Raw genomic sequence first — 285,381 nt, 5'->3', positions numbered from 1 at the left:
CACGGCCCCCATCCTCATCCAACCCGACCCCTCTCGCCAGTTTGTGGTGGAAACGGACGCCTCGGAAGTGGGCGTGGGAGCCATTCTGTCCCAGCGCTCAGCCCTCGACCAGAAACTGCATCCCTGTGCCTTTCTCTCCCACAGACTCAGTCCAGCGGAAAGGAACTATGACGTCGGCAACAGGGAGTTGTTGGCCGTCAAAATGGCGTTGGAGGAATGGAGGCACTGGTTAGAAGGCTCGGAGCTGCCGTTTTTGGTTTGGACCGACCATAAGAACCTTGAGTACCTTCGCAACGCTAAAAGACTCAACTCCAGGCAGGCCAGGTGGGCTCTGCTATTCAGCCGTTTTAATTTTCTTCTTTCGTATCGCCCTGGCTCCAAGAACGTGAAGCCGGATGCCCTGTCTCGAGTCTTCAGCCCTGCTACCACCCCTCCGGATCCCGGGCCCATCCTTCCCACTTCCTGCCTGGCTACATCCCTGGTCTGGGAAATAGAAGCGGAGGTCCGCAAGGCACAGCGGTCAAGCCAGGTCCCTAGGAATGTTCCTACAGGCTGCCTGTTTGTTCCGGACCCCATGCGGTCTCAAGTTCTGAAGTGGGGCCATTCATCCAACCTCTCGTGTCATCCCGGGGCTCGCCGGACCCTTGCTTTCATCTGTAGGCGGTTTTGGTGGCCCACCATGGGGGTGGACGTGCCCTCTTATGTCTCCGCCTGCACGGTGTGTGCACAAAGTAAGACCTCGCGGCAAGCTCCGGCCGGCCTCCTTCAACCGTTGCCTACGCCACGCCGCCCGTGGTCCCACCTGTCACTGGACTTTGTGACCGGTCTTCCTCCTTCCGATGGCAACACTGTCATCCTCACTGTCGTGGACCGGTTTTCCAAGGCAGCCCACTTTATCCCCTTACCCAAGCTCCCCTCTGCCAAGGAGACGGCCCAACTCATGATACAACACGTCTTCCGGATCCATGGACTTCCCACTGACATGGTGTCGGATCGGGGTCCCCAGTTCGCATCCCAGTTCTGGAAGGCGTTCTGCGCCCTCATCGGGTCGTCAGCCAGCCTGTCCTCCGGATTCCACCCAGAGTCTAATGGTCAGTCGGAGCGGGCCAACCAGGACCTGGAGACTACCCTGCGGTGCCTTGTATCTTCCAATCCCACCACTTGGAGTCGACAGCTGGTCTGGGCGGAATATGCCCGTAACACCCTTCCATCATCTGCTACGGGCCTCTCCCCCTTCGAGTGCTCCCTCGGCTACCAACCTCCCCTTTTTCCTGTCCAGGAAGCGGAAGTGGGGGTGCCCTCAGCCCAAATGTTCGTTCGCCGCTGTCGTCGGACTTGGAGGAGGGCCCGGATTGCTCTTCTCCGGACGGCATCCAGGTATCGCCGACAGGCTGACCGCCGTCGGACCCCTGCTCCTCGCTACCGTAAGGGGCAGAGAGTGTGGTTGTCCACTCGGGATCTGCCTCTCCGTGTGGAATCCCGGAAACTGTCTTCCCGGTTCATCGGCCCATTTACCATCTCCAGGGTCATCAGTCCTTCTGCTGTCCGTTTGGTTCTTCCTCGTACCCTTAGAGTACACCCCACCTTCCATGTCTCCCGTAATAAGCCTGTGTCTCTTTGTCGCCTCCTTCCCCCCCCACCTCCTCGGCCGCCTCCCCGGATGGTTGACGGGGGCCCAGTCTATACAGTGCGGCGTCTCCTGAGGGTCCGACCGCGTGGCAGGGGTTTCCAGTACCTGGTTGACTGGGAGGGCTACGGACCGGAGGAGCGTTGCTGGGTTCCTTCCAGGGACATCTTTGACCCCTCCCTCATCGCCGACTTTCGTCGTCGCCACCCCAGTCAATCAGGTACGGCACCAGGTAGGACGCCAGGTGGCGCCCCTAGGAGGGGGGGTACTGTCACGCCCTAATTGTGTTCACCCGTTTTCACCTGTTTTTCCCCTGTCTCCTCCCACACCAGGTGTTCCCTGTTTGTCAATTATCCCTTGGGCATATAACCTGTGTCTTCTCCCTGTTCTTGTTGCCAGTTCGTCTTGTGTGTTTCACCAGGTCTTACCAGCGTTATATCCCAGTAGTTTCCAGTAGTTTCCAGTCAATTCTTGAGATCCCCCGTGTACTGACCCCTGCCTGCCTCCGACAACGACACGGCCTGCCACCTCTGTACCTCCGACGTCCTGTGTACCGAACTCCGGCCTGCCTCCGACAACGACACTGCCTGCCACCTCTGAACCCCTGATCTCCCGTGCACCGAACTCCTGCCTGCCTCCGACAACGACACTGCCTGCCCGAATTCCTCTTCATTAAAACCCTTATTCCCCATATCTGCGTTTGGGTCTCTGTCTGAGTTGTGATAAAATGAGGTTTAGGTCACCTCCTTCATCTGGTTTTATTCTCTTCTTTTAACATTCTCCAGTCTCGAATAGTAAATTCTGATGATGAAAGTCTGTTACCCGAGACTTTGGGCCTTTCGTGGCCCATCATATCGAGAGAAAGAAGTTTGACAAAGGCTGTACGCCGTATCGGGCAAGTCCCAGACATCAGCACTCACCTCCAGCAGTCTTCTTTTAATGTGCAATCACGCTGTTTATCCAGGCAGATGTTTTTTTCAGCCAACACAAGTTAAAATCCTTTTTGAGATGCTTTTGGGTGAAATGAATAGGAATTCAGTGCATCAAACACATTGCACTAAGAGGACATTGGCCGGCCTCAACTCAAACCACCTCCAGTTATTATCACCAGGCATGTTTGGTACATGCTCAAAGTTCGATTTAATATTTGTCTGAAATGGTCTTATAAATAGAAATATGAAAGTTCAGAGGTACAACAAGGTTCTTCCAGCACTCATGTTAATAGAGGATTGAGCCTTTTTCAATCGTTATATTATAATCTTGAGGTGCAGTGCATTTGTGGACCTCGATGGTCACTCCGAAATTAGTGGCTGAAATGAATTTTACACTTATTAATAAACAGCCTTATCACAAGCTGGCAGATCAAGATTAATGAGTTGTAATAACAATACAAAGCTGTAACGTGACACAGGATATTTAATCAAACTCCTTCTTTCTCTCTGCTCTGTTAGATTCATAATTGGAGCTCATATTGTCAGGAGCTGTTCCTCATAAAATACATCATGTTTCTGAGAAAGGGAATCATACAAGCTAATGACAGTATGCCATCAGTAAATATTAATGTGATTTGCATTAATCTCCATTAAATTACATGGGAAATGATAAGGGGGTTTCTATCACAGGAAATAATCAACCAATGAATCCAAAGGCCATTGTGTTCTCTATTTAACGTCTCGTTGGACGGGAATATTGTACACCCTTAAAATGAATAATCTCTAAAACAATATATTCAATGTGGGTCTAAAGTAACTGATCTATAACAACCGTAATAGAGGCTCAACACACCCGGCCACCGAAACGCGGACTACAGCATAAACGGGCGGCCGGATGAAGACATTTCATATAATAAAGATCCATAATGTATTGTTAGCAATAGCAAAATAGCAATCGTTTCCGAAATGTTGGGTTCTACATGGAGACGGTGTGGAGAAAATACTGTGGTGGGCAGAATTTTACACACTGTCACTTGGAAATACATGTGATGGCTAATGTTCTCGTGTTAGACACTACTCGGTCTTCTAAGCTGAGCCATGATTCTACAGCGAGGTTGTAAAACTCTTGGACAGGCGTAGCAAGGATCCTTTGGCTAAGAGGTAGTCATACATTTGTTTACCTCAGGTTAGAACAGGTTAGATCGGGTACCAATGCATGAGAATATTGTAGAACCTTTTACCTCTAAAGAGCCGAGCTTGTGTTAGTTGTAAAAATAGAGAGGCTCATTTGACCCTCCTCAGTCAGTTCGGGATTTATTGAACACATACAAAAGACACAGGTCATTTTGGGGAAAACCAGATATTTGATGTGTTTTTGTAGTGCCATTATAGTTCCTTAGGATATACAAAGCATATTATTGTTTTAAAGCTATTCTTCTTATTCCTCCTCCTCAGTACATTTATTCTTAATTCAAATTTCAAAGCTCGCTCGTTGATTAACTTTTGTGTTCTCCTTACGCATTCATTTTCCAATTATTATAAGAATTACATTTCCATTACATAAACACATTGGTCAAGAGCTTTACGCCTGGAAGTACTTTCCAGCATTACTGAAGAGTGTAAAAGTGGAGATAAAAGGAAAACGCTTTGCCATTAGCGAAGATTGAACGTCAGGGATTGCTTGAGGTGAGGTAGGAACGTTTTTTTAAGGCGCTTTTAACTGTGAAAAATGCTTAACAGCAAATTACCAGGTAAAACATGAAAAGACAAAACACTACTTAATAATGTTTTGGGGTTGCTGTGTGTGGGCACGACTGTCCAGCAGCTTAACACACATCTGAAGCATTCGGACAGCTCAGCAAGAGGACTCATAGAACAGCTTTATTCCGAAAAGAGGCAAACATTTTCCGAAACAATTAGCCACAAATTAACCTCTTTAAATGGTTCTACATGTTTCAGCAATAGAAGGAATTGTCTGGAAAGGAGTTGGGATCCATTCCAATGTAATTAGCGGGCTTAGATGTCTGACTTGGGTGAGAGTTTCTTTGGGATCGGCAGTAGAAATCTCTCCTGCTCTGCGGCCGGCACTTACTTCAACAATGTTTAATGAAAACCGCGTGCCACTAAAATAAATCTCTCCAATGGTGTTTTTTATGTCAATGCCTTATCTCACGCAGAGCACAGATTTTATTTATTGCACCTTTCGTCCATAAAATCACCAACAAATAGCACTGAAGCATTCGTTGCTTGAGTGTTTAAAATCATAACACCAACATATAATAAAATACGCTGTTATAGAAGAGTTTTTTCTCTGGTAATTAATGGAACCACTGGAGAGTTTTCTTGAACTGTGTTTCCCTTTAAATTGTTTTTAAATTGAGTTCACCGCCTATTGGTCCCAATGTATTGAATCGAACTTGATATTCTCTTGAGTTGTCAACCAGAGGGAAATAGCCCGTGGCAGTATATCTCAGGAAGAGCTATGCTAAATTTAATAATCATATTTTATACTTCACATTTGATCATCTGGTGAGTACTTCCAGCACTAAAGGACCAACAGCGCCATTTTTTTTGTTCATTTCAGGTTAAGAGGGAAGACAATTATGTCTCCAAGAAGCAGATTTTTAATTCAATTCTCTGAACCGAAGTAGGTCCCTAATAATGACTGCACCTGTTTATGCAACGGCCCACGTGAGTCAGATCCTCATCTATTGAACCAGAGGAGAGAACACAGCTTTTATAAACAGGAGCTCTAAGCATTTTAGATGTGTTCCACTCTGCTCTCCCATCTCTACATTGTGGGAGTTTAATCTCATTCCAACTGACATACCCCCAGGCGTTGTATCGCAGGGAGAAAAAAAAAAAGGAAACAAAAAAATTAGGACAGATTGAAGATTTTTTTTTTCTTGTTAGAGGTATTTTGGTACCTCCCCCCCGTCTCTCTCTCTGCCGCCTCTCAGTCCTTTTTTACAGTGATTATTGTGTCTTATTTGCCGGGGTTCTGGTCGTTCTGGCCATGGGGCTGAGGGGGCTTTTATGGACTAATCCCCCACAAAGCCAGTAATAACCTGTCAGTTCATCCCCAGCCAAACCCACTGCCCCCCCCCTCCTTCTCTCTCTACCCCCATCCAAGTCCCGCTAACCATCCATGAAGATACCAGAATGCGGAAGAAAGGCAGGGGGCCAAAAGAGAGTCGTGTGGGGGTGATGCCAGGCTCGAGGCACACGCACGCTAACTGAACCGTAAACCTTTTTCATTTTTTTATTTCTTACAGAAAATGGACAGATATCGTTCCACAACGAACTGTGACGACAGAGAGCACGTCTTTAAATGAGGATTCTGCCTGATGTCCTTTTTCTGCCTGCGGTCTGGTGAAATGGTAACAACTCACGGGAGAGAGAAAAGATCAGCGTGGAGAGGTGGCGAGAGTTTTTTTTTACAAATCTTCTTTGACACAGGAACACAAATGCAATCGGGATGAACTCCTTCCAAAGAAAGGCGTCAAACAAAGAGGATTTAACTTGACTCGACCGTTTAAATAGTTTTCTAAATTGAGCAATTTAGTTTTCCAACAATAAATACAGCAACAGCTTATGTGACGGGCTTCAGTCAAACCTGATACCATGTGATTTACTATTCTTTTCTGCAACACCACCCTTTCCAAGAAAGAATTCAGTATTTTAATCTGCAAAAGCTGACAAATACACTTTGAAAGGCAATAATTCCACATCAAACAAAGATGTCCATAATGATGAGACTTTTGTCCCTCTCAAAATGGCAGTTTAGATGTTAATCATGGTTACTTTATGAGAATGCCACTCATATGTCCATCCAACATGATGTTGCCTGAAATGACTGAAATTAAGAAAAATGATGTTAAAAAGTCTGATGTACAGCACCATCAATTCAATGGATTAACAAATGGATTAGCACTTTTTTTTTTTTTTTTTGAATAGGCTTAACCGTCAGGAATATGTGTTGATTCAAACCGTATTCTGTCAGAAAAATAAAACAAATCAATAAAGCTTGTTTGCCCATCCGAGGCCGTCGTGCAGGTCTGCTTCGGTGGAAGCCTACTGCTGTGCGTTGCAGCTTTCATCTCATCCGCGGCTTGTCTCTCTGCCATACCTCCCCTGTTGGTTATTTTTAACCTGCCTTCCCTTGGTCTCATTTGGGCCAGATGGAGTCTGCCCTGAAGCATGTGTTTGGGGCGAAGCTGCACTCCTGTTAGCCTCTCTCACTAGTGGAATGAGGCCTGTCAAAAGGCATCAGGGTGACTCATCTCAGGAGGATGTGCTAACACATCATTGCCCCGGACTTTTCTGCAAGGGTTGGTCGTCCATGAACAATGTAGTTCCCGTCACGAGCTCGCACTTGGCCAATTCATCATCTAAGCCTTTGACATGGGGCAGCGATAGAGAGGAATGAGTTTTAATTCATGAATAAAGATCTGTTGGGTTTGTGTTCACCCCAACTGGGAGTGAAAGAAACACTCACTTTGAACAAGTCAGAGTCATTTTCTCTTTCATTGCAACCGTATTGCATGACCTTTCATTCTTTTGCTTATGAAGTCTATTTAGTTTCTTTCTCAGCAAGTCCCTTTTTTACATAGAGAATGAAGGTTCGGCCAAGTGTTATGTGGTCTCAGTGGGAAATGTGCATTCTTGTCAAAGCACCTGTGGTATTTACAATCAATCGTATTACAATTCTTGGTTTTCACCACAAACCCTTTTATATCATTGAGATTGTGTGATATATTCAATCTCTGTATCACAGCAGGGCTTCAGTTTAAGGGCTAGGGTTTGGTAGCCGGTGGGAAACCCTGACATGTTCTAAAAACAGCTCCACTGAGCTGTTTTCTAAATCAAAATAAACACATCAATACCTTTTTGTATTATTTGAGCCTCCTTACACTGTTAAAAAGTATTCTAACGTACCGAACTCAGAATTACAGTAATCAAATGCACGTTACTTGATTTAAAACAAGGCCTTTATCAATAGAAAGCGTCAAATGTAATTGAAATGTGAAAAGTGTAAAAAATATAACAATTTTCCCCAAACATGTAAAGAGTTTTGAAACAGCTGTAAAAACAACAACGACATGCAATGTTCTCAGCTAGCACACCTTGTGTAAAGATAATATTTTTTATTGTTACTATTGTTATTGTAGAATTAGATAAAGCCTGGGCGGCACGGTGGCGTGGTGGTTAGCACTGTCGCCTCACAGCAAGAAGGTCCTGGGTTCGATTCCGCCCAGTGGCCTTTCTGTGTGGAGTCTGCATGTTCTCCCCGTGTCTGCGTGGGTTCTCTCCGGGTTCTCCGGCTTCCTCCCACAGTCCAAAGACATGCTCGGGGATCAGGTTAATTGGGGACTTTAAATTGCCCGTAGTTGTGTGAATGTGAGTGTGATTGGTTGTGTGTCTCTGTGTTGCCCTGCGATTGGCTGGCGACCAATCCAGGGTGTACCCTGTCTATCGCCCGAAGTTGGCTGGGATGGACTCCAGCCCCCCCGCGACCCTGTGTGCAGGATAAGCGGTTTGACAATGGATGGATGGATGGATAGATAGCCTTGTTCAACCGTCATCATTTTCATTTAATATCATTAATCATTTCTTCAGAGGTTGAAAACGCATTTTGAAGCAATTTATTGTGGCCGTGAAATGACAAAACTCCACAAAATTGTCGTCGGCATTTGTTCTCCTAGCGCTATCATTTATACAACTTTCGTTTTCAGTGCTGAAGAGGAAATTCATATTTTATCCCAGATGCAACAACCATTGCTTCGAGAACCATATATTTATTTGACAAAACACACACAACACACAATGTGCCTTGGAGACATGTTCATGTAATGGAGTGATTATACCAAAATAATCAGCGGCGAGGCTTGCATAGGAAATCCATTGCCTGGAGCAATCACTGAAAGATGTACATTTCAACAATGTTTTACAAATGTACATTCACACCGAGTCAAGAATGTAAAACAGCCCTGCCAAAGGATTAATTGAAGGCTGGGTTTTAATATCCTTTAGTGATTCCTTACCCAAATACTCCAGAGAGAACTGTAGGAAACATGCACAGACAAATTCACACATTTGAATTGAGCAGATCTCCACGGAAGTCCAAATGCATACAGACAGACACATTATGTCCCAGAACAGGCTGGGGGACGGCAGAACACGTCCCAAGGCAGTAGGATTCAGAGTAGATGCACTTACGGCAAGACGCGGCTCTACTTTCACTCCCATTTGCATTGTCAACTTCTTCCTTAGAGAGCAGACACTAAGTAGTTTGTGACTGTGATCCTTATCACAACGGAAACTCATATCCTCTCTATTCATTACAAGTGAGAGAGAGGCAAGAAGGACTGAACAGTATAATACACACAGCTAAATCACTGAATAACAAAAAGTTTGGAACGCTTCACTTTATGTGTCCGACCATGCAGTTTTAGAGATACCAAATAAGCTATTTAAATATTATTGAGTGCTCTTTAAATTGTCATGTGAACTGCTACTGAATTTCAAAACATGAAAGGAAGCTGGAGGAATGTATGAATGAGAAAGATTGAGGCTCGCTGTTAGTTGCTACAAGACCAGGGAGTGTACCTTACAGGTACACAATTTAATGATTACATGGTTGTTGTTTTTATCCGTGAGAACCCTCAGTTGTTCAGCAATGCTAAGGGCTTCCCGTGTGTACTAAATGAGCAGCCTATTTGCCCATTTGTTTGAAGTAGAAAATTGCACAGACTACAAAGATTTAGTTATTTATACAAATAGTTTTTAATGGTTAGCGTTCCCTGGGAGTTTCCAAAGAATCCATTGTGGCAATCCAGAAAAGCTATCTGCAGTATCTGTTGCAGGAACTGTTAAGCCATTTTATTTTTAAGATAGTGAAGGAGGGTAGGAGATTAACAATATGTATTAATAAAATCCAATACGGGACACATAAAACTTAAAAAGTTGAACACATGCAAACAAAAGGGTGCCACACTTGACTGGAAACCCCTGTTTCATCTGCGTATTGCCATCACTCCTCACAGACTAAAATATGAGATATGCCAAAAGGTATTTTTTTAACCCACACTATTGCGAGCACTTGACATGTGTCTTCACTCACCAAGCAACTGATTTATAAAGCACCCAAACCAGCCTGAAGGAACAATATCCTGTGCTGCCCCTCACTTCTGTCTGCCTCATTATAGCCATGATTGGCTCGGACATCGCCGGAGATAGCTGTATTATGGACCAAAATACCAATGGTCCCTTGTCACAGAGATGACAGCCAGCTGTCAAAGTTTATAATCTCCAAATGATTTCAACCAATGGAATGAATCAAATCACCGCCATTCACCGTTCTCTCTTAAGTCCATCCCTTATGGCATCCACTGTCTGCTCTGCCCTTCAGCTCAGTGAAATGAAGGGAGTGGAGGCAGAGGGACGTTGTTTTTAAGAGGATGGTCGGATGGAAAGACATTGATACAGACTGAGGGTATTCCTTCTTATTTTTAACATATTTGTTTTATTTCATTTTTTAGAAAGGGGAATCGGCTCACTTCTTTTACAACTCTTACGCAACTCTGTCAGCCAAGGGACTCATGCAACATGCAAAATGTGTGACCTGCCTCTGTCCACATATGAAAATGTAAATCTCAAATAGCTGGATCTTATAGTACATCATCTCAGTTTTGAAAAGCAATAGACCAGCTGTGCGCATGCATGTTGGGGGGTAATTGGAAAGTTCGTAGTCCATAAAGGACTTATTAGTTCTAGCGATGGCGATTGGTCGCGGTGCTCAGAACATCCCTCGTCGCTCTTTGCTGACCAATATCTAAAGGCTAGATATTGACTCCAATATGTCTCCATTATCCCACTCATTAACCTCATGACTTTGAAAATGACTGGTGACAGTGGGGGCGACGCAAGTCACAAAGGAAGCTGCTGTCACTGGGTGGACAGTGGGACACGGGGGCCGGGGAACCAGCCACCCATTCTGCTATTGATCTATGCGGATTAGGAGGCCGTGTCTGCGAGCGCATCTCCCTCGGCTGACAGATTATTACAGGCTTTTCTGGTATTTGGGCTTTGAGAAGACTCCCAGCACAATACCTTTGTATGGCAGACATATCTAATAAGATACCAATAAGAAAGAAAGAAAGAACGAGATAGAAAGGGAGGGAGAGAGATCAAGAAAAAAAAGGGTTTTCAAAAGCTCCCGGCAATGGGAGGCAATCTCATTTCTTTCCTCTCCTTCTTGTTTTTTTCTACCTCCATTCCTACACTTTAACTCTCCTTTAATTCTAGAATTGCACAATTGGGAATCACAAAAAAGATTAAACCCCTTTATTAGTTCGGTATATCATTATACATGCCTAGGCTTCGAAGCTGTGCTTCGCTGTTTCACTGTAGATGGCTGTATGCGGTGTGCGGGGACTGCAAACGGGCACTCCAATGGCCTCAGAGACGAACCATCAAGGGCCGTGTCCAAACTGCATCAACACTGCATCCAATCCTCAGTCTGCACGCAGAGCACACGGCGTCGGCCAAATATACCAGAAGGAGATGAGAATTCTGTGCCAGACATGACTTAGTACGTAATTAAGGCCCTGGCTCAGGAATGGCAAATCAACTTGCTTCATTTCCCAAAGGAGTTATGAGAAGTTAGGAAGGATAAAGGCAACCAAGGTACTAACTCTGCAAGCTCGCTGTAGTAAGGTCTTACGAAACACTGGAACATGTACACCAGTCAAAGGGGTTTCTGTGAGTCTGGTGGCGAAAGATACGTTGCAATCAACAACGGAATGGGTGTGATTGGGGACCAAGAAACTGTAGCCTTTGAGACGTGGTTCGTCCAATCAAAACTTTGTGGTCAAAATATGGACGCCTCTTGGAAAATGCTCTGCGGACTGTGTACACTGTGTAAGGAATTCTAGCTTTCATTATCTCCCCCTCTCTCTCTCTCTCTCTCTCTCTCTCTCCTCACCCTCTCTTCTTCCTCATCAGACTTCAGCCTCCACTGATGATGCCCTGAAGGAGAGCCTGTGTGGGATGCATACCAAGCAGTGTGAGGCTGCTTTAGAAGCAAGCGGGCCAAAGAAGTCGAGAGGGGTATCAAACACACCGCTGAATATGCATATATAAATGACCTGTTCGGTAATCACCAACAAGCATACAGCAGCTTTTCTGGGGGCTGTTTTGACACGGCTAGGCCACAGCCCCATTAGTCCCAAAAACACATCTTTCAAAACAGTGGTTTGAAGGCTTTTCTGTACACAAGATGTGTTCCGTGAATAGAATGCAGTAATCTATGCACAGGCATACATTTACAGTGTGCATCTTCAAAAGGGTCACTAACTTTGATTGCAGCTTAATATTCTGCCTGCACAGTAGTGCAATGCCCATAGCATTTATGCTGCTTTGGTTGGTAGCATTATTGTTGGTTTCCTATTAAAAAGAAAAAAAGTTCCTCCATCAGGTGATTGTGTTTTTGTTTTTTAACTGTGTGCCATGAAATGGTATACACAGTATGAATATAATATATAGTATATTAAAAAAGTATGCTAAAATAAAAATGATGCCTAATGGGAAGATTAAATCAATATCTTTTGTTGGTGTGCAGCTTAGAGTAATTGTTTTAGGATCAACAGGCCACTATAATTATTTTCAAAAGTGATTGGCTCTCTATCTGTTGACATTAGACCTTTTTTTTCGGTTTTTACTTTTACCTCAATGTCTTTACCCCTACCAATTACTGGTTTCATTCAAACAAAGATACAAAGGTGGTAGAGGGCAAATACTTGAATAACTAGTTAATACATAATGGCAGAATATTGAAAATATTTTAGTGTTTTTATAAATATTCATAATCATCATCAGTTTAATGTTTTTTTCTCAAAACCATTGATATTATCTTTGGTTGATGAGTCACTGAGTGTGAAAAATTAAAGATCAAGGAGATGAACAATTCATTTGCTTTCTTCTGCGAAGGGCATGCAGTGTATTCTCATTTTGGGTATTCGTAATTGAAACGCCCGTGAGGGACATGTTTTTCTTTTTCTGTGCACACATCTTCACACACACACACGCACCTCTTCATTGGCAGTTGCTGAGGGCCTCTCCGAACGGCAGCCCTCGAGGGACGAAATGAGGCCCCCTGCACTCACGTCACACAGACGATACCCATTTTGCTGGGTTTAAGGAGAAAAAAGAAGGACACGGGCACTTCTGGGGGTCACGGTGGCACGTGAGTGGTCGTAATCTCCGCTGCGGAGCTGTGTAAAACTCTCTCCTTCACTTGACCAACACGGTCCCTTCTGCCTTTCAACGATGACACGCCAGCACTCTCCGAATGGCCCTGTTCAGTGGGAGACTTTTTCGGCGTCTTCGCGCGCTCTCACTCTCACCCACTCCCCAGGTGGCCGACGCTGCTTTGCCACCGCTGACAGCCGTGCGCCGGAAGACCCGGGCAGAGTGCTCTCCCCGTAGGCAGGCTGTTTTGACGCTGATAGATTCTTTTCTCGCTCTCTCGCTCTACGGCTTACTCTCTGTCTCTCTGTCTCTCTGGATTTTGCTGTATTTAAAACCCAGCAATCTGTTTACTGTAGGATTACTGCTATTGTATGTCTCAAATTTGACAGCTGCTTCATTCAACTCCCCAGTGTGGAGGCTGCACGATAAGGCCGATACGGGTTTCTAATCTTTTCCCTGCCTAAATCCTTTCAAAATCTTCTATTTCTTTCTACCTCCCAATCATTTCTTGCTGTAAGATTAGAGCATTTTCCAGCACAACTCTTGGCTTTCGGCGGAGAGAGCTTCTGGAACACTCTGGTGGGACTGCTAATGAAGGGAGCTGCTCCTTTGACAGCTGTTGCATCTGATGCAAAGGTTCCCGTATAAAAGGCCATAATCAAACACCCTCCACAACCCGTGTGCCTGTACGTGGGTGAGTGTTGCTCGCATTGACAGCATGATAAAAATAATCGGGTAATTATCATTTATAGAAGCAAAGTTTGATCTACGAGGCAAACTGTTTCATGGAGGGTGTTTTGAGAATATGGGTTGAGATATAGCCGAGGTGCTACAATGTTCTGACAAATAAGAACGGCATTGTTTCTTAACTGGCTTCCTCTGCCTCGCGCCCCGGCTAACCAAAATAAATGTCACAGATTGTACCAGCTGATAAATTCTGTGTAGAAACCGCGGCTTGCCTTTTGTGATTCCTCCGAGGACCGTCAAAGCCTTTGCACTGCACCACATACAATCGCTTGACTAGGATTTCTATTTAGGCAAAGCTTCAGGGAAACTGATGGATTAATATTGGCACAGTGGCAGCCTTTAGCAAACCCGCATCCATCTCAACGTACTACAAAGTATGTTTAATGTCTGATTGTATAGGGTGTTAGACGCTGCACCAGCTTAACTCTCAAACCTTTCTTTTCTTAATTCCGTGTGGAACCAGCCTCAAATAGTGGGTGTATCACCAGAAATAACAGTGATTGTTGGCAGGGTTTGCTGATGGCAGCCGTATTGTTCTTTCATTGCTTGCAGATGATAAAAAACAGGTAAATTATAATAAATAGTATTTCAGCCTGTTTGCAGGGCACCTCTCTGCGTACTGCAACCCGTCTAATGTCCTGCGTACAGGTCAGGTATGCTCATTGAGTAACTTGTCAGCACATTGTGTTTTTGAAGCTCTTCAACTGTTCGAAGACATCTTCAAAACACGGAGAAGGGACAGAAAAATAGACCCTGTCGAGTGCGGACCTCTAAGGAGTGTAAGACGTCTCTGAACAAGTGTCATTTGGGTGATTTACAAGCGTAACCCGAGGCTAAAGGCCCCTTTGATGTGGAATAAAGAAACCTATAGACGTCAGAGGAAAGCTGCACCGTCTATCCAGGGATTGTGAGGACCAGAGGTGCCTCTCTTATTGTGGGATTTGAAATAGAGGCGGCAAAAAGTCGGCATACTTTTTCATAAAAATGACGTTGTATTAATATCAATGACCAAAGTTAAGCATATATCTTGTTTTGGAGCTAGTTAATGTGAATAGGGTTTTGCACATTGTTTGTGAAAGATTATGTAGCAATGCGGTTGCCAACTACAAATACAAGAGTCACTTCAGAACGGCTATAAACACAAGCATCCTCGAATGAAATAACTTTTATAAAAATTAACAAACTATTTGTAGCTGTGTCTATAAAAGGCAAACGTGGAGAGGAAGCACCTATATGGGTTGAAAAAAAGAAAGAAATGCGTGTCACAAAAGGAAGGTTTTTCTACGATAAATTTCAGCTGTAGAATCAGAAACAACAGATGGGTTCAGGCTCAAAGGGCTTTCCAGGAAAAAAACTGTGCAATAGCCGTTTAAACCCCTGCGGCCAATACCTTAACATTCCATTGGAAGCATGGTAGCAGTTGCATTTTACATGAAAAATGTGCACCACCACTAAATCTTTTCATTGTACACATACAATCCAAGCACGACAGCCGGCCGGATTTATATGTTGCCATGACAATCCATAAAGTTTGGACCTCTTAATCAGCAAAAGGGAGCAGCTCTTGACTGCCAATTCAGGACTTTTGGACAACAGATGTGCATTTACCACTGTAACATCCCCAGACCCATCTATCCTGGTTGTGGCTCATCTCATCATTTGTCCTGTAGTGCCATTCAATGCAAGTAAAGGAACTGTCGAGCAGGCATGCAGAGAAGAATGAATGATGCAGAGTTTTCTCCTTCAGTTTCTCTTCTTTTTCTTCAATATCTTTTTTTTACTAATTTCAAATATTTTTTTCCTATGATTTATAGTACATCTCACATCAGTTGAAGGACTATGCTACACTGCAATGCTTGACATAGTTAAGCAATAGGCTGCGTTGTTATTTTGGGTCATTTCTCAGCTCTGTATTAACTATATAACTCTGTGATTTATATTATGGTACCTACTGCATAAATTGAATATAGAACTTCCTCATTTCTTATGGTCAACTGGGAAATAAGACCATAGCTCCTTCAACCTAATAATGGAACTACTCTATACAGTACAACCCAAAACTTTAGACAACCGTAATAAATGCATTCATAGCAGAAAAATTACATTAAAAGTTGTTGCCTGCATACAATTCCTAATATCAAACATGTGGACCTCAGAGAATCTGCGGAAGCTTTAATAATGGAGAATTATTCTCATTCTATTCTCAAAGCAAGTCGTGTGAATCCAAAAGGTATGTTTGAGTGCTGGTGACATAGACTGAACCTCCTTAGTTGCTCATAGAGACTCGTCAGCAAGCTTCCACCTCAACTTGTGCCAAAAAACTAAAAAATGGCTCCAGTCATTTTCTGTTTGCGTTTACTTAATCTTACCTTTACAGAACAATTTAAATAAAGACGAGGCAGCCGCAGTGTGGGATTACAGTGTAATACTGGCCCAGTCTGATTTATTTAATTATAATCAAGGCTTTAGGGTTTGCACTATTTTAATTAAAAAAACACATTGAAGTTCTAGTATATTGTTTTTGCAAATTAACATTCACCATTTTTCTTTAACATACCTTCATGACAGTCCTCAAATTTGCAGCGGCAAATGAAATTGGTCCCATATGATTGGTTTTGTATATACAGTATTCACATAAAATACAGGGCGTAACAGGTGCACAGCTTCATGTCAAGAATTATGAAGAAATACAAACATATATTTCTTCAGTTACTGAGTTTCTTTTTTCCAGTCTCCAAAGGAAGATTCAACTTTTTTCTTCGAGTATTTTTAGCTACAGCATCCCAGCTTAAAGCCTTCTAGCTGGGCACATCTTCTCATGAAAGTGTCCATCATGACATTCGAGAGCCGGTGTTGTAAGAGGACTTTCCCTCAATTGCTTTGCGTTACTGACTGAAGCGGGTCAAAGCCCTGTGCTGCCTATGAACATTCACTTGAAGAAAGCTTGATGGTACATTATTCTGACTTTCAATACCTGGAAAGATATATTTTATAGTCATCTGGAGTTTAGCTATAGGATGACTGCTTCATGGTTGTGCTCATGTTGTGTTGACAGCTCATAACCAGATGAAAGTCACTTCACAGTTACTTCTGAATCAGCAGTCCAAACAATGCGCTGTGATTGTGATCACAAGAAAAACATGCTCAATCCCACAGTAAAATCCCAGTCGACTGTCAGTCAGAACTAAAAATTCCTTTTCCTTTCTCTTTCTGCTCTGCGGCGGCACCCCTCTCAAGCTGCACAAGAAACCCACTTCATGTTTTAAACCTGCAGTATTTTAAAGGCCAATCACTCAGTGAATATGTAATTGCATTTTTTAAGAACATCTGTATGGAAATAAGTTCAGTTTTTCCACCCCAATGGCCCCTTTTTCATCACATTCTGAAGAGTCAGCTTTTAGAGCTGACTGCACTTTTTCCCTTTTCTCTTTCACCCTCTTCTCTTCTGTCCGCACTCTGTCATTTTTACTCCCTGCCAATCTTGCCTCCCTCACCACCACCACCACCTTCGTCAGCCTGCTCACACCCCTCGGCGCTCGCCCCCCCCCCTCGCCCCCCCTTCGACTCATTTGGAATGAAGAGGAAATGCCTCCCTGTGGGCTCACAAGTGGCCCATCCTGAGGGCTGGCTGAGATTGATGCCTGCGATCCAGCTGTGCTGATTTACTCCCTGGCGCCCACAGGGGAGTGTGGGAGATTACACTGTGCTCTGCTGGAGAGGACGAGGCAGACAGACAAAACAGGCGGAGAGGGTGAGAGAACTAAGGACAGAAATGGAGAGAGAGAGACAGATGTCATGAGGCAGATGAAGCCCCGCGGGTCCTCTATTAGCACGCCGTCTTCTTCTCCCAGACCACGCCTTCTTATATGTGATAGTGCTGCAAAGCTGCACCGCTTACTTTTCTAGGACCGTTCATGTTTCAGAATATATCCTTACGTAAACAGATTAAAGGAGGTTATAAGGATTGTGACGTTTAAGGAGACAACAAAACTAAGAAAATATGTCTAATTCAAATGAATTCTTCACCAAAAGACTCGTTTAGCCTTTGACAGGTCGCCGCTGTTAAGACATTTTTATCGACTCGTCTGGTGAAATAAAGGTTAAATTAAATTGTAATTGACAAACAGTCGTCTATATCTGTTAACGTACCCCCGTCACCGCGAAGGTCTCTAATGCAATATTTACCCTCAAAACTATTGATGTCACAGTTAATGCAATACTAGTGTGTGGTGTTCAAAAGTATTCAAGAAGGGACATGGATGTCCGACTGTTCCCCCTGCAGAGCAGGAAGAATCTAGAGGTCTGATCTAAACATTGATTCTAACATTATCCCCTGGAGGTCAAGTGGATTCGTCTAACAGGGACTGCTGTCCTAAGTTTACCTTGTCTCAATTTGGGCTCATTGGCCCCTCCCCTGCCATCAGCCTCAAATTGAATGGGGTGATTGATCACTAGTCATGGGCCAATGATTACACACCGCTTCAGCTGCTGACATCATACTGCCAGTAATCTATTACAGTGTGACACACAGGGACGGTAGCTCGTGACACAAAAATCTATTTAAGAAAAAAAAAAAAATCACAATATATTGTACAAAACAGGATGGGTTTTATAGTTGTGTCACCTTGAGGAAAAAAAATAGCTTGAGTGTTAGATTCCATTTGAAAACAGGACATAGTAAAGTGTGTCTTCAATAACCCAAGAGGAATTTGTTGTTTGGCTTGCAATGTTAACATGAATGTTAAATGTAGATTCATCCCCCCATCTTAGTTAAGGGCAGCGAGAAATGATGTGTTTTGAACATTTATTGACACTTTAAATCTCACTGGGTGCAAAGAAAATGTACTTTTTCCTTTGAGAGTTTTACTCCAGTGAGTTTTATGCACTGAATTTATGGTTTTAGAAAAATGAGCTGACAGCACGCCGCCTGCACTGCCCATTTCACCTTTAACAAGATAGATGCTGCCACTGAGATAGTTCCTTGGAGGCAAGGTTGCTCACAAATACTCTTCTTGTGTGTTTGCTGTGCCTGTGCATCTCCATCTGCATGTGTGACCGGTGTGAATTGAGAGACAAGCTCTTCTGTGGTAAAGGGAGGCCTTTGCTCTTTAAAGCATTGAACACACCGATCTGCAATGCCTCTAATGACCTTTCAGGAGAACTCTATTGGTTCATCTGTAGCTCGGGGGGCATTGATTAGGTGGAAGAAAGAACAAATTACGTGATGTTTGCAGTCCTTCTAAAAAGCAAAATGTCCCCCGTGTGCATCTCGTACGTTGTGCCAAGGTCTGATGAGATGAAGCTGCATTTAACTGTCTGCACAAGACCTTCTCCAACATTACAATATTCCTGCAGAACATTTTAGATACCAAAGATATAATCATTGGGCTGCCCAAGTAATTAACCAATTAGGCCGTACATACATTCATTCCCTCACGTAAATATCACTTTTCAAGCATCCGCAAACCATCCTGGGAGTACAAGTTCACAAACGTCCGACCTGTTGTAGTTCCCTCCGACATTTAGCACTGACATGCAGGGCAGTTACACCGGATATTTTAATTTCCCTGAAGGAGCCGACAGAGTTGATATATTGTTTACTTTGCACAGTGAGCACAGTTTGAGAAAAAAAAGAGATGAATGCGAGACCATAATGGGCTCTGAGAAAATAGTATTTGCTTGGTTTCTAAAAGACAGCAGATTGGATTGTTTCACCAGGCTGGCTTTTCTACTGTAAACAATTATCCAATTTGCATGCTGAGTTGCACAAGCAAGTCCAAGAAACAAGAACTAACACACATATACAATGCATCCACGCAAATTGGTGTTTGCTTTAGATTATTCACTACTAAAAATAATATAATAAAAAATTGTATTGTGTGCAGACATGTTGTGTTCATGCTTCAGAAGGCAGTTGTATGTTTCAAACCTCAACCAAATCCTGGAGTCTGGAACACCTGAATAACTGTAGTAAAATATTTAGTCTGTTTTGGGTATGATCAGTTAATAACGTATATCCTTAATCTTAAATAAAATAATGAAATTTTAAATAATGATTAGACATTAAAATGAACATCAACAATATAATTTAATGTGAGCCTGTGTTCCTTTTTTAAATGCCATTTTAAATGAAATGAAGAAATTAATTTCCTAAGTGAATGAGAAATAATACAGCATGCTTTTCCGCCAGAATCAATTTGACAAACAATTTGTGTGTTCAGCTAAATGCTTCAATCAATTAACTGATTCTAACCGATGACCATCATTACCCGATGATCATATCCTTATTTCTGCGCGTGTCAAACTCTAGATTCCACAAGAGATTGGCAGGTGACCCAAAGTTGGAGCGTTTTGAGAGGGATTCGGGTGGAGGAGACATGAAGTGGTTGCCCTTTATCTGGATGTGAAGTCGACACCAGTGTGACATTTGCAGTGCCAGAAGAGGGTACGAGCAGGTCAGCGGTCTGGAGACTGAATGTGGCTCGGCAGCTGACTTTAAACCTCCATTTCAACAATGTACACAAATGAAATGCGTTCACAGCGATTCAAGTGACTAATCTCTTTGCATGTCAAGACAAATTTGATTTCAAGTCTGACATGATCTGTGGTATTCATCCCAATACATTCGCTCCTGATCCTGCCTGGATTGTTCTGCACTGCATCTCTAAGCATCTTACTCTAAGTGTTTTGTTGTTTAAAATAGATCCATTGTGGGTACGCAAACATGTCAATCAGTTATGGATTCATTCATATCTGCCAATAAAACACCTCCTCCTACCCCCTTTCCCTGCACATTAATGGAGTCCTTGACATGTGGTTTAGGCTGCTTAGCCGCTCTTTAATCTGTTTCTGCCACCCCTGGTTTATGGGGTAAGGAAAATCAAATAAACAGATGTTAATCTGACCATAAATTAGAAAACCAGCATCTCTTCCAAGCTCTAAGTACTGCACGTCACATATAAGTACATATAAATATATACATAGCGCAGTGATAAACACTATTGCACCGCTATTGCATCATGAAAGCACCCGACCTGACTGTGTCTGCTTGTATTTATTTCAATTTTTCCCTTACCACTACCAGTAAAGGTCCATTAAAATGTGTTGGTTTGTCTTTGATTCCCCACATTCTATGTTATGTTTGCCACTGTATGTCTGTGTCCATGTGGCATCCACCTATTCCGTATCTGCGTGAGTGTGACAGTCGGCGGATGATTGCTGTTATTTTTTGCCTGCGCTCACAGCAAATATCCGTGCGTCCCAGCTGAGAAGGCATTACAGGCTGTTGATCTGAGAGGCTCTCGGGACTCACTACCGTAATCTGCGTCTGTTCTTAGGTGTGTTGTACAGGTGGCTGTTCAGAACAGGACGGCAGGGGAATTTGGTTAATTAAGCAGGGTAAACAGCAGATAACTGCGAGCCATTCTGGTGGGACGACAAAAGCACAAGACCCCAAACATCATCCAAATACCTGTGCAACTATTTAATATTTTGTTTTACATTTTTCTCTTACATTTGAATATCATTGATGGGAAAATGTATTTACAAATCTCTGCGGTTGGTGCAAAGGGTGGTCTCAGCAAGTGAGCCACCCGTGATCCCCGACAGGATTCCATTCCTAAATCAGAGGAGCTGGTTGTTCTGTTAACTGTGACGAATGCCTACCACACAGACGGCACGAGTGATTTACCTCAGGAATATGATACTGATTGGGTGAAAAAACGTTAGCATTAGAAAAAACAAGTCTTGTGTTTCTATGTAAATTATTGAGTCTGAAATCACAAATAATCTTCCGTTGTTGTCAAAAATCAGGCAGTAATTTTGGGGATTTGTTTATTACTCAGAGGAAGAAATTATCCTTTACACAAACGCGCACCAAAATCCATGTGTGATTGATTACAGATCAGCAGGACAAAGAAGAGACAAATACAACAAATGTGTGCTGTAGCTCACAGTACGAGACAAGAATCAACAGTGTTTCCTAATCGGTGGTGTTGAAGAATGGACTATTCCATCATATGAACTGACCGAAGTTGACATTTTCATGGAGGGTGTTAACCTGTACGGCGTGCTACAGCTGACTGGCCAATTAGCCACCAAGCCGGCGATCTGATGAAAGCACCTCACTTTTCCACAGTGGATGTTAGTCTGGTAATTGCTCAGCAAGGTACCAAACAAGCCAAAGGACAAGCCTCCGGGGTGGGACATGTTTTACAAATAGCTCAGAATAAATTGGCTCTGTGCAAAGAAATTATCCATCTATTACAACACGATCTGATTCCAGTCTCATTCCAACTCATCACATACTGACACGTTTTGAAGATCCTTGGCAGTCAGTTAGGTTTAGAAAAACACACCGTGGCTCGGGTTGAAATGACTACATTTTGAATGTTAATACGAATCATAAAACAAGCATGTTTGGAGACTAAAACTGAACCTTGACGTTGTGAACACAAACAAACATGTGGCTACGAAAAACAACATTGTTGGTTTCACACAAGAAGGGAAAAACAGGTCAAATGCGGCTGTAAAAACTAACCTTGATTCTCTATTGTGGCGGTGATGACGGGCACACTAACGATGCAAGTGTTTATGTTACGCCTCTAAAAAATGGGGAGAAAGTAAACGTATTTACTGGAATAGATTACATACATTTACGACATAAACCGTAACAGTATAATCAGCATCTTTACATACATGCGGGCAAAGGTCGAGCAACGTGTTGAAGCGGGATTTCTTGTTGTAAAAGGACAGAATTGTGTTGCCAAATATGTTGACAGAATTGATGGTCATTTTGGTGAACGATTAACTAATATTTAATCGCCGCGAAAAACAAATGTTTACAATGACGATGGACGTCTGTCCGGGTCATGGCTATACCAGCGCACGGCTAATTCACAGACGTTAGCATCCTTTAACAACTTTCATAATTAAAATAGTATTTGGCTCGAAAGGTAAGGAGCTAACGCTTACTTTAACACCGTTAAATCAACTGAATACGTTACACAATCATTTTTATCAAGTTTTACTGGATAGTTAGTTAAAAACTGCCCGGGTCAGGACACTGTCATGTTAGCTAACAAGCTAACGCCACACGTGCGGCTGAACCCTTGACCTGTATTAATGTCAACTTATTAAAGAAAACACATAAAACATTTTCTTGTCACATCAGAAAATCATTCCAATCAACTGTAGAACATCATCATTAACCTGCAAATTTGTAGAAATAATCACAAGAGTGATTTTGGTGTGTTTCCTCAGTAAAAGTATTTACTAGAATGAGGGAAAACCCGGGTTTCCAGAATATGCAGGGTAAGAGCAAAGCAATCGATCCCAGTGTAGGTGATTACTACTAATGAGTAATTTCTTTTGCACAAAAACAGATAGTTGGATCAGTTAGACCACTAACTCTCAGAATTTCAACTTATTTATTAAGATGAATGGACTCTTTAAAATGATAAAAGATGGTTATTTGCACTTGTCATATTTATCCCCAGAAACAAGCCGCGTTTCTCAACGTCAATGACGTCAATGACACTCAGCTCAACCTCAGGGGTGGAAACTAGTGTCGTTTCAGCAAAATAGTTTAGCCTCAGTTGATTGATCTTCCCACCTACAGACAAAAAATCGGAGGGCGCGGTTGAGCGAGCCGCAGGCCGACGACCCCCTTTACGGAGCTGGGGATGAAAGCTGGGGATGACAAGTGGATAGTGATAGCAAGCATGTATTATTGATCTATGCTCTCAATCAACCAATAAACCCAAAGTGGAGCCCATTAAACACACTCACACTGAATGGCATCCCGCTTTTATCATTTATGAAGGAATAAAAAGGAGTAAAAAATAATATATAATGTATAAATGTACATACACACACAAAAGTGCAGGCATTTAATAATGAACAAGTTAAACCGACAATACTTCAAATCAATACAAATGATTAAATATATAATAAAAGAGGAAATATTTTGATCGACCGATTGTATTGTTATTCTTATAGTCTATTTTAATTCAACTTTGTGCATTGTGCACGAAAATCCCCATGAAAAAATACTATTCCATACAGTTATTGTTTGTTTGGTCCTATTAGCTATTATGCTACTTTATGTAAGGTCTAATCAGGCTATCACAGTAGAAGTGTGACACCATGCTTTGTCCAATGGTATTTAAACTAAATTATTTTTCTTCTTTATCCTTTGATGGCTAGATTTGTCATGTCCGTAACAAGACTGGTGTCGGTTTCTTGTGTATTTAAAACAGTTGTTTTTGTATCAATACTCAGTTAAATAAGGTTTATGTCCAGAGGATTTTAAGATTTCAGTATTTCAACCAGAAACAATTACGGAAAACTACACAGATGGACTGATTCTGTCAGTGTAAACAAACAATAAAATTGATATATATACTTGTCAGAAGCCAAATAAAACCTACGTTCTGCATTGTATCAAATATTGAAGACCATTTAATCAACAATACATTCAATCAAGATGTATCAAGTCACACTTATGCAAATAACAAATAAACTCTCTAATCCATTAAAAAAGCATTTACTATGGATTACGGCGGTCAATGGCTCAGATGAGATGATGGTGACCGTCTTATCAGGTGCTCAGGGTGAAGCTGACCCCTTTTTGCTCTCTCTTCACATCCTTATCAAGACCACGTTGAATGTGCTCACCAGGCTGTGAAATGAAAATCATTGACGGCCCCTCTCTTGGTATCACAGAACAGCCTTCCCTTTTCCCTCTGTGCCCTATTCATGGGTATATCGAAAGACATAAAACATGACATGTCCACTATATCATCCACGTTAGAACTTCCCCATAATTGCATTAAACCAATCATACGTCTTTTTACTTGGGTCTGTTCTTTTACCCGCCCACGGTGTGCATGTGGACAGTGATGCATTAGCTCCTTTTACGGTGGTAAGGAGAGGACCTGCGTCTCCTTTGAGATGACACAGTGACCCAAATGAAGAGATATGGGGCAGGTGAGGTGTGTGTGTTTTCGTTATGTGCGAGCAGGGTCTCATTTCTGAACCTCTCCTCAGCTGGAGTTTAAGAGCGGACATGCAGCGTGGTCAATCCTTAGCGGAGAGGAACAATTTAAAAATCCCCGGTAGTAACTACGAGACACTACCACAACTGCCAAGGCAAGACTTACAGTGCAACAACAGTTTGACCTCGCGTGGATGGGTTTTGTGGTTGTGGACATGTGTGATGGATCTACAGAGATCCACCAGTTTGTCTGGCACAGAAAAGAAAGTGGCGGACTTCCATTGTGATGTGGCCAAGGTTGATAACGGCAACGGCGGCCATGGATACGCTGTGACCGGCGCGGTCAGACTGTGAGATTTGGTGGGATTACCAGAGGGGAAAGAGAGGGAAAGGAGAGCAGGGGAGGCCCTGTAACACATCCAGCAGGAGTTGCACATAGATTTAGACGTACATGACCACTGTCAGCAGTGGCGACGCATTTATGAACATTTTTGAAAGAGGATTAGAAAGAGAATCCCTTTGCACACTTTCTGGTGATGGATTTCTCAGGGAAATGCTCATTCATTTTCTGCTGAACATTACAATGTTGTTCGGGGGACATGAAACTTGTAAACAGGCTTATGAATGGCTTAGACTTCGCTACTGCTTATTCCATGGTGTTTGAATAGAGGCATTTTGCTGCTTTCATAATATGTGATTATCTGCCATATATTAATTTGCAGTGTGAAACTCAGTTGGTTTTCTTTGTGTAAATAAACTATTTGATGTAATTTCCCAGTAGTAAATAGTAAATAAGATTTCAAAAAGTTCAGGATGAGATACTACTGTTCAGTTTTACATTTCTCCTGCAATGATTTAAAAAGTCACCATAGTAAACATGCAAACATCTGATGAGTGCATGAGTGTCTTTTTTCTGCTTTATTACAGATTCTAAACACAAAACCAGATGCTAGCAAAGATAGGTCAGCCATGATTATTTTTACCCACTAAAAAACATGCAGTACTTTGAACACATCTGTCAGTACGTGTGTTACCTCTCAATGAAACAACGTGTTAATAGCAACATATATAGACAGCGTACTCGGCGGCAAATTCCAGAGAAAAGCATTGATTGTGCAGACACGCAAACCATGAACGACGGGATGCAAAGGCAACACGGGCCGTGGGTCCCCACTGTAATCTCACACAGAACGGCAGCACTGACAGAATGAGTTTTCTCCCCATTGAATCGCGCGACGGCTCTTTGTGTCTTTTTGATTTTCTCTCTTTTTAGATGACGTGTGGGGAAGGAAGGATCCCCTTTGTGTCAAGCCGCGAGACTTAAAAGCAAAGTTGGATCTGGATGCATTTTGGGTTTGTGTGAGACGCAGCGAGAGAAACGGGATGTGTGCACAAAGCACATACGGCCGGGATGCATGTTTTCCTATGATACCTCCGCACAAACCATGTTTCTAGAGAAAAATACCGTCATTCTGCCGAACTTTGTTGACAGTTTGTGGATAATATTGAAGACGGTACTAGAAAATGGCAAGGATATTTTTCCCTCTCGCTGAGTTTGTTCTGTAAGGCACACTCCTTTACTTGTACATAAACAGCAACCGCTGCTTTCAAGAGGATGCTGAATTGTTATTTAGCTCCGTGAAATCATTATGCCTCAAAGCTCCTTTAAGTTTAGTTTCTCAATTACAAAGTTCATTGTTTTTTTTAAATGTGTTTCCAGTGACAGATGCTGGATTAAGAGGAGTGGAAGATAAAATGATTGAGTTTCACTAATTTACCTACAACACTGCACTCTCCAAATATAGCATGCATACGCATGTTTGCCTTTCTTTTCATTTAACTTTGCTTAAATCACCTGGTTCAGGCAGGATTGAAACTAAGTGTTTGTTTACTTCTTAAGTTTCACGCTTTGTTTCGACGCTCATTGTGAATAAGATTAACGCTGAATTTATTTCTGACCACTTTCCTTTGTCGAGAAAGACTAGCTGCAGCTAAAATACTGGTTATTTATTTATGGTTATTCACAGCGGTTGTGCCACAAGCTCACCCTCAAAAGCCATTAACGACCAGACCAAAATCCGGCTTTGCTGCAAACTTTGACCCGTCAGTTGAAAGCTCTGGCGGGAGGCGGAGAGCTCAGAGCCCGGCGGCGTTTCATATTCCGGCCGGCTGCTCCACCGCACCTCTGGAGGCACAGCTGGACCGCCAACATCAAGCAGAAATGGAAGTTGCTTTAACTGAACGGAGGAAATATAACTTGATGACAGGCAGACGTTTCGCTGACGACGTTCCTAAATCAAATACTGACATTGAAATGAAACCTGTTGTATTTGAAAGTGCCGAAGGGAAAATAGTGTCTCTCATGCGGCATTATTTAAACCACAACAGGTTTACCATTAATCCATGTGCGTGTGTAACAATCACAAAATATGTTAAATACAATAAGAAATGTCGTACTAATTGGGTAACTATTGTGTTAAAATGTTATGAATTTTATGTTTTTGGCTTGTTTTTCGACTGAAAAATTCTTAAATGGCAATAACACATGTCCAATAAATAGGTCCCAGACTTTAGTAAGGTGCAATAACCTCAAAAACACAGCAGTAAATCAGATAGCTAAATTTGCCAAGTTTCATGTGAATGAATTCCCAGGGGAGTTTCCCGTGACACAGAACAGAGGACGATTATATTTAACGATGGAAAAATATCCTCTGTGTGAGCCAGTCGTCGCACCCGTCCTCCATTCTTCTACTCTCCCGCATTTGTTTTATACCCGTTACTGCTTGCCAGATCCTCCGTCATTGAACCAGGACTTCAGATATACCCACAAGTTTATTGTTTCTTCCTTTTCAGAAGCAATAAACTGAAAGGAAAGAAAGATGCAGAAGTGCAAGGGAGGTAATTGATTCCCAGTTTAGCATAGCAGTGACTGTGGCTTTCAGGGTACTGAGCGAATGAAAATCCCCAGTCTCTTTACACATTAACAAATAGGAAACCGAAATAGAACCACAACAGTGGCTCTGTTCTTGGAGAAAACTTGTTTGTGTCTAGCAACTTGGAATGTGGAGATGTAAGGTTGTTTCTTTGCAAACACGGGCTGTTAAAAAGTGCAACTTTCCTTTTTGTCATGATGTAATTTTTACTTTCCTGAGCACCAGTTAAAGACAAGTAATGTAATGTGTCATATTACATCAAGATTCATATGTTAATAGTGTTGGCTGATCAAACTAGTGGTCTGTCAGGCAGTCTCTTAAATAATAGTTTTCCTTGCAAATCGTGTCATATTATTCACATTCTGAAGACGTTAACGGGAAACACTGTGTATCTTGCACATGCAACTTTCCGATGATACAGTATATCAAATTGGAACATAACGCTTCAAGGATACTTATGCTCATAAGTAACTTGGGTTTTAGTTTTTTTAATCTGTTGATTAAATTTAAGTGGTAACTTAAAAGTATCACTGTTTGCACGCAATTGTTTGTACACAGAAGACTGGATTTTTGACATTTGTATTTATTAAAAAAACAATTTAGTCTTCCAGCACCTTTTTTTTTAACCTGTTAACTGCTTTCTATGGGCATCTAGGGAGGAATTAGGGACTTAACGCCACTTTAACCAGGCAGTAGTTAAATTTACTTTGACAAAATATATTGTATATACACTGAATGACATATGAATATATGAGCGGGTGCTGACTGCTTTTTCTTTGTCTCATTTGATCTGTTTTTTCCCTTTTGTATGCAACATTATTATTTGTGGTTTTCGTGATAACCAAATAAAACCAATGGTTGGTGAGGAACCAGTGAATCTGTTGCAGATTTTCTTGCTAGAATTAGTTGCCTTGGCGGTTACCTTCATCGGAAAACAGTCGTCAACGACGGGTTTCTCAGTCAGGTCGTTTTAAAATATCAGTGTACCTTTGCTATTTTTTTTAGATTACCAACCTATAGCTTTAAATTGTATGCAATTTTGTCCCCAAATTGCTCCTCTTCTTCATCTTGTGAAATGACCTTTGTACACTCTACACCATGTGACTCAAGACGGCTGAGGTGCAACCATCTGGGATTCTCCTCAGGGTTTCCTAACACGAGGTCTCAGTAAGAACGTGCTTATTTCACAGTGCAACCGGCCCCTCACTGGATATTTTCTAACTTTGCTTGACATATTTCGAACACAATTCATGTTTTTTTTAAATTGATAGCAGTTTCTTGGGAATTGCCGGGGTAGCAAAAAGAGTTTCAGGGTTAATGTAATGTTTCTATTTCTTTTTCTTTCCCACTCATGTCCACCTCTCTCCCACATGGAAGCTCCAGAGGAGCAGATGGCTCGGCATCACCCTGAAGCCCAGTGTAAGTCTTTCTCTCCGGGTTGCCATCCATTCCAAGAGTAGCTGTTAGCCATGAATAAACACAGAAAGTGGCACACAAAAATTAGGCATGGACAATTCCAGGGCACTATTGAACTGAAATATGAAAAACAACCAAGATACGCCTCAATCAAAAAAAAAACAGCTTTGCACAGAAGGACTATCCCTCGAGGGACAGAGACCATTAAAATGTGACAGAATAAACAAACACATTTACTTTGCACAGTCGGTGTGGGAAGTCTTTATTTATATCAGCTGTAGGTGAGCTCAGGCGGAGTTTTCTCTGTGATGATTTAGATTTTCTTCCCAGAGAATGCCAAAGGAAAAAACAGCGGGCTGTTAACTTATCAGGGCTGGTAATAAGACTTAATTATTCTGTTAACTAACCTGAGACTCCCATAATCTGCCGTAACATTTAGTGAGTCTACAAAAACTATTTATTTAAAAAATATATATAATTCAGTAATTCAGTACTGATCCTTTCGAAAGACACCAAACATCTATTCTGTATCCTCAAAATGTTTTCCCTCAAAAACAGATTTGGCAAACATTACTTTATAAAATCTATATCTTTCAGCCTCGACCAAAGCCGCCGGGGGCACAGAGAGAGGCACTTGTGTTTAGGCATATGCTGTGTGCAGACAGGAGCAATTATTTCCTGTGCCTCCCAACACGGTTGCCAGATTCTGGTTTAGGTCCATTCACATGAATTGGCGCTTGGAGTCACGGTTCCTGAATTTTTTATTCCACTAAAAGCAGAAAAAGTAGGCAACATTTTGTTTTGTTCTCATGTAATGCTAAGTTTTCAGTGAGGAAACACATTGTGATTGATTGATTACCAATAGCGTCCAGTAGGGCGTTCGGCCTCTAACTCACAATCTTTTTTGTCGTCACGTTTTTTGTAACCAGCATTTAAGAGTCATACATCAGCGTAACGTTTGAAATCTTCTTCAAATGGGACTTTCTCTATTCTTCCGACCACTACGGAGCCAAAAAATTGACGCCACATGTCATTCACTCATTCACACAGTAGTTTATTGACGGCAAAAAACGCCCAGCGGGGCGCCATCGGGACTATGTTACCATTCATACACCGTAGGCGCAGCCTGAAGGAGCAATTTGGGCTTAAGTTGCCGGAGGAAACATCGACAGTGAAGACGGGGATTGTGCCGCACGTCGCCACTTCCACAGGAGTCGTTAGGCGTTAAAAACAGGCAATCATTGGCCTGTTTCTTTCTTACAGCTTCTACATAAGTACACATCTCTGTGGTGGGATTAACTGCCCTTAGGACAGTAATGAATACTAAATCCAGACAGGTGCAAGTTGTGCTGAATATGTGGAGCATTTAGTGAAAATAAGGGATATGTATTGTTGGCACTTTTAAGTGAAGATATCGAAGGAACAATGGAACAAGAAAATACGGCCTGAGACTCGTAAACATTCATCACATATGATCGTGTATGAACGTACGAGATCTGTCACCAGCGCACTTCCACACTGTTGATTGACACGATCCTTACGTGCAGGTTGGGGAAGATTTGCCAAGCGGGTTTGACTGTAGAAGGCAAAGTGAGTGACAGTCGCCACGGCGACTCCTCTGTTCCAGGGAGCTGTGATAGCTGTTAACAGTTTGTCTGTGGACAATATGCTGCATCCACAAAATGTGTTCAATGTGGCGATTTCACCTGCAAACACTAAATGAAAACGTGTACTTTGTACCTTCTTTCTTGATGAATGATTGGAAATCATTTGGAAAAAATGGAAATTTTAGGGGAAGTGTTGTATTCCTTCTCGTGTACAACGTCATCGACTTCTCACATCCTGACAAACACCGGCTTTCCAAGCACACCGCCCGAGCATAAAACGTCATTAGCATTCGTGATTAAGGTTTTTTCAGATGCACCGTGTGATTACAAGTGCTCTCTAGTTGATTTTTTGTATTTTAATGTCTACTTTAATGATAATCAAAGGTGTAAAAAGGTGCCTGGATTGCATGGCATGAGACCAGATAACTTTGGTTATCAACCACGTTGCGTTTTTCTGCAAAGAAGTTGTGAATGTTAGTGTGTTATGATTAGAGTCGACTGATTGCTGATTAATGAACTTGTGATTTGTTTGTTTTTTTCCCTCAAAACTGAAAAATAACTGCATAGATTGCGGCAACGGAGCAGGTATATCATCGCTGTGTGATTGCGTGTGAGACAAGAGGAATGTGGGCAGAGATTAAAGAAAGAAAGAGGAGAGAGGGAGGAAGGGAGCTACTGAGCAATCATATTAGGGAATTGGGGTGAATCGGTAGTGTTCAGTTAAATGAGAAACTCCACCACAGGTTGGTTCCAGGCAGTGAAATGATAGATCAAAAGGAGAAACAACGGTAGTCAATTATAGCATAGCATGATTAACCTAAAGTAATTAAGACCTCTGGGTATTGCCGGGAAAGGAAACACTTGCCGTCCCTTCACTTTTAACAGTGCGAACTCCCTGTGCAGAATGTGCCGAGGCCGCCTTTGTTCTCAAGTGTCCCAGTCGTCAGCCCAGCTGAACGACTGCCAGCTCTACTGTAACCCTCCCTCCCTCCCCCCGCCTCCCTCCCTCCCTCTTTGTCTCTCTCCAGTTTACAGTCTGTTGCAATTTGGTTGGTGATTATGTGTCCATGAACAGAATTCTAACGACTGCAATTATCTAACATCAGTTTCAACAGTTTAGTATTGAACAGTATTTTCCTGTGCATCTATCAATACAGCACTTTGGAAAATATCCACAGTATTATCTTTTTTCTTTTTTTAAGTAAGATGAATTGTAAACTAGTATTTACCGGTCTTTGCCTTCCTATTTTGCTCAATTTAAGATTTGATCTTGTGTTGCGTCGTGTAATGCAAAGTAATGCATTCACCTCCTTTGCTGTGGCGCCCGGCGTGTAGAAGTCACATAATTAGTGAATAGTCGGTCCGCCTACGTGCAATCAAAGTGTCACATGATCTAGAGGAAACCCGTTCCATTAGTTCCATTAGTACAATAAAAGAATGAGATACCAAAAACAACGAAAGATGCTCAGACATGACCAATACTCATGGATCATACAAGGAGGATATTAATCAAAGATGAAAGATAACCAGAGGAGCTTCACGGAAGAGAAATAAAGAAAAAATAAGAGAACATATTTCCACTTCACCAAAGGGCAAAGGGAAGACTTATATAAGAAGAACTTATTTTATTTAGGCTTTTTTTAGCCATTCTTCCATGAAGCGGGCTTAAAATGGACATGGTAAAACAGATATTCAAATCTCCTTTAAAGTGTTCAGATTGCATTTTGCGCGGTTGTGATGTCACTGTTACAATATCTGTCCACAGGAAGACAGAGGGACATTTAAACATGCTGTGTTTATTTCAAACAAATGAACGTTTGCACGCAGAAGAGATGAATTCTACTTGTAAAATTCCTGTCGTACATCATGCCTATTCTAAAAAGCCAGGGAATAAAGCATCATGTGACGCTAATTGCTCTGCTGCACTTTCACGCATCTTTAAATCGATGACAACTCCTGCCGTGTGTCAGTCAGCGAGTGTCCGTGGTTCTTGCACAAGAGCTTGTTGGAAAGTATGGTGATAGTAAAAAAAATGGAAAGAACATTCCTCCTGGTCCACTGCTTACTTAATGGATCGCGGGACATTAAAATCCAGACAAGCATCACCATAGACAAATGTATTTGCATCAACTATGCAAAATCCGAAACAGAGGACCATGGGGAGATGCCTGCGCTTTGCTAATTTGGTAAACAAAGTGTTGCCTAATTACATTAGTTCTCCTGCAATATTTGCTCAGTGGATGCTAAATGGGTGATTGGCTGTTGTGGTTTCTGAGCATTAATTCCCTTAATGCTCCGGTGGGGAATGATTGACTGGGTGGATGTCGATCAATGCACGTAGCTCTTTAATCAGGACACGTTAATGCCTACACTGTCTTTTAGGGTGACCTGGATCCATCAGCTTTGTAGTTGTCAGTGATCCTCACTCGTCATCAATTTGCACGAGCTCATCATTTGAAAAAAAAAAAAAAAAAAACTCCTTTTCTGCATTGCTTTGCATCATGGGAATTGAAAGCTGCGCCCCCCCAAACTCCCCTGTGTCTGCTAGGGGTGTGCATGCTGCTTCATTTCAGCCTGCAGACTGCTGACAGCAAGCAAACAAGTTTTTTAAAATTTCTTAACCCGTATTCCTCAGTTTATGCACCATGTATGTATGTATATATATATATATATATATATATATATATATTACATTCAAAATGATCTTAATTAGCCTATGCCTTCCAGCTATGGCTGTCTAGTGTAAAAGGTTATCTGTAAAAATAATATTGAAAACAGGCACCAATAAAGTTATACTTCAACTTGAGAACCCAGACATATAAAGACTCACTTCACATACTCAGAGCCTCATTGAACACAACTTTTGTCACATTGTAACACTATTCATGTCACTCAAAGTACGGGAGGAAGTGAAGCCTGGACAGGAAATCACCACATCCCCACTAATGATGGGGTTTCTCTGACATTACATTATGTGAGCTGAGCTGATTCTACTTCCCCCAAAAGGCCTGTCTCATGCAAAGCCCTCTTTTGACTTTCCTAATAAACAGCTCAAAATGTCATCTTTCCTGCCATCTAATACCGTGTCACATCTTCATCTTCCATCATCATTGGTTAAACTTCAGTTTTTAGGTGGTAATAGTGTCTGAGGACTAATTGATGAGAGGCCAGATGTCACAAAGTATTATTATGCATCAACTTGTCCAACAGATGATATTAGAATTAGTGAGGTTATGATCATAATATATTTGACATTAACTCAGCAGTCAACAAAATGTTGTACGTTTGCACAGAGAGAACTTTATTTTTAACTACCAATGGCTGTGACCAAAGTGTCCATTTACGGGGTCCTGTTGTTGGTGTATGAATGAGTGTGAATGATGACAGGTGGAGTTAAAATAGCTTAGAGTGGTCCGAAGAGTAGAAGAGCATTCTACGTGTACACTGATAAGAAGTAGAAGGACTAAAGATACTTTTCCCACTACTTTGAATAAAGATCTGATTTGTTCGGCTTGCAATCAAATCGGAGTCAGACACCTCATCTGCTATTCTATTCCAGAAATTGCAGAGCCACATAATGTATGACATCATTACTTCTCAAATTTGTTATTTTATTCATACAATACTTGATAAGGTAAAGGGAATATTCCTGATCACTTCAGGGACTATTTCAAAGCCAATCCAGAGGTGCTCTGTTAGGGATTTAAGCCAGAAGTGCACCCCTAGTCAGGAAATGATAGTATGTGTAATAATGTTTAGTGTTAGAATTATAGTTTGTGTGTTATTAGATATTAGTTATTACATTAACATGTTAGATGAAGTGAATGCAATTTCAATCAAACACAATTCATAGTCATTTAAATCATATAAACACTGTACACATTAACATTCTGTCACAATGTGATGTTAAAACCTGGGGACGGATGCCAATTGCCGTCCTTTATGGATTTCTCCCAATTTTATCCCCAAAGAGGGTTTTTTGGGAGTTTTTTCTCCTGTCAGGTAATAAATGAACAACTTAATGTAAGGCAGCCGACTGAGGCAAATGTCTTGAGAATTGGACCACATGAACTGTCTTAGATCTATGATGAAGTGAGATGAACGGTGATCATTAATGATGGGTTGTTGTAATTAAAGTGTACTAGTTATAAGATGAAGACTTAAACAATGTATGCTTTGTTAAATTCACTCATTGAGGCATAAAGCCAACTGTATCTACATTGAGTGCATTGGAATGTGAGGGACAGATAGTACAGTGAGGTTTCAGGTTACAGCTGCAGCTTCACACCTCGACGTGAAGGGGACAGTCCAGGAGGTGACCCTTTGAAGAAGAAGCCAATGACATTCAAATGCACCAAGGAAGACACACCTCAAGAGTTTTCAAAGGACCAAAGCGGGGAAAAGACTGTTAGAATTCTCCTGCAGCCGCTTTGATAAGTCGCTTTAGACTTGCTCAGAGGATTCTCTATTTCGCGAAATATTTTACTGTTCGCTTAGTATTTCACTTTGTAATTGCATTCCTTATAACGTTGTTTAGTTATTAAATACTTTTGATTTTTGAATTTAAACGAATTGACTCATTCGTGTCCTCGTTTCCAGCCGGGACGAGAACAAAGGAGTGAGGCCTCCCTCGAGAGCTTTCCGAAACCCTAACAGCTCTCGTATCCAACTCGCCAATTATCAGATCTTTATCCTCCAGAGGGACTTACGGGCTGATGTCAATTCTCAAATATATTTAGGGGAATCAAATTAAAAGGTAATAAAAATGAATAAACACAAACCCTTGCTTGTTCTCTAGCGTAGTTGTTTTTAATCCCTGACCATTTATGCATCTGTTATTTCATTCTTAGTGTAATTTGGTCTTCCAGGTGGTTGCTTCTTGTTGAGACCTCAACTAGGTCTCCAGTAATGTTTGTTTCAGAAGAGCAGTGCATGTTGATGGTTAACAATAAATTAGCTGGGGGCTGCACAGATCAAATCTGGCAACCAGAAGCTCCTGTCACGACCAATTAGAAATGCTTGGTGACTCAAAACCTCCCTCACAGGCATGAGGCAGCTGTACCTGTGGCCATTGTCAGTCCACAAAACTGAACGGTTAACCCGGCGTGGAGAATGTGTGTGTGTGTGTGTGTGTGTGTATGTGTGTGTGTGTGTGGAGGAAGGCTTGACAACAGTAGACGTTCAAAAGAAGAATCATTTAATATTTTACAGTGCCTTCACTATGGATGCACGTAATTACCACCTTTCCCAGAATAATGCTTGACTAAGCCCAAACAAGTAAAAGTAAAGTGATGAGCATGAAAGGTTTGAATCCCCGCCCACCCCATCCCCCCACACCCGAAAACAATTACTAAGCCTCTCTAAAATTCGACAGAGTGAAGTGGTGCTGCTGCTCCTTCAAATTGGAATGTGGAATTTGATTTTTCGCGTTGGGTTTTACTTTGCACTTTAATGACCTACGGGGAGATGCTTGGGGGTTCTTTTCGGTACTTGTGTTGAACCTAAAGATTTATGGACTTAATGTGATGGAGGTTTTACTTCTACACCTTCTACGCCTATATCACATATTCAAATACATTTAAATATATTAGGGTCAAACTAAATTCCGATTAACGGATAATAATGATCTATTTTTCTCAATCCCCTAAGTACATTATTTTCTTCAATACATTTATTTTAGGAACTCAAAATAGCGGTGTGGGATTTGGTTTGCATGTTGGACCCATCCGAAGTCATGCGTGGCTCATGTTACGGCGCATGGCTCTGCTCCTGTTGCTCAGAGGTCATCGTTGCCATTATGACCCCAATTGTTGCTTAAGAAAAAAACCTGTGTTCGAAAAAATGGCAATTTTTTCTTATAAGGCAATTTATAATATTAATTAAAGAATGTCACACAGCAACAGTGAGAGTGATATAATGCAATAAAACCTCACCATTATTTACTGTGCAGCATCTTGTGTATTATATCGCATATCGTATGATACACACGACGCCACAGTGTGAGTCTTCTATCGGGGAACAGCAGGTGCTCGGTGAGCTGGGGGATTAAAGTGAGGAGTTCAGTGAAGAAAAGAGTCTTTTTTTCACTACGGTTTGTGTCGAGTGATTTCAACTGTGGCACCAACCAAATAATACCAAGAAAACTAGAATTCTGGCTGTCACAACAGCTCCTGCATGTGTGCTCTCTGGAATACATCGTTTTTATAGACTAAAGTATGTTTTGATATGAGAGATTTTTATGTTCCCACTGTTGGATGACAAACATGCAACATTGATATTTTTTATGAGGTTACGTGTTTTAATGATCTTTCGCTGGCGAACTAAGGTTGCTGCACATTTGAGTGTCTGGTATTAGACGTTCGCTATTGAATGGCCTCTTGAAGATCAAATGAGACAGAAGTCTTCCATCATTTCTTTTCCAAAGATGCAATTAGAAGCTTTGGTGAAATGAGTCTTTGAGTGGCCAATCACCATACACCTTTTAATCTTTTCCGAGGGTTCAAAGAGTTCCAAAAGATAAAAAAAACAGAAAAACACTGCTCCCAGCATACTCATGAGATTATGCGGCACGCAAAAGGTTTTCCAGTTTGTTGGGTTTAATGTAAAATGGTGCTTGTCATCGTATACAACATCTGCAATCTGCTAACATGGAATCTGTTTCCAGCTTGGTCTCCACATCGATACACAGGTTTTACCAATAAACAAGAAAAATATTATAATAAAAATAATATTGATATAGTTAAATCTATATAACAAAGTGAGTGGAATTGAGGGGAATGTTCAAATGTAGGTTGTTCATCAGAGAGACGGATCCAAACCACACAGTGATGGAAGAACAGAGAGCAGCGGACTGGATGATGGTGGAGTAGAACCGCACAATGTGGAACTAAACGCTCTCTGTTGTCTGACATCTGTACACGGGGGCTGTTAGAAGAATCTCGGCACGAGACCGGCACGCGTTCTGTTGAGGCAGGACACACCGGCTCCATGCACCGGATCAATAGATCAATGTGGCTTTCATTGCTAATCGCGAGTTTCTTTCCTGAGGCACAGCACATTAACAAGTAGAAGTTTCTAGCGTGCTAGCTGCAGACCTACAATAACCTTTGCAAATTAGATCTGCCTATGTTGTGCCTCGTATTTATTTGTGCGCAGCCTAACGAAGCAACTGCACCTTGAGCTAAAATCAAGACTTGATCTGTCTTACAAGCTCAATCGGATAATTTATAATAAGTCTGTGGCAAAGCCACCTCGGCTGCATGGCAGCTCTAGCTGAGGCAGCAGGTATACAAGCACTCTCTCTCTCACACACACACACACACACACACATACATACAGGCGTTTGCTGAGTGCACACAACACGAGTTTGTGCATAACCCTTATCAGAGGCCCGCAGTCTAATTACAGCTCAGGCACTGGGTGTCCATTGATTTGAAGATAAATGTTAGCACACCTGTGTGCTGAATACGTTACAATCTTTATCGGGCGACTTAATGACTTCGTTAAAATGCGTCATTAAGGCTCATTAGAATGATGCGAGGCATAAAGCATTAATTAGTTTCCATTGCTAATTGTCAAGGTTAAGTTCCGACGAAAATAAAATGTTGTGTTGTATATGTGTGATCCCTTACTAATATTACAAAAATAATTGCAAACACACCAGGACAATTCAAATATTATCATATATTATATTCATATAGTATATTCAAAATACGTGAGGTTTTAACTAGTAAAGTTTCAAACATTCCTTTCTGATAGTCTTAACATTTGGATATAGACACCGGAGAAGAGCCAAGAATGATTTTCAAATGCCGCGTGACCCAGATCTGCCAGGTAATGCATATCTAGTACGACCGCTGACACCATCTGAAGGGAATGATCCTTGGACTATAATGAGCTGTGAAATTACACTGTGAATAGAGGAGCCACTGCTGCGGTCGGCCCGGTTCCTTCTCTTAACTTGGTGAAACTGAGCAGATGACACGGAGGATGAGGACAACTTTCGGAACTTAAATTATGACACCTGAGTAGAAGGATACGGTGCGGGAGGCTCTCGGAGATTTGAACACAGACATAATCATGACGGTACAATAGTGAATGTTATGGAGCACACTTATTTCAGGAGCGGGAGAGAGAGAATGGCAGGGAATGATTGACATCTCGCCGTGTGCGCTCAGCCTCTTTTTGATCGGTCAGTGTGAAATACTTTAATTCACCGTCACCATTATACCAAGCCACAAGAAATTAAAATAAATATAAGAAGTTTTGCAACGTTTGCAGCACAGTTTCTATCAACAGATGGCATGCACCAAACAAGAAAGGATGCAGGAAAACCCTCTTTGCATGCGTGTGTGTCTGCACCTACAAAGAAAAGGCCACCCATGCTCAGCTGATGGGTATTTTGGTCAAACTCCCAATTATTGGCAAATAGCCTATAACGTCCTAAAAAATAAATACCTTTTCAAATTTTATGTATTCCTAGTATTCTTTTTTTTCCCTCTGTGCATTTTGGGGGAATAAGCTGAGGACTCACCAGATTTGGAGGGATTGAGTGAACTTTGGGTCTGATATAGGTTTTATAATTGTGTCTTCCAAAATAGCATTCTCCATCATTCAAGTGTCACCGCACTATATTTAGTCAAATCTGTGCCAAAATGTTCCATGCTTGATAAAACACTCATGGCCTGAGGATTTCAACAAGCTCTTATTCCCTCACTGTCAGAGCGGAAGAAAATCAGCATCAAGTTATTACATTACATTTACATGATTTGGTTTAAACTGGATATTGAGCTACATAATTCCTGTTCCCATGTGTTATTTAGCACCCAACAGTGGAGATATGAAGTGTTGGAACCTTTGCGGAACATACATTTCCAACACAGTCAAAATGGGGAAAGTACCTCTAAATCAGCTCAACGCAAACAAATGGAGATGGAACAAACTAGCAAACTGAAAGTAACTGTGAGAAACAAACCAATCGGGGAATTTTGGAGAGTTCGGACCTTTCAAAATTCATTGAATATTGTTCATATGCTGGTGAAAACCAAGCAGGAAGGCCAAGGAGATCCAGCACAGGGGGCAGATCGCCGGGGTTAGTTGGGCTAGGTAAGTGTTTTTCCCAGTTCAGATGCTGCACAATTAGGCAGCCTTGGCATTGGTCCAACCTGCAGCGCATGGTTCACAAATGGAGGTTGGCGCGCACCCGGCTCTGAGCAGCAGGTCATGCTGATCATTCTTGAGTGTCAGAAAAAAGGACTTCACGATCATTAATTCAAAAGATAAAGCTGCAAATAATTAATAAACAAGACAAACGTGTCCCAGCGGTAGAAATCGGTCCTGCGCTTTTAAGCACGGCACAGAACACCGACATTCTTTGCCACATTGGCAAGAACTGTCTTCATTAATTTAAGTACCGTGATCTTCTCTGCAGACACAAACCGTCGAAGTCTCTCCAGCTGTTAAAGCCGACTGACAGCTGGTCCAGATCAGAAGCAGACGACGCCTCCGACGGAACGGACTTCCTCGGAAAACACAACTCCTCGTTTCTTCTCTCCTCGCGTGGTTTCCTGGAGTCTGTTCATGCCTCCGTGGGAAGGACTAAGACGCAAGGAAAAGACACAAGTGAGGACAACGTGGATGCGATTAAGAAGCACGATGTACCCCAGGAGGGTCTCCTGATCCACTGGAGACAAGCCGCAAGGAAAGTGAGGTAATCAAGAAGACTCCTACATGCCACTCTCTCGCTGCCCACACGACACACTTCAAAGTAGTCTCCAAATGGGAGAAATCTTTAGATTTGACCCCATGACCTTTACCCCAACGCTATGTGCGTGCGAATTTATCAATCCACTGAAGGATTTCATCAGCAAAAATAACATTCTTTGTATGACATTTCTAATGTTGTATTTGTAATGCCTGCTTTATGTTATGTCATCTCGTTAAAAAGACATCAAATGACAATACCTCAAAAAGCCCAAAGATGTGAGTGTGAAAATACCAACTTTTTTTGAAGATAAAAAGAACACAAGGATTCCTTTTACACACAATTGATTTCCTCCCAAAGATAACACCTGGTGTGTTGAATCCTGATACTGTTCACAGAGCAAACTTCAAACCTTCATTCTTCTGCCAAAAGCCAAAGTAAAGAGCTCGGCCATTCCCCCACTAACTGAACCCTCCCCCACCCGACCGCCCAGGCCATGGTTATCATATGCATTCAAACACAGCACATCCTCCTCCTTGCATTCCCTCCCCGTCGTCCCAAGGCGGTTAAACTCGACCCTCCTATTAACAACTATAGCATGTCCCGATTCCTCCTCCTCTCTCCTTGCCTCTTGCCCGTGGGTGGTTCAAATAATTTGCTTAATTTGTTGCCATTCACTCTCAGGACATGGATCAAAGAACTGTTAAATTGCACTGACGTGGCAGCATCTCCAAGTGACTGAGTGTGGAAGAAGAGAGAGAGAGAGACAGAGAGAGAGGTAAGCCGCCCCAGCTAGAGGAGGAAACTTCCAACACCCTCAATGCCACCAGTGTGTATGTGTGTGTGTGTGTGTGTGTGTGTGTGTGTGTGTGTGTGTGTGTGTGTGTGTGTGTGTGTGAGTCCGTGCCAGGGGAAGCTGAGGATGAGACACCTACTCTCTCCAATACCGGGCCAAGTCCTGTTGCTGTGTGGATGCTGCTGATAAAAGCTGCGGCCAAGTGAGATATTATGTCAGTACTACGCTCGTCTGAATGTCGGTGACGAGTGTTCCTTTAAATAGGGAATGTTATGGGATTAAGAAATGAGAAGGGTTAGCCAGGAATGATGTAAACTTTTTGGATCCGGGCCTCATTTCCTGATCCCCCCGCGGTCCCAATACCCTCAACCAAGACAAATGCAATTTCTACACTCAGACTACAGATCAGCACTTTTTCTTCACTTTGCCGTTCTATTCTTGCTAATTGTAATTAATAAGCGACACAAAACTTACCACAGAGAACGATCATGAAAAAGACCATTAGAATGATGCAATTAACCAGAGGACTCCGATGAGAGATGCATGCAATCAAAGTGTGAAAAGTGGAAGCGGGGCAGTGTAGCAGTGGGCTGGGGGAAGGATAAAAAAGCAGATGCTGCAAAAAAAAGAAGGGAAAAAATAGATCTTCAAAGGGAGAGATGGGGCTGAAAACCCAGGAGAGGGAGCTGCGGGAGCACTTGCCTTCTTGGGCATGAATGTGACAGAGCTCCTCCCGGACCGGGGAAGATACAGAGAACCAATGAGCAGGGGATGTTCTCTCTCTCTCTCTCTCTCTCTCTCTTTCACTTCTCTCTCCTTTCTCTTCACTTCATGCTTTTTGGCTTTTGTCGTTCCCAAATGTGTGAGGAAACGCAAAGCATCTGTTGTAGTTAAAAGCGACATTGACCTGTCAGGATAAAAGGAGCATCCTCTACATGCAAACAGCTATTCACAATTGAATACTTTTAGTTCACGAAATAGATTTATATATAATGAATATATTATTGACAATGAATGTATAAGTACATCATGTAATAGCATCCATCTATCAATCCATCCATGTGGGACAGTCAATCCACAGCTGTCAACTCTGATGCATTATTACTCTGAGACACATTACTGTTTTGCATTTACGATATGATTTCTGCAAAGGCTTTCTCTATGTGGACTTATACCACACACACATATATATACATATATATATATATAATCCTTGAAAGAGAGCTGCTTTTCATCATATTTTCAACAGCACACTCATGAGCTCGTATTGCATATATTATACATGTATTATGCATATGATTGAATACACACTTTTCAGATTTAAAGAAACTTGAAGCACCATTGAAGTATAATTATCCACGCACAGGCAGATTTGTTGTGAGCTCTGCAAATTACTCCTTGCAGTTACATTTTTTTTTGTTCTTGTTTCTGAGTTTGTGATGTTGGATTGAGGTGCATTTGGTTTTCAACAGAGACTAGATGTAAAAACACACACACACGTTAAACACTACAAGCTAACAACCTACCGCTTTCAAACACAAGGACAGGGCTGCTATTATACATTTTGCATCAACCATGGTTACATAACTTTACATTATGGCTGCAGAACAAACGATTGCAAACAGGGCTGCAAGTCAAAGATGAAACCGGCGGATCTTTGTGGATGATAAAACTTTCTCCCATTATTGATTGAATCTCTTGCCCGTACCCAGGCCTGGCGGATTATGTATGCGTGCATGCTGTCATTCCCTCAATACCCTGCATATTTATGAGCCTCTGCAAGTTAATGTCATAATTCATTTCACCAACAAAGATACCTTCTAAAAGAGTCAACAATGAGAAAGTTCTCGAAGTTTATGTCTGAATATTAACTTCTACAGATGTGGCGTTTCTTCACTAGATTTTATAGAGAAGTTTGTTTTTGACCACGGTCATCGTAAAGGATGATGTGATCATCATCCGTCATTTGTCTTTAAGTCTATGAGTCCCTCTTTGGTCCCTTTGGTCCCTTTTCAGCCTAATGAGTCAACTCAGCAATTCTGTGCTTGTTGATGTGAGTTTCAAGGCTTTGATTTTTAAGATGGCTTTAAAAATGAGACCGATCTGTATTTTCGGAGTGCGTCACAGTGCGGATGCAGGCCAGCCTTTGTACCCATGTATTCCCCGTGCAATTTGAATATGGAAAACAACAAAAAAGAAATGGAGGCAAAGCAGAGAATAACCGATAACATGCGCTTATGACTTTCATCCCCCCCACTTTCAATCTCAACCTAGATTCATTCTTACAGAAATGTCCTACGTGATACGTGCAGCATTTTCATTTCACATAATTTATTTATATTACATACATTTTGCAGTTCTGGTTCCAGTCGTACTGTATCCTGAAAATTGATCTTTAGTAGAGCGAATCATCTTAAAATGTTCATTCACACGTTCACTTCTTTTAGTTCATTTTTTCCAAAGTTAAACATACTGAAAAAAAACTAGAGACAAACAAAAGTAACATGTTCTACTAATCAAACTGATTAGAACAAAAAACAACAAATGACATCCTTAGATTTAACAGTAAAATAGCTCAAACATGAAATGATGATAAAATGGACATTCCAGTTGGGCGTACACTAATCTTTGTGCAATAAAGTAAAGCGTACAAGTTAAACTTAAACCTACTGTATGTGCCCTCAGGCACTAACAAGCAGAGTTGCAGTTGGTTTCTTGCTGCACTATTCTGGGCACACATTTAAACACCGTTCTTCAAATAAAACCTCCACTGGGTTATCGGTCAAATATCAATAACACTAAATACATGATGTTACCTGAAAAGACCTTAGCCATATAGTCAATGCGCTCCGTGTTTTAGCTGCGATTGCCGAATGATGCTCCGTGTGCCGGAACCGTGGATAAAACTGTAGAAAGGAACAGGTAGATGCTCATCTGACATCATACTGGTTCTGACTGGTGTGGTCGATGCCGGTAACCCCGCATCTGTCCCTTCAGAATAAACTATATACGCTCGGTTTGTTTGTACCAACTTCTGAAAATTCAATTGCATGCTGACTTCTTATTGAGCTTAACAGCCAAAGTTCAGTTCTATACTTCAGTAACATTTTTGTTAAAATATATAGAGTCATTTGCACTAAATAAAGATGTTTGAATGCGACAGTGATATCTGTCTCTAGGGTCGGGGTGTTCTGAAGGTCGCAGAGACTTGTAAGTGATCCCTACCCCCACTAGATTGGCCAATGCGGATACTAATAACACCATGTGGTATTTCCCCGGGTATGGTATCGTATTGTATCCATAATTCTGAGGAAAACATTTAGTTTTAAGTCGCTAAATAAGGAGATTGTATTTTACATGTTGCTGTGGTCAAACAACTGCAAAGTCTGTAAACTAACTCATTACCAGGGTAGATCCTTTGTGTGCACATCTATGCATTCAAATAGTAGAAAATGAACACTCCCACTGCAAAAGATATAGTGGAGTAATGTCTACCTGGCCAAAGGATTAGCACCCCCCCACCCCTGTGCACCCCTGTGCTTTGTTTGCCTCGATGCCGTGCCTGCACCTATGAGTCGAGGCTCTGCAGTGGTACGGCGGCTACGGGGTAATAACGCCGTCTAAATCCCCGGTGTCACTGCGTGAGCGCAGCGGCCACCTTTCTGGTTCCCCCTTAAGTAAACACGGATTGTTATTTCATCGCTGCTGCCGATGTTGGCACAGTTCCTGCTTTCAGCAACATTAGCTTCCAGCCAAAGGTTCAGAGCCGCGTGAAGCAATATAGATATGCTCTGAATTCCATATTGATCAATCGACAAACCAAAGAAGGAACAAATCACACAAAAAATGTGTATCGTGTCATGGACGGGCTGCAGACCAATAATATGAGGAGACATGGACACATTCCGCCCCTCAGCAGTCCATCAGATCTGTTTGCTTTAGTCACTGCTGGTAAGATAATAGTTACTAGTACTAATCACGATGATCATCATGTAGGTTCCTTTTAATGCATTTTTGCAAGATGTGCTTGTTGCATATGCTCGGATGAATTTCAATCAGCATTTTTCTCACATTTAGATTTAAGGAGTTCACACTTCAGCCTGTTTTAGAAAACAAGCCCTAATTGTGTGTATCAGCAGCGGGCTTTTACGATATGACAACATTTCTACTCACTTCTTCGCCTAAAGTGAGCAAGGGAACGCCACGTGCTACACTGGATAACTACACATCCCAAATATCACGTTCTAACTCGCATATTAGGTGTAAAATCTGCGTACATCATTCTCAAATGTTACTTTCTAATGAAAATGTGCATCCTTGATGTGAATGGCTTCAAGGTATATTAACTTGAGATCCAGCTGGGAGCCACCATTGTTGCTGCTAATGAAGCTTCAGAGATCCAGCTGGTTAAAACAAGGAGGGAGGAGAGACTGAAGGAGTCACAGCACACTGGTATCACTAATAAAAAATAAACCAAATGTTTCATGTTCATCTTCACTGAACAGGCCTGTGTTAGAACATACCCTCTTATGCTCACAGGTTCGAGTAGCATCTGTGTGTAGAGTGCAAACATGTGGGTGAGAATAGTGATGTACATGTGCTCTGAATATGATGATAGCTGATTCCTAGTCATTCAGGAAAGATTTACGGATGTGATGAACTATTCTTTAATATAATGTGTCCGCAGCTGGTCTCTAGTGAACCAGCACGATTTATATTTACCGTATTCTTATTAACTGTTCATCAACTAGAGGGTTGTTTATGATTTGCTACCCACTCGTTTCGTATTAACTACTCACTTATAAATCATTGGTTGGCGGATCTATTCTGGTCGCTCGGGTAAAATTGTTTGTTTTTATCATTATCCGTTTATGCCTTGACAGCTGCTTAAAGATGACTTGTGTGAAGCCAAGGGAATTTGAAAAATCAGCCATGCAATAAAAAAAAAAAAAGTACAGATCCCGTTAAAAGTAACCGTGTGTACATGTAGAGGGCGGTGGCTGAATTAGTAAAAGCTTTTTTTAAAGTACACTGAGAAACGCACACCAAAGTATTGATTTACCTCCTTTCTTCCATTTCACCGCTGTCAATACAGTAAGCCAGATAATTGCCTGCAGGTTGAAAGGAGGAGTGCCTCTTTTAAAACTACTTTAACTTCATATGAGCAAATAAAAAAGTGAGGAAAAAGTGAGTCCTTGACACGGCTGAACTCGCCGTGCTTTCTTGTCAGCGTTCCTCTGGGTAAACAGGCACCGCCTGATTGCCGCCCATCTCGATCAGGATATGATTGCTGCATCACAGCTTTTCCTCCTCAACATTGTTTTGGCGCTGTGAGTAATATATACAGCTCGTATTCAGCCGGAGAGAGAGAGGGAGACAAACGCAGAGCGCAGGTGGGGGCACAACGCGTTTTGAATTTTAGAATAACCCACTAAAATGTAAAATAAAAATATGCAGAAAATACGTTGCGATACACTCAAAATAATTCCACAGTGCTATTAGAAAGTATTAAGGAAGTCTTCACATTGAGCTGACTCATTCCTTCTTGAACTTCAATTGTAGAAAGTCTATTTAGTAAAGAATGTGTCTTTTCTGTGTCTGCATTGCTACTCAGCATGCGTTTTTCATTGGTCCTTTTGTCAGAGCATAGGCGAGATGTTTTCAGTGAACGTGTTCTAACTCATAAAAACGTTGCACTGCCATTGATGTGTTTTAAACGCTTCACCCAATCCGTTCTTGCGACCCAAAATATTACGTCTAGGCAGTTAAGGGAACAAACAGTCAATTATGCAAATGTGACCAAACAAAGGTCTTCGTAACCATAACCAGACGTGGGGTTTAGAGAACATCAAGCCAAGCTGTTATGTCTCTGTCCAGGGTCCTGATTTTGCACTAGTGGCCAAAAGTCTTCTTTAACCTCACGTCGAGCTCACTATCTACTGTTCAGGCAATCGTGTGGTGTTTTGTGTTGTTTCTCGGTCCGACAACAAGAAAAACTTTTGACACCGTCGTCATCCTTTATTATATTCTTCTCTTCCATGTTTCTGTTAATATGCAAGACTCATATCTTCATTCAAACCTGTGCCTGTTTCGCTTTTGACTACTTTAATAATAAAAGTGCCATTTATCTGGCCTCAATGTCATCAGTGCCGGCTGCAGATGACAACGGCTGTCAGGATCTGACACTGCCACTGCGACGAGTGGGCCGACCGGGAGAGGCTTTAGATAACATAGAGCGGGCTTGTTTGACGTGACTAGAGCGACCGGTAGTTAGACACTCAATCAGCAGGGGATAGAAGGGCTTGCCAATCTCCAAGGGTCACAACCCAGCCTCCATCTGTCAATCCGGAGCGCCCCCCCCCCCCCCCCCCCCCCCCTCGTCCCCTCGCCCCCCTCCGGGCTCTCAAACACTCCTCCACGTGCAGACGGGGAGACACACTGGAATCCACTGAAGGGAGAGGTGCGACGCAAAGATAGCACAGCAGGAGGAGAGCGACTGCTAATGAGGAGAGTGAGAGAGTGATACGTGTTGGAAAAAAAAAGGAAAAAAAACAGTAAAGTAGCCAAAAGGTTGACGGGAAAAACCTCAATTAGAATCATTATTAAAAGGAAGAAAAAGGCTTCCTGTACCAACTAAGTGCCATGCTAGCCAGAATACAAAACCAGGGACATGCACAGTGGGATGGAAGTCATGCAGGATAGACATGGCTTATATATTGCTTATACCTGTCAAGGACAACTGAAGCTAACACACCGTGTTCATAGATCTATACCTTTCAGTATGTATGTTGTGAACTCAGCCAGTTAAATTGAGACAGGCGATGTCCTCATCCAGGCGGCTTTTACAATAATGCGGAGCGAAAGGCCCGTCTTCCGCAAGAAGTGTACATAATTTACTGCGCTCAAGACAGCAAACTTATGAAATAAAGATGCGGCGTCTGTTTACGTGAAGGGTCCGTTTTATTATTCCGGCACAAATAAGAGAGAAGAAAGCAATCGGCTGATGTAAGTGGTACATTAAAACAATTTTGTTTGCTTGTTTGCTGTCATTCAAATGGGGCTATTCAAGATAAAGGAGCTTTCAGAAAAGTCCCTTGAGCTGGAGCCGCTCAACGCGAGGACTTTGAGTAAAAGCCTCAGCATGTACTGTGTACACAGAACACACGGTACATTAAATTAGGATGCATTTAGAAATTTGATATGCATATTTGATCTGATTTTTGCATACGAGGACATTTTATTTCTATTCCAACACGCTTTGTGATGCTAAATTTGACTCGTGCTTCAACGCACACAGATTCTTCCCTCCCGATCTTTGTGTTGGTGTTGTTGTTGTTGTTGTGGTGTTTGTTTTGCTTTTTTTTCCCTTATTGGATCCTCTAAATCCACTTTTAAATCCAAAAATCAGTTGAGCGTCTGTCGCGTCCTTGCCACAGTTTTAATTATGAATATCTCATCGTAGCAGATTCCGAACCTCACAGACAGCAAAAAACAGAGGGCCAAAGAACGACGGGGCGCCTTCTTGCGGCGACGTCGCATTAAGAGGCCATCCTCGCTTGTCGTCGGGGCTTTAATTGCCCCGGCCAGGTGCAAACAGCAAGTAATCTTGTTTGTCACCTGCACAGTTTTATTTTCTAATTTTGTCCTTTGACAAGCAATTGGGGAGTGGAGGGGGGATTCGGGAGAGCAGGCGGCCACTAGGTAAGCGGGGCGGAGGTGGATTTTGTGGAGCAGTGATAGGAGAAAATAGGGGCGTCGGGTGTGTACCTCTGTGTGTGTGTGTGTGTGTGTGTGTGTGTGTGTGTGTGTGTGTGTGTGCGCGCGCGCATTCCCCTCATCACTCCTGCTCAACCTTGTAATCTATGTGTCTCCCCCGTCCCTTTGTCCTGAGGAATGCCTGGCTCAGTGAGTACAGAAAATTACCCTCCTGCTCCTTTCCTCAGCTTCATGAATATATCTCTCTCACACACACACACACACACACACACACACAGTAGCCTGAGCCCATCTAGTTAAAATTCCAAGGGACGTGAAATGGGATCATCAGTTTCCTTTTTTTTATTTTTTATATGCCACGGCCACCCGGCTGCATGCTCTGTCACTAAACTCCACGAATAACAATACACGAGGAGTTGAGGTGTAAACCGACCATTTCCACCATGAGAGTATTGAATGTCTCCTTCTTTCCGTCGACAATTGAGCATATCAAGTGCCGCAAAAGCGAGCAAGCATCCATCCTTTTCCGCCATGTCATTGTTGGCTTGTGTTTTTCTCCCCGAGTGTGTGTTGAACTCGTTCTGTGTGTCCTTGAAATTGCGACTGCGTCTGTATTCATGCCAAAGCGGCTGTGATTAATAAGGCCAAGTGTGCAGGTGAGTCATTTGTTTATCTGTGCTTATGCTCAAGTGCGATCTGCCCTCACTCAAACCCTGTTCTTCTTCTTCTTCTTCTACTTCTTTTAACGGGCTGAGCTCGTCTCCTCAGCAGGTGCATGTCCCTCGAGTGCCACTTCATCCGCCGTCTGATGGGAGCTCTCTGACCGGCCAGTAATCTCTGTCTTCTTTCAAATTGTTTGGCTGAGGACCCTGGGATGAGTTTAGTCGTGATAGGATACCGACTGAGTAAAGAAGCATTTGTGTGGCCTTGGACCGAGGATGTAAGAGGTCAATGCAATTTTACTCCGTGAAAAAAATCCCGACAGGGTCTGCAGAAGCGTTAAATGTGGGCATGGGAAGGTGCAGCGGGGAAAAAAGAAAAAGAGTGTCTGGATACCTGCCACCGACGTGTTCAGCTCCTCTAATTGACCTAATTGACAAGACTGAGCAGCTTTCTCCAGTGGATCCCAATCTGCACCAGAGGGGAATGGAAATTAAGTTCTCAATTTCTCCGTTTGAGGCAAGAAAAAAAAAAGAAAAGAAAGGAACTGAATCACACTGAGAAAAATGAGCCGGGATTTAAATGTATAATTGTGATAATGAATGCAAAAGTTCACACGCACACACCCACATTGGATCCACAGAGGTGGTGTGTGAGTGCCAGCGAAATGAGCGTGCGTGTGTGTGTGTGTGTGTGTGTGTAAGCAGCAGAGGAGGAAAGGAAAAAGGGACACAGGCAGAGAAGGGAGAAAATTATATTATATACATTTGAGGACTATGAAATCCTGAAAACGGAAGTATAATGAGTTTTTTAATTAAGTACCCCACTTTATCCAGTCTCATATTGGCCGAGCCACCACTAATATGCTGGTAATTAAATGTTTTGGAAACTTTCCACAGTGTCTGGTGATGAAGTTTTAATTGAGCAATGTGGAGTTCTTGCCAAGCCATGTCAACCAGATATTAAATTATTTAGAGCCTGGTGCTGCTTAATGCATTTTGCCAGTCAGGGAGCTGTGACTTTTGTTGACGGACATGGCGCTATATTCCTGACACATTGGAAGCATGAGAATGCTGGCATGGTCACCTCAGGGTAACATGCAACTTTCGCCTGACTGGAGACCTGAAAGGCAGAGGGAGAGCGGAGGAGTGATGGGGATATGGCAGACAAGGAGGGAAGGAGCCCATATTGTCGAGTAGAAAACATGTTGTCACAAACAAGAAAATGCATTTTCTCATTCTGGCAACACATCAGGTGTATTTCTGATTGAAGCCACATCCAAAGTCAATTTTTATTAAAAGGCTCTGTGAAAAAATTGTTAGAGAAAAGGTGTGGGGATGTTTTTTCTAAGGCTACAGAAACCGAATGATTGAAGTTTTATAAAAATTGGCCTTTGAGAGCGATGATTCTTCTTTTTCTCCTAAAAGCACTGCATATATTTTCACCAGTGCACCTAAAGCAGCCTACTTATCTGGGCTCCCAGCAAATAGCAATGATTATGCTACTGCTCCATTTCACTGCTCATTTAGCTGAGGTGACGGTTCAGTTTTTCTAACTTTAGGCTGTAGTGCCTTCACTGTATATTTATTTTCTGCTCTGTGACATCCATTATGCTTGCTTTGTCCAAAGAAGTAGGCTGCGCTACAGTTTCGAAAGCCACAACCTTTTGAGGCCAAGGGGTAAAGAATCCCTACATTATTCATTATATTTGTTGAACTTAATATTTGCGAAATAATCTTAAGGAATCACATTTTCTAATAAATAAAAAAGACGCTCTTGACGACAGCAGGCCAGAATACAGAACAACACCATTAGCATACACACACATGTATATATATATATATCTATATATATATAGAGAGAGAGCGAGGCACCCTTGGGTGGAGTCGAACCCAAGCCATCAATCTGGGAGGCGACAGTGTTAACCACTACAGCACTGTGTCAAATTTCTTATGACTCCATTTTGCATGGTATTCATATTTTTATCGATTTATCAATTCAATCTAATATAGCAGAATCTACAGCGAGAACTGACAGTCCAGTCATAAGAAAATGGCTAAAGAGCAATAGCAAACTAACAATTCAATTGACTTAAAACAGCAGAATCAACAACACATGCATATATATATATACACACACACATATGCACAAACAGATACATATACACAGAGCACTTTGCCTTTCATCTCTAAAGCAGCTTAATGATTATAGTATTCTCACTTTGCTGTGCAGAGAAAACTCTTTCTGGACCTTATAATTTGGCCTAAAGGCCGTGTGCATCCTCTTGCAAAGCTATTTTTTAGGTCAGAAGACGACTGCTGTGGCCTGACGTGCACACAGCAGTATACAAAAAGGCACAAATCCCTCCGGCCCCCCCGGCCTGCCCTCTTCTCCTGTTGCGCTTGATCAAGCGTCCTTTCTTCATCTGTAGAACAGAGAGAAATGGCTGCGGTTCCACGTGGGCCTGTTTCCACACTGCATTTTCAATTTTAAAGCCCCGGACCACCTTTGAAAAAAGGCTGCTTCGGTTTGACGTCCTCTTTTTTAGGTGTCCATCTGACTTGTTCGCCTGCCCGGCCAGCCGCCTCTGGCTCTGGCAGCAGTCTCATCAGTGACTTCTGTCTCTTGTCGGATTCGAGGCCTCACCCTGGGAAGTCGCGTTGATGGGGAAACGAGCGGTGGTTTGGTCCTGATGCTGGAGAGAGAAGCTGCTGGATGATTTCTAACAAGAGAAGCGACCAAAACCTTTTGTTTTTTAAGGGTTGTTAAAGTAAGGAGGTATCGGGAAAGATGAGATAAAGGGACCAAATCAGAGCGAGAGACGGGTGATTGATGGAGGAATGAATATATGTGTTGATGAGCAACCTGCTGAGCCGTTGTATTGAGACGGCATCTAATTAAAACCCAGCTCCAGGATATCTTTTACACTTCAGTTACGTCTAAATTTGACTTGCTGCAGTTGTTTCCTTTTTCGAGCTCACAGTAAGTGACCACATCGGATGATTGGAAAGGATGAAAGCTGAAAACGGGTCCGTGGCCTTGTTTGATTTTTGTTGAAACAGACTCATAGTTAATCCGGTAAATTCAACTGACAAAAACAAAAATGTGCTTTCAAACTGCTCCAATATCTGCTTATGTGAACCAATGTTCACATAAACGCCGGCCGGTGAAGTGGATGTCTGCGATGATTCAGTTAATTTGAACCATATTAGCCTCAATGCTGAATGTGATTTGTTTTTTTTTCATGAAATTTGTTGATGACAGAAGTATATGATGGCCATTCCATTCTCTGTTATGTCTGATAAGATTAAATATTCGGGGGTGGTAAATATTTATTACACTGATGTGATGCTAAATTGATCAATTTCATATGAGCCGAGAATTATTGCAATTATTGAATCCCTTTGAAATTGCCACATTGAGACACAAAGAGCTTGGCGAACACCACAACGCTTCAATTTTTATATAAAAAATATTTGAGATTTCACAAAGATCCTTCGGACTGCGAGCATTCCTTTTAAAAGCCATGTATACAATAACCGAAAATAACACATTTACATTAGCTGCAAATAACTGCCGGGTTTTTGCTCCAAACAGGAGACCCCTTGGTACCCTAAGAGCCCATTTTATTAATGTATCTATTTTTCTGCTTGAGGTCAAGTGTCATTTTATCTTGGATAAGTAGGATTCCAAGGAGTCAAAGTTGGCTTCATACCCATCTTGGCCAATATCCCAATAAAAAATAAATGTTGAATTTCAGAGAAGTCAAAACAGAATTTGAAATTGTTTTAGCATGAAGGGTAAATTGGAGAAGCACAAATAAACATATTTACTCGTCCACAAAAGGTCAGATCAACAACCTCATGGGTCGAGAACGGATGAACCTTCAAAGGATGAACTTTTCAAACACACATCACTTTCACATCTTGAAGGTCTCCCTAATCACAAGTCCCCGGAGCTGCATCGATGGTTGGGATGTTTGTGAGCACCCTGACCAGAGGCAAACAATAAACGTATCTTTCCACTAAACTGATTCACAGTTTCCGTGCCCTTCCCAGCCGGCTGGTTTCCTACCTGCCCGCTCCACTGTAGTCCCGAGGCTGAGAGATTATTGTGTTGATCTCAAAGTGTGAATCAATTAAGCTCTCGCCACATTTGCAATCAATAAACAGCGAAGCCACTGACAGGCTTTTGCCTCAATCCTCCTCCCATTGTCAAAATGTCCTCTAAAGCACCTAATCCCAAACTCTCGTAGAGACGGCTAAACAAAATGACTATTCCGAGTACGTCTATATCGACGGATGCGAAGCAAGGGGACTTGGGGGGAACCAGAGGTAACAAATGAAAAGGGTCTTTTTCAAGAACCAGAGATGGATCTGTGTCATCATTGTCAATGATCTATTCTCTGGCCCCCTCTGTCAAACAGCGAAGCCCTAATTTTTATTCCTTTTTGCATTTATTTTTTTTTGGAACTGTCAGGGAGACGGACGTCTGTCCATGTCTGCTGCTCGGACAGCCAATGAGCCATTGATTTCTGAGAAACGCGCTGATGTCTGAGATGTCTAGTGATGGATGGGCCCAGTATGTAAAAAAAACTGTCATAACAAAACAGGTAAAAGTGCAATACATTTAGTTTTGAAACTTCCTCAGCCAATTCTTAGTGTGTCCTTTCATTGTACCTTTGCTTTTTTAAATTTGTCCATCAAATACACTGAGCTGATTGCATCGTTTTTGCTGAATCAAATCAAAGACGGTCAATTCAACAGGGAAAGTGACAGCACATTAATGACACACACCATGATGTCTAAGTTTTGGTTTCAAAAAATCAAAATGATCCTTTCTATGTCGTGTGAAGCCAATAGTTAAAGTTGATTTAATCTAAATTACATCTTCGATTCAAGGAATCAAAACTCTTCTTATCCGTGACCTATATTCTTCACGTCTCGTGGCAAATAAGTTCTTCTTCACTAATTGGCACCATTTGCTATGTAGACACTCATTGAACCCTTTCTGTTGTAACCGTCCTTCTTCGAATCCTCCAGGACCAACAATGACAAGCACTTCAATTCAATTCATTTTATTTTGTATAGCCCATAATCGCAAATTACAAATTTGCCTCAGAGGGCTTTACAGTCTGTACACATACAACATCCTCTGTCCCGAAACCCACCATCGGCACAGGAAAAACTCCCCAAAAAATGAATTAACCCTTCCAAGACGGAAAAAAGGGAAGAAACCTTAGGGAGAACGTCAGAGGAGGGATCCCACTCCCGGGATGGACAGACTACAATGGATGCCATGTGTACAGAATGAACAATGTATAATACATGCAATTCCTAAGTAACTTCATCCCAAATATTCGTTTTGAATTCTCTCTTTTACCTGAACGACACGACTTTTTTGACAATCCGAAACAAGCTTCTGTCCTGACCTTCCGTCAGTCACTGCAAACCAATCAAGCCCGAGGCCTCCTTTTGTGCCCCAGTAACAACACGGGTTAATTAGATGAATGCAGGATGGAGCTGCTTGTGAAAGCTGGCATTTGAAAGAATGATCCCTAAATGATATAAACGGATGGGTTGGCACCCCCCAATCCTCCCTCATCACCCAATGCCATCCACATTAGTTTAAGTGCCTTGATCATCCATGTGCAAACCCGGTGGGAGAGTAGCGTGGGAGGTGTCGGTGCTGATGGTGTGGTGGTAAATTCCTCCTTGCATAATATGGAACCACCATTTCACGGCTGACTACCCTGGTGGAGAGTAATGGTGGGGGAGGTGGGTGGGGGGGGGGGGGGGTACGGGGGAAATGATGAAGTGACATGGCCAATAACTTTCATTATGTGTCCGTAACCTTGTCCTGTACGCTAATTCATTTCCCACTGGCTGTGATATGCCGCTATGCGATGGGCCAAAGAGGAGCAATCCCAGGTTATCGGTTCTGACGGGTTCGGGTTGGTGTCGCCAGCGCAGAGTGGATAGCAAATATCGCTGATACTCCGGGCCGAGGTGAGCTTTAGTGGTGGAGACCAACGCATTTGTTTGCTTTTGCAGAGTCAGATTTGCCTTCCCGTTCCCTCGGCTCCTTTTTATAGATCACAGCCTCTCGCCAGATGCAATCTGTCTCTCCCACACAGCTGTGAGCTGAGTTTTCTTTCTGAAGTTCTGCACATTTCTTCATTCCACCATGTTGTGTAGGATCAGTGTATAAAATAATAGGTGCACCTTCCAACTATTGATCCATTTTTGCTACATCAATATCTCAATCTTGAGGCTTGAAAATGCTCATCTAGCTCGCCTCCTCTTGCCCGTGACTGAATCATTCTTAATGTGGGAAAACAACCATTAAGGATCATGGAAAAGCCCGTCTCAATATTTTGTCTTAATGAACACCACAGTTTGCTACAGTAAATTTAATCAACTAGCTTATTTTATCTAATGATGCTGTGGGTTTATGCAAACCAGCTGCAATGAGACGTATCTGCAGGATGAATAATAGATCACAAGACTCCAAACACGGGGTACCAGTGCAAAGAACTCCAATCAGATCTCCAGGCCGTTGCTACTACAACAGTTTAGAATTGCATTTTTCGAGCCCATTAATGTTTTTTTTTTATAATTTCTATGTCCTTATGGCTTTTTTTTAATTTTTTTTATTCACAACACAATTAAACTTGGGACTGTAGCTCTTGCGTTGCCAAACTCCTCCAACAACAACAACACAGTCAGCCCCATTACAGAAGCCCATGGGGGTCGACGGAACGGGGAGGAAAACATGATTTCACTCCCACCTAGTGGCAGCCTCTGAAACAAACCACACGTTATGGAATAGGTTTAAATGATGTCCTTTGCAGATGCATTTCCACCCGTGCAAAAGAAAACGAGCCACGGCCCGAGCACTCGTTTGTCGGCTGTCATCTTAGAATTTGCACACAGGGGGTAATGCTGCTTTTATCTTGACAAATCATCCTCAGAAGCAGAAAGGATGACCTGACGGTGTTGAAGAGAGTGAACTATCCACTTTGCCATTACCTGTTTGCTACTTTCGGCTGCATTAGGGAAACAGCACAATGGCTCATAAGCTAAATGGTCCGGTATGAAACTGTCATTAGAGAAATGATAGCGAGAAAAGCCAATGGGCAATAGAAGTGATAACAGAAGCAGACATGCTATCGTAGTTGCTTTATGTAAATGGTATTTCTCCAGGGTGCATCATCAAAGCAGTATTGTCACGTCCTAATATCTTATTTTTCTTTCAATTATATTTTATAGATCCTTAACGATGATTTGAAAGCAAACACAACTGATCCAATGCCATTGCTGATGGTGCACAGTCTCTACAACACAAGTCCATCGGATCAGTTCTAATGAAGTGTCATTTTAAATGCGCACACACACCCACATACGCAGACACGTCTTTCACTTTGTTTTGTTTTGCTTCCTGTTAATGTGTTTTGTAACAGCATAGTTTTAAAACCCCCCCTCACACAATCCACCTCTTCTCCCACCTCTTGTTTTTCTATGAATAGATGCAAAAGGGCAAAAGGGAACACGTGTGCCACCTACCCCGGAGCAGTGCCTGCAACCAAAGCCGAGAGAAAGAGACTCCTTAACTACGGAGTTTCGTTGGTATCGGGGCTCAGCATACCGCCGAGACAAGGGAACACACTGATGATAAAAAAGAATGCCCTAGATTTTCAGAGAAAGAAGGGGGCTGGGCACAGGGAAAAGAGATTAAAGGATATGTTGTGACACACCACCACACTCTGGGTCTATACTCTTTCTTCCGTTTGCTTATTCGGGTTTAGTCACGAAGGGGCCGAGTTTGCAGTAGATGTGCAGGAATCTGACCACGAGATGAGGCATTGACATTCACGAGCGAGTTTAAATTATACCCATCAACCATTCGGACCAACTATCCCCTCACTCCCCCGCTAAACATCATACTCATCTGTGAGGCCTGTATGTACATACACGCACATAGAGGCAAGGACACATTCTCCCCGTCACAAACACCCCGTATCACCCCTTTACCCTTCATCTCAGCATCAAGCCGTGTCCGTCTTCAACAAACTGCCTCCAGCTCCTTCTCCACCCTCACGCAAGGGTCGTCTCTCTCTCTCGCTCTCTCTCCTGTCTCTGGCGTTATGCCTCCTGGTCTTTGATAGTCAGCTTTCACAAAGCTAGTGGTACATCATGATCATGACTCCAGAAGGACTTGTTGGTGCCCAAAGACAAAAAGGGAGGGAAGGACGAAGGAGAGGAAATCAGGCAGCAGTCTGTGAGTCTCGGGTATTTGAAACACAAGACTTTTCTCTTAAGGTCGTCAGGTGTCATGCGGCCCGTGGTCCTGAGCACATACAGTTACCTTTGCTAAAACCTGTCAACTTCATGCATGGCCTTCGTGGACTGCAAGTGTCGATGAAAGCGGAGACAGACCCAATGCTGGGGTGAGTATGAGCACGAGAAGGGTTTATTTAGTTTTGAAACTAGCTCATCTCTAGCATTCCATTATTGATCCTCTCGCAATAAGTCTCTCAAGTGTCGGGGAGCTATATAATCCTGCCTTGATGTGCAGCGGTTATGGCCTACAGCCATTCCTGAACCGGTGATGATCACCTCGTGTAGATGATCCAATAATATGCATCTACAATTGCTCAGTTTAAAACATGTATTTTCAGATGATTCTCATCGTTTTTTCCCATTTTTGTCACACATTCAATGAAGTAGCTGAAATATTTTGCCAGTCTTTTATTATCAGGCAGAATTCCAGTTATTCTGTAAGGAAGTTGGGTTATGAAATGAGTCATCCTATAGTAGATAATGACAATTAATATGAAACAAAATTGAATTGAATACTCAGCCATTACAATTGGATAGATGGACACCAAAAAGAAGGCAGCGGATTATAAACTGTGCGTTGGGATCATTTGGCCCACAGCTATTGACTTCTGGTAACTCAAGCTCATATTCCATGGGGAATAAATTGTGAGGACGGCATTGAAATGCCCTTATTGTACACAACTAGAAATCAACATTTTCATCTAACGACAATCTGAATGAAATATCTTTACATCCCAGGTGACCTTTCGCTGTGGGGCCCGGCGACTGAAGCTCATTTGCCTCACATTACGTCCCCAAGCGGCGACACCGTGTGTGTGTGTCGGCGTTCACGTCCAGCGCGCTGGCTTCATCCTTCTGCGCTAGTTAAATCCACTCGAAACTAAACAACGCGCGCTGAAAAGGTTGGTGGAGTTGGCCGGAGAAGGCGGGGGTGGGGGTTGGAAGGTCAAAAGGGGTCAAGGAAGGTATTTGACAAAACACATTAGCTCACCACAATCATCCTTTTAATTCCACCAACCCGCGCTAACCGTCGCCACTGAGAAGACCCCGAGGCGGCACCTGGGGCTGAAGCTTTTACTGGCTTCTGACTACGAAGCAGAATTAAAGATTAGCGTGCGGGCCGTCGGCCTGTGCGCGCGTGTGCATGCAGGGGGAAAGACTGCAGACAAACGCGTGTGCCGTCAACAGCCTCTTCTGGGCGGCTCTGGGGAGATCACAGATGCCATATATGTGGAGCGGCAGACATCACACACCTGAGCGAAACTGACGTGGCAGTTTTAGAAGCTGTCTCACATTCCCTGGCGTTCGAACTGCGGGGGAGTTGACTGTCTCGCTAAGTCTTTATAATGTCAGGTGAGTTGTCTATCACTGAGACATGCAGATGCTGGAGACGCTTTTTTACAAAGGGTAGGCTAAACGATGAATGAGCTGAATGGGGAGGGACTGATGTAGAATTACCGCGATCATAAATAAAGCTGAAGGTATAGGCCACATCACGGTAAATCATTTTTTTTAAACTGAGAATAATTTGTTATTAAAAAATATATATTAAAAAAGGCATAAGTATGAAAAGTGCAAAGTCTTTGGAGCTTTGATTTGACATGAGACAAACGAGGAGACGGGATGCCACGATGACATCAGCCCCCCCACACCGGGGTCCAGACATCGGTCGGAGGAAAGGGATGCTGCAATCCTCTGATCGGCGCCAGGTCCTGGTGCTGATTGGAGGTGGAGGGTCGCAGATGGTGCGCGCCGCCCCAATCAGCTGACAGCGTGACCAGAGGGAGGGAGTCGATGGTTCGGCTTGTGCTTTGCGACTGAATTTTTCCCATTTAGCAGTCTGCTGAAAAAAAGAAGTCTGACAAGAAAACATCAGACAGCGAGCAGAGGTTCAAAGAGAACCATCAATTGTGCTTCAATTACAGTTGCATTTGCCACAAACTGCATGATTATTATAAAAGCTTTGCTGTATAAGAGCTTTACACAATGAGAAACAGATTAACTGCACTCACCAAACAAAGGAACAGTGTTCAGCAGTTAAAACTGACGGAGCTACAGACAAATAATTCAACTAATTCCAGTGTCAGTTTCTTTGTAGTTGTGTTTTCAGTTGTGATCATTTTTCCTAATTTTCTTTCTAACATGACAAGTTCAATACCCAAAGTGCATTTAATAAAAATAAATCATTTAACATATCCTTTTTTAATTCAGCCCCAGTTTGTAATTATCACGAAGACACATTTAAGGAAAGTGTGACATTAATAATTAGTAGAATTCCCAGTTTTGTAAGCAATTCACTTCATACATATAGGCAGGTAGCAGAACAGTAAACCAGGAACACTATTTAGAGTGTGCAAAAATGTATGTCAGTATTCACATTTTCTTATAGCACAAATATTATTCCAGCTTCACTGTTGACTTACGAGGAAGCACGTAAAGCAGGCAGAACGTGTGCGATTAATAGCGAAGCCACACAAAGGAAATGTGACATAAAGTGTTCCTAAAATAAAAATAACTAATTATGCTCGGCTGTTGTTTATAAGACGTTCGGTGCCTCCATCTTTTATTCATCAGGGCGCCAGGCAGCTGCTGGTTCTCTGCCTCCCTCCTCTCATGTTCACTCCCTCAAATCTCATTTCAAGCAGAACCCACTGAGCCGTGGAAGTGCATCGCGAATCACAATGAACCTGCTTCTCCGCAGTGAAGGGAAGGGACGAAGGGGGGGGGGGGGGGAAATGACGAGTGAAGCTTTGGCGTGAAGACATACCGAGAGGGACAGGGGGACGGCGGGACGGGACCCAAATGTTACCTGACAATCACCACTGCACGACAGGCGGAAACGTGGATTCAAGAAAGACAGGAAGTAGGACACGGTTTGGTTTTTGCTGCCGAGGGCAAGTCACTGATTTTAATGCAGCCGTCCTCAAGGTAGCATGGACGGGTGTGAAGGGACACGCAAAGGGGCCACACGAGCCGGGCAAACGGGCATTTGGACACACAACGCCATGAAACAAGTCTGTAATCTGGGAGAAAACTTCCAGAGAGAAGCTGTGAATTATTTGAGTTAGTCATCCCTACTGCAGACTCTTTGCCTCAGAAAGGACCTCTTAATGGGAGATTCACATTATTTAATGGGAAATTTCACGCTCATCTCCTGAACTGACCGAAGTGTAAAGTCCGGCAAACGCCTCATTAGGCAAACTGCAGGGTTTTTCTTCCTGCGGATGTGTTGTACCTGCTTCTCTTCTTCTGGCATTTGCAGACATGGTACTTTTCTCTTTTCTACGGCTACCAGCTCCCCTTTAGGAATAAATCGTGCCACCGGGGGATTTGAGGGCTGTGTGTTAACAAGAGCCATCACAGTTTGACAGCCTCTGCTGAGGGTACAGGGTGTAATGAAAGTGTGTGATGAAAAGAGATGTCCAAATCGACACAAAACACTCCTGTTCCTGGAATTGCTTTTGGCTCAGTAAGCGAGATAAGATTAAAAAATGGCCAAGAATGTTTTCTGAACAAAGTTTTTCCAGGACTAATATTAGCCCCTCTGATAAATGACAAGCAACCTTATTTGGTTTTACTGGGCGCATAGGCGGCGGTAATTTAAGCAACAAGTCCCACACTGGGTCTGTAGGGGAAAGTGCAAGTTATATTTTAGATGCCCAGAAGAAAAAAAAAAAGATTCTGGGAACTTCAGATTATATATATATATATATATATATATATATATGATCCATCTCTGAGCCGCCATCTGGCCTCGGCGTCTGTTAATAGAGGGCTGATCTCTGGGCGAGCCACCAGGCAGACAGAGAGGGGGAGGCACACGAGGTAAGAGAGAGACTTAAGAGGAGGGGGGGGGGGCGGGTTGTGACGGAGCCCCGAGGACAGAGACAACGGGGGTGTACGCGGAAAAGACAAGAGAAGTTAAGTTAGGTACACAGAGAATAATGGGAGAAAAGCAAAAAAGGGGGAGACGGCTGAGCAGGAGAGAGAGCGCACTGCACTCTAGGGGAGGAACAAGTACTTAGAACCAGGAGTAAAAGCGAAGCAGTGGAGCTTTAGGAGTACATGTGCCCCGGGGAGGACAGTGTGAAGTACCTTTTTGTCTTCCCACCATAACAGGAGCTTCCTTTTGAATAAACCTAGGCAGGCATTTCCTTTTAGTAAATATCACTTTGAAGAAGGGCAAAGCCGAAGCTTCTCCCACAGTGGCGATCGAAGCGCGCTTGTACCTCGGCCCACGCAAATCCCCCGCTCAATAGGTGTGGGTGTGGACACCAGGCTTCATTTCCATCACAGAGCAGAGGCAGACGCGTAACAGCGGCTTCACCTTGGTCGTAAGCCCGCGTGATCGGCAAGGCCGTGTGACCAATTCGATTTTGAAGCTTTACGCCTGCTCTCTTTATCCCCGGGACCTGTCAAAAGAAATGACGCGTGGCGTCGCTGGGGCGGAGAGAGGCACGCCGCGCCGCTGCTTGTGCTTTCCGCGATGCCGCAAAATCCCACCGGGAAATAACAAACTCAGGAGCTGAATTCGTCAGCGCTGATCGTCGTGATCGCTCTGTAATTGTTGTTTTTAATGCATGCAGGTGTGCCCCAGCAAAGGCCCCCGAAGGGGGGTTACTGTGAATGCAAAAAGAAACACAAGTGTCGCTCCTGCTGCAACCAGATTGAGAAGTTGGCGCAAGATTGCGTTGGAAGGAGAGAGTGTTGCATGTTGCTGGAGGGAGATGATAATTAAGCCCGGGGCGAAGTGGTAATGGATCAGGCCAGGACTGTCATCTGCAACTCTCCAGGGCCCCTGCCTCCGACGGGCGAGTGGTTTTCTGTCAACCAGAAGAGTTCAAAAGAGGAAAAAATGAATGCGGACGCCAACTATTAGATAAGGAGAGGTCAAATGACATTTGCTGTGGTGCAGGATCTTAATAAAAAGGGTGGGAATATGTATGCTAATGGGAAATGGCTTGCCGCTGCAATTATTTTTCAAACGATTGCTTACTGACACGTCCGCAACCGCTTCATAAAAAACTAAAAAGCAAGTTTTAAACTCATTTTAAATTACTTATATCACACAAGCTAAAAAATGTACATTACATACATCAGGTACATTACGACGTGTATTGGGACACGTGCTGTGACAAAAAATGAAAGGTGTTTTTTTTTTTTAAGTGCTGTCTGGTAATTAATTAAGAAACTTGACAAAAATAACATGCAAGTTAAATTCTTTTTTTTTTAAGAGAGAACAAGAAAAGCGTATAAAAGGAGAAATGTTACTGTTAATTTACAGTTACCAAGTGCATTGTTTGTAGCTGCTGATGCTCATGGGTATTAAAGTTTTACAATAAAGAACAGAATAGGAAAAATTTGTCCCCCAAAAGTGGTTCTAGCAGGACTTAAGGCTCAATCCAATGCAAACACCATTTGTATTAACTAGGAATTTGCATCAAAAATACTCTATTTGTCTCACTAAGACTCAAGGGCAGAGGCCGATACTGGAGACGGAGGGCAGTTTTTTTTTTTTGTTACTGTTCACCAAAAGAAAAACTTCAACAAAAAAGTCATAAATCACTGAATAAACACGATGGATCAGCTCAGGAGACACGAAGAGCACAAGGGGAAGAACAATGGCGGTGTGACATCTGGAGGACGGGTACGAGTGGGGGGATGAGACCATTGGACGCAGCTGGGTGGAGCGGGCAGGTGAGTAGGATGAGTGCAATCAGGACACACACACACACACACGATGACACTGAAACATCAGCTGTACCATTCTTCAATATGCTGCATGTGGCACGTCATTTAATGTGTTTTTAACTTTGTCTCACTTTGACCAATTAGTTATACTTCTATAGTTCTAGAATTACTATATTGTTTGTAAGTTCATTTAAGTATTTATCTTTCTACCCAATTACTGCTATTAATTGATAATACATCAACATTAATTGTTATTAGATATTTCTCGAATTGTCGCCATCTTCTCTACGCAGAAGATACAAACAAATTGGGCACAAATGCAAATTCAAGTACATATGCAGGCACACGCACTAACACGTACTCACAATGACCCACTTACAACACCAGTCGTAAAGAGGCAAAACATCTAAAATGGATGAGTTCCAACAGCAGTATTGATAATCTCAGTGTTCATCTTTTATTCGTCCTTTTTATCATTAATTCATGAGACAGCGGCTCGCATCTTCTCTGCTCTGTATCGGGGCCGACGTCCTCCAACTAACGTTACGCAAACACACAAAGCAAAGTCAACAAAATGGATCAGAGCGGGCGCGGCGGGGTCGATTACAGACGACTACTCTCGTTACTGCAAGTTTAATGGCACATTCCACGTTACCAAAGCTAACAATTTATTAACACGTTCAACAAGCATCAACATGGAAGCTGTAGCTTCTGCCTGCAGACAATGAGAGGGAGCACAACTTGTGATTGGAGTTCAGTAGAAGAATCTCCCAGTGTTAATTGAACTAGGGTTAGAAAGTTATAACCTGCACTTATCTCATGAAACATTAAGACACCCCGGAGAAAAATCAACCAACTCTTTTTTGTTTTCATGATTTAGCTCGTAGTAATTCATATGATAAATTATCAATCCAGACAAAAAAGGAAGAACTCTGCAGGCTTCCCAGTGTGGGGGGGGGGGGGGGTCTGACTTGAATAAGTAACTTTTCTGTTCCTTTGAAGCCTGAGAAGAAGACATCCATATCGTATTGTGTTTCAATGCCACGAGGGGCCACGTTGGTGCACATCAAAAACCAGACAGCTGTTAACAAAAAACAGTCAACAGCTACGAGCCATAACGCCCAAAACAGTTTAGTTCTTGTCAATTTTAAAGCACTGAGTCACATATTCAGTACTCTTGTGCACAACCACTGTCATGCAGTCAACTGAAAGTGTCACACAAATTGTGCGAAAAATTCGGGGACACGGGGGAAAAAAACAAAACACTGATGTGGTGGTGAATCTAAAAAAGAAAAAATGTTGTCTCTTTGCGAGTGCACTTATAAAATACTAGAGAGGGTCTGCGGGATACAGACACAGCTAAAACAAGCTGCAAGATGTAAATGTTATCAAGTAAAATGAAATATACTGAAGAACAACATTGCTGAATGAAACAATGACAGATGAACATAAAACATGAAAAATGGGTGTTACTGTCTCAGATAAATCCAAAATACATTACATTTGGAAAATATCCAGTAATGCTTTTCAAGTTCTTTTTGTTCCTTTTCTTAATTCAGTTGACTTCGACTCCCTGCCCACACTTATAATTTGCATCATCTTGAATTAATGCAAATGCAGTTACACCCCTGACATTAATTTAACCTTTTTCTCTTCTCCCTTTTCATCTCGAGCACAAACACAAGCACTCAAACCTTTCGATCATCCGAGAAAGTAGCAACATGTCCCCATCAAAGAATCCTGCCAATCAAACATCGGCGAGCATGAGAAGTCAGTCGGGACAACGAGTGATCCATGAGTGTCCTCTTCCGTGTTGCACGAGGGGGTCGAGGGCGCGTTTTCTCTTCAGGAGTGAATAAACCGTTACAAGCGTGCAATCACGGTGACCACATGGCAGGGACATAGACTTTTTATTTTTACTGATTACATTCCTCAACAAAAAGGTAAAAAATTAAGAAAATGTAACAGATAATTAGATGCCTGACTTTATACAAGTTATGTACTTTCGTATCCTTTTGGAGGTATGAATTACGATTCAAGCGCATTGTGTTTCTGCTGGACCGATGGGAAGAGAACCACAGACATCACAACATGGCGGAAGCGGTCCGGGGTGAGAGCAGCTTCGAGGTTTCAGGTCCGGGCCGGACGCTCCACGGGAGGCTTACAGCGGATTTTGAATGCGTGAAACTGCGCGCGCTGCTACAGGAAGAAGAACACGCACAACGTGCTCAGCAACACACTACTGCGGTGAAAGTTGAAAGAAAATCTGAATTCTGAAAAAAGGGGACGAGGTATAACGGATGGTGAACCCCTTTTCAATTATACAGAGGATCATAAATATTGCAGCACGTTGCTGTTGGTGGAATCTAGAGCACAGTTCAAGCAATGGGAATCACATTGGATTACCGCTAAAATACATGTTTTGCCATTTTAATTCTTATTTTGGTAACACACTTCATACTTCAGGTGGCAGACATGATGTCATAGAGGGTTTATCCTTTAAGTATTTTAATTAATGGAAATCTTAGTTATTTGGTGAATGCAATTCTCACCCTACATTTCAAACCACAAACTCAGAGGTTCCTAAAAAGCCTATAATGAAGTGTCTGTGCACACGGGTGAATGCACCGTGCAGGTGCAAATGAAACAGAAAACCTGGAAAAGTAACACTGATGACTCCCGCTATTTGTCACCTCATGAGTAACGTTATGTGGAAAACATTGTCCACATTATGACACAGAAATACAACTGAAGCAAATGGGAACCAAATCGTGTTAAAGGTTTAAATAAGCTTAGCAACGCTGCATTGGGGTATTTAAGTTTAAATTGCTTTATATTTAAATTGGTCAAGGATGTTAATGTACAACACTACTAATATCAAGATGAAGAAATGAAAATGATTCAACCACCTCACATGCAGTTGTTGACAGCCAGACGTTTTTCATATCAAACCATTGGGTCTTTATTTCCGTGACAGTCTGACCCTCAGGTGACAAGGCATCGACAGCACTCCTTTAGTTTCCCCCTATTCTTTGGATTTCCTTGTCCCTTAATTCTGCTTCTGACAGCGTTCGAAATGACAAATTCCAAAAGTGTGACTTAAATATGGGACATAAAGGGCCGGATGCACAGCTTTACACGAGTTATCGAGGCATCGAAATGACGCTAATTTAGAATTCTCACCAACGCTCTTGTGTCCACAGGTAGCGTTCATCAGGGTGAGATGAACTATACGGTGAGAAGGTTGCACGTCAAGTTCTTTTCAGAGGTGCCACAGGTTCCAGGTTCGAGGACGCTCTGGAGTATATCAGGCATGGGGCTTGATGAGCAGATGTGTTACAGCCGCGTTGGTCAATTGGTAGGAGGGGCACAGCTCAACCACGACAGACGCAGCACGCTAGAAAAGGGCCCACGGATTAAAATGACAAAGAACATAAAAGGTGAGAAGAGGGAAAAATGGTGTTGCAAAAAGCCAAAGGCCATGTGAGCAGTTGTCAAGCCGACACAAGTAAGTCATTCTCAAATGTGCTTGATTGAAAACTAAAATACTTCAGAGCACTGAGAAAAAAATCTCTTTCTTGGTAACTGACCACAAATTGAAAGGGCCGTATAATAGCAGGTCCACTTAAAGAGAACATTAACGGGAGATAAATATATTACTCGCTGAGAAACAGGTGCATCTACCTACGACATGTCGACGTTCAGTCACCTGCGAGGCGACACGGAGGCGCTGCACAGCTTCCGTAGCCATGGACACCAGACCGAATGCCGTGCAACAATATTAAATCCTGCAGTGAATTACAGACCGTCACAAGTGCTCCGAGCACGCAACTGAACCCATGGAGCTATTTAGAAAGACTGAACTTTCAGTTCAATATTTAATATATGGAATTATGCAGGAACATTGCCACTATTCTATCAGTTGACAAAAGCTCTGGAATATTTTAATGAAATATGTGTTTGCAATTTAATATCCAGCTTGAGATCGAATGGCTGGCTGAGGTAGTTTGTCAAAGGGCAATACAAGAGTACAGATGAGAAAGTATCTGCGAGATGAGAACTGTAATGATGGGTTGTTGCTGTGAAGATGCAAACCGCTCATTCAAATGAGAAATAAAGAGAAAAGAAAAGTGAGCATGAAAATGACCCGTGATGGGACATCAAAGCTGGCAAAACAACTCAAACGCCGTGTTTACGAACGCGCAGGCCGAGTAAAAAGGAGAAAGAGGGTCCACAGGTGTCACTTGTGCAAATTATGGAAGTCCTATTATTTACCCTTTACTTAAATCTATCAATATTTCTTCTGACCTGTTGTCGGCCTCACACTGGAGGATGAGGACCAGACAGCCAGTGTCATGATGAAATGACGACGACAACAACAACCACGACCTTAAACAATTAGCCGAAGGGGTCCGTTGATATTCAAAAAGTAAAAGGGACAACAAGCAATTGTCGTCAAAAAGTTGAAACTGTTCAGCAAATATTGGAATATTACACTCAAGTAAAAGTATTGTTACCTTTTCAAAGTACTGTGTATCAAAATGGAAGAATACTAAAATGTATGAACCTACTGAAATAACATCTTGTTTGTGCAACAATGGATTCCATTTCTACTGAAGGCGTACAGCCACCGATGGACTTGTGTGCAATTAAAATGAGTTATCTAGTAGATAAGTAAACGTATGCACTGAGAAATTGTTACGCCTTTTTATTGTATGATGGAGAACAGAGAACGTATGATAATGTTGCATGACAATATTCTCCCACTACAGACGACTCCCCTCCAAGCAATATGGCCTAATCTGCTCTCTGCAGCCTGAGCACACAATTCTCAATTACACAACCAGCCAAGAGCGCCGAGACCGCTTTGCATAACGAGAGGACAGCATGGCGGGTGCCACCTAATTAAACCGCGTGTTCGTAGAATCAACAGCAGAATAAAACATGACAAAAGCAGGAAACGGAGACTTGTGTGAACAATTGAACTGGGCGATCATTGGACAGTTACGCAACGCGCGTTGACGTTCAAGGAGTGTTGTTGTAGCGACTCACTCGTACCAACAAGAGCCCCAATGAGTCCTCCACATCCGGCTCCAGATTCAAGTGCTCGCTCAGTCCACTCAGCTGCACTTCCACAGTCTTTGTCTGTGTCCCAGTGACGCCAGTCCACGCTGGCAGCACCAAGCACTTTTTTGCAGATCTCTGATACTTCAGTTACAGCGGATGTTGAATCATTATTGCATCTCTTGTGTGATTGAGACCAAACTCGAGTTTGAAGGCCATCCCCAATTCATCTAACTTTCATAATGGATGACATCCTTTCATCTTGTTGTAAAAGATTGAAATATTGGTAATGACAGACACTCTCTTTTTTTTGTGCTTGCACTTACATGGATTTCCTCAAATTTGAATTACTTCTACAAATTGTCTAAACCTGTAAAAGTTTGGGTAACAAATACATTTTTTTTTTTTTGACAATATCCACTTCGGATATGATAGATAAATAATACCCTGATCTTCTAAGAAATGTACCAAAATGCGTTCCCTGCACATTTTAAAAGGATTTAACAAGATTTATTTTTTATTTGAAAAAGTGTGCTTTACTTTTTTCTGCTCCGTCACCGATGAGGTGGCGAAGGGGCAACGAGTGAAGAAGGAAAAAGTGGATTAACGGACTGCACGAACGCGGATGAGAAGAGAACACTGTTTAATGTGCAAAAGGTTGGCATATGTGACATGAGGCTTCAGGTTTCTTGAGGGTGGGCGGAAACCATCTCTTGAGAAACAAGACACGCATCAGCTGCCGCGCTCTGATCCGCATCCTTCTTTTTGCTTATCCTTAAACATCTTTGAGGAAAGAGACATCGGGGCCTCTCGAATGTTGTCGCTTTCTTCATTGTTATACTCAGAGTAAAACAACTAAATAAAAAAAAAAAACTACAGGATTAATCTAGTCTTATTTGAAGGGATGGATTTGTTAGCAGACAATTCAACCCGTTAACCTGCCAATTTGATTACACCTGCCTAAAGGCGGATTAAATAAGTAGTGCAGTCAGGGAAGAAAAGGAGCTTTTAATGAAGCCTGTTTCAAGCCGACGTGGATTACTACTAAACATGTGCTCCCTTTCTATGACAGCTACCGTCATTACAGTTAAAGTCTACCTTCTGGGTTGAGCTACTCTCCCACAACTGTTGTTTTCTGAACAGAATGGAAAATAAGTATAGATTCGGTAGGGTTTTGTTAGATCTCTGTGATTTATTCCAGCTTATTTGCGTGTCTATTGCAGCTCTACGCTCTCTTCTGCAAACTGTGTCCTTCATGTTTGCATCTACACTAGCCCATTTCTTTTTGAGCTTATGTCTGATAAATGTTCAGGCTCAGACCTTATTCCGGATTATTGGGCAGCTAGTGGGCTAGAAATGCAATAAATTCATTTGCATTTTCAATTTTTATTGGGTAATCCAGATTTCACATTGCCGAATATATTAGGGTAAAACCTCCAGTTTGTTACTTGAAATCTGGAACTGTGCTATTTATGCCTAGCATGGCTGACTATACTTACCATCTTTGTATTATGCATTTCTTTTGGGAAGACCTGTATCATTTTACAAAAACCTACGCAAGACTCAAATCTTGCCTTTATTCATCGCCTGTTCAGGCTTTATAAAGCAAGTCGACATCGTAGAAAAGCTAGCAAGGACTTGAAGACTCTCAGAATGCACCTTGTTTCAGGTAACTCACTGCTTGTGCTGATCTGATCTGGTATTGACGGGTTTGAAATCCACTGAGCACTGGTTTGCTTCACAAACCATTGAAGGGCTGAACCGCGGCTGACGCTCAACAAACGTACAAGCAGGTTTTTTGTGTTTTTTCCGTGTTTGCGTGAGCGGTGGTCACACCTGTATCTCTGCGTTTGCTTTCAGTCATGCGCCGGTGCGTGTGGGCCGTCTTGCTCTGGCCCAACCTGTTGACCTCCAGCGTCCCACTGGACTGCAGGCAGGAGCAGGGCGGCGTCTCCCGCTGCTCCTCCATCTCCCAGGAGAAACTTCTAGACCGAGTCATCCAGCACGCTGAGCTCATCTACCGCGTCTCGGAAGAATCGTGCTCTTTGTATGTGAGTAACGCCGGGCGTTACACGACAATAGGGTGGGAAGGGGGGGTGTCCAGTTATCATAGACGTGGTTCGCCTCAGGAGGAACTTTATCACTCTTCACGTTGAGCATCACTGGAGTGTAGAGGATTCTTTCATTATGGTTAAAACCAGGGGGATTCAACTGAAACGCATTCAGAGAAAAAACATCTGTGATATTATTCTTCATTCAAGTCGAGCATAGTAGTTTTTTTTTAATACTTTTAATGGATTTCAGTTTGCATGTGAAAAGCCGCATATTTCCTTTTACAGAATACCAAAACATTGTGGCGTCCAGAGAGTGAGGTGATTATGTTGTTTTCTCACATTTCCCACGTTCGGTTACTTGACTAATCGTCAAATCTGGCAACAATTTGAACGACTTCTAATGAGAGCAAAAATGTTGGCCTTTCTCTCACTTCGCTGGACCAAAGGCACTTTCTGTTAGATACTCTGTGTTGTTTGCTTTTGATTCTGACACGAGCATCCTCCCCGCTGCCCGGCCTCAAAGTAATCTTCTTTCTCTCCTCTGAGCCGACGATGTTTTATTGAAGAAGCAGGCCAACGCTGGGGTAACGCGAACGTGATAATGATATACTGCAGGTCTCGTAGCCTGTTGAATCCCCTTCACTCTGCTGCTCGAGATCCAAAATGGTCTTTGAAATGGGATGATGTAGGACTTGTTACGGAGAGGACGCTGCATGCGGTCTACAGATGAGAGCAGCCAAACAACAATGAATCTCAGCTGTGGCTCCGTGTGGGCGAGATTGGTGAAGCTTCTGGGTTTTTTTTTTGGGGGGGGGGGGGGTGTATGTGTGTTCTTGTAGTTCTGCACTTGTGAGAACGGAAAGGTTGTCAGAACAATTTGAGAAATCCCCTAAATATGTAGAAAAGGTCTGCGGATGCGTCCGTCAAAGCCGTGTAACGATGAGATGTGTGGGGCCGATCCATCCACCGTGCTTGTATGGTTTGCAGGAGGAGACTTTTATCCCGCTGCCGTTGCAGTTCCAGAGGAACCAAGCAGGCTACTCCTGCAGAACCTTACCCATCCCCAGCTCCAGGAGTGAAGTCCAGCAGATATCCGTGAGTACAGAGGCGCTGATTGCGTTAAAATTTTTATATATATCTATATATATAGATATTATTTTTTATTTATTTTCAAGTTTTGAGGGTTCACATGTGCGCGGCTCCTATTTTTTGTGCCAATTCATCAATGTGACGTCCCATTTCTTGTATGGGGGAAGGAAATGCAGATGAAGCGGTGGTTAGTGACTGAGCAGACAGCGGTTCTGCACACAGGCTGCTGAGCTCAAGCTGCTTCAACGCTGCCCACTGTGCAAGTGAAGCTCTCCTCTTTACCTTTTTAGCTTTATCCCGTCAGCTATTCAACCATGAGCTGCTTTGCACTAATTGCAATGAAAGGTCCTCAAATCTTTTAAACGTACTTCCCTGTTTAACACTGAATGTTTCTTTCGTCCGTGCCTGCTGAGGCTGAGAACGTTGTCCAAGGGGACACAACCTTTTGGGCCAAATGTCGGTTTCATGCAGCGGGGGAAACTAGATTGAACCGCTCATGGAAAGGGTGATGGAAAGTTACACAATAGTCCTCCTTCAGTTAACAGGGGTCTACTACACATGTCATGGACAATATATTTAAGGACTAAATTGCCACTGTTTTCAAAATGCTGGTTAGGTTATGTCATCGCCATAGCAGTAAATGTGGTCTTTGAAACTGCACATAGTGTTAATAATTCATCCTCTGCCCTTTACGCTGAAATATAGCCTTCTCTGCGGTTTAATGGCCATTTGTACGGCGGTCATTTGCACTTGCTTTGGAGTCGCCTCTGCTTAGGGGAATTAAAGCACATTGCTTTACTCGTGACATTTTAACCCTCTGTCGGGGCTCAATGTTGTGCAGCTGAGGAGGTTGTCTTTCTTTTTTAAAATTTATTTTTATCTCTTTTGTCCTTTTACCATCTTAGAATAATTATGACGTGGCCATTGCTGCGATTTAGTTTATTTCAGCTCTACTGCATCTCGGCCATTAGAGTTCGCCGATTTCACGCCTTCGCCCCCGTGTGCCTCGCAGGACAAATGGCTGCTCCACTCGGTGCTGATGCTGGTGCAGTCGTGGCTGGAGCCTTTGGTCTACCTGCAGACCTCCCTGGATCGCTACGACGCCGCTCCAGAAGTGATCATCAACAAGACCAAGTGGGTGTCTGAGAAGCTGATCAGTCTGGAGCAAGGGGTGGTGGTCCTCATCAAGGAGGTGCGTCGGTTCCCACTCGTTCCATTTGTTTTGGATGATTTGAAATGCACGTTTTTAAAAACTCTTACCCTCGTTTTCTTGCCATGCAGATGTTGGACGAGGGCCTGTTAAACCTAAACCACAGCGAGGAAGCCCTGTTCCAGTACGACGTGCAGCCGGAGATGGTGGAATCCGTGATGAAGGACTACACCTTACTCAGCTGCTTCAAGAAGGACGCCCATAAAATGGAGGCTTTCCTCAAGCTCCTCAAGTGTCGGCAAACCGAAATATACAACTGCTCATAAGATCCCCGCCGCAGCTTTTCAATAATGCGGCTTTAAATGAGTTCTGGAGGTCGGAAGCCGCGCACTGGTGGATGTGACCATGCCTCTGGCGATTCAGCCTTGCTTGCGATGCAGTACATTCTTTTATTGATTGTTTTGGAATAGCTTCACAGAAAAAAGAAAAAAAAAACTAAGTAGGTGTAATGCTGTGCCCTTTGTACAGCATAGTGCATTTTTATATTTCCCCGCTCAGTTGTTATTTTAACCTGGCAAAGGCAACATAGGGCAAACTCCCAAAAGATTATCTGCGTGTCGAGCTGTCAAAAAAATCTGCATATCCCGCCATTGATTTCCATTTTTCTTTGTTCTTGACCAGAGATTTTATTCCTCGCCGGTTTCTTGCAGTGTTTTGATTATTTCCAGGGCCCCCAGAGTATTCAGTGAGACGGTTTCACTTCTGCATTAGTGAAATGAAACACTTTCACCGGAGACGGGAGTCAAACTGAGAGCAATCACTATCTTTAAAAATGAAATGAAGAAGGAAAAAAAAAAAACCTGCACGTTTTGGTTGGTGCTGGAGAGGATGAGGGAGACGCAGTGAGAACAAATAACAGCTAAAATGGGAAGTGGGACTTATGTGGATAAAGAATTAGATTTGCTGAATGCTCATCAAAGAACCAAAACTATTGCTGTGCCTAATTTTACCTGCATGTAATATATACAATTTTTAACGGATGAGGGAATTACATTTTAATAGTTTGATTTTAAAAAGCCCAAATGTGCCACCAGAACCTTTGTAATTAGCTGCTGTTGATGTAAGATGCTAGTGATGCAAATGCAGATTAAAAGAAATGAAGAAGAAAAAAAAGCATTTGTTTGGATATGATTTATTCTCGTGAGCGTGTTCTACATCTTTGACTTCATGAACGGGGTTAAGCTTACATTTATTAAATCAAATGCCATTTCCATGTTTAGGATTCTGCCCTTTCCACCCCAGTCACAGGAGGGCAGTAGTGCTCTTTCACAAAGGTTATATTAACAACTCTATTGTCTGCTCACACCAAGCTGCCATTCATTTTATTAGCATGTATTTATCATAATGAGTCGTGTAGGAAAGAACACAACATGCTTGAACTTTCTGTGGGGAGGACTTTTATTCAAATGTAAATTCGTCTTTGGTTTAATTTGTAAGTACACATTATTGTTGACGGTTCGATGTGAAGAAAGACGTACTGTCAAAGATCCGTGTGATCCCAAGAAAGATAGAGCACCTGCAGTAGTTATCCCACTTACACTTAATAGGCCTGAAATTGGAAGGCTGAATTTCTTTCCTGTTTATATCTGCCAACACACCATGAGACAGGGAAACAATGAAAGAGGCAGTTGCCTCTCAAGCTCATTTATTTTATTTCTTATTTTTTTACACAGATCTCACACAGACTTTTTTTTTCTTTTTTTTTTCTTCCACTTTGAGTGTCCTGGATCTTCTTCCCTTCCATCAATATCGAACAATTTAAATCAGCCTGGCGTGGTTGCCACGGTGAGCCGGGTGTCGGCGCGGAGAGGTGGTGTCGTGTTGTGCGGGTGGATGTCGGGGCAGGATGTGGTCGGGGCGCCCGGTGTCAGCAATGTCAGGTTCAGCTTCCTGTGGCCTAATCACTTCAGCATGGGGGCTCAGCTCCGCAGGGCTGCAGCTTCACGACCCTCTGCCGCAGAACCTCGTTGGTTCCCGACAACATGCGAGCTAAAGTCTCGTGCCCCCCCCCTCCCCAAACCACCCACCCACCCACTCCTCGAGCTCCCAGGCCATAAATATTAAAGATTGTCTAAGTATTGAGAGAAGGGAGGGGGATCAGAGGAGGGAGATGTTCGGGAGTGGAAGGGGAGAGAAGGACGTGGGGATGAAGGGAGGAGGGTGGGGGCCCGGGTGATTTCACAGTCTGACTATTATAACCTGAGGAAAGGAAATCTAGACTGCTGGGATGCATAAGTGGAGCAGAGGGGGCAGGCAGAAAAAGGGAGCGGGAAATGTAAAGAAAATGGACTGCGAGGAGGCAAAGCGAGGCAAAGAGGGCAGTTGTTCCTCTTTTCTCCAGTGAGTGATGTGAAATTCATCAATCAAACAGAGCGAAAGAATAGAGCAGAAAGGAGGGAGCAGAGGACAGCAGCCCTTTGGTGTGACATGCAGGGAAGTAGGTTGGACCGAGAGAGAAAACGGATGGCTGGAAGGCACAGCTAGAGTTGGGTTGAGAAGTGGTGTTGGCTCGATATGAAACCGGGTGCTCAAAGTACGAAGTCCTTGAGCCTCCACAGACTCGGCTGGCTCCCACACTGTTGTTTTACTTTCATTTATGTCTCAAAACGACAGCTTGGAAAGACCTGAAACGGTCTCTCAGCCCATGTATGATCTCCCACGCTGAAAACCGTGTAGCTCTGCGCCTCTCCTTCCCCCCTCGTTCCCTCTGCTTTAATGACATATTCAGGCTGCTGCGAAGAAACTTGTCACTTTAAGAGTTTCCATGTTTGATATTGCAAAAGATTTGGAAAAAGGGCGCACAAGCAGAGGTTAGAAGGGGAGAACTGTGCTGCTTTGGCGCCTAACGTCTGATAAACCCCACCACTGCAAACCAGAGGGCATGTGTTTGGGCCACCAAAGGATGGAATGAGGGTCCTAGTAGAACCAACCGATCACAGCACGCCCGGGGCTACGCTAGGCCCAGCCGTCAGCGGTTGCATGTGTGTGTGTGTGTGTGTGTGCTAATCTTGAAGTCTGGCACGTCGAGTTGGACAAGTGACACCTCCGAAGCCTTCACCCTTCAGCGTCTCCTCCTGGCTGCGCTGACGAGGCATCTCTTCGGAGCTGTGTCGAGCTCAAGTCAAGAGGTCACGGGGGTCAGGCCCCTAACCCTAAGTGTTCCAGTGTGCGAGAGGACGGCTTGTTTTAACAACCGCCGGCTCGGGTTTCACTCGTGACAGACGACGTGAAAGAGGGCGGGATTGAAACGTGGAGAAAAGCCAAATATTCCCGCGAGGGATCGGACGCGCGGATGCCGGAATTGACATTTGTTTTGTAACACATGCATCTTTTCGTTGAGATCTCACGCTCTTCGGTGTTGCGTGTTTGTTTGCAAACCGTCAAAAGCACTTCTAGCCTGAAGCTTCCCGTGTAGCGGTTTTCGCGGCAGTTGCCGTTACGTAACCTGCAGGTGGTGCACGATAAGAGATGTTGTGTGAACGCGGAGCTGAGATTAATAAGGGAATATGTTGGTTGTGACGAAAACAAGCCCACCCGGGAGAGACGGACGATTACCGCAGAAACGGGCCGCTGCTGTGTGAACTCGGCGGGGAAGCGGCCATCAATCGTCCCAAAGCTGCGGCTCACGCTGAAGAAGGGAGTCGCGGTCGTGTTGTCCGGCGCATTCCAGGCCTGTGAAAACACGGAGGCCGACGAGGGGAAACCTCCGAGATTTCTGTGCTTTCTGGATGCTGATTTCAGGCAGAGTCAGATGTTCTCGCAGTGACTGAACGAAATGGTACTTTGATTAACAAAAGCATTAAGAAATGGACTGAATACTATTAAAACATTGGCTTTTGATCCTAATAAGCCTTAATTAAAAAATTGCTTTGTATCATGTCATTTATTATCAAAAGTATATTGAAGATAAACATAACACAAATAATAAAAATAATTTAAAATGAGGACAAACATGATTCATATGATATCACTACACCCAACTACTCTTTGTCAGTATTCTTTAATATTCTCTTCTTTAATAAAACCGATTCAATGCGGTATTCAGCCACGCGTTGTACACATGGCAGATTGTGTCGTATGTCGTTTCATTTCATGAAAGCAGCTATTGTCTGTCTATTCCAGCTTCTGCACCGAGGGAAAAAAACAAAAGCAGTTTATAGTTTCAGTCATAAAGCTTCAAGATGCCGCTACTCACTCAGCTTACCGTGGATAAAATGACAGACAAAGAGGAACATCTTAGATGACTGTATCTAAACCGGCGGCCGTGGAACAAACGGCTTCACTTCAGGAAAGAAAAAAGAACGAAGGAGGCGGACGGATGCCAAAAGAAGCTGAGCTTAAATCAATGCAATTTCCTCCCTTCATGTCGCTGGCCAGAAGGACCTTTTTTTTTTTTTTTTTTTTGAGTTTTCCACCACTTTTTTTTGCTAGAAATTCTTTCAGCTTTGAGATATACTGTAACTCACAACGCGCATGGAGGGGCTGAGCCGGCAGGAGAAAGAGAAGGTTGTGGAAGGTTATATATTTGTCTTTCTGCCAGTGTGCCGTCCGCTTATGTTTTTCTTAGATCAAGTCGCAGGCCTGTAAAATCTAGTGCATTTCCTTCACTTCAGGAAGCACTTTCATAACTTCAAATATAATAATTTCCTTTTTGGAAAGACGCCGGGGATTATCCGTGTGTACTTGGCTTTCATTCATCTGTTTTCTTCCCGTGAAAGAAAAGGATTAGAGGGAAAACGTGGGGGGGAGCTCGCACAGATAGTAAATGGTTGGACCTCTGGCCTCTGATCCTAAATGGGTTTTGATAGGTGTGGTGAATTCAGTTTCAGCTCAGGAGTTATGATTAACCGCCTCTCTGGTTGGGCTCCAGGAAAGCAGCACTCGCATCCCTTACTGCCTATTGTCCTGTTTGTGTTGCCTTCCCTCGGTGGAGGAGGAATCCCTCCCCACCCGCACAAACCGACCTGCTGGGTAAAGACGCTTCAAAATAATTGGTTTATGTCTCCTTCAACGCATGCGTCATGTTTCCATTGTCATTTCAAATGACAGAACATTATAATGATGATGTTACAAACTCGAGTTGCCTCTTAACTTAAAGTTACTCTCTTGTTTGAATGTCTTTCCGATAATAAAGCTCAAAGGGAGATTTTTAAAGGCTTCAACGGAGAGACTGAAGTTACCACAATTTACAAAGTGCCTTCCAGAGATGTTCTGGATGACCTGTAATGTTACTGCGTAACTTTGCCAATGATCTGATTGTTTAACAGGGAGGGGGGAGTGGGGTTCAGCTCGGCCGGTAACGGTTTCTAAACGCACGAAGGCCTCATGCATCGACCCTTCATCCAACCGCACGGGCGATGATTTGAATTACAGTGTTTACGTGTTGTGGTCCCCCATTCTCTACCCCCAAATTTGTGGCTTCCTTCAGTGCCTTCCACAGCTGACCGAGCGTTTACGCAGCTCCCAACCACCAGCGTGGTTGGATTTTCACGTGGGGTTTGGTGAGGATATTATTCAACAATGAGGGAAGGAGAGTGATGAATGTGCTCTGAAGGCTGCACGTAAAAGAACAAAGACGTTACCTCGGGTTAAATAGTGGCAGCAGTGACGGAGCACAGGAGTCTCCATGAAGACTTTGGCAGGTCGCACATGTGCCGAGGTTTCTGCAGGCTCAGTTTGCGCTTTAAAAAAAGTATTTAAGCTGAACGTTAATTAAAGCGCACATTCTTACATTTCTGAAGCTGCAAATTCATGCACATCACACATCTGTCATATTCTACCGTCCTCAACTACGCTTCCTTTGTTGCCCACCTGCACTTGCTGCTGTCAGTCACGTGGCCTTTTAAGAACACGACGCATCTGACAGAGAGCGAGCCAGATGTTTCTGGCTGTTTGAAAACGCACAAGACGCATCTGAACACCTGAAGGAAACACGCAGAGAAGCTTTAGAGGGCATCGACACGCCGAGCACGGCAACACTTTACACCCGATTGGAGTGTGGGAGATGTGTGGCATGTCTGGCTGCACAGGGGCCGCGATCGTGAACGCGCCTGCACACGTGTGCAGGCTGCAAAGCAGATACGCCGCCGCGTGCTTTTTGTGCACACGTCTGACTGTAAGTCCGAACGGGAGTGGAACAAGAAACGCCACACACCTAAACTCAGCAGCTGCTTCGGTCCCGCTGCAGTTTGAGAAAACAGTCGCAGCATTTGAGTCCGGTGATTGTTGTTTATTCACCTGATTTATTTATTGAGTCGTATCTTTCCTGCGGGTCAACAGAACCAAGTGAGGTTAAGACGAAATAACACGGTTGGACTTAAATTAAGTGTATCAAGTTCTTGTAGCAGAAATAAATAAAGCCACTTTAGCTTCAGGAAAATCATCCAGAACGTGTCACAAAAACACTGCGAGACGGAATATAAAACTCTGTTCTTGGGGATGGAAATCCTGTGTTTATTTGAGCCATCCACCCTTTCTCAATATTCAGTACTACATGGTACATCAAAGACGCTTCTAATGACTTTCTATGGCCATTGTTTCTGTGCTGAGTGACAACATATGAACCGAAGACCAGATTTCACACGCTGTGATGGGAAAGCACATGAAACAACGAAGTCATTTAGACCTCTTCATCAGAAAATGAGCCATAGAATGAGGTAAACAGTACGTTCAAAAGGAGCGTTTAAATCTTTCACAGCATCAAAATAACTTGGATCGAATCTGCAAATGTTGAGGATTTTCATTTTGGGCAAATCAGGGACCAAAAGTGTTGCTTTGCGCTGTTTCTTAAACCGTGTCAGCTTGCTATCTACTTCTGGCAGGGCAAAGCTTTGATTGTCCAACACTCATTTTTTCCCTTCTGCATTTTCTTTTCTTTTTCTTTTTTTTTCTTTTCATCCCAATTGCTTCCCCTCTCTGTCCTATTGTTCCAGCGACATGGCGTGAACACGACATCCTGGATTCCCACTCAGCGAGGCGAAGGACGGCACTCCGACTCCCTGCCAAGACACCTTATCTGTGGCTGGCAGCCTGCAGACAGGATGGAGGGGTGAGGGAGGGGTGAGGGCGGGGTGGGACGCGGGCGGCGGGCGGCGGGGGGGCTGCAGAGGGTAAAGGCCACAGGAAGCGATGGGAAAACACAAGAAAGGGCTCGGTGGAAGGCGTGCGGGTGAAGAAATGTTCAAGTGCTTTGCGGAGGAGTTCTGTTTGGGTTTATTGTTCTATTTTATAATTTCCAAACAGTGCAGCGTGTCAGAATGTGCCGGGGAGTGATGTCCTGCAGTTATTTTGATCTTCGTCCTTGGTGTTTACACAGTTCACCAACCTTTGCTGAACTGCGCGTTCGATACAGGAAGGTTTGAAAAAGAGAAGAGAACACATTTCGCGTGCATCCACCAGACTCCTCGGGAAGATTAATAGAAGCATAACGCTCAAGGGCATCTCGTATTGACAGAATGGACTGAGGGTGGACATAATGACCTGGAGGCTGCACAGCCACAGAGCAGCAGATTATTCTTTTGCCGTTAGCTGGCTGTCCAAACGTCCTTGGGGTGAAGCGATGTGTCTACTTTCTTTGACGTACTGAATGAGCAAAAATTCTCCCATATCTTCCGTCAGCAGTGGTGCACAGATCTAAGGGCGTCATGCCTCGGTTTTTGTTTTTGTTTTGGCCGTTTTCCGGCCTCCCGGCATGCCGACTAGCGACTTTTAAAAGGCAATTGGCTAATTAAAAAAGGTACAAAAGCACAAAACTTGTTCGGCGCGAGGAGGATTCACGGCCCCTTCTGTTTGAAACTGATAACGGTGATTTATTTGACCAATCCTCTGTTGAGGTCTTTCTCTTGTTTGTTTTGCTTTGCCATAGAGCATAACTTGGCATTGAATTGATTTTTGGTGTGTGAACAAGATTGAAAGTTCCCTGTTTTTCTCCAGCTCAAACTTCACATTGATTAGTAGTGTGTGTGTGTGTGTGTGTGTGTACTTGGCAAAGGACCTCTATAAATCCCCAGAAAGGATTGCCCCCCCCCCCTCTTTGTGGTTTTGGATACAAAAAGTCCAAGTCACCCGAAGCTGGCACAACTTGAGTCAGAAGCAGCTGTAGCCTGCAGCCTCCTGAGCCCGTGGGCTTACGTATATGAAGAAGCACGGAGGCTGTCTATAGGTTGGGGGCTTACATGTGCCATGTGTTTATGAATTTTTTTCCAGGTCAAGGTACTAAAAATGTGGAGGGAGCCTCTGCTTTCAAATGGTCGTTTTTAAGCTTTCATCATTTCTCCAGAAATGTGGTGATTCTTGAGAATCACCTGATGTGCTTCACCAACTTTATCGGTTTCGGTTGTGATTGGTTCTGTTAAGCACAATGATTTATGGAAGGCTTCCTCCTTACATCTGAGGAACACGTAGCGCTCAAAACGTAATCGTTTAGCAGACTGCACTGACATGAAACACTTTAATACTCACTATGTACCAGTGCATATCACCGCAGCGGGATTGGAAATATTTTAAAAGTAGAAAATAGATGATGAAAAATAAGATGGCAGCCTCCCCTCAAATAAACACGCACTAAAATGCTAACATTGTTGCGGGCAATAAAAACATCATTGCATTTCAATTGCATCATTACAACAGTTAAAAAGGTAGATACGAAGAACATTTACCGGTAAAGGAGACACATACTGATACAACTGAACATACTAGGTATGAACTTTAAGGAAAGTTACCCAAGTAGACATGAATCACATCTTCCGGAATACCTCAAATAGAAAATGAAACAATATTAGTGTATTGTTTGAAAGAAAGGAGCAACACAGTGAGAATGTCAGTGACTTGGAAGCTGTAGATAGAACGATGCTGGATTTCTGCTGGAATTGAAATCTTCTGTTTTTTCTTCTATCTTCTATCTTCCTTTTATTAAAAGCCAGGTGGTTACTTCGATGGTGTGTCAACATTGTCTTTTCGTCCGCCTTGTGGTTGAATACACGAGTTAAACATCTCAATCACATGTGACAAGAGGTAAGGAAACATTAAGGAATACACCAAACGGGATGGAAAAGTCTCTTTGTGTTTGCTGAGTGTGAGAAGGGAAAAATAAAACAGGTTTTATAATCATTAAACAGCAGATTGTCACGGTGAGCGCTCAGCCCTCAAATCCGGCGGCGCTTCACATTCATCTGGCGCACTAATGCACTGCAGCATCTCCCGACACGCAACGGGAATCCCAGGAAATGACAGCTCCCAACCATGACCACGCGCCACATTTGCATCGCCGTGCAGTCACCGGACACATCCACTAGATGTCGGCCACGCTCCTGAGTGCTCTGCGTTCTACCCGGAGGTGGACTGGAAGCATGAGTGAGAGGTGTTAAAGGAATCACCGGGAAACATTTGGGGTAACACTGTCCCCTATTCGGCTCCTCGTTGTCTCCAAATGTGATGTGCAGACGCGGCTGTTCGGTGACTCCGGCAGATGCCCGGCCCACTCGCCTCACTGCCGTTCTGCTCTCACGGAATCCGTGTGATGTGTCGCTGAGAAAGTATCAAGGAGCCCCGTTGTAGGAGGAAAGAAACCGGTGTATTTATACCTTTACCTACGATGGGACCAATCAATGCGAGTGGAATCAGGGAGGAGCGGTTTAAAGCTGGTCCGACACACGGAACCTCGATGCTGAATCACTTATGGTATTACAGGGAGAGCAAAATGGCCGTCCGCTCTGGCGGAAGGTTTGCCCAAATATTATGGGATGCACACTGCGGAATACCAACCCTGGTATGAAAAGAATGTGCCAAAATACTGCTTACTTATCAGACAGAACGTGTCAACGATCAGACTATATTTAATGCGGTACACGTGGTCCATTTGTCACTCTTTGCTCCTTTTTCTTGATATTTCCCTCTTTCCTTCCTTCCTTCCTTCCTTCCTTCCCTCCCGCCTTTCCACGCTCTCTCTCCCTCAGTGGGACCGCGTGCAGACTCTACCCAAACACTGCTCTCTTGTTTAGGGCTGGGCGAGCTCCCCGTCCGACCACTCCTTCGGCCTAATCGCAGCCAGCGAGTTCTTTCCAAATCACAATTACCCATAAACACAGTTGGCTGATGGGGACAAGTGATTGTGCGGGGGCCATGGCGGGCAGTATCTGGCATCAGTCTAATTGTCACAAACAATCTGCCTCATTTCTTTACCCTCGCTACCAGAGAGTGATGGCGCTGAGCACACTTGAGGGGCAAACCTTTTATGGGCTCGCTCATTTGGGACCACTTTGAAGTGAGGAAAACGTCTCTCTCTCCTCAGCAATCTGCGTTTTGGGGATTGTCTCTAAACAGTTGTTTTAGTCCCTGGCAATAAACAGCTTTCATTTCGAAAACACTTTTGATGCGTCATTGAAGATAGAGGAGAGGTATCTTATGTTTGATGATCATTTCCCAGGATGCTGGGAAAGAAATTTCCTTTTTAATGTTTTTTTTTTTTTTTTCTGGAACGATAGACTACGCAATAACCTTTTCTACATCCAAAAAGGAGTGATGCAATACGTTATCATTGTGCATATGGGAGCCACCCAGTGAAACGACAGCCTTCTTATATGCACTACTCGACCCCACTGGATCAGGAAAGGTCCTTTTTCAAGGGTCCATTGCCATTTTACAAAAAGCATTCCTACTCGCGGGACAGAGCGGCGACCGTCCTGTCGTCAGCCTGATTTCCAGCCCTTCACACTGCCCCGATCCCCTATTTAGAATTATACGAGTTCACCCCGGTTTCACCAGGCCTCACTCTGCCCAGATGTGAATTTAAGCAAACTCGCGACTCGGGACTTGTAAGTGGTTTTCACTCACTACTGCTGCACAGATTCCTCAACTGGGGATGCAGCTTCACATATCTGTCCTCGTGCGTGAGCGAGTTTGTGAGGGACGGACAGGTGGAAGGCAGTTAAGAGGAGAGGAAGCTACGACCTTGTCCTCTGCTCATCCCTCCCCAGCTACAACCTCAGCCACGTCGGAACCCTCCCTCGGTGACAAAGGGAAAAGGAAATGACCCTACTCAAACAGGAAGTGCTGCGAGGTGACCAGTAGCGCTCCACGGGGAGGTGTGGATGGTGCTCTTTTTGTTTTTTTGTGCGCATGTGTGAGGCTTTGGTTAGCGTCGGCCCGCCTCGGGTCCTTCAAAACCACTGTTTTAGCAGTTTGGGGCAGGAAACAGCTGTGGAGCACGAAGCAGAGGTTAAAGTCTGCACGCGGCCGTTTGAGGGTGCGCCGTTTGCCAGAATCAATCAAATCGCACGGAGCCCGGGCTTTTACCCAGCTAGAAAACCACATCATGTTAGCACATTCAGTCCGACACCAGTTCCAACGCGCTGTCACTCAAACTGCAAAACACGTGGCCACCAGGACACGGGTGAATATCGTGACGGTCGATTGGCCGACGGGTTCTGAATTCTTTTCTTTTCTTTTTTTGAGTTAGATGAAAATCTGGTGACGATTTAAGAATTGATCCACGGGCGTTTCCAAGATGAAAGTGGCACTTAGCATTGGAAATATCAAGCAGATGGGGAGAAAAAGTGAAAACCGAGATGGTTTCTTCCTCGCTGCATCCAAAGACAACGTGTCGGTTTCTGGGTGAACGAGTCACAGCGACGGCTCAAACGGCCACATCCCCACAATCCGCTGGCTGCTTTCGCCGTGGCTTCTGCTCTGGAAAGGTTAACAAATCTTCCTCTAATGAAAAACATAATAATGGACTTTGAGCAGATTGCTGCACGTGTGCCTGCGTGTGGATGTGAGCACTGAACAGAAGAATGACTCTTAATTGTAACAAAATGCACCGCCTGTAAAGTACATTTTTCTACCCGGGGCTTCTCCTTCCACAGCCGTGGTATTTGAACAATGGACGGATTTACAACACTATAAATTGAATGTTTTGAGCTCCACAGAGGCCCCATTTTCTGCTGTAAATTCCATTATGTAGCTCAAATGTTGCGGTTTCTTTTTCCGCCGCTGTTCTGTTCACCAGTTTTGAAGTAGCAGAAGTTTGCATGTTCAATCGTTAGACAAATAGGAAAAAGGTAAGACACCAAAAGGTTTCAGAGATTCGTTCCGCCCAATAGGTGGAGGACTGGGAGGCATTAGCGGGTAACAGGAGAAGGCCCCTTGGGAGGAGCCGAGGGAGCTCACGGGTGGACCAGTGAAAGATGCTGTCAGTCCCCACGTCTATGACCTCTGCATATTATTCCTTGTACAACTGCACATAAACTCATGCAACAAGAGAGACGCCGTGAAAACAAATGCCGCAGCCCCACGGGACCCCCCCAGGAAAAAATACCTCTTAATCCATTTCTTGTCAAATCAGTTTAAGACGTTCATGAATTACCTCGGACCTCTTGCTGTCACCCTTTGCCCCCCCGTGTTGGGGGGGGGGCTTTTTTCCCTGAGAAAAGGGGGTTATCGCTCAATAGCTGGATAGCCACTGGGTGATCTGTTGTGCTTTTTTAATAATCATCTGACATTAACTGGAAGCAGCTGGCAGTGGTATTTATAGAATGATCTGAAATTTCATTGTATGTGTTATCCAGCTGCAGCGAGTGCATCTGGCAGGCAGCCGGCTATACGTTGGTAGCCTGTTTCTCTCTCTCTCTCTCTACAAGAAAAGAGATTTTATTGGAAATAAAATGGGAACACGGTAAAGTTTATCCACCATTATTTTAGTAGCCCACCTTGGATGACGAGTATTCCTTCACGAAAGGAAAGGAACGGCGCTGCTGCAGCGTATCCAGTAATGTGAGGCCACTTGCATTCTTCATGCAATGGAAACAACTTAGAATGTTCGCTTGATTACAGGAACGCTGATGATACGGTGTAAACCTCGGAGGTGTTTTCTATACGTGAATGTGATCTTCTGGTTGGATGGCGGATCACTATGTGAGCATGTTTCAAGTATATCTTGAACCCTATTGGACCTGTCATCGGAGCAGACACTCCCAGGAGCTATTCGCCGTACCCGGCCTCAACGTTGTAAATTATATGGCCGGTCTGAGGGTTGGTTTGGAAGCTCTCCCTTGGCTACCGAGCACATTTTTCTTTCATGAAATACCGTCGCTTAAAGTGAAATTCCATGCAAAAGACAAATTCCCACGTGTTGGAGCTGGTGGACAGATTGACCTGGAATTGTACATACAAACAGTTTTCTCTCAGACATACTACATAAACAAAGGATGGTTCGTACAATTTGCATTTACATTATTTGACTAAGTGTTTTTTACTATTCAGTCATTTTGGTAAAAGTGCCTTTTTGCTTGCGTGAGTGGTCGACCCCGGCACGGCATCTCTGCATCTGGCCTTCAAAGACCTTTCTGCAGGGTGCGTGTTTGTTGTCATGCTTCGGGGGATCCCACGCTGTGTTTGTGGATTCAATCTCTCACTTTTGATGGCATAGTTTGTCGAGGACATCAAAGAACCGTTGAATCTTTTCTTTTTCTTTCGCCTCTTTGTTTTCTCTACCTATGGAAGAACATTTTCTAATACTTTGTCTGAACAATGTTTCTCCCAGCAACTCAAAACAAGACCAAGGCAGGAAAAACAAAAAACGCTTTCAACCAGGGTTGCTGTACTCTACACGGACAAACACACAACTTTGTTCAGTCCAACAATCTAAATTAAGGATCTGCCTTTGCAAGTCACTTCCACGGAGCTACGCTTTGTGTCCAGGAATCGCACAAATAACTGCAAACATCGCACACTAAATTGTTCTAATATTTAAAGTCTCTCCGTCCAGTGATTCCGGGCTGAGATTGGCTCCCACAGCCCCCCTGCACCAGGATGTGTGGAGAGCCCCTCCCTGTGTGATGAGTCCCTCTGGATGAAACCATTACTCAGGACCTGAGCGTATCTCACATGGCAACAGATAAAAGCCCTTTGAGGTGAAAGTGAGTTGACAACATGAAAGCTTTCTCCAATCACGAGAGAACTGGTGGTATTTAATATGTGTGTAGAAAAATGAATGTGTGTGCCTTGTGTAACATAATTCAACACGTTTGAAAATGTGACATATTGTGGGTTTCGGTTGTGTGTTCAGTTTCAGCAGTAACAACTAAAACGTTTTCAGTCATCGTCGAGCTTGACGGCATTTGCTTTTAGTTAATTTAGAGTGTCGGACTGCAACCCTCCAGATTAAGGGCAGACACATCTGCTGCTGCTGTGACTGAGCTACTGAAGAATGTGTGTTAACTTTTGGGAACACGTGGCCGCGTCTGACTCGGTTCGGTGTCGGTGTGGCACGTTCTGGAGATGGCGGCCCTGTTTCTGTTGGAACGCCGGGCCACATATTTGAGCCACATGTGTGCGTTTGAGACAGAGAGCCCAAACGAGACACACATTGGGGCGCAGAAGTGCTGCGTCTGCACTTGGATTCCTGGAAGCCGACTCACAAACAGAGGATAACTGTCCCCGGCTGAAATGGCATTCCAGGGGGGGGGAATTGTTTGACGGACATCTCGTCGTTATGCTTCTATTCGGTCTTGAAAGTGGGCTGCTGGTGTTGTTTTCCGAGGCTCGCTGCAGTGGCCGTCGTTTTTTGACAGAGGGCAGCAGTCAGCCGTTCAAAAACCAAACACGCCGCGCTTTGGCTGCCACGCCAGAGCCACATGCCGAAGACAAGCCATGAACTTAAGTTGATCACACCCTGTCTGATTTGTTCAATTGGGGCTCGTTTGATTCATGGGTTGAAACCTGTCTGTGTGAGCAGAGCCAAACCGCCATTTGCCGCCATCTCCACGGAATAGCTGAAAGTCTGCCAGCCACTCGGGCTGCGTGCACATTGCTTGTATTAGAACAATACGTCTCTTCAGAACATGGCTTTGTTCGAGCAAACGCACCAGTTGAGCAATCTTAATGTTGTGCAACCAAGTGTGTGACAAGGGGAGTAACGGGGGGTTAAGAGACACCATCAAACATCTCATTCTTCGTCTCAAATCTTTTGGATTTTTGTGGGGACCTCTTGAGACCTTTTGATGACTCCAGTATTCCATATAAGAGAATGTAATGGTCCTTTTGTGCCCCCCCCCCGTTAAAGTCTCCCAGTATGTGAAAGGTAATCTTATGACAGGCTGTAAACACACTCCTTTCTCCGTCCTTCTTCTCACAGAACATATTTGACCGCAGCTCGAGTTTGTTTAATGTAAGACACCTTGTCACTCAAGCTCGAAGGGTTGTTTCATTTTGACTGGAAACCAAGTATGACACGGCGTGTGCATGAACTGCAGCTAAACTCAAATGGAAACCATCATACACGTCTGTGAGGCCTTGTCAGTCGTAGTGAAACGTTATTTGAAGTTTACCATTAGTCATCTTCTGTGCGATGGCCTCAGACAGGGGGAGCCGGCCTTTATGTGTCACACAGCGGCCTGGAGGATCATCCGTCAACATTTCATTATGAGTGTCCACCGTGGCTAAAGACAGAGGGAGGGCAGGACATTAAAATACCCAGAGATCTGTTGGCGTCCCCCAAGGCCCCGTTGTTTGTCTTCATAAACAGAGGTACAAAGTGTAAGCGGGGGGGGTCATTCCTGCAAGGGTTCACGTACTTGAGATTGGCATTTTTCATATTTACATTGTCTGATAGCGTCACTAGGTCTGTTTATGTTATTTCCCCGCTCACTGTTTGTTTGCAGTTCTTTCTTCTCAACTAACGCTCTCCACCGCCTCCCCTCCCTCCCTCCCTCTCTCACCCTCGCCTTTTATCTTCCTGTCCCGTTGATATCCTCCTTCTAAATTCATTCTCTCAGTGCTCTTTGATACATTTGTGAGTATCTTGCTCCGTACGTATTCATGTTTCAAATGCACGGATGATCCGCCCGTATAGAAAGATGATGTCTTGACAGCAGTTTGGATGTTTTACGTCTCTGTTGAATATGAAAGGGAATGGAGACAGAAACCAGACTGTTTGTGACTGGCCAACCTGTAAAAAAACACCAAACACCAAAAAATAGGCCACAAATTGTTGGCACTCGGTTTACTTTTAACTGTTTCAGCCCGTCTGTCCCACACCTGGCGGCTGCGGCGCTGAACAGAGCTCGCTCTGTTCTGCAAATCTGCCGAGCCATACGGAAAATAAATCTGCTCCACGTTCATTAAACGAAAAAGCTGTGGGCAGATTTATTTCATGATTTCTCATACCGTCCGCTTGGCTCTTTGGCCTCCACGTTCTTACCACCCCTCCCCTCCCTCACATAAAGCCATTTAACTCTCATCTCATTTTTTTTGACTCCTTGTAGACCAAACCAACCCCGGCTACGCTCCTCCAGTGGATCCGCTTCAAAGGGGGTTGGGGAGGGGGGGGCATGTGTATTGATTTGGTGTATCCACCTCTTTGCTGTGAAGGAGCCGGTGAAATGTTCGCTAACAGGAGAGCTCGGCCTCTCTGGAACAACACAGACAAACCTCCACAAATACACTGCTCTTCTTTTTTTTTACGGAGGAGAAGCTTTCAAGGCAATAATCAACGTATCAGGGCCAGATAGTTCAAAGTGGGCTATATGTTTCCCCTCTTGCCCCGTCTCCAGGGGCAGCAGCTCTCTAGTAAAACAATCCAGTGACTCTCTCCCTCTTTCTTGCTCTCTCTCTCTCTCTCTCTCTCTCTCTCTCTCTCGCTGTGTGTCTCGATGGCACACGACGCAACGATCAAAGTGTTGATTTATCTCTCTGACTTTGCGTTGCTGGTGCACATTGCACCACGGCGCTGAGGTCACAGTGCAGAGCAACTGTGAAACCGCAGCTCACAAATATCACATTCTTGCGAAAATAACGTTAGCCGGTTCCATTTTAAGTCTTCAAATGTTTGGATTTTCTGTTTCCTCCGCTGCAGAACGCTCGTGGTGATTCATCAAGAAAAACAAATGGTCGACTTCAAATTGGGCTTCTTGTTGGAACGTGACGGGGGCCTTTGAGAAGCATCACCTGTTCCACACAAATCCAACGGCCTTGTCTCTGCCCTGCCAGCTGCTGACAGCACGAGTCACTTTGAGTTGCTATCAGCTCCATCCTCCCAGCATCCTCTGAGGAAGGAAGCAGGGCCAGGCTGCACCAGAGCCCCGCAAGCTTTGCATCACCATCTCCTGCAGGGACACTGGTTATTTTTGGACCAAGGGCGGATCACATTACGACGGCGAAGAGGACCCCTCGGACAGGAAATCGCCCAGCACGCCACCCAGCAGGTCCCGTTGGCTCTCAGCCGACCCGACTGTGATTCGGCCTCATATGCAGACGTCGGTCAGGGAGAGAAACGCCTCACAGAACAAGAGACCCGTCTCCAGCGACGGGTGACCTCTAAAATCCCATCAGCCCCGGTGGGACACGTAAGTACACGTCTCCACATGTACTTCTGTAATACTCTATTTGAACGAGCGATTGCGAAATAATAAACAATACAAATACTACGTACATTTGTACATTTTGTTTTACATAATAATTCATTTTGCTCTTTGTTTTAAATGAAAATGTCACGTCCAAGAAGCGGTGCTAATAAGGTTTGTCTCGTGTCTGCGTTGCTCATGATTTCCTGTTTTATTTTGAAAACTAACCTTTCTCTCGTCTCAGGCAACTTCCCCCTGTGTGCCGGTCCGATTGTCTGCCCCGCCCCTGATTGTTCACATCTGTGCCGTTGCCCTGTGTGTATGTATTGTCTGCGTCTCCCTTTGTCCTGTGCCGGTTCGTCTTCGTCCCGTATTTCATTTGCTGCCTTTTTTTAATAAACTTTGAGCATCGAGTTGTGCGTTTGGATTCAGGGCCAGAAAATGCGTATATCTCCACCCATCAGTGTCCTTCTCTGTCGTTCCTGCCATCCATCTATTACTCTGTCAGCATCAGTCACGCTGAAGTTCACTTGCTCGTAAGGAGGGAAGTTAAAGTACGGTTTGATTCTGAAAGACAGAATAAATCAAGCTTCTACACGACTGAACGGTCGTCTGGATCATTATTGTGTGCCAGCAAGACACTGCGTGATGTAGTCATGTGTTGTGCTTTTTCATACGAGCATTCTTTGGGTTAGCTAGAAACCCGCACAGTTATTATGTGGTAAATATCAAAGCCGCTGCGGCCACTGGGGCTGAAGTGGAGAGCGTGGGAGGTTTGTGACATCCCCAAATCCTCGTCATCCGCCCTCCGAAAACATGGATGATTGTTTGCTGCTTTGCCGTTTTCCTCGTTTAGATGAAGCGTCATCGCATCCTCAGCCAAACCCCTCCTGGGGGAAATCCTCAGTGAGGACGGGACAAATGTATTTTATAGGTATTAAGTCTTAGAAAGACTGCATTAATAGTAACGAATACCTTGATATTGTTGGATCAAAAATCTCAGAACTTTGGCGAGTCAAATCAAATTAGTTCCGCGTCACTCCGTCGGTGCATCTCTGCGTTTGGTGGAGAGGAATGTGTGCCGGTGCCTGGTTTTATTAGTGCTCACATGAGCCTGACCTCAGGGTGTAAAGGGCTGTTGCTTCACCGTTACTTCTCCAGCTCAGGTTACACATCACCCATCAACCCTGGAGGAAAGCAAAACAGAGATGACCGCTGCCTGAAACCGTCCTTCTCTCTCACACGTGGATGCATAAAATGTGTGGGTTAATATACGTTAAAGTTGGTCAAAAATGATCTCTTTATTCATTATTATTTTTCTTTTCTTTTAACTACGTACAAACACGCCTGTGTAAAAACTGCTTAGTGCAGTTTACCTTAGTAAAAGGTATATATATATTATATATTGACCCTAGAAGAGATATGTGTAATTGATCTTGTCAGCTCACATTTGACCCCTGCCCTGAAATCACGATATGAAAATGTGCATAATCACCCTCCTACAGAGAGATAATTGACACTATAATAAATGCTGAAAATGGGCACGTCCTTGAGAGTGGACCGTCCCCAAAAGTGTAGCTGTTGGGGACCTACCGTGTGGTGTCAGGTTTCAGCTCAGTAATGGGTTGGCCCTTGCATTCATATATATATATATATATATATATGGTGTATATGAACAAGTCATTGAAGAGTGCAGAACATACTTTTTAATATTACAATCACTTAGCCTGCTTTCACGTCCATTAGCATCACCGCCAAAGTAATGGGGGCAAAGAAATCGGAACCTATACGAGTGCGAAGTTGTGTAGATCTAAATGCTCTCACGTCTGATCCCTAATCTGTGTCCTCATCCTATCAGGACCTGCACGCTGTCGCTGTGTGCAAAAAGGGCAGCAAGCTGAGGAAGCCAGGAAACAGAAGCTCACATTGGAACAAATGGATCAATGGTGAGCTTCTCGCCCACACCGCCAATGGGTGCAGTGCGTTCATTGGTTTGAAGGTACAGAGAGAGTAAGGGAAAAGGAGTCAACCGTCTCCCCCCTCTTTCATCATTTCCCCAGGACCCACCTTCATTAAAACTCACTCCAGGGTTATGAATGGGCCTGTCTGGCCCGCGGCACGGCCTTGAGAGCCCAGCTGGTTTCTATTAAAGACTCAAGGTGTGTGTGTGTGTGTGTGTGTGTGTGTGTGTCGGTCGCTGGTGGTGCGGGAGAGATTGAGAGAGAGAGAGAAAGAGAGCGAGGCAGCGCTCGGTCATCTGACACTGAGGGGTAACAGGTCCTGGTTTTATCCCAGACAGGTAGCTCTGATGAGACCCAGAATCCAGGTGCTGCCAGAGCCGAACGAGACGGGGGGGGGGGGGGGGCAATCGTCTGTGGATGAAGGGAGAGTTGGAGAGAAGACATGTAACCTTTGTTTTTTTCACGCCTTATAGGGTGTCCTTCCGAGCTCCTCCCCAAGACCTTTATCTCCCTTTCAGCTTTTATTCTCCTGTTTCTCCCACTTTCTCGTGCTCTTTTCTTCCTCTTTTGCTGTCTTTTCGCTATCCTTCCATCACCTGCCTGCCCTTGGTTATTTATAGTAATGAATAAAAAAAAAAAACAGTTTGCCTCTCTTTGCTCGGACATTATTTTCTTGGCTGCGATCCAAACACCAGGATGGGATATCGGGCCCTGAGCCCAGACATTTAGGGCCCATTTTTATGAAAGTGTATAAATCTTACTGAGCCACGGAGGCATATATGTTGTCAGTATCACGGCCTTTTGTTCTCACGTCCGTCCGTTATTGCAGTGTTGGGGCGGGAGGGTTGAGAGCTGGAATTAAACCGTTCAAATGAAGGACCCACGGTACGGTAGCTTAATGTGTCCCCCCCAAAACCAGACGGGACCAAGAAAGTCCAAACGTCACTGGTCGATATGTTGAGAAGGAGAATAATGTTAGAGGAGTACTATGACTGTGGATCATAATGACAACACCAATCCATGTTCCTTCATAGACTTTAAGACTAAACAATGGGCCATGAGGACCACTAATGGAAGAAAGGAAGACACAACAACACGACTGGTGTAAACCTGTACTGGTGATATTTGGGCCACTCGTGTATTGACAGATGTCGTGTTGACGCACGTTTCAGATGCTAGATAGCTGTACATCACGGTGCTCATGGTGACAGTGGAGACGGAGACAAGGAAAGAGGACATTTATTTATAGTAGCACTTTGTGCGTCGGACTCACACAACCTTTCCCCTCCCTCCCACCCATTTGTGTTCCCATGCTTGTTTAAAATCGCCTCACTTACATCAGGGTTTACATTCTCATGCCCTCCCACCCCCTACAAACGTTTTTTTTTAGGGGGGGTGAGGGGGGGACGGGGGGTTCTCCTTCTCTTTCTCCCATCAGTGACACCCTCACTCCCAACAGCGAACCGGTACCCTTCGGCCATCCTACTGCTGCACAGTGCAACACATGTGCTTCCGATTAGGCTTTCTTTTGTGAAGAAGTGAGGCTCCTCAGACCACCGGCCCCCTTCTTGCATTCACACACCCCCATGTTAGTTCACATGGACACATATGGGTAGAAAACATTAGGAGCCCCCTCCTAGTATTGAGTTACCCACTTTGGCTCAATACAAATTCATGTCATCAGTCATGCTGCTGCTTAAATGTGCTTTTTATTGCCTTTCTCCCGATCCATCTATTGAGAGGATTTGGATGTTGACGGGTAAATACATTTCTCGCGTGTGTATTTACTTACTTGATGGGTGTATTAGTCGTGCGATTCTTTCAGCTGTGCAAGGGAACGCTAAAGTGTAAAATGTATATGTATGTCTTTATTTTTGTTTTCCTACATACACCGGTAACTATGAGAATGAATCCCCTAAACTGTGTTCCCCGTAATTAGACACGTTCAAGTCGTTAGTGTTTGTCTCTTGGGAGCTGTTACTGTATCGGAGCCCCCTGAAAAGTCACATAATGAAGTTCTGTTGGGCACCACTAGGGGAGCCCTTGTTACACTTGTAACACCACAGTCTCAGGCACACAATAGTTTCTGATGTAGAGGTCTGCTGCAAGGGTGATTTTTTTTTTCTTTTGCCGCCCTTCACTGAAATCCTGGCAATCAACTTTGCAATAATCCTGCAGGCACTAATGGTTAACGCGGTCTCCTTTGGCCCTCGAACAGCCGAGTCGGCTCCGAGGTCTGCCATCACTCATCATTAAATGTTTCATTGGACATCAACTCTGACAAAAGGGGATTTGAGCATGTGTGCGCACACATACTAGTTCATTGTTTGCCGGTGTCTCATATAGCAGCAACATTTAAGTGAAGGGTTTTTTTTCTAGGCCGCTTTTGCGGCTTGTGATTGAAATTATTGTTGCCAAGGAAACGCTCTAATTTGGCTTCACTGTAGACATTGTGGTTTGAGCAACAGGTGTCTGTTATTTTGGGTTGCTTTGTTGCAGAGTGCTGTGTGCTTAAGTAACCCCGTTTGTGTGTGTGTGTGTGTGTGTGTGTGTGCTGATGTGTGTCGCATGTCTCGCATGCTACCTTTGCATCTTCAGAAGGGACAGAAATACGCAGCCCCGAGCTGAGACGAGCAAGTGCGGTTCGCTGAGCTTCACACCCATGGGATCCATAGCATTTGTTTGCCTACCTCCCTTGAAGGTGTGAGATTAAAAAAAAAAAGTAATTTAAGAAAATCCGACACACGGGGGAAAAAGAAACAGGTTACCAAAGTTGTGTGCCGCGATTCAACCGCCGCTCAACTTGACCTTTTAATTTTTCCACTGCTGGTTGGGTTTGAGCTGACAGGTAAACCGGTCGGATTAGACCTCACAAACGTCACAAGCCTCCATCTGTGACATGAAACCGAGAGCAATCCACGCTTACCACCCATTTACATGACAGATGCGACATTGTGAGACGGCCTCTTCTCAATGTAACTCACCATCTGGTGAAGTATATCTTATAAGTCCATTGTTTTTCACACTTTATGAATGAGCAAATTACGTGCATGCGACTTATTTCCGCCACACGAGAACATTACCTTTCTGTTTTACCTTCACATCAGAGGTACCGGGCGCTTTGGGTGCGTCCGACAGATGCGCGCTGGCGTTCACGTGCGTGCTCACCGATAGGCCGCCCTCTCTCGCTTGCTCTGTCACACATTCAAGGCATCCCGTGATAAATGTCTTGAAACAGGGGGGCGGAGGGGGGGGGGCTCTTTTGACCTTAGCCACTGTGTCCACCCAGCGCAGGCCCCAGGGAGTCCGCCTCCCTTTGACCTCCCGCTGCCCGGCCGATGCATGTTTGAGAGAGAGAGGAGGGGGGGGAAAAGAGTTCTCCTGCCCTGTGACCTCTCTCCGGGCCCTGAGCGCGGGGGTGGGGGTGGGAGGGTTTGAGCCCACCACGCCACATGAGGCCCCGCTGCGTGGTGTCTTCGTCCTGTGTTATTCCAACTCTCTAGTTACAGTCCTAAACCCAAGGGGGTCTTTAACGGGGGGCCTTGGGATCACAGGCCTGACTGTTAACAGCTCCGGGGTGAAAGGCCTCGGGCGCTGCCCTAAGCCCTGCGTGTCACATGCTCCCTTGGCTTAGCCCGCTGTGGCCCGTCCAGCCTGGATACCAGGGGTTTCACGTTGGAAATATACGTGGCCAAATTAGCGCATACGGTGCATAGATTATTACATCGTCACGTGACTGACAATGAACACCGACCTGTATGTCTGAATGGAGTCATCAGTAGCTTTTTACTTGATTTCAGAGATGTCACTCACCCAACCACCTTCGATACACCATGATGGATTGCAGGAGGGAAAGTGCACTTCTAATCATTTAAATATATGCATGCTCGTCAGCTAAGTATTCAGCTTTCGCTTCAGCCCTTTTACTGACCCAACAATTTATCTTTTTTGACGGTGTCAGCTCAGAGAAATTTCCCATTATCTCCAAGCATCATCTGCTTATGTAGCACATTTGAACCTGTCAACGTCCATCCAAACGTTGTAATTGATGTGTGATCTGCTGCAAGCCCCCAAAAAACGCTGCTTATTATGTCAAAATTACACTTGTCATTTTCTATCCGACGACATGCCTCTCATGATAACAGTTATTCTGTTCCCACAGGTGTGATTTGTCTCCTCCGTCATCCCAATTTGACACCTCACCCCCTCCCTCCCCCCTCCGACAGTAAGTGATGTTATTTTGAAGATTTTCTCTTTATATTCAGGATATTTTTTTGGGGGGGGGGTGGGGGGGAGGCATTTGGGGTCTATGGTTCCTACACAAGTTCAATAGATTAAAACCGTCTCTGATGCAAATACATAGAGCACATTAACACTCATTGCCCCCGGTGTCTGTTTGGAGAAGCTTTACGGAGACGAGGCTGGACGAGGGGGGGGGGGAGGGAGGGGGGGGGGGGGCAGTCTGAGGTAGTTAAGGTGCAACAACACGAAGGGAATGTAACTAACTAAGGCTTCAGCGTAGCTGTGCAGCAGTCGAGGTAACGTTCTACGACCCGGTTGGATGTGTCGCTGGGACGGAGGGAGTTGAGCCAAACAGGTGGACTGGAGAAAGGACAGAAAGAGACACACACATTTACAGGGACGAGGATGACAGGAGGAGAGAGAAACAGAGGGAGACACAAGAGGGTCTGGAACTCGACCTGAAGCCACGGCCGAGCACCTTTCGAGCCAAATCATCGTCTTGGCTTCAAGTTCTGCTGCTTCGTCTACAACAAACACATCTTACACTTGAATAAGTTGTGTCTAAATTGTTGACACAAGTAACAATGTGTCTGTCTTTTTGCAAACACAACGTAAGCAGATGTTACACCGTGATAATAATTGCACTGTTGTGTCTGGCCTGAGGATTTCCTCCGGGAAGTGTCTGGCTGCACTCTAATGAATCATGCAGACAAAACCAACGAGTTTCAACCCAACGAGTTCGTAATGAACAATTCATCCGTTCTCCCTCGGACGCGGCGACCTGTTCCACGTCTGGACTCTTTGTGTTCATCGACCAGAACCGAAACCATTAAAACCAAAACGCAACAAGCTGTTTTTGTTTCTCCCTGAACAATCCTCATAACTCTCTCCTCTCTTTGTTCCCGTTGCACTTTGGTCCTGTTACGCGACGGCCTGCTCACGTCTCCCATGACCCCCGGAGGTTCTGTAATCTCAGTCACGCAGACGCATCACACCTGCGCTGGTCGGCCAGCGGCCTTGCTCCCCTATTGTCTCTCGTCCTCGCGGTCGTGACCCCGAACGCCACACTGCAGGGTTCTGTTCCTATTTATACCGCGGGGGGGTTTCCTCCTCTTGTGTTGTTGCTGTTTGCCAGCACTTCCTCCTTTCAGTCAGTGACCTCTTCTCCACTTCCTGTTTGTGCGGCCGACAAGTAGTCATCCCAAGGGTGGTTTGGTAAATCCTTGATTAATTCCGGCTGAAGGGGAGTGGTTGAAGCTGCTCGCTTTAGAGATCTGGATCCTTTCTGGATCCCCTCGATTTGTCCTTTTATGGTCGCGACATCCTGTCGGACCAAATCTAACTGCTGTGCATTCATTAAATTGGAGCATAAACTTCTTCTTAACTTTTGTGTGTACACATACAGTGAATACAGGTTGAGGTTCAGTCGAGAAAACTCAAGGGCCATTTATCACATTGACTGAGTCAACATTATTTTAAGATTATAAAATACAGGTAATTTGGCTGAGACTGTTAATTACTCTGTAATCTAACTAGTTTTAGACAATATTTTCTTTATCGGGGTGAATGAGGCTAAAAGAATAAATAAATCTAGCGACTACGCTTAAATCTTCTGCTTCAACTGAACTTAAAATTCCCAATTTACACATTTAAAGTCATTTTTTTTATATTATCAGTGGTTTGGTAGAATCAGAAAAATGTACAAATGATGAAGCCAACTTCAAATATTAGTGCTTATTTCATTCATATCCACCCACATTCTTACTTTGACTCTTCTGTATTTTCTTTTTGCCACCAAGGACCAATTATTTATCAATTTATAAAGATCCAGGCTGGTGTTGAGCAGTTGCTTCTGATTGCAGAACAATCTGTGAGTTCTACTTCAGATCTCAGGTCCCCAGAGAGACCTTTTTATAGTTTAACAGGAACCAAACGTCCCATGTGGCGTCTACTCATCTGTGCGAATGACACAGTTTTCTTCATAATTCATGTGCGTTATTTTCTCCTCTGTTTTATGCCCCACAAAGTAATCAGCAGTCATGAGGCAAAAGTGAGAAATGTTTTGTGGTGAAAAACTGGAACACAACAATCCTTTTGCAGCTTTGACTCTGAATCACAATCACGTGCATACTTGCCGGTTGTGTTCCAGTCTTTTGTGGCCTCGGGGAGCGTTTGAAAAAAAAACAATACGGTTGACACCGCGATTTCAAAATTAGACAATCACCAGTACAATATGAGCTGAAGCTCTGGTGATACCAGCGCATTGCTCACCATTCATGCATACTTGACTTTGTTGCCCGGCCCAAGTTGAAACTATTGCAGGAAATGATGTAAAAGGCGACCCGGAGAGGCCAAAACATTGTATGAAGGGAGTCTCATGAGAGTCTGGCTGACAATGGATCAAAATGAGACCAGAAACAATGGAACACAACTTACTGACAACATTCACAGCCTCCACCAGATGCTAGTGTGAGAAAAACAAAAAAAAAGACTCGGAGTTTGATTATTTGGACCTTTGAGCTGCTAGAGCCGAGGGTACGGCCCACCTGGACGTTACAAAGCCTCATCGGACAGAGATGGGAGGCTGAACTCACACTCATGGGCTCTTATCTCATTCCGACATCTGTTTGCACCGGGTCTTCCAGATGTTTCCTGCTTGGCTTCTGCTGAGTCCTACTCGGGCCAAGGGCCCTGCGCACTTGCCTGTCCTCCCAGCTCAGCGTTGGCTCTGGACCTTTGGGGGCTATCAAATATGTTTACCTAAGGCCCCACGCTGATAGCAACTTGGCGACAAGGCTAAATCACATTCCAAATGTCATCATCTGGAGGGGAGGGGAGGGGGAGCAAGTTATTTTTAATATGAGACAAGTGGTTTAGCTGAGTACTTTTTCGTTATTGCCTCAAACTCCACCTGCTGCACAACTGAAATACCCATCAAATATGATAATTATCACGTTACATCATCACATAACACCGACTTAAGAAACTATCTGGAAATAGTATTAAAAATGCCGACATTCAGAGTTGTTGGAGACTTAAAACAAAGCTGACAGGATGATAGACATTACTCCAGTCAACAGGTTAGCCAATGAAAGTCAGCACAGCTTGTTGTTGCTGCCCCTTGTGGCCAATAATTGATACGGTAAAAAATGCTTTTATGTTTATATCTCCATCCCCGTTATACAATGTGTCAACACAGTTATTAAGTACTCTTAGTTCCATATATTTAGTCACAAAAACCACATTACCTTAAAAATAGTACACTTTTTTTGAATTGCATACCACTTGATATAAGTAGGAATAAGATCTTCCTAAAATATATATATATATATATATATATAGGGGTTCTAGCTTTATTCATAGCTAAGTCGGCACTCTTACAACACATTTTCCTTCATTTACTATGATTTGAGGCTAAGTGAAATTACATTGTCCATCAAATAGTTTTTGTAAGTTTACCCCAAGCTGTGGAATGACGATGAAGATGAACACTATAACCTCACGCTTTGATCTTCTTCTTAAGTGGCACAATAGAAAGGTACGGTCCGTGTCTCCATGCGGGGATCAGAGTTTTACTGCAGCTTGATAATAGTCGGAGACAGTCTCTTACAAGATGCTGAGTTACTCTATCATATCTGACAGCAGTGGAGACTGCCTGCCTATCTCCTCTCTCATCCTCCTCCTCTCCTCCAAACTCTCCATCCAACCCTCATCCCTGAAAAAGCAGCGTTATCTTCCCCTAAACCCTTTCCTTCTGTGCTTTCTATTTCCTCTCATTCCTCTTTCCTTTATCTTTCGTTGTCCTTCTGCTGCCTGGACCAAGATTGGTGGAGCAATGGAAAAAGTTGAACGTTTGACCTAACATTTGTCTTATTTTTAATTTATTATTTCTGTGTTAAAAAAATGACATTTCCTTTATCTATATTTGTAATTAAATAAAGCGCATCATTACTCCATTAGTTTCTAATTAGAAGTTATTGTTTTATTGCCCCGTGAGAACAAACACCTCTCCTCAATTCCTATGCTGTGTTAAAACGTCAGACAGAACACATTTAACTGCCTCTGTGTTTGGAAAGATAACATCCGCTGGAATGCAGAGCAGCACACGTCGAAGACTGAGGTACGAGAAGCCGCGGCACATATTACATCATGACATGAGCAGACACATCCACCCCTCTCAGCCCACACACACACAAACCAAGGCTCGATAGTTTCACCTGCTGCCGATTATGAAATCCTTTAGAATGAGAATGAGAAGTAGAATTTTCATCTTCCAGTGATTCAACACTGGCAGATGAGACGACCGACCTGGTACCGTTATGACCTCAATCGAGTCTTACAACAGTTGAACAATAACGGTTTCGCTGCGTACTGCCTTGTGGTTTCTCACTGTGAAGTAGCAGTGATGTCAGCGCTCCCGCTTGCTCCTCCGAAACCATTATCAAAGAAAAGATACTTCAGCGACAACGTTTTACCACCACAAACACGGACCACTCAACAAACACAAGTAGCCTGTACGAGCGCGAGTGCCGGTTGAACAGAAGATGTGAGAAATGTGATGTGAAATCCATCCAAAAACCCTCCGTGTAGCTCAATTTGGAGTTATTTCTAGAAAGCGTCTATTTCTTGCGAGGTACTGTACTCACACCACTGGCACTGGTACACACTGGCTTTGGGGCAATGGGATCTATTTAATATCCTCCTACGTTTCATGCGAAGCATACGGATCAGAGCATATTTATGGGATGTACTGCCAGAATGTGTGATTCTTTCCAGACCGTTTTACACAAAGCTTCTCAGAGTGCCCCATGCAGATGGTTCTTTTATTTCACCTTATCTGCCTCTTTTTTTTTCTCTCCTTCTTTCTCATTTTTCTTTCATAAAATGGCTCAGTCTTTTTTCGGAGAACGCAAAGGGGAATCCATCAGATCTGCAGTGGTGCACCATTCCTCCGGGCTCATAAATTGCACATGCCTCAAAGTAGCAGGAAGCACAGGCCTAATAGGGTGTATCCTCCAGGCTTCCTGTTAGGTTAACCCATTGGGTCTGGGGTATTCTACCCCGCCATTGGATCACAAGGCACGACCTCTTCTTGCCCTAACGCTTAAAACGAATGGACCCATAATACAGCCAAGCTGCACAGTCACCATTCAACGTTTCTTTTCTCCTTAATTCTTATGTACTTTATGGTAATACAAGCCACCAAAAGCAAGCTATTCTCAATCTTATTCCAGGCTAGCCATGATGTAACGGATCGTTTCTTGTTTGCACGGCGAAGAGTGATCAATAAATCCCCCAAATCCAACTGTTATTGGGTTTCCATGCCATTATAGGGACCACCACCAGACATACAGCCTTTCACCCCTTGATTCAATTCCCAGGTCTTCGATCTCTAAGGAATGAAGTGGGACTGGCAATGAAAGGGTTATATACATATATATATATGCGCACACAGCTCCATTCAGGAGCGAGGAGAGAGGGAGGGGATCATGTCCCCCATCTGGATCCAATCCCACCTGGGCCCAGATAAAAATAGAGGCTTCTCAAAGGGCCTCAGGCACACTGGTCCTCCTTCTTCAAAGGTGTTAGGGGGAGGAGTTCTAGTGTGGGTCCACGTTTATTGTTGATACTGACCCGCGATCTGCTCTTCATTTGAAAATAATCTATTTTTACTTTCTCGAGTGTCTGAATGGAGAACTCCTCGCCAATAAAAAAGTTTCGGTGAGGCTAAAATAAGCGTTTTTCCCCTCTCGGTTTTTCCAACACTTCATCTCCGTCCAGCGGATGGGTCGCAGGTGTTCTTCGCGGCGCACGCGCCCATTTCTCGGGATTAAGTCCGGCTGGTTAGGAGTAGGCAGAGGTTTTATCACTGAATTAAGTTAGGGCCTTGGACCGTGGGGTCCCCCTCGTCTCCCTGCCCCCCCCCCCCCCCCCCTGTGCCTCTTTTCACAGATAAAATGCTCAGATAAGGCATGTTGAAAGGACATGTTTCCAATTTGGCTCGTGCCACCTTTATCCCTCTCAGCCTCCCCCCCACCCATCATCTTTCTTCTTATCTCCCTCCCTCTGTCTGCCTCCCTGTCTGCCTCGGTGCATGTGTCAGACAACTGATTAATTCCCCCGGAGGAGAGAGTGTGAGGGAGAGAGAGAGAGAGAGAGAGAGTGCGAGTGGGGGAATTGATAAATCATCTCTTCATTCATTCACAGGTAAATAAAAAAACATGTCCGTGCTCAGGAGGTGCATAGATCTACCCTGTGACACCCACAGATGCTCTGCATTACAGTAATGTCTTCCTGGCCTCACTGTTGTAATTTACACGCAGCTTCTTCATGCAGATCCCAGGAACGAGTCTTATCGCCGCTGCACTCGCATGCTCGTCTCTAGCTGAGACGGATCGGGCGCCTTAAGAGCATCGTTTAACTCTTGCCCCCATTCATACTCAAAGTAAATCATTTGGTCCATGACCACAAACTACTGGCAAGGAAGAGCTCCAGGTGTTGCTCAAATAGTTGTGAATTGGTTTTAACCTTCTTTGGATGGCACACGGGTGAGATCCTTCTTAATGACTTTTAATCACATGTTTGTCTTTCATTTCCATGTTTCCAGCGTAGCACAGCTTTGCCTTGACAGACAAAGTAAAGTAAACTGATGGAAGTGTTCTTAATCGCTCACAGAGGATCTGGATAAACTGGACCCCCGCCCCCTTTTCAACTGCTCCCAAAACTGTAATAAATCTTATACATGTTTTTCTTCCTGTAAACGTTGTTCTAATTATATTTTACAAGGTATGAAGAATGCAACAACGTGAGAATTGCGTTATGTCAGTTTACCGAGAAGTCCAAGCTGTGCTACAGTTTTCCTTTTGAGCAATGATTCTTATTCACACCACCTGCTGTCCCTCCCTCTCTGCCCCGATGTGTTGTTCCCTCTTTCTGTCATGTCTGCATGGACGAGGTACAATAACACAGATATTAGTTACACAGGTCGCCACGTCAGAAAACAAAGTTGGACACCTTTTTTTTGCCGTTTGCACCTTAAAAAAGTACATTGGAATTTATTTGAGGTCCTTGTGATTCCCGATGCAGGTTTGCAACATTTGGTTGTTTGGATTATGAGGAAAAACATGCTCACAATTCACAACAGTGTACAGTGTACTGTGCAGGTACACAGTTAAAACCATTTAAAAAAGCAACTCTCAGAGAAGCAAATTCTGTTTTGTGAATAAATCTTCTCTGTTAGTATTGTACATGATTTAGAAGAACTCAACCGAAACAAACCACGTGTTCTTTTTTTCTTTTTTTTTCTTTTTCTTCTTCAGGTTCATCAGGCATTGAGCTTTGCAAGTACAGCAAATCTTCTGGGTGGAGTTTCTGATAAAAGTGATTTCCTGTATTTGCTTTTTTTAGAAAGCGAAATGTGTGTGTGTGTGTGTGTGTGTGTGTGTGTGTGTGTGTGTGTGTGTGTGTAAACAGAAAGTGGAGAAGATTGTCAAATCATCAATTGGTCAGGCGCTGTAAATGTGTGTGTGCCTTGTGTTTACTGCAGAGCAAGTTGCTACTGGTTGCCTGGCCAGTGACCCTCCAAACAGATGCCCCCCCCCCTCTTCGGTCTCGTACGGCTCAGCAGACCTTATCTTTGCTACCACTGCCGCCCACCCATTTTGAAGAGGAAACTGAAAGCAGCGTTCAGCTGCTTGACTCACTTTGCACGCCCAACGACTGGTACTTTACCATTTGTAATGTCAGCGTCCTTCTCCCCGTGGAAGTCATTCCCGTGCTCCAGTTGAAAAGGATCTCCAGTGTTCATACACGGCGGATCACCAAAAACCACTGGAGATGTTATCTTGATCTTTTTGATCAGAAAATAATTTAAATTCTGTTGATCTCGTTCCAGACAGAGGTGAAGTCACTGCACCTGCCTGATCCCACTGTGACTACACCACCCATAATGAGGGCGAGTCATCAACTTAAACGGTTTACTTGACTCAACAAGATGCATCGCGCCCACAATTTGGTATTGTGATTCTTATCTGCTAAAATAGTGCGTTTGTGAGTTGAAGGAAACTTTAGTAAGACACTGAGAAGTTAAGAGTATCTGAGAAACAAAATGCAGTGTAGCACCAACATAAGTATAATAAACGATACTAATAGTCTACTTTAGTCTGTATGTGTTTTTAAATGTGATTCAGTCTCACAACCATGGTTGAATATGAAATATTTACAGATATTTAGAGCGATTAGAGATTTTACGTTAGAGTCAAATATAGTTCTCATTAATTAATAAAAAAATAAAATAAAAGCTTATGAAGATGCAATATTAACAAAAAATACTAACAGTGAGCATAACCGTCACTATGTAACTATATTACGTACAATAAGGACAGTGACAAATAAAAAGCCCAAACTAAAAAACTAAGAAAAAAAACGCTAATAAATAGCGACCTACACATCACAAAGAACATGGGAGACGAAGTATAAGCAGAAATCGTTGGTGTGTCGCCTAAAAGACAACAATTTGTACGATTTAACAGAGTAAAACGTGAGTAAAATGTATATACAGCTGGAGATTAATAAGTAAAGCAAAATGAAGTGCTGTGAAAAAAGACACTTCTCTCCCGACAGAATGCATACAAAACGAGTAAGCACGAGGTCCACATGTTGCGCGCTGAGTTGTAAATGTTATGCAGTCGTCCATGAGTCATTTGTAAAGGACGACTACGGCTCGGCTTCGGATTTGGAAACATACATAAACAAAACTTCTCGTACGGGGAAAAACATTGATGTTAATCTAAATTAACTCCCATCGTTCCGAGATAAGAAAAAAAAAAAAGCCCCCCGACCCCCAATATTTAAAAGCGGTGTCACTATTGCCAGTCCGTCCGCTCTGCTTTGTTTCACTTTGCTATCACCTGACAGCCAGCCGCCTCTCGTGAGACGTCAGCTGTCCTCTGACTCACTTCTCTGGGCTGAGACCACAAATCTGTCCCGGGGTATCTCTCCCTCCCTCCGTCCATCTCCTTCTCTCCCTCAGTGCTGGACTGGTGACTACAGGGGGGTGGGAAGGGGGGGGGGGGGGTCGGACGGGGGGGGTGAGAACAGCACGCCGTGGCCTTTCCCAGCCACAGCCCAGCAGATTTGAAGAAGAAGCCCACCTCTCGCCTCCCCCCCCAATACCCAGTGACGTGGGAAAACCCTGGGAGGGCGTCCCAGGGAGCGCACCGAGCCCCGCCGTCCCAGGCTCCGCCTCCATCGCTGCCGCGGGGCGGCGGTGAGGCCCGGGCCTGTTAGTTAGCCCGCTCGGCGGGTTGTTTACTTGGTCCGTGTTGTTTCACCTTGCCTCAGAACAAACACACAAGTGCCACACAAGTTGCAGCGGCTCGGGGGGGAGGGCGGGGGGGGGGTCGGTGAGGGTGAAATGCGACTTCTCGTTACCACTTAGAGAGATCCGTGTAAACATCTGGTCACGAGAGGGCCGTCACTTGGACGACTGGTCCCTTTTAGGTGGTCTCTCTGTTGTCGTGTCTAACTGCACGCGGAGCGGGGGGGGGGGGGGGGGGGGGGGCGTTTGCTGGATGGCCTGGTCAGTGACCTCCGTACAGGCCCCGTGTGTTAAACTGATAAAGAGCCGGAGGATCTGCGTCGTGTCAAATCCTGCGACAAGACCGAACACGCGGTCACGCACGCACGCGGGCAGATGCAATTAATTTGTACCAAAACGCGGCGGAAAAAGAGAGAAATAAAGAGAGAGATCGTCGACGTTTCCTCCGGGCTCAGAGAGCGTTATCAATCTGAGACCGTTGCGTGTCAGCAGCAGCTCGACCCACGCGAATGTGTATTGTTCCACCTCCTCCTCCGCCACGGCGCTTTCACGTGAGCGGCTCCGGCGAAGCGAAACCAAAATATTTTCTTGTTTTATCACAAAACACACACAAATCACGCCTGCCGCGGCGCGTCCACGCGCACGACGCCTCCCTCAGCATTCGTGAGGGAAACTCTGTGACCCCCCCCGAGCAGCGTCCGTCCATTTCTCAGCGTACGAACAGCATCATCACCGGTTGGCGCGTCTACTGGAGCCACCGGGACGGCCCTGTTTGTGCTGGCAAGGAGGCGCGGGAAGTCGGCCATCTTGGATCTTGTGAGATACGCGCACGTGGTCTTATGGGGCCGCATGAGCATCATGTGTGACCGCGACATGGGACACGGGGGGATTGTTCGGGGCTCTGTGAGCAAGAGCTTCTTGGCACATCATCACATGACTTCATTCCGTCGCACGGTGAGCGAAAAAGTGGATGTGAGCACACAGATTGTTTTATTGTGGAAAAATATCGCTGTCGCAGAGTCGTGGTGAACACATGATTATTTAACAACCACAGGGAGTCTTAAGCCCGTTTATGTAAATATTGTTGGGAGCTATTGACTCAGCGAGTTTCCAACAAATGCCACTGCTCATTTTAGAATAAAAGTGATGATGTTGTGCTGTGGTTATGATTAAGGGGCACACATTCTGCTGATACCACTTTCGGTACACCTGAAGAGCAAACAGTCTCTTTGTTTGATACATTTTTCTCAACTGGAATTTCTAACTGTTTTATTTATACTGACACATCATTGACCCAACAGACGGATCCCTTCAGACCATCAAGCTCAGCACTTTAAGACAATATAATGTAATATTTAGTCAAACGGGCACATACTCCCCAACTAAAATCTGTTGTTCTGACCTAAGAGGGAATTATATTTGATCTATGAAATATTCGATACAACAAGTACATAGTGTCTTCTGCAATTTTCTATAAAGGCAGTTGATTAATCTCAGATAAAGTTTGGGTGGAATACACATTTCTTTCCCCTAAAATGTTTGTGTATTAAACCCATATATGCATTTTGAAACAATAGCGTTTTTCACATAATTAAAAAAAAAAACATTTATGTGACTTTTTCAACTCAAACTCAATTTAAGAAAGTCCCCTGGATTCTCAACATATTTACGTCTCCTGTTTTCTCAAGCTAAATGACAGCATGGGTACTTATGTCCTTCCGTTCTCTTGGTCCCCTTTGGCTGGCATCTGGGAAATGAAACCATCATCACCGGAGGCCAAGATGATATCTAAAGCAAACAGCTCAGACCCGGGAACACAGGAGGTGGTGTTGGAGGTGTCCTGGAGGAGAGGAGCTGACCGTGGTGCTGTACAGGTGAACTCTGTAACACACCTGCAGGGCTCTACCTCGCATGGATAGAATTTTGTTTATTCTGTTTATTAGTTGAGCTTTGTTTGGAGAATGTTACATTTACAATTACAAGACTATTGAATCATTTGCATCATTGTTTAAACAAATGTACTTTTCCTAAGCTTATAATATCTTAGATAAATACTTCATTTATTGTCATCTAACTGAATCTTGCGCTGAATGCAGCTCTCTGAGGCTGCTTGGCAAAGATGTGCTAAATGCTAACAGCGGCATGCTAACAGCGGCATGCTAACACATTGTTGTTTACTACCAAGCACATTCAAGTTTAACATGTCGGCATGATGCTATTTGCTATTTAAAATATTATATATATATATATATATATATATATATATATATATATATATATATATATATATATATATATATATATAAGATATTTCTGTCCAGGCAAATGTCGCACCACTTTGCTTAAAAAAATAGAAATATATTGAGCACAAAAGTATTTTTCCACTTTTGTAGTAACATAAAGTCATTTTTTGTGGTAGACTCCTCTGCTCGACGCTGTTATGCTCCAAGATCAAGACGAGAGCGAACGTACTCGCTGTGTTATTGCAACAGACATAGTTCATCCGTGTTGTATACATATGCCTTCACACAAACCCCGGGTGTTTCTGTCCTTTCCCACAAAGCTTTAACCTCCGCCGTGCCGGAGGTCGAAACAGCTAACTTCACTCACTGTGATCTACACAGAAGGGGACGTCTCTAGATTCCTCATGGGGACAAGATATTTAGTCCCTCACCAGTCTCACTGGAATCCTGCAAAGTATGATTCCGAATGCAGGGAATTAACTAACCTGTCACTTTAGTTTAAGACCTGGTACGGTACGAAGTTGTTGAACATAGCGTAAGAAAATCTGGCTCCGACAAAAACCATAATGAAAACCCAGACTACTCCACGCAAATAGAGAATGAATTGCATTTATTGTCATTGGCATGTAATAAGAATGCCCCGCTGGGTTGTTGGGTTTGGTCGTAAACGTATCAGTGTACCTGGGATACTCTCTGTAAGTGACATAGTATAAAATGCAGGACTGCTTATGAAGCAGATGAGGTTGTGTTGATAAAAAAAAACCATTTGCTATTGAATCCCCCCCCAAAAAAGAAGACCTGAGATTGACAGGATGTTCGAGAGAGACGGTACAGTAACCCCGGAAACAGAGCAAACAACTGTCTGCAAGACGTGTGAGGCATCTGGACACATTGGGAGACTGACGCGGAGCTACTATTTCCCACTTTTCATTCACATGTATTTATTTTATTTGTTTGAATCGTGGTCTCAGCTGATCTGAAGGAGGCAGTTACTCAAAGTGACGTCAAAACCAATCATGCAACGTTTCGTGGCCAGTTCTCATGATTCACTGCGAGTTGAGACTCGGCCTTTCGCCGCCGCCGCCTCCTCTCGTGCATCTTGCTGAAACACATTTGTGCCGACGGTGTGAGCCGGACCAGTGAGCAGCCATCCTGCAGTCCTGCAGTCAGAGCCCCCGAAGTGTCCAAATCGAAAGCAGAGATCCTCTTAATGGTGCTAAACTATAGTGTTATGAATATAATGTTTAATTGCTGTGGTTCTATGGTACTGTAACATGCTGTCAGCTGCTCCACAAATTTGCTGTGATTGGCATTCCCTCTTTGGGTACTCATTAGTCATTTTGCAATTTTTCAAATAATTTTTAATAGCATGTGCAGACAGAAAAAATTCCCAAATTGCCAGCTGCAACAAAACTCTCTGTTGACGTCCACCGCAGTGACACAGTGCAGAGTTATCAGCTCGGTCTGACCCAAGATTACACTTGAAGACCAGTCAGCACTACTGCCCTGTAAATCAGGCAGGAGCAGCAACGGTGTCAAGGGTCAGAGGTCATTGTGGAGGAAGCCCAAAATCAGGAAGCCACTGGTCATATCTCTATCTACCCCGTGGTTCTCATTATCCCCAGCTTTAGTGGACACAGATTGTCAAATTAATCGTGCAGTTGAAAATACTCTGTAATCGTCGTATTTCTTTAACAAAGGCAGTCCTCATAAGTAGCCCTTATTTTCGCTTAGAGCTCTCTGTTCTAACCTCTACACGACTGTTGTTAATAACTTCTAAATTTCACTTGACCTACCTCGTGACCTCCAAGTTATTTCTCCCATGGTTGTTTAGCCACCAGGGCCGGAGCCTATTAAGCACTTTACTGGCAGGAACAACACGGCCGGCCTCACTGATGAAAGCGAGTTACTGCTACGAACCGGAGAAACTGCTGCTTACATGTGTGTGTGTGTGTTCTCTCTGGCTACGGTGAATCACCGAGCTTATTTGGGGATATCTGTGGAAAGTACCTGCTATAATAAGCAGCCGCTTTTCTGTAGTTTGTTGACTCGCTGCAGTGCAAAGTCACGCAATAGGGGCAACGTTGATACGACCGCACACGAGGGAAGAGCCGTGAATGAAAGAAAGTACGTGAGAGAGAAGCAGTAGCACAAACCGACGCTGCGTTTAAGGAACTTATTTTTGATGTAAATATTCATTATAATGAAATTAAAACAAAATAATGCACACAGTAGATGAGTGATGTTGCTTGAAACGTAATATTGCCTAACAAGAATAAGTTGCTTGTTGCCTGGTGTGTGCGTTTGTGTGCTCCTGTGAGTGTGTGTGTGTGTGTGTGTATATAACCCAGACAGCGCGGAGAAAAAGAAGCGGCCGTTTCACTAACGTTGATTGGAAGCAGATGTCGGCGAAAGCCAAGGGAGAGAAGAAAATGTTTTGGGAAACTTCTCAGGGCTCAGCCTCCTTCTGGCCCGGGCAGCCAATCACCGCGCAGCAGCCGCCAGCCTCCGCTTTGAACCAAGGGCTGCGATTGGGCGGAGATTCGAACGTGGGCGTCGGGAGCAGATGTCCTGGGAAAGTTGCTGAATCCCAGTTGACTCGAAGTGAAAGAAAAGGGAAAACATTTTCTCGTTCAACTGGACCGTCACCAAACCGTGTTTGAGTCCAGCTGCACTGTGTCCCCCGCTCGTTCTCTCTCGCAGCGCCTGTACAAACACTCTGACGGCGTCTCCCCATGACCTACGCGTAAAACTATACATTTCATTTGGTATTCTAATGAATACCAAACTGAATTGCCTCGAAAAAGGAAGGCGAACAATGGCACCGTGTCAGGAAGAGACCTTTTGTCTGCTTTCCTCGAGTTTGGAGCCGGTGGAATGAATGCAGCCGAGGGGCCTCGGCACCTTTGCCATCTCCCCATGATGCACCTCTAAAACCTCCCTCGCTCCTTTTCACCCCCTCACCTTCACCCTCCAGGTATTCAGCTCTCCATTCAAGTTCCTCATCTTTCTCCTTTTCCACCCCCCCCCCCCCGCCCACCTCTGTCATCAGCACCCTGATTCAGTCACACTCTGGTTCACACGCAGCCTCACCTGCACACAAAGCCCCATCTCACTCTTTTATTGTGCCAGTCTATTGCCTATTCACAGGGCCGGCGGAGCACAAATCAATCATCTTTCCTAATGGAAAGTCCACATTAACATGAGAGGACACTCCATTTCCGTCCCAGAATGCCAGGTCGACTGGTACCCGAGCTCCAGCCAACGGAGATCCGGAGGGGGGGCCCGGCAGGCACTCTCATTTCAGCTGGGATAGCGGGGTGAGGCCGTCGGGTCCAGGGGTGCCTCCGGGAGTCAATGGTGTATTAACTGAGGATGCGACAGCGGCAATAAAAATGCAAATGGCCAGGATGGCCCGGATCTGCCCTTCATGAGGCCGGATAATGCAGCCTCCTACACCTGCCGAGACATGTGGTTCAACACGTCTCAGACACAACAACACGGGGAAGGAGGGGAGGCGAGGATCAGGGTCGGGGGGCCGAATGTGTGAGGAACATTCGGACCACAGGTGCAATAGCGTAGAAAGGTGTAGTCATTTTATTATTACTGATGTAGATCCTCAAGCATATGCAGAAGTCTTTAAAGTCAGTGGTTGTCAGTCACTTGTGATGCGGTTTCTTGATGGCAAACAGCTTATTATTTATAGCAGGAACAAAATGAGGCTTTTCCACTAGTCTTAGATTCACATATGTAGGTAAAGGTGGAGGCAAAGGTTGAGAAATGTGTGCTAACCCACACTTTCACTGCAAAAAAGTGATTGTCACACTTAAAGATCATTTCCGCCCATATGAACCAATTAGATCACTAAGGAATCAGAGCCTGTAAACTAGAAGCACAACGTGTTGTGTGCAAAAAAGGATACGCAGTGAGGACAGAGACGGAAATAATACACTGAGACACTTCACACCCTTCAGTGTGAAGTTGGCATGCGGGGGCAGCTTTTTATTTGGTGTTTGTGTGTAAAACTGTAATGCACAATATGTATTTATTTGAGAGAAATTCGGTTTGATTTAGAGTGTTACAGGAAATGTTTTTTTTTGTTTGCAAAGTTTCAACAAATACAGTTCAGAAATCTTGATTCAGCAAACGCAGAACAAACTGCAGCACAAACAAGCCCGAACGCACAAGTGTCCCCGTGGAGTTACGGAAACAAACCGAATCAGCAGAAGACCAAACGCTCTCAACTCTGTGCTATGAGAAGGGTCGCATGTGAGAGGACACGATAGATCATACTTGGTTTGAGTTACTCCCCCGACACAACTGGAGTCTCACTGGCTGAAGTTGGCCCAACCCTGAGGGACAATAGGACACATCCTCAGGCAACTGTGTCTTAAAGTGTCCCTTCAGGGCTCCCGGGGACGCGTCGGTCATATTTCACAACTTCTCTGCGTAATGGAACAACCGCGTCGGCCCCTTGTGCGTCACAGGGATTCTCTCCTACAGGAGGTTGTTATTTAGGACACTGAGGACGGATATAGTTGCGTATCATCCTAATCACAGCAAACGGTGAACTTGGCTTTAAAAGCAAAGAATGCAGAATTCTAGTGATAAAGTCACGGAAATTGCATATATGGTATACAAGAGGACGTGTGGGCTTTAATTCAGTATCATTAACACAAGTTCTTTCCAATTGATTTGGATTAAACAAATCACTGCGACATGTCTCCGAACCCTAGTCTGTGTTAAGGCGGATTCTTTCATTTTGACACGTCGCTTTATTTCAATGCCGCTAAGTAAGACTTACGACAAATTGGTTGCAGATTCGTCTGCAAGTAATCGCGCCACCAGAGAGCTCTGCTGCTGAGCCTCGATTGTTTAAACGGGGCGACATGCCGCTGTCGACTGGAGAAAAGGGTTGCCAAGAATTCTAAAACAAATCCAATAACTGATGCTTTGCCTCGGCCGTCAATCGCACGGTTTGCTCCGCTGTGGCTGTCAATCGACATTCAGGAATACGTGTCCATTCCATCCTCTGATGCTTTTGCACTCTGCTGCTAATTTACTCAAAGTGCTATTGCATCATGAGCATCCACAAAGTGCTAACTAAAGTGCCAAATAATGTTCTTGGCTTCGCAAACCCTCACAGTACTGCAGCAACGAGACACTAATCCATCCTTAAACTACACCATCAACAGGCGAAGTTGTGGTTTTAGAGCGGTTCTTTAGAAGGAAGCATGAAAAAGACATTTCTCAAGAAACTGCGTACGCTGCCAACGTGATAAAGGGTTCTGCTTGAAAACGTGACGCGTGCCAGCGGACATACAAACGGAATGCTCATCCAAATCACATGAACGCACACAATCCTGTTCTCAGCGCGGAGTCATGATGACTTATTGATTCCGTTGGATGAATTCCCTCCAAAAGGTTGACGTTTGTATTGCAATAAAGCTGGTGTTTCCCAACGCGAGGGCCGCGGCGGTGCGTCGTTTAACCGCCGCTGTCTTTCTCACTCACGTTGAGACTCCACGCGGGAGACAGATGGAGCTTGGCAAGACGCTTTGGATAAATATTTAGGTTCAAAATCTGTCAAACGGGCTGCATTCCAGTGTCAAGAGAGCCATGAAATTCTGCATCCCCCGACTTTTTTTTTTTTTACAGGCATCATCCGACATCTTTCTCGGGTCTGCCAGGTGTGACAGGTCCCGCGCTGCGCACAGACTTCCTCTTCTCTTTACGTCTCTCTCTCTCTGCTGTCTTTCACTTTTAAACACCTCTTTAAATCACCGGCGGCTTTCTTTGAAGGAGGCACAGAGGGGGGGGGGGGGGGGGGGGGGGGTTGGGGGCATGTGTGGGAGCCAGCTTTGTGTTCTGGGTTTGGATGTGGAATGAGCAGGTTTGAGTGGAATCATAATGGTTTTTGATTTTTGTTCCAGGTGTGTTTGAACCCCCCCCCCCCCCCTCCCGCCTGGCGTGGATCACGAGCCCGGGGTCAGAGCGAGGGAGGTGCAACAAGAGAAGGAACACCTGCGTGACCTCGGCCCGCCCCTCCGCCTAAAGAACCCCACCCACGGGAGAACATGGCTCGGATTGAACATGGGACTTTCAATCTGCCATGTATGTACTGTACATATAAACCGTCCATTGTTAAACGTTACTCTCATGCCAAAATGACCGCGTTACGTTTCTAAATCCAGATTTTCTCAGAACTGAAAAGGGTCTACTGGGCCGATCAGTCGACGGCCTCAGAGGGCCGCTGCAGCGGGGCCAAACAGCTGTGCCGAGCGGGGCGAGAGGCCGTGGACAGTGGAATTTATATGAGCTCGGGGTTACAGGCGCATGAATGGGCCCCAGTGTGCTGGTTCCGATTCGACGTCACCTCATCAGCGCGCACGGGTCACACTCGTTAAAACTGTGACGTGCCGCGGCCTGCATGGGTTTCAGAAGGCACCAGCCCCCCCAAAAAACCCACCCCCCCACACCTTCTGAAGGACCACAGCGGCGGTTGGAAGCTAGATTTTCAGAATAATGTGCTACTTTGAGTTACGGATTGTTGCAGAAATAATTAATATGTTACATTATAACAGAATAGTGCTTTTCAGTATAATGTGTGTTGATGATCCAAAACAAACACCACACAGTAGGAAATCTTTGTTCACATATATTTTATAACATTTTGAAGTACATTTTAGAAATAGAAGCTACAGTTTATAAAACCTTTCCAGCAGAAATCATTGATGGGCCAGCATCAGCCTTGTTTCTCTAGCAGACAGGTCTCTTTTCTATATAAAAAAAGAATACAAAACAAAAAGAAATCGCTACATTATTTTGTCCTGCACTACATTTATATTTTCCCATGAAAGCACCAGCTGTCTGCATCTCTTGTCTTTTATAAAATATAAATTATTGAAAAATATTCAAATGTTTGTGAACTAAATACAATAAAAATGATCTCATAACAAAAATACAGAGACACTATAAAATATACAAAAAAAAAACAAAAAAAACATCAAAAACGGTTTTCCTTCTGAATCCATTCTGAGATATGTCAAACTATTGTTGTGTGTACACCTGCCTGACTAAGGTTCATTAAGACCTGCAGTAGAATGTAATCTGTGACATATTTTCCTGACAAATAAATGTTAAAATACTTACATTTAAGGGAACAGAATGTTTTCTTTTAGCACATTAATCCCGTGATGCTAACCATACAGATAATACGAACTTGTGTGGGAGGAAAGAAATAAATACAAATTTAAAAAATTCGGGGCGAAACAGTATGTAAAGTTCTGTAATATGAGACACTGAGAAAAATAACCTGATCCAAACAAAGACAACAGTGCTTTGGAACCTCGACATGCAGAGAAGGAAACTACTGTGCAGCTTATTACCAATTTGTCTACTGCGTTGAGTCACATGGCGAACATGGGTGAGGGTTTGTGAGTCACCGCTCTTTGTCCTACTTTGTGTTTTCCAAAACCAAAGATAAAACTAAAGATCCGTTATCAGTCAAAATTTTGGTCCCCGACTTCTGACATTGTGGACGACGCACTAAGCAACGCGGCCAAAGACCTCACAAGGGCTCTGGTTATTATTCCTGCTTTGTCTCTTGCTTATTTGTGTAATCTGGGTTTCATAAAAGCATTATGAAATACAATCTGTACAAATAGACATCTCAAAAGCTATTTTCATCCCTATGGGTAACATTCAGCCACTGTAAACAATAACATTGTATTCCAAGATGATATTCCACTTTGGCATTTCCCATAAGGCCGGTTGTGCAGCCACTGTTCCCACTGTTGAAAGGAAACTGCTGCCAGTTTGGTCAAAAGTATCCAGTGAAGCTTTCTGCATGTCTGCACAGGTACGGGTGGAATAATACGGGAGCTTCTTTGAACTGCATTTCGCCAAACCCCCAAAATACAAATACAAATGTCTGCCACTGGTCCTAAATAACCCATGTGATGCAAACTTCCATGCATGCATGTCAGCCTTTCTCCATCAGCCCTCACAACTAATCACCATCACCATCATCTTTAGTCACCATGGCTTCCTTTCAGTCACCTTCCCATCTCGCAACACTTCGGGTTCCATCTTTTCTATTGGGCGTCCCTTTGTTTCCTACACTGCACCTCCACACTATCCTGCAGCTGCGTCCTCATGGCCAAAACGTACTGCATGGGAAACAAAACTAAACAGAAAAACCTGACGTCCTAAAACCAAAACGCGTCACACGAGGCAACACTCACACGGACAGTGAACCGACAAATGATGCATCCGATCTGCACATAGAACGACTCCTCTTACCGAAGGCTCCTGAACTCCCCCACACAGGTGTCTACCGTTGTCTAATACTGGTGGTATACGCAGAAAAAGCACAAGTTTCACAATATGTGTCTCTAACAAGGTGGCAGCCACGTAAGTAAAAAAGGTGAATGCGTCAGTTGCAAACGCAACGGCTACTTTCAGTTGTCTGTCTATTGAAAGCTCTCGCTATGAGTAACGTCCCCACGTCCTCAAAGCGCGCGGGGGGGGGCAGCGTCTCTAGTGTTGATCACAAATCAGCACATTTCTGTTGAAAGGCTCCTGGAGAACCGGACAGATGAACGTGGCATCTAAGGGTCAGTTTTCACTGAAATACTGGCCTCGACAACACGAGAAGAAATACTCCAATAAGCCCCCGGTGGGTTTCTCCACATCGACCATCAACAACAGAACACTGGGGCGAGCACGCGCCCCTCAAACAACAGGTTAAACACAACACTTTTTGGTCCGAGCTGAACTGCCTCTTTGCCAACGTGAGACACTTTTAAAGGTTGTTTTTTTTTCATTCTTTTGAAAACTGTTTTTTTTTCCCCTCCTATTCCTCTTTGTGGGAACCCCCCCCCCCAACGCCCCCTCACTCTACCCAATCAAAGAAACGTATATTACTTTCTGTCTTGGTCTGTTTGTCACCCCGCTGTGCTACTTAGGCAGAACGGAACCTGAACTCTACCCAAGAGTGCTCCGTCTGCCTCGAGCTGCTAAATAATACAGGTACAGGACCACGCGTACGGCACGCTCACTCACACACACACACACACACACACACGCGCGCACACACGCACACACGCACGCACACACGCATGCACATTTTGTGCCTTCTTTTAAAACATGGTCAGAAACAGAGACAGGAGCTTGAAGTTGACAAAGACCACGGTCGGTCATTAAAAACATTTCTGCCCTTCAAAACAAAATCAAAAAAAAAAAACGGTTTACCGACTATCGAAATAGTTAAGACCACTTTATGAGCCCCAGTCCTCATGTCTCCTAAAACTTTTGTCTTTGCCTTCACTCGTCCGTGTCGGGCTTTACGTCCAGCATTGCGTGCAGCTCCTCTGGCGTGTACCCCAGCAGGCTTTTTAAGTCACACACAAAGCGGTAGACGTAGCGTTTCCCCGACGTCTTGTGGATGATGTTCTTGTCGTAGTAGTAGCGCAGGCCGCGGCTCAGCTTCTCATAGTTCATCTTGGGTTTGTTTTTCCTCTTGCCCCACCTCCGAGCGACCTTAAATCAACCACAGAGAAAATGGGCGTCAAGATAAAAACGAAATAAAACAAACACGCGACAAAAACGACTCCAATCAAAGCTGCACTTTTTTTTTTTTTACATTACATACAAGCCCTTTCAAAACAAAGCCCTACAGAGGCAAAACCGGCAACCTTCCCCTAAAAGATTGATGGGGGGAAAAACAGGCAAATGTTTTTAAAAAGAGGGCAGCAAACATCTTGTTCATCTGGCCAACTACTTAGGACCTCCCAGAACGTGTAGCAGTGACCAGCGGGGTCACGACCTCTCACCTCATCTGGGTCAGAAAGCTTGAACTCCCAGCCGTCCCCTGTCCAGCTGATGAAGGACTGGCAAGACTTGTCGGTCAGGAGCTCCAGGAGAAACTGCCACAGCTGGATGGGGCCGCTGCCTGCAGGGAGGGGGGCGGAGGGGGGGGGAGAAAGTGTGCATTAAAAGCAAGCTAATTACACCGAGGAGACATAAGTCGCCGTGAGGACGGAACGCAATGATGCAATTGTTGAGGCAAAGATGTAAAAAGAACGACTAAGTTCTAAATCCTATTATTAGTTCAACTGTTACTGTGTTATCAATGATACAAACGCCTGCATGGTATGAAGAGCTTTAGAACGCATTTTGTTCGCCCTTTCAGTGGGAGAGTTTTTCCAACGCTTTTCAACTTTTTCAAAAGTGAGACACATGGCATAAAACAGCACAAGGTCCGTATTGCACTGCAGGGATAAGATGAGTGAAGAAGGCGTCTCGGCGATGCAGGTGTCAAATAGGGTTAGCAATCATTCACTCGAAGAGGGACAACGTAAACCTTCTAAAGTGGGTCAGACCTAAAGTGCAACTGTGGAACTAAATGTCCTCCTAGACACAACAGTCCCTTTCATTATGCATCCCCTTGTCTGGCAGTTGCCCTGTGCAGTGTGTGAATCTAGAGTCTGTGCGAGTTCCATGATGATGAAATCACTTGTTTAAAAATAAAGAAAGGGGGCTGCCTGCAGATTTCAGCAGCACGTCGCAGGGATTTGAATGCAGACTACATGTGAGAAGGAGAGAGCTTCAAGCAATGTGTCATCGGATTTGAGAATTAAGAGCTGCATAATACTACAACGCTTACACAACAGCTTAATAGATTTTAAAAGAAGAGGGAAAGCAGAAGAAAGAACCAAAAAAAGGGCTCGTCTCTGAACTAGATGCAAGGCAGCGCACTTTGATCTTGTGGTTTTTCAGCACACTCAACAACCCACTTTTGCGGCTCGCAAGTTGAAATCACACCTGCCTATGCAGCGCACCGCCTCAGCAAAATTGAAGCTATATGCAAAAAGTCCCCTTTCTTGAGCCTCCGAAAAAAACCAAATGTGATAGAACACAAACAAACGCTCTCAGAGAAACAGACATGTGGGTTGAACACTTGAAATGGGTTATGTGAGCCTTCTTTACCCCTGCAAAGGGATCCAGAGAAGGTGCATGACAACAGCCTCCAAGACTTTGGAAAATAAGTGGCCGTGCAACACTGAGCCTCTTTCAGACGGAACGTTTTTACTTGCATTCCAAAAGTCTGCTACTGTAATAGCGAGCCCACATGAGGGTAACACAGTGCCCGCGTGCCAGCCCCCGGTTTCCCTCACCCCAGAATGGAGGCGACCCTTTGACAAAAAGAAGAAAAAAAAAAAAGGTTTCCAAAAATATGTTACAAGTCTCCATGCACAATGGGCCTCATTGAAAAAGCCTAGTGTGGCAAAAGGATGGGTGTGGTGGGGGCTCGCATTCGAGGCAGAGTTGAGTGTCTGGCCCGAGGTAAGATAAATGACTCATCGGAGAAAAGGAAGAAAACGGAGCGCAGAAAATGTAGAATAAATGTAGCTATAAAAGGAGGTATTGGGATCAGGGTTGTTGCATTGAAGGTGGAACCGGCTAATTTAGGTACAGTTTTAACATTGTATTGGTCAAAAATATTGCTAAGGTACATGCGACATGACTACATGTAGCCGCAACGCAAACAAAGTACCTCTGTGTGCATGTGTACGGCAGCCAGAGAGTAGAGCACAGCATTACAATGCAGACGGCGAGCTTAGCGTGCGGCGCGGCCGCCTGATGCTAGTACACGGAGACAGAGGTGCAAATGGTAAATTGTCACAGGAAACCGCCGAGGTGACAACTGGAGCTCCTCTTATCTCCCTGCAGCCTTATCGGGCGCTCTGTAGAGTGTCACCTGTCACCCTGTGACTGGTACCGGAAGCCGAGCAGAGCGAGCGTCAATTTGGATTCTTTCACAATTTTTTGGTTGAGGTTACGCTCGCGCTCTCTTGCAAGCACTTTCCTTGCTGTATTCCCTTCTTTCCACCCACACATGTGCACAGTGGAGCACACAAACACACAAATAATGCTCCGAAGGACTCCGCTCTCCTCGCGCTGCTCTTAATAACAGCTTGGACAACAAGCAGGTCGACAGATTTCTCTCTCAGGAAAAATGATGGTATTTTAGTATTCGCCGCCCCCCACCCCCATCTTCCTTCCGCCATCCCCTCTTTCCCCAGCTAGTAAAAGCTCAGAGGAAGCACATTCTCCTCTCTGCGAGTACATTACGAGGCATTAGGCTGGAAACACTCGCCGGGCTTTCACACATGAGCTCTTTGGAGTCATCTATCCTGTCGTAACAACTGCTGCATGTCAGACGACGAGATTGAAGCGGTAAATGGAGCCAGAAAGCGGTGCGCTGCGCCGGGGAAGGTTCTTAAAAAGAAAGACATTTCCGCAGGCGCGGGTTTAGATTTTGACGCAACGCAAATTTATTATCAAAGCTTATTTCACAAAAGGTAAATGTCTTGTCTTGGAAGATCTACAAATCTCCCTCGTTCATCGGCTGAAAAGTCCACTTTCATTGAAGCCGCCAAACAGTCGCTGAAGGGGCTTTTTCAGAGCGTCTTCGGCGCTTAATTATATGCGCATTACGACATCTTTCCAAACATCGTTCTGAATGAATGACTCATTTTGAACCATAGAGGAGGACCAGTGAACTTGTGCATACCAACGTTAGAACATCGTGCCAAGTTCTGATGTATGCATTGTTAGTATCATTGAGAAATATTCTTGGATTTCCCCAAAGCTGCCGATCCTGCAGCCTTGTGACAACAATTTAAACCCAACTGAAAAAGTCCCCACCATATTGACGTAGAGCCGTTTTGACAATCCAATTCTAAACAGCCGTGTATGTCTGACAAGTCTTCATGCGAACTGTTAAAAGTAGTAAAAGTGTTTGTTTTTTATCCCCCTTTTTTTAGACTAAAAACTAAAAATGTGCTGAAACAGCGCGTTCGCTTTAGAAGAGCTTACAGTTATCTCCCCGGCTTATTGCACTTAGAGAAGATAGGTAAGCCGCCTCTTTGAGCATGTGCGAGTATGAAGATGCATCACGAGATATTCTGTCTCCGGTTTTATGTGTGGGCATCATTTTTATGTTTTACCGGCGTTGCTACGACGACCTGGAAGAAATAGGTTGAGATGCGGGTTGCAGATAACAAGTAAGGTGGAACCGAGAAGTGAAGACAAAAGAGTTTTCAATGAAAGAAGAAGATCCGAGCAAAATCTGTTTTGCTTCCTATAATGCGTCTAAAAGCAGTGCATTAATGTGCATTAGGAGCATGTGTGTTAAAGCTGCACAGAATATAAATCCCTACATTTTAACTGGTGAGTAGAGATATATTTTTTTTATAAACATTGAGAATATTTTACCCATATTACAGAAAAAAATAAATATATAGTTGCCTGTAACTAATTACTTAGATATAATAATATGATGATGATTCCTATATGAACAATATAGTTCTACATTGCATTCATGTGTGGCCAGCTTGGCGGCACAGCTAAACGGAACAGAGCTCCAAGTCGTTTCATTGGTTCCCCTGTGGTTCCCCTGCTGTGACACATTTCAAACACGTCTGCCGTAAAACGCTGCAGCACCTTCCAAAGTGGGACTGTACATAAAACGATGGTGGACCTATACGCATCTCTTACCTGTGTATCCTGCCAGCGCTGCCGCTGGGATGACGGGTTTGTCCTTGCTGAGGTCTGAGCGCTCCCTCACATAGTCTTTGAAAGTGCCCTTGGGCTTGTGGCTGTGCAGGGCAGTGGGGTAGTCTTCCGAGTCGAAGCTGTCGTACGAAGGTACCCGCTGCAGGCTGCTGAAGGAGGACTGGCTGCTCCATGACTGGGTCAATCGGTCACAGCTCTCGAAGCTCTCGATGCTCTCGAAGGAGTCCTGGCCACCGAGCTTACCTTAAGAGGGAGGGGCGGGCGGGAATGGAGTTGTTAGAGGTTCAAACTGCACAGACAGTCTCTAAGAATAGACATGTTGCTGTTTATTAAAGTGTTTACAAGTAGTCTGTATAAATTCCTGAAAGTTGCATGAAAAAAACCTGAAACGGTAAACTAGGTTCTCCCGCTAACTAAGCTACGTCTTTCTGTATGGTGACACGTTTTACCCCATTTCACACCTCCATTCACTTTTACAACCACAACATGAATACAACTTTAAATGGAAGACAATCACGCAAATTGCTTTTGCCATTTTTAGCCCTGGGAAAGGATAAGAGGAGGCATTAAATGACGTGCCATTATCGTACGACACAAGACGCAGCCTCTCCATTGATGCTGAAATCTTTGACTGCTTAAATTGAAGCCACATGTGGATACGAGTCGAGCCACTAAATACTTTCCCACGTCGGGAGCGCGCAACGCTGTGAAGCTGCGTGCGATGCATGAGGATCGGACCTCATACCTTGTCTGCAATGCAGGAGGATTGCGTTCTCCTCATTTATACAGCTGGGGATTTGTGAGGAGAAAATCAGAGCTTTACGGCTAATGTTGTGAACCACGCTGCTGATGCCTCCGTCAACTATCGATGGGGGAGAAAACAAGCCTCGGAATTCAGTTAAGTTTCATGAGAAAGCCCCAGGCGCGCTAGCTGAGGATGACGGCGCTGTCTCCTTACCAAGAAGTCGAGGAAAAGAGGCCAACAGAAACTTTTTGAAGGTTACACCAGAGGTGTTTTGCATTGAGGACGGGAGGCATGAAGAGGAGACGCTGTGGCTTTGGTTCGTGTTTCACACTTACAAAAACAATAGAGTTTGGCTTTTTTTTGAGTTTTTTGTTTTTCACCCAACCATGTCAAGAGTGTTCGAGGCAGGTTCGCTGGAACCACAAACCAACCAGGGGCTGCTTTTCTTCTCTTCTAATACGACAGGTTTGTGGTGGCTTCAGCAGTCACACTCAAGCCGACGCGGAGGCATTAACATGCACACACTTTTATATGCACACAGGTCATGCACACATGCATCACTGAACCGGATTAAAAAAAAATAAAATGCTGTGCTTAAATGTGTGTATTTCATCCTTCCATCTGGCGTGCGACCCCTCACCTCTGCTGAGGCGTCCCACACACATGTTGTCGGGGGACACCACCTCCTGCTTGACGGTGAAGTAGTCCCCCTGCAGCGGGTTGAGGGGCGTGTCCCGCAGGATGACAGCGGGGTATTCGCTCTCGTACTTGAGCGTCAGCAGTTCCTCCGAGCTGATGGGATGCAGCGTCTGGTAGGACTCTGTGATGAAGCCGGGCTCTGAGTATTCAGAAGGAGGGACACATTGAGCATGCTCAACACCGTAGCCTGGAGAGACAAAGGAAAATGAGTGTGGATAGGAAGCAGAGCGAGGAGATCGATCCTCGGAGAGCCGAGTCTCAATCAAGTCTTGTGCTGAACTGCGTGCGAATGGGCCGTGACGAGACGCAGCCCTGCCTGCATACGATGGGTCTTGTACACGCAAGATGATAGATTTGGCAAAAGCTGTAGTTATGCAATATTGTTTCTGGCTACACGGGGGTTTTGCAATCTATGTTAAAAGCTCTTTTGTTCACAAGACTAAACTACTCCTCTTTCTTTCCATTCATACGGCACCGATGTTGTGCTCTTACACAGTGACGACGGGTGTGATGGGTACTTACTGACAAAGTAGTCTGAGGTATAACGGGATTCCTGGAAGTTGGAGGTCAGTCCATTGATGGGGTAATGCTTTGCATCCTCTTCATGAAAAATTGATAAAGAGTGTCAGTGACCTCGCCATTGATTTTAATGTTTCGTGTTACTGCCTCCCGCTTTATAAAAAATGAATGACCTGGGCCAAATTGCGCCTCGTGTTACTAAAAAACCGTCTGGTGATGACATGTCATCATACTAATGTGGCCGTACCTTTCTGAAGCATTTCTAGATGTTCCCAAAGGATGTCCCCCACAAAGTCAGGTGCTAAGTCCAGGAAGCGCTCCTTCCCCATCGCACACAGGCTGGCTCCGTTCATGCAGAACTTGTCAAAGTCGACAATTTTCAGACTGAACTCGTTCACGGTCCACGTTAACCACGCGGCCACGTGGTTTTCTGTCCACTGTCTGGGATCTGTACACGGCGACACATTGAACAGTTAGTAAAACAATCACCAAAGACGGTATTTGTGCAATCTTTCCGTTGCAATTTAAAAAAAGAAAACGAACCGATATATGAGCGAAATTCATAATTTGCAGATATGGCAGGATAACTTAGACATATACTGAGAGTCCAGCTCTTTCCAAACAGCATGAGGAGGCGCTGTGGTCAGATTTCCAGTCAAGCAGCTAACTCATTATTCATCATCATCATAGTCTGTCTCTGTCTTGACTCTCTGGATGCTGCAGGCAGACTGTCTGCCCCCAACGGAAACGTACAGTATGTAATAGAAGGCCCTTTCTGGAACCACTGGGTGTCTCATTGTCTTATAGTCTTCAAACAGATGACTTCACAGAACGATTTAAAGCAACCACAGATGCGATGTCTGACAAAAGGCCCATGCATTCAACTTTCCAGGTGAAAAAGTCAACAGGGGGCGAATAAGAGCACAAGTGAGTGGCGGTTTTACCTTTGGGAATACCCAGCCGCTGCTGCTCCTTCGTGAAGCCACTGAAGGTGGCCTTCAGAGCCTGGGACATCATCTCTTTACTTCCTGGAGTCAGCAGGGGGACGTCGCCACACTCTGGATCTGTCGATCACAAATTAAAAAGAATATTCATAATGTCATTATTGCAATTAAAACACACGGTAATGAGGTTTGTGGCATTAATCATTATTCACAGGCAACGCGTCCTCCATTGTATTTCATTACGGAGTGAGACGAAGAAGAGGGGTGGGAAAGACTTGTGGCCCGGTTTGATTTTCACATGGACACACACGCCTAGTCTTTCGCTCTCTCACACAAACACACACACAGTCAACTACATGTCTAAACAATTACATTCAGTCTAGACAGATACGGTCTGTGCATCAGATGCGGACCCGTCACACTGTCGCAGCTGTACTGTTTACAAACACAGGTTACGCGGCATGTGCACTATTTTTGCCATGTTTGACCCTAATCTAAATTTAGGGCACAATGTTAGTTTCAGCTAGTTGTCGAGAGGCAAATGTGACTCATCCGGCACTCAGCATCAAAATAAAAACACACAGGTTTACCAGGAAGCACTACAAGCAACTCACGGCTCTCCTACGCGCCCATCCTGGGTGGGAGAGCTGCGCCTGGTGCCCATCACTGACACCGTGACCCCCTGCTAGCCCTCCTCCCATGCTCTGCCCTCACACACTGGGCCTACTGTCACCGGACCAAGCGTGGGGTCAAACATTCTGAGAGGTCAGGAGGGGTCGAGGGATGAGGTGGTGATGTCACTGCGGCTGCTGGCGGGTGGCTAGGAGAGGGTTTCGGGGTGGGGTGGGGTGGGCTGTCCCGAGGGTCTCGGCCACACACTGGGCCTACTGTTCTCTGCTCACAGTCAGTGGGCACCCAGTGCGGAACAGAGCTCCTTTTGATGACTTTAAACAGTGCCTGATGACTTGCACTCATCTAATTAGATTCAACAGTCTGCAGAAAAGTGCGGGCTGAGAGGGCAAAGCGGGGGACATGCCGAGGGGACATGGGGGGGGGGGAAAGACCCCGGGGCCACTAACACTAGAATAGACGGCTAAAAGCTAATCTGGCAAAGACTCAACAAATGGCTTGTAAATAGACATAAAAAGGCCTTACAGAGCTCCAATTAGCTGACATGTCTCATTCAGTCTGCAAAGCGCCCACACTCATTTCAACAACAAAGACAGACGTACATCATTATCTTGTCAATGGGAGGGAGGAAGTGCGTGAGGCATAACTTCAAAATCTCGGGGCTTCAGCGGCTTAAGGTGCACACAGAATCAAGGGGTGAATCAGGCTTTGATTTGTTTGCTCGCTCATGTCCCTCTTTTCAGCTCATCCCTCCGGTCTCCATCGCCGGGCAAATGAAAATCATTAAAAAAAAATTAAAAAAGTCAATGTCTCAGCTCGAAGGCAAAAGCCATGATAGCGGCAAAGAGCGGTGCCGGTGCCCCTCGCAGCAGCGCCGGCCGTCCCACCCAGATGTTCTGGCATCGCTCCGCCGGCCGGCGGTTTTGTCCGCCAGCGGTGCACTGGGGGCAACGCACAGTTCACGCTTGTTTTCTCAAGTCGCTGACGTCTCGACCTCGACTGGAATGCACAGCAGCTGTCCCTCCTTCGCTCACGCAACCAATGGCTGTCTGGCGGTTAGTAAAATTAGGTCTCCCAGTTTGAGCCCCCCCACGCCTCTATTTTCTCTCTAAAGAAAGAAGCCTTGCAACAGGGCCAGAGACAGAGGACGCACAAAAGCCCTTTGCTTCTTCATGTGATTGAATTAGGCATCCAATAATATACTGCTGTCTGTTACTCTGTTGGTGAACCAACAGAAAGATGTTTATTCTCTGCTCTTCTACTTTGCTTTTACTTCAGCCTTGAATCAACACTGTTTTACAGCCTTATACACCCTAGTTTACATGTTGCCAGATAAAACGAGCAGTTTCACAATGTAAATAAGACCGAAGCGATCTGTTAATATGTAAAAGTTGTTGACAGCCGGGTTGTGTGTAGGCTTCTGGCGAGCTCGCGTTTTTTTTACATCGGTGGCGTTGCAGAAACGTACAACGCCTCACAGCCGGGAGGGGACTGGGGCTCGGACAGTCTGGGCTTTGATGCGAGGACAGGGGGCGAAATGGGGGCAGTTTATTTAAGCTCTCTGCACTTTCGAACCGCGTACGCCCCTCCCTCCCACATCGCTTTTATCAACCCAGCCCCAGCGCCAGCCACACAGAACTGAACCCACTTTAACAGTAAATCCTCCATCAAAGACACTCAACACCACCCTGCATGAGAACCACTATTTGGCAGGAAGAAATATGTGAACTCCGAATGTAAAGCAAATTCTATTGTGAGCTGCAATTTGGGTCATCTATTGCATTAGTTGTTTCTCCTCTTTGAATTGAGCTTTGAGGTGAGATTTCTGTCTAATGCAAAGTAATGTAAAGCACAAAAAGGAATAAAATGTTGTCTAAGGCGGTTAGGTCACAGTGCAGCGGTTTCCATTCAACACAACATTTCCAACAGTACAATTTCCTGACAGGTTATACTTATGTGCGTTGCTTTGTTGTATTTTTGTGAATCAAATTTGTTTTAAACCGTGGAGCAGAGGACAAGCTAGGAGTGCACTGAGTGAGTGGAGGAGCATCCGTGGTGAGTGATGCATGTGAAAGTTATCTGCGGCGGGGCTAATGTACAGTGCGCGTCCATTAGCGAGAGAGGCGAGCTTTGATCTAGACAATCTCTAGTAAATGATGAAGTCCTGATAGGATTTCAATGCCTGCGAGTCCCATTAGATACGGAATGGTCACTACGCACTGAGGGTTAGAGCATCCACAAGTCGTCTCTTTCCACATTAGACGGTGTGGGTGTCCGTCCACAAAATGAGTTGCATCCACTTAGCTCAAGAAACGCGGACGGGGGGGGGCGGTAATTCACATGCAACATCATGGCGTTTCACTAACGAGAGTGAAAAGATCATCAGGATCAAAAGCAAGAAATGACACCAATTGCCGCGAATGATTTAGAGGGAATAATACGTCCATCTATTCGAAGAATCGCTGATGAAGGGAGACGGATGTTCAGTCTGGGTGGACAGTAAAAGGTATTGATTAGCTACTCCTCTTGCCACGATTAGGAGTAGTGGACGGGCTGCTGAGTGCGGTGCGATCACTATATATTTGCATGGACAACCCGTGCACCGCCCTGCCCGCGTGACCGAGCCCCCAACCCGGACCTCCGATGGGGGTCTACTTGGCACCTTAAGCTATACTGACCCATATACACACATGAACACGAATTAGCGGCCTTCTTTGCCTGTGCGCCAGAGCGTGGGTGTGAAATTTTGGCGGCTGGGGCCAGAGTCCACGGAGTAGGAAGAGACGGGGCTGGGCAGGGCAGGACCAGGGCTGGGGAAGGTCCCGGGTGGGTGGCTGAGGGATAACGGGGGGGGAAGGGAGGAGCAGCAGAGTGAGTCACCGGCCTGTAATACGAGCCCATCACAGGACAAGAGAACCCGGGGGTGGGCACAGCGGCAGAGCGACAGGAGAATGAATGGGGAGGTCTCATAATGCTCCCTCTCTTCTGCTCGTCTCCGGAGTGACATCACACTGGGATCGGTGCCACCTCCCAGCCTCCGGCAGAGACTCGCTTCATTCATAAAGCCCGGGCCTCCTCCGCTCACAGGGACGCAACGATACAAGCAGAGCGGGCGACCAGACCCAACAAATGGGGGACAATAGGCTTTCCATCACGCCGTTCAGCTATAAATAGACCTACAGAGGTCTTCCAATGTGTGGTAGCGTTTTGACGTGAGGAAGAAGGGGTCGGCTGTAAGTAAAAAAATTTAAAAAAAAAAAAAAAAATCTAAAATGCTATTCAAAGCCGGGAACACTTTAGGGTCAAATGACCATTTAAGCTACATCAGTGTCAAAGCATGTGGCCGTTCATGTCTCCCCTCTCTCAGCCCCTTGTGTTGCTGAGAGTAGGGCGGGCTCTATTTATCAGCTGAATAATTCATTTCCTGCGCCTAAGTTGCAACTTCCTCTGGGAAGCGAGGCGCGTTGGGAGTTCAGGTGAGGGTCATACCCTTTCCTTAACACCCATCCCTACGTGCAATCAGGTGCGTATCGGCGGTGGAAGAGAAAGCGCTCGGCCTGCAGGAGGTGGCAGCGGTATCTGAGAAAGGCCTTTGATGGAGATCTGTATCTGGACCCCTGGTCTGAGAATGCGGGGGGGGGGGGGGGGGGGTCATAAACCCGACCAACATGAAGGGGGCCCATTCAGTGCCACGGGGTGATAAAGCGGTGACGGAGGGCTGCGGCGGGAACGGGAGGAGGGGCGGCAGTCTGGTTTTGAGAGGGGCCGCTTGTTTCTGGGCCGCGGCTCCGCCGTCTGGATTTCCATCTCAATGCCAGTGACCAGGAGTATGTGTTTTGGCGCTGTCCTGCGCCCCGGGCGTGTTAACGCCCCGAAACCAGGACCATCGCACCAGACAGTGCTGAGGCACTCGTTTTATTCTTAGGTCTCCACCGCTGGCTTCTGGCTGCCCTCTCGAAGCACAAGCCTGCGGTGGTGTAAGGCAGCTGCACGGGACGGGGCCGCTACTGCTGACATCCGTCTTTGGCCATGAAACCAGAGTCGTCTAGGATCATCACCACCACAGACATATCGGCTACTCAAGGAGCCAATAAGTGAGAGTAATACCCTGTAGCTTCCTTGCTGTCTTTCTTCATCCCACTCCCTCCATCTCAGAAATCCTATTAGCTCGTGATGCGAAAGTGCATTAACTCTACTGTTTACGCCAAAGTCTCAGCGCTTGATATGACATTACGTCTGAGGTTGAAATGATACGCGCCATCAGCTGCAGACGCTAAACATATTTTTGCTAAAAGCTTCAAGGAACTTCTCTCCTTCCCAGAACAACCAGTGGAACAGAGTCAAAGCGATTTCAGCAAGATGTGGCTGTATGGGGCTTATTTCATTTGTTGCTCCGTAATCTTTTAACAGTTTGAAAAAAGGACTAATTTGTTTTTAATCCTCGAGTATTAAAAACAAAAGTTGAGCAACAGGCATGCACTTCTCACATCAGATTACACAAGTTTCCAGTCCTTTTACTTTGAGAAAGCAAAGCAATACATCTGGCTGGAACTAAAACCCAGCATGCACTAAAGCCAGACACAGACAGCAGAGATCTGTTATATCTCATGATAATGAAAAACACTAGTTAGTCCAGAAGGACTCCGCTGTCTTGTTTAATTATACCTAGTGGTGAGGGAGGGCAACTGCCAGGCGGGGCTTGGTGCAGCGGAGTGCAGGTGGCGTTAGCTGGGCTGTATCCGGGCGAGCTCCTCTCCCGTGCTCCGTGCGTGTTGTAAACAGACACGGGATGCACTAGGGGGGGGGACTGTTTAGGCGTTAAACCAAACACGCAACCTTTCCGACAAACAGTTTATTCTCGGTGTTGCATTTTTTCCACAAAACATGGTTGCCTGTCGCCTTTTTTGGTCCAAACGGATACATTCCACAAGCGGTTTCCTTATAGAATCTCGAGTCATGTGGGACGGCATGCAGCCACACACACACACACACACACACACACACACACACACACACACACACACACACACACACACACACACACACACACACACACACACACACACACACACACACACACACACACACACACACACACACACACACACACACACACACACACACACACACACGGAGCCTTTTTGCCACCCTGCCCTTCTTTTGGGCCGACGCATTCACATGCAACTTTTTGTCGTGGCTGGGTCCAATTATACATACAAGAGCCTGTTGCTTGTTTGAAGGCAAGCTATGTGCGACAGATGGATACTTGATAAATAAATTCTCCCCAGACCGCGCTGTTTTCATGTTGCATGCCTCACATTCCACCTCGGTTTTACAATCAGTAATGTGCCTCTCACAGCTTTCTTGTTTTCCGCTAATCCGACCAAAAATGACTTGTGGTCTAAGTGGCAAAAAAGGTTTCAGCTCGGGGTGAATAATTAGCCTTCTATTTTGAGCTCGGTGTAGACTCTCTGGCTAATAGGAGTATGAAATATCAAGCAAAAAACGTCTTCATCCTTTATCTTACGTAAGATAAGGCTGTTATTTTCCGTGATACTTTGGCCTAAAATGATGTGAACCATGGCGCGATGGCTCATACAACTCGTGTATTTCGCAATAAAGACATGGAAGTTATTTCCATTCCTTTTTTTTTTTTTTAAACTGTTGATGTGTTAACTCACTTTGCTTTCCCCATCTTCCTCTCTCGATGTCTCTCTCTCTCTCTCTCTCTCTCCCTCTCCCTCTCTCACTCACACATAAATTGACTCATTCTGTCAAAGAATGACTGGACTTCAGGGGATATCGTGCAGAGTCGTTTGACAATGTGACTGGTCATGATGAAAGCGGTGACCATATCTTGTAAAATTCCTACGCAATGACTCAAAATTGGTCATGGTAAACTATGCATAAAACAAACATCAAAGCAAAGATCTTCTCGGATGATTCTGAAACTGAAAACGCTCACAGTCAATCTGTCGTTATCCGTTCGAATATGTTCGCATAATATATATGTATGCCTGCAGGCGACCTAGTAAGGAAAAGCAACTCTCAGACCTAGAGAGCAGGCAGTGGAATCCAGCTGCTTTTACCCTCCTCACTAAACTCAAGAGGCAGTCTAAAAACGTACCTTTCCATCTCGCATCTCCATGGCCGGCACATTCCAAATTTGGCTGCGTCGCCGAGGCTCGAGTCATCAATGAGCGCCGCGCGGTTTCACCGACACGGTGAAGCCAGACTCCCACGTCTGGCGCACACAACCATCCTTATCTTCCTTTGCTGACAATCAGTCAATAAAAGTCTGATGCTGTAGGTCGGACAAAGATAAGCCTGTGGCTGTTCCCCATTTGTTCCCCTGATTACAAAAGCAGCACGCTGACTTCAAAAACAGGTGGTGTGCAGCGTACAGACCAAACGGAAAACAAGTAAAGGAAATCTGGGACACACAATATGAGTGACATGGCCTTGTTGAGGACAGCTAAGGGCGCGTTGTGAGAGTAACCCACTAACTTTGGGGACATTGGACTGATTCTCAGAGCAGACATGTTGCTAAACTAGCCCTTTTCCCCATCATATTATAGGAAACACGCCTAAATATGGAACTATAAAACAGAAACACAGTTATTCAGCACTGCTGACGATGATAGTGGCGCCATTTTGGGGCCGAATCAGGCTAGTTGGGCCTCACAGTCACACTTGTAACGTAGGCAAAGGGAGAGGCCTGTGGCATTAGAGCCGGTAAGCGAGCCAAGCAAACGCATGTGGTGCAGCAGGCGTCTCGTACCGTGACTCAGGGATCACAAGCAAGGAATGACTGGACTGGACTAACTGCACTCAACGCGATCGCACGATCCACCACATCAAGGTGGCGTGTGAAAAATGGCCATGTGGCCAACAGAGAGGCACTGGAAAAACAGGGAAGAAAGGGAAAGGAGGGGGAGGAACACTTGACAAGGAACTGTATGAGTGGGTGGGTGAAGAAAGCTCACTAATACTTTATATCACCAGCCAAGTAACATATTTTCCTTAGGTTTGCTCGTTGGACCAGTTCTGTGGAATGTGAGTAAAGCCTTTGAAGACCAATTGAAAAGGATAGGCAACCCCTAGTAATTTTGTACTCTAATTATTTTAGAGCATAACAAGGACCTACCATCATATCGGCCACACCTTGCAAGGCCTCCCTTTTTTTCGAAAACAACCAACCCCCTCTCTCACACCATATGCTTGCTATTTAGGAGACTGCTGTATCTGGCACTAACACGCCTTGCTTTATGACTAAGCTTCATAAGCAAAGAATAAGGCGTGTAGTTGCCAGGAAAGCGTTGAGACGAACGCATTATTATTGTTTAATCTGTATATGGGCAACACAGCAGATGACAGCCTGGACAAAGAGGCAATAAATGACGGCCGACTGAACAAAAAAGGACAACGTCATTCTTTGTAATCACCAACTAAGGCGGGAAAGCAAGAAAGAAAATAAGCATTGTTCAAAAATGATATACATATATATCCGTCCCGTCCGTTGATAACTCTGACCAGCCAGGGAGGGTCCACTACGGGAAGATGCTATCAGTTGTCCTCTATTTACAGTACTACCTTATGACATTTAAGTGATACACTGGCTGACGAATCAAGGTCTGGTCGGGCAAACCGTATCACCCTCAGTTTGACATCAGACGGAAAATGGACCGCTCTGCGGCGATTGGTCCGATTCTTTGACGGACCACATCAAGAGATCCCCGGATCACCCAAACAGTGTTTGCACAGCTGCCAGGCAGCCACACACCCTCAAACATTGGCATGTATTACTCCGCGCTACTGAACGAGTGCTGACACAAACACGGCGAGGCAAAAAACCCTGGAGCTTATGCAACACGCTCCGTTCTGACACAAGCTACCCCTCTCCGTGGGAGGCACCCTTGGAAAAGAAAAAAAAAAAAGAAAAGTCAGTGAAGCCTGTCAGAGACACTGGTGTGGCACGGCCTGTTTGTGCTTGTGTGCATGGTGTAGTTGGCGGTTGTGGAAGGAGATGCCTTATAAGGGCTCTCAGAAGAAGCGTCGGGCACGGCGGCAGCGTTTTGATCCCACGAAGGTGAGCCTCCCACTCAAGCGGCCTCCATGCCTCCATGCATGGCGCCCAGCAGGGCATGCTAAAACATTCCTGCAAGCCACCGAACCCCGACCTTCAAGCCCAACGAACAGAAACTACAAGAGGGACGACTCACTCAAGACGAAAGTGGACAACTCCTTGTCTAGTGAATGATTGACAGTCTTGCATATCAAATCTATACTTGGATAACCTCCAAACAATGGGCGTCATTCATAAACAGTTCCTAGGAAAATAATTAATGTAACATTCTTACGTTCACCAATGACAAAATTGGATTTTCTCCATCTAATACTATATGGAACAATAAAGTAGATCCAATAGTACATTCAAAAAAATTGTTTTTGGATTTTACATTTTTGTGTGCGTTTTCCCCACATCAATCATCACACCTTGAAAAGCTTCTTCAAAATATCATCGTTACTTAGAGTTGCGATTGTCCGTTTCAGTTGCCGTGTGTGTGTGTGCGGAAGCCCACGCGGCCTCGTCCCCAAACACTGAATAAGAGTCACACCAAAAGAGCGTTCGCTCCTTCAGGTCGGCAATTTCACCATCCAACACCTTCCTAGTTAAGCGGCGCTCTCTCCTATCGTTAAAAACTGCCTCTGCAGAGCTGACAGTGGTGTTATGGCCACACGTTGCTTTAAATAATAATCTACCATGGTCCGGGTTACATGGAAGGAAGTGTGCTGTGTCAGCAATTGACAACTATAACCGGGCACAGGAGGGAAAAAAACTTTGTGGAACATTAGATGCCTTGTTTGGGTGCACCTCTGACCCCGGCACAGTGTGAGCACTTTAAAAAGAATTACCTCCACGGGGGGGGGGGGGGGGCGGCGAGGAGAAAGAGGACAGGCCTTGAGAAAGCTGACACTCGCTGCACTTCCGTCGCAAAGGAAAAAACAAACATAGTAAGGTGGTTGAAAGCAGATAGTGGGGTGTATATAGTAAAAAAAGAAAACAACTGTTAGTTCCCACAATGACGTAGCTCCGAGCTTTGCTCGTGAAAAGCTGAGCATCCTTGTCCATCGGGACAGCTGCTGCCTTCACCATTCCAAGAAATTGCAACATAAGAATTTCATTGCACAGAGTAACTTGTTAATCTGCACACACAACAATAATAAGAATAAGAATCTTGAAGAAAAAATCGACACATGCATTCCCGCTCTTATCTATTTCAGCAAAGTGCCCGCCTTTACATGCCTGCAACACTATTGGGTGTTATTGGGATGAGGACACTTACCTACCGAGCATGCCATTAGCAATAAGTGAAGTGAACAAAGTGTGTCTGTGTGTGAGACACAGGGGTGGAGAGATGAGTTGTTTGTGTGAAGTTGTTAGACGCTCCCTGGCAGCCTCGGCCTGACCCGAGTGCAAACTGCGAAGCGGGCGCGAGCGTTGCAAAAAAAAAAAAAAAAAAGAAAATGGTTTCGAAAGATAGGGCTGTGCTTTGGCAACTCAACTGCTGTCGTCAGCACTTTGCATGAGAGTTCCTGAGATGTGCAGATCAACGCTCTGCAGGTATTGCTGGCGAGGAGAGTGTGGTTAACGCGGTGAGATACAGCCACGGTAGCGTGTCAACACCAGCAATTAGTATCACATATCCAACAATGCATCAGTGTCGCTCCGTTAACAGGCCCAACGCCACCCGAGCTGCAAATGCGCCCTGGATTTGTTAATGTGAAAAGCCGCTGGATGCAAATCATCTAAACATGCCGCCGTGAGTAACATCACACTGGGTAAATAAATAAACAAAATAGGGATGGAGTAGTGAAACCACACAATGGTTTAAATCCAAACCCTGATGACCTTTGCAGGCTCTCTGCGTTTGCCCCGGACTACCCCTGGAGCCGGCCAACTCTTCCAGGCCCCGGGGGGGTTTAGAGAGGCCGGCCTCAGCACTGCAGATTCATCACCTCAGCCTGCCTCGCCTTCCCTCTGGACAGTCAGTTTTAACCACCACAGAGGAGGGGGAGGGAAGTAGAGGAGGAGGAGGCACCACTGCCTTTCTCCCATGCCGGCTGGGCAGAGCGCCCCGGTTCTCCCGGGGTGGCACTGAGCAGAAGGGTCAGAGGTCAGCAGTGAGATCACAGCAGGAAGAAAAGGAGAGCACAGGGGAACTAAACGGTGTCTGCCGTCACTCTGAGTGACACACGTCCTAAAAGACAGTATGACAGAAGCCCACTCATCACTGAGCCACGTCAGACATGACAAGCATACCTCAAAAAGTAGTTCCTTTTAAAAACACAACAAGTGCATCTGAAAGAATCACCCCCCAAAACAATGCGAAGATAATCATTTTTGTTTGAAGTAAACATCCATTGTTTTTGTCAACACGATACTAATCAAGCGCACTTTCGTCACGTGTCCCCGGATATATATTTATTATTAACGTACACCAGTCTGAGCCTGATTGATTCAATTAACATGAGAAGCCCACGCGCGCGCGCAGGCTGTGGATGCGGTTGCGTGACCGTAAAGCCTGCGGCGTGATTGCATTCCGCGCAAGTGTTGCGTGCTGTACGCGATTGAGCAACCGACAGCGTCCTCGCACTGAAATGGGATTTCTGGACGTCACGTCCCTGCCGGCGCGTGCCCCCGCGTTGATTACCTTAACAAAACGACGGGTGTCAACACCGCGCGCGCGACGTCGGTCTCCGTCAACTGACAGGCGCGCGCGCGCGCTCGCACAGAAGAGTTGTAGCAGCCTACTCACCGTCCATCTTTTCAGCCTTTATGATTGTTAACGTCGGTTTCATGTCGACCGCTGCCGTCATGACCATCGGATCAGTTCGACTTGATGACGCCGGGTCCCGCTTTTATTCTAACAGTTCTCGCTCGCTCTCTCTCCCTCTCCCTCTCTCTCCTTCTCTCCAAAAAAAAGAAACCCAACACAATATTAAGGAGAAATCTTCTCTTCCTTCTGGCACCGCGCTCAGTTCTACTTTTTGTATAACCTCTCGCAGTAAAAAACGATTCAGGTTCTTTTACCCGTAACTTATCTTTTGCTCTCTACCTCTCCGATACATGTACACACACTCCCTCTTTTCCTCGTTCTTTCTCGCTCACACACTCACTCACTTCTTCCTCTCTAATCGCTGCCTGTGGGCGTGGCCTAGCGGGGAGCCGGAGTGTGACGGCAGCTGGAGGGGGCGGGGTTTGGGCCCGACTTTTGCCCGTCGATTCACAATTCAATTACAACTCGCCCCCCCCTCCTACTACTACCACCTCCCCCGCGGCTCAGTGAGAAGGCTTCCTGCGCCAAACCCCCCGGTCACGTCACGACGCAGTTCGACAGTCCAAGGAACCAAGTTCCCGCAAATCGCGCGCGTTTCACCGGGATGAGAAACGCCCCTGGAGAGGTGAGAGCGAGCTGTGGTGATGACGTAACACATTCCTCCCCCGAACCCTTCGTTCGTCAGCTCCATCATGCCTACTGTCATGCTCAAGTATTCAACACGTCGTGAAACCACCCAAAAAGTACATAGTTTACAGCATACGAGTGTCTGGACGTGTCATCCATATGAGAGACCATTAGTAACAATGTAAAAATAAAAATGCCCTGTAAACATAATTGAAATGTGGCCACTTTTGTGATATTATTGTGATAAACGTGTGAGTGAGAGCGCAATATTGGTTTTAGATATTTATATAGCTTTGATCTGGTTAGCCGTATAATTCATTTGCGGAGAAACGCCGACGAAAAGGGGAGTCCGGCCCGTCTGTGTCCCATATTCTGCTGGTTCGGGCTTCCTCATAACTTGTAACTCACCCTCATAAACACCTCAGAGTATTTCCTGTTCACCTTGTACTGGTCAATAAAAAAACAACCATGTTGGGGTTTTTTTTTCTTTACCCGGCTGTGTTAGGAGGCTAGATTTTTGCAAATAGGTGCAATTGTACATACAATTTGTTTGTGGTGTGAAAATGGGTTAGTAGTACAAATATCAAAATCAATCAAACTGGGTCTCTGGTCACTGAGACCATTGTTGGAAATTCAGTATCAACTGGGTAGAATATGTTCCCATTCTCAATCTCTATTGCTCTTTTTTTATACCATGTGTGTTCTTATCCACAGCAATCCCGAACAATGGATTACTGGATTGATCAAACCATTGCTCGCCAGGAACACCACAGCAAGAAAACACTAGTATTACATATTGCAATGGTAATTCCCACTACTCTACCTTCTGCTTCTACACAAGTGCACGAAAACGTAGCTTCAGGGTAAGTGCAGTCTTTTGCCCATTAATGAAACAAGGTAAATGGCTTTCTCTAAGGCACCAGCCTCTCCTTCCATAAATACAACCCCATCAAATGTTGTTTAGTGAGTCATATGGCACGGCTATGATGCACATCTATATGATACGTCTGCATGTATACAGTACACGCATATGCATGGAGGCCGGGGAGCCGGGGATATTGATCACACATGGATTTTTCAACCGGTGGTACTTCGCCGGCTCCATTAGCAGCCCTGGGTCAGGTTTCACTGGCCCGATAGGAGCCTCGTCTGGGAAGAGTGCCGGTGGGTTCTGTGGTGAGAGGAGCTGCCTCACCAGGGGGGGGTCAAGAGAAGAGGGGGTGATGGAAGAGAAGAACGGAAGGGGGGTGGGGGGGGGGGAGAGTAGCTCTCACTTCATCTCAGTCAGTCAGTCACTGTCTCTGACTGGACTCCTTTGTTTTCTGTTAATGAACTCCCTCCAATCTGTTCTTAAAAGAAGAGCTCGGGTCCTTTTGTGCCCGAGGGCCCGCATTAGGGGTTTAATGGCGTCGCTGACTAATAGCCAGGCTGCAGCCCACTTCACTTTGTACAATACTTTAATAATTCCTTTCAGAATGCGTGGCAGAACGCCGTTAAGGAACTGTCAAAATGGAGGACGCCATCATGAGTAGGCGATTATTAGAACATATATTCTGTGCTTGTATCTGTGCACTGTGTTGCTGATCTGAAGAGCAATGACCACTTCCACGGCCCTTTGACAGCCCGGTGTACAACGACCTCGAAGACAAACATATTTTTATGAACAGGACACTCATGATGACATGAGGGATTTTTCCGTTAAAAAGAAAATGTAACATCCAGTCATCGAGTTTATCTCCATGGTGATCCAGATGTCAACTGTAGCAACATATATTGTGAAAGCTTGGCACAATACAACTTTCCTGTTTCTATAAAAGTACCGTTAACCGTCTCGACTCATAAAACGGCATGCGTGAACGTCCACCTGAAGACGTACCAAACGAGCCTCCCTTTCCTCAGCCGGCACATGCTGTTGCCATGGTTTTAACAGTTGCTCATTCTCGCGTCTCCTCTCTCCTCGCTGCTCTCTCCTGCTCGCCGCCCGAGTGTGTCGCTGGCACATCTGTGTTGTCTGCCTGACTGAGATGTGGCCGTCGCACCTGCTACTTTTCACTGACTTAACTGAAAAGGTTATTCGATTTAGAGCGATCCGTACAGCTGTCGAGCGACATTTGTCTTTGATTTGCCTCACGAGACGCTTTGGATTCAAACGCTGTGTTTTCTTTTCACGTTCGCAAACGGGGAAATCTGAAAACGCTGAATTAGCTGAGGCAGAGGGTGAAACGTCTCAGACGGCCTCGAGGCTTCGGTGTTGTGTCAACGGGCAGCGTTTGGAGTGTGATAGTGCACTTTATTTTTTAACTTTTTAAATATTTTCAATTTTTAACTTTATTCTCTTATTTTATACTCACCCATAGCATTAGCATTTTATTTTATTTTATTTTATTACTTGTGCACTGCTGTCTTGGTGTCTATTGTTACACCGTCTACTGTCACGCACCAACCGCCAAGTCAAATTCCTTGTATGTATGACATATTTTTTTTACATTTCTGTAAAATTCTGTAAGATTCCTGATTCCTGTGATTAATCTCATTCGCAGACACGCACACACGCACGGACACACGCACACACACACACACAGACAGAAAAAGACAGCAGACGGTACAACAGTAAAACAGTGGGGTCCTTGTGGTCCGCGTCTAGTAGCCCAGTCTCGGCTCTATCTGCGGCGGATGCCGTGTGAAGTTGCCACGGGCTGAATGTCCCCCTGCTGAGATCAGAGGGTTAGCTAGGACAGGAGTAATGTATTCCCGCGTGTGTGGGTGTGTTTTACCCACGTCTGGGGACATGGATCTGATTACGCAGTCACACCATTGGGATTGGCTTTTTTGGGGCGGCAAAATATGGACAATTGCACGTCCCCGTGATTCAAATCCTGCCAATTTTAGGGGGAAGACCTGGTTTAGGCTGAGGTTTATGTGAAGGTTATAGTCACGGCGAGGGATAGGACATGGGTCAGTCTCCAAAATGCATGCGTGTGTGGTAGGGAGTGAGCGTATGAGTGTGTGTGTGTGAGTGTGTGAGTGCCTGTGTGTGTGTGTGTGTGTGCGCGCGTGTAAGTGGAAAGTCGCAGGGCCTCCCTGAACAAAGGCTCGGCTCTTTTCTGAACAATTAGCTTCGCTAAAAAGGACATCTCTTCCTCCATTAACGGCACCACGTGCCCCCCATCACTCCATTGTGCGGATAATTCAATTATCCCCACCCCCCCCCTCCGAGTCTCTCTGCCTCCCGGACCTCCCTCTTGTCGTCTCGCCCTCCCTCCTCTCTGTTACCACCTCAGATAAAGCTCCCATAGTCGCTGTAGCTGAGGGGGGGGGGGGGGGGGGGGACATCAGTCTGTGGTTTTAGTTCATTTCTCATTAAACAAAGGAAGGTTGTACATTACAAAGTACACTCAACAGAATAATGATCATGGCTGTGGGTTAAATAGCTGCTGCTCGTTGCGTGTTGTGTATATTGAATTATAGCAGGAAAGAAGAGACCTTCACCGGCTGGACTTGATGCCACAATGAAAGAACATGAAACAGTAGGAGGAACAGTAATGTACTTACTATTACTGGCGTGCACGCATTGTTAATATTGCTAAGCTCCCGACACAAACATTAAAACAATAGGAGGTCTCTCCTAGGATTCATTAAAGCGCAACCTTTCCTGGTGAGCTGGCATCTGTTGCTTCATCAGCCGTCGGTGATCGTATGTGTGTCAGAACTGCATGTTCTCCAAGCGGGCTGGTTTGTAATGAGTCACCGCTATCAACAGGAACTTACCACATTTGCATGAATTGCGTTGCGTTGGAACACACCAGCAGCACGTAGTTCCAGTACTTAGATGAGTGGAGAGTCTTGGATTTAAAGTCCGTGTAGTCTGTATTGGCGAGTGAACGGGTGACCGTATAACCTGCTGATGTAGATCACGTTGTCGTGATGCATGCGTGGAAAAAAAAAAGTAGCGTTTGCGTCTCGTTTTGACACCATTTTCGCTGAATGAGCCGATGAGCCTCCAGAAAAAAGGAAGACTACTGTCTGACATATTATGGCACTAAATGTTTTCTGATTCCCGATTCAACGGTCGGCCATTGGGCAGCGGTTTGCGAGGTGAAGAGCATTTATTTAGCAAAACACTCCAATAAATGGCTCATGAAATAAAAAGAGTTTTAAAAGGAATTGCTCTTTTCAGGGAAGAAAAGTACTTGGAGTTACGGGTTTGAAATTCCAGAACACTTTTACTGTAATTTCCCAATGCTCAGTGAAATCGCTTCTCAGAAGTCTAACGTAGAAACGGAAATAGTTGAGATTGCTAAAAATACTCCGACATCTACAAATGTGCTGTGTGGTCGTAACCGATTACCTTTTTCCTCTGTTTATTGACCAACATCTCTCGCCTCAGAACTGTCATCAGACTTCGCAGTTCAACTGTGGGACCACGGCAGCTCAAGCCCTTCTCCGTGTCTCCACTCTTGTTTTGTTTTATTGTCTGAGGGGGAAGTGTGCGCTGGCCTGATTAGCATCACTGTTTCCTCCTTTCCCATAACCCCCCGGACCCCCGCGGGCTGCCTGTTTACTTTTTGAAAATAAAAAAAAATGGGCCTGCGCCCGTGAGGACGTGCCCCTCATCTCATCAGAGGCGAAGACCCCCCCCCCACCACCTCCCCCTATCCCCCTCCCCCTAAAGGCTCCACATCCCGATCTCTCCTCCCACCGACCCGGGTCTCAGCCCTGTGACTCGCTTTATCTGTCTTCTCTCCTCAAAAGTGTATTTCGCCCACCCTCCTTAGCTTCCCACCCCGTCCGCCTCCTTGTCCAACCGTCCAGCTGTCAAATCACATCAAATAAAACGCAGGCCAATGGTCCCTGAGTGCCAGATCACAGCTGTGTATGCGCGTACTAAATGGGAGGGCACGTTTAAATGTACAGGGAACCCATGAGTGCCTGGGAGCGTGCGCGTGACAGAGTGTGTGTGTGTGTGTGTGTGTGTTCGCCTGTCTGACTGAATGGGAGGATGCAGTAATACAATACACAACAGAGTGCAGGGTGTGAATTTAATGAATGAATATGTGGAGCGTGCATCACTGCAGGATGTTGCTGGAGTGTGGATGCCTGTGTGTGATATCTGTGCTTGGATTTCAATGGGATAGTAGGCCCGAACCCCCCCCCCCCCCCCCCCCCCCCACACACACACACACACACACACACAGATAGTGTGGTTTGAGCGTTGCGTAGTGAAGAGGAGAGCTGGGTTAGTGTAAACATCACCATGGCATGGCTGTTGTCAGGAAGCAGCGTGTGTGACACGCCGGGCCAAACATGCGATGGTCCTTTCCCATCTAACGTCCTCGCCTAACATCTGCTCTGTGCCATTTCTTTCTCACACCAGCACATTTTATTTTAACAACACCCAATCCACTCTCAAAGAAGTGACGCGAGTAGTAAAATCGAATGGCTTATACCTACTTTTGATATTAAACTGAATATATTAGCCTCAGGTCCAAGACAGTGGATGAAATGTGTGAGAGAGTAAGGAATTCCATCAAGCGTGTACTCTTATATGGAGTTAAAAGTCGTTTTTTATCACCTCGTAACTATTGTTCTGGTAAATCTTCTTTTAATTGTCAGAAATTTTCATTTCAGTCTGGTTTCACAGAAAACTAAAAGTGCCTTTAATCAATATTTTATATGACAACATTTCAAATAAGGGATGAACCTGAAACCGCTGCTCCTCTCGGCGTTTACGAAGCTTTAGAGTGACCTTCTGCTCACAACTACGGCAGACTTAGAAAGTTAGCTAGTGAATTTAGAAGTCACAGAGCAAAACATTTCCTTTAGCGGTTGAGCCAAAAGAGAGTTAATACTGGACTTGCATCCCGGTTGCAGCCTGAAACCGACTCCTCATGAATGGATGATGAATGATAACTGTTGAATGTGCAAATAAAGTAACTTTTTGCAAACATGTTTGGGATCTCAACTGGTAAAAGGTGACGATATTTCAACGTGGTGTTTACAACTGTCTGCTGCCCCAATTGAAAAAGAAAAAAAAAAGATCAGGTTATCAAGGTTTATGGAATTTAGCGAGACGTGTTTGTATTTGTCTTGGTGTAACTGGTGAAATTGTTACGCCGCGCGGTATTCTAGCAAATCCTCAGTTGATTGACTAATATGTCTCCTAATTGGTTTTATAGCACACAGCCAGCGAATAATCCGACTCATATAACTGGCATAACCTCAGTGGTTAGATGCTACGCACAAATTACTCCAAAGCAGAAATCTCCCAGTTGCCAAATCATGTTCACGGCAGGAGGGAGCTGAAATAGTTTTTGCCCCCATCTCTAATTATATACAAACGGAAAGAGTTCTGTTCTGAAAGCCCAACGTATTCCAGCAGGATTTCGGTTTGACAGAATTGAGTCAAAGCGACGGCCGCAGGGTTGGAGGCGCGTGTCAGAGGTCATTCGGGTACTTTTAAGGTTAGCGCAGACATATATAACGGCTTATACTGGTAGCACAAAAACACGACAGCACCAACGTTTGCTTAATGACTCTAACAACCTATCCAGGTGGCTAGAAGGCTCGTAGACCCGTGGTCTGCATAGCGTAGGACTGTGGAGAGGGATGAGAAGAAGAAAAAAAAAAGAAAAAAAAGGTCAACGCTCGGTCATTTTTTTCCACTCAGCAATGTTTATGTCAGCGGTTTAGCGCTGGGAGCAATGAAGAGAGGGCTCCAGAGGAGTGTGTCTCTGGACAACAAACATCAGCAAATCCCATCAGATCCTGACTCCCTCTCACACACACACACATGTTCACTCAGGCCCCCTCCACCTCTCCAGAGACCAAACCAGAAGCTTGGGAAAAAGATGGCCGCCCTTTAGACCCCTGTCTTGCCCCCTGCATCCAGCTCAGGGAGGTGACGGAAGAAAGCTTGTGCTCCCCCGGCAACCCTACCCTACTCCCGTGGCGTGCGTCCCAGTCCGCCAGCATCAATCACTTTTGAGGACGAGAAGAGGGGCCGGAGTCAAACACAGGGAAATGCACTCGAAGGAATGTTCCAGTTTAAAATAAACTGGAGAAGGAAAGAAAGAATTAAGCGGAGGGACAGGACTTGAAGAAGCAGAAGAAGAATGCACAGCATTTGGTTGTCCTCAGAAGAAAAAAGAGCGAGACGGACGGGGAGTGAGAGGGGCGGGGGGGGGGGGGATCTGGTGAAGGATTAGCAGCAGCACCACCAGGCCAAGCGGAGCCAACGCGCGTGAATCGGGGTGTCCAGCCGCGTCCGCCACCGTGGCAGATGCGAATGCTGGAGTGCGAATGATTCCCGACTCCTGAGCATTCCGCCCCAACCGAAAGTATTTCGCTTGCTTTGAGCCGTTGAGCTGGAAGCACATTTGAGGTGAGACCGCGTGTTTCCCGGTCTTACCTGCGGGGCACAGGTCATGTCCGTTGGGCACCTCCTGCAGGGGTCGGTCCTGGACGTAAAGGGGCTGTGACGGGAAGAACTGCTGCTGAGGGTGAACCACGGCCGGGTGGTGGTTCGGAGGTCCCAACGCTGCCCCTCCGCCATGCCGCTGGAGACAAAACAACACACAGCACAATTTAGCCAAAGCCAACTGCGGCATGGATTCGAGGGATACTGTAGGTGACTGAGCAGTCGATTTACTTCGGTATGTTTGGTTTCATCAGCTTCAATGCGCCAAGCTGCAAACAACTGATCAAACTTTAGCTGTGGCCGACAGCGTGACCTTGGAATTTGTTTCCATTGTTTTCCCGCACAGATAAACGGCTAAATTTGACTCATTCGGTTTATCTTTTGCCGAGTTGATTTATTCCGCTTATCACATGAATGTTCACGTAAGAGGTCGCACCAAAAGGGAAGTCTAAAGTCAGCACTTGACAGGAGGGCCAGGACAGATATGAAATTATTTGTGGATACAAGAGATAATACGGTGGAAGAGAACATTTTTAGCATATCAAAGCCTTCGTTTGACTAGAAGCATGAAACTCGACAAATGTTGTTGGACGGTTCTGTATGAAAGTGTCATGAACATAAGTGTAGCTGAAGTTACAAGAAGGTACAAGAAGTTTGTTCAAGCAGGTTCAGACCCCAAAATAATGTGTCAAATTGTGTTCCTTTTAACCTGCTATTACTATAATTTTGAATAAAGATACAAAGTCATCGTAATACTCCACATTTGTTATCTGCTATAGAGTTTGTAACGTGCAAAATGACACTGAGAGCAGAGCTTCAGTTGATCTTACTAATGTCAGACTGTCACATGCTATATATGTCATATTAGTAACTGACAAAGCGGCTGACGGAGTGACTGCCGATCTGATAAGAAGCTCCTGTTTAAGCACGGCGGCATTTATCAGCAGCCGGCCAGCTTTATGGAGGCAAACATGACACCAGGATCGGGGAGGACAGTTTACGAGGTTCTGCAGAGGTTTGTGTGGGACGTTGCTCTCTCCTATCTGTCCGGGGGGGGGGGGGGGGGGGGGTAGATGGCATGGAAAGGACCCACATGGACTATTTATGGATTTGACTGAAAGGATGACAGAGATAACAGTGGCGACAACACCAATTTTTGTAAAATGAACATACCGTATATTTGTGCAAAGCTGCATTAGTTGAGAAACAGTTTTACAATATCCAAACATAAAACCTTCATCAAAAATACAATAAACGAATGTTCTCATGCAATGCCAGATGATTATTCTGTAGCTGTACATATTCATTCATTCGATGTCTTGTTCGTCGGCCCACTAATAGGAAGAAGCTGCAGTGTGCAGCAGACCGATATAATGAAGTGTAGTCAACGACGATGCTGTTCCAGGGTTCCCAAGTTGCGCGTAAGATCTTTAAGGAACTGAGCTGTCCTTATAGTCATTCGGGACATCGGTGCTTCTATTTCAGTCACAAATGTAAGCACTTTGTTGTAAGCTTGTGTCTGAAAAATGACTCCCTATTTAACACAAAGCGCGCTGCATTATGCTTATGTTACAGGTGCCACATTAGGGAGGCCTTTCTCTGTGCGGCATCGTTTTTGCCTGAACAAAGATCACCTTTTGCAGTAAAGTGGCTTCTGGCATTTTCTTTTTAATTGCTACATGCCGTCATTTCCCCCCCCGACTGTTCTCTGCAATCGGTCTTTGTGAAGCACATAAGAAGCTGTCAATCACTAAACAGAAAATCAGTCCGCTCGTGTAAATTCAAAAGAAGAGAGCTGGGTGATCCAGTTTCACCTTTTGACCACGTCTGCCCTGGTATACAGTAGTCTCAATTTCAAAGCCAACCCCCACCACCTGAGCCAATTAGGACGCGGGGAGCAGTATCCCTCCGTGTTGTCTACCGGGGCAGGGTGGGGTTGCCATTTGCATATAACCCCGGCCTCTCCGCCTAATGTGATGGCGCTCTGCATACAAATGGAGGCATTTATTTTGCCGCTCCTTGGCCTTCACCCCTTCAAACGCTCATCTGACAGGAATCCCAATGTTCCCGGCCCCCGCTCTCTCTGACTCTGTATTCGGCTTTCTCATTTGGGAAGCGTTAAGAGCCCCGGTGTTCCTGCAAACACACGGCTGAAAAGCACCGCGGGTGGCTCAGCTGAGGAAAGTGTCATTCAGCGGGGATGCCCTGACTCCAATTTGATTGGTTAGCGGCAAGGTTGGAGGCCTGTAGGTCTCAATATTTACAGTGTAGCTTATATTGCCTTGTTGCTAAAGAGAAGCGCATCCTGGCTCATGGTGGTTGCGCAACGCCGAGCAGCTCGTGAGGGCGATTTCGCAGCCTTCCAGAAATTTGCTGTTTCCTAACCTTTTGACGAAATCATACGGAACAGCGTGTACAGATGCGGCGACTTTTAGCGCAACAACGAAACTCTACGGGAAAAAAGGGTTCAGATAGGCTGTGTTCATGTGGTAACCCCCTCGCTCTGGTCATACGCTGCAGAGGAAACAGTCCTGCACACGGACAAAAAAACGGCCCTTCCGTGTGCAGCAGGTAGCCGAGGCCGCCTTAACACGGACGTGATTTACGAGGGAGGTCTTACCATTGCGCCCAGGCGGTCGCAGGGGTGAAGAGCCGGACCAGAAGAAACAGGATCCATGTAGTAACTCATCGCGGACGCTGCGGACAGGAGAAGCGGGGCCTGCTGAAGGGATCAACGCGGCAGACAGACGGGGGCGAAGGGTGAAGCGACCTGTAGCGAGCTGTTTACACTCTGTGTGCAAGTGTGTGTGTGTGTGGTATGCACTGTATGTGTGTGTGTGAAAGAAAGAGGAGAGAGGGAGGCAGGGAGAGGAGAAGGGGTCAAAAAAAGAGAAATTTGAGTGGATTTTAAAGAACCTGCAACATCAGGGCCACGGTTTGAAAGTTTAGGTCAAACCTGCCAACACATCCGATCTTTATCTGATTTGGGTTAAAGGAGGCAACAGGAGCGTTGATCCATTTATTTAAAATCAAACGCTGCTAATTTTGATTTGTGGGAAGAAAGGGATTTCAGCTGAAGCAAACCCATCCACCCAGAGGCCTGTCAACTTAATATTTCCATCTCATCTCTCTCAAATGTATCCCTCCTTTCTCGTTTTCGCAAGGTCCGCCTCCGCCTCCTCCTCCTCCTCTTCTCATCTGCCTCACCTCTTCCTCCTCCTCTTTCCCTTCCCCTTCCTCTCCTTCCTCGCCTCCTACACACTTTGCTTATCACTTAACATGGTTCACTTGAGGCAGCATCAACAAAAGACACTGGGAACTGAGCTGAAGGATTACATTAGAGGGGGGATTGGTGTGTATGGGCAGTGGCAGGTCCCATCCTCCTCACATTCATATGTTAAGCAATTTGGCAAAGCTAGTTTGTGGCAGCTGCTGACAGATTGAGAGAAGATGCGCCACTGCTCAATGCTTGCAGATGTTCACCAGCTCAATAAGATTCAGACGCTCTTGTCCCAGAATAGGAACAGAAAGTACCCACACAGAAAGTGAACAATGTGCAAATCAGTTCTGTCATTCAAATGCATGCACTTTCTGCTTAAATGTCATGGGGAGAAAACAAGAAAGCAATGTTCAATGAAAGAGATGTGAGCATTCATACAAGCCCGATTATTCATTCGGGTTTAAAAATAGATCCTACTTATACATTGTATGTTTGGAGTTCTTGTGAAGGCAGTCTCAAGCACGTAGGACATTGCGTAATAGCGTTTTAAAAAGCGATACATGCATGCGACTTGACTTTTAGCCGCTGCTGCAAAGTCGCAAAAATGAGCAGAGACGAAACGGCGCACTCGATTTAAGAGAAAGAAAAAAAAACGCGCTGCGCGGTTTATGAGAATTCCTGACGGGAGAAACAGAAACTTTAAAGCCTTTAAAGGAGCGTCCCGCGCCGATAATATTACACCTCCTCTCCCCTGTTAAAGTTTTATTACACTTAATTTCGGTTAAAAAAAATAAAAAATAAAACTTTGCACTTACCGACTGCGTTGCGAGAAGTTTCCTGTGAGCTGGAGGCTGAGCGGCGGACTGCGGTGGAGATGCTGTACCTGCTCGCAGCCAGTCCCACGGAGGAAGGAATATTATGCACACTTCTGGTCCCTCCCTCAATCTTCTCCTCCCTGGGGGAGCGCGGGACGCGACGCGCAGCCGAGGAGCAGGTGTGCACGTGAGAGCGCGTGCTGATCAACAATGGGTTGAGTGTGACTAAAGTTCTCCATCAGATGTTCTGTAATATCCCCAAATCATGTGAGGGGGGAGGAGGGGGAGGGAAGTCAACAAGGCAACAATGATCAACGGTTCTTTTCTTTTTTTTGTCCATTTTTCAATTGTTTCAATTCCGGCTAAATATGGATTACGCTTGTTTATTGGTTTGTTTGTTTGTTTTCCTCTCATGCTCAAAGTGTCAATGGGAAACACAGCAGGAAAGAGGGAGGAAAACACAATGATAACCACAATGGATGATCTTCCTGTGATGTTTTCAACTGAAACGTATTTTTCAAACTGCACTCGGCCATTTCCTTGGACACGTGTGTGTGTCAACCTTTTGTCAGAGTCAAGCTCTAATATTTCAAATGTACTGATAAAACACCTCCTGGCATATTACCCCGCGTGGTAAACCTCTGAAATCGCGTGTCAAGCCGGCCTCAAACCAACCACTTCGAGATCATCGGTTCGTCTCAAGTTCTGCCACAATGCACCTGGAAATGTGTATTTACCGTTTATCACCCTCCACCTCCTACCCAACCAACAGCCAATGCATGTGGGAGACCAATTAGAGCTATGGCGGACCGCTCTTCTGCGAAATGAGAAGCCTCCCCAGCCCAGCGCAAGATCTACATCCACCTGCCGTGATAACGGTTGGTGATAACCAGGTAAGAGCGTGGATCTTTATCTATGTGCTTATTTATCGCTTTATTTGTTTCCACGGCTTGAGGTCGCAAGCTCATCGCTGCTTTGCTCACCCGTAACGGCGTAGACTTCTCTCTTCTCATCTCTCATCTCTCTCTCTCTCTCTATCAGACTAACACTCAACACTTGCGAGTCATCTGAAACACCTTGTGACTCCGTGATGATTCCGTGACCCCGGTGCTGCATTTGTTTGAATTAGAAAGTGCACGGTTCGCTCTTCCTGACAGCCACTGCTCTTAACAGTAAATCTTAAAAGTCTTGGGTAAGGATGTGTGTGTGTGTGTGAGAGTGAAGAGCTGAGGAGAGGGCGTGGGGGGGGGGGGAGTAGGGGAGGGCGGTGGGGGTCAAGTCCAAGGTGAGAGGCGTGAAGAAGTACCATGAGGGGCTCAGTGGCAGGCAGCCTGCGTTTTCTCAAGACCTCGTCTGAAGCTCTGTGCGTCACGTGGGCCTCAGCACGCGAGAGGGGGGAGGGGGGGGGGGGGGGCACAGATGGGCAACACGTCGAGGGCAATAGGCGACGGTATGACTTATTGCCGTGATCCAGGTCTTCGGCCGGTGCCCAGGCAATGCTGTTCCGATTAGCCAGCTCACCGGTTCAAAGGCGAGAGCCCTGGATTCACTTCTGCTCCGCCACTATCATCAAGTCGCCCCCCCCCCTTCCTCGCCTTTCACCTCCACGCTATGGCGCCGCCTTTTTAGCATATAGTCAAGAGATGTGGATGGTTTATGAGGGAGGTCTTATTGTTCAACATCAGCTCTGTGTTAAACTGATACGGGTCCATCTCTTCCTCTGAAATCATTCACATGATGCTGGAAAAGAAAATCTCCATACTTTATTTCAGTTGCCACATAGGTTTAGAAATATTCACTGTACGACTGCGAGAGGTGAGTGAAAGGTTTCACGTCAGGTTCATTCTCCACCCTGAAATATACAGCATGTGGAGTCATGTAAAGGTCACGTTCCTTATCCTCAGCATCTGTCCAGACGTGACATCTCCAAGGAAACACTAAATAAAGATAAACAATTTGAAACTATGCCGTCCCAGTAAATATACTTTAAGTTCCACAAACCGAGGATGACGCACCAGGCCCAATCCATTAGGCTGTCATGGTGCCGTAGGTGTTTGTCTTTGGAACATTGATTGATTCCTGTCATCCTTCTCTTTCAAATCAGCCCGGCGAACCACACTCCTGCCTGTCCTCCGCTGGTTTCCTGCATCTCGCTGAACAGCTCCAGACTGTGAATCCTTTGGTCTCATTTTCTCATTTTGGATCTTCCAAAGATAGCGCTGACAGGTGATATTAATTTTCTTTTATTAGCATCCTCCTGATTGCTTCAGATTTTTTGGAAGCAAGAGACAGAGGGAAAGAGCAAGAGAGGGTGAAAAAAAGAAAAGAAAGAAAGAATATGGAAGTCCTCCGCCCACTACTTCTCACAGGAGATCGCCTCTCTCTTTGATAGCCTGCCCGAATCTTTTCCCCCCATAGAAACTGCCCTGCAGATGTTGTTGCTGTATGCCGACTACAAAGAAGGAGCCCTTTATGAGGAGAAACGTCTATTTCGGGCCTCAGTGTTTCCGAGCTGTGGTGCTCAGCGAGAGGAGCACAGGCCTAATCTCTGTGTGCTGCTGAAAACTCTGTCTCATTCCCTGCCCACGTTATTTTTAGATTAAAGCACAGTTCTAATGAATAAAGTGAGGATGTAATATTTTATGACAGTATCAACATGCCATCGCCGCGGTGGGCTGGGGCCTGAAAAAAGGCCCACGTTGCTGTTGGCGTCGGCAGAGAGAAAGTAGGGGGGGTGAAATAAAGAACATTGGAGAGGCCTTTGTGTCCAGAGCTGACTGCATTCATTTAGACGTGTAAACCCGGTTAAGACTCTCACCCTCGCCCGCAGAACCCGGGACTTTGTTGCACTGTTGACTGTGAGGCAAAGGTCCAGGGGGGGCAATATTAGTTTTCGGTATTATCTTTAATTAAAGCACCGATCCCTCAGCCGAGTTGTCCAAACAGTCCTAAATAGGGCCTGTAAATCAGACAAACATCCTCAATATCTGATGGGTCGTGAGTGTGCGCTTGTAGCCTCCAGATGGTCCGTGTTTCCCGAGCCGTGCACGAGGGGACGGTACGGGACATCTCCTGTTTCTCCGATGTGTGCCTCTCGACAGAACAAGTTCCTTCAAAACCACAGGCCGCGCGCTCTCTCTCTCCCTCCCCCCCTCTCTCTCCCTTTTCCTGTCCCGTCCTCTCTTGCTACGCGTGCTCTTGTACGTCATCGTCTCAGCGACAGAACGCGTCCTGAACACTGCCCTTTTCAAGCATCATACCGTATATTTTCTTTTAACGAGTGTAAACTCAACGCTGCTTGGCAGAGCGACGCCCTTTTCTGATCTTTAATGAGGAGAAAGAAAAAGAAGATGAGTGCAGTTAGATGAAAGGGGAAGAAAACAAAAAAAAAAGCAGGACGAGGAGGGAGGAAGAGAGAACGAGATGCTGAGTCCAGCATGCCCCGTTTGATAAGCTGCTGGACTGGCGCCAGAATACTCCCCCCCCCGCCCCCCCCCCACCGCCCGACACACACAAACACCCCACCCAATGGCCAGCTTGACCCCCCTCCCCAGCGCACACACACACACACACACACACACACAGCAGTCCAGTGGCGTCTCCCGCTCGCTATTCCTCTTCATTAGGGTTCCAGAACGAGATGCTTGTCATGTAATTAGCAGAGGAGGTTTTTCTGAATGCCTGGGTAACACACGCTCTCATTAGAGACGCGAGAGGAGAGGCAGGCCTCGCAGGCGAGTAGAGGCAGGGCAATCAGCGAGACAGATGGGGGGAGAGAAAGGGACGGAGGACAGAGGGGGCAACGTGCCAGAAACGACGTGTTGATAGCAACGAGAAAAATAGAAACTGCTCCCGATTGGAGGGGTGAAGGGTTTTGACTTTGTCGTCCAGCTCGGGGCGTGCCGCCGTCTGGAAAATGAATTATAACTAGTCGATATTCGTTAAAATACAGGAAAGTAGATAATGTGTATAATACATTCTCCACAGTCCCTCCCTTCTCCACTGCAGCCGGGATGAAGACGGCTCATGAGTTCGTCTCGTGAGACGAGAAGTTTGGGAGCTGGCGGAGGTATTTTCCCCGGTCACTTGTGAGAAAGAGGTGTCTTTAGCTCCACCGCGTCGCCCGGTGTGTTCACACTGATAACAACGTCAGCGCGCTGGTAGACCTGTCGGCTCTGCTCAGTCCACCCGGCCCGTGATGAGGCGTGTGGTTCAGCCAGCGCGGGGCGGCTTATCAGGGCGACGAGAGGGGAGAAGGGGCTGCTTGTCAGTGGCCGGTTTTCAACACCGTCTGTCTTGTGTCCCGTGTCTGGTCCTAAATAGTTCAGTACGTCACCTCGAAACCACCAGACTTGGGTATACAAATATATATATAGTGTAATTAATGCTTTGTTTCATTATCCCAGCATTTTACCTAACAAACCATGTCTCTCCTCTGAAGGGTTTTTAACGGTGTCAGCAAGTTGTGTTGTTCCACTCGCCATAAAGCTTCCCGGCGTGGTTCACTTTCCAGGTCGCTCAGCTCAGCGTTCTGCGCAAATTCTGGCTACAGAAACACGTCCCCTGCGCGAGCACGTTTGTGTACCGCGCGGGTCCGGTGTGTGCTGCTTGGGTCGCACAATTTGTGAGAAGGAACCGGAGGCCGATAACTTGTTGTTTACATCAGCTTCATGATGCTGCTTCACTTCCTGGTTTGTAACTCACGTGTTACGTAAATAACCAATCAGGGCTAAGGGGCCTGTTTTTAAGTTGAAAAGCGAAGAAATATGAAATTTTATAATTGATATTTATTGTACACTTCCTTCCTCCCCCACAAAATAAACCCTATTTTCACATAATGAAGAAAAAAGTGCTAATAAAAAGAAAAAACTGTCTCATTTCTCAACATAGTCCATGAAATATACGGAATTTAAGAATTTCAAAAGTCAGTATGTTCAAAACCATTTCTCTCTTCTGCCCCACAATGAGAGTGTGGAGAAGTTGGAAGTGGTCGGACTGCGAGCTTCGGCTCCAGGGAAGCAACAAAGCGCCAGAATCACCTCCTCGTGCGTTGTGGTCACAGCTGGGAAAGGTCTTCTGTTCTACCAGGCCGGTGATCTCTGCCTTGCATTGCGCTGCCTTTCATGCTTTGCTGGGTTTTTAAAGAAGCAGATTCAGTTCCGCACCGTTCATAAGCAGGTGGCAAATCACTCTCTCGCGGGAAGCACCGGGCCTCGTGCAGCAACCTCCTCGCCGGCTTGTCTGACAGCAGGCATGAATAACGCAATCTGTGATAAATATTCGCCGGTGTTTTTAAAAGTGAAAGCGGGCTACCGCGATAACGCGGCTCAACTGATGCTCTCCTGCTCCCAACCTCCGGGCCCGTCTCTCATCACCGCTGTCTGGCGGGGCGGCGTTTCTTTGCTTCGCTCCAAATTTTCACTCCCCGTCTTCCCGTTTTCCAGCCGCCAGCCGCCCCCACTCACCCGCACTTCACTCGGCCCCACTCCCACCTCTTACTGTGCAGAAACTGAGCTATTTTTAGAGCCCCGCTGATGGTTCAAGGATGTCGAGTCCCTGCCGTCCCATGGAGTTTCGTGGAGGAAACAGGCTGTTTCTCTTTTTGCCCCCCAAACCTCCAATTCATTTCCTTCTCTGCATCCTCTCTGTAGGACACGCCCGCGCTCACACACTTCATTTTTTGCTCTCACACACTAGACGGCAGCCTCGGCCTTTCTCTATAACCACCCGATTGGCCGAGCTCTCACCTCGCTCCCTCACACCCACACAAGATGAGAACTTGTTCTCATGTTCTTTCTCTCTCACCGCTCACCCACTTTGCTGTGGATGGAAGATGCTCCTCACAGTTCTGACCGTGGAGTTGTACACACACGTCATGTTTCGTGAAGACGTTTGTCACATTGTGGATGATAATAACTAAGAATATTAGAAAAGCAACTTCCTGCGACTTTAGAAATGTGTGGTTTCTTTAAGTTAAACGGAGTTAACGGACCAAGCGTTCCGCATCTGTCAACTCAAAAGGTTTTCAACTTACTGGGAACAGACACCCTGCCGCTGTCCCGCGCGTTCCACAGCTCAACTCTGCCCTCTATCTCTGGCTCTCCGCAATGCAGGCGCAGTTCAACTTCTACCAACTTTCTTTTTTTTAAAGCGGTAGCGTGACACAAGTGAAACCTAAATGCCTGCTTGGTTTTGGATTAAAAACCCAAACCTGAAATTTTTAAAGTTGTATTTTTCTCTTTTTTGTATCAGCTCCTGTCACTTTGCCAAATTGAAACAAAAAATCACCCAAACCCCATTTGGTTGAGGTCTTCTGTCAGAGCCACCTAGCGGCTTCTGTGGGCCTCGCCGGGCGTCTCCAGCGGCCCGCGGCCACGTGTTAACACTTTGCTCCCCAAATACCCACGACGACAGCGGCGCTCTGTCTCTTTAAGGGCCGCCGTGGAATGCTGTGGGTTTCGCCTAGGCGTTTGGTGTAGTGCCCTCACCCACACATAAACACCCCCCCCCCCCCACACCAAAAAAAAAAAAGTGGCCGTGACTCACTGTCCCTCTCGCTCCCTCCCAGATGACTCCCTCCTCGCGGCGTCCCCGCGGCCTGCAGGACGCTTCGCTGCAGGACGCTTCGCTGCAGGCCGCGTCGTATGTTTCCAGTTTCGCGTGTTTGTTTGTGCCACAGGTGAAACAGGGAGGGTGCTGCTGTGGTATTTGACCTCAGCAACCCCCCCCCACGCAAAGGCGACCCGGAATAGGAAGCCAACAACACAGCGCAGATGTTTGTAAACAGCATGTTGTCTTTGCACCGATCGCGGGTATGGTGATCTTAACACAAGCACATTTCCTCCTTCATACTGTTAGTTAGCACTTTAACACTGAGTTACCGACGCCGATCAGCAGCACAGACAAGCGACTCGGGGGCCCCGCGAAGTCCTCAAAGAGCCGCTCCTAGCTTGAGCCACAGAGCCCTCCAGTGGTGACAGTTGGCAGCAAGCCTTCCCCATGAATAGGATCAATAGGCGAGCTCCCACTTATTAGATCCAGATTTGACCGTCTGACGGCACAGATGAATGATTTTTGTAGTCTGGTGAGCAGCCCACATCGAGTTCAGCCTGTCAGACATGTCTGGGGGGGCGTGGGGGAGGAAAAAGAGAGAGACCCGGGCCTCAAAAGCCTTGAGAATGCGGGACGGGGGTAAACCTTAAACCTGAGAGCTCAGCTCGGGCCCGCAGCCTCCCAGGGAACAACACTTTTCTTATAGAGCTGGCGGGCCAGACCCAAATGAGAGGTGACAGCATATTCATTTCACTCAGTGTTTTTCTTTAAGGGCTTTTTAAAATGCTGCTGAATGATGAGCGGTCAGTGGATTTATAGTTGGGGGGATGATTTAGCCTCTCTAAATGGCACTGCTTTCCCTCTGCTCTCGCTTGCCTTGCTTATTTCCACAGGAACAGTCATTTCGAGAGGCTTTATTTCAGCCTCATGTTCTTCATGTAGAGATGACTGCCCCCCCCCCCCACGTAAAGGCAGCACCTTGTCTCCCCATGCGCAGTCTGCGCCCAGAGGCAGGGTGTGCCCACACTTAGAGCTGAATTGACATAAGATAAGTGGTGGAGGAAATCCACGTATACACCCTGAGAAAAAGAGGAATTCTCACACGCTGCAAATGCCCTCCAAATACGCTCTCCACCAGAACGTATTGTACCTTCATGATAACACGCATCTCGTCTCGACACCGCCATGCCCCTCCACAACCCCCCCTCCCACACACCCACACACACTCTCCGGTGGCGAGAAATCCCAAAGACTGAGGGGATGAGGTCACACAGTGGACGCATCAGCGGTTGCCTCTGGGCCTGATGAGTGGCAACACATCAGGAGGCATTCGGAGGTCGTTCATTTATAGGGATGCTATTACCGTCATAAATGCTGGCCCCGTAAAACGAATGCCTTGCTTTAATTTAATACTTCCCCCTGCTAATTATCGCCGCGCGCACACACACACACACACACACACACACACATAAGCGGGCGGCTGTCTGCGCCCTGCGTGAGCCGTTTTTTCGCCCGAACGGATTCTTTGAATTCTGTAGTTGGGTGGTGCCTCGTTAAGTCGGGCAGAGCAGGACCGCTCTCCTGTAATCTGTTGTTCTTGTGTGAAATGTGTGCGTCGAGTTTCCGGTTTCTTGATTAGGCCTTTGTTTTAAATGTTGCGCGTAAAACACAAGACACAAACGTCAAGAGCTTCCTTCTCTCTTGCGCACGAGCCGTCGGTGCGCCCTGCCTTCCCCCGGTGCCGCGCTGCCCGTTTTCCCTCTCCCAGAGGGGCACAGGGCTGCAATTGGACCAAATCTCCATCTCCAGATCATCTCTCCGCGTCCCCTTTGACTAAATAAATAACTCATTACAGTTCACAGTAAGGAGCTTCATTTACTCGAGGCGATGTGATCGCAGATGTCTCCGGGTTGCCCCACGTCGACTCATACACAAGTGTTTTTGGGTGGAATCCCGAGGGAAGGAGCGTTGAAACGAGACTGGCAGTGGAATGCAGGAGGAGAGCTGTCGATGGCAGATTGTTTGGCCTTGCTGCACAGTAGTATTGAGTTTGCTAAAAAAAAAAAAAGGGGGGGGGGGGGATTCTGTCAACAGCGTTAAGGCTTGAGGCCCGTGTGCTAATAAATCACGATGGACAATAGTGAACCCTCTGGCTCACACAAGAGGCGCAACCACCCCCCAAAAGCCGTATTCCACATGTAATGTCAGTGGCAAAAACACGAGGAGCCCTGGATGCCGCAAGAGTTGATGAGACAACCAGACGGAACTTGTGAGGCATTTGCAAATATATTATTCATAAAGGCGGCATTGGAGCGTAAGAACGAGCGTTTCCAGGATGTTCGGACAGTCGCAGAGGATGAATTCAACATCATTGGCAACCGGTAAACAGTTACTTGCAAATATGAACGCGGATGTCATTTTTGTCATTTTTGGTCTTTTCCATATCCTTTCATTCTGAATGTAGATTTACCTTATGAGCTATTGCCATTGTCTTTAATAATGTTTTAAAAGAATACCTCCCCACAATATCTATTTATTTTCCTTGTCTTTTTTTGTGTACTTTATATTTGCTGTTCAAATGTGTTAGAAAACTTCTACTGTATCCTGAGGAAGGCAACGCAGCAGGCGCATGAATGCCATTTCTTAAGCAAAACGGATGGTGGGATTTCCGTCCATTGTTTGGTGCTGGGAACATTGTTATCAATGTTGTTGTTTTTAATCATTGCATTAGGAAGCGCTGCCACAAACAGAAGGTCTAGGCGGAGATGAAAGACGACCTTGTTACCGGACCCCCTAGTAAAAAGAAATTAAAAAAACAACAACTCATATTTCGCTTTTTCATTAAGGTTTCTTATAGACTTTTTCCGTCCGAGTATTTAGGGGAAAACATCACACGGTTCAAAATCATCATGCAGCAAATTTGTATTTTTTCATTTTGTATTAATGAGACGCTCGTTGCGATGCGCAGGACTGCGGATTGTTACTGATCACCATGCGTGCTTTGCGTGTGGCTCTCCAATGCAAAGAAAGAAAGAAAGAAAGAAAGGAAACTTCCTCGGTTTCACCTCGGTTGCTCTTGGTGAAAAAGGCGACCTTGATGAGGCTATAAAATGCTACGGTCGAGCGACTTTCCTCACCGTGAATTGCACCACATCCTCTTTTTGACGGTGGTGGGGGAGGGAGGGAGGGGGGGGGGGTGTTCTTGGTCGAAGATGAGGGCAGCAGTGCGAAGGAAATGAAGTTAGTAAAGTGAGTGGGGTCAACTGAGCAGGAAAAGACCAAACCCGCTGCGGAGGAACTGCTGCTGGTTGTAATTCCTACGGGAGGTGTCACCATCCGGGCACCGTGGATGAACGTCAGCACATAAAGACGCCTCTGATATTTATTAAAAGCATTGTGTGCCTTTCGTATCATCGCCGTGGCCGAAGGAAACCGCGGTTCGCTCTGCGGAGAGCTGTGGAAATAAACACAAAACGACGTGTTTTCTGCAAACACCACGTCGGGCTTGATCTTTGGTGAATGACCGTTTCCTTCAGAAGGCTCCGCGTTGTCACGCGCGGGGCCCCCAAAATACACCTGGACACACCTCGTCTGCGGAGGGGAGGGGAGGGGAGGGGGGGGGGGGGGGGTGAGAGGACCGTTTCTTGGGAAGCAGTGACGCGTGTGGTTCTTCTGAAGGTCTGACAGTTGATCCGCGCGCGCGCGCGCTCCGACGCGCGTAAAACGTCGCATCCCAACGGAACCACAAAGACATAAAAACATCTGTTTAAAACAATCAAAACAAAAACAACTGGGGGAAAAAAAAACACAGCAACACAACCAGTTCTATGCTACACATTTACCAGGAGATGGAATAAAGCAGATTTATGACGCTCTCTCTCTCTCTCTCTCTCTCTCTCTCTCTCTCTCTCTCCCTCCCTGTGCTTCCCCCTTATTTCGCGGTTCAGTGGCCTCACGCGGCGGGCAAAGGGGAGGTTTTCTCTCGCTGCTCATTGGTCGCGGCTCCCGCATCGCAGCGAGGTCTCCATTCATACACCCGGGCGCTGCTTTTCAGACACTTTCTTCTCTCTAAATAACTCACTGTCAACATCTTTGGGAGAAGAAAAAAAAAAACGGGCTTCGCCTGCACGGGACTTAATTACGTAGCGTTTGGCGGTGGGGCTGATTCGATCGAAATATTCAGATCCAACGACCGAGAGAAAAAAATAAAACGACAGGTGAGTGAGGGGGGGGGGGGGGTCGCTTTTGTGGAAATAAGTCTTGCTCGGCGACTCTGCAGCGTGGGTGTGCACGCAAGATGGCAACACGTCGTTTCCCACTTTGCTTCGCCGTGCAGTCCGATTCGAGGGTGTTTTTTGGGGGGGGGGGGGGGGGCGAGGCGGATATAGCGGACTAAACCGCGGCGTCCGCCTCGACGCTGTTGGGGTTAATGTTAATATTTATTTGCGCTACACTTTGTTGTTCGAACGATTCGCTTCACTCGTGGCAAAAGAAAAATAGTTTTGCTATCGAGAAAAAAAAATAAAAATAAACTTGTGTCAGCTCACCTCTTCGCTGTCTCTTCTATAAGGGGCTTTAGTCTTTACGAGGAAGACAGAAAGAAAAAAAAAGATAATGGAATGCGCATTCGCTGAATATCGGTTCGCTCTCGTCTGTGATGGATAACAGCGAGGTAAGATGCTTAAAATGTAACACTAGAGGGGTGCCGGCCCACGGGGCTGTCTGGGAGGGAGGTTCACGCCGTTATTCACCAGTCCTCCTGCGCCTAATTGGCTGCAGATGCGGTGTCCTATACGCTCCTTTTTTTTTTTTACCGCGTATAAATTGGATGCATCTGAGGAGCTTTATGAGGCGAGCCCCGCGTTTGCATGCAGGAGCCCAGAGGACAAAAAAAACCCCAATGATATACCGTGCCACGTTTATACGGAAGCCCTCTCTCTTTTTTGCTGTTGATAATTTATCAAAGACCAGGAATTGAAGGAAATACTCGATAAACCGATAAATCGATGAACCCACGAGCTGTTAAACCCCTGGATGTGTTCTAGGGAAGATGTGCCTCTGCCTTCTCTTTTATTTTGTAAAGTTTCAGATGCCACGATCCAATCGGGAAAATGATCAGGTCACAGTGAACGGCGTGAAAGGCCTGAAACTTTAGAGGTCTTGAATAAACGCAGAGGTCAATATTCGTTCATTTGCTTCCTCACACACTCTATATAACTGCCATTCGTGACGGCACATGCCACTGCCTTCCTAATGATTGCACGCGGAGGGAAGGGCTAAAGACTCCGTCCTCTAAGTGCCCTTTCACCCCAGACTTTGTAAGCTGCTCTTATTAAAGCGAAAAGTGTTTCAATATGTGGTAAGCTTCGGGGGGGAGGGGGGGGGGGGGCGATGGGGGTGGGGATGGGGCCCTCTTGTTCTTCTTCTCGCTGGCCTGCTCCTTTTTTTGGGCGACTTGGAGTCGTTCATCCATGGCACCCGGCGGGGTCAGTGGCGCATCGGTTGGCGTTATTACCGGACGGGCCGGGGTAATTAAAAGCCGCGCGCATCTAATGCCCCTGACCACTGTGGAGAGAAATGAGGCCTCTATGACTCAATTGGGGGGGATTATGTGCGCAGTCGGGCGTGCAGGGGGGGGCATTGGGTAAACTCGACTTTCCCTTTATTGCGATGGAAGTGGAGGTTCATAATACCTGCGGTACTTGCCGGATGTTTGCTGTCAGGTGTAAATGTAGTGATGGCAACAAGAAAATAAAGTCGGTAGATTTTTTTTCTCCAGGAAAGAGGAAAGTTCAGCTAAATGTCCTATGACGATTTAAGAATAATACAAATAAGACGACACATAAAGCATCCAAATAATAATAATAATTATAAACAATAATAATAATATTCAAATATTATTTATGATCCCTTTCCCAGAGCCCATTGGACACTGATCACCCTTGGGCCTGTCTGTCAAGTAGACATGTTTCAAACTGTCCCTGACACGTCGTCTTACGTCAAGGTAAGACACCACCGTCTCTTCGATCAGGTAACGTTGAAAGGGACAAACTTGGGGTCCTTTCAATTTATTTTTTTTAATTTTTTTTAATTTAGTTATTCAGGCTGTGATTTTCAACCATATATCGACCTATTTTGATAACTAGTTTAATGTGCAATCTCCCCAATTATTTCCATTGGAAACAATATAATTAACAGATCACAGTGCATTTTAATCCATGAATTATATCTTGTGGAATTATAATGTATGGATGGGTTATTTCCCCCTCTGTTTAAGTGAAATTTAGCTCTGTTGGTCAAGTATATTCGTATAAAAGGCTGCTTTTATGGCTCATTATTATGTTTGACGTCATGTCCCCCACCCACCCCCCCACCCGAACTTTTTCTCTCACTGCCACCGTCTTGAGAACGTAAATAAAGCAAAAAACGCCCATCTGGTTTTCACATTAAACATCCTGCATCGCAACGCAACTGCTTCATATTTAAGGGGCACTGGAACCACGATCACACACACACACACACACACACACACACACACACACACACACACACACACACACACACACACACATATATATATATATTATGAGAGGTCCACATAAAGTCAAGTTCAACGTCCACTTTGCTCACGTACAGTGCGTCAGTTAATTTGGCAGCATTATGTTTGCTGACATCCATCATAATAATCTCCCGAGGGTCACTGCTCGCATTGTGCCTGATTAAAATGAGCCATTGTGCGGCGGCGAGCGATGGTAATATCTTCATAATCAAGGTATTTTTCCAAGGCCGACTTGTTAATGTTTTGAAGACTTATTTGACCATTGGAATAAGGGCTCTTTTCATGGAGCCGGAGCGTTGTGCCGCTGCAGAGAGACTCGGCGTTTCAGCAGCTCGGAACAATTCCCGATCTGTTGTGAGAGAGTTGAATAGCGCGGAATGTTTGAGGAGAAAATATGGTTTCAAATGAGCCTTTCTGCTCCCTAATAAAAGACAGGAGGCCAATGGGCAAGAACAGACAGAGGTGGAGTGACAGCAGCGCGGAAGGAGTTAACGTTCACATCTACAGTAATTGCGTATAGCTTTTTGGATTTGCTGTGGACATGCGGCTTGAATTTATTATTTTTTCTTATTCCAATATTTTTTTTTTTTGTCCCCGACTAAGCGGTAGCGTGCTTTTTTGTATTATCTGCGTGCGAGTACTGCCCTCCCTGGCTCAGTCACACGCAGAGAGATATTGGTCAGTATGTGGCACGCCTCAATACAAAACTCAAAGAAATATTCGTCGTTGGAGCGAATCCTCGGCCCAACATTTGGTTTTGTTTGGTTAAGGCCAGGCGAGACTGGAACCCTCCAATAAAAATAAATCTCAAATTAATTATGGCCTAGAGCGAGAGGCCAGACAGTTCGTGCTTATATGTGCTGCAGACTCCACTTTTTGCCCTGAGTATTTTGACTAGGCCTGTCCTTTAGCCCGAGAGAAGGAATGACCTGAATACAAATATGCTGTCTAAACAACAACGGGCCTCTCAAGCACGACTCTCATATTGAAATGGGACTATTTCTTTTCTTCTTCTGATTGATAACCCTCCTCCGTAAAAACACACTTTCATTCACAACTCAGGACCGATCAAAATGAGGTGCAACCTTAAATGTGTAAACTTGACTATAACAAAAATATATATGTAAACATAAACACATTGTTGGGTCCAATTCCCCACGTTGGCTTGTTTTGATAAAGTGTTGGCCCGCCATGCAGCTGAATCCAATCAAGACTATTAAAAAAAAAAAAAAGTGCCTGATTAAAGCAACTTCTCAAAGGGGGGGTGTTTCCATCTCGACTGATTGTTTTCACTTGTAAAGCCTCTGCGACCAAAAACGACGCCCGACGCTCACTTTCTCCAAGACTGTGACCAAATACCTCAATCTTAGCAGATCTTATGAGCTAAAAAAAAAATCAGGGCCGGGCCTGACAATTGAAAGGCTTGCTGAACGCAAGCTCTGCATAGTGTGCCCCCCTGCCCCCCCATCCCTGGCCCATTGCCCCAGCGGAGAGACAGAGGAGCTACTGGCTCGTGGTGTAAGGGCAGAAATGTCTGGCTGTCTAGTTCCAGCGTCGAGCCAGATGTTCTGTGGTTCGCTGTGTAAACCAACTTGCATCTGTTTATTGGCCTTCAAAAATGTTTGTTGCCGCTGCATTCATTAGGGTGCCGGTAGGTCCTGGACCCCCTGTCTTCTTAATACGCTCCATGACGGGGCCGCCAGGTATTTTGATACGAAGGGCGCAATGTGGTTTGAGGCAAGATGTTGGCGAGATGTCGGTTGATGAGAAAATTCCACCGCGTAAAGGTTTAGTGTCACTTGAAAAGCATGCTGGAAAACTCTTGCTTAACACTGCATTTAAATTATTTACACAACCCAAACTCATCAGGGTGCGATGGATGGATTAATGGAAATCCAAAGACGCAGGAAAAAAAAAACTATAATCTGGTGTTTTAAGAGATATTTGTTACTGGTTATATGGGTATGGTGAATGACTTAAGGTCAAATCTTAAGCACCTCGTTAATTTGCCCCATTTTATCGCTTATCTATTTTTAATACATACGCAGGAATGTATAGAAGAAGAAAAAAATGAACAAAACCAGTCACCGAAGAGTTAAACAAGGTGTCTCCCTTAATTACACGAGTCTGAACTGGCCTCAGGCAGGAGAAGCCTTGACCCTTAGCAGGATCCAGATGTGGCGATCCCAAGGGTGGGGGGGGCGCTCGGCCCCACCAGACCCCCAACTAGAGAGCAGACAGGCCGACCCCGCTGTCAGTCGTTGGCCACTCTCGAGGCAGAACTTGAACACTGCAAAGAAATATCCATCATCACATTGGTTCAATCAGTTAAAAAAAGAAAAAAAAAGATTTCCTTGATACTGGTGGCACAATTGATGATCCAAGATGGTAATAAAATAAATAAATTCCCTGAAAATGTTTCCACGAGTTCATTACCGGTTTCTTTTTTCACCGAACAGCTGCATGTGCCGTGAAGTATACACGTTTCTTGCAGTGACATCGGTCTATTCGCCTTTAGCGCTGACTCCCTGTCTAGCATCTGCACTAAAATTATACTTGAATTGATGAGGGCAATTTCATCGGGCGGACGAAAGGGGGAAGGGGGAAGGGGGGGGGGGGGGGGGGGGGTATACCTATGTGGGGGTGGGGATTAAGGGATTTCTCTTTTGAGCCTCAAGCGAGTTGGGAAGAAGAAGAAGGAAAAAAAAGACATTGAATAACAACAGCAAACACCAATAGGAGTGACACCCGTGGATTTGAGGACCCCTTTCAACTGCGCCCCTTTTCCTTCTTGCATTTCATCCATTCAGTCCTGCGCTGCACCGCAGACGCGCACGTGTACAGCAGACCTCGAGACTGCGGCGCGGTTAAGAGCCGAACGCTTGGGTTTTTATTAATGGTGTCTCAGGGAAACTTCACAGAGAGCTGTAACAAAAACAAAGACGAGGTGTCTTGCCATTATGCGTTCATGGTTTCGATCCGGCGGGGATTTAGAGCTCGCTCCACAGTAAAAGAGAAGCATCTGTCCGCATTCAAAGACAGACTATCGTTTCAGCTGATACCGGCTGATGCGCAGAGGGATGGATGGAGGCATGGATGGCAGTTTGAAGTGTAGGCGTGAACCAAAACATGCAGCTCACATAACTTAAAGAGTGTCCCGCGACATCGAGCCTCATTTCCGAAAACCGCAGTGAAATGTGTGCAGAAATAAGTCACGATTCGGACAAATAGAAAGCTCTTCCACGCCGTCTGTGACATTACTGGGAAATGAAAACACACGAGGCGATTCTACAGCGGGCTACGCGGCAATGGCTGTGCGCAACGCAGGCAGTCATCCTGTAAATATTTCCGAGCAGAAAAACATAACAGCGGAGCGAACACTCAATTGTTTTCCTTGCTTATCTCTCCGGGACAGTATCCTGCTTTTTTTTTTTTTTGAAGGCAGGGCTTTCGGTGACACACAGCTTCCTCCTCAACCTTCTCAACAGTGGTGACTTCACTTCCCAAATTTAGAGGAGAGAAAAAACTCAATCCGGTAAAAAGTGTCTCTTTCTCTCTGCCACATACCGGGGGCTGGAATTAATTCGGGAGCGGGTCATGTTTGGGATGTTGTCGGGGTCCGCTGAAAATTGCGCAAAATGGACGGAACTATTAAGGTAAGGGTGGAGAACGGGGTGTATGAGTGTGTGGGAGACCGCTTTTTCGAAGTTGCGCCTCCTTTTTTTTTAAGCAATGGGTTTGAAATGCCCCTCGGTGTCGGTCTGTGAGCTGCGACCTCCGATCGAACGACGATGAGCGGCTTTCTCCCCTCTGTTTGAAAGCGGTAACCGGATTTCTTTTCTTTTCCCCCTTTATTTCAAAGTAGCTACTCCTATTTGTTCTTCTTCTCCAGTAAGCTGCCTTGTTGTGAGGATGTGTTGCGCTGTGGAATTCAGGGCTAAATCGGAATCACGCTTTGGATTTTTGGGGCCAAGCGCACAATTACGCGCGTCTGGAATAGGCGAGCGAAAGAAGCGGCTGTTTATTTCAGAAGAGCAGAGTGTACTTTCCATAGAGGTGTAAGCAATCGACGAAGTCGACGATTTTGGTCTGGTCTGGGCAGCGAACGGGGGATTGAGCAATGTCCATGACTGGATGTACCGCTGGATACGATGTGCCGAGCTGCGCAACAGCGGTGTGGCGCGTCGCCCGGCTGGGTCCGAAGATCCCGTCGTGTGTGTCAAAAAGTGTGACGATTTTGTATTCACAAAAGAAATACTACTATTTCTCCATGTGTAACTGTTCACAATTGTTACCTTTCTCCCTCCGCCGCACAGAGACTCTTTTTCGAAAGTGTAAGGAACGCTGTCATTTGGTAACTTGATGCGGTAACCGCTCAGTTTGCAACACTTAAAACCCACAAGCTTCACAATGATACCTTGGCTTGCTCCTTATATAGTTGCACAACTATTTTGAAACGGTATGTCGGTAGCGCCGGTCTACATTAACTGTGGCTTCTGGCCCCGGCAGTCAAATTCCAGATGCATTATGACTTCAGCCACCAGATGTTGAGTGGCCAGTCCCCCGTTAGTTCACCCTGCGGCGCGTTTCGTCTGCGTCCACCGGTCAACACGTGTGAGCGCAGGGGAATGTCCGCATTCGCTCTCGTCGTTGCTGAAAAGTAACACGGCGTGTTTTCTTTTAGAAATTCAAAGTATAGCGGCTTTGTGGCGGCTGGGTGTGGTGTGCGTGTAAACCTTGGCAAGACAAAAAAAACGCCAGGCTTCGTATATGGTCACATCAGTTGCGTCATTCAGCCATCACACCGCCGCGATTGTTTTGTTCCGCATCGGGGACGACAGCCACGCTGCAGGGGGACATTGGTGTCTTAGCCTGGATGTTTGCGACGCCGCGGAGGAGCTGCGGCAATCACCGTAATCATAATTGGGTCCTTGGGTGTAAATGACACGCCGCTGTAGCTGCATTCATGCCCGCCAAAGGAAAGGAAGGGCTCTCTAGCCATGAGAGCTTCCTGCTCCGCGCAATCTTTTCCTGACAGGTTTCCTCTTCCTCCTTAAACAAAAGAATGGAATGCCCCCCCCCCCCCCCCCTCCCCCCCACCCTCCTTCACCCTGGGTGTCTCCTGCTTGATTGTGTGTGAACGTCAAACCATCACACGTGTAGTCTGGATGTGGTCCAGTCTGGGCCAGACGCGTCGTGACGCATTCGGAGAGAAGGACTTAGTTGATGTGAACACAACAGAGGTGGCTCCCAGCAGGTGTCACACTAGCACAATGCTAGCGATGGGGGTGAGCAGGTGAACAGTGGAGATATGATTCATTTTATGTTTCCCCCCTTTGTCATGTGGCACTGCGGAAAAGAAATAATGCATGAAAAGTAGAATTCACATTTTATATATATATATATATATATATATATATATATATATATATATATATATATATATATATATATATATATATATATATATATATATATATATATATATATATATATATATATATATGTTCCCATGAATTGTAAAGTATTTGTGCTGGTCCTAGAGATGAATTCATTTGGGATGTTTAAGTGGCAAACTATCATTGTGAGGCAGACAGAAAACTGAAAATGTGCGTGTTCCTCACCGATAGTGGACAGAAAACCCAGGACACTGCTCCGTCATCCGCTCAGCTTCTCCTCAGTGGCGTGATGCTATTTATTTTTAAAACTCTACAATCTTAATAGGCACACACCACTTGCCAATCGTGGTTTAAATTGCACAGGCTGATATGTCACTGTAATTATAACATGCAACAGTCATAATGGCTGAGCGAGCCCTTATCGGGCTATAATGAGACATTCCCTCACTCTTCCACACTTTATCATCCACAGACATAGCTGGTGCTCTACACAGATAGCGAGCTCTCCTGCCAGGCTTTAGATTATGATGGATCCCCCGATGAAATCTAATTCTGGCGAATTGGTTAAACGCTCCGTAGAAGTTCAGCCATTTTAAATCCGCTTAAATGGAAAGTAGTTATTTTTTTGAATTAGTAAAAACCTTTTGGAGGGAAATAGAAGAAGCCGTCTGACCGTCTTTGAAAGACATTCCTGTCAATGAGGATTTTGGACTCGTCCAACTACTCCTCCCTACAGCATTAAAACAGAAGACAGGTGTCCGTTTTCAAGCTGTCAAACTTAGTAAACATTTGTATACTTTGTTCTGTTTAGACTTGGCGGGTCTGTGGCATTACAACAGAGGGCACTGTGGGGCAATTAAAACCCTTTATGATCGCTGAGACCACCAAAACTTCATTCAATGACTTGATGGAAGGCTTCATCTCTCTCTTCCCTTCATTGGAGCAGTTTGTACACTTATCGTCCATATATGGTCCAAATCTTCAAAAATTAGTAAAGCATTTGACTCGTAGCTTTTTGCTAAACGTATACACGTGTCTTGCTAAACTAAAAGGTTTAGTAAAGCTGATGCTTTCTCTTTCATCAACCAAAAGTGTTCTCACTGCCTTGAAAGAAACCTAGTTTCCCAATATTGTTAAAAGTAATACGTGTTGTATTTTCCAATTTTGTATGAAAATGGTGTAATTGAAAGAGCATCACTGCCATGTATAGTCACTGTCATGTTTTTCTGTATGCGATTCCAGAATATACCAAATACACTTTTGAAGTCACCTTCTATTTTTCCTATTGAAAACGTTTGGCTCAAAAAGAGACATTTATTATCCAAACGGAGATGAGGGAAAACGTTCTACTTGCATGACATATCTTAGAATGGAATGATCCTGAATTTATGTGAGATTACTCGGATATTGCTTTCTTTGAAACAACTTTTTACAAAATTCAAAAAGCTGCATTTTGGACATACTGATCAATGAATATCAAGCAGCATTTTCCCCCTGAAGCAGATATGTGGCATTTTGAAATGAAATAATTCAGTCCTCGGGAATTAGACACGTCTCGGCCTAAGCTCTGCCATCAGATCCAGATGTGCGTCAGACCCCAACCTAATCCACAGCAGAAGCATATGACTGTAATGAATTCACTTGATATTCTGACTTATCGTTTTTTTTGCATTTGTTGGTTTGGTCGTCGCTAACAATGATGGATGGAACAACGGTACAGAACAACATGAGCAGACTAACCCAGTTATTGTCAAGTAGTATCCCCACTCATCTATTGGTGGCCTGGCATCAGTCTGAGATGGAGACATTGCCCAACTCTGTTCATTGTCAAACACTAAACGGCGACATCTGTATAGTCAAATGTAACACATCCAGTACACAATCCGTGCTTTACTTGCAAGACATTACAGAAGGAGCACGGACGTAATATCTTGGCCAACCCCGAGTGTCTGAGTTTGTTTTCTTTAATAAACTTACGCTGCTCCAGCTGAGCTACAGCAGAGGGGTCAGTGTAGCTGCGAGTTCCCCCCTTGGCTTCTGTTGAGTCTTCAGCTATGGAGGGAAACACAAAGATCAGGGCATGTCAGGGGATTTTTGGGTCCAATGAAAGTTAAGAATGAGTGTGGGGAGGGGGATTATTACACAGTCAGGAATCTGAAAAATTTGGTTTGGCATATTTGTAATTGTCAATAAACGGGAGAAGTTGCACAGCTATTGTTTGGGATTCAGTTCTGAAACGAATGCGTCGGGAGAAAAGCTGTATGTATTGACTGACAGTGGTAGTAAAGCAACGCCTTGATTGAGTCACAGACTTACTGCTAACTGTCTTACTCCACTGTGGTCATGATTGAAGTTCCCCTAACATCAACAGGAAGTTATTGCTACGTGGGTTTTGTACACAAACTATTTGGATGCCAGACAGCGATATGACCCATAACTGCTCATAATTGCTGTAAACAAAAAATACTCAAGAGATTGAAAATATGACGTCATAAAATACATGAATTGTATCTGATAATGTTTTTTTTTTTCTTATCATAAGACATGGTTAGGTATGTAATCTGACATTTTGGGAAAAACATCTTATTTCTTTTATTTAGTTTTTATTTGGATGACCAAATTGCTACTACTCTCATACATGTTTGTGACAAAACTAGTCAGGAAGCGCTAAGCATTGCTTAGCATAAAGAAGAAAAAAGCTGGTCCAGCTCTGTCCAAAAGTAAAACCATTTTTCTTCAGAAACCATCGAAACGAAAGTTCGGCAAGCAGCAGAGCCACCGGGAGTCCCTTTGCCTATTTACCACCCATGATGGGTTGATTAGTAAGCCTTAGAGGGGTTGGTAGGAAGGCGTATTTTGTCATATTTAAAGCTAAGCTAACTACCTGCTGGATGTGGCCTTATTCCAAAACGAACATACTTAAGAGTGGTATTGATCATGTTATTATCTCTGCAAAGAAGCAACTTAGATTGTGTTCCAGTGTTGGGTGGGATTGCGCTATACGAAAGCTCAAATGCCTGCACTTGTAAAGTGAATAGAAAAAGCCATACCAAATATTCTTTCCTTCAACCTACAGGAGGCGCTATCAGTGGTGAGTGAAGACCAGTCCCTATTCGAGCCTCCGTACGCTGCTGCCGCCCCTCTCCCCAAGACAGACATGACTGCATCTGGCACACAGGACTACGGCCAGACACACAAAATAAACCCCTTACCCCCACAGCAGGAGTGGATCAACCAGCCGGTGCGGGTCAACGTCAAGAGAGAATATGAGCACATGAATGGATCTAGGTATGGCATGACGACCACATCCTGTGTCTTACATTACTCGGAGATACGAGTTTGTATCCATCTTCATTAGACATATTCAACATTCTGTATCCAGCCCCAAACCTACTCCCGTAAATGCGGGCAGCGGCCATTTAAACAGGCCGTTTCTTTACCACGACAAACCTTCACTTATTCCTTCCAATCTTCAGTTTACCTGCCGAAGCCAGTTTAGTACTCATCCATCCCACGCCAAAGTCAATGGCTGGAAAAGAAAACCAACAACACCCAAATTATCTGCTGACCGCAATCATCTTTATAACGTTCCTGTGCGTGCGTGTGTGTGTGTGTGTGTGTGTGTTTTTGTGTAGCAGGGAGTCTCCAGTGGACTGCAGTGTGGGTAAATGCAATAAGCTTGTGGGGAGCAATGACACATCTCAGATGAACTATGGAAACTACATGGATGAGAAGAACGCCCCTCCCCCCAACATGACCACCAATGAGCGCAGAGTCATAGTACCGGCAGGTATGTAATGATGAAAAGCATGTATAAATTAAAAAATAATGTCTTGACATGAATATGTGGCATAAAACAGCGTTGGTGTACTCGCACCGCCTATTTATACAGGTGCTAATTGTTTGTAGGCTTTTATTGGTGTTGCGGCTGCAATTGCAGACAGAATCAGTCTTCTGTTTTGGTATAATTTTGTCAGTGCTGTAAATGTTTTATGAGTCCCAGTTCTATTTAGCTGGTTTGTGAGGTAAAGCATTGTTCCAATGTTTTATGTCACTCATGGGAGCACGGCTGAATGCGTGCAGGTAGAACCATGTATTTTCCAATATGTGAAATATCACAGTTCAGGCAGTAACAAGAGCAAGTTGAGGGTTAAAGCCTTTAGAAATGAGGTTTTAAAATGTAAGTTGGTACACGTGAGCCAAAGAGACTGATTGTACTGTCCTAGAAAATAAGCACATGTTGTTCAATTAAATTAAAATGTAATGATGACTTGGGAAATCTTGTAAAGGCTGTTCACATGTTAAACTGTGCTAGACTGATGCAAACATCCCCTCATATATTAACCTTATAGGCACTCCACATGTAGGCCACTCCCTAACCACATGTGCTTTGGCTGGAGTTTTGGTTTCCATATATGTTATGCAGTATATCAGACCGGGTTCTATTCTATTCACAAATGTGATGTGAATGTAATGTAAAAACACAGGAAGAGATTTCTGTGAATGATCGTTTATCCGAATGGGAGTCATATGGTAAATCCCATTCGTGCTGTTAAAACAAGACAAAGAATATTTACAACTACCTGAGACAAGCTCTGCTACTGATCCAAAATTCTGTTTTCAATTTGTCCATTGTTCCGCCCGCCTTTACCTCAGTCGGATACAAGGTTCTCCCAGGTCTGGTGTCTGTCCAGGAACAGATTCCTTCTGGTATCAATAAAGTTCTCTTCTCTTCTGCAGACCCCTCCTTGTGGTCTCAGGACCACGTGCGGCAGTGGCTGGAGTGGGCCATCAAGGAGTACGGCCTGTTAGAGATCGACACGGCCATGTTTCACAACACAGACGGCAAGGAGCTCTGCAAGATGGGCAAGGACGACTTTCTCCGGCTCACCACCATGTACAATGCCGAAGTGCTTCTCTCTCATCTCAATTACCTCAGGGAAAGTAAGTAAACTGTGTGCAACTTAGCACAGAAAGGTGAATGGAGACGAAAGTTGGATGTAAATCTATTGAAATGTTGTTGGAACAAATATTTGAATCATACAGAAACATTTTGGACAATTGAAAATAATCCAATCTTTTTTCGTGTACCGTTTTACCTCCCGCTGTCTGATCTAACTTCAGTTATAATTTATTTTTCTCTACTTTTGGATGAGAAGTGCCAGTTAAATAATGCCAAACCCAAGCGAACAACACCAAACTTTATTTAGTCACCACCTTGTACTCATATTACCGCCAATGAACAATGAAATTGCCTTTACTGGAAACTTTTTCCATAATGGCTACCCAGTATTAGTCAGAGTTGTGGAAACCTTCTCAAGATAACCATCGACTACATCCCCCACTTGACTTTGCTGCGCCTTATTCCACATGGTCCAGAAAGATGGTGCCCAGGTGCATCGCCTCAGGAATCACGCTAGGCTCGTGTGTTCAGCACAGCAAAGAAAGTTGATCTGCGATTTGCAATGGAGGCAACTGAATTCAAGCCTATTCCTTTTGAAGAATTCCTCAGTGCAGTCCGGCCTTGAATGTTTCGGCGGGGAAACACAGCCAAAATTTCTGAGGCGGTATGCAAATTGTATTTTGATATAGGATGTAACATCTGGCACGGCTGCTGCCTTGAATACACATTCGCGTTTAGTTCAGACCGTCGGTACGTCTAACGTTTACTTTGAAAATAAGTAGATCGAGAGGAATATGATTGTTGTGCACGCAGAAAACAGTTTGTCTCAACTTCTTTGCTTTTTGTACTGTGAGTGGTGAGAGCTGCTTCTGCTGTACTAATATAACGACACCACATTGGGTGGAGTGACTGACGGCTCAACTAAGTTTAGCATTACTCCCCAAAAATTGCGATGGGCCTCTGCGTGATGTAATGGGTACTGCGTTTTGTGGGTGTCAACAGTTTTCTCTGTGCGCGGCGTCTGGGCAGAGAGAGATGCCTGTCATGAGTATAACAGCCTCATTGTGCAGCGCTGCAGCGGGTGGATCTGTCCAACCGCCACTGGGCACGCTCTGCAGAGCCGTTTCATTATGGCCGATGGCTGCGTGACTTAGCCGCGGCTTAGGTGTGCTGCAGCGCCATCCTGCCCGATGTTGCCCGTTTTTAAATTTTTTTTTTTTAAATCTAGACCATGTGCGTCTTGCAGACAGAGAAGGTGTCTCGGGAATCCTCTCCACTTGCTAGTTGAAATTGCTTTGGCTCCGTTCCCGACAATCAAACGGATGAATGTTTCCGTCCCGGGCCTCGACTGAACGATGTGTTTTTGGGGCGACCGAGCGGTGTGTATTATTGACCCCGGGGAGCCTAAGGGCAGGAGGAACCATGTTAGTAAATGAATGTCTCGGGGAAGACGGAGACTGCGGAGGAAGAGGAGGAGGGTTGAGGCTTTATGCAGACCCTGCGGGGGCTGGCGATGTGGAAACTAAAGCTGCTCTCTCTTCCCCCCCCCCCCCCCAAAGCACAAACAAACACAATCATAGACGAGGAATAACCCCGTTCAGAAAAAAAAGACCGCTGGCTTCAGTCACGAGAGTTGGAGCCGGGCCGAGCTTTGGGAATACAGAAAGAGAGAGAGGAAGGGAAATACTAAGGAAGCATTACTGATTACGGGTCATGTGATGTCTTCCTCCAACCCCCGTTCACCGCCCTTCCCATTATTACCCCCCATCCTCGTCCAGAAAATGGATGCTACAAGGTCCAATCAGTTCATACACATCTGTGTACATCGTGTGTGTGTGTGTGTTTGGTTGTGTTTATTGGACCTCTGATTAACATTCCTCAGAGTCATTAAGCCCTGTACGTACACTGCGCACTGGGCAGGGACGCACTTCCCCACCCTACAGCCGTACGGCCAATACCATAACAAAACATTCCTGCCACGTCACGCGCTGAAATGTCGTTCTGACACCAACTTTGGTGCAACCGGGGGCCCAATCCGAACATCTTTCTGACTACCCAGCTGCTCACAGTAACGGGTAGTTGCCCATGCATTATTTTGGCCTCATTGTTGGTCACTTATCCCGATTTTTTTAAGTAATGGCTGCCCGCATCCAAATGTGCTTTCAATTTGGGGTGCAATTTGAGAATTTGTTCAAATTAGTCTGTCAGGGAGGGACCAAGGACTGTTTGCTTTATCGCACCCATGTAGGTCGGTTTAATACCACATGTGCTGGAAACGGAGCAGAGCAAAAAAAAAACCTCAATGAAACAATGAAATCCTCCGATAGACGGAGACTCTAGAAGAGACAGGGACAAATTAAAGGGGATTGTGGCGGGAATGTAAAGTGACAGGAGAACTGGGAATCTGCTTTGGCTATAAAGAAACAGGTTTAGAAAGGGGTTGATGAAATAACTCCTCGAATGATTTTACAGTAGTTATTTGAGGACACGGGTAGGAGGGTGTGAGCAAGAGAAACAATAATATAGAGCCAGTGTGGAAAAGAACAAAGAGTCAAAAGGGGCGGTGAAGGATTTCTTTTAGAAGTGCGTGGAAACGGTCTGAGGTGGTCGTGATTGAGTGTTTTCTGGAGAATGGCAATAGTTCTGTTTCCCAGCTGTCGCCGTTGCTTGTGTGTCTGGATGGATTTACAGTGAGGGAGTCGAGGGAGAGAGAGAGAGAGAGTGATAAGTCTGGGCTACATTCTCGAGCCCTCAATAGTTTATACAGACCATAAACATCTGGGCTCGAAGGCTGAGTAGGGAAAAAGGAGGTCTGGAGAGCGCTCCCTCTCTCTCTCTCTCTCTCTCTCCCCTCACAACATTTTTATTGAGCTCCCCCTGCATTAGTTCTTTCTATTGGCAGATTATCACTGGTGCACGGGGGCTCAATGGCCTGGCTGCGCGCCCTTTACTGTTAGCTGTCTGCAGTTAGCCGCCATTGCGGAGCAGTCTGCGGCTGCTCCCTTGAGCGCTGGGGTTCAGCCACTTAGCGCGAGTGGAATGCATGCACATATCACGTTAGCATTAGCTGCGGTGCACAATGAGCAGTTGCCATTGAGCTCGGCTGCAGTTAAAGCTAGCTGCTCAGTTGCATAATAACTGTGATCGCGAACCCTTCGCTGTCACCTTCTTCTGAGCACAATAAGGACTTCAGGTAATGAAACCAACTTTTGCGGGGGTTGGTTCCCAAAAGGTTGTTGGCTATTGTCAGGATGGTACGTGATCGGGGGTCTCTCTCTATCACGTTCATACACTTTATTGTTCCACCACCGCCTCCTCACAGGTTGTGGGGTAACAACACCGCCCTGCGTCCGCATTTGATCTGCCACTTCAACAATTTACAGGTGACCCACTATGTTGTTGTGTTGCGAGGACAGTCTCAAACCCCTGAGTAGCTTCCCAGTATCCTTACACGTTCAATTTGTGACCTGCTCATCTGCAGCTCGGGGAAGCCTCTGTGTAGACCTCACATATAATATACAGTGTATACCTGTAATATACCTGTTAGCGTGCTTCATCTTCAACAGTGTTTTTGTAACTTCACATGGTTGATGATCACGTGTTCCTCGTTATCTCCCTCCTCTCCACGTGGATTTAGTCTCTGTCTCCTTGTTCACCTGTAACCGAATTGAATCTGGAAATACCGGATTTCACGGTACACTTCAGTAATTACTAAAGCATTGTAAACATAAAATTGATTTTCAAGCAACTTGAACAATCACAATCCGAGAGTGGAAATGTCAGCTAAGTCATCTTTCTGGAGGACCGGTTGCAGATATCTACTGAAAGGACGACCTATTGTTGGCCTTGGAGTCCCTTGGGCTGCCTTAAGGTGCGTAAAACTGGGTGAGTCAGTTTTGTTGACACGTCTCCGACCACATGTTTGACGCCGCGGTATCGCAGAGCCGCGCAGAGTAAACAGCGGGGGCCCGATGAAGGTCAATCCCAATGCTGAACAAGCGCCCCCCCCCCCAAAAAAAGAATCTCAAAATTGTGGCCGTGCAAAGGCCAGAGGACGGGGCCTTTTTGAAAGAGCCGAAAAAAAAGCAAATTGTTTGTGGATGTTTTGTAATGAGCAGATGTGACCAGAGAGGGACGGCGAGAACGAGGGTCTCGGAGGCTGAACACTGGCCTGCTCTCCCTCTGTGCTGTCAGATTACCGCGACATGTTTGTTTTCTAAGAAAGGAAGAAGCCGTCAAAATAAATGGGCAGCGCAGCCAAGACTCCCTCCGCCGTCAGCTGAGGGGGTCTCTCTCTCTCTCTCTCTCTCCCCTCACTCTCGCTCCCTCTCCCCCGCCCCGTCACAGACTCTCGCTCGTACGGCAACCCTTAATTTCTCTGTGGTGTGATTTGAGGTTTTCTCAGCGATGTTGCCTGTTTGCTTGTCTGGGTCAGGCCACATATGTGGCGCGCAGCGGGAAAAGGGTTAACAACCCCCCTCCTCCCCCCCCTCCCGCCCTCCTTTCACCCATCCCTTTCCCCTATTTTTTTTTCTGGCCCGTCGGTTCATCTTTCTTTTACTCTTTCTCCCTCGTTCCAGAAGCTTTTGGTGGCTCGCCTGCCCCCCGTGCGCTCATACGCTCATACGCTCTGCGCTTTGGAATTATTTTTGTACGGGGAGCTGTGTTTGATTGCTGTGCAGGGACCCTGCCTCATACAATGGCTCCCCTGTTCTGAGGCCCCCGGGTTTCTAAACTAGACCCAGAGCCTTGGGGGTGCTGTGGAGTCGCTAGATTGGGAGGGGTGGGGTGTTGGGAGGTAGGAATACGTTTGTGGAGCACCCCACTCTTTTTTTTTTTTTTTTCCCTTCCACTACCTAAAAAAATACAGACCCCTAGTCTGCCATCACGGGCCACTTCATCCCCCCCCCCCCCCCCCCCCCTCCCCCCACCGCCACCGAGTTAGCTACTTCAAATCTCTAGAAAGAAACATCACAAATTGAACTTTTATTTTGGAGTTTTTTGGTTCTTTCTCAGAAAAGGTGTGTTCCTCGCTAAGCAGCCCTCCGTCTGTGTGCTGGAGCTTTGCTCTCCCCGAGCTGCTCTCCTGTTTTCACTGTGCATTTTTGGCTCTGTTTTTCCACTCGCTGATTTATGCCCGGGGGCAGCTAAAATTAAGAGAGTATTTTGGTGCCGCCCAGGGTGCCTGAGTAAGTGGAGGAATGCGGAGCAGAGTTCTGCTCCATAAGGTGAAATGAATAGGCGGCCATATGCAGACTGTTGCCTCTGACTTAATTATTCAGGAATCGGGTTTCGCAGTTAAAATGCTGACAGGCAATGGGGTGATGGGTGGTGGGAGGGGGGGGGGGGGCTACATTTTATTTACTAATTGTATGCTGGAAATGCTTATTCAGGAATAAATGTATGTATTGTGAATTTTGAAGACAACACTGGAACACAAAAAGGGAAATGGGTCCATGGTGCTGCTTGTCAGTGATTGAGCTGAGCCTTTTACTGCCCCCTGCTGGCTTTAGTTCCACAGCACCGGTGTGCTTTCAAGGAGTGTTTGACACGTACCTCTAATCACTGTATGATGTGTTAGTTCATGGAAATATGTATATTTCTTATCCAGTAGCTTTGATAGTAATTTGTCTGTAGTACAGGGCGGATGAGACATTGTTGGATCTTACTATGCCGTCTTTTGTCTCACTTACAGGTAGCTCATCATTATCCTACAATACGCCATCTCACGCAGACCCATCCCCACGTCTGGTTGCCAAGGAGGGTAGGGGCACATTTCTTTTATTCATCTTAATATGCTATTGTGTATGTTACATTTTTTTTGGACTACCTAAAGAGAAAGAACGAGAGACAAAATAAACTACGATTCAACTGTCAGCTTCAGGCAAACGGATACACACAGAGCGCACACACCCTCGATAATACAGACGACTCACACAAATCCAAAGCTCCGTGCAGGTGCAGCTTTTGTGTCGCTGCAATAATAATGGGCTAGCTGCTGCAGCGGACGCCGCCATTCAGAACTGCTACCTGAAGGCTGCGATGCAAAGTGGCTCAGAGCGGACGGGGTCAGAAGAGAGGCGTGTTTTATAACCAGGAGACAAAAGCAGTGTGCTGATGAGTTCAGTCCTCACCTGCATGGGGGGGGGGTGAATGTGATGATTGTAGGAGAAAGGAGAGACGAATGAAGTGTGAAGGAGGATGTTTGACCGTCATCAAGGGCAGGTGCAGGAGCAAGTAAACGTGCGGTAAACACGGCAGAAGGTCACGACAGGCCGCTTGAGGGGGTGCGAGTGCGCGTTCAGTCTCCAGCTGTCATTATACACAACAGAATCCATCTTAAGAGTGATTTTCAGTTTCTATTTAACAAAAGAAGAATCTATAGATTAGTTTTGGTTATTTTACTTTGAACACAGCTTTACTCCATTTTTTTCAATTAATAATTTTTTTATAGCTTGATTTTTCTTTAAATTCTTTCTATTTTCAAAATATTGACACTTTTACCTGGCGGACAGGAAGAATATGCCACCTTATTTTTTTTTATTATGCTCTTTGTTAAAGAGCATAATAATAATAATAATAAGTCTTAGCTAGGCCCTTAGTGTTCACTTATTTTATGTCGCTTTGGATAAAACCGTCAGCTAAATGCAATGTATTCGGTTTGCAAATTGAATCTGCGTTCCTATTTACAAATTAGTAAAGTAGAAATGTAGCAGCCAAATAAACCCTGTTGCATCGCTGGTAATGTGTCACCAGTAAAATGATTTCAAACGGCAAGCCGAGGTCGTGCACGAACAGCGCCTACAGCAGCCCTGAACCTCTCTCTCCTCTATTTACCTTTTCACTCCACAAACATTATTTTGTGCTGACACGACACCAGCAAGACGAAGGCAGCCCTTTGTATCAATAGAAAAAACAACAACACATCCTATACGGTGTCACCAGAGACGGGAGAAAGGACTGCAATAACAGCGATAGCCTTGCTCACAGGATGAGGGGCCCTATTGAGGCGGGAGGAGAGGAAACACCGAGTCTGATAAGTGTCCCAGAATGCCCTCTGCCTCTCTCTCTCTCTCTCTATCTGCACCAGTGGTGAGCGTTAGCAGGCAGCGGACATGTTCCCTCCAGGCCGCAATACCAATAGAGCAATGGGCAGGCCAGATAAGATTCTGCTCGGTCACCCCGCGACCCCGGTCTTCCTGCTTCTCAGCGCCAGGTGTTTGGACTGGCAGGGACAAGCGGTCACTCCCCTCGGCAGAATTTCCCTTTCACCAGCGGCGAGATCTATAATGGGCCCCTGTAACGCCGGGGCTGCGCCTCCACTCGCGATCCCGGGCCAACGAACGGCGAGTGGCCGAGGAAAGCCTCCGCGTCCTGCCGGGGGGACTTTTCAAGAATTCAGGAATTCAACCAACTTATCAGATGGATTCATTTTAAATTTACAATTTAAGTCAATGTATTTGTGTTGATCATAAGATTACGCAACAACAATGTCTACAAATGCACAGGAAGTGGTGCTTGTGGCTTCATTGTTGGGATCACTAACCAATGTAGATAACTGACTGAATTTGTTTTATACTGAACACATCAAGTGTCAAGTCATGAATTTTAGGGAATATGTCAGTTTTTTTTTGTAACAGTTTTGACAAACGGTGTCCTAGTTTCCGAACTATGAAATTAAACAATGTAATGAAAAAAAAATGTTAAAATTGAAAAGTTGGGGGAATGTGACTCAACAATAAAAGAGGTCTTGCTCCAGGAGAAGCCTTTATCAAAAATGTCCTCAGATCAGTGGTGCCAGATGTTCATATTGCCCTTCCACAGCAGTCAAATACCGCGCAGGCTCTTTGGGGCAGAGTAAGCACGAGCATGCAGCAGGAGACCACCCTTAATCTGCTCCAGACCGCGCGGTGTAAAATGCAATGTTATGAATAAAATAGAGCACATAAAACAGGGAATGCTGCAGCTATGAAAAGGTGTGTGCGTGTGTGGATATTAGTGCATCTAAAGTGTACTATTTGTCTTTGGATGGGCTTGTGTGGGTGGGTTCCCACATGTCTTAATGCAGCATGTGTTATGGTCTGCATTTGTTTCGATTGTGGTATTATTTCGGGCGTTAATGTTTGCATACGAAACAACTTTGTTTGTCTGCAATGAGTCTTCCAACGGTTTGGGGGGTTTTTGGCTTCTGTTTAGGTGCTGCTGTGAACGTTTTGGAATTTGCAGCGTGGGCATTTGTATTTCTCCACTCTGTCGCCAAGTCAATGTGCCGATACGGCCGTTAGTGTGCCGTTATTTCTACGTTCACCACTTTCAATTGCTCGCTTTTGCATTCTGAACATGAAGGAAAAGAAACGAATGACGACGCAATATTTTTTCTTAAAAACCATAATATTTACAACAATGCACTTGCATATTACACAATTATGTCTATTCAAGTCGGCAGTCCCCTGTTGCTCGGAAGAATTTGCTTCCCATTGCGACGGCTTTCGAAAGCACCTGTGTTACGATATTAAAAAAGTTTGCCCTGTCTGGGTCTCTCTGTCTGTCTCACCCTCTCTGCTCAGCTGTTCTCTCCCTCTCTCGCCTCCCGCTGTCTTTCTGTGTCTCTCTGCCTCTCTCTGTCTGGCACTCGGGGGCTTGTTTTGACTAACGTGTCCTGCAGTCCAAGTCTCCCAGGAGCGTGCACCACACCCCAGAGCCGAGTGGAAACTGGCTCCAGTCGCAGTCAGTGCGAAGCCTGGAAAAATGAAGGGGGCGGGTGTGGTGGGGGGGGGGGGGGGGGGGGGTTGTTGGTAGAAGAGCCGGCTTTGTGCTCTTTAGGGTCTGCGTTGGGGCCCTTTTTGTTTTACATCTTCTGCTCCTTCCTTTTTCTGCACTTCTCGTCTCCTTCCCCTTTCAACTCGCCCCAAGCAAAAGCAAAAGCAAAATCTCTTCATCATTAATGTCATTTACAGACAACAACCAAAGGTATGCAAGGGATGTAAAAGCCCTCGTCCCGCCCGCACCAGCAGGCTTTTGCTGCCCTTGCTTTCTTTTCGAATTCCCAAGTCGTGTTTTTTTCGTCTGACTTTTTCAAATGTTTTTTCTTATTCTCTTCTTTCTATTTCCAGCCTTTTCGTGCCCTTAGTCACCCTCCCTCCGTCCTCCACCGTCGGCCTCTCGATGAAGTCTCTCACTGCGACTCCCTCACCCTCTTTGTCACTTCTGCCCCCCCTCACCTACCTGTTTGTGACCTCGGCTCTTCACGTATGGAGGTAGCCCCGTTGTGTTTTTTCGGGGGAGTGGAGAGAGGCTGAAGGGGGGCTGGCAGTGAGTAGGGGGTGGGGGGGCTGGGGGGGTAGTAAAACAAAGAGAGGTTGTCTGCAGGCGAGAGTCAGGCAGGAAACGCAAGTCTCCCAGGACTCTCCCCCAGTCACTGCTCCTTGGCTGTCCTGCCGGCCCACGCCGGATTGAACCTGACAGCCCCGCTGAGCCCCGGCAGCCCGTTTCTTATTCGTCTCTCTTCTCCCTCTGTCTCTCTGTTGCACTCTGCTTTCTTTCGGTCTTTTGATCCTATGCACTTTTTCTTTAGCTCTGTTGCAAGCTCATATCCTTCAATTACTTCACCCTCACGTTTTGGCACCATTGCTTCTACCGTCTACTCCCTCTTTTTAGGTTGCGGGGACCAGTCTGCAGATGCATGGGCTCTTTGCTGAAAACAAAAGTTTAAAAGTTAGAAATGATAAATCAGCGTAGAAGATCGCGTGGTGTCTTCTGAAGAAAGCAGCATACATATTATCTCTAGAACATTATGAAAGTAGTAAAACAATGAAACGCTCGGACGGGCGCTGTTTCCATGGTTACAATGAGATGATGGAGCAATAATGATTTTGTGTTTTTATTATTTGTTGTTTAGTTCAAGGAAAACTAAACTGTCCCAAACCACAGGAGGGCAGTGTGGTACAGTGTTCAGAGAGTCATTCACCAGGTGGAAGCTGATAGTGGATGTTTGTTGATGTCAGTGGAAGCTCCCCTGGTGTTGCTGGTTATTTGAGTAAAGATGGCATACAACGTTTAAAGGTGTTAGGCTCATTCATGTTAGTCATTCATTCAGAAAACACGCATCTCCGTCTTAAAATAAGCCTTTTCAAATGAATGAATACTATCTGTAAAGTGCAGAAGGAGATGCACAGTACCAGTCAAAAGTATGGACACACTCTCGCATTGTGTCAAACCATTGTCTGGTACTATATATATGTATATTTCATAGTGAACATGCTATTCTTTGTTAGGAGTGACTGATGGATTACTAACTGCACTAATTAAGACGCAGCTAAGAATAATTTGCAACGGCAAACAAACAAACACCTACACATACACAAAATGGATTTGAAGTCTGGTAACAACACACTCCCTCACTCAGAACATAATCTAATGATCTATTCATGTGGATAATTAGTTATGCTCATTGTGTGGTTTGCCCCCAATGTATCAGATGAGGACCTGAAGCCTTTGTTTCAGAAATTGTGTTTTAGCAAGTGCAACAAAAAAAAAAAGACAATATATGGATAGAAACAGCCATCTTTGATTGTCAAGATGCCATTAACTGACAGGAAATGGGATTGCTCCTTAACCTTCAAACAGCTTTCTTGTCCTATCAACAACCTCCGCCTTTAGACTGTCGCTATCCGCTGCCCTCTGCTGACGAAAAAGACTCGCAGATTACGATGACACTATGGAAGAAATGCTGCACTCAATTCAGTGACGAGCATGCAAAGCTACGAGATTATATTTTATTCTGGTAGCTGATTGAGCTGTTTTGTGCGGCGGGTGCTGGCCAGCTGCACTGTGAGTGCAGCAGGGGATTTCTGAGAGATGGCCAGGGGAAGAATACATTCTCTTTTTTTTTTTTATATCTGTTTGTGTCAGTGATTGATTGTTACTGGAAGCTGCCCAGCTTCACAATAGAACTCATGTAAACGCGGCCAGTTTGGCCGCCTGTCAAGGTTTTCACAAAGGCCTCTTGTGTGTGCGTGAAGAGGGGCGAGGATGAACACCACGAGCTCGCATTGTCTGCGTTCATTTGCATCCGGTCCTTTTGCTTTGTGGTGTTGCGGGCCGCCCGGCCGACTGCGTCCTGTTAGAGGTTGATTGATTACACACGGCGGCATTTAGCGAGCGCACTCGGGCGCTGAATGTATCGCCCGCCCCGTTGAAAAGCAGCGTTTTCACAAGTGTAAAATACGTTTGTTTTTCTTCCAAATAAGCAAACTGTCTCCTGTCCTGTCCTCTCTCTTTGTCAGACCCTTCATACGATGCTGTACGGAGGACGGGATGGTCAAACAACATGCACAGCGGCAAAGGTGAGGACAACACGGGTGCTGTGTGCATGTAACCACACTGAAAGGAGACTCTTGAGTCTCTTGAATCGTGCAGGTTACAGTTTCTTCCAAATGCTAGAATCAATTTCTGAAACTACAGTCTAGATTTTCTAATGTATTTTACTGTGATGGCTGTTTTCACAGGTTCATACTGGGTGCATGTGTTTGGTTTTTAATTATGCCTCCATGTAGTGTTTTCAAATTTAGTGTGAAGCAGAACTGTGATGCTGCATTATTAGCAATGGCACAACTCACACACATAAGCGTTATCTTCTAAATGCTGTACCTCTAGAGGCCTTTTCATCCTCCACAGACTGTAGGCATGTAGGACACACTGCTTAAGATATCATCTGTTAAAGCAGGAACAGTCAGTCAAAAGAAGGAATTCCAGCCAACAGCAGCTGCCTTATTCCCTTTGGCATTCGAAATGCAAAAACCTGGTTATCTGCTGCCACTCCCTGCTAGGTATGTCTCTGTCTCTTTACTGATTACTTCTCCCTGTGCAGGTTCACCAGTGGTTACTCAGAATGTGACCAAGTCCACCGAGCAGCCCAGACCTCAGCCAGGTAACTGCTGTCTTCCTTGATCTAGTGGTACGAGCACAGGCCTAAAGCCCAACGTGTCCACAGGAAAACCAGCTCTGCTTTGTGCCAAATACAGGAGGAGAATAATTAGTCTACACGATCTTTGTATTTCCTTTATTATTATACCGACGAAAAAAAACAGGCAAGAAAAGCACTCGCAGCCTCAGGAAACCGCTGAAACAATTGTTTACACGTGGTTCGCCGGCAATTTAATAACGGACTTACGCTGTGTCAAACAGCTTTGAGTGTTTTTTCTTACTACCCAGCAACACATCTATTAGCATGTGTAATTGCCTTTATGGGGCAGCTAATTATTTAGAGAAGAACAATAATCCAAAAGCACTTTACCAAGGCGTTACCCCTTGACGCTCCCTTGTCGGCGTTGTTTTGCAGATTTTGTGAAAAGTAATACGGAAGTTGTGAACCAGTGTTATGTCAGCAGCAGCAGCTCATTGAAATGTTTATTTTCAGTCTTACGTGCTGTTTAGTTTGGGGGACAAACAGTTATATCAACGTGGAGACCAAACAATCATTTTCCCTGTTTTTTTCTGCAGATCCTTACCAGATTCTGGGTCCCACCAGCAGCCGCCTAGCTAATCCAGGTAGAGTACAACGCGTCTGCTGGGAACAGGCCCCGTTTTGTGGATTTCACGCTGGATAGTGAATGAGAAGGATGCATGACCAGGCTCTTGCACGTGTCTTGTGTTCCGTCATCAGGTTCAGGCCAGATCCAACTGTGGCAGTTCCTCCTGGAGCTCCTGTCCGATAGCGCCAACGCCGGCTGCATCACGTGGGAGGGCACCAACGGCGAGTTCAAGATGACCGACCCGGATGAGGTGGCGCGGCGCTGGGGCGAGCGCAAGAGCAAACCCAACATGAACTACGACAAGCTGAGCCGCGCGCTGCGCTACTACTACGACAAGAATATCATGACCAAGGTGCACGGCAAGCGCTACGCCTACAAGTTCGACTTCCACGGCATCGCCCAGGCGCTGCAGCCGCACCCCACCGAGTCCTCCATGTACAAGTACCCCTCGGACCTAACCTACGTGCCTTCCTACCACGCCCACCAGCAGAAGGTCAACTTTGTATCCCCGCATCCGCCCTCCATGCCCGTCTCCTCCTCCAATTTCTTTGGACCCACCGCCCCGTACTGGAGCTCGCCCACGGCGGGCATCTACCCCAACCCGAATGTCCAGCGCCACCCTAACACCCATGTGCCGTCCCACCTGGGTAGTTACTACTAAACACCCGGCTGTGTCCCTCCGTCTCGCCCTACAAACACCCACCAAACAAAGCTCACCATTGATGACCGGCACCCCCCCTCCTGATGCCTGCGAGACGAAGGAGAGTCCTTAATGAAGGACGATCAAATCCAAGGATTTTTTTAAAACGTTATCTGTAAGAATCTATTAAAAAAACTGGATGCTACGGCCCAAAATGGAATACTACTTACTTTTACCAGACTAGCAACAATGTTTTACTGCTTTTTTCGACGCGCGTCTTTGTTTCCTACTCTCCAAAACTTGCCCGAGCAATGCAGGACGGCAGGATGACCCGAGTCCGGCTCCCGTGTCTCGCACCGCTTCAGACCCAGACATGGGCCTGTTTTTTTTTAATGGGTCTCAATCTACATCCTCCTCAGTGCGTCGTGTACGTTACGCTTTGAGCACCTGACTTGTCCCACCCCACCCAGCCTTCTCCGTCTGCTCGCCCTGGTCATGTGTGTGTGCGTGAGAGTCTTCTGGAATTTGCTGGATGAGAAGGAGCTCTCAAAGAGTTGGACTTTTCTCAGCACTGAATGAAATTTGGCAACTGGAATGTGCCATTCATCATTTTATTTATCCTCCAAACTGGAAAAGCTAGAGAAGAGTTAAATTCCGGAGAAGGAAGCGCTGTATGTTTTTCTGACTCGGGTCAACTTTGTTACTTTAAAATGCCTTCTGTGTGCTGTGTGCGTGGAGCTGGAGACGGGCGGCGTGTACAGTTGACTTCGACCGCGACCGAGGAAGTCGAGATGTAATTGAAGTAATTTGTAACAGTAACTCAACCCAGGTCAGATGTTTTCAGGGGGGGGGCACACACAAGGCTAAATGTTCTTCCTTGCTGTTGCCTCTCAGCCATGCCGTTTCCAGATGTTTTGTTGCTCGACCATATCAGTATTAATGTGAATGTCTTCTGGTTTGTGAAACACGAAAAAAAGGGGACACCCTGCAGCAAAATCAAAATTTGTCAGATGTTTTTATCTTTTTTAATGAAAACAATGACGTCATGTTTGCTGCACATGAATCTAAAACATGAAAGTGCCTTTTTCTTCCCAGATGTTTTCTAAACAATAAGACTGTATGTTGTTTGGATGCATTGTTTTAGCCAACGTGCCTGATGCCAGAACCTTACCTTCACAGTGTCTTGACTAATGTTTTCAGCTACATTTTCTATTCATTATAGACAAAATAGTCATCATCAACCTCCATATCTCACTAGAAATCTGACAATTTTTGATTTTGAAGTGCATCCTGTAGTCAGCGGTTGCCACAGTGTCTCCCTCTTCTTTGTAGGCCAGTCGGGACGTTTTGTAGGTCGGCACAGAGAGGTGGCTTAGCATTTAGTCAGGTTAAAGGTGCAAGATACGAGATTAGGAGCATTGCGATGGACTCTCAACATGGCGACGCCCACGCCGAGGAAGGATGGGGGGGGGGGGGGGGCAGTGGCTAATGTTGCTAACGGCGTTAAACGATTCAAACTTACGCAATAGTGCTGTCAGAGCTGAAGGTGTTTACCTGGACGGTAAATGTTGGATCGGGACGACGTTATCAGCTGTGTCCGTCGTGTGGCTGTGAGCTGTAACATCTGGAGCGCGCTCACGTGCACTAAAAGCATGCATGCACGTCCATTGGCTCCATCGACAAAGCAAGGCGAAGCTCTGACAACACACGCAGAGGGAGAGTGACTTCATTCTGTGCGCAGGTAGACATTACTCCACTATATCATTACATAGCAAATAGCTGTTTGCTGCTATATTAATGCTCTGAATGTCGTATATTGCTCCTTTAATAGGCAGTTAAGTAGTATTTTACCGGGGCTGGATCCTAGTTTGAGAGCAGCATGTGTGTTTGAATGTTAGTTTCTCACTGATCTAAAGCCCAGCAAAATGCACATGAATCTCAAGTCAGAATTGCATCATCATGTCGTATTTCGTATCATGTCAAAACATATCCGCCTTCAGGTGTTCAAAGCTGTTGATAGCAGAAGTATTTTTTTCAGAGTAACTGAAAATGGACACTTGAAAATAAATTACTTGGGACTAAGTAGTTTTTCAGAGGACAAAACCAATAAAGTATGACGAGATGAAACAAAGAAATCCTCAGATTCGCAAACGCTGTGCGTTTGTCAGACCTATTTTTTATTGTTTTGTAAGCATCAGTCAACTAGGCATTAAAGCAACTTACTGTATAAATTATGCAGAGTTATTTTCATATGTGACACAGTATAAAAAGTCAAGAGAATTAATACGAGTTGACCTCGGTCAAAAATGCAAACCTTTGAAGTCCATTTCTGCTAAGTAGTTTGTTCCGCATTTTAAGCGTTTTTATATATCTGTACATTTGGGCAATACATTTTTAAATTTTGTTATTGTTATTATTTCTGAAATTTGGTTGTTACATCCTAAGTGTCTTTACCTGCACGCTATATTTTCTTGTATTACCAAAACCACAAATGCGTGCTTGAATCATAACCCGGGATTCCTTCGCTTTATATGCAACATGTGAGTATGATGAAGTTTTACGCCAAATAGACCTGGAATTTGAGAGCTTTTCCTGTGCATTAGATTTCAGGTGTATTATGCAAAACAACACAAACAGTATTAACATCCACAACCAGCTTCTCCTGAAGGCTTATAGCTTCAAAACAATGAATGAAAAAGGGGACTTGTAATTTGTAGCATAAAGAAAGTATTCTAATGTACCCTTAATTTCCATGTTTCACAAGCATTATCGATGAAAAGGGATCTGTGCTACTTCGTATATGCAATGTATTTCGGATATCAAATATATATATATACATACATATATATATATATATATATATATATGTATGTGTGTATAATTTTACAATTAACCAATATATTATTATTAATGTCATTCCTGCAATGTATGAAGCAATACCTTTTGAAAAAGGGCTTTTGTATAGGAAAATGTGACAAAATAAATGTTTTTACCTCTCAAGTTATCTTCTATTTCCTGCCCATTGCCTCACCAGATTGTATTTTAAAATGTAAAATATTAGTATAGCATTATAGTGACTTACGCATTTGTTACACATATTACTGTGTATAACACTTGTGCTCAAATAGCTTGAGTCACACCTGGTGAAAAACACCTTTCCTCTTAATCAAGGTCAGATTGTAGCTGTAGATTGTATCAAGCTGCTAACTGAACAATCTTACACTTTATATTTTTACCTGGATTCACAAATGTTGGACTAAGTGTCCGTTTCACTTTTGGTTACTGAACTTAATCTCAGCCTAAAAAAGACTAATTGGAATTTATCACATGTCAAGGTGCTACCGAAACGTTGTGTCCAAATAGAAGTATTAAAGTATTCAGTGGCTTGTATGTTACAGCTAATACTTTGTGATACATCGGCCCTGCAAAAAAATGTACTTCATGGAATCATTTTATTTATTGATGTTATTGAATTTCTTTTGATCATCAAAAAATGTAGTTTGTGCTTCCGTTTAATTATTTTTGAAGGTATTTAAAATATTTGCCCACCACAATAACAGCAAATTGATGATGATATAATTAGCCATTGAGTCCTGGCTGCCTGTACCTGGGTATCTGCATGCAATATTATCTGATTCAAATGAATAATTTCCGGTGCGAGGGAAAGGAGTGCTTGAAGCTACGCCACTGTTATAGTCTTTGTTTTTTGTGCGTCTATCTCATCACAAATTACCTTTTGTTATTGCAATAACAGGGATGAACCGTGTTTACACACTTTTCAGTCGTATTCTGTTGTGAATCAACAGATCTTCCAGCGCTACAAGCTGTGAGTGAGGACATCGTGGGCGTTTAACCACTTTAGGCCGGTTTATGTCTATTTCTCGGTCTTCTCGGTATGACTCTGCATCGTTTAAGTCGCACTCCAAGGACACCTTTGAAAGTGTGTTTGTAATGTAACAACCAGTGTGTCTGCATGTTGTGTTTATGACAAAGGGCTCTTTGCACGAGACAAACACAGAGGGAGGAGTGAGGCAAATGTCATTGTCATGCAGAGTTGCATCATTTGTCAATAATATTCACAATCCTTTACCGAGGCAAAGGGTGCAGAGAGACCTATAATGATGTTTATCATTTTGTTATAGAGGTCGCCCTCAGCGAAAACCTGTTAAAGCTCTATGTTTCTATGTGCGGTTATCTCTCCAAATAGAAAGTTCTGGTTTAATGTTCAGAGCCTGCACGTAAATTAATGGGCAGCGAGAATCAGCGTTTATCTTTGAAAAACGTTCACTCTTTAGTGTTTGGATCCCTGCTTGCTGTCACAACTTCTCTTTGTTTTCGGATGAAACACCACAATAAGGGTTGGCACCTGTCATCCCGCTGGTTTGACCTTTTTGATCACAGTCCATATACGGCATTCGGGCTCAGTTGGGGACAGAATGATGCAATGAAACATTTTCAATGCAAAAATAGCTTTTATTTCTGTGTCTTTTTCCCCTGAGATAAAATACAAAAACAAATACGCAGACAATTGATTATTATACCATTCAGTGCACCATGCCGGGTTCCTGAAAGCATTGTTCTCTCACAAAGTCTTCACTCAAGGAGAAAACCACAACTCCTTCACCCACTGTGTGAAAAGAGTGGCCCCTGAGCTCCGCCCTTTGCCAGAGCCTGTGCGTCTGAACAGTTAAGCACACTCTAATGGCTCAAGTCCAAGGGTGGATGCAAATTGTCGAATTTGCTTTTGGAAGGTTCCTAACTGAGTAAAATGAGTAAAAAGTATTTAAGTGCCTTTCATGATAAGAGCTTTAATGCTTCCTTTAGTTCCTTTATCATAGGAGCCACTGGACCATCCTTTACAAAAGGAAAGGAGATAATTCCTTAAGCATCTTTCCTTGACCGCGTGATGTTTTCCACAGAGGTCAAGGAGGGACAGACGTTTTTGACTATTCAAATACAGCCCAAGTGTCTCCTTGTGTACAGCGGCCAACCATTTAGTAGCCTAAATTACATAACAAGCAACTTCATCTTTTATCTCGCTCGTGAAAAAAGCATGGTCCTCACCAGCAGCAAGTAATTGTAAGATTTACACACAGGATTAAAGATTTCATTCATTTAAAAAAAGGAGACTTTCCGTCTCCATTGCTGAATTGTAGCCTGTCCCAATGTCCCTTTGGTCAAACAGGTTAGGATTTTTTCAGCAGACATTGACAGGTGTGTTTTTGCATACAAATGGTTCACAAACAATGTAGTGGCCCACAGACGCCATTCTAATCTAAGTTAAACACAATAGGAAAACAAATACAAGAGACGACTTCATGTTTAAATGTCACACAATGTGCCATGAGGTAACCCCATCTGCCAGGTACTTGAGATTTGAGGCGTTCGTCCATGACAGCCACTGCCTGTAGAAGTTTCTACAGTCCGTTACTCCGTGTCCAGGATCTCACATCTTGGTGCTATGCGGATCATTGATTTCAATCACCGCAAAGCCCTGGTTGTCCTGTCCATCTATGGTGTGATGGTGGTGACCCTTAATGTTGTGGAAGCAGTAGGCACAGTGCGCTGTGGCCACTGACTCCACCTTGGAGAAGTTGGAAAAGTCTACTTTGTACTTGCCCTCCTTGCTTCTGGAGATGATGGGTAAGAAGTTGTAGCCCCACATGATCTCCTGAGGAAGGAAGGAGGTCCGGACTTGACAAGCAGAGGTGGTGGACTCTGCGGTGCCGTCGAAGAAGACGACCAGCTCAAACTCTTGTTTGTGGAGCGTGTCCACGGCCATGTCGAAGAAGGGGCTACTTTTGTCGATGATGTGGTAGAGCGTGAGAGGACACACAAAGAAGAGGTTGTCCTTCCCGGCGTCCACCGTGAAGTCGATGCTCACCTGGTCCATGATGATCGTCTCCCCTTCGGGCGTGTACGTTGTCCTCAGCAACTTGCCATAGATCTGGCTTCCTATCATGAGGGTCTTGCGCAGGTTAGCCACTCTGATCGACAGGGAGAGGAAACCATTTTTGGGGCTGATAACGGCCATGTTACTGAACGAGATGCTCTTTGCCCTCTTCTTGGGCAAAGAGATTTTGCTCAGGATGACTCCGCACAAGAAGCAATTGAGAATGGTTCCAAGGAGGTACTGAATGATGAGAACGGCCACGGCACCTGGGCAGTGAGGGGTAAGCGCTCGACCACCATACCCGATGGTTGTCTGGGTTTCAAAGGAGTAAAGGAAAGCTGTGGTGAGTCCATCCACATTAGCGACACATGGCATGTGCTCGGGTGGCGGTTGTTGCCACGTCAGGTCTCCGTTGCTGTGCCCAATCCAGTACCACAGTAGGCCAAATAAGAACCAGCTGAGGGTGAAGGAGGCGGAGAAAATGAACAGGACAAAACGCCACCGGATCTCCACGAAGGTGGTCCAGAAGTCAGTCAGGAAATGCAACCGGCTGCTGTACTTGACGTTCCCGTATTCAATGTTGCAGCGACCATCTTTGGTAACTAGTCTGGTTTTGCATCTTTTTCTCTCCACGATGTAGTCCTGGATCCGTCTGGTCATGCATCCAAACATTTTTGCCGACCAACCTGTATGACAATGAAACAAGAAAGACATCTGAGTACTGAGTAGAGGCACGGGGCTGTTGTGTGAACCGGCACTTACTCTGCACCAATACAATACAATAGAAAGCAATAACAATCAGCCCCTAGGTGACCTCTTCTAGCAGGTCAGAGTGAAAGAAAAGCATAGTTAAAAAGGCTGATACAATTCCTACTTGAGAGGGATTTTTATCACAGCCAGTCATAGGCCCTGTCAAATTTCCATCATCCTTAAACACTGTTATTTTATACAATCAGACAGTAAAATGTCAAGATGAGACTCGTATCAGGTTTTGAAATGGAGGCGTAAAATGGAGACCAGTTCATGCCAAGTACAAAGCCTCTATATGCACAGTTGTTGGAGCATAGGCAAAATAAACACATTCTTCTTCTTAAATTTAACTGAGTAGGTAAATTATTTAATTACATGTATTAATTAATACATCATTTTTTGAAGTGCTGGAGGTTTAGGGAATTTCAAGATGAAATTATGAAAAATAATGTGCGTCGCAAGAAATTACCTCAACACGAGGATTAGCTTGGTTTGCAAGCCTTCAATCCTGCCAAAATAAATGTGGCATTGAAACACTTTGGGCAAACGCAGTCGCGAGTTCCCATAACTTTGGTGCTCGATGGATTGCAACTGGCTCTACAGCGGCATGTAAGTAAGGCCTCTGTGGTCATGTCATGCAAAGCTCCCATTTGGATCACGGCGTGCTTGTTGGTGCGTGTGGTACAAAACAGTCAGTACAGTGACGTGTTTTCACTCTCAACCCCTTAAAGCTCACATCCAAATTTTGCCAAAAAGAAATCTGATAATCACTGTGTGTTGTTTGTTCGAGAGCTTCAATTGTTTTGGAAGCAAACACTGGTCATTGCACACCCGATCCTTTGGTAGGCATGTTTTCACAACGTAACAAGATATGCGCTGCACTCATTTTGTGTATTTTGTGTATTTTGTATTTTAATTGTATGTTGGACAAGTTACTCTGTATTATTACTTTGCTTCGGAAAACATCTGCCTTCAACTAAATTAACTGTATTATATCATGACTAAAAATCCCATTTCAACCTTTAAAATAATAAGATCTCCCATGCCAAATGTGATTAGTCAATCAAAGAATAACATTTGATCTTCATGGGAAGTTTTATTTTTAATTCCTTTGAAAATGGCTTTTGGTATTGCTTTTACTTTATAAAATGTATTCAGCTGATCAAACTGTCCCACCTCTATTCTGATTTATTTTGAATTACTCATTTATGCAGACTGAATTAAAATGTGTACCTTAGTATGCATGCTAACATGGAGAATCCCTTAGAGTGAAAAAAAATAAAAGCTAGGAAGAAATAAAGTAATAGTGCTTGTTTGGTTGCATCAAATGCCTTTAAAAGTACTTGATTATAATATTGGTGTAATTACCTTTTTTAAACTACCCTAATTCATTTCAGGGTAATGCTGAAACTACAATGGGCTCATTTTATTATCAGTTCATATCTCAGTTAATTATTTGGAATACATGTTTAACAAGCAGTCACACCTTATTTGCTGTCTTCTTTCTCAATAAGATACAAACCTGAACTACCTTAAACACATTTTGCAATCCTTCTACTTTATTAATTTATTTTAAAAATTGTCACAGTGACAATCTTGCAAGACATCAGTTTCACAATAAAATGAAATATGTTACCATGAAAGTCAACTTACTTCGGTTGAAACTTACTTCTGCAATTCCCAGTTAAAGTTAAATGATGCCGACCACAAGGTTGATCATCGGCAAAATCCGCCTTTGCCTTTTTTCTCCGTCTGGTTCCCGATTGATTGAGACAGACTGGGCGTGTCCTCCTCCGCTGCCTGTTCACCAACACCTGTGTGCATTTATACTGCACCGTCTCCAATCCTCCAGGTGATGTTTACACCCACAGAGACATCAAATAACCCTCCGCCCCCAAACAGTCACGCATACCCTTCCCCCAGCTCTAATAAGATGTTTACCCCACAGACGCCTGGCACCAAGGGCCGAGCTGACCTCCGCCCGCTACATTCCCGGTACGCCACAGACAAGAATGAGCCACGGATTCGCCGTTGGTGGTTTTGTGGTCTTTTATTTAAGTGGACATTAACAATGTAGGCTGTGTGTAATACCTGGGTGTTGTTTTTTTTATCTGGATGGTTCCGCCCCCTTCGTGTCTCTCTGACCAACAGTCTTATCGTTCACACCCACGTTTTTATTGCCATGTTTTGGCTAAATCTTTTTTAGAGACTGTCCGATGATGTTTGTCTCGTGCGAGAATGAGGAGAGTCCCTCTGAAAAGAAACAAAACGTTCCCTCTCATTATAGAAACACGTTGCAATAATATTGTTGTCTTCATGCTCCATGGCAAAAAGGAACACACTTCCCACATTTGTTTTTGTATGTACTTAACACATCCGGCATGCGGCGTTTGTGTGTTTGTGTGTGTGTGTGTATGTGTGCGGGTGGGGGATGGGGGGGGGGGGGGGGGGGGCATCGACTAGATGAACATAAGTAGATGATGAGATAACTGAAGCCGTGGTGATCAAAGAGAAGACGCTCCACATCCACGGATTTCACTTTCCACGGTCGGTCGAGGAACCGAATCAGTTCGTAGGGCCAAAATAAATACGTAGGGGAGGGAAGTTGTGAATTGTGATGGGAATCAGTATTCGACCGCCTTGTTCTCCGCGAGTAAAGTGTCAGAAATGGCTGCAGTATTTCCCTTCATGCTGCCGAATGTGCTTTCCATTGCCGGACCCGCTGCATTTCTGTTGACCCACAAGGAGATGTAACTTGACATGTAAAATGATGACAGGTTTTCATTTCAGCTTCTTTTTTTTTTAATTATGGTGATTTTTTCCCGCTTGTTTCATTGCTTTCACACAAGACAAAAGGCCTGTGAGTAGTCCGCAGACCGCACAGACTTTGTGCTGGTTTAACGATTTAAAGGCTGCGGCGGGGAGGGAGCATTTGATTGACACATGCGATATGAGACAAAGACTGCCACTGAATAGAAACAACACAACAAACATACAGTAGCTTCAGTGCATCTGCTGTGGTGATGCTGTTTAACTACAGTAGTGTTTGAGAGAACGGCGCTTAAGTGGTTTTGATGGCACACTTCTCACCGTGAACCAGCGCAGTTTCTCCCCTCGCCAATTAGCATTCAAATGAATCACGTCGGTTTTTGTATTAGCTTCTGGGAATCGGCTGTCTGTGGCGAATGGCCTGGTAGTCAGTCAGCATTACCGTCTTCACTGTGTGTAAAGTGATGTTTGAAGTGACAAAATGGTGAAAAACCACATGGTCATGGGTGATCTTTTGTTATTAACATGAAATACTCAATGACCAACGTTGATCTTGCTGATAGTGACAATTCAGCTGCAGCTCGGATCCGTGTTGTACTGTAGCAGTCAGTGAAGACCCTTTTTTTCTGTCTGTCTGCCGCAGACGAAACACCTTCTTTGAAGCCATTCACCATGTTGTCTTTTATCATTGCAACTCTCCAACTTTAACCAGATACCGGATCACACCGCTTAGTTTATTAAGCTATTATTTTTCAAAGGACGCCGTTACTCATTCAGTTTTTTTTAAGTGAGTTGCAAACCATCTAAAAGAAATCTGCAGCAGTCTGAATTAATTATTCAATGTAGCCTTGAGCACTGGGCTGAAACCATTTGATTAATTCTGGTGTGAAAAGAAATACAACCTTTGTTTTATCTTTTGGATTGTTTGATTCAGGTGGGCTTTGCAACGTTTGCCAGATATCTGTATATCGGTATAAAGTGCTGGCGTTGTGCGCCCCGTGTGGATTTATATGTGTGTGAGGGGGGAAGCACCGAACGTCTCTGGGTAAAAAGCGCTTGTGAAGCGTTTGCCTCTTGTGATGACGGTGGGATCCACGCACTCGTCACATTTGTTCGGGACCGTCTTGTGTGGGACATTTTAAGATGTGGGAAATGCAGCGGAAAAAAACATGCTGTTAGGACCGGTGCCCCCTCTATTGATGCCTTCGGGGTGAAATGTCGACGTCAATAGAAGCATGTAGACGTGGAATTGGGCTGTCAGGCCAGACTGAGAAGCCGGTTCCACAGGGTTGGTTGGGATCCCCCCCCTAGCACTTGCTTGTAAACTATTTGCCTAATGGGATCATTTAAGTTTTCAACATTTGTTTTTTCATCCCTTCATAGCCGGTTGATCTTCAACTCATAACTTCATCTATTTCCAGGTGACTGGGATTTTACCAGTAGGATGCGCAGTAGGCAACAAAGTGTAAAATGAAAATGTATAAACTTCCATTACGTGCTGGGTTCTGTTACCATGCATTCTAGCGACTTGTATTCTCTGTTTCTTGAACACCAGAGTGTGATTCTATCACTCTGTGTTGAGATACATATAAAGTCAAATGCCTGGGATTCTAACCCAGGACTACAATATAAAATAATATCATTATTATTACCTGGGATTTTATTTTGAAGCATTGAAACTAGCATTGAGTAAACGGTCTTTTGGCAGTTTCCCCTGTGGCGTGAATTAAACAGGGTTTGATGTGAGGGGGGGGGGGGGACACATGTATTCTTGTCGTCCACTCAGTGTTCTCAGGTCACGCTGTGGTGTTGTCTTTGTTCTTTCTGCCGTAGCAGCCCTCCACTTAAAGGACTTCAGCCTCATTAGGCAGTCACAGAGCCTGAAAAAGCAACTCAATGAAAGGTAAATAAAGAACGACCTGTCCTACGACCGCCCCCCCTCCCCCATACCCCTCCTCTCCCTGCAACTCTGCAGCGATACGGCCAGCGTGGATTCAATTTTTTTGTAGCTTGTAAATTGACACCGGGCGACAAAAGCCACAAGGAAACAAAGACTTGTTGTTTCAGCCGAGGGTTTTGGTATTCTCCATTTTCCCTTGTGTCTTAGATCTGTAAGATACCAAAGATCTCAGGAGTCTTTCTGCCTGCAGGGAGACACAGAAAAGTGAGATACTTGGCCTCTCAGTATGAACTCAACCTGAGAGCATATATTTAACACCCAGCTAATAAGCACTGCAGCCAAAGCTGTTGGGACATTGATGGATTGCATGAGGAAGACGGACTAAAACGGAGGTAATAACGTATCACCGTGTCATGCTCTTCACTGAGAAAGGTACATCGACCCATGTTTGCCCATGTTTCCAACAAGACCTGGAATAACCTGCACAACGGGATGACTTACCCAAAGAACAAAGCAGGAGAAGTTCAGTTTTGGGGGTTTTGAGGTTTGAAGGTGGTCACAAATTGCATCAGCATGACCCCAAGAAGGTTCTTTCAGGAGCATCAGCCGCTGATCCTGTTGGATCACTCGCTGCGATATGGCTTTCCTCCACACGATGTCACTGTGTCGGGACTGTTATGAAACAAATAACACGGGATTAAGGAAAACAGAATTCGTGGCGGTTCTTGTACACAACGGCAGCAACAAGGCCAATCATTCTGACGCCATTGACGGTTAAGTTACAAATTAGGAAAAATGAGAAATAGTCGTGGCTTTGTAGTTGATTTGGATCATCTGTCTTAATAATTATATTCAGCACATCAGTTTGAAATGTGTTGTTTAGTGCTGCAAGGTCATTTTATATGATGATGTTATAAGATGACTGTATATATCTGCTTCAAACCCTCCTCTGTGGCCAGGATGAAAACATACATACACTATTATATTTCTAAATAATTCATTCACATATTACTAGCACAGCGTAGCGCTGTAAATCTTCACAACGTAATTCATTATTTAAGGGCAAATAGATGTAGTCGTTCCCTAAAGTCCAGCTTCCCTTTAAACGATACATGATTGAATGCAAAGAATAAGCAGCACACAAAGTGCTCGCTGATATGGTTCACAATCTGCATTTTGTCATCTCTATCCTGATGCGTCGCACAAATATGTTGACACAGATGAATTTGTTCCAGCGAAGCCACGCTCAGACACATAATTCAATAATTTACACTCCCTCCTATGCAAAAATACCTTCATGCATTCAGCAGTTTGCAATGCTATTAAATGCTGGCCTCCAGCTATGCTCTTTGAGAACACCACCAAATGCTAAACAGGCCGTCGGATGAACAGTTAAATATTTCAGACCAAACCCAACGTGGTGCACCTTAAGAGCAGCTTCGCCTTCGGTGATGTCTGCTCAACTGTTCGGGCCCTGTGTGACGCAGTTTTTTCAGTTTCCTACAGAATATTTCTGTTTTCTTTAGCCGCCCTACCATTTTCCGTTCCAGAGCTTTTGCAGCCTTGTTCAGGTGGGAGAAGGAGGAGGAGGCGCTGAGGGGAAGTAAAGGGTTTATCCAGCTGATATGGGCAGAGACCATTTTTGCGAAGGTCTACTTTTGACCCCCGACATTCTGTCTGAACCGTTGGGTGAATCTATTGTTTACATCTTTGTTTTTCAATTTTTGGTGTAATTCAAGCCAGTTTACTATTATATAATATAATATATATTATTATATATTATATAATATATATATATATATAAGTTTATTTCATTTATACGTAGTCCTGCAGTGATTCAGGAGCTAGAGTTCTTTTTCATATGGAGATCGCTGCATCGATGAATATTAAATGAGACTCACGGCGTACGTAACCTTCACTATTTGCATTAGTTCACTTTAGAGGAATATCAAAACAGTTGTCGTCTATTAAAGCAATGGAAAGCCTATTATGTTGTGTTACCCACAACCCCTTACCATTATGCCAATCTACACACAATGTACACTGCACACAACTTTCCTCTGAGCTCTCGTTTTATTAATATGTGATTAATGTGTGGTGGTACGATCAACTGAACCTATCACCGTCTCCCTGTTATTACTCCTCCTCTGTTATGTCAGGCCTATATTGAATTTTCCCTATGCTTAATAACATCTCAATGTCAAGTATCCCTCCACCCGTCTCTGTCTGTGCGTCCCCTCCATGGCACATATTTCCTTCGCACGTCCCCATCGCACTTCAATTAAAGTGAATTTAAATTTAAAGCCCAAGCGCTCCATCCCGCCTCTAAGCCTCGTGCATTTGCTGTTCACTTTGCTTTTGAACACAGCCTTGCCGCTGTGGTTGATGTGATGCAACTTTTAATCGAGAGCATTCAAGAAGGCCTCATTTCATTCATTGGGGGGATTTAGGGAAAGCAAAACTTTCTCCCTGTTATCTCGACCTCACTGCTTCTCCTTTTTACTTGCTCCTTTTGATCCATTTTCACGCTTTTCTCGTACTTCTTTGATGTTTTTCTCTGCTCATTCTTTGCGGCGCTCTCTGTTTATTTTTTGTCCAAAGGCTGTTTTTATCTGCTTTTGCTTCTCTCACTAGGGTGGTGTTTTCCCGATGACCCCCCCCCCCCCAACTGTATGATGATATATGTATTTTGTCTACATGTATGTGATATATCGCCCTTTCAGCCGAGCTAAATCCTCTCTCACATTCAGATGCCTGCTGATTCTTTGTGCAAATAGGCGCACAACTCTCTTATGAAGGACAAATCCTGAGAGACAAGAGCTTCAATCTCTGCGTGCGAGTGAGAGGAGCATCGAAGGGAGAGCGCACACGCGCATTCTACATTCTTACCATCTCTTCACTCACCCACTCTGACTGACTCCCTCTCTCCCTCCATGTCTCCCTCTCTCCATCTTTCACGCACGCACACACGCGCGCGCATAGACACACATGCACAGGCGGACCCCCCTCTCTCACACAGGAGTAGATAGAGAGCGGGGAAGAGCAGAAGGAGCTGGGCGGCAGGAGAGAGGCAGGAGGGCGGTTGTCGACTGAACAAAGCCAGGAAAGGAGCGCGCATTCCCGGGGAGAAGAGCAGCTGTGAGATGCCTGGAAGGGAACCTGCCAGCAACTCCTGCAGAGACCCGAAGGTAAGCGCTGCGCACCGCCGATGGAGGAAAACAGAGGAGGGGATGGAGAGAACGAAAGCCGGAGAGGACATGGGAGGTTCCTTATTTGTATTTTTTATTTTTTTATAAAGCGTTGATGCACGGCACGACCTTATAGCTCCGCGTCCACGCCGCCTCCTCTTCCACCCGCGCGCGCGCGGACGGCACACCGCGTGCTGTGATCGTGCGTCGCGCGTGTCACGTTGCACCGCAACCACTAAAATCCCACCTGAGAAGTGTGCGTTACTTGGGGGAGGGGGGAGGGCGAAAAGTATGTGTGAAAGGAGTCGGCGGGGAGCGTGAAAGTCGTGAAAGTGGCCGGATTGATTGCACCTCCTCCATCAGCCGCGTCTTGCCTGCTCCGTCTGGTTCCTCTGCGGAGACACACGTAGATCATCGCCATGCACGTACTTGCCATCATGTCGGGAGGCGAGTAGGGGGGGACGAGGGGGGGGGTATGAAGAAGCCGATGGATTTCTGTGACGCAAGCAGCAGGAGAGCCTGCGAACTCCCCCTGCCGTGCCGCGCTGTAGTTATCTCGCAATGCAGGAGTTCCACAAGCGAAGGAGCGAGCCGGGACTCGTTGTGCATCTGTGTGCATCTGTATGTGTGTCGGGGGAGTTGTGCAACGGGCGCGCAGCGCGGCATGTTGCGGCTCTTTACTGGGCCTTCAATAAAAGCAGACCTTCCTGCTTCAGGAATATTGCTTATGGCACCAAACGCATTGAGTGAACATGACTTGTACACCCTGATGGGGATGGAACTTGCTTCAATGACTGCAGGACACCACCGCGTCCTCCTCCGTTCGGTTGCACTCTGCAGAAACGCACATCTGGAGAGAATTCACTGCAAAACTTTGAATCAAGTGCAGTTCCCACAACGCTCCATGCCCTCAACTATTTCTATCATTAGGAAATATCAAGACAGCATCAAGGGAGCGAGTGGACTCGACCATTATTTTTTATATATATATATCTGTATTCCTGGTCGCTGTGGAGGATAAATAAGTGCAAGCCATGTCTGCTCTATTCTCATCTCAACCCCAGTGGAGCCAAAGGGGTCTCACACAGTGACTTTTATTGGCATTGCAGCATTGCTTGTGTGCTGCTTTTATGATGTACACCACGACCCGGCTCGTTGAACCGTGATTGGTTCCGAGTGAGAACTGCTGAGATGTGGTGCTTTTTGATGGAATGCGCGTGCGTCACGGTGCATTATTACCCGTGCCCTGATCCCGCTGACACGTGGACAGAGGAGGGCAAAGGGCAGACGTGATGCTACGCAGCATCTACTGAGAGCCTCAGAAGACAAGACACTGTGAATAATTAATTGGATCTGTTCATTTAGTCAAGACTGTGTTTCTCCAGGGGATGCACGGGGTCTTCAAGCAGATCCACACTCGCGTAATACCGCAGCGGTGCATTTGTGTCAAGAGCCTAGTCAGGCGTGGAATGTTTTTTGTATTTAGTGCCCTGGAAAGTGTGTGAGTGTGTCAGAGTGCCGCAAAAAATACACTATGTCTTTGTAGGTCTGCTGTTATGTGAATATGCCTAATTTATGCAAGAAATATTATCCTTCAGTTGTAGTTTGTATACATGCCTCTTTGAAGAATAACTGTGTATTATTTAAAACCCAGGCCTTTGCGCTACGTGAGCTGTATATAAATACAGTGCTCTTGGTATTTGCACGGAACAGATAAACAGCAAAATGCTTCCAAGAGAGTCTCCTCATCCCCCGTAAATCTGTTACTGATGCAAATTCAAGCTACTGTATTTTAAAGAGTCACCTAAGATGCCTTTGTACCAGATTTATGATGCATCCCACTCACTGATTGGGCAACGGCTTCACAATGCTCGTATTTCTCCCACGGCCCTTTCACACATAAACGTGTAACGGTTAACACGGGGCTACATGCAGCACACATAAACCTCCGTCTCCTGTTTGGCAGAGAGATGACCTCCTATGCAAACAGAAGGGGACATGGAATTGTATGTACACATGGACACCCCCTCAGAGCCTACCGCCATGGCTAAGAGGTAAAGCTTGCTGCCGCTTGGAGATATGTAGGCAGAAACCGACCGAAAAAGAAAAACGGCTGCTTGTTTCAGGTCACGTTGGTTGGCTCGTTTATACCTTTCAGGTGGTCAGTTATGGATCCGGTCTCCATACCTGCTCCCAGGAATCTCCAGCATGGCTCGTGTTGTTATCTGCCTGCAGGGGGGTTATGGGGCATGAAATAGACCTTCGACAAGCCAATTCGGCTAAACCGGTTGCTTTAATAAGTGAAGATCCCTCCTTCTGTTCACGAGGGGCACTTTGCACGGTAGACGATAGCAGACGGTGGCACGGATGCATTGATGTCCAGCTGGTGTGCAGGTCAGGCCTGCTTATCCATCATCATCATAACATCCTGAGAGACAACTGCCTGCTACGGAGTTGCCACAGACTTGCCATTGCTTGCCACTGCCGCAATGAGGGTCTCGCTGTCTCTCAGGATACAGAGTTTACAGGACCCCTTTGTTTGTACGGTGTATGCACCTTTAAGAATCACACGGTCACACGGGGGATTTGGACGCTTTTTAATGTATTCAATTATTTAAAAGTTAACTCCTGACAACCACAATCCAGTAATCACCCAGTAACAAATGCCCATGAATATGATTTACTTACATTGATCCATCACATTGTGCCAATTTTTCAACACCAACTTGCATTTTTCTGCGTATTTCTGCACACCATCAGATACTGCAAGCAAGAGTCTTGAGCCAAAATGTTCTCATTCCAAGTGGTCACACTGCAACAATACGTTGTATTTTTTTTTGGGGGGGGGGGTTGGTCTTCATGCCACGTCATCACGCTCGAAAAGTCGCTTGAAAGCGTCTCATGCTGAGACGGCAAGAGGCGCGACAGTATTTGACACCCTGGTGCTGAGAATGGTCAGTTTAATCTCAGGACTAAAGTCTTTGGGCCGAGCGCCGCCGAATGGGCTTCCAGTCTGCTCACACTCTGGCGCGTGATGGCTATCGAGAAGGAGGCTCCTGCGAGGGACAAGCCTGGGGACACGGTGAAGCACGTCAGGAATTACAATGGAAAACGTTTGACCTTTGGCTCCTCCAGCATTGGCGATGCGCTACCTCGCTCCGCCGCGTTGCTTCGCAGCCCCGCCTCCTCTCGTGGCCTCACGTGGCGCCCTCCTCCTCCTCTGCTCTCCTGTCCTCTGCAGTGAGGTGAGGCAGAGGACCAACGAATCACAGGCGCGCAGGGGTTGAGCTTGATGCAGATCTTTTGCATCTGCAGAATAGTCAGAATATTATTGTAGAATCATTTATTTAATGCCGAGCACTGTTTATCCCCACATGCTTCCCCCTGATTGTAATTGGTTCTTTCATTCGCCCTCTGAGAAAGAGAAGTGTCATCCGAGGCAGTAATTCACATCAAGGGCCTGACAGAAAATGCCCGATAAGAAGAAGAAACCGAGTGTCGGGGAACATGCCCAGCCACCCAACTTCACACATCTCATGTCCCTCCCTCTGTCTCTTTCCATCAGATCTCTCACTCCGCAGGCCAGCGTGGTTTGAAGAGGGTGTTATTTGGCTCCGCAAGGTGTCGGCTCTTAATCCCATCCAGGCTCCACTCAGCAGCAACGTGAAACATTAGCTATCACTGTTTAGAAAATTAAAAATAAACTAATCTTAGAAGAGTGACAAGGCAGATCTAAAACACGCAACAACAAAATAACTATTTCTGTCTTCAACCACTCTACTTTTGATTGAATGCGGCACAGCAAGAGAGACAGAGAGAGAGAGAGATCGTTAGGGAAATAGTCCCTCCAGTGTGAGTCGGACGTCTTGGTGCAGCAGTGTCACTCCAGGGAATGTCATCCAAGAGAAGGACACAACTGGATGCACTCAGCTCACTATCAGACGTAACGGGGAAAGGGGATGGAGTGATGGTATGAAGGTTGTGCGTGCGTGTCTGTGCGCGTGTGTGTGTGTGTCTCCTGGGCCTGGAGCCATACCAGCCTGGGCCGTTTTTAGTCATTTGACCCGTATGACCTCAAAGTGTCATAAGTGAGCAGAGATAGGGACGAAGCCATGTCATTTCATGGGCCAATCTTAGCCCGCCACATAATCACAGCAGGTCCGGTAACCGGGACTCTTTGCTTTCACTCAAGGGGAGGAGTGATGGAGGACAGGGAATCAAATGAGTAGAAAGTTCTAGATGCTTACATGGCCAAGGAGCAGAGACAGTAGATAAAGTGAGTGTTGATATTGATTAGATGCAGTGATTCTGTAAATACGTCTGCTTTTTCAACACTCTCTTTTGCCTTTTTTTTTCACTTTCCCTCCCGTTTCAGCACTTTATTTGAAAACACCAAGCTTCGACCTCGAAATCCATGGATGACTGCCCACCAATTCCCATTCTGTACCGTAAAGTTAGGGATACTGCCGAGTTTGCAAAATGCGGCATGTTTTACGCCGTCACGCACCAAGTCCGGCCCTGTTTCCCCCCCCGAAAGAGGAACAGGGAAAAGCACTATTGTCGGGCCAGAGCCTGGTTCATTTGGAAGGGTTCTGATGTCAGACATATGAAAAGAATACTGCTGAGTTTTGTTATTCCTGAAATGTTCAAGTGTTACATAACAAAGCATTCTCGGGATGTCGGATCGGTGGAGATCACAAGCAGGGAATACGGCGTTCTTCAGACAAGACAAGAAAAACTACATTCCACTGCCTCCAGATAACGAGATTCACAGAACTAAACTATTCCCAATTGTGTTGCTCAAGCGAGGATTATAGGTCAGGTAATTAATCTGTTGCAGGGCCTTTATTGGAGAGGTGATTGCTATTGATAAAAAGCCTTATCTCGGCTCAGATGCAAGCCAGCCATTAACTTCCAGAACAACACACAAACGCACATTTCTGAAGCTGCCGACATGTAGGAAATTGAATCACGAAAAAATGTTATATTCAGTAAAATTCAGGGTCGAGAGATAATTGATAGAGGTTGCCACCGGTTGAAAGGATAAGAGATTAAAAGAGACTTCGCTGTGCTCAGTAAACGTAGCTTACAGCGTGCAGCGTCAGCAAACAAGAGAAATACGCGTGGAGTGGATGTCCCTTAGGAGGTTCACTAGTCCCCTCGGCTTCAGGCACAACAGATGAGTGCTCTTGTTATCAGGACACAAACACAATTCAGCCGAAGCCTCCTGTCACTCTCTCAGTAACAAGATAAATGCTTGTTCCCCTCTCGAATCGCTGAGATTAAAAAACACCGGGCTGGTGTCCAGGCCGGAACACCTCTCATTTGGGCTCGTCGAGTCGGGCCGCGGCTGAAAGACAGTCGAGATTGGGAGTTCGCAAAATCTCCTGGGAACCATGTTTAATTCATGAGATGACCTAAAATGAGTCAGAAAGCGAAACCTTGCAACCCATCTAACGTATTCAGCAAGGTTTCTCAGGAGCTTTGTGTGTGTGTGTGTGTTTGTGTCCCGGGCCTGTGCTGTGCTGTCTGCCTGTCTGTATTTTCCCCGCTCTGATGCCTGTCACGTCCCTCTGCCCTTTGCTTTGGACCGTCAATGTCAACACTGCGTTCCTGCGTGGATCCCATTCGTGACGCGGTCCTCTCACCTCCCTCCTCGAATCAAATAGAGCAAAGACGGACGACGCAGAAATGTCCCGTGTTGTCGGGGTCCTCGGGATCTGGCGTCGGAGGTCAGTCGCCCTGGTTCCTCGGCTTGCAGCGGGTAGTGTTAGTGTAGACTTCCACTGGTCGATTTCTAAATGACACCCGCAGGCTCTATGAGTTAATTGCCTCTAGTGGGCTCCAAAGGTGTTGTTAGATTACTGCTAAAATTAGGGCTTTATCTGAGGTTTGCCCCACACACTCATACCCCCCCCCCCCCCCCCCTCTCTCCCCCGCCCCTCCCTTCCATAACTACAGCAGTGGCTGTTATTAAAATCCCACATCAGTCAGCAGACATTCAAAGTGTTCCTGCCTCTCCTGTCACTTTGGACCTCACACAACAGAAGTTTAAAAATACCTGTTTCTGGAGCAGAGAAACGCTCTTTAAAATCACATCGCACGTCACCTCGTCGCTCCGGCTGAGCTAAAAACAACCACAAATATAATGTGTACACGTGTTTCATATTAGCACAAGGGCAGGCAGTACGTTTCTAACAGAAAGTGTTTATTCGTCTGTCTCCAGCTGATTAAGAAAGTAATGACTGCGTCTGATCAGAGGTGTGGTGTGGTGGAGTGAGTTGTGTATCTGCGTGGGGTTCGCGTGCGTGTTGGCGATGACGAGCCTCCTCTTTGGGAATACGACACTGTTAGTCGGCTAGTTGTTGTATCGGCAAATTAGCGGATAAAGGACAGTGGGTCATTTCCCAAGTGATGTTCACAGCTAATCCCTTACTTTATCACCCTGTTCTTTTTCCTATTTGTAAATCCTTTTTGGGAGTAAACACTGCAAGGCGGGTATTTTTCTCTTCTTACGGTTGATATTTTTCATTGATGGTCATTGATGTGCTGTATTCATCAATAAACCAACCATGTCTCCCAAAACATTCATTTCTTTGCTTCATCAAAGTGCTGCCTTTTTGTACTGTGTGCAAGTTATCACATCCTCAGTCCCATTTGTTGTTAGCTTCAGGCAACAAAACACACATCCTGACTCACAGTGAATTATTAAAATAACCATAAAAACATGAACTGTTGTTTGGTTGGTAGTAGATGTTGGAGGGCACAGTATTGGACAACAATATAAGTACAGTCCCTACAGCCACTAGTGGTTCTGTGAGGCCGTGCTAAAGCATATATGATATGATATTTACCATGGCCACCGTCCGTCTCGTAAATAACGCACGCTAAAGCTGATTGCCGTGTCTTAGTTTTGAGGGTCATAACCAAAGTGCTTGACTAACAGGAATCTTGGGAGCAGATAAAATATCGGGGGGATATGAGGTTCACAAACAACCGCCTCGGGACCAATGGCGTATGAATATCCAAATAACAAAGTACTGTTCTGGTTCTATAGCTCAGATTTGATACTTTTTTTGATGGATACCTGTTCCACAAATCATATGCAGCTACGGTGATTGATGTTCCCTCCAGTGATACAAACATTCCAATGATATTCAAATAATGAAAGTTGGACGCCAATGCCAATGGTAATAGACTTTTTAAATTAATATATAATTAATTAATAGTATATAATAATATTCTGTTCAAATTCAAATTTAATGGCAACAACATTTTTAAGGGAAATGCACACAATGGTGTGAAAGAGCTGTGCTGTTCCCCATGCACTACTTAATCTACATATTTAATTCTCAAACAGCACTATTTCTTATTAAGCAAACACCTGTGAATTTCTTCTATTTATTAGGTTGAACTCAAGATTTTCCAGTCACTTAACTGTGCAGTTTATACCAGCATAGCAAACCTTCATGTACGCTAATTGGGCAAAAGATTCATCCAGTAACATTTTGACATTTCTATGGATCTCTAATTTCGCATGTTGATATACAATGAGTTATTGACATATTCAAGCAATTAAAATAACAGGTTTTAGATGATTATATTCCTTCTGGAGTTGCACAACATTGTTAGTGGGGCGTAATGTATTTACTTTTCTAAGAGATGTGTAATACAGATAGTTGAGACCAAACATGCATACCTTGATATCGATCCCTGTGGTATCGATCTTTACTGTTATTTTAAATGATTATAATGTTGGTCATCAACTCCCCGAAGCTCAGTGCGCTGCTGAAGGGTCCAACAAAATGACCATGTTCATTTCAGAGCCTAAAATTCAAATGACTTTTGTCTTACAGATGTTGAGCTTCAGCTGAGGATGGCGGGAGATTCTCAAATCCTCATGGACCACAACATGGAGATAGGAGTCACGCCTGCACAGGTAAAGACTGACAACCAGTCCTGGTCAAACACACCACCACCAATCACTGGGATTTCACCACAGCAGGAAGAGTGTGAGCGATGAGACAGACGGCGTGAGAGAGAGAGGAGTCATGATGATTTCTTCTATTTATGGGTCCCATGGAGCGGGCAGAGGACTGAAAGGAGATGGAGAAGATCTAGAGAGATGGGAATGATGGGCGATGTGTGTGGGAAAGGAAACTGGACTGATTGCTTCCCGGAATAGTGGGAATGAGTAAAATAAAATAAAAATTGTGATTTATATGCTGTATACGTGATTGATTAAAGAAACAGCAAAGGTTATAGATCAAGTTTCATAAAGTGTTACATAGGCTGTTTCTTTGGTTCACATGAAGGTATCGCTCGGTCGGCTTGGCTGTCGAGGTAGGGAACTATATGGAGACAACCACAACCACGCCTGCTACCAATAATCAATGGTGGAATGGCAATAGGTATCCGTCCTGATTCCCCAGCTGATTACACTCCTGCCGTCCACCCGAGAGGAAAAAAATATCCACCATTTACTGCTGCCACAAAAAGAGAACTGATGAATTTGCCGTCACCCTCAAGGAGCGAGCTGACCACAAAGGCCAAAAATGAGGTGGCATTCGTAGTGACAGCTTCATCCATCACGAAATTAGTATGCAAACAAATTGGCCGGTTTTAGCTGTCATTTAAAACAAATGAAGTACTGGTTAACAACTATTTAAAGAGACATCAGCTGTGAACGTTGACTCGTCTTGTCAGTGAAATGTGTCACTCTACGTGACTGTATTTATCCAATATCCCTGGACACAGCTGGCGGGCACTCAGCGAATGCCTGGTAAGCAGGCTACTAATTGCAATGTCTGTCAATGGAGATTGTCTTTCAATTGCTTCTTAAACAGGGGTCACTTAAAATCAATATCTGACAACTAGGTGCGATCAGATTTACCAGAAGGTATAGTGTGGCCTCAGAGTGATCGTCTATGTGATGGAGCAGAAGGAGCAGAAGAAGCCGCTGTGACCACACAAGAAATTAACTTGTCTGGTAACGTGAGCATTACTCTAGAGAGCGACGGATCTCAGCTGTTCCCTTAGAAGCGAGAGAATCAGAGGGCGCGGGAGTTGTTTCCTTGCCTCGACACAATGCATTTCAATTATCAACTCGGATTGGAAAGTGTCAGTGTGCTGCTGAGTGTCCTTGGGTTGTTTGAAAGGTGCCCTGAAAGTCTGTCCTCCTCCATGTAAGTGTTGTCATGTCCTAATCTGTGCATGTCCCCAAAAACAGAAGGACAAGCAGCTACGCTTTGCAGGACTACGGTGCCAGGCTGTGGGGTAGTCTTTGTTTTTCACAACCCTGAACGTTCTAAAGCGTACAATATTAAAATCTTTCCTCTATGTGCATAAAAGCCGGTTTCAAGATAAGCACTATGTGTGTGCCAAGGCATATGCCAACCTTTTTGAAGATGCCATAAGGATCTTATGGGGGAGGATGGGAGCTCTATTCCTATCTTAGCCTGCCAATGTCCCATGGGGTCTGAGGGGAGGGAACACGGGGGGACAGGGAGGGAAGCGGGGCACAGCTGTGGAGCCAGATCTTCCCGCTGGACCTGGGCCGACATAGACAAAGACATAGAGGCGTCCTGGTGTTCATGTTATGTCCTTACTCTCTCTGTCTCCCTCCTTATGTGTGCGAACGGCGCTGACACCTACAATGTCAGTGTGTAGTAGTCACCTCATAGAGCAGTCACTTGCTCTGCAGAGCAGCGTGCTTTGGCCCATGCTGAAAACAAATCTCATTAAAAAGGTTAACACCCACTCTGTCCTGTAAAAACTCAACATCAGGGGAAAGTGTCTACAGTAAAGTACATCCAAGTCTTTTTCTTTACCTTCTTTGTTTCGCCCTCCTCCTTACCATTGCCTCTCTCTTTCTCTTTCTCTTCCCTTCTAGGTGAGGAAACTCCCTAAACACATGCGGGAGGCTCAGATCTCGACTGAGCGAACCCACCTGATTTCCGACCCGGCCAAGAAGCCACGTCAACGATACGTGCAGAAGGACGGCAAGTGCAACGTTCATCACGGAAACGTGCAAGAGACCTACCGATACCTCAGTGACTTGTTCACGACGCTGGTGGACCTACGCTGGCGTCTTAGTCTCTTCATTTTCACCTTGGTCTATATAGTCAACTGGCTTTTCTTCGGCTTTCTGTGGTGGCTGATCGCGCTCATCCGTGGGGATCTGGTGCACGCTGATGAGGAGGGCTGGACCCCCTGTGTGGAGAACCTCAACAGCTTTGTCTCCGCCTTCCTCTTCTCCATCGAAACAGAGACCACCATAGGGTACGGTTATCGCGTAATCACGGAGAAGTGCCCCGAGGGTATCATTCTGCTTTTGGTGCAGGCCATCTTGGGTTCCATCGTCAACGCCATGATGGTGGGCTGCATGTTCGTGAAGATCTCACAGCCAAAGAACCGCGCCGAGACCCTCATGTTCTCGCACAATGCTGTCATATCGGTGCGAGACAACAAGTTGTGCCTGATGTTTCGTGTGGGGGACCTGAGGAACTCTCACATCGTGGAAGCGTCGATCCGAGCGAAGCTGATCCGCTCGCAGCAGACCAAAGAGGGGGAGTTCATCCCGCTCAACCAGACTGACATCAACATCGGCTTTGACACGGGAGACGACCGGCTTTTCCTGGTGTCGCCCCTGATCATCTCTCACGAGATCAACGAGAGGAGTCCCTTCTGGGAGATGACTCTGATGCAAATGGAGAAGGAGGAGTTCGAGATTGTGGTTATCCTTGAGGGCATGGTCGAAGCCACAGGTATGAAGCACTCGGGGTATGAAAAGGGGGGAATGGGTGAATGAGGGACACATGTGGAAGACAAATGGATTGATAGTGAGAGACAGAGATTGATGAAATATTGGATGCAAGAAGAGCGCTGAGTGGGAGGTATGGGATAGTGGACAAATGGATGGAAAGAGAGAAGAGGTTTACATGGAAATATAAATTGCTTTATAGAAAGGAGGAGCAGTACCTGTGAGTGCTGCGGACAGAGATGCTCACAAGTCTCTGAGCAGTCAAGTCAAGTCTCAAGTCTCTGAGCTAGAGTCCAAGTCAAGTCTCAAGTCTCTGAGCTAGAGTCCAAGTCAAGTCTCAAGTCTCTGAGCTAGAGTCCAAGTCAAGTCTCAAGTCTCTTGTGGTTATAATAAGTGTTGCCATACGTATATTAGCTTACAATTATATGTCCAACAAAGCCCATCTGATACCACAAGGTTATGAACTGGAAAAATGGTACTCTGGGTATCAAGAAAATATTGCAAAATGTAAAAGCAATGACTATTTGTTTTTCACTTGCAGAGCGTAAAAATTCATTTCCGTAACGTTGGGTAGTAGCTAAAGCAAGAAGCAAGCTAACGGTAGATGGTCAATGCTTGCTTAGCTAAACATGTTTACTCACCTATCAGTTTGAGTTTTCAGATGCCTGATAAAATTGGACGTGGTTGAGCCCGAATCTTTTATGGTAATACCGCATAAATTGCATTTCGCGGTTCTTTTGTTGTCGTCTTGTAGGAAAGTTTTGAACCCAAAGCTCGCGACGAATGGCACAGCAGCGGCCGGTGCATTTGACAACAAATTGGCCGCGCGTGCGCACACGCGCCGCAGCAGCCAGCAATATATGTCAATGTACGTGTTACGTAGGCAGGTATCGGAGGGAAACATCTGATGAGCTCGCTATACTGAGCTCATCAGATGTTTCCTGAAATTAAACATTGTTCACAAGTCCCAAAGCTCGAGTCCGAGTCGAGTCTCAAGTCTTTCGAGGACGAGTCTCAAGTCAAGTCTGAAGTCCGTGTACCGTGTGTGCGACTTAAGTCGCAGTCTTGTCCGAGTCTCAAACTCGAGTCCCCTTCTCTGGCTGCGGATCGCTGAGACTAAATAGTAAGGGCAAGAAAGCCAGAGAGATAATAAACAAATAACTTTAACGAATCGAACAACCTTCAGAAATTGTTGTCACATGTTTGGAAGAAGTTGTTATTCTTTATTCATCAACAGACCAGTCCTGCATTTGTTTATTTGATTATTTCTTCAGCTGAAAGAGGTCAATGTTTCTGTTCCCAATGCAACCCACATTGTCTCTGTTGAGGAACTTCAAAACTATTTATATTTTGTGTATATCAAATATTAAATTGTGAAAAGGTCAAGAAGTCCTAAAAGTGCTCCAGGCTGGTTACATTTAGTGGGCGGACATGACCCAGTATTTCTGTAAAGTTCCGCAAAGTTCCTAATTGCCGGTTGAGACTGCGTTCACGCCCGCTAGAAATAAAATGTAGCATCTTCAACTCAACAATGATTTCATAAGTACGATTTACAAAACTAGTGTTTAACTTTTTTTTTTTTTTAAGAAAATCTTGTTAACATGGTGTTCTGATTGAAATGAAGGATTTTTGATGTATCTAAGTTGCAAGAATAATTACAATCAACTCATTTTCAACACAATGCATCATACATGTTACTAAATAACTTCATTTAATTGAATTGTGCCTGGCACCAGTAAATGCTTTTTATCTTACAACCGATATACGACCATACAGCCATGATGCAATCAGCCATGGCTTTGCATGCTTCTGAAAGAGTCTTTTTTTCTTCTGCCTCTAAGCACCAGCAGTCATCACGCTTCCTGCTCGCGCTCCTGGATGCCTGATTCAGGCATTAAATCACCTTTCGCTTCACCGGCAGGGACCCTTGGTTCATGCGAGCGTTATGTCGTCACCATCCTTGACCTCTAGGCAACAGGCCGACAGACTGTGGACTTTGCTTGACACACATGCTGAAGTCAGGATGATGTTTCATCATCGGTTTCATTGATTATGATTGAGTCTTTGATTATATCATTACAGTAAGTTAGGTTAGCGTCCCCACATCTTATTTTAAAAGTGATATGTCTCCTGTGAGTGTAGTTATGTATCAACGGCTGGACAATGATGTTGGACAATGATGATTCTTTAATATGAAACTACGTCTTGCATAGGCAGGATGGAACCAACAGATATTGCTATTGTTATGTCAAGCTAGCGGTTTGTAGGAGACAAGCGGAGAGCTTTTTGCAGATTATTTCATTCGTTAATTGTGTTCGAGATTTAATATGAAATTCCACAAACCTCATTACCCACTCTACGGATTTTATATTTTATTTATACAAAAAGTGTATTTCTGATATCTAATCTTGGTGGTAGACTTTTTCCTATGAAGGTGGTTAACTTAAATAGTCTTTAAATGGATTCTGCGACAGTTTACTATAACGTTCCTGCCTCTTGTCCTGCTGTGCCTGAGGGCCAGTCGTGTTGGTGATGCCAACAACAAACCTTGTTTCCATTGTGGAAATATGTCTCTAAAGGTGCAGACGTATCGCCACTTCGTCTCTAATTTCCTATGTCACAGTTGGAACATTTCCATGAGTTTCAATCCCTTTGGGTCAGGATTTGCAGTTCATGCAAAGGCTGTTTATATACACATACATATAATAACAGCTTCTGTCATTTTGACAACTGCAGGCCATCGCTGTCACCGCTGTAGTTTTGTCTGATTTGGCAAATGTGAGTGAAGTTATTGCACTTTCACATCATGAGAGTCCACATCATTTTAAACCTAAACCACTTCCCTGACAATAAAATGGCAAAATGTAACAAGCTGGCGGTGTAGCGGTTGTGACACAAAATTGAAAATATATCCTTTTTAAAAGCAGACTGATATTTGACGGTTAGGCTCTGACATTGTCACTGTCTGGATAAGTCGAGCTAAACGCAGTGGAGACATTGGGAGGGGCGACAACCTTTCGGCCTCCCTCCGTCTGCGGGTGGATGCTGGAGGGACGTCATAGGCCCACATGCAGTGCTCCACGAGGGGCAGACGCCGTCACACCTGCAGGACATTCTGACATTTAAGCAAAGGTGTGACCACTAACATGAACGAGAGACGGCATAACACCACAACCCCAAAACGGACACACCTCGATGGGAAGCAATGAGCAAAAACGCCTCGGGGTCTGTTGTGAGAAAGTCATGTTTGTTTCCTCTTCGTCACTCGCACATCAAATGAACTAAAAGACCATGTTCACCCGCATGCTTTGGCTTGTCTGTTAAAGTTTTCTGGCCTTTCTGATTGCTGAAGTGACACTGAGGATTAGTCTTCTATCAACATAAGAGGATCCCTATGGAAAAGGTTTAGGAACAGTGCTTTGCTGTGTTTGTGGAAATACAGTCTCTGTGTGTTGTGTTCCTGTCCTGAAGGTGAAGACGGGCAGCAAATATAGTTGAAATTAATAGCGTACATTCCGTAATCTGTTTTGTTTAAATGGCTGCTGCTCTTCTGCGATCTCTCAAGTCTTGAAGCGCACGAACACATCACAGCCTCCTAGTGTCTCCTACGCACCGTGCACCCTCTAGCACGCTTTTTAAACCATTTCGTTTTTTTGATAAAAGATGAGGCCAGGGCCAAATCACTCCTTTGGAGCCAAGAGCAGAGCAGCACAGAAAGGCAGACAGGACATTACAATTAACTCTTTGCTGCTGTCGGTGTGGAGCAATGAAGATGTGTGTATTCCAAAGCGGTGTGAGAATAGATGAAAATAATCTGCATGTATGGACTGGTTAGTAGTTTTGGAATTTGTGAATGATCTCATTCCACTACCTAAATGTTGTGACAAAAAGCAACACGATAGCAATGCATCAGTAAAAGACGGCTGTGAGGGGACTCACTCGTCCTGTTTATACGGCATCCAGGAGTATTAAACGACTCTTGGATTGCGACATAACCTTAATACAATCAAATACTAATAAGATAAGATACTAACAGACCTTCACACCACAACATCTTGTGGTTGGACTCTCAGGTATTTTGAAACCTACCCATCAAAAAGTGTTCGAACACCCTGAAAAAGCACTTTAGAAAATCCTTCTCAAAGTGACTGGAAGACATTTTATCGTCTTTGATGAGCCGGTCACAGACATAACAAAGATTTCACAAGTTAAATGTGGAAACTAGGCCACTTATCTCCATCTTTAGAGGCAGTGCTGATGAAAAGGCGCAACATTCTTGCCTTCCACTCCGCCATGAGACAACAAATCGATTTTGCATTTCAGTCTATTTGAGGCCACCTGCTTGAAGTTATTGGTGATGTTTTGCATTCATGCACAGAAAACAACATTGTTCTTCAGCTGTGAAGAACATCATTTTAGGGGAGACTATTTTTAGACTACTAAAATATTTCCTTTTCATGGGCTTGAAGGATGACTTTGCTGGTTGCTTGGGATCACCGTCACAAACTATTGTACCAACAAGTCGGACAGGAGAATGGAAAATATGTCATAGGTCTCCCCATCACCCTGCACATTCAGATGTTTTAACAGAGTTCCCGAAAATGAGGAAAATGTCTAAAATAACATGCAATTTAGAAGTGACTCCTAATTTTTTTTAACACAATGCTACGGTTTGAATTTTCAAAAAAACATCAGACCAGGGCAATGTAAATTTTGATGACTTTTTTCTCATTCCATATTTGTCACATATGCAAGCTAAGTATTTATTATTATTAATACTATAATGATTATATTAATATGTTGAATCCACGAGAGAGATGATTGTGGCTAGCTTGCTCAGCACTAATGAGGGTGCAAATTGTCACAACTAAATCCCGTTCATGCTTCACAGTAGCACAGGTCTATTACATCTGTGATTCACGGGGTGTTTTTTAATTCCTATTCGGTATTGATTTCCTAATGTTTGTTCCACAATAAGCCATTAGCTGAATTGGGAACTTTCTGCCCGCTCAGCTTTTCTTTTCTTCAACTTATTCTTCATTGCTGGACAAAAAAAAGCAGATGTAATTAACAACAGAAATAATGACTGGGTTCCGCTCGGGTGAGAGCGTGCTGCCTTCCATCGTCCATTTTCAACGCCTACAAACTGTGTGGGGATTTATATCCGACACCACCATCGATGTTAGAGGACAGTGGTGCCGTTAGCGTCGACATTACCGACATTTAGCTCTTGTGGCCTTTCACACGTTTCACAACCATGATGGAAACACTTTGCCTTTCACCGTGTGGACAGTTGTTATATAACCACGACTAATTTTTCTTTCCATCTGTGTGTGTGTGTTTGTTTGTTAACCCGGCCGTGTGCGTGTGGACACCTCTTCATACATGCAACAGGGATGACGTGCCAGGCCCGGAGCTCCTACCTGGACACGGAGGTGCTGTGGGGCTACCGCTTCACACCGGTCCTGTCCCTCGAGAAGGGCTTCTACGAGGTCGACTACAACAACTTCCACGACATCTACGAGACCAACACCCCCAGCTGCAGCGCCAGGGAGCTCGCCGCCAAGCTCCGGGACGGCCCGCTGCTGCCTCAGCTGTCGCTCCTCAGCCCCGACCCCAAAACGCACAGTACTTTTGACCGCCTCTCCGACCGGGACCCGCTCAGCCCAGACGAGGACAAGGAGGAGAGAAATTCAGGGGGCGGCGAGACCAACGGCTCGGCCGCCGCTCTGGAGGACCCGCCCCTCGCCGACGGACTGCCCGACTGATGGAAGCGGCGGCCCGATCGGCCTGGAGCTCCCAGGAGAGCCTGAGGCCATGAGGACAGGACAATGTAACGCTTCATTTAGTCAACGGCCAGCTTGTTCCATCGCATCGCCCCGGGGACACAAGACGCGCGTCTCCGGCCCCCGACTCGTGCAATGCTCCTCTACTAGAGCGTCAATCTATAGCGTAGATGGGTTTTGTAGATACGTAAGTACGCATACACAGACACACGTACGGCATCTATAGCCACACTAAAAGGCTGGTGGTCGGATTGTCTTTTTATAATCGGGGAGGACCTCTTACTGCTGGAACAGCTGTAAGTTGCATAAAGGTGAAGCTCAAACCGGCAGCCATGGCAGAGCGCCGGGGGCTTATGAGGGGGGCCCCAGTACTCTCATTTAAGAGTGTTTTGATTCAGCTTCATTTAAACGGAATCACTCGCACAACACAGCAGCTTCTGAGTGATAATGGAACCTTGTTATTGACGGTTTTTGTTTTGTTTCTTTTTCTCTGGCCCTGTTGTTACTATTCTGTGTTTCTGAAACCGAATTCACCCAAGCAGGAATTACATAATGCTTCTAATTGATAAAGGCGAGAGAGAGTCTGTTCTCTGAACAGCAAGGTTATCATTTGTTCACACTTTCTTTGTGGTTGTACTCTGGTGGGTCGCCTCACTGAGTGTCTCCCCAACACACCGGGTGGCCTGACCTAAAATAAACCAGCGAGTACCTCATTTCATACAGTCACCACAAGTCAAATGCTGTTGAAAGGTTTTGTTTTGTAAACTTTTTGACTGGTTTAAAGGTGTAATTCTATTTCAGCAACTACAACATTAATTCCAAACCCTTCTCTTGGGAACAGAAAGCACAATCGCCCACGAGGTGACACACTGACCCCCGACCGCGCAGCCAGCGACGCGCTACCGGCTAATGCACGTCGGTCCTCCTGCAGAGAGGCAGTACATCAAATGTAGGTTCAAATATTTACATGGATGATTTACTTGAAACATTTTTGATTTCTACACAGCGCACACATTCATATTTCACGTGCTCCACAAGCAGAACAGAATCGTTTTGTTTTAATTATTTAAAAGATATTCCAACCACTGAGTCCAGTGAAGATAGAAGCAGGTTTTCTGTCTAATCTCACAGCTGGCCAAAAATTTGCCTTTTTTCCAATTACTTCCTCTGAACCGTTCAGACGCTATGATTTGAACCCTCGTTTGCCCTCTCGGTTCCGTTTGCTCTCTGGCCCCCGTCCCACAACCCGCCGCTGGGCCTTTTGCTCTGCGGCCATTGTGACGGGTGTTCTGGAAGCCGACCCGTGTGTCCTGTTGGGAGCCACGGTAGATCTGACACGTGTCAGAGCTCGCATGCACGCATCGACCCCTCCGCGTCCCATCGCCGAGTACATTTCATACAGAAACACAGGGTATTTTCTAGGCATGCAAATTATGAGATTTATACAATATATTATCAGATAGTGTATTACTATTCAACTATCATTTGTCGAAGGATAAATTCCTGATACTAAGATCAATTCCCTAATTCTCTGTTTTTACGTTTTTGGGTTGTTTTTTTTCACAGAGGCTTGTCCAATTAATGTATTTATTTGAACTGTGACTTTGCAGCATCTTACTATGTATTACATTTTAAACGATACATTTGCCATCAGCAGGAGATCATCTTTCTTTGCTGTCATCTGTTGTCTCTGTGTTCTCATGGGAATAAACATAATATGGTCAAAAGAACAAAATGTTCCTGTTGGATGATGTGTGCATGCACGGGCACGGACTGCTTGCGAGTGTGTAGTTATTTTGCACGTAACTTTGCAACTGAGGATTGGAGAGTTTCAAGTTGCACTGTGACAAAACACAGATTTATAGCCGCGGATCTGTGTTAAGCAACTGTGTCTGCAGCACAAAAAGCTGAAAACTGGATTAGTTGCGTATCAAATCAAGAAAAAGAGACTTAACCGACCTTTTAATTATCGGCACAAAACAATCTTGTCTCGTATCGGACCTCAGGGGGGGGCGATCTGCTTAATGCAATGCTACAAACAACAATAACAAATATAACGGATAACATCAAGAACTTTGTCGCAGCCTTTTCCCTGTTTAAATTTGAATTTCTTAATCGAAATGATGCACCCAGTAAAGCGTGGACGTGTATCAGTGGCAACCTCAACCCACTCTGTTGTAAATTGTTGCCTCGGCCTCAAAAGACAAATGACCAAGAGTTTGTCTTGGATTGCATAATTGCGGCTGTGGGGTCCTCGGGACCTTAACGGCATCCCCGAGTCGGCTTTGTGTGTTGGAAGACTGCAATTACACACACACGCACAACCACAGGAAGACACAATCCCAGCCGGCAGACTGATTAAGAAGGCCGGCGCAGCTAATGACCAGTGACAGTGGAAACAGAGCCCAAGTCAATGGCGTAATGGTGTTTATTCAGCGTCTACAGAGCGCAACTCGTCATAAAATGAAACTTGATGTTACATTTGGTGTGCGGTGTGTCATAGAAATTCACTGAATCACAGCAACGGGCTGTCAGGGCTATTCTTGTCCGAACTATTACATCTAGGGGCTAGATCGTCAGCAAGCTGACAGCCCCTGATTCAAATCTGAATAATGTAGGATGGAGAACATGATGCGCCATTGAATGGTGCATTGAAATAAGTACTCAGAGCAGGTGCATGTTGGTGAGCAGGGGGTGTTTGTGTGGGGAAGTGTCGGGGGGGGGGCGGCGTAATTAATAATCAAAAACCAAAAGCGCACGTTGAACACACAACAAAAAGCAAATGTATCCATTTATACATGTAGGTTTGACGTGACTTTTTCACAATGAAAAAATTATGAAAGGAGAAGAACAAAGAAAGATAAAATGACTAAAGCTGATGGATGGCTCCGCACCAACAGAGTAACTAGCTATTATCCTTTCTCTCTCCATAGCTAGCTGATGCTCTTCCCTTCTCTTTTAAAATAATGCATGCTGGAGACAAAGAAAGGAAGCATATAGGCCATTAACAACTGTGTAGTCAGAACAAAACATCCTGCACAGTTATGGGCAGAGTGAAACAAAGGAAGCGGGAGGAATTTCGCTCCGATGCAACAAACTGGTGTAACCTCATCCCACCTTGCTCCATCCGTTATCTCCTTATTCTGCATAAAAAAACGGAAGGGAAACACACATAGACACACGCAACAGTGTTTTCCACGTTTATCATTGAGAGCCTGCTGATTTTTCATTTCCACCCTTCAGAGAAACATTAAGCTACCAAACCCAATTGTTCCTCCTGAAGCAACTGTGACTCCCGTCTGCAATTATATCTTATTAAGCATTCAAATATCCTCTTACGTACTGTAATGTCTTCACTCCCTTAACAGCTCCCACTGCTATAAGAAGGATGTACGCGAGTGCTTCATGTCATTTGCTTGTGTCCTCTTATTCGTGCTTTGCAGTCACCCCTCCATGTGTGCGATGCACAGGCTGAAACCTCTTTTGCACATAAGTCTGCACGTGCAGCCGTCTGTTGCACGTGCAGAGCGAGCGGGTTGGAATCTTGCTCTTCTCGCGCTTTCGATCGGCAGAAAAGCTGCAAGGCTTCCGGCATCCAGCAGCGACCATGTTATGAAACATTATGTAACACAGCTTCACACAGAGCAGGCGATCCGATCCCTAGAAGTCGACGTAGCTCAGTCTGCTGCTTTGTTCGGTCGGTGGAAACCGTTTTTTTAGGTAAATGCAGATTTTTTGCCGGCGAGCATTTTCAGAAATCGCTGAAATTCGGTCAAAAAAAACAATACCCCCATAAGGGAGCCGCTCATCCATCCAAAGCGTGGCTGAGTAGAAACTTAAGCACTGCGAGGCTCGTCCCTTTCGTACCGTATGAGAGGAGCTTGATAGAGAATCTCTTTCTAGTGTTTCCACAGTTTGCACAGACACCGAGGGAGAAACCTTTGCCTTTTCCCGGCCAGGAGACGGAGGTCTGCCCTTTCATGTGTTTGGCCGATGGCAGCCTTTGATGAGGGTCTCTATGGCCCCCGAGTGGCTGTGGCTTCAAATTAAGCTGGCCGGGCTTCTCCCGCTGAGAAGCACTGGCAGGGAACACCGAGAGCTCAACAATAGTGTCACATCGCCTTCCTGTTTGTTCCTCTTTTGCACTTTTGCGAAGAATGCTTTTGCTTTCCTGTCTTTCAGAATCAGCAGCCATTTGTTGCCACGTGTGTCACGTGCACAGGAATTCGTCTTGGTCGTGGTTTTGCAGTCAATAACGTCTCCTTTCATTTCAGAAACCTGCCATTCTCACACACCCTGTAGCTGCCCGCACCGTGTTCCCCATTCCCTCATTAGCACCCCTGCACATAGGCCAGCCTTGTCTCCCATAGTCATTAGCCAGATAATTGAATGTATGTAATGTTCCGGCCTTGGTTCCTGACCAATTTGTCTCACCTGCCTCTTGCCTGCTTGATTCATTGTTGCAGATACTTGCTTATCTGTTGCCAAACTCTGCCTTGATCTCCAAGTAAAAGATTGATGCTTCAAACTGCCTCCGAGTCCTGCTTTTGAGTCCGCATCACTGTGTGCCGAACCATTACGAGCCCTGTTCACGAGTGATTGATTCACAATTTGGCAAAATATTCTTATTTGCTTTAAGGGCTGTGTTATACTAATCTATCTAAGCCATTTTTTGGAATGCAGGTATGTGACACGGATGCAACAATGTGAGGTTACGAAAGAAGAAACTATACATTTGTGGTAAAATAGCTCACCCAATAAGGATTTATTGTAGTTTAATTTGTAGAAAGTAGAGTTTAACGTTCGGGAAAATAGCATCGCAGACCTTCTTTAAAACTGTTCAAACCAACAGAGCAAACGTGGTTTGATTGATTAGCACTTAAACGTTTAGATCACAGTGAGCAATAACTTCTACATTAATACTGCAGTGAAACATTCACAGAATTGTAATGTAATCCACCGTCACAGAAGCTTACTGACTCATCTCAGCACAGAGCAATGCAGCAAACACCGCATGCTGAGATACTTGGGATTGTGGGAAAGAAATGACGGGATGATGGAGGTCTGTCTGATTTTTGGTCTTTTATTCATCGGATTGATTAGACAAACAATGGGGGTTTTGATCGATTTCAAGGAGGAAGAGAGGTTGTAGGTTGAAAGAGAAATATCCAGCGTGCAATTGGGAAGAATATATTTTCCTGTTCAATAGACCAACCAGATGTCTCTTAGATGTTTAGAGTATTCCGGATTCCAACTCTGTCACCCACTCTTTTATTTTTAGACCATCGTTTAATCACTTTTCTGAAATATTTTGCAGCCATTTCTTTCTCTCTTATCTAAATGTTGCCCTATGGAAAAAACGTCTGGAGCTGAAGTGTGCTTTTGAACTTGTGGACTTTAGCCTCCTTGAGAACCTTTTGAATGTGCAGGAGAAAGCGAGTGAAGTCTGGGAGAATTGAGAGATCCCACATCAATGACGGAGATGAATCAATAGTTCCCAATGAAGGCATCGGCTAGCTTTGTCTGGGAGCTCTTATACCACCAGGCACTTTGTTCTAATACGGTGTTTAAGCCTCTGCAAGACCTACTTTTTCTGGTGTGTTGGGGGGAAGGCAAAGAAAGAGCAGACATTACGGATATAAATAAATGCCCTCCGACACTTTAAGGGTTCTTTTTTCAATGCCCACGAAGCGACCCTCCTTTTTCTGTGAAAATCTAACAAATTTAATCATGGAACAATTATTTATGTTTTCATAAAGAGAGAAGAGCCAAAGGCGTTTTTTTTTTTGTTGTTGCAGAAATCATCAAATGACGCGGCGTCGGGTGTAAGTGGCTTCATGGGCATTTAAATAAAGGAGACTAGTTGTGTAAAGTAACACAACCCCGACAATGACATTTACTTACTGCACCGCTGCACACCGCAACTGTGAAAGGCGACCTCTGGAAAACAAATCACCCTCTATATTTATACTTTAATTTCTCTCCCTCTCTCTCTCTCGATCGATCCCTCCCTCTCTCCCTCTCATTGAGTTTTTAACCCTCGTGACTCTTCCTCCTCCCACGCACCGAACAGGCTACTGGAACAGGAAAGAGAGTTGTCCTTTTCTCACCTACCTGTGTGTGATCACCGCGGCAGACACACAAGCACGGATGCAACCCTAAAACCTGCAGCCGTATCCCTTTATCCCGGATGAATGTGAAAGGTATCTGCCTTCGAGAGAATTTGAACGTACACTGTATCTGTCAGTATCTGTCACAGGATCTAACCCTACGAGTACAAGGAAAGACACCTTTGATTCTTCATACGGATCAGATTACAGGTTCTCCAAAGTATTATATTTCTGCACACGCTCTCAGATATCAGCGACATGACGCTATTTTCCCACACGTCTGTTAGAATATCCACCAGCTGACAGTCTACCGCCAGCCAAGTCTCCTAAAAGACACGCTAATGTATTATTCGCATGGCCCAGTCACAGCGCTCGCACAGCACCAACGCCGCCTCACCTCTTCACACTATAGTGTTTTTACATCGATGCGACTGAATGTAGCCACGTGACGTGTCCCTCACGTGATCCCATAGGTTTAAGCCCCTCCCACTTCCTGGTTTACCAATTAGTCTGGGTATAAAGGCTCCATTTTTACGACACTACAGGAGCATGCTGTCTTCCTGTGTCCAGGGCTGTAGTGGAGGGTAAACGCACGTAAACGCCATTTACGCACCTCTAGAATTTTGGAAATAGCGTTTACGCACCTATAAATAGCGTTTACGCACCTCAAAGTTCCCTGCGCCTTGTATTCTTCCGTTGGAATAATCCGAAATAAAATTGGTGTAATTTTAAAACAGCTAAGACTACGTTTCCCATTGTTGAACATATAAACGCCGTAGTCTGAATCATGTTCATCTGCGCTGTATTACAGTCTGTGAGCATCCAATCAGTGCCTTGCGGCTGCAGCAGCGGCACCAATCAGGATGCAGGAGGTGTGTAAACACACGTTGTGGATCAGCCCAGTGGTCCCCAACCTTTCTTACCTCACGGACCCGTTTCACGTCAGACAATATTTCGCGGACCGGTCGAGAAGGTCCGACGGGGGGGGGTGTAGAAGTCGTTGCGGGCGGAACGACCGACGGGGGGGGGGGGGGGGTAGTAGTCGTTGCGGGCGGAACGACCGACGTGGGGGGGAGGGGGGTAGTAGTCGCGCGCTCTGTGTTCGCTGGTCGTGCACGGTAAAAGAAAAAAGCCTGGTGACGCGTAGATTAGAAAACAAGTCAGTTCTCAATGTGAAAAAAAACATGCTGTAAAGGATATTTATGATGACGTAGGTAGTACATGAGTGTTCCTTTAACCTATGTTGTCAGTGTAATTGACAGGCTGTTTAACTGGTTAACTGTTGATTCAACATTTTTTCAGGCAGTGAGAGGACAGCCAATAATGCAGAGAGCACAGGGAGAGGAGAAACACCAGGTCCAATAGAGAGAAGAGAAGCACAGAGGAGCCATGAACCCCAGAACGCGCGTTCTGGGGTTCATTTCAGGACCTGAAAAAGGAGACTCCGTATGTAGATAGTTCTTAATCTGCAATTGTGTTGTTGTGTTGTGTTGACATACTTTTCTTTACTGTTTTCTTAAATTTAACATTTAACATAATGCAATATAGCCAGGACAGCCTTACAGAGTCGCGATGCGCATCGCGTCGAGGTCTGTATGATCACAAAATTCAGAGTTTACCCACCTCTAATTTTGAAGTTGAAGTCCCGGAGGCCGCGGGCGCGCCCCTTTTCGACACATGCCGCCCTGTCACCGCTTGTCCTCCCTCCACCCGAGCCGGTCGCCTCTGACCTTTTCAACGGATTCCCCCCGGCCTCGCGACCGGCGCCATTCGGCATAGCAAGCGTTTCGAAAAGGCTCACAAACTGGACGTCGAGCTTCAGAGCCAGAGCGCTTTGTTGGTTCTCACGCAGGTCCGCGCGTGTTGCTATCGTGATGGAACATTTTAAGGGTGAAGAATCAATAATATGCTACACACACATTGCTGTGATTTGTTTGTTTGCCCTTCAGCATTGGATGAGGCCTATATTTAGACAAATGAAGCATGCTAATGAGCACCTAGCTGCTGGAACACGCTCGGCCGAGTCCACGAATCTTCACCCCAAATCGCTCAGCTTTGGGGGTTTTCTCTCCTCTGTGATCACGGAGTTGCACAACGTGTGGTTCGGTCACACGGATATGGATGTAAAAGGGTTTGTTGGGGGGGGGTTCACACACAAGAAAGACAACTCTTGCATTACTGTGCCCTCCTAGATGAGGACACGAGGCGCGCCCCCCCCCCCCCCCCCCCCGTCAGAGAGTGGTGCTGACTTGTTCCATGGATTCATACTCATCGTGAAACATTAATGATGATTCTTGATTGAGATCAGATCGTTGAATCACTCTCCGTTTCATGCAGCTGTCTCGTTGCTCGCTGAGGAGCATCTCAGGAGCACCGTTTTCTTCTTTCATCAAAAAACAATCAACCTTGTTTCCAGGGCAGTTTTCCATCAGAGAGCTGCTACTTAAAGAATTTACGCTCGGCTGTTCACGTCAACAAGCAATCGGCCAGCCTAATAAAAAGAATCCAACGCCTTCAAAATGCTGCACGCAAGCTTGAAATGACTATGTGTAAGTTGAGGGAAATAATTAAGAGCTGTTTACTGTTTGTAATTAAGAGCAGCTTACCTGATTTGAAGGCAAGTTATTTTCCCCAGTAAGCTTTTAAACCTCTGACGTCAACACTCTGTAAGCATTTGGATTAGCCTAAAAAAAGGTGCAAGAATCAAATATATTTTAAAAAAGGACACATCTTTTCTGTTTTAGAATAGTACTTAATGAATGTACCTCTCAACCTCTTTCAGACACAGATCCAGACCTTCCTGCAAAGCAGGCAGGATTTGATGGAGCTCGACACTTTAATTACCGAGCGGAAACCCCTGTTTAGCATAACTGAGTAATGATATTGACCATGCTAAGATAATTATTCCGAAACTATAGTAGCAGTACAGGCGTATTGTTTATAATTATACAGCGCAACCAGCATCTTACATGTTATGTACTTGCTTTCACTTTTTCAATTAAGCCAAGCACTTTTTCTTGGAGAATGTTCTAGGGTTCAATTACGTGGGGGGAGCACCCCTAGTGGTGGAAATTCTAATATGTGTAATAATGTTTAGTGTTAGAATTGTAGTTTGTGTGTTATTAGATATTAGTTATTACCTTAGCATGTTTGACGTGAATGCAATTTTAATCAAACACAATTTATAGTCATGTTAAACACTGTACACATTAACATTCTATCACGATGTGATGTTAAAACCTGGGGACGGATGCTAGTTGCCGTCCTTTATGGATTTCTCCCAATTTTCTCCCCAAAGAGGGTTTTTTGGGAGTTTTTTCTCCTGTCAGGTAGTAGATAAGCAACTGAATGCAAGACAGCCGATTGAGGCCAATGTCTTGAGTATTGGACCACATGAACTGTTTTAGATCTTATGATGTAGTGTGATGAACTGTGGTTATTAATGATGTGTTGTAATTAAAGTGTACTAGTTATAAGATGAAGACTTAAACTATGCATGCTTTGTTATATTCACTCAAACAGTGTGTTTACATGATGGTATAATTCTAATCTTTGCGTAGTCGGACTATGCTATCTTTCGGGGGGAGGTGCTATTATCCCAATATACATGGCAGTAAATAAATCGAATCATTGGCCGAAAGCATGTCACATCCGATACGATAGGTGGCGCTGTTTTCATTACAACTAGTTGTGATGCAGCCATTTCCGCTTGACCGCTTCACCACTACAAACAACAACATCAACATTACGAGAAAGATGGCGAACGGAGAGCAAAGTGAAGCTACATCCCTCTACTATCTTTGCATGATATTAATAGGAGCACAGCGAATGCGGATGGCGCTATTGGCTGATTTGATAACGAAGAGAAGACGCCGTCCAGTTCCTTATCCGATTCACCGTTACATGCCGCAATAGTCAAACTATCAACTGGATCGGATGGAGTTATCCTGGGGTGTTAAAACGTTTTTTAGTTATTAAATACTTGAATTTAAGCAAGCTGACTCTTTTGATTCTTCGTTTCCGGCCAGGACGAAAACAAAGGTGTGAGGCCTCCCTCGAGGGCTTTCCGACCCTTCAAGGCTGGCACATGCGTCTGCGTCGTTGTGTCGACGCACTCGTTTCAATTCCAACAAAAGTTCTTCAATCTGCTCCGTTCTCTCGTAAACATTCTTCGTTTTAATAATGGCGGTATCGGGCTGTGAAAGCGGTAATGTGAGACTCCATAAAGGACGTAGTTAGCGGACCAATCGCAGCCTGGTGCGCTGCGGGAGGCTTGCGTCGCTTTCGCGAAAAAAATGGGTCGACGCACGCAAGGACGCAAAGGACACGCAAGTGGGTCTTGCGTCTGCGTCGCTCTGAAAACGCAGAAGCAGAAACCAGGCTTGAACAGGCATTTATCCAAATCTGGAGCTCAATTACAATTCTATCAGCACTTCCTTAGATCACGTTTTGTTGTTGATGTTGCATGAGTGAATGAACGGCCTGGGAGTTGAATGTAAAGGTGTCGGCCCTCCTTTTCGCCTGAGGCTTTTTTTTCCAAAAGACACCGGATGTGAAAGAAAATGGTCTCGTGACAGAAAAAAGAAAAGCAGTTCGTATAATTCTTACAATTTTGGAACAAGAAAAATTCGGTAAGCTCCAGCGGCCTTATTGCTGCACCAATGAGAGCTCTGAGTTTTGGGGTTGCTGTGGTTTTAGAGATTAAAATAGATATTTCTGCATCAGGCAGTAGGATCCCTGCTGTTGATTCTTACCTTTCAACATTATTACACGGCAAAGCAGTGCGATTTTTAATCCTGAACATCAAATGAAACCGCTAAGAGTCCTCAAAAATCCACGAGTGTCACTTCCCGATGGCTCGGTAGATCGGGGCGTGTGTGGGCCCACAAAGTCACGCAGGTCCAAGTTTTGCACATTTTCTGCATAATGAAACATCGTCCCTCACATCTAAAGTGGCTGCACTTCACACCCCCTAATCAAGCAAAACATCTCACCAAAGCAATCTCATGATGGCTCTCCAGAGCTTATGAATAATATTTAGCCAATCCATCAGTCCACTGGTTTGCCATCAACTAACATGCGGCTATCGTTGTGATGAGGTTATAATCGGCTTGCGCCTCTGAGGAAGAGCACGATAGTCCCCATCTTCACCGACGCCTTCACAGTGGACGAGGCGCAGAGCAAATCAGAGGACAGCTCTGCAACAGGGAATTTGGAGGACTGGCTGTTGGATATTGTTGTTGCTATGGCGATCACCTAGCTCTGCCCTCCGTTTCATTTTGTGTTGACCGATAAGTCGCCCGCTCGTTTTTTACTATTTGTCTCTCGAAATTGTTGCAGAAAATGTTGTTTTTTCTCGCTGATCCTGACTGTGAGAGCAGCTCGCTGCATTCAAAGCATGACCGGTTTTCTAAAGTTATTGTGTCGTTTTTCTTTTGTATTGCAGGTGTTGGCCTCGTCTGCTGTTGTGTTGGAGCCTGTCTGAGCTTCTGTGCCTGTGCTTGTATTCATGTGAGGACTCAGCTGTAAAAGGCCTTTAATGAGGATTGGATGGATCCTTGTATTCTGGGCTTTCTCAGCTATTACGCAGGCAGGCAGGCAGGCGTCCCGCGGGACAAGCTCTGCTAAATTAGAAATGGAGAACTGCTTTTCACTCAAGATTCATTTAACCAATCAATGTTTCCATCAAAGAGCGGAGGCGTCATATTTGCCTGGCGTGCGCCTGGGATCATATTGCAGCCACTCGTTCTTTCAAATGAATATCCAATGAGAGGCGACGTCTTACAGTTAATTGTTTCCGCCTCAGTGTTCCATAAAAGTGGCATTTAGAATGATGACAAAGCAGCAATGGGGCATCACAGGATTTTTTTTTTTTCCCACTGCTCCATCTGACCAGTGCTTGTTAATGTCATGCTCGATCTGCACACATCCCCGTTGGGTAGATGCCACCGGTGGAGGGGCTGTCAGCCATCTGCCGTATGACAGCGTCATCGGAAAAAACAGGGTGTGATGAGCTGACGTGAGACGCGGGCGGCAGCGTGCGAAGCGGTTTTGTGACCCCCGGGGGGGGGTAATTAATGCACTTATTGTATGCAGTGTTTGTCGATCCTTTCTTCTAACATCAAGGTCTCGTTCTCGCCGGTGAAGCCGGTTTCCAGCAGATCAGAGACCAGACAGAGACACACATTTCCCTGCTGCCGCCGCCGGCACGGACAGACGGACCGTCGACTGTCTCGGCTGCCTTACACTTTGGAAGGTAATGCTCTCTATCAGCGCGGTGCACTTTGCTCAGTGTGCCTGCCCTAATAGTTGAAATTCATGCCCACTCATTGCACCGCCGTGATCTGCCTGGCGAAGGCATCGTGGCCCCCGATTCATTCAGATGCTTTCTGCTTGTCTGAATAAACCGTTTATGTAACGTGTGCACATTTGAGAGTAAAGTGGGCTTTGCATTGCTTTTAAAGTGGGTTCTGGGTGTGAAAAGGAAGTGGGTCTGATTTAGAAACAAAACAAAAAACGGAGAAAGAAACACCAATGCAGCAAACATACAGATTATTTTCCTGCAACTCGTTTTCATCACATCCAGTGCAGACAGTACAGTCGAGTGACTTCATCGTCACTGCAACAAGATGGACAGCACATCGAGCCGGACAGACCCTCTGCTACCTCCGGCTTCAGCTCTCTTGCACACTTTATGCAATGAAAATCATGGAATCTAAATAAAACTTTTCTGCAAACGAGGGAGCATTAGGCATTAGTCAGGAGTAATGGTCTGACACTCCACCTGGCTGCTGTGTTTAAGCAAAAGCGTCACAATGCTTGAACAAATGCAAAAGTATCTGCTACGGTTTAAAAGGAGTAGTAACAATATCTGGTGAAACCCCGTTGAGAAACTCACTACTTGGTTCCCATCCAAGTTGTCGCCGAGTTGGATTGTAGTATAGAGACGGCCCCTCCTCCCTCCCCCCATCCCCTCCAATCCCCGATGACACTGTCATTATCTCGGCGGGAGCCCGAGACCTCCGTCTCGCATTTTGAATCCTGCGATTCCTTTGACGCCGGCGTCCCTTTTAACAGAGTCAATTGCCAGATGAAATGACAGCCTATCTCTATTTCTCTAATAGCGCTCCGCCATTCTAACTCTAATTAATGGATGAAGCAGCTACAGCTGACAGCGGCGCTTTGATGTAGAGCTATCAGCAGATAATGTGCCCCCGCGGCTGAGTTTTTATTAGCCACGGTTTTGATCTAGTGTGCTGGGCCGAGGTCAAGGGGCCAGTTTGGCCCTCCATCACTGCAGGGAGTCCGTCTAATAACCCTGATTCCAGCCCGCACTCCATCTTCGTCCCACGCACCTTCGCTGTTGATGGTCAACATGTACGGTATTTCTCAATTTTCACATCACATTCGCGATAGCTCATAAAAGTCGGCACAAATGCTAATTTGTCCACCAGTCACAGCTGGTTGCCTCTGGCCATTTATTACATATATTAGATTGAAAAGTAATTGCAGGTTTGGTGTAAGTGGACGAGCATGCTTTCACCTCAGAAAGAAGTACAAAACTTAATTTTGAAATGTTTTGACGGTTTTTACCCAAAGGTCTTTAATAATGTTGTCTGAATGTTTTGCTGCACACAAAATGAATAATATCCTCCACAGTTGTTTACTGCCAAAACACGATGGTGTTCAAACATGCTGTCTTGAGATAATGGATTTTCAAAAACTTTCTCATCCAATAGACTTGTTCAGCTTCTCGTCTGCAATATTGCGTTGTACCCAAGTGTAAAATTGAAATTAATTTTCGGTGCCAAGTAAAGCTTGGTGGAGTCTAAAGAAAATACCTCGTTTATCCTCTCAGCTCCCCAGATTTCTTACAGCACCGACCCTGGCAAAAGCAAAACAACGGAGGCCGCTGCCAGGAGGAAAATGCAAAGGGAGGGACGGTACCAAATCAAAGGCGCGATACTGGGATGGTGTTAATGACCAAATACAAAGCTGGGGGGGGGGGGACAAGGTTTTTTAAAATATATTTTAAATGAGAATCTGTGTTTTCAACCATATATTTGGCTGCATAGAGCTTTGCTGTTGCTTCACAGCCTTTAGTTTGCCCTTTGGGGTCTTGGTTTTTGGTGTCGGTTAAATGCTGGATGTGCTGCTGGGTATTGCTGGCCAAAAACAAACAAAGAAAAAAGAGAAACATCTTTTTGTCTGTTATGTCTATTTTTATCTTTGCCAGAGCTGCCAGAGCTGCACAGGTTAGCCAACACGCTGCTTTAGAAAGCGCCGACTGAAGAGTAGAACAGTCTTTTTTTTTAAAGTAGACGTATGAGATAATACGCAATTGTTTAGAATAAATGTACATGCCACAGAGTCTGATCCGTTCTCATCTCAGAAACAGAACCTGTGACTTCAGATCTGCTGAAAGCGCCGAGATCTCACAATAATATGTAAAAAGGCCACAATGCATGGTTGTGGCATGTAATGTTGCCGCCTGCTGCAAGATATCTTAACGTTAGGTAATTTAACAATAATTTACTAATTAGCTTATTGCGCCACACTTATTATACCACATGCATAATAATGATTGGATTTCTGTTCTTGAACTCGGTTCCCAGGAGAGCGATTGGGGAACCAGCGGCCCGGAGACGCCCGAAAGAAACATTTGGACTTACTTGAAAAGATCGTTTTTGATGAATCTCACTGACATATCCAGTGATATTTCGTTCCTAATACAGTTCAAAGTGGGGGAGGAGATAGCTTTCTTACGGCTTAAGGGGGTAATCTGCCCCCCCCCCCCACTTCCTCCTCTTTCCTCCGGGATTTACATGCCCGGGTTATACGGCTTGTGGCAAGGCCTAGTTTTGCCAGAAGGGTTATCAATTTTTTAAAAATGATTGGAAAATGAATCAGTTGCCAGCGAAAGTAGGCCACGATATGGGTAACGTAATGTTTCCTTGAAACGCCGAAGCCTCGAGGCATCATTTTGGACCAGTTGAGATTGTGGTTTAGGCGGGAATTAACGAGATGAAACCACGGCTAACGCTCCTTCAGGGCGGCGGAGAATACATCATACCTTTTGATTAAAAAAGCAAGCCTGCACAACCGCTCTAATTTGAGCAGCGAAAACAAAGGTCTCTATCAAATGAGGTTTAGAGGAAGACGCTTTTCCGTTGACGTCCACTCAAACAACTACAAGTAGGATCCTATTGCAACCAAAACGATCAACTGTAATCAACATTGCATTTACAATCCGAGGTCCATGTATGTTAAATGTCGGTGTGTGTGTGTGTGTGTGTGCGTGTCTGCATGCGTATGCGTGTGCTTGTGTGTCTCTGTGCCTGCGTCTTTGTCCAGGCTAATTAATTGGGACAGGAACCGAGGGAGAGAGGATCTCCAGCTGCTCCCCGCCTCTGCACCTCTGGGTTAACTCACTCCTCCGAGACCAATGACACAAAGACACACACACGCGCGCGTGCACTCGCACAGGCAAACACACAAGATACTGAAGAGAAAAGGAAGGAGCAAGAGGCGAAGACTGATGGAGTTTGAAGAGGCAGAATGGAAGCCAAAAGTGACATTTGCAATTCCTCGGAGACCACTGAACTTGCTGTCAGGATTATATTAAGTAAACAGCCCCCAGGATACGATTACGGAAGCTTCGTACTGAATAATAAAACCGCACTGACCGTCACTCAAGCCTTTGGAAAGTGATCAATGTCTGTTTTGGCTCGGAGCTTCTCGCAGGCCAAGATAATAAACTGAAAGTAGCTGTGGGCCGATGGAGAGTCCCATTTACCTCTACTGACGGTGTCATGACCTCAGCAAGGTATGTTTGGAAGATATCTTGAAAGGGCGTCTCACACTCAGATGTTGTCCCTGGTTCAAGCAGTTCTTTTCCATCTTACTTGGATCAAACGGCTGTGAAACCGGCAGCTCTCCCACAAACACCAACAATGTTAATGGTATTTTCTATATATCGGACTATATTATCTGGAATGTTACTAAACATACCATGTGCCTCTGTGCCGTCACTCAACAGCCCGCCCTTGTCTGTGTGCGCTGCATGGACGCCTCTCTGTTTTTTAAACTCCCTTTTCTCCATTTCCTCTTCACCTGTGAGAAGGTGTCTCATCCGGCTCCTACACGTATTACGCATTGTTTGAATCTACTTCAAGAAGGAAGATGCTTCAAGCAAAGCTGCTTTAGTCGCTCTCTGAAGTGCACTTCCTGCAGAGAGCCTGTGGAAAGACGTAGCAGGCAAGTTCTCACCGAAGTAAAAATTTCAACAATACTTAATTCATAACAGAACTAATATTTTTGTCTCTAGACAAAGCAAGTCATCGCTGATGTAATTGACTGTCTCAGGATGTGCACGTATTCCACCTAAAGGGTCACAAAGACTCAAAGACCTTCCCCTGACTCCCCTTGGCCCTGCAGATCAGACCCAGCTAAACCAACGGACGTGCATTAGCGTTAGTGTGACGCACGTCTTGGAGTGGATGTCGAGGCACTAACGAAACCAGTGACAACCCTGAAGTGGAGGGGGAGGGGGAGGAGGGAGGGGGGCAAAGAACCTGAGTGAGACCAGCATGACAAACTGTCATTTTCAGCACCATCAAAGCAGCAGAGCAGAATGATGTGGCCCACATACTAATTCAGGCATGTGCACACGCAACCGCAGATAATGTAATAAGTGTGCGCGGCACAACGAAGAAACGCGTGAGCGTAGAACTCGTTCTATGCAATGAACAAACTTCAACCCCGGTGCAAAAGAACGTCTTCACTGCTGATCTCCTTGAGGCCCGTGTGTGAAGCAATGGAAGCCCAGGGTTATGTTCAATGTGCTGCCTCATGATGAGAAGGTCCGCTGCTTGTTGCCTTCTTGCTTTTCAGACACATAAAAACTCGAAGCTGAGGAAGCCGGGTCTTCCATCAGGTCACCCAATCATGGTCCCGTCCCTCCTCTGCTGCACTTTCTATTAATTCATATGGATTATATGGATTCTTCCCGTCCCCCTTTCCTCTGACTCCGAACACGATGGAGAAATGCTTTACATAATCTACCAAAACTCCGATTGTGGCCGCCGGTTTCAAACGGCAGCTGAAAAACAAACGGAGGTTTAAGTTCACCGACATCAGCAAGTGTGACAAGTGGATGAGCTCCACTGCTTTGATTGACAGCGTCGTCCATCACTGCCAGTCGTCCCCACTGAGCCTGCAGTGTTGTGGGGAGTCTTGTCCTCGGCGTGCGCGTGGCGGAACTTAAGACAGGAACACGGGAAAAGAAAACATAGGGGCAGCGGTTGTTATGACAGCAATAAATCTTGGTTGTTCAGCGCAAAAAGATAACTAGAGAAAATATTTTCACTGTCAAACACCAAAACAAGCAAGACCAAATCCACACTCCCATTATGGTGACGGGGACGAGGAGAGAACTGCTTTGCCCCACACAGGAATATCATAAAAATCCTTTTCATGCATTATGAAACCATCCACTTCTAGCGGTATTTTTACGTTGTTGTGTACGGTCAATACTGGAGGCTCTGCATCACAGGCAGACCAGCGGAGGGAGAGAGAGAGAGAGAGAGAATTGACCCCTGGGTGGCGTGCGTGGGCATTACCTCGTTGAGAGGTGGTCGACAGGTACGAAAGGCTTCAGCTTGCTCCCTAAAAAAAGTCCATTGGGTTTTTAAAAAAGCGCCGACACACCGTTGTGTAAGTGCACATTACCCGCCAAGAGTGTGACGTGCCGCTCAATTAAACAAAGCAGCAAATGGATGTGTTTCAGACGGGAAGATAGAGGCAGGAAAAGAGCGCGCTTGTAGCCTTTTTATTTATGTGTGCAACAATAACAGCGAGGTACCGTCACCACTCGTCTGGGTTTACAGTCAACAGGACGCCGAGGGGGGTGATGCTGCTCCAAAATGTGGGCAAACAATTCTGTTGAGGGACAAACGCCCTAAAAAAAAAAATGTTTAAAAAAACCAGCAACATGAGGGGTTTTCTCTGTTGTAGCCACCCCGCTGGTGTTGCCACCTCAGTCGCATGTCAACATGGAGTGAATTTACAATACAGGACGCTCGCTGGTAAAAGGACACATGAGGTGAATCGGCTCTTCTGCTTTCTGAGCTTCGGTGAGCGGTGCGGTTGCATAATGAGTGCAAATGAAACATTATCTCCTTATCCCTTTTTTTCTGATCTCCTTTGGTGAGGAGGAGGCAGCGCCTGTCCTTCAATAACTCAAAACGCACTCCGGAAGTTTAAAGTTGCACTTGGCCTTGGACTCCTTGCTCATATTAACAGGGCTGTCTGTGCACCGCAGGGAGGAAGTATTCATCTATTAAGGTATATTTCAAAAGTACAAGGTGTTCCAGGCCACATTAATAACTAACAACAAAAAAAATAAAAATAAAATACGTATAAAATATTGGCGTATTCTGTTTCTTTTCTATGTTTTTTGGTTGTTCAGAAGTTGCAAACTAACGTACTGTGTACTATATAATAAAATGGATAAAACTTGCTGTATTAACATCAGGACATTACCGGCCAGAGCTCTGATAACAGCGACTTCTTTCTCTGCTCGGGGAGACATCTGTGCAATATAACTGCATCACATATTACACCCATGCAGCAAATTACAATGATCCAAAAGTAGTCCGTTTCTTTGGTGTGTTTTTCCACCTGACGCCGTATATGTGAGCTCTTTTTTCTGTCTTTTAGTGGGCGTGAACCCCCCCGCACGCACACACCCCACGCACACACCCACCTCTCCCGTGCAACACGGAGGCACAAAGTCAAATGAAATACAAGGTCATGTGTCGTAGAATAACACTAAACGCCGCCGCCTCCAGACGTCTGGACCTCAAGGTCAAACAGACACGACAGACTGACAGACACAAGGAAGTTTTAAAAAAAGAATTGTACAACAGAAGGAGGACAGTGTCTGCTGGTCTACGAATAGAGTGTCCGTGTCTGGCACGGTAACTGGGGGGTTGGGGGTTGTATTCTGCACTACATCTTGAGGTCATTCGGTCAGGATATCAGCTCAGTTCTCTGACCTCCAACACCTCTTGTGCCACGGATGGTGCTCAGAAAGTGTCTCCTCAGACACATGGTTGTTCATGTATGCTATTTGTTTCCTAAAACATCGCTCTTGGGCTCTTGCTGTAAGCTGTGGCTCCGTTTGCACTCCAAACAGGTCCGATTTCCTCCACAGAAACTTGCGTCATTGTACTGAGCGGCGAAAGAGAAAAGCCCTGAGCTAACAGAAAGTGCTCCTTTGGCTGCCTGAGAGGAAACAACGATGCCGTGTTAGCCTTTAAATGGGCTGAGTCGGCTGACCTTTCGGGGCTGTGCAACAGATCCATGCAGCCGCTTAGCATAAAGTGTTGCTATTTTTTCCTTTTCTTTCTTTTATATACTTAGTTTCTGCATCTGTCTGTTGCTATTTTTTGACCGTTTTCATTTTCAGTCAAAGAAAAAAGAGGCTGCACGGCTGCATGGAGGACCGGATGTAAATCCTATTCAGCGTCACATCGGAGCAGTTATCACATGAGACAAAAGGGAAAGAGGTTTATGAAGCAAAAAGCAGAACTAGCGAAACTCGCAGGAGAAAAGCAGCTTATCTTTTTTTTTTTCTCACTCCCTCACTCTTCTTATTTCCTACTCATTCTCCCGGTTCCCATGGCAGTGTTGTGTTTTCACGAGCACCTGACTCACTGCGGCTCTCCGGGCTGTGGGGGAGTTATCAGTGAGCCGAGCCAGATGCCCTCTCTCTAGGTAGTTGGCTGCTCTCAGTACTGTACCTCTTCTGCCTCTTCCCACACAAACGGTCCGCCGGGCTCCTTGCACAGACACATCGTAGAGACACATTGTGTCCCTTCCTTTTCTCCAACATTGATAAAAAAAAAATGTAAAAAAAGAGGAGGCCTCGGTATCTTCACTGGGTTGCTGTGTACCTGCTATTAAATCAATGACTCAAGGTAAAAAAAAAAAAACACCAGCGATGGCTCCCCTGATCCCCTTTGTGCAACACTCCCCTGGGTTTTGATTTCCCTTTTATTGCATTTTTCACCACGCAATAAAATGAAATCGTGTATTAGGCACACGATTGCAGAGTATGCAACATCCTCGAGTGATTTATCAGATGATCATGACTTCCAAGTAGAATACAACTGCTTTGAAATGGGATGCTGCACCGCCGGCTGAGTGCACCGCGCACGGAGCAGATGGTGTAGTGTGATGTGCACTGTAATAACAATCACACTGTCAGAGCTTCTGCCTGCATGAGGCTGCACTTACGCAGCGGCGTGGCAATTATCACGGGCCACGTATTTTTCTATGAAATCGCGGCTTTGTAAAAACTGCGAGCGATGCATTCCTGGTCTTAGCGTTGGGGTCTTCCAGATTAATTAAAGGCTCATTTGGTTCCTCGAGGACGTGCGTGGATGGGCGGTTAAGAACACGTGGCCTTCACTCGCTGCACCACTGGGCTCTCGGGGGAACACTGCTTTACCTCCGACGTGCAGCACGCGGGATGTAACCGTGTACCTGCATCGTAAGGAGGTGGGGGGGGGCTGTGATCAGCTGGGTGTGCTGCCTGAGGGTCAACTGAGATTATTCAAATCTCCGGTTGGCAAATGCCCGCTCGTGATTGGAGGAGATAATTAACAAAGAAGGCCAGTAGAGGACTGTGGTATAACTAGGGTTATAACAGTGTAATGCTTTAGGTATTTGTACATCAGTAGTAGAAATATTTGAGGCTTATCTGCTTTTATGGTGGTTCATTTTGTCTCCCAGCGACAAGTAAATGGACAATTCTAGGAGCACACGGGTGGTGTATGACTGTGGGTGCAAACAGGATTGCTCATCTTATCAGCAACATGCAGGCAAAACACATGAGCCAATGTACAACAGCAGCGTCTCTACACCAAAGTAAAACCCCTCCTGCACGGCGTTGTGCTGGTAGAAGACACCGGGACAGATCGTCCGTCTTCCCTCCTTCTTACAGTCCGACCTCAAAGTCATGAGAGCATCTCCTTGTAGCTGAGTGAAAAGAACCTCAGGGATATGCTAGAATAAGTAAGAGCTTACTATAGTTATTATTAGCGCTGATGTCACTCGCAGCGGGAGTCGTGGCAGCAGTAGTCGGAGTAGTAAAAGTAGATAGAAACATTTCCTTTTACTGATCAAGCACAGGAATTCCTCCGTACGTGTGAGCCTGGTTTCTAAATGCCACGGGGACAAATCCCTTCACAGCCACACTGCTAGAAGGCCGTGCAGATGTTAAGTCATCCTTAACACCCGTCGCTAGTGGCGACCGCATGTTGGTCATTCTCGATCATAAGCGTCGTGCAGTTTTCTGGTCTGCCAGATGTCCATCGGGCACGAGCGTTCCCTAAAACATGTGCTGGTGCTAGAGTTGCTGTGACCACTACAGCAGGTACATTGACACTCCTGCACCATATTCTGTAATGTGCAGGCAATGGATTCTCTCTGCCACCTGGTGGTGTGCAGCGATATTAAAAGGTTGTAATTGTAAATGTGCATGCAGGCCACTGCGCCCCCCCCCCCCCCCCCCCTGGGGGCAATCTAGGCATGTGAAGTGATTCCCATGAAGGCGTCTGATGAACACGAGGATCCCAAAGGAACATAAATTAATTGACACTGAAAGGGAAACTACATCAAATGAGAATCAAATTTGGATTTCCTTTTTCCTTTTATATTTAATTATAAATTGATTTCATTCTGTACATAAAAAATATCCTGTGGTACGATTTACAGATATTGTTTTTGAAAAGAAAAAAAAAAGAGAATGGTGACTATAAAAATTAAATAAATAAGAACTCCGAAACAATTGTGACCAAAAAATATTGGCAAAATACAAGTCGTATTTCCAGTCCAAGAAATTAAAAGTGAAAAGCTAATCATGTGCAAATCAGCTGTGTGATCAATTAATTTCCCCTTCATCTCATGTAAAATGAACATTGACAGTGAAGCATTCAATCAGACCAGGTTGAATAACAAATAATCTAGTTAGATTAATTTTGAAGATGGAATATTATGCATTCAATTATCAAAAACTCATATGGACGTACTGTCACTTACGACAAACGAGACCACTGGGTTGTCGAATGTGTGTCACGCCGCTGGCCTTTTCTCCTGCAAACTCACATTAAAGGTAATGATTCAAAACCCATAAACATGACAAAAGATTAGACGAGTGACAGCGAGATCCTCTTTGTGGCAGTGGCAAGTGGGTGGCAACTTTGTGGCAGGCAGCGGCAATCGCCAGTAAATCAGTCGGCGTCACGACGGCACGCTGGGTGGGAGGAGCCAATTTTTCCCAGAAACAACTGTTATTTGTACGACAGGTCAGCTGCTGTAAATATTTAATTTTATTTAATTTTATTTGAGACACGTGAGCCCCCGTCTTCTTATTACAGAGGCTAATTTTAGGTTTGGACCGGCGGGTTCCGTGTAGGGGGTGGGGCTCTCAAGTTTGATGCCACCCACTTGCCACTGCCACAAGGAGGATCTCGGCCTTACTGGATTAGACACTACGCAGAATGATGAGCCGTTTTACCAGGGTTACCGACACATTGGAGGTGAGCCGTTTAAAAAAAAGCAGTTAAATCATCTCTGCAAGTCTTTCAACAATATGAGGCGTCCTTCGGACCCCGAGACGTGACTCTCATGGCCGCCACATGGCGACTGAACGCACCGCCGACGTGTCCCACTGCGGAAGGCACTTTACCATCTAATTTGAATGGGATGACCCGAACCGAGTTCAAATTTCATCAATTGGCGTTGTGTGAGTCCAACTGACAAAGTGCGTGCATCATAAATGTGGGTGCAGGTACAAAATAGCTCCAGAGTTCTCCAGTCGCCTTAAGGCTTGGGCTTCATGATCGAGGTCGTGGTAAGAGTTCTGCAACAGAAATAAACACCGTGTGTCAGAAACAGAGACTGCAGGCGGGGGCGGTCTCTGCAGGCGACCTGCGCTACCCACCTTCATCGACCTCATGGTGTCAAATCCGTAGTAATGGATAGGGTGCCTTGGGCTGTTTGTTTTGGGGTATCCAAAACCAGCAACGTGGACCACATCGCAGTAGTTGAGGGCAACAAACACAGCGAGGATACCCGTGGTGGGATGCACGGGCTGCTGAAAGAAATAAGAACAGAAAACGTAATGAGTGCACCGTGAGAGGGTAGAAAAAAAAAAAAGATCCCAAAAGGGATTAATTATTATAAAAACAAAAACACAAAAACTGCACACACAGTACACAAATAACAACGAAAGCCACAGTTGTTTGTGCTAAAATATGCGCTCACTGACAGTTTTGCTTAACAAATGGTTTTGAAATAAGAAATATGTGTAAATAAGAAGAATGAAAGCTGCTCCTGAGTGGAAGTTTAAAACAGAATAATCCGCACATCCGCACCACTAGATGGAGTCAGAGGGCGTCGGACGCTTCCTCTGAATAATGCAAACGACCTCAGCCTCGACCGACATTTGTTGGCGACGTGGAGCTCTTGTTGCGACAGAGGATGACTGCACTTATTCTCTCAGTTTAAAAAAAAAAAAGCATTCGCCAAAATCCATGGGAGCGTTACGCAATGTTCTATTGAAACAAGCCCCGGCACTTGAAAGGAACATTCGGGGATTTGCAGGATAAAACTTGCCAGGTTGACCCATTTAAAGTAGTCTCACTTTATTTAAAACAAAGGCAATCCGCATAATGTGTCGCATCTTTATCTCAGCCACGAGGTGAGTAATATTTTAGTCATCGCCTGTGTCCACACTCTCCAAACAAACTCCCAGACGTGGTTTATTCACATGAGCTCACATCCTGCACACTGGGTCTTATCCAGCAGCACACTCACTATCTCACAACAGACTCTTCTCGAGATAAGCAATGTTGTTGATGTCAGTCGACGCCTATTTCCCTCAAAAATACTTTGGAGCGGCACACCTTCAACTAAAAGTACATATGAATTACATATTCTTTATTTAGTTGAGCGGGAACTCAGAGGCAATGTGCTCACTAATCGCCAAGTGAAATTCCTTGTATGTCTTAACATATTTGGGTAATAACTGTTCCTGACAGTTTCATGTGGGAGGATCAGAAAAGAGAAAGAAGAAAAACACATTCTTTTGTTTTCAAGTCCTCCGACAGAATAAATGGATATCAACAGAAAAAGTATAAATGTATCTGAACGGATAAATAGCCATTTGAAACAACATAAAATGAAGATAAAAAGATAGAGACACAAACAAGGCTCTCATATAACACCAAAACACATCCACTACATGACAAGAATAACCTGTTGATTTGACCCATTTGATGCTTGTTGTTTCCAAAGATCTCTCTCCCTTCCGTTTCCTGACGACGATATAATAACGCTATGAAAAGGGACCCAAACACTGAAAGTCATCTTGGTTACTTGAATGAACCTTTTACAGGCCTTTCCTACAATTTATAGAACATAATTACAGTATCTCACAAAACTGCACTCTAGATTCTAACCAAAACAAATTAAATTGAGTGCACAAATCACAGCAATTAAATCCATTCGTGGGCTGCCTGCATGCAATGAAACCGGATTTAAGGGCCTTTAAAGCCACGGATACCGATTTTCTCCTCATTCATAAATGTAGATGATCTATTATTATCTATATATTATTTATTATGTGACAGCTCGTTGCACTGGTGGTAACTTGTGTTATCATGTATTTTTTGTGACAGCAGTGGCAGAAGCCACACACGACGGCCGAAAGAGATTTAATACACAAATCCCATTGCATCCTGTGAAAAAAAACAAAGAAATCTGAAATCATAGAAAATCTAATAGAAATCTTCTGACTCTATGGAGATGTTTTAAAGTAAGGAGTCAGTGAGTCGAGTTGCCCCGGCCAGGCTTCTACTTTGCTACTCTACTCTACTCTTTCCTCCATCCCCTAAACTGCGCAAGCTTTTCCCCAACAGCCTTTTCACATCTTCCCTCTCTGCAGCTTTCCGTGTTATCATCTAGCCAGTACATTTCTGTTGCACATGCCAGTGCCCCCCCCCACCCCCGTCCTCCCCCTCCTCCTCCTCCTCCTCCTCCTCCTCAACTTTTTCAAAGAACAGTTTGACACTTTGGGAACATTTCTTGGCTTTAGACGAGGATTAAAAGGTTTGCTGTGAAGCTACGGCCAGCAGCCGGTTAGCTTTGATTAGCATAATATCTGGAAACAGCGAGCAGGCCAAAAGCAAAACCCTTTGCACCTCTTGACTAATGAACGTGCCACATCTCTTTCTAAAGACTAAATGGCATCTCTGCGTTTTCCCGCAGTTGGATCCATGCAAACAACACAGGACCAAAGCACAGGGCAGAGAAGTTGGTCTGCTGTTATTATGTGTGTGTGTGTGTGTGTGTGTGTGTGTCCAAATGTTCACTCCTTCAAAGTTCAAGTTAAATTTAAAATAAACGGTAGTTGCACTGCGCCGCTGCGGGGGGGGGGGCTGGAGTGGGGGTCTGACTGCGATATCATCGATAAAAAGGCGTAAAGCAACATTTTCCTCCCCCAGATCAACTCGCAAGACTTCAGGACGCGGCGAGCAGCCTGCGACTGCTAGAAACGTTCCAGGTCAGATGAACATGTTTACAAAGCCAATCACCTCGGCCAAAGAGTGGAGTTCAGTTCGGGGAACAAAAACGGATCAATGGTGCGCCGCTAAGAAATGTCACGCTTTATTTGCCAACTCATGTCCGTGCTCCTAAGTGACAGTGACATTAAGTCGTTATCTATATCTTTGACTTTTTATATTTAGCTTTATGCTGGTTTCTCTTCAGCAGCCAATTATTTTCTGAGCGAGTCGCTGCGCGGCCCAGAAGACACGCAGGCTTATCTCACAACGAGACACCAGAAAGTAGAAGCATAATCTTCATCGTGTTTCGCGGTAATTGGAGCTCCCCAAAATTGCTATTGACCCGGCGACATTTCAACAGAAATGCGCCTCTTCCAGTAAACTGTTTATCACAGCGCTCACGAGATATCATTGGAGGAACTGCGGCACAATTAGCGGACGCTCCATGGAGCCTTGTTAACATTCATGTGGGGAGCACAGAAGGGCAAAAAGGGGACAGACGGGAGGTTTCGGGAAAAGGGAATAAAGAAGCGAGAGAGGGGGAGAGGGATGTAGTGGGAAAATCCTTGTGAGGGTGACGCAAAAGGTTATTGTTCATGAGTTGCAACAGAGGAAAAGCTTTGCAACCGGCGTCAGTGTTCCTGACTCCTAAACAGGGGGGTGGGGGGGGGTGGAGGTGGTACCTGTTTGCTATTCGGGTGCAGGGGGATCCGGAGCAGTCGGTCTGCAGTCTGATGCAGAAAGTGAGGGTCCAGCACTCTGATTTTATTTGTGTCACCCAACCAGATTTGGGGAGGGGGCTTCCAAAATCCTTTCCTGACCTGGGGAGCACACACACACACACACACACACAAACCAAAGAGAAGCATGACACCCAGGATGTTGGGAAATTTAAGATCTAATCTTTAACTTTAGCTGCCACACGGTTGCATCCAACACTCACACATGTGATGTGCAAAATAACAAGTAACAGCCCTGCAAACTATTAACAGAAAGGGGCCCCGGAGGCTCCGGGAGCCTCGGCGTGAAGGATGGAAACTCCATTTAACTCTGAAGGGCCCGGGCATCACTGAAGTCGAACCTCTAAAGTGTTTTTTCCTGATATGGATGACTGGCCGAGGAAAGAAGCTGAAAGGAGGAGTGTTTATGTGAGAAAGGCTGAGGTGGAAAGTGTGTGTGTGTGTGTGTGTGTGTGTGTGTGTGTGTGTGTGTGTGAGAGATTGCATTCTCACACATATCCTGTACCCTCTTCTCGTTATAGAGGATCTCTTTGAGCCAGCGGAGATCTTGCTGCTTGAAAGGCACCAGGACCATGAGCGTGCCGGCCTCGTTGTGCTGTCCCGGGTTGAAGGAGGCCGACTCTGGGTAGAAGAACCTCATGGTGGTCTTGTTCCCCACGTCGTCCTCGTAGCCTTTCACTGGCGCGTCATTCAACCTGAGGCAGGGACACGGTTTTCTTTTAATTCTATTTTTATTTTTGCAATTACGCTCCTTTTCAGGAGCACATCCGTTCCCCTCGTAGGCCAACGTGAGCTTCTTCCAGCATTCTGAAGAAACTTCAATTGTATTTAAATAGTGCAATGCATGAAGCCTGAGGGAGGTCGCGACTTCTAACTCCGTTTCCAAACTGTGCGTTATTTATACATATATTATTCTGCTCTCTGATTAATCAGCTCTGAAGATGCTGAAACCTGATTTTGAAGACGTCTTCATGAAGTGGATTCAGAAAGCAGCATAATTCCTCCTCAGCAGCGTGAACAGTTCAAAGTAATAACTGTTGGGGCAGAATTCATCGATCCGCACACTGTGAGCCAGAAACGGGAACTCGCCGTGTGACCTTCCCGACCTTAAGGGTGTATTCCTTCCACATCTGTTTCCTGCTCCAGTTCCTTTGCGCAGCGGTGTCTTCTGATTGGACAACACAAACCTCCCTGATGTGCAGTAAAGCTTCTGTTCACACCAAGAAGCTTTGCCAGTGCTCCTGTTAGGCAGAAGAAAGATCTGACCCTTTTCAGCTGAACTTCTGCCTGTACTCGATTTTTGATGTGTTTTTTTTCTATATTCTAGTTTGTAATATATAATCGAAAAACAACCGTGGGATGCTTTCGATTTCGCACAAGGGGCTTCATCCCCTCATTCCCGCCACAGGAACAGCGAGCGAAACGCCATAACACTGACAGCGAGACTTGCGCGCGGCGCTCACCGAATGACCACGTCATATTTGTTGATGATGCTTCCCAAGGAGCTGTTTTTAATGGCGAAGCCGTTGCCGATGACGACGCAGGTTCTGCATTCGAGGCTGTGGGAGGGAAAAAAAACACCACATACAAAAACAGTGTGAGTGTTTTCAAGTTTTTGTTCGACTGGAAACAAAACGTCACTCTGTCAAGAGAGAGAGAGAGAGAGAGACTTGAGCAGTGACACTTTGTTGACCATAATGAGGGGCAGTCATCTTGGCCATAAGCACCCTAGAGCGCGGCGATGATGTCACGCCGAAAAGCAAACGCACCACACTTACTTCTGGATGTTGTCTGGCACCTGATAATCTGCAAGTACGGCGAGAGCTTTCAGCAGCAGCGGCTCTGAGAGGGAAAGAGGAAATAAGGAGAAGTTGAAATGGCGTTTTTGTTCAAAAACGGACGAGGCTTTTGTGTAGCGCTTCGGCTGCATTGTGGAGCAAAATAAGTCAATCAATGACGCGCTCTTTTATCAAAGCGCTGCTGCTTTACAGCAACACAACGCACACATTTGAACAGAACAAAGTGCAAAACACCTCGTACGGGCGCGTGAGAAATGTGCTGAGTGGGAGAAGCGCCCGTTGCTTACCGCTGCCCTTGACGCCGTACGGTAACGCCAGCCGCGACGCGAGATGCTCCCGCCAGAAGAAATCCTCCAGCTTCAGAAAGAGCTTTGTCTGTCGGCTAACGCTGCGGGAGAAATGGGGGAGCAGAAGTTACAACACACAGGGCTCCGCTGCGTGTTGCATTACACTCGGGTTTGTGGCTGAGAGCGAGAGGGGAGGACGTGAATGAGGCGTCACACACAGCTGGGGATGGAAATAAAATGCTCTCCACTTTTCGGGGGCATTTAAAAACCACACAATGGACGGCACCCGCGGAGAAGCTCGTCTTAACGTTCCCTAAATGTTCTGGCATCTAACAGGCAGGTAAACCAGAACATTTTTAAATGATGTCGTTCAACAGCAATTCCCCTCATTAAAGCCTCCTGTTGGCGTTTATCTGCAGAGGGGGGGAGAGGGGGGGGGATTAAACACTCACAACGTTCCCGTGGCGTGAGACAATCGTTCAGGTTGTACAGCGGTTCGCGAAACAGTTGCTTTTCTGTTTTCGATGTGCCTCGGCCCCCCCGGCTGTTTATGACCTACTGCCTTTGACAGTCAGTCTCTCAGACATTTACTGCCCTTGTGTGCCAGTTAGCTGTTTGCAGGGGATCCGGATAAATCTCCCGGGAGGGGTCTAATTAGAGAAATGTCACTCTGATTGCCTGGTAGGCCTCCCTGCGACTGTAATGACGTGTGACGAACACGCAGCCGGGGGGACTCTGCTTGCCTTCTTTCACAGAGGTAAACACGGGGATTAGGAATGTTGTTTGAAAGGTCAAAGGTCGGACAGCCAAAGATCTAATGAGCCACAGAAACAAACAGTGACCTCTGAGGAGTTTGGACACACAGGTGGAGGCCATATCACTATTTTGTGACACAACTCAACCTGATAGAAAAGCAAAAGTAAATACGCAGCTGAATAAACTGACAATAGGACCAGAGGAAAGAAATGAGGGGGGGGAGATTTCTTAACTCGGCTGAACCGGAGGAGGACAAACAAGCTTCTCGGGCCGGTTTTAAACAACGAAGCCTTTATCAAGAGTTGGTTTCATCATAACTTTGTAACATTGCATCAACACATTCCGCTTCAGCTCAAACCTGCATGACGCTTCTTTTTTATTTATACAAGTGCCCTTCCTTCTCCTTTTGTTCTTTGAGACTGATAAACAGCAGTCCCAACCGCTGCAAGAAGCCTGGTAAGTTATTTTGAAATAAAATGACTGGCGTATAAAAAATCCACTCCCTCCGGCTTGTAAAATAAACACTTAAGTTACTCACTTAAAGTTAAGGCTCTCCCACTTCTTCTGCGTTAGCCAACCGCCGCACAGCGACTTGCTGCTGTTGGGAGACCGATTGGTTCCTGCGTAGCTGAAACGCACACACACACAGTCAACACCGCTGCCGTGAAAGTTACTGCCGAAAAACCATGAAGGCGCAGCGGGCCCGGTGAGCAGAGCCTAACTGGACCAGCAGCTCTGGGCTGCCAGATGATCACGATGAGGGTTTGTCCACTTGCACTCTAGTGCCTCAGCACAACACGGGCCGGCCGTGTGACGTACGGCTTCTTGACCAGAAAGTGACATTTCTGCAAACCGTGCGACCTCGGTACCCAGTAGGAGGGGCAGAGAAGGGAAATGCTTGCGGGTAGTTACCTCTGAATTATGGCATAGGAGCAGTAGAATGTGACACAGGAGATGAAGAAGAGGAGGATCGGGAAAAGCCTAAGGCACCATGCTGGAAATCAAAGAATAAAAAACAGAGGCAGACGTACATTTGTTCAAATAAACGGATTGCCAAATTGCACAACACATACTGGCTTTGAGTAATAATTCTTTATATGAACTTTGGATGAGAAAAACAACCCTGTAACACCATTAAGGTACATTGTATCATATTAAAAATAATAATAATGGACGAGCATCCTGCAGTTGGCTTCCCCTTTAACGCAGGTGTATAAGATCAGGTAGTGAATATTGAAACTGAAATGCATCTTAATGAATTTACAGCGCGTGACACGTTATGTTGAGAAAACCACACAAGTCAACAGGAAAGGCCCCACCCAGTACGGCCTCTATTCTACGGCAGAGTGAAACCCACAGATGAAGCAGAAGCGTTTCACTTGGAAGGAGAAGCCTGTTCAATAATTCAGTCTGGTACCAGATACCAGCCCGTCCCAAACCCGGTCCCTCAAGTGGGAGCTGAACATCAGCTCCATCGCCCAGAAGGCTCGGCAGAGGATGTGCTTCCTAAGTCATTTCCAGCGGCCAAGGACGGGTGGGGGGGGGGGGCGCGGCGGGGGGCCGACTGCAGCGCGCCGTACGCTCTGCTGAGCACGTGATTGGCTGCAATCTGCCGTGCATTCACAACTCGCCTCCAGGACGCTGAGAGTGATCGTGGCCAATCTCTCTCCCCACTGGACACAAAATCTTCGAGGAAGCGGTCAATCAGGACCACCGGCACAAACTCTGTTTCTCCCAATCTGCAGTCAGGTTCATCAATAAAGCCGGAGACCCTCCCCCTGAGACCCCCCCACTGACTCAGACATGTTCCTTGGACAATGTCTTACAGTGACACAGCCTTGCAAATCTTTTCTCTATTAATAAAGATTTGACACTGATCATTTATTTGTTTTAGCACAATGTTCTTTTTTTGCATGTTTACCATATACAATTGTCTATTACCATATATATATATATATATATATATATATATATTAATAATGAATGAATATTATTAGTTAACTGTTATGCACCATTCACCTAGCCAAATTCCTTGAATGTGAACAAACAGTTTGGATTTGACCCGTTAGTCGAGTTTTAGGGGGAATACTGAAGTGAGTATTTACTGTCTATCCGAGGGTTGGATGAGAAGATCTAGTTCGGCAGAGTCAACAATATTTCAATTCAAAAGAAATCGAAAACAACAGCAAAGTTTCAATATTACGAGAGGTTATCTGTGGTGACCTCCCAGCGTCTCTGCTGGTTGCCTAGTAACCTCCCTGTGATCAGACGGGTCCTTTAAGGAAGCGAGCTGAACAGTCCATGCCACGAACTGAGAAACAAACTGTAACCAACACCATATTTCAAGCACAAGGCACGACAAAATGAAGCGACCCCCAATGCCACTGCAGCTCCTTGGTTGAAAATGAATCACTGCGAAGGGTCTTTTTCCATGTTTTGAATCCATGTTTTGAATCCAAGGAAAAAAGCTTTGGGTTTTCCCACAATAATTTAACGAGACTCGCAGTTGTTCGGGAGTGACTCGAGGCACACGTGGCAACAAAGGTGCCGTACCACACCGCCGGATCGGAATTACTTCAAACCTGTGACCTCAGGGTCAAAAGTCTTAACATTCTTTGGATTTTAAAGCAGAATTAACGTTTGGCACAGATAACCCAATGAACATGAAAAGCTTACTTTTGGTTGAATTCGGGGACATCTTCACGTGCTCCTTGGTCCTCTCATTTCTACACAGTGCATGTGGTTACCCTGGATGAAGGGTAAAGAAAGGAAGACGGCAGATGTTAACACTACTTCCTATCAAAACCAGTATTCAAACAATGCCCCCCCCCCCCCCCCCTCTCATTCGAACGGCAGCCCCCTTAAAGTAAGAAAGGAAGGGGTTTCCGGTTTTAGAGAGGTTTGCGGTTGCAGCTGCAGCTTCACACCTCGATGTGAAGACGACCGACCAGAAGGAGACACGTTTGAAGGAGAAGCCAATGACATTCAAATGCACCAAAAAGACACACCTGAGGCGTTTTCAAAGGACTAAACTGAATTAGTCCTTTGACTAAACCTTATCACTTTCATAAGGTCCTCATCACTTTATTTAGCTACTAAATACTTTTTGATTTTTAAATTTGAGCAAGTTGAACCCCTAACAAGTTTTGCGTTTGAAATAACATTAACAATCAAACAACAGTGTCTAAAATAGTGATTACTCAGTACTTGTAAGATTTAGTCTTTAGAAGAAAAACCAACGTCCATTAACAACAACATTGTAAGAACAAGAACATTTATCAATTTACGGCCCTAATATTTATTTCTCTTTAGTGTGTGTATATATTTATTTACCTTTTGTTCTCTTTTAGTGTGTCGTTGTAATTATTTGGAAGGAGGGAACAGCGAAATAATCATTTCCTTCTACATTGAGTAACTTGTTAAAACTGTACACATGAAAATATCGATCGTGACTCTTGAATCTCGAATCACAGACAGACAAAAAAAAGCTTCCTTGATGAGGACCAGATTTGGGACGGATGAATCAGCGAATGACAGAGCGAGAAGCTGAGAGAGGGAGAGAGAGAGAAGCCGATGAAGGTTTAAAGGATCATACCAGTGACTGATAGACACTAGTTCCCTGATCTGAGGATCATGTGAAAAGTCTGTGCTTGGTTGCATGAGAGTTAAAACCAGATTAAAGGGCAGGTGACGTTAAACAGATGTGACTAGTTAATGCACAGTGCATCTTAAGCACAGTCCTTCTGATTCATGATCTCTAGCACGTTGCTGAAAATTGTCAATGGAAGGAGTGCACAGCTGAACTTCTATTTTGAGACGTGCGCGTGGACACATTTCCAAAAGAGTAACGTAATACCGCCTGTGAATCCACCGGCGAAACACCGGCGCCCCCCCGACCCGCCGGGTGGAGACCACGCGATCGACACGCCAAGATGGAACCAGACCCCAACTGTCATTTCACTACTTACGACGGCGCCGACTCACAACGGTGTTCAGGTGTTATCGGCGCGTTGACTGATATGCGACACGCGGCTTGAATCTTTGTTTGGGAAAACACTTGAGCGCACATGTCTACATGTCGTAGATGTTGACCATGACGGAGTACTATGAAGAGAGTGGTGCTCGTCAGCTGATTAACCATGAGTCAACTGAAATGAACCATACCTTGATGACAACTTCTATAAACAACACCAGATCCAACACAAGACAAACACAAGATCCAACCCAAGACAAACACAAGATCCAACCCAAGACAAACACAAGATCCAACACAAGACAAACACAAGATCAACACGGCGGTTTCGCCGTGCAACAAAAGCACCAAAACACAACAGTTCTGCACAGCAAAATTCTTAGAGTTAATCTTCCGGTGTTCGGCAAAAGTGTTGAAGTGCAGAGTTGAATCGCACTGCAGAAAGTTGATTCAACTCTTACAGAGTCAATTGTACAAAAGAGCTGGAGTCATTATTCAGTGTCAAGATCAGATCCATTTGCAACCAGGCTAAAATGTAAAAACCATGAGTTATAAATGCGTCGCTTTAGATAAACGTGTCAGCTAAATGACCTGTAACGTATTTAACACTGGGCAGATTTATTGTTGACACTTATTCCGAGTTCACTTGTTAACGCTTCGTTGAGTGTTGATTTAACACTGACAAGATTGGGACAATATAAACACCATCTTAAGAGTTCAAATTGAATCTCACAGAGTCAATTTGTGTCATGCTGTGTGTCCACTTCATTAGGAAACTAATGGGAAGCTTCATTTCCGCATGGAGGGGATGTTTTCAAACTATTGTTCACAACCCAGATCCTGGGATTGATTACACGCGCACGGTTCAATAATATTTGCTCAAAAACGGTCTGGCAGGGCAGGAGTATGCGAGTATGCGTGAGCTCAACGGGAGCAGAAACACGGTGGTAACGTTGTCGTCAATCAAGCGAGTTATTGCCGACCAACATTCTCGCGGCATTAACATGAATAATGCAGTTGAAAGTTCTCCTCATCTCGTGCAAAGGCCTCCACATCATCATCCTCCTCCTTCTGGACCTGCAACCTCAGATCCGCCAACGACAACCTCCTAACTGGGAGGAGGATTATGGTGAAATTACATAATCCCAGATAGACAACCCCTCCCACCCCACGCAGGACGCCATATCTGCTTTAGTTACATATAGCATATGTTTTTTTACTGTCTCTGGCGTAGGACTTTACCCCTTTAATGTACTTAAAAGGTTAAGTTAATTATTGTGGGAGATGATTATAGATCATAGTGAGAACGGGTAAAGTCTGTGAAAAGTGACCTTTTTATAGCCCTTTCACCAACATCAGAGTTCTCTCTATCACAGTGCTGAAGAAAAGGACAATTACGTACTGATCACAATAGAAAATCACCTCAAATACACATAATCCAATAATAATAATATATATAATAACTTAATCTGGGGACCCTGCAATTTGGAATAGTGAGGCAACTGTATATGATTGAAATAATTAGGAATAAATGCATAATTCAAATAATAAATTGACGTAAAACACCAACGGTGACCTATGTATTAGGAAACTATATATGATGGTTATATTGCTTCATGATTGTTGCTGCCACGTGTTGCTCAACAAATCAACCAAATAATTAGTCATCATGCTTAAAAGTCCCTCATTGCTCTAGAATAAAATGATGAAGAACTCCACCAAAAATGACATTTTGGAAAGGACGTCGTTGCGAAATAAATGTGCATTCGGTAAAAAATCTCAGTAGGATCTGTAAGCTTTGCTCTGGAGGCGTACAAATCCGTGTAGCATTCGGTTTTCCAGGAGTGACACACGCTTTCGAGCAGACACTGTGACTCAGCAGCTTAGTTCCGCCTTCTTGTTTGGAATATCTGGTTTTCATTAATCCGGTGGACGAGTTGTATTTTGGCAGCAGCAGATCATTTCCAGTTAGCGTCTGCAGACTGTTCCCACACAGACACGTTGGACCACGGTTACGTATCCTTGAGCTGAAGGACGAGGGCCTCTCATCCCGGGATCATCTGACGGCTGTTTACCGCTCAGGGATAAGGAACAATAAAACTTTCTCTGCACAGAGACGAAGTGGGAGCTCCGACAAAGAGCTTCTGCTTTTCTGTTCTAATCTGTTGGAAAGCTGGGGCAATAAGTGGGTTTTTTTGCCATCTGCCGTCACAAAGGCTCCTAGCCGACTCTTGTGCAAATAGTTTTCACACTGTGCGCAGCACAAGTAAAAGAAAATAAAAAGAGAAAATAAAATAATTACACATATCCACCTTCCAAAGGCAATGGCTTCATTCCTTTAGCATTGTGTTTTTCAACTAATGCCCTAAAGCAGAGGCTACCGGTGGAATAGCCATTCTTTTTCATCTATTTAAAGCCGGATTAACCCATTTAGGAGCCTTAGGGTAAAAAGGAGCCAATGGTCCTGTATGAAAAAAACCCATGGACCCCCCACCCCGCCATCCCCACGATGGTAGTAGACCTACACAGTACAAACGTACAATAAAGGTATATGAATTTAAGATCCTCTAACAACACTCGTGATCAGGTAATAATGCGGGATCATCTGACAGGTGCCTTGTTGTCGATGTGTGCGTGTGTTTATTCAGACATGTGGAATGAGGCTGGTAATCCCACCTCACATATTTTTTCCCTGCTCTTAATCGGCTAAATCGGAAAAATGATACGTGTATCCACTCCGGCGATTCGGATCCTCTCCAAAGTGGAGCTGCTTCGTCCTTTGGCCTGCGAGTTTTATGAAGATTTGGCACACAGTTTGATACGTCCATGAAACCCTCACCGGGGACCGGTGGGACCGGTGGGACTAGTGGGGGCTTGTGAGCCTCAGAGCGAGACAGAGATGAACGTTTCGAGGGCACCGGCGCTGCAGTCGGGCGGCACGTCGTGGGGTCTTTGCTGATTGGCACCGAGTCGCCTGCATTCGCTTTATTTCAAAGCCCCGTTAAAAGTAACATCTGTGCAAAAAACACATCTGTTGGGTTGCGTGCTTCTGCGATGATGCAGTGACTAAGCGCACCATCCTGAGCAATAATCTACCGAGCTAACTGTCTCTCTATCAATGATATACGACTCCACGTTATGTAAGTTTGTAACACAATGAACTGTGATGATAAGGTTTAGATAAACCACATCAGTCAGTTGAACAGTTCTCAGTTATGGAGAGAAAAAAATAGATATTCTAATCTCTGCCTAAATGTATTTTGTTTAAATAAAAACATGGAGATAGCTTGTTGCATTCAAAAGGTCTCAAGATGATATAAGGCTGCCGCTGAAAGGGATTTTTTTAAAAGACACAAATGAGAAATGTTTGTAAAAAAAAATCCTCTTTGTATATAATTACAAGGGGAAAGCTCGCACTCATCTGAAAATCAACTTTTCATCCTCTTCATACTGTATATCAGCACGCGAGAGGCTGAGCGGAGTGAAGTGTTTGCTATTCTTATATTTACTGCATAGTTGTACTTTTATTTCACTTTTCTGCATTTCTGCACCATTGTGACTCGTGACCTCAGGCGACACATGAGTGCCATCATGTGTGCGAGGCACCAACGCTCATACAGGTTACAAATGAACAAATTACAAACCAATCAGTCAAATACCGCCGGCTCACATGAAGCGTGTTGGTTTCCGTTGGGGATTCTGTTATTGATAAAATAACAATTTAGCTCCGTGGGGCCTGTGAGCTCAGCATTGGCCAATTCAAATAAGTGCCCCAATATTTCCCTTTGACGTCATTATTAGAACAACTGCACTGATCACGGGCATCATACCAACATGTGGTGGAATAAACGCAGGAGCAAACGGAAGTTTTCAATCTCTCCATCTAACGGCCCCAAACAGGAACAAATGCCACTGAAGATGTACAAGTAAAACCTCGTGATAGACAAAGTCGACACGATATCCTGTGATCAAACGGGGCCAGATCCCCGCCTGCAGCCAGCAAGACAAAAAAAGACAGAAAAGAGGAAAAAAACTCTCAAACACACACGCACGCACACACACATGCACGCTTTCCCCACGTTAGTTCGAAGGGACCCTATACTCACCAGCAGCGCGCGCGGACAGATGAGCGTTAATCCGCGGAGCTGCGCGGTGATGTTGCAACCAAGTTCACGCCGCCCGCCCGGGTGACGCGCGCCGCGCGGGGAAAAACACCGACACCCGTGGAGACGCGCCGACGTGATGCGAGCGTCAAAGTTCATCCCTCGGCACGACGCGGAGAGGAAACAGGGGGCGCGTGCCCGCGGGGCCGCCGCTCCGCGTGAAAGGTCTTTTCTGCTCGGACGCCGTGTCCGTCCGTTAGCGCGCGTGCCCGTCTCTCTCTCTCTCTGTCTCTCTCTCTCTCTCTGTCTCTGTGTCTGTCTCAACGCAGCCACGCATGCGCACGTGGGTCACGCGTACCGAGCCAACGGAACCGAATGGCATGCCTTTTTTTTTTTTTTTTTTGGATAAAAAACGTGTTTAATCGTGTTCAGCGTCGGACCCTGAAGCGCGCGGGTCGTCGAAGCGTCCCACGTGATCTCCAGGTTATCGTGGCCGTCTGCCACATGGCCCCTCAAATCCGCTTCAGACCGGACTTTCATCGCGGCGGGCGCAACATCTGGAAAGACTTTGGTGTTGGCTGTCTTTTTTTTTTTGAAAACCTCTGAATGTAACAGACAATAAAGTGAAGCAAACGGTGGCGGGAGAAGCTGCTCGGATCGGTTCCAAATCACATAATGGCATCCAAATGTAACTGAGACTGAGTTGAACAATGGGCTCCTCTTGTGTATCGTGGTTAGTGAGGCATCGATGTCAACATCACTTTCATGTTGCAAATCAGAAGAGACAAAACAAGACGAACGGAAAAACATCAAAATGATTCTTTGTATTCGTAAGCTGTATTCCTGATCTGAATCTGAAAAGGGGTTAAAGGAGGTGGAACAGCTCAAGAACAGCTCCTGTTTGTAGGTGCGGAGGCCTGCTTGAGTATTAGTTTCCCACCACGGAGGATGAGATTAACTTGAAATAATAGGATTATGTTTTTATTTGCCGGGTTCCTGTTTTGGGGAATCTCTGGTATTTATAAACTATGACTTAATTTTGTAAACCCTCCTACAATTAGATTTAGTTTGAGTGAGAGTGAACTTTAAAATAAAAGTGATGCTTTTTGCTCCTTTTATTCAAATATCTGTTGCACAGCTTTACCCTGAACTCCTCTAGTTTTCTTTTGTCAAGTCAGAACTGGTTGGTCGGTGTGTTTAGAGCGCACCTCTACCATCAGGGCGGCTTCACACTATGAATACCGAGCCTTGTCTTGCACACTTGAAGACTGCTGGCTCACATCACATCCAAGCAGCGATGCGACGTGAGCTTCGACCACAGCGATCGATCCAGACGTCCCAGCACCATGGCCGCATACATTGCAGGCTGCCCGCGGAGATGAAACTGAAGCGCGGAGGTTAATGAACCTTTTCTATGTCAGTGGACTTCTGCTAATTATGATGCTTTGCTCAATCTCTGCTCCCAGCGGCATCGACATCTGGAAAGGCTCACTGATGTTGGCTGTTTGTAACCCACTGAAAAGAGGATACTTTAAATGCATAATGAGCATGCATCTCTTCATGCAGACTTTTATTTTTTAACTTGTTTTAACTTTAAACGTCGTGTCAAGTATGCTTCTTGCCAGGTAGAATCAGAATCAGCAGCCATTTATTGCCACATGCTCATAGAGGAATTTGACTTGGTGAATTGGCGCAATATAAGAAAAAAAAGAGATGCAAAGATACAAAATATACAAGCAAAAATGAAAACGATATAAACAGATAAGTATAGGTTAAAATGTTAAAAAGTATGATAAAACATGTACTACTTACCATCAGCATGCTTCTTTCCAAACTGTCTCCTGTCAGACAGCGAGATCCTCCTTGTGGCAGTAAATGAGTGGCAAGTCCAGGGAGGGCGTCACGGAAACAGCCTTTGTTTGTACAACAGGTCAGCTGCCGTGAGTACAATTTTTTTCTATTTTATTTGAGACACGTGAGCCCCCGTTTTCTTAGAGACGGGGCGTTAAACTCATTTTAGGTTTGTTGGACAAACTTTTGGTTTGGACCAGATCTGAAATCCAGCAGTGGCACCTCTGTGGCACCTCTGTGGCTCCTCTGTGGCACCTCTGTGGCTCCTCTGTGGCACCTCTGTGGCACCTCTGTTGCTCCTCTGTGGCACCTCTGTGGCACCTCTGTGGCACCTCTGTGGCAAATCAGTGGCTCCTCTGTGGCACCTCTGTGGCTCCTCTGTGGCACCTCTGTGGCACCTCAGTGGCACCTCTGTGGCACCTCTGTAGCAAATCAGTGGCTCCTCTGTGGCACCTCTGTGGCACCTCTGTGGCTCCTCTGTGGCACCTCTGTGGCAATTCAGTGGCTCCTCTGTGGCACCTCTGTGGCTCCTCTGTGGCACCTCTGTGGCAATTCAATGGCACCTCTGTGGCACCTCTGTGGCTCCTCTGTGGCACCTCTGTGGCAATTCAGTGGCTCCTCTGTGGCACCTCTGTGGCACCTCTGTGGCTCCTCTGTGGCACCTCTGTGGCTCCTCTGTGGCACCTCTGTGGCTCCTCTGTGGCTCCTCTGTGGCACCTCTGTGGCACCTCTGTGGCTCCTCTGTGGCACCTCTGTGGCACCTCTGTGGCACCTCTGTGGCAATTCAGTGGCTCCTCTGTGGCACCTCTGTGGCACCTCTGTGGCTCCTCTGTGGCACCTCTGTGGCACCTCTGTGGCTCCTCTGTGGCACCTCTGTGGCAATTCAGTGGCACCTCTGTGGCACCTCTGTGGCAATTCAGTGGCACCTCTGTGGCACCTCTGTGGCACCTCTGTGGCAATTCAGTGGCACCTCTGTGGCACCTCTGTGGCTCCTCTGTGGCACCTCTGTGGCTCCTCTGTGGCACCTCTGTGGCAATTCAGTGGCGTCGCAACAGGAACACTCGTACCCACCAGCTTACAACTTAAATAAACGGCATAGAGAAAGTTGCCATTCTGCGAAGCACTGAGCACTGAGTTGGGAGGGCAGCGATCGAAGTTCACGGAGCCTCAGACCTTCATGGTTTGGATTAATATGAATACGAAAATAGTAGTGATTCATTTGAAGATGGTTAAGTGTATTTACAAAATCGTTGTTTTGCAATATGGCATTGATAGTGCGAGGCGTAAGCTGATTTAGACGTCAGCAGGCCGCGCTTCTGTGGTGGGAACAAGTGAACAAACCAACTGTAAACTAACTCAAGAAATAGTCAGTTATTTCTGTTTTATATACTACATGTGTTGTTTGAAAATAAACTGTCGTAACGTTTTTTTCATTGTGAAACATAAAAACATGCATATTGTGTAAATAATGATTGGTCTTCATCTGTTTTATTTTTATATGTAGTAAATATATGGTTTGAAAAATAACAATTTTGATGTTATTGAATCCTTTGTACACAGTTATTTACACACAGTTATTTCCTCAATTTTATTTAACATTTGGTGAAATTACAGTTACAGGAAACACTTCAACTCAAATAAATGCAATTACAAAATGTGTTTTTAGAAATGTATTATACATTTAATATATTCCATTACTTTTGGGAAGACAACTCGTAAGTAAACCAATTTCAAGCCACAAAACAGCTTTTCCGCTGGAGTAAAGATATGTATTTGAGTCTATCTGCAAATTTAGATGTATAAGTTTCATATCCACCGTGACTAAGGTGACTAAAAAAAAAAAGTAAAATTCAATAAACACGAGGAGTTTTAATGGATACGCAATAAAGAGTGTTTAACGTTTCTACCAGCAGGTGGTCGTATACGTGTATTTAAACCATTTGTTGTTATCTACACTGTACCCCTGAAACGAGAAAGGTGAGTCTAATGAGGGGTTGACAGCTTCAGGACTGTAAGTGCAGCTGGTTGGGGATGTGTGACCACAGCGGCGCATCAATCAGAACGCAGAGGCAGATGTGATTCATCCAGGGTGCGGATGTCTTTGTGGATGACGCGCCGCTAATACCAACAGGAAAAGTGAGCATAACCATCTTCAGCTAACTATGGGAAGGCTGTGCCAGAGCTTTCACCATATCCCAGCATCCCCACATAATCTGCCCTCCGGTCATGTAAACATCTCCGTTCAGTGTGTTTCAGATCAAACTAACTATAAAATAAGTTAAAACAAAAACATCCTAAAGACAGTAGAAGGTTAAACGAGGTGTTGAACGAGGACAAATGGTGCCGCAGCGGTGGAAAACATTGTTCAACGTGGTGGGTGAAACCATGGTGTGCGTGTGGCGGCGTGCCGTTTCTCCGTGTCTCTCTGCGCCGTACACGAGAAACAGACCTCCGGGATCTACTGCTCCCCTCTAATTAACCCAGCCAGGGTTTTAATGTGGCTGAACGCACTCACCACGGAGGGAAATGTCCAAGTCGGCACCGCCACGCCCGATGGGGACCACCGTGGAGACCAACAGCTGAGTGCTCGAATCGTCCCTCTCCTCCCTGTCACTTCCTGCTTCGTGCTGATGCTCGCTGCACACAGCCGGCTCCTGCAGCTTTACTGTCAGTCTTCGCGTTCAAAAACGTTATGTTACGAAGTGTTATCCAATGAGGTTTTAGTTGTTATCCGATTTACAAATATGTAAGACCTTTTTAGTCAAAGAGAAACCTTGACATGTCCCAACACACGGACGCGGGCCTTTCGGCCAGGCTTCAGACCACAGCGTCAGGGTTAAATTCCCGTGGGATTTTTACATGCCGATGCATCTGGAATGAAAGCGAGACAGCTGACTACCTGCCAGAGGGATTGTAAAGAATTCTGGTTTATCGAAAAACAAGCAGACAATAAAAAAATGGGCCTCGTTTATAGAGCCATTCATATTCATAAGGACCTCCTTTACAATGGCTTTTGCATGAAGACCCACCAAATCAAACAAGGGTGGCATTACCAAGAAACACAATCGGCAAAGATTTTGCACTATTTCAATATTACACAGATGTAATGAATGTATTGTCAACCCGGAACGAGTCCCTCCTGATTGCAACCCGGTTATTCACAATAAGTGCGAGGTGAAAATCGCAATTTGTCATTTAGCACGAGCCCAACAACGGATGAGTCACTCTATATTTGTAATCCACTTCCCAGCAATTCTTCAGCCGCAGGGCTTCACTTTTCCAACTTGCCTTCATCGTGCGTCTTACGGAGAGGACGTTGTTATGACCACAACCCACGACAACAAAGAGGAAAAGCCTCTGGGAACATCATTTGCGTGTCTTTCAAATATAAAACTACAATTTTCATGCAACAAGGGCTGATTAGAGATTTTTTGTGACCCTAAATGTTTGGGAGGTTTGGAAGTTGGAGGATGATACAGAAAAGCGGTGCCTCCTGCAAAAAAAAGAAAACAGAAAAAGGCCTGGCCTTGATATAAATGAGTTATCAAGGTACGCTTATCAAGGCTCCGGTTGCCTCTTCTTCAGACTTTGTTTCCTTGCTGAGCAAGAACCAGTCAGTCGAGCGTATTGTGACTATATTCAAACCACGATTCACCGTAAAAGGGAACATTAAGGTGTAACTTCTCTCGATACTTCTCTCACACTTCCCCTCTAAAAAGCAAGTTAATTACAGGTGTGTGCCTCACTTCTACGCCCTCTTCTTTCACAATGGGAAAGAGCCAACTCTTTTATTTCAACAGAGAACATCTCGTCTTTTACCACAGATGATGATGATGATGATGATGATGATGATGATGGACACCATTAAGGCTTTTGTCTCTTCCCCATTGCTTTCCAGTGGGATGGGAGTGTTCGTGGGGTCGTGCTTTGACAGCGCGCGGCGTGAGTGTCTGTGAGCTGGGCTTCTCCACTCGGCCCATCCTACGGTTGTCCGTGTTGTTCCTCAAGTGTTTTCTCGTTTTTATCCAGGTCTTCGAAATCTAGGAAAGACCAGAGAAACGATTGCTGAGAACTTGTTGCTCTCCAAAGAGTGTAGAATCATTTTCACAAGAACGACAATGCTGATTTGGCATATTTTGGATTTCAACTGATTCCTCATTTCAAACTTGTGGGCCGGGACCGAGTTCATTTTCAAATCCACGAAATTGGCAACAAATTTCCACATCTGTATTGCATTACTCACACTTGAGCACAGTCATTGTGACGCGAGCATAACCGCTGGCACGGTCACCCCCCAAGTTAATGTAGTAGTAGAAGCGGAGCTCCGGAGGGTATTCAGAGTGGGACAGGTCCTGAACCAGGGGGATGATCCGATTGGACATGGGCCCCTCTGACAGAACCTGGTGCATCATGTACTGGCACCAATCGTCCCGCAGGAAGTCCGGAGTGATGAGCAGGGCCCTCAGGTGGCTGTCCTGCACAGCCTGGCACAGCTCTGTAGAAATGGCGCCCCCTGGGCAGGCGTCCCGCTGCATCAGGAAGCACCTCAGGCTCCGGGGCGACGCCTCCAGGAAAGAGACCAGGCGCGAAGCCTCGTTAATGTCCCGGTGCTCGGCGCTGTGGCACACCAACACGTCGTACTTTCGCCTCCATCGCGGCAGCGAGCTGAGACCAGGCTGAGGCGGCTTGGCGGGACTCGTGCTCAGGGATGGTGACGAGGAAGATGCTGAATTTGATATCAATTCCGTGACCTTTGCCTCTTGTTCCCGTGGTGCTGATGAAGATATTCTCGATTTCCAGAGTTTCTGGATCCATCCTGAAGGGAGGAAGAAGATAAAAATGAATATTTCTGACCAGGTGTTGATGAGCCCTTCCTTGTGCCTGTTTAAACCCTAAAAGCTATGGAAGCATGAACAGTGATACACGTAGCACAGGATTGGTATTCTAATGAATAATGATACAGTACTAACCATGCATGGTGTCAACGTCGTCATGTCTGTTCAACGCCTTCGAATCCTTCCTGTGAAAACCGTGTGCGTGATCTTGAAAGCGAAAAGGGTAGCTGAGCAAAAAGTGTCACACAATCAGTCGGGAGGACACGAGGACACGAAGAGTTGAAAACTTGTCACTGACATCACCAGCAAAGGAAGAGGAAGTTGACAACTGACGAAACCGTTTCAGTCAAAGTTTCTGAAACGTTATACTTCACTGAGCAGGTAGCCAACCGTTTGTTAAGAGCATGTGCATGGACACAATTTAACAAATTTTGAAGAAAAAAACCCCCTTGCATCGGCTGCACAGCAACTAGTCTCTCATCTGGAATTATTCTTTCAAGAAGAAATAAGAGGAAGAACAGCACAAATCACTGAACAAACAGCATACCATTCAATGGGAAGTGATGCACATTTATTGTCTTTTATACAAGTAACTATTGTATGTGTACTGCATGGGTGTGTTGTCAGGTTTGCCCTCATGTTTGACGACGCTTCCCAATAAATGAACTTTAAAATGAACAAGAAAGTCATGACCACTACACACTAATTTCAAAGAAGACAACGTTTGATGCAGAGAGGTTAATAATGTTTGGGTATTTGATGGAGAGAGGGTCAGACACATATAAACAGTGGGATTGGAGCGTTGCCGAATCTCAGCACACAGTTACTTTATGAGGTCCGACCTCTACTGAACTCTAGTTGTTTGTCTTCTGTTTCACATGGAGCCGTGTTAGTGGGAGTTCCATTAATGAGCCCAGTGCATCGCATTATTAATCTGTGTTGCAGTCTGTCCAGTTGTGTTGTTTTTGCTGCTGCTCAACAGCCAACATCTAATTTAAAGTTTGGTGTCATAAACGTGAAGGGTAATACATTTTACTACAGAGAGGTGGCATACATGTCTACTAGTTCTTCCAGGTACAGGACAGGAAAAAAGTGGTTGATAATGTTGGCTTCACAAAATGAATTAATGTACAAACATATATTTGCAGATGACAAGAAAGAGCAATGGAGAAGTGATCAGATTACACAGATTTAAATGGCAGTATTATTGTGCTGAAGAAGAAAAAAACAGTGAACAGTGTGGTAAGTGTGGAAGCAAAAAACATGTGTAGTTGCACTCCAACCTGCAGGAGGCAGAGGGCTTTCCCACCCCTGTACGTTAGGCGGCGGTAAGCACCACAAACTGTCTGCGATCCACCATCCAGCTCAAGAGAAGAAGAAGAAGCGGCGCGTCACTTCCGGGTTTCGTATCTGACGTGTCTAAAACAGTTTTGCTCTGGTGGCGGATTTCGACCCGTGGGGGATTTCACATCGCTTTGATTTACATTTGGTAAGATCCAATTGTTATACAGAGCACGAGACACAGCTTTAAACGTTCACATACCCACGAGTTTATCGCAGAGCTTTTGTCTCATTTTTTTCTCCCCCGTCCGTGTGTGTTTCATTACTCTAGATACGCGGTGTCAAGATGCTAGACTTCTTCACCATCTTCAGCAAAGGGGGGATAGTGCTGTGGTGTTTCCAGGGAGCCGGGGTCACGGAATCCTTCACCGGGCCTGTCAACGCTTTGATCCGCTCCGTAATCCTCCAGGTGGGCCACAGCGACGTGCCTGAACGCCCGTGACCGGCGTCTGTGTCTGCGATTCTAACACTGTGCCTTTAGCAGCTAATGCTAACGCCAACCGGTAACCCTTAGCAAACCTTAGCTTGTTGCGTAACGCTTCAGTTTACGAACGTAAACAAGTGGTTATCGCTCTGTGATAAGCCCTCAAATCCTCCCGTGATGCATTGTGGACGTGTATTTTTTAAATATAATTGTTGCCGCCGTGATGTGTTTTGACATTGTGGGGTAGACGCGTCAGGCTAGCTTAGCTGTGACGTTAGCATGAACGCCATGTGAGGCTCTCGAGCTCCTGTTGACATATGTCATCGCTGTTCGGTCTTACAGGAGCGCACCGGGAACAATTCCTACAACCACGAGGGCCTCAGTCTGAAATACAAACTCGACAATGAGTTCGAGTTGATTTTTGTGGTAAGTCTCCCAACCAGCAAACTCTGCGACTGATGAGTGTTGTTTTAAAACCTTGAGGAAATCAGACCCTCTCCCCCCCCCTACTCTCGTCTCCGTCCAGGTGGGCTTTCAAAAGATCCTGACGCTGACGTACGTGGACAAATTCATAGATGACATCCAGCTCCATTTTCGGGATCGTTATAAGAATGAGCTGGAGCAAAAGGGGGCCCTGAGGCTAATCAACAGCAGCTTTCAGTTTGAGGATGACTTCCGGGTGCTTCTCAGGTAAAGACGGAGAGTTTCCCTCCGGCGGAGGTGTGTCGCCCGTGGCGAGGAACCCCGTAAACGTCCGATCGCACGACGCAAAGAGGCTTCGCTGGCCTGAATCGCTTGTGTCTGACGTGCATCTAATGTTTACGTGCAGAGAGGCGGAGGAGAGCAGCAGAGCTCGGGGCCCCGACCGCATGCGAAGCTTTAAGGAGTCCGAGAAATCCCAAAAAACTGTGAAGTCTATGATCGAGACCAAGGGAGGGGAAAAGGTCAAGGAACCGGGTGGCAAGAAGAATAAAAATACCAAAAAGGAGGGTAAGTGCTTCTTCTAAAACCTCTCATTCGAAACGTTACCCGAGTCTCCACGGAGTCTCCATCCGAACTCCCATTTTGATATTTTTAAAATATATCTTTTTCCAGCTCCTGCAGCTGTGCCTGTCGTAGTGGATCAAGTGAAGGCGCCGTCCGCCGGGCACAAGGCGGTTGAGAATGGTAACCAGGGCTACACTGCTGAGGAGATCATACAGAAGAACCGCGAGGAATTCATTCGCAGGCGCACGGTGGCTCCCCCTGAGAAAGCCACGTAAGGGGGAACTTTTTTAATGATGTGATGTGTTGATAATAAATGCAGAATGTTCAGTTGTTTAATCGTGATTTTCTGTCCTCCTGCTCGCAGTAAGTCCCCAAAACCGCAGAAGCCCAAAGAGAAGCAGATGCGCGTTTGGGACATGGGCGGCAGCAGCACCAAGGCGCTGGACTACAGCGGAAGCAACGGAGATAACTCCGAGAATGGTGGCAAACAGAACCAGGATGCACAAATTGACCTGGTAGGAACCCCCCTCCCCCCCCTGCCTCCCCCCCGACCCTCCTATTCACTCCGGTTAAGAAAAAGACACCTGGATTAGGATAATGAATAGTGTTCAAACAAAGTCCTCAAGGTCCGGGTTCTGTTTCAGGGAATGCAGCTGAGCTCCATGAAGGGTGAGCTGCCGTCTGTGGACTACGAGTCCAGTGAGGAAGAGGAGGAGGAGGAGGCGGAGGAAGCGGAGAGGGTGGTTGACAATAAAACAATCAAGAAAATGTAAGACTGTATTTACATCTCACAAAAAACAATTTTTAGCTTTAAAGGTCAAATTTCGAATTGCCCAGCTTTGTTTTTTTGGTTTCAGCTCCAACTCCAAGAGTGGTGGTTTTGGGGGCATGTTTGGGATGCTGAAGGGCCTGGTGGGCTCCAAGAGCCTGAGCCGAGAGGACATGGAGTCGGTACTGGAGAAGATGAAGGACCACCTCATCGGTAGGACCCCCCCCCCCCCCCTCTCTCTCTCTATCAGGGTTTTTTCCCACCGCTCATTCTTCTCATTTATGATCCCGTAGCGAAGAATGTAGCAGCCGACATCGCCTACCAGCTCTGTGACTCAGTAGCCAAAAAACTGGAGGGCAAAGTCATGGGCACATTCACCAGTAAGTACTCTTTCGCTCGCCCCAAATCGTCGCCCACTTTCCTAAATCTATCTTTCAATGCAGCGTGCGTCACGTCCTTATAATGTCTCTTATTGCAGTATTAAGTTTTCCCCAACAGTCTGATTATTAAAGTAAGAGGATCGTCCCCTTGAATGTCATCTACACAGGATACAACCAGCATGTTGTAACGTCAAGGGCGTAAAAGCCCAATAACGTAGCTGAATGATGCGTAGGCCACATGTGATCACTTGTGTCAGTGAATAGCCGTGTGGATGCATGATTCAGGGCGAAGCTGACTCGTTTTGTGTGTGTGTGTGTGTGTGTGTGTGTGTGTGTGTAGCTGTGGCCTCGACAGTAAAGCTGGCCCTGCAGGACTCGTTGGTGCAGATCCTGCAGCCCAAGCGAAGGGTGGACATCCTGAGAGACGTCATGGAGGCGCAGAACCAGCGGCGGCCTTTCGTCGTTACTTTCTGCGGCGTCAATGGGGTCGGAAAGTCCACCAACCTGGCCAAGGTGAGCGGCCCTGGTCGAAAGGCTGATGACGTATAGTTTATTCTTTTGTTTCCTGTGGTCGGCTCACGATTCACCCACACGCGCGTTTCCGTGTGTTTGGTGTCGTGAGAGTTTGTGGTCTTGTACAGCTGTTCGTAGAACGGAGGATTCATAATTGTTCTTGTAGTTGCACTGAAGGCGGAGTGAGGCTCTTTCCAGTGACGTCCAAATGACATTCTAAATCTTACGTTTCAGTTATGTATTAATTCACTGTTTATAATATCACTGTTTGACAGCGTCCAGCACTTCACCTGAATTTCTGTGAAATGGTCTCATTCTGGTTTTACCGCTTACGGGTTTGAGGGGGGAGTTTTTCATACTATTTAAAGGGTCAGTCCGATGTGATGCTGAGCCCAACAGTCTGGAGTCATTTCTAATGTTCTGTTCCTCTGTAATGTTCAGGGAAGAAAAACTATACAGCCATTTTTCCCGGGACTATTTACAGAAAGCTCCTCCGTGATACTCAAATGTATAGATATGGAAATACTTGTAGCTTAATAATAGTGTATAGTAAGTATCAACACATTAGATCAAATATGTTTTTAGTGTTATTATTGTTGGTGCTGTTGCTAATACTCAATTATTACAGAATTATGATGGCCTAGGTGGGTACTGATCTCGGCATTATTTCAGAAGTCCGTTTTACCGTAAGAACTTGAACGGATGTAAAAAAAAATTAAAAAAAAGCGTATTCTCTTAGTAAAACCGTTGCTGAATATTTTGCCCCCGTCCGATCATCCGCTCCAGATCTCCTTCTGGCTGATAGAGAACGGCTTCACGGTGCTGATCGCGGCCTGCGACACGTTCCGCGCCGGCGCCGTGGAGCAGCTCCGCACTCACCAGCGCCGCCTGAACTCCCTGCACCCCCCCGAGCAGCACGGGGGGCGCCCGATGGTCCAGCTCTATGAGAAGGGCTACGGCAAGGATGCCGCCGGGATCGCCATGGAGGCCATCGCCTACGGTACGACGCGCCCTCCCCAACGATTCAGCGCCGCCCACGCGCTGCCGATCGCACGCTAAACACCGTCTTGACCTTTGTTTTTGTTTTTTTACGCGTCACGCCTTCTGCAGCCCGCAACCAGGCCTTCGACGTGGTGCTGGTGGACACGGCCGGGCGCATGCAGGACAACGCGCCGCTCATGACCGCCCTGGCCAAGCTCATCGCGGTCAACATGCCCGACCTCGTGCTGTTTGTCGGAGAGGCTCTGGTGGGCAACGAGGCGGTCGACCAGCTGGTGAGGCCCGATGTGGTCACCTGCTAGAATGTGGCGTTCACAAGAGGATTTAAACTGTTCTTCAACTGTCCAGCAGAGGTCAGAGTTTCCCCCCCCCATGAATAACTCTCCCCTCTGGGTTCCTCCTCTCCTCCAGGTCAAGTTCAACCAGGCTCTGGCCGACAACTCCATGACAGAAAAGCCTCGCCTCATCGACGGAATCGTGCTCACCAAGTTTGACACCATCGACGACAAGGTGCCCGACCGCGTGTCCGCCGAAGGAACTCCTCATGGGGTCGCTTTTTTTTTTTTTCACTTTTCCTTTTTTAAATGAATAATAATTCCCTCACACTCGTACGCCGTGCGTCCTCCCCCCCCCACAGGTCGGCGCTGCCATCTCCATGACTTACATCACCGGACAGCCCATCGTGTTTGTGGGCACGGGGCAGACCTACAACGACCTGCGTAGCCTCAACGCCCGCGCCGTGGTCAGCGCCCTTATGAAGGCCTGAAAAAAAACTCTCCTGCCGTGAGATGTTCCAGCCCCGCCCACCTGCCTTCTCCCTCGTCCTCTCCCGCCGACTTTATTCCCCACCGTAAAGGACTAGCGTGTACTTTGAATGATGAAAAGTTAATTTCTCGGCCTCACATCAGTCGCATCCAGATGTGCATTTCAGCTGACTAAGTGGACGTAGGCTGTACATCTCATCACGTCACTGGTGCAGTACAGTAAAGACTTGGAAAAAGAAATCCGCCTCCCTACCTGGCATTCAGTCAGTTTCCTCTCCGTGTCAGTGAGGTCAGGTGGTGAAGGTTTGCCGGATGGGACCCGGGGGTAGCTTAGTGACCGTAGTGCCTATTTGTCTCCAGTAGTCACCAACACGAGGAGTCCGAATCTGTTTACCTCTACTAACACAACGCTAACTCCGGTTTGACCTACAAACCTTCTCTCCCAGAGCTCCTCGCCTACCTAACGCAACTCATTACAAAATGCAGACTGATTCTTCAGTTTTTAGTTGAGGAGAAACGGGAGACATTATGTAAATCTTTTTAGTTTCAGACTGCACGGCCCATGTGGTTTGTTGAGGTTCTGTGGGCCTTTTTATTTATGCTTACCCCTGTAATTCACTCTTCATTTGTAAGAGGAACTAGGAAGTCTTAAATGTCTCCTGCCCCCCCTTTCATTTGTGGTAGCGCAATATGAAAGAATCAAGAGTTAAAACGGGAGAATTGAGCTAATTTATGAGAATGTAAACCTTTCTAAATAAAGCTGCAACAGCCTGAAGAGTGGAACTCGTTCTGTTAGTGACACGTTAAACCAGACAAATGGGTTATCAAAAGCTTTATTTTGAAAATAGTACTTATAAATACTATGTCAGAAAATACATGCAAGTATTAAAAAAAGGCTTACAAAGAACATATTCAGCAAAGGAGTGGCAGAGTGATGCTGGCTGAGAGACGTTGGCGATGAAAGCCAACTGAGTAACGTCCGTCCCAGTTCCCAAGTCCAGTTCTACTGGCTGCAGGTCAAGGCGGCGCCAGGTGTCAACTCGAGAAAAGGCCTCTTCTGTGCGGCGGGTAGGTCGAGGTGATGTTTGAAATGAAATCAAAATGAATCGACGCAGCGCCGTCGTGTCTGTCTGGACTCATTTATCCATCGGAGTATTCCAAACAATCACTGCAGCGGCGCTGTGAGGTTGTCTTTTTCTTTTTATGGCCTTGACGGTTACTGTTAAACTTCTCCTTTCCCTTTTACTCCGGAAGTCATAGAAACAAGTAAAAACCAGACACTCGTAAACAACTTTTAGGTCTCCTTAGATTCCTAAACCCATCGATTTGAAATCAGACTGATGTCACGGTGCAGCTGTGAAGGAACACGACTCTTACTGATCCCGACTGTGTGCCTGTCACGAATGATGGTCTGGGGCAAAAAGAAGAAGGAAGGTGACTTAAGTGGGAGGTTGAGAAACTGACATGACTGGCATGCATGCAATACTGCAAAGTCAGCGGCGTCTTTGTAAAGGCAAACCAGCAGGTGCTTTGACACTGAAAGCTTTCGATCTACCAGCATGCAGTAAGAAAACAAGAGCCTTCGCCGGTGCTTTTATTGTAACAGCGTGGAAGTGTCCTTTGCAAGTGGCCACTGCCTGAAATCAAAGAAGCATTGAGTCCTAACCTTGAAGGAGGCTTTTCTGTGTGTTAAAGCCGTTCGGCTGTTCTTCCCCACTTTGTGAAGGAGACCCTGTAGAGACAAAGGAGACGGTTAAAGACAAATCACACGCGGGACTCTGAAAGAAGAACTAGTGAAGTTAAGCATTTCCTTTTCTGACACGAAACTGATGCCTCAAATACGCCTACATCAAATCAACACTTGACTAAAGAATGACGCACCGGTTGGAACAGCAGAAGCCGCCAGTAAGACATTTTTAAGGGGGCGCACCAGCGATTTAGTATTACACTCCCATTAGGGTGGGGCACTCGCAGGAGGCTGGGTGGAGAAAGAATGGTCAAAGTCAGGCAGCACACCCCCACCCCCCTATACGTTTAGTTCTCAATCTGTTAAGGTGGGCGCCGAGGGCTCCTTGACTTTGCGGGTGGTCGTCACGCGATGGCGTTCGCATAATGAGTTGTTTTGCTGCAGATGGTTAACATGGTGGAAGAGGAGGAAGTGGAAAGCGTACCCCAGCCGTTGGTGGACACGTCGCGGTTGCAGATCTCGTTGGCCAGCCTCTCGAAGTACTCGGGCAGGTCGGCGTACTCGTCTCCATAGGAGATGACCTTGATGCCCTTGTCCAGCATGTTGTCCCGCAGCTTCTTGAACTCGCCCACGTCCTCCCGCCGCACCAGCATGAAGTGTTCCAGGTCCGACTTGTGCTTGACCGCCTCCAGGAACAGCGCCTGGAAGGTGGTGTCGTCCACCGTGCGCCCGCAGCCCAGGAACACGAAGGACTTGGTCTCGTACAGCTTCTGGATCTCGCGCTGTTGAGAGCGCCGGATGCACACGGTACGTTAACGCGCTGACGCGGGTGGGCGTCAGCCGGTAAACCGCCGCGTCGGGGGCTTACCATGACTTCGGTGTTCCTCAGGACGTTCTGGTAGCCTGCAGGGTGCAGTACAATCCCGCTGGGGTTGGTGTACACACCATGGATATGCAGAACACTTAACCTCCGCTTCTCCTGGGCCCACTCCAACACCTGGAGACACACACACACACACATTAGTTAACAGTTCATTGCGCTCAATCCTGTTCTGGCTGGGCTGGGAGGTGAATCACTGAACAGCAGTTAGAGGATATTAGCCCTGATGGAGTCGAGGCATAAATACCAGGACTGAGAGGCAAAGCAGCAGGTCTCTCAGAGACACTCGGGACGAGTCGTGCAGATTCCGTTCCGTTTAACAAACGATCAGTGTTGCTTTATATAATAAGGGAATACGCAAACACTTCTTAGGCCCAGTCTTTAGATCCAAAGTAAGTCTTGTTGATTCTATTGCAGCTGAGTAATGGATAGAACTTTAGCCTCCCCCCTCCGGTCACTCAGCAGGCTCAGGTTGTCTATTTATCGATAACAATACAGGAACTTCCCTCAAAAGGCAATTTCATAAATGTGCAGTCAAGCGGCTGACTCACCTTTGACTTTTGCTCTCGAGATGAAATAAAACTTGACCTTTAAGACTCCTACAATCTGAGCCTGTCCTTCCCAACAAGAACCTAGAGGTTAGGGGCCAAATCGATGCCACAAACCCCGGCCCGGCCTACCTTCTTCTCGTCCGTCAGGTCCAGAGACTCCAGCTTGGTGCCCTGGTGAGCCGCGTAGATCTCCAGGAGGTTGTCAAAGTTGGTGGTGAGGACCAGGGCGCCGCTCTCCATCAGCTGCAGCACCGAGCGCAGCAGATGCTTCCCGGCGTGCTCCATCTTGCACTCCAAGTCGTCAAACACCTCGTACAGACAGTCCTTGAAGAACGTGGATCGCACGTTACCTGTCCTCTGTTCAAAAAAGGAAAGGAAAGGATTTGTGGTGAGTGTCGGGTTTCACGGTATTTGTTGACTTACAACGTGGCACGCTCCAAAGACAGAAGTACACGAGCGTCGATCGCCAGATAAGCACCGTGGAAACGGCCCGGAATGCATTATGGTGACGTCTGCACTGTGGTCTACTGCGCCGGGGGGGGGGGTGAATAAACAGTAAATGTTGGTGAAGCCGGTAACCGTCTCCCCCAAACTCATCTCTTTAGAACATCCCCACTGTCCCCAGATCTGATATGCGAACACACAAATGGACCTAAGATGAGGTACGATTTAGCTTGATTAGAACTACTCTAACCAGAATATATTTATAACGTGGAGGAAATAAACACACGGACGTTAGTGTTTGACGTAAACTAAGCTGTATGGGATTTTCTTTGCATTTGTTTAATGATTGCAACCACGCTATCAAGCGTCCTTTCACAAAGCCACGTGTCTTTTTGTAAGGGTCGGACCTGAGTAAACAGTTTTACTTATCACCCAGTCTGAGCTGAACACGTGTATATGAGCATGTTGAAAGATGGTGTTTTTGTCTAAGATTAGACGCACAATGGAAGCACAGAATATTTACTACCACGATAACTGGAGAAAATGGCGTGTAATAAGTAGATAATACCTGTTGATATAACAGGAGAGGGTAAAAAACAAGCAAGTACAGCAAAAATTGTTAATTATCATCAACCAATCAGTCCCTTGGGTACTGACTCATATATATATATATATATATATATATATATATATATATATATATATATATATATATTTATTTTTTTTCTCACTGCTCTCCCTGAAATTCAAAATGGCCTCAACAAGGAAATAAAACATCAGTTAAGAGTGTTCACGTCAGAACGCTCCCCTGGCTGTAGCCGCAGTGTCACCACACACACACACACACACACACACCTGATTCTGTAAAGAGATTATGGGCTCTCCATCTAAATCTAGTCTACCTGGCAGAGCCGGTTGAACCAAAATATAAACACAAAAGTACCCTGGTAGGTCTAAGAATAGCGCCGTGTAGACCAAGGTGATCGCCCTGCAGAGATTACACCTCTAATGGGCTGAACAGCGGAAGCCGTTTCAACAGGAAGACGCTTGTTATCCGCATCGACCGCAGCAACCGCCCCGCTCGCTCTCAGGACTTGTGCAAGTAAACAACTGGTTTAGAAAAAAAAAAATCTGTCTGGACAAGATCATTTTTCAGAAACAGATTTTATGAATATCGTTAATTGAAAATGACTGCACCTGTACATATGTATTATATTGTGACGCAAAGAGTACTATGCTTGATCTTTTTCCCCACATTTATGTAGAAATTTGCTACAATATCCTTTGGCAGTACGTCCCTTTAGCTGGCGTGCAGCGGTGGGACGCATGGACGGATATCGTCAAGTTTCCTTCAACTCTGACGGATTAATAAACGGTGAATCCGTCTGCTGCATTCCTGCTGGGCTGAAGTTTACCGCTGATTACACAGTCCAGACGCGCAGCTGTTAGGGGGCCTTTTTACAGTAAAATCTGGCTCTGGTGTTTGTTACAGTGAACGTGGCTGTAGACCGGTGTCATGTGACCATGAGACCGTAGCGATCACGCCGCTGGTGTGTTTCTGTGGACCCGGATGAAGCGCAGTGTTTAGCGAGAGGTTGTTTGTTCCAGAAAGGCAAAACCACAATGACCCCCGTGGAAAACATTGTTTCGAACTCTTGCCTGAATTGACTGCATGAACAAGTCTGCAACGTTGTTATTAGCCTGGTTGTTGTTGTTTTTTTAAATTGCCAGGGTCAAGATTAGGAGGATGTTTAGCTTCAGATTAGCCCCATTGCCTGAGACTATGTGCCTTGCAAACCAAAATAATCTGATGCACAGTTCTGTGAAAACTGGGTTAAACTCCCACGGCTTTTACCGCTTGTTTTTTTACTACTATGGACTGAAGGCAGGTCTCTCACACCCTTTCATATGCATTGATGTCACGACTAATTCTCTAGAACAAATGCAGATGCGTTTTGTCAACGGATTCAGTTCAAACGCGTCCTCTTTTGTAATTTACTACATGCTAGGTGTTCGGGTGACGCTTTGACCGCCCGAATGGAAAATCTGTGCAACAGGGCGGAGGGGTTGACATTATTCAATGCTTGTTTTCTCCCCCGCAGCATGCTGTGCCTGTAGCCAGCAGCAGTGGACATAAACACGTTGGATAAAGCCATAAAAAGCGCCGCTTCTCTTTGCGACAACAGGCAGAGGGGAGAAACAAAGCGCTTTAATCAATGTCGAAGGTGCGATGAGACATGACTAACACAGGAGGCAAACTGTATTATGGCTCCCATCTGCCAGCCGAGCTCCAGACCAGTCCAGTCCAGACCGGTCCGGTACGGCGAGGAAACAGAGTTATATGGAAATAGAAAAATGTCTTCATTCTCTGCATGCTATTGGTTTAGAGCCGCAAAGTTCTGTGAAGAAGTTCAATCATTAACTGAAATGTTTTTTTCTGTTAGGGACCATTAAAAAGCAATCAGGTTTTCATGGGTGGTGATACCCGCTGTAGGACTCTCACTGTGTGTTTGTGTAGTCAGGTGGCAAAAACTTTCTGCTAGTTTTCGGCGGTAGTTAGTAATTAGTTCAGCACATTCTTTGATGGCATTGAGCGGAGATGCTGCAGCTTTGATTAGGCGTCGTTCCCCTCGCCGTCTGCGGATGAATACCTTCTTTTTGATTGCCCAAAGCATTCTGTGCCACTGTGTTAGTCTTACTCACACACAGATTAGATTACGAATATATAGGTTGCATGTATGAATTTACATTTTCATTAAGTATGCACTAGATTCATGGGATGTCCATACTACAGAACGGTGATTTAACCACCTGGTATGATTTCTAGTTAATAACGAAAACACTAATGTGGTTCAGTTAGTCTCCCTGCAACAAAAGGCTGTTTTTATGGTTATCAACAACATTGGATGAAAACAAGTAAACAGGCCTGTTTACTTGTATGATAAGAGATCCATTTTGTATCGACCAGAATTCACTCCCAACAAAAGGTCTCACAAGCAAACAGTGCGGCATCAGCTTCAGGCTTTTAACGAGATAAGAGGTCTTCTCTCAATCCATGAAAGTTAAGACAAAATGTTCCTTACCCGAGGAAAGGGCCGTCAGCCCGTGTGCCATATGTTTGAACATGTGCAAGGGTTTGCTTTACAGAGGAAAGGCAGAGGTTGGGGGGGGGGGGGGGGGGGAGGCTCCGGCAGACTTACCGGGGACAGTTTCTGAATGAGGTCATGGGCCACATGAACCAAATTCTTATCTTCTTGCATGTGCTTCTGGAAGCGCCGACTCTCCTCCTCCTCTAGTAGGTCAAAATCATTGGCCGCGTCAAGCAAGGCCTGGATGAGGCCCTTCCAGGAGCGGAGCGCGGGGACCTGGGGGGCCACCGCGGAGCTCACCCCCGTGCCGATCACCAGCACGAGCTCGGGCGCCCGCTTGGTCTTCAGGCTGGGTAGCAGTTTCCTTTCGGGCCACGCAAAGATTACAAGTTATACCCCACAGTATTAAACAAAGCATTTACAAGCTTTTCCATGATACTGTCAAAAACGAGGCCCCCCAAACAAAGATTTTATTCTTCTACCTGGGCTTTTTGGCATTTGTGTCTGCATCCTGAGAGTCAGCCGCGGGTCGCTTCTCGCTTTTCACCGCAACAATGGAGGCCATTCAGGTCCTGCAGGAGAAACACGATTAAACCACGCTCTACCTTTTGGTGACGTCACACACAGCATCAATGCAATGCAACGTGACGCGTGCGTGGGTTTATTTCCTCCGATCGATGTCAGCGTGTTGGTATCGTTTCATACACGACACTCTTCTTGTTAACATCTGAAGTGAGACGGTCAGCTGTCTCACTGAGAGCCGTCATCACTTCTTCTTTTTTTTTTTTTTTTTTGAGAAACCGGAAACTAACGTAATTCCTAAATTTCCTCCTGGTAACACACCTCGCAGAACGGTGACATGTGTGCCCTTATCTCCTCCGACACGCTGAGAGGACGTCGTTCCTGGAAACCGTGCCGCTGGAAAGCGACGTTGGCTCGTGTGTCTTTAAGGCGTTTATAACATATAACGCTGTAATTAAAGTCGATGGCAACAACAGGAAGCGGCGAAAAGTTACCGCGAGCACACCGGTACACTTTTTAAAAAGTAACACACACACACACACACACACAAAAACCCTTACCGGTTACAGATGACAGAATACATGCAAGTGGTTCATAAACGTCCCCGTTAACGTGGCTTACCTTGGTGGAGGTGAGGCTGCGTTACGGTCCGGTCGAGTAGAACTCCTGTTCGGTGAGAACGAACGTGAAGTCGACAAAAGAGCCACGTTATAACGCGTGGACGTCGACTTCACTGGCGTCCTTTGGGCTTCCGATGGCATTAATCCAAACTGTCCCGGTGATTTAAAAAAAAAAAAACAACAAAAACCGTTAGCGGGCTTCTGAATCACCAAAGTGTGACGGACAAAGAAACCCCCAAACGAACGTTAACCAACAACTAACCAGCGCGAGCCTACCGTTTGCTTTAAGCTAATTTAAGTTAAGCTAACGTTATCTCCGAGGTCGTCAAGAGCCCGAAACTGCCTCCGTTGAACGAGTCATTCTGAGGACGTGGTAATTACAGAAGCATGTGTATTTTCTGTAGCTGAAAAGACGTCTGGTAGTTAACCGGTACACGCCGGTTAAAGCCCTCAGCCGCCTGCGTTTAAGTTGTGCGTCTGTCGGAGTCGCCGCCTGTTGTGATGCGTTCAGGTGCTGCAGCGTGTGTGTGTGAGTTTTGTCTCGGTTGGAAGGCAAAAAAGCTGACGCGTCACTGCAAACTCAGACAGTCAATAAAGAGGGTATTACTTAGAAACAGGAGCGACACGTGGCTGTGACAGGAATGCAAGCAATGCCAAATAGGACATGCTGACGATTGAAGGTATATGGTTTATATATACGTCTTATGTATGTGAAAACACTTATGTATAGGTTTAAATAGCCCTGGAGAGGAGATTAACAAAGAGCACTTGAAGGCAACAAAGCCAAACCGGACGTCAAGCAAAGCCATGAAGCCCGTGGCGCAATATACTGTCTATAAAAGCTGTTCTAAACATCAATAACTGTTTTAAATTGTTGTGCCGATAGCAACACTTCTCTCTTTCTAATATACAGTTTACTAATGGCATATTTAACACATGTCTGTGTTCAAGGTGTTGTGACGAAACAATACGTATACAATATTATTTTTTAAAAAGCAAAAAGATCATTGACCAAGGTCTACTACATGCGTTTAAAAGCGATGTTTTAATTTAACATAATATAAAATTTTTAGAGTTGTGCAACACAGTTAAGCTCCCCTGATTTTTTCACACAGCCTGTTTGCTCGTTATACACACGGTTTTAGTTTGGTTTTTGCATTCGCATCAGCTATTCCAAACGGCACAGACTACTTCAGGATAACCACCACCAGCCTGACACCTGCTGTCTAAGATGAAAAGTGCATTTGAAGTATTCAGAGAAAAAAGTCACAGCCCCTCAGTACAATCAAATTACTTAGTGTTTAGTCTAGTTCTTCATACCAAATACAAATATGATAATGCTCCTGATGTGGAGATGGTACCAAAATATATAATACGAGGGCCTCATCAGTAAACCCAGCTGAACACATTTTCATGGACCCCACAAACCAAATACTGTAATTGAATATATTTGAATCTGTGTGGGTAAATATTTGTGCAGGTGGGGGTGGCTTAGATCATTTACTATACTATGCAGTGTTCCCAAATATTACAGGTCGGGTCCTACTTCATTGGATGTACACATTTCAGTATAAATATATCTATATTGCCTTTTTTGCTCCAAGTAGCAAGTCTAATCACAGATGACTCTGTTGGGTCACAAAAGTATTTCCAGACCCACTCATCACCCACTTGATTTTTTTCAATTTATTTGATAATGAACCCAAATTAACATTGTAGGTTGAACGGTTTGATAAATACCAAATAAAACACCAATATTTATTGGACTGAGATGACCCACACATATTCACTTGGTGAGGAAATAGGTCATAATTACAGTGCATATATATTGTGTTGAGGTGTGTTTGACTTGATAACCCGAATCAATGCAGGTTAGTATTAGAAAAAGAATCAAATACATATCTGAATCAGCAATCCACACACATCAATGTAATCAAACATTAAAAGGCATACCATTTGTCAGTCTCCAACATTCTAAAAATACTTTCCATTGAACTTTTTTTATTCCAAATCATCAAGCGGTACAGAGTTTTACAGCCTTGAGGTTTCATGTCTCGTAAAAAGACTCCATGTTCGTTTGGTAACAGCAGAAAAGGCATACTGGTTGCATTTGATGACGTAAACCAACGCTCTCCCGCACAAATGGTTTCATTCACAGGTTTATTTGCAAGACAGCTATAATAGGCTGTTTAAACGTCAGGAGTTTAACCCCGAGCTCCTGAAGAGCTACGGCCCCTTAACAAAGCGCCATTATTACTCCTTCCCTTCTTAAAATGCATCAATCAGAAAAGGACATGAACCTGAAAGTTGCATGATGCACAACCAAAGACTTAGTTTCTGGGCTGGCAGAGCTCGAGCTGTAGTATTTCACTTAAAAGGGAACTGATTGAACCTGCAGGTTAACAAGCAGTCACCCTCTGACATTTGTCATGACGCCGGTGTTTCCACGCGTCTTAACCAGTCTCAACAGGGAAGTAGGGCAATTTTGCAACTGACGGCTCATAAACTTCTAAAAAAAGATCGTCAAACCGGAAATTCATTTCCTCTCACCAAGGAGAAATATGGCGTTAAGGGCACAAAGGATTAGCTTAGGCGTAGTCTACACGGCATCCAGCGGTATCTCCCTACTCTCTGAAACCCTGCATAGAGCCGCATTCCTAGTAAATATGAAGCCAGAGGCAAAAGGGGTTTAAAGTTTAAAGACACCACAGCTGCCTCATACAGAGATGGAGCCCTCTCTGAAGTTGGTCTTCCCTATCAGGACATTGAGAAGTGTAGCCTTGCCCTCCTGGGTTTCCCTCTGAGCTTCTCGGATGATGTCACTTAGCCGGTCTTCGTCCTCGCGCCGGACGAGGTAGCCCTTTCCGCCGTAACCGTCCGCCACTACGTGATAATCTGCGAAAAAGGACAAGAGCAGATCTCCCCGTAAGCTGCGGTCCAGTTAGTCGTACACGAATGGTTTTTGTTCACAATGCGGGACAGAGACAAAATATATCCAACAAGAAACACACCTGTGAACGCGAGGCCGCACGCCACGTTGCTGCCGAGTATGGGAACCTGCTCTCTGGATATCTGACTCCAGCATGCGTCATTTCCCACCACGCATATAACGGGGGTCTGGGGGGGGGGAAGAGGGAAATGTGGAGCTTAACAAAAAAGTGGCTCTTTATCGCTCGCTCTCCCTGTTAAGTATTATATATATTATAAAATATAGATTACTAATACAAGCCTGTTTTCGCAGTATTCATTCGACTATTGCATATTTGTGTAAATAGCAGAGTAGCTTACATGCCGATAAGGAAGATACTGGTTTTGGTGACTTTACCTTGTGTCGGGTGAAAGTGTCGAACTCTGCCACGCTGTACCCCAGAGAGCCGTCGCCGTACACTATCCAAACCTCAAGGGCGCAGAAGTGTGCAATTTCATTCATACAGCAGTGCGCATCGATAGATGAGCACACTTTCAGAAAGGCCTGAATCAAGGCTTTACCTCGGACTCCGGCCGGCACAGCTTCGCCCCCAGAGCGAATCCTCCTCCGACCCCCAAGGTCCCGAAGGCTCCTGAGGGCCCAACACACAGCAGGGGTTGACCTCCGGACACGTTTCCCTGATACACATCCCAACAGCAACTTTGCTGCTTGAGCTACGAGAGCAAACCTGGATCGAGCCAACGCATCGGCCCTCTCGGCCTCATTATGTAAGCAGCACTCCCGACGAAGTCCCCCCCGTCGGCGACGATGATGCTGTCCTCAGCCATCAGCTCGTCCACGCGATGGAGGACCTTCAAGGGATTCAAGTGATGTTCCGTCTTCTCTTCAGCTTTGGCCCTGAGAAAATAAAAAAGCGGTTATTTATACGACTTTGAACACATTTTTTAGTTACACGATTGTAGCTGCTTTCACGTTGTAATAACTGATACGATTGTGTTTTCAAGTTTTCTATTCAGGACATTTTTTTTTTTAAATTTGAACAGATGTTTTTACAATGTATACGGACAGATCTCCCCCTCTGCTCACCTGTTCACATTTTCTTTGGTGACATCTCCTGCTTTGAGCCTCTGAGGCCATTCCTCTGGACAGCGGTGGCCCTTCAGGCCTTTGGATAGCCGTACTAAGAATGAACCAGCGTCACCTAAAAACGAAGCCATGAACACATTGATTCTGCCCGTTTGACTGGTGTACATGCACCCTGTGATCCAGCCCATGTGGAAGAATCATCGGAACAATATACATCCCGCATGCTGTTGACACATGGTTACTTTAATCATCCTGCCTCCTGACGGCGCGCGGTGAACACACCCTGAATCGCTACTGTCGGTTTCCAGAACATATCAGAGTTTTTCAGCAGCTGCGTCCGGTCTCTGTTGATGGCGATGATCTTACTGCGTCTGTTGAGAACACTGCCGTAGCTCAGGCGGAAGTCACACACAGTGCCTGTGAACACAACGCACAGTGTTCAATTTCAGAGCCCGGAGCTCTACTGGCTTTGAATGCAGTTTAACCTCCAACCTGGAGTAATAAATTCATATTCATGTTCAGTTACTTAACAAATATCCACTGCCTTTTATCCCATGTTACGTTTTGATCGCAGGGTAATCTGATTTTAAAAAGCTACATTATAGGCTTTAAACTGCAAAACTGAAGGCCTGACCTGCCAGCAGCACCACGTCGGCCTCCTTCAGGGCGTCTCGCCGGTTCTGTCGGATGTGGATGGGGCTGTCTTTACCCAGCAGGCCGCGGGACATTCCTCCCAGAAAGCAGGGAATGCCCAAGTCCTCCAATGTCTTCCTATAATGCAGGAGAACAACAACAAAAAAAAGTCACATGAAAGCAACATCATTTGAGTGACGCGGGGCGGAGAAGTAGAAGGGGGTGGGGGCGACATTACCTAATGTCGTCGGCAGGGGTCGGAGGTAGAGTTGCTTGGCTACCGAGCAGAATGACAGGCTTCTTGGCTCGACTGACCAGCTCGATGCACTTCTGCACCTGAATTGTTTTGAATGAAAAAATAAAAAATCCAAAACGGAAAATGTGCAACTCTGGCCGAGTCGTCGTAATGTGGCGGACGGGGACGCACCTGGTGGTCGGTGGCCTGCGGGATGTCAACGGGCAGCGGAGACACATCTCTGGTCTCCCAGGCTCCAGCGAAGACGTTCATGAGGTGGTTATTGAGGTACCTTACGAGAAATTACATCGCGGCGTGAAATCATTTAGCGTGCGGTATTGAATTGTTGCCTTTATTTGAAAGAGTCAAGGGGGGCTGACGGGAGAGAGAAAAGCAAAACTGCTTCAGGTTGTAGGAAAGATGCAGGTCAGACTCGCACAAATGACTAGAAGTTGTGTCCTAAACCACGAGCTCCTGGTCCCAGTATGTATGTTAACGCGTACATACTGGGTGCGTGTCATATTGTGCCGTGTTTAGAGGGCGCGTCGACGTACCACGAGACGACCTTGCCCATCAGCCCTTTGGGAGGGTTCTTGACTCCAAACTCTTTGGACACCAGATGGAAGGCGTAGAGCGTGTCGATGGGGAACTCGATGAAAACCGGACCGGGGGTCCCCGACTGGGCCACGGCCAGGGCTTTCCTGACGGTAGGCACGATCTCCCTGATGGTCCTGATGGAGGCGCAGAACTTACACAGCGGCTTGAAGAGGGACATCTGGTCGATGTCCTGCAGCGCTCCTCTCCCCTGTCACACAAGCACAGTTGACGGAATGACGTTGAGACGCCGAGGTGGAGAAAGGTGCCAAGGTGAGGTCTAACCCGTCCTATAGGACCGCCATACCTGAAGTAGCGTCCCCGCGGCTCCTCCTATGAGCAGCAATGGAGATTCGGCCATCTGTGCGTTCTTCACGGCCGTCACCGTGTTGGTGAGGCCTGGGCCGGCGGTCACCGCCGCCACGCCGACCGTGCCTGGAGGGGGGAGGGAAACGCACAAGGTCACGGAGGGAACCAGAAGCCCAGAGTAAGCTGTGCGTGTATCCAACGCGAAGCCGCACCCGAGAGTCTCGCCACAGCGTCGGCGGCGAAGACGGCGGTGGCCTCGTGCCTCGTGTCCACCACGCGGATGCCCACCTTCTCACAAGCCACCAGGATGGGAGAGATGTGCCCGCCGACCAGCGTGAAAACGTACTTGACCCCGTGGGCGCGGAGGACCGCCGCCACGCTCTCGCCGCCGTGTCTCGGGCTGTTCGTCTCGGTCTGAAGGAAGCGAGTCAAGGGGGCCAAATGTGAGTCAAGTCAGGGAAGAAGGAAGGAAGGAAGTTCTGATTTACCAACGTGTAACAAATAGGAGAGAAGCAAGACAACTGTGCGAGTTGATAACCCCCGCAGAGGTCACCTGTCAGTTATCTCATCCCTCCGCCTCTCTTTCGCAACAACCACGTATTGTGGTGGACGACAAAGGTGAAGAGGTCTTTGTGCAATCCAACCAGCACCTTGGTGTTGTGATAACCTTTGTGCCAGAAAGCCACAAGGCCGGTCAACGTCCACGCGAACAGAGGCCTTCTTACCTTTCACCTGTGACAGCCTCCTGTCACCGCACAGGTGTGTCACTGAGCCAGGTAATGCAGGCGCGTTTAAACGAGGGGGGGGTCTGTTTGTAACGGCCGTGTTGAGTGGTGACGACCTAACGTTACCTTGTGGAACAACTGGTAGAGAACGCCGAGTTTGTAGGCGGAGAACACCAGGACACCCATCGCGACGGCCGCGGAGCATCCGAGGAGGGATCCCAACGGCTCCATGCCGGGGGAAGGCGGAGGCACACCTTATTAAAAAAATACCCGGCTCAAATGAAAAATACCCGAACCTGGTCTTGACTGGTCCAGTTCAGCAGGTCAGCCGTGCTATAAGGCTAAAGCACCGTGGAGCTGCACCAGCGCTATGGACGCATTTCCAATAGTCTCTAGTAACCGCGGCGTGTCGCCGTAAAATAACGAGCTAACATGAAGTTAGCGATGAAATACTGTCGGAAGAATGTGTTCTGTTCTTCTGTTGAAGTTGAAGTGCTCGAGTCCTCTTCCTGAAATTGCTGTGCGGACGAACGAACACCAGCGAGCGGATATATTTACGGGTCAAGCTAGCTAGAGCTGCAATTTGATCATCCGGATTGTATTTTCAGAATAAACTAATTTTAATGCACGATCCTTTCATAACAACTAAATGCACAGCTATATTCACCTGTATTCATATAATGAATCAAAGCTAAGTATTTATGTTGATTGATATAGATGTGTCAACGTCACCCATTACGAAAAAGTGAGCCTTTATTGTGAAGGAGAGGAGTAACTTTGTTTCCTGTTTCCGCGCTTTGTTTCTGGTAAAGTTGTGAATTTGATAATTCACAGTTCAGGACCAGGAAATGAGTCTTATGTAAGGCGCAAGGTAAGGGACAAAACTAAGTCATCTTTGCCAAAGACGGCACTGCTCGGTATTATTAATAAGTAGTAAACAAGTGAACTTCCTTCAGTTACACAGAAATAATGTATAATATAAATAGTAAAAATCGCAACGACATAGGCCCACCATGTCATCAAACGGTCTTTAAGGTGAGGTTTTTAACTATTTCAAGAAGGTTTTTGTGCACACACAAATTTAAAAGAGAATTGTAATCTAAAGCTACAACTGAAATGAAAAAACAATTAAAATCCAGAATCAGAATCAGAAATAGTTTATTTTGAAACGTGGTTACATTGCTGAAAGCAGCAGAATCAATTGCATCAATGACAACATGTCACATTTTTACATGCTTTAGCCTTTTAAAATATGATTAGTGAATTGATAGCTTTAAATATTATGAGTATCAATGAACCCAATGTGTGTGCATCAAACTGCTTGTGTTGTTGTTGACATAATCTTCACAGCAGTGTGCAAAAGGGGAGTTTGTAAACATCAATTGTCCTTCCATGATCAGGATTTTCAGCAAACTGTATTTTGTCATCCACTTGTTGTTCCTCAAAAACAATTATCTAAAAGAGAAAATTAAAGATAATTTTCACCATATTATACACACATAATCTGCCACCCTTTATATAGGGAAGAATAACAAGCAGAGATGGCCTTCGTATGCCGTACATATATCATTCATAGACTGCACATTACAACGGAATACCTGGTTCTCTCCACTTCTCAGCCATGGTCCTGGGAGATAAAGGAAGAGCTGAGGACCGATGCACCAATGACGTCCGAGGTTCTGCCCATTGACAAAAACGACTCCTTTACCCCAACCCTATGACGGGAAAGCCCCGTATGATCAGTAAAGGCACCACATGGACTGCTTGTTTTCCAATCTGTAATAAAATACCTGTTATCGGCAGTAAAATATATATCTATATGTATCATAATATAGGATTGTGTTAAACACAAATGCGAGTTACTGTATTACAAATGGAAATAGTAAATCGCTATTAGAAATTCTCTAGCCATAATAGGTGGATGTAAAGGGTTACATACAGGGAGTCGGAGGAAGGTGTCTCTGGGAGGACCATCTACATACAGCCTGGCCCGGAAGAATCCTGGAATCGATGGCGACTTGAAGTCAGACTTCCACTGACCTGAATGCATTAAACTAAAAAAAGATCAAACATTTATTAAAAACCCTCACTGTAATCACAGAAATTATTAGCCAAAATTAGTTTAGCAGTTATTTGTGTATTAACTTAATCTGTCAGGATTTGATGTTGTAATTTGATCTGTTTTGTGATTTATCACCATTTTCAGGGGGCTATTTTTTTTTACCAGTAAATGCATTAACTGCTTTCCTTTTATCCTCATGAAGAGGTCAATTCGTCCCGTCATCAATAGTCACCTATTGTAAATCCAGATAACCAACCTGTTCACAAAGCCTGGCTTCATATCCAAACAGAAGATGGTAAATCCTGTCAGTGGGGTGTGATTCAACAGAATGTCTCCCACAATGCCTGTAATACAACATGAGGTTTGGTGGTGGACCACCCAACAGATGGAGTCAGTAGTGTTACACATTGGCAGCAATTTGACTCGTTGATTCAGGTGGGAAAATGAATGATAATATGAAGAGTTACGGTGTGAATGATTCAAAAAACAGGTCAAGAGACCCGATGGAGGACACTTATGCTTGAAGGCACCTTTGCGCTGTTCATCGAGGGCTTTTCCATAATTCACTCTTCCACAGTTCTCCACAAGCAGGCTCAAGGTGACCTCTCCCTTCAATGCACAAAAGACGTGAAAGCTATTTAGTAAAGAGTGAACAAAATGAGACATGCCGAAACGTGTCTACGTACGTCATGTTGAATTAAAACTGTGACAGATATTTCTACACATGTAATGAATACAGAATCACATTTTGTAGTAAATTCCTCTTAATCCTGTCCCAGCACCCGTAGATACTCCAAAATGAACTGTATATTTTTCAATCTATCCACCTGGCTAATCGGCTATGTAATTTAATCTCTCAACAACGGGCTGCCAACGTTGCTTAATTAGTTTCGCAGATTCTGTGACAATGGCGGTCTGGTAAGTGGATATTGCGCCATCCTGCGATTCACCAAGACAAAGTCTAAGGACTGTATGATAACAGTATCTCTGGAACGATATGGACATATGGGCCCTTGGTTAGCTCTGAGTCGGGGGTAAGATGACTTTCAGGAGCTAACAAACAAGACAGCACAGAAGCACAGCGACGGCCAGCACCGCTCCATCAGGCAGCGCCAGCTCCTGAGTCCTAACGTCCAAACAGCCAACGCGTTGTCTGTCCACAAAAACCTGGATGAAAAGTCCCAATGACCAACAGACATCATTTGAATCGATATTACGCACGTGTTGTGTGTGTGTTTTCACTCTCACCAGTGCTCTGTCTCTGACGTTGTTCCTGGAGTTGAGGGTTCCTCCACCAGTGATGGTGGTTTCATACAGCGTGTAACCATGTGACTGACCGCTGTCACCGTTGCCGGGGAGATTCTCCATGTTCACCGGCCTCTCTGACCTGTAGGGCTGGATGAAAAAGTCCAACTATACTCCTAAAACCTGCATCCGGGACAGGTGGGGAAAGATGTGATCGCAGCTGGGATTCAAAGTCAACGTGCAGAACAAAATCATGCAAGATATGTATGCATGACGCTGCACAGCGTATGACGGATACTTCAGGCGCATGTGTTGACACTGCTCTCTACACAAGTGGAGACCACACAAGCTCACAACAGAGATGTTCTGTCCATCTAAAGCTCGCTGCATCTCACATTCTGCCGACTTCCCAGAGGGGACACGTCCACATGTATTTGACAGGGTGGATAAAGCATTTTTCATTCTATTTCTCAACTGTCAGGGTTGACAGAGGGGGGCCGGGGGATTGTGAGGGGGTGGGCTGTAGCTTACCTTGTCGGTGAAGGGCAGGCTGTCCCACAGTGACAGGTGCTGCTGGATGGCTGCAGGCTCGTATGCTCTCCTCTCCTGGGGAACGGGCTCCACGGGAAGAGGCTCCGCTGGAACGCGAGTTGCCATAATAGCCTTTTAATTCGCGTAAACAAGGATTTCCTTGGTGTCAGAAAATCAATTGTTGGGCGTATATTTTTGAATGAAATTTGTAATGAAATCAATGCACGTGGATGATTAAAAATACATTACAGTGGAACTGGCTGAGTAAATTCCTCAAGAGTCGATATTTCACGGTGCAATCCCCAGCCTCAGAAAGTGGAGCGTCGTAATCTGCATGGAAAGCGGTTATTAACAGTAAGAAGTGACGCATCTGTGCAGGGGAATTAGAGAATTCTAATTCAAATGTCCTTTTTTTTATTCACCGTAACTGGTGACCTGAGGTTTGTAGGTGTCAACGTCCATTGCTCCATTCATGAAGCCAAAGCTGGTTCCCCCATGAAACATGTACAGATTGATGGAGACGCCTCTCGTCAGGAGCTCGGACACAACAGGCAGCATGTCTGTAAACCACGGGGAAGGATGTCATAGCACACAAAGCGAGCCATAGAGGTTCAGTCAGGCAGGAAGGATCTTCTCGGCGGCTTGCAGCGCCCTCGAACCCGATGGCTCAACAGTGACGATTTGAATGTCTGAAAATGAATATTTTCCGTCGTGAAACTGGTAAGTGTTTAATAGAACGAATGGAATGCACGCCAATGCCGAATTAGAGCATGCGCTCAGGAGGAAGGTTCACTGAAAAAATGCTACTAAGAAAGCGTTTCTGTACCCTCGGAGTGGAACACGTGGTGACGTCCTCCCCAGACGTCAAACCAGCCCGACCAATACTCCATCACCATTAAGGGTTTCTGGGGCTACGTGAGACAGAGCACACGTCTGCATTAATACACGTCATATGGTCCGTGTGGGCAGATGCAAGACCTCAATGAGAAACTAAGCCTGCCTTTTATTCTGCTGAGCTTTTATCCGGTGCTCTTTTACTCAATATAACAGCATTTTATGCAAAGGTAGAAAAAACAAATTTTCTCCGCTACTGAGGCTTCTCATTACAAATCACCTACCTGCATGTCAGCTAGGCGCTGAATAGCTCCGAAGGACAGTCTCTGAAGGTTTATCGTTTTTAGAACTAAAATAAACCAGGATTAGGAGGTCAAACAATGACAAACATGACACTGTGTGAACAGCAGTCTTCAAAACTACATTTAGGCATTAATTATAAAACATGTTCGTCATCTCCATCACCTCCCTCCATCGCTGCGTAACTCAGGCCCTCCCAGTTGTCAGAAGTCAGCAGAAGCTCTTTGATC

At 45.4% G+C, this 285,381-nt stretch overlaps 11 protein-coding genes and 5 long non-coding RNA genes across 43 annotated transcripts in view; 7 read left to right on the top strand and 9 right to left on the bottom strand.

Annotated features, from left to right (window-relative positions):
- Positions 1-62,276: 62,276 nt before the first annotated feature.
- LOC144411464 (uncharacterized) lies at positions 62,277-66,693 on the bottom strand. Its single transcript, XR_013468640.1, has 2 exons — positions 66,601-66,693; positions 62,277-62,549 (listed from the first exon to the last, which is right to left on the bottom strand). It is a non-coding gene; the product is annotated as an uncharacterized LOC144411464 (long non-coding RNA).
- Positions 66,694-66,765: 72 nt separating this feature from the next.
- On the top strand, positions 66,766-73,947 carry smtla (somatolactin alpha). 2 transcript variants are annotated; one of them, XM_040190813.2, is made up of 5 exons: positions 66,766-66,925; positions 70,342-70,532; positions 71,523-71,630; positions 72,637-72,816; positions 72,906-73,947. In XM_040190813.2, the coding sequence occupies exons 1-5, from the start codon at positions 66,874-66,876 to the stop codon at positions 73,098-73,100; spliced, it is 726 nt and encodes a 241-aa protein (XP_040046747.1). In that variant the 5' UTR covers positions 66,766-66,873; the 3' UTR covers positions 73,101-73,947. The 2 variants fall into 2 exon arrangements, with proteins under 2 accessions (XP_040046747.1, XP_040046755.1); XM_040190821.2 differs by lacking the exon at positions 66,766-66,925 and adding an exon at positions 70,084-70,150.
- Positions 73,948-89,523: 15,576 nt separating this feature from the next.
- On the top strand, positions 89,524-97,267 carry LOC144411461 (uncharacterized). Of its 2 annotated transcripts, XR_013468636.1 has the most exons (3): positions 89,524-90,173; positions 92,029-92,116; positions 96,294-97,267. It is a non-coding gene; the product is annotated as an uncharacterized LOC144411461 (long non-coding RNA). The 2 variants fall into 2 exon arrangements; XR_013468633.1 differs by lacking the exon at positions 96,294-97,267 and having other exon boundaries at positions 92,029-92,775.
- A 16,601-nt stretch (positions 97,268-113,868) lies between these two features.
- On the top strand, positions 113,869-114,747 carry LOC144411458 (uncharacterized). The gene is made up of 2 exons (XR_013468629.1): positions 113,869-114,049; positions 114,130-114,747. It is a non-coding gene; the product is annotated as an uncharacterized LOC144411458 (long non-coding RNA).
- Positions 114,581-148,203, bottom strand: ets1 (v-ets avian erythroblastosis virus E26 oncogene homolog 1). 8 transcript variants are annotated; one of them, XM_040177413.2, is made up of 10 exons: positions 147,977-148,203; positions 146,562-146,764; positions 143,933-144,080; positions 124,427-124,546; positions 123,730-123,930; positions 123,486-123,563; positions 122,905-123,150; positions 121,502-121,762; positions 117,772-117,890; positions 114,581-117,478 (listed from the first exon to the last, which is right to left on the bottom strand). In XM_040177413.2, the coding sequence occupies exons 2-10, from the start codon at positions 146,628-146,630 to the stop codon at positions 117,263-117,265; spliced, it is 1,458 nt and encodes a 485-aa protein (XP_040033347.1). In that variant the 5' UTR covers positions 146,631-146,764; positions 147,977-148,203; the 3' UTR covers positions 114,581-117,262. The 8 variants fall into 8 exon arrangements, with proteins under 8 accessions (XP_040033347.1, XP_077964517.1, XP_077964520.1 ...); XM_078108391.1 differs by lacking the exon at positions 147,977-148,203 and adding an exon at positions 143,068-143,118; XM_078108394.1 differs by lacking the exon at positions 147,977-148,203 and adding an exon at positions 143,068-143,118 and having other exon boundaries at positions 122,905-123,102.
- Positions 148,204-148,233: 30 nt separating this feature from the next.
- On the top strand, positions 148,234-150,310 carry LOC144411460 (uncharacterized). The gene is made up of 2 exons (XR_013468631.1): positions 148,234-148,869; positions 150,081-150,310. It is a non-coding gene; the product is annotated as an uncharacterized LOC144411460 (long non-coding RNA).
- Positions 150,311-156,745: 6,435 nt separating this feature from the next.
- fli1 (Fli-1 proto-oncogene, ETS transcription factor) lies at positions 156,746-187,562 on the top strand. 15 transcript variants are annotated; one of them, XM_078108369.1, is made up of 10 exons: positions 157,733-158,043; positions 160,448-160,532; positions 169,563-169,774; positions 170,125-170,276; positions 171,227-171,430; positions 177,085-177,153; positions 182,675-182,734; positions 183,259-183,318; positions 183,891-183,938; positions 184,054-187,562. In XM_078108369.1, the coding sequence occupies exons 2-10, from the start codon at positions 160,494-160,496 to the stop codon at positions 184,581-184,583; spliced, it is 1,374 nt and encodes a 457-aa protein (XP_077964495.1). In that variant the 5' UTR covers positions 157,733-158,043; positions 160,448-160,493; the 3' UTR covers positions 184,584-187,562. The 15 variants fall into 15 exon arrangements, with proteins under 15 accessions (XP_077964472.1, XP_077964495.1, XP_077964492.1 ...); XM_078108366.1 differs by having other exon boundaries at positions 170,122-170,276; XM_040176307.2 differs by having other exon boundaries at positions 160,448-160,559; positions 170,122-170,276.
- A 1,452-nt stretch (positions 187,563-189,014) lies between these two features.
- Positions 189,015-193,034, bottom strand: LOC120829077 (ATP-sensitive inward rectifier potassium channel 1). 2 transcript variants are annotated; one of them, XM_040192892.2, is made up of 2 exons: positions 192,875-193,034; positions 189,015-191,141 (listed from the first exon to the last, which is right to left on the bottom strand). In XM_040192892.2, exon 2 carries the CDS (start codon positions 191,125-191,127, stop codon positions 190,009-190,011), a length of 1,119 nt encoding a protein of 372 aa, XP_040048826.1. In that variant the 5' UTR covers positions 191,128-191,141; positions 192,875-193,034; the 3' UTR covers positions 189,015-190,008. The 2 variants fall into 2 exon arrangements, with proteins under 2 accessions (XP_040048826.1, XP_040048817.1); XM_040192883.2 differs by having other exon boundaries at positions 192,859-193,026.
- Positions 193,035-198,622: 5,588 nt separating this feature from the next.
- On the top strand, positions 198,623-217,345 carry kcnj5 (potassium inwardly rectifying channel subfamily J member 5). Its single transcript, XM_040184860.2, has 4 exons — positions 198,623-199,062; positions 206,919-207,001; positions 208,955-209,828; positions 215,219-217,345. Exons 2-4 carry the CDS (start codon positions 206,939-206,941, stop codon positions 215,590-215,592), a joined length of 1,311 nt encoding a protein of 436 aa, XP_040040794.1. The 5' UTR covers positions 198,623-199,062; positions 206,919-206,938; the 3' UTR covers positions 215,593-217,345.
- On the bottom strand, positions 201,647-223,950 carry LOC144411453 (uncharacterized). The gene is made up of 3 exons (XR_013468620.1): positions 223,344-223,950; positions 202,215-202,371; positions 201,647-202,133 (listed from the first exon to the last, which is right to left on the bottom strand). It is a non-coding gene; the product is annotated as an uncharacterized LOC144411453 (long non-coding RNA).
- Positions 223,951-237,425: 13,475 nt separating this feature from the next.
- On the bottom strand, positions 237,426-253,494 carry st3gal4 (ST3 beta-galactoside alpha-2,3-sialyltransferase 4). 3 transcript variants are annotated; one of them, XM_040180841.2, is made up of 11 exons: positions 253,016-253,494; positions 247,613-247,684; positions 245,849-245,930; positions 245,475-245,564; positions 244,181-244,281; positions 243,873-243,936; positions 243,558-243,653; positions 242,600-242,789; positions 242,038-242,175; positions 238,732-238,884; positions 237,426-238,650 (listed from the first exon to the last, which is right to left on the bottom strand). In XM_040180841.2, the coding sequence occupies exons 2-11, from the start codon at positions 247,632-247,634 to the stop codon at positions 238,561-238,563; spliced, it is 1,026 nt and encodes a 341-aa protein (XP_040036775.1). In that variant the 5' UTR covers positions 247,635-247,684; positions 253,016-253,494; the 3' UTR covers positions 237,426-238,560. The 3 variants fall into 3 exon arrangements, with proteins under 3 accessions (XP_040036775.1, XP_040036783.1, XP_077964435.1); XM_040180849.2 differs by having other exon boundaries at positions 238,732-238,881; XM_078108309.1 differs by lacking the exon at positions 245,475-245,564.
- Positions 253,495-256,437: 2,943 nt separating this feature from the next.
- On the bottom strand, positions 256,438-260,002 carry tirap (toll-interleukin 1 receptor (TIR) domain containing adaptor protein). Its single transcript, XM_040175677.2, has 3 exons — positions 259,834-260,002; positions 259,107-259,679; positions 256,438-258,903 (listed from the first exon to the last, which is right to left on the bottom strand). The coding sequence occupies exons 1-3, from the start codon at positions 259,838-259,840 to the stop codon at positions 258,845-258,847; spliced, it is 639 nt and encodes a 212-aa protein (XP_040031611.2). The 5' UTR covers positions 259,841-260,002; the 3' UTR covers positions 256,438-258,844.
- A 990-nt stretch (positions 260,003-260,992) lies between these two features.
- srpra (SRP receptor subunit alpha) lies at positions 260,993-266,646 on the top strand. The gene is made up of 15 exons (XM_040175674.2): positions 260,993-261,187; positions 261,311-261,448; positions 261,806-261,889; positions 261,990-262,153; positions 262,293-262,453; positions 262,559-262,721; positions 262,815-262,965; positions 263,095-263,219; positions 263,308-263,432; positions 263,513-263,599; positions 263,940-264,112; positions 264,899-265,112; positions 265,223-265,386; positions 265,523-265,621; positions 265,749-266,646. The coding sequence occupies exons 2-15, from the start codon at positions 261,326-261,328 to the stop codon at positions 265,875-265,877; spliced, it is 1,962 nt and encodes a 653-aa protein (XP_040031608.2). The 5' UTR covers positions 260,993-261,187; positions 261,311-261,325; the 3' UTR covers positions 265,878-266,646.
- A 46-nt stretch (positions 266,647-266,692) lies between these two features.
- Positions 266,693-274,211, bottom strand: fam118b (family with sequence similarity 118 member B). 2 transcript variants are annotated; one of them, XR_013468613.1, is made up of 10 exons: positions 273,945-274,211; positions 273,670-273,818; positions 273,009-273,098; positions 272,638-272,890; positions 269,123-269,350; positions 268,431-268,559; positions 268,047-268,344; positions 267,757-267,853; positions 267,542-267,607; positions 266,693-267,286 (listed from the first exon to the last, which is right to left on the bottom strand). XR_013468613.1 is itself a non-coding variant. In XM_078108294.1 (9 exons), exons 3-9 carry the CDS (start codon positions 273,089-273,091, stop codon positions 267,273-267,275), a joined length of 1,071 nt encoding a protein of 356 aa, XP_077964420.1. In that variant the 5' UTR covers positions 273,092-273,098; positions 273,670-273,818; positions 273,945-274,211; the 3' UTR covers positions 266,693-267,272. The 2 variants fall into 2 exon arrangements, 1 of the variants encoding a protein (XP_077964420.1); XM_078108294.1 differs by lacking the exon at positions 267,757-267,853.
- Positions 274,212-275,339: 1,128 nt separating this feature from the next.
- ilvbl (ilvB (bacterial acetolactate synthase)-like) lies at positions 275,340-280,790 on the bottom strand. Its single transcript, XM_040186261.2, has 14 exons — positions 280,306-280,790; positions 279,667-279,868; positions 279,453-279,580; positions 279,106-279,356; positions 278,744-278,843; positions 278,555-278,652; positions 278,318-278,454; positions 277,966-278,100; positions 277,684-277,798; positions 277,325-277,494; positions 277,158-277,228; positions 276,994-277,065; positions 276,680-276,785; positions 275,340-276,563 (listed from the first exon to the last, which is right to left on the bottom strand). The coding sequence occupies exons 1-14, from the start codon at positions 280,408-280,410 to the stop codon at positions 276,385-276,387; spliced, it is 1,869 nt and encodes a 622-aa protein (XP_040042195.1). The 5' UTR covers positions 280,411-280,790; the 3' UTR covers positions 275,340-276,384.
- A 530-nt stretch (positions 280,791-281,320) lies between these two features.
- Positions 281,321-285,381, bottom strand: part of LOC120828985 (beta-galactosidase-1-like protein 2) — a 5,364-nt gene continuing 1,303 nt past the window's right edge. The window contains exons 7-19 of the mRNA XM_078079729.1: positions 285,317-285,381; positions 285,136-285,200; positions 284,844-284,928; positions 284,440-284,577; positions 284,267-284,347; positions 284,018-284,124; positions 283,490-283,636; positions 283,337-283,408; positions 282,772-282,850; positions 282,498-282,585; positions 282,119-282,233; positions 281,778-281,894; positions 281,321-281,634 (exon numbers count right to left, since the gene is read on the bottom strand). The exon at positions 285,317-285,381 is cut by the window's right edge and continues 17 nt beyond it. Of these exons, the coding sequence (XP_077935855.1) occupies positions 281,524-281,634; positions 281,778-281,894; positions 282,119-282,233; positions 282,498-282,585; positions 282,772-282,850; positions 283,337-283,408; positions 283,490-283,636; positions 284,018-284,124; positions 284,267-284,347; positions 284,440-284,577; positions 284,844-284,928; positions 285,136-285,200; positions 285,317-285,381 (1,270 nt within the window). The 3' untranslated portion in view covers positions 281,321-281,523. The remainder of the gene's footprint in view (positions 281,635-281,777; positions 281,895-282,118; positions 282,234-282,497; positions 282,586-282,771; positions 282,851-283,336; positions 283,409-283,489; positions 283,637-284,017; positions 284,125-284,266; positions 284,348-284,439; positions 284,578-284,843; positions 284,929-285,135; positions 285,201-285,316) is intronic.

The sequence above is a fragment of the Gasterosteus aculeatus genome, chromosome 1 (assembly GCF_964276395.1).
Source record: "Gasterosteus aculeatus chromosome 1, fGasAcu3.hap1.1, whole genome shotgun sequence".
NCBI classification, from domain to species: domain Eukaryota; kingdom Metazoa; phylum Chordata; class Actinopteri; order Perciformes; family Gasterosteidae; genus Gasterosteus; species Gasterosteus aculeatus.
This window is presented reverse-complemented; position numbering and strand designations above follow the sequence as displayed.

Bases quoted from the DNA above. Each gene is read 5' to 3' on its own strand.
- smtla (XM_040190813.2), top strand. From the start codon at position 66,874: ATGGTGTTGCAAAAAGCCAAAGGCCATGTGAGCAGTTGTCAAGCCGAC. The intron at 70,533-71,522 runs GTGAGTAACGCC...TATGGTTTGCAG, and splicing joins AAGAATCGTGCTCTTTGTAT to GAGGAGACTTTTATCCCGCT. The intron at 71,631-72,636 runs GTGAGTACAGAG...TGTGCCTCGCAG, and splicing joins GTGAAGTCCAGCAGATATCC to GACAAATGGCTGCTCCACTC.
- ets1 (XM_078108391.1), bottom strand. From the start codon at position 146,630: ATGAGTTACTACATGGATCCTGTTTCTTCTGGTCCGGCTCTTCACCCC. The intron at 143,119-143,932 runs GTAAGACCGGGA...CCCTCTCCACAG, and splicing joins ACATGACCTGTGCCCCGCAG to TCCTACGCTATGCAGACCAC. The intron at 123,151-123,485 runs GTAAGTACCCAT...TTGTCTCTCCAG, and splicing joins TACCTCAGACTACTTTGTCA to GCTACGGTGTTGAGCATGCT.
- fli1 (XM_078108346.1), top strand. From the start codon at position 156,761: ATGCCGCAAGAGTTGATGAGACAACCAGACGGAACTTGTGAGGCATTT. The intron at 156,910-160,447 runs GTAAACAGTTAC...TCCCTTTCCCAG, and splicing joins TTCAACATCATTGGCAACCG to AGCCCATTGGACACTGATCA. The intron at 182,735-183,258 runs GTGAGGACAACA...CTCCCTGTGCAG, and splicing joins CAACATGCACAGCGGCAAAG to GTTCACCAGTGGTTACTCAG.
- LOC120829077 (XM_040192892.2), bottom strand. From the start codon at position 191,127: ATGTTTGGATGCATGACCAGACGGATCCAGGACTACATCGTGGAGAGA.
- kcnj5 (XM_040184860.2), top strand. From the start codon at position 206,939: ATGGCGGGAGATTCTCAAATCCTCATGGACCACAACATGGAGATAGGA. The intron at 207,002-208,954 runs GTAAAGACTGAC...CTTCCCTTCTAG, and splicing joins TAGGAGTCACGCCTGCACAG to GTGAGGAAACTCCCTAAACA. The intron at 209,829-215,218 runs GTATGAAGCACT...TACATGCAACAG, and splicing joins GGGCATGGTCGAAGCCACAG to GGATGACGTGCCAGGCCCGG.
- st3gal4 (XM_040180841.2), bottom strand. From the start codon at position 247,634: ATGTCCCCGAATTCAACCAAAA. The intron at 243,937-244,180 runs GTAAGCAACGGG...TTTCCCTCTCAG, and splicing joins GTACGGCGTCAAGGGCAGCG to AGCCGCTGCTGCTGAAAGCT. The intron at 238,651-238,731 runs GTGGGTAGCGCA...TTTCTGTTGCAG, and splicing joins ACACCATGAGGTCGATGAAG to AACTCTTACCACGACCTCGA.
- tirap (XM_040175677.2), bottom strand. The intron at 258,904-259,106 runs GTGAGTAATGCA...GGTCTTTCCTAG, and splicing joins CACAATGACTGTGCTCAAGT to ATTTCGAAGACCTGGATAAA.
- srpra (XM_040175674.2), top strand. From the start codon at position 261,326: ATGCTAGACTTCTTCACCATCTTCAGCAAAGGGGGGATAGTGCTGTGG. The intron at 263,220-263,307 runs GTAAGACTGTAT...TTTTGGTTTCAG, and splicing joins AATAAAACAATCAAGAAAAT to CTCCAACTCCAAGAGTGGTG. The intron at 265,622-265,748 runs GTGCCCGACCGC...CCCCCCCCACAG, and splicing joins TTGACACCATCGACGACAAG to GTCGGCGCTGCCATCTCCAT.
- fam118b (XM_078108294.1), bottom strand. From the start codon at position 273,091: ATGGCCTCCATTGTTGCGGTGAAAAGCGAGAAGCGACCCGCGGCTGAC. The intron at 272,891-273,008 runs GTAGAAGAATAA...GTGGCCCGAAAG, and splicing joins ACAAATGCCAAAAAGCCCAG to GAAACTGCTACCCAGCCTGA. The intron at 268,560-269,122 runs GTAGGCCGGGCC...GTGTGTCTCCAG, and splicing joins ACCTGACGGACGAGAAGAAG to GTGTTGGAGTGGGCCCAGGA.
- ilvbl (XM_040186261.2), bottom strand. From the start codon at position 280,410: ATGGAGCCGTTGGGATCCCTCCTCGGATGCTCCGCGGCCGTCGCGATG. The intron at 278,455-278,554 runs GTAATGTCGCCC...CCTGCATTATAG, and splicing joins ACCCCTGCCGACGACATTAG to GAAGACATTGGAGGACTTGG. The intron at 277,229-277,324 runs GTTTGCTCTCGT...TTGGGCCCTCAG, and splicing joins GATGCGTTGGCTCGATCCAG to GAGCCTTCGGGACCTTGGGG.